The 288,358-nt window shown below is 39.3% G+C and overlaps 1 protein-coding gene and 2 pseudogenes across 2 annotated transcripts in view; 1 reads left to right on the top strand and 2 right to left on the bottom strand.

The window, feature by feature from the left end:
- The window catches only part of Rab12 (RAB12, member RAS oncogene family), a 23,722-nt gene extending 7,021 nt beyond the window's left edge, over positions 1-16,701 (bottom strand). Inside the window, exons 1-2 of one of the 2 annotated variants that reach the window (XM_077792277.1) lie at positions 15,156-16,701; positions 2,992-3,052 (exon numbers count right to left, since the gene is read on the bottom strand). In XM_077792277.1, the coding sequence (XP_077648403.1) occupies positions 2,992-3,052; positions 15,156-15,669 (575 nt within the window). In that variant the 5' untranslated portion in view covers positions 15,670-16,701. The remainder of the gene's footprint in view (positions 1-2,991; positions 3,053-15,155) is intronic. The other variant, XM_026412206.2, reaches the window with a different exon arrangement.
- Positions 16,702-75,043: 58,342 nt separating this feature from the next.
- LOC113199297 (protein THEMIS3-like) lies at positions 75,044-172,003 on the bottom strand (annotated as a pseudogene).
- Positions 172,004-265,774: 93,771 nt separating this feature from the next.
- On the top strand, positions 265,775-266,552 carry LOC113199296 (lysine-rich coiled-coil protein 1-like; annotated as a pseudogene).
- The last annotated feature ends 21,806 nt before the right edge of the window (positions 266,553-288,358 follow it).

The following is a 288,358-nucleotide window of genomic DNA, read 5'->3' as shown; positions in this document are numbered from 1 at the left end:
CTGATTTATATAAATATGCAGTTTACTGATGCAGCTAAATTATCATTCACTACAGCCAGCAATTTCCAAATTGAAACCTCCTGCAATTCTGTTTTCCCAGTTTGGTATATAGCAATGCTTAAACAATGCATGTAAGTGATACAGTTACTAATTTACAGGGCAAAAAATCAATTTTAGCTACAAAATGTTCTACTTCTTACAAGCAGAGAATTAACTGATGCAAACCTAAGAACACCAGTTGAAGCAAAATTTCCCAGCAGTGAAGATTGGGCTGATAGGATGAAGCATTTTAATCCTATGTAGGAGACTATTTTATGGCTTTGGTCCATTTAAACAATGACTCCAAGTTCACTGTGAATAATTTCCAAGAAAGTATTTGAATATAAATTCATGAAACTATATCCTAGTCAATACATTTTAGCAACACCTACATTCAAGTTCTTATGTACACTCATGTAGAAATACTTCTCTAAAGATTAGAAAAAATATGGCTCTTTTTTGACCATAGATAATCAAGGAACTGAAAAATGTGGCAATGACAAAATGTGACATAGAACTGTGACAAAGACAATGGCAGCTTTGGGTACTTAAACCTTTAGGGCCCTCTCTATAGTGAATGTTTTCTAAGATGGGCTATAAACAAAAATGAACAAGAAAAAAATGCATTTGTTCTAACAAGCCCCTCTGAAAACTGATAGGTGATATGACTGTGGTGGTCCCGTGTCCCCTTGAACTGTTTCTGCCTCTAGTGACTGCTTCCATGCCCTCAACTAATGACAGTGAAACACAACCACACAATTGCACCAAACACGTTACAACAGCACAAGGATTGCTCTTTTCTCCAAAATAAGCCATGCATACAGGTCAAGCATCCCTGAGCCAAAACTTCAAGCTTAAAATTCCATATCTGACCTCAAGTGACAAATAGTAGTCAAAATGTAGGCATACTAAAAATAGTGTTTAAAATTACCTCCAGGCTATTATGGTTAAGGTGTATATGAAACATAAATAAATTTCATGTTTAGAACTTGCATCCCACCTCCAAAGCATCTTATTATATTTATGCAAATGTTACGAAGTCCAAAACATTTCTGGTCCCAAGCATTTTGAATAAGAGACAATCAATCCATATTTTAAATAAGTAAAACAATGATAACCATGATTCCAATATCTCCTTTTAACCTATTGCACAGCAAAAAAAGAAGAGAAAGATTTTTTTCCCCCTTTGTTCTTTTTTGCAGCGTCAGAACCTTGCACATGCTAGGTAAATTCTCTATACCAAACTACACCCTAGCAGGTTTCTTTCATCTTTTAAACATTTCAGAAGATTAAAAAAAATCTTATTTTAAGTAATTATATGATTAACAAAGTGGTTGGAATATTGTGGACATATGATTCACTGTTGAAAACCCCTTCAGGAAAAGACAAGTCCTACTTCCTAATTGAATCACTGGAATATTCCATGTAGAAAACTTGAAAATCAACCTTTCAATAAATCCAATGCATCATCTCATTGTCCCTCCATCCATTATTCTTTACCAATATCATATTGACAGCTGATAAAGCTTGAGGAGTGAAGAGTCAAGAGGGAAGCAAGAGAGTTGTTTTTGAGAATGTTTTACATTCAAGGGAAAAGCAGTCTGAGTGCACCATGTGGTCCTGGAACCCCATCATCACTCTCTTCTCTGTGGACTTGAATTCTCTAAGGAGGGCCCACCTAGGTCAGTCAGAGGCACTGCAGCCAAACTCCAGATGTATGCAGTGCCACCAGTACAGTCTTGGTGGGTACAGGTCCAGGAAAGCACCTTCGCATTTCCATATATTTTGACGGGCAGCAATGTACAAGATAAACTTTGCTGCCTTTTCAGGGGCTAGAATATGATATACCTACTTTTTGTTATTCACTATTAAGCTTAGACTTTAATGTTGCATAATCCAAGTCTAAAACAAAAACATGAGACAAAATAAAAGCCCCAAACTCCTCAATGTGGGTTATGGAGTTGCAGATGTCTAAATGAAGGTATTACCTCAGATACTCGGAAGGCGATCAATGCTGGCTCAGCTCCAGCAGTGCCCCAGACAGGGACATGGATGAAGGATGGAGACATGGCACTAACATTCAAGCGTTAGATGACCGGCGATGCCACAGATGAAGCAGCGATTAACGAAGATGAAAGCAAACACACACAGATGGTGGACAGACAGTCAGAGCTGAGGGTAACCTGCCGAGAGGAGTTAGTAAGCTGAGTGTACTGCATAGGCATCATGAAAAACACAATGGCATCCTCGGCACAGCTCAGCTGTGCCACTTCTCAAGCTCCAATGACCAGAGCCTATCCTTTCTTCCAGAGAGGTCTCTGGCAATCTGAAATACTTCTGAAGGCTACCCTTGGGCTGGTAATAGAGAAGGGAAAGATGTTGAGTGCCGGACATAGTTAAAATGCAGCTGGTGTGGTCTCTCATTCTGATTTGAGCTGAGAAAGGAGCTTTTCTTCAGGAAGGGCCTCTGGATTCACTTCTGGCAGGCAGAAGGGCCACCTGCAGAACAGCTAGAAGGGGTATGCCTGTGCACAGCCCCACCCTGAACAGTTCCCAGGTGATGTGCCTTCACCTCCTGCCAATCTGGTTGTGAATAGAGTGGGCTCTCTTTGAATACTACCACACAAAATAAAGACATGAAGACATGCATTTGAACAATGATGTTAGTGATGGCAGTTTTGAGATCATGTCAAATGATTTAAAAACAGAGGTGTAAAGCTCCCAACTAGCTCTCATGAAAGCAACACAATACCTCATGTGCAAATGCAGTCTGAAATAAGGAGATGCTGCTAAATTCTCCATTGAAGGAAGTGCTATTCATCTGATTTGACAATGAGCAAAGGAGCAGAAAAGTAGGGGAGGTGAGCCAGCTCACACAGTTCATTTTAGTAGACAAGCGTGTGGATTGTTAAATACACACGGCACATTACAGGGGCATACTCTGCCACTTACCAGATCTGCAATCGAATTTTCTTTCCTCTTAGCTCTACAGTTTTGATTTTAAAGTCAACACCTGTAAATTAAACAAATAAATGTGAAGAAAAACAAGAAAGAGACAATTTATCATTTTAAAAAAATCCTATTTGTTTTGGTATCATTACCACAGAAATAAAAGAACCAGCATCACAAAGTTGAAGGACAGGGCAGAAATGCATGAGGATCTGCAATTCCAGGTAATCCTCACGTTCTACACACAACTGGCAAAGTCAACACCTGTTGCGTTTCTTCTGAACCATCTATTTAGCATCTGTTCAGAATATAACTTATGACTACCACAATTCAGCATAAAAGTCATTTAAAAATCATACTTAATAATTACATAAGCAAATGGTGCTATCTTGAGGAAATTTCCCATAGGGAACACTGGAAACAACCTGGATTTCAAACAGCCTTTTGGAAATTATACTAAAATTTTCAACACTCACAAAACCTTTGGTAACTATCAACATGATTTATTTATTTATCCATAGAAAGAGGGAGAAATTGTTATTAAAATTTACTTATACAAATTAACATCAAATTTAATTTGTATTCATTTTAATATTTATTAATCAAACCATCATGTATCATCTTCCCTTTTTAATTTGGCCCATTAAAACCAAATTTTTATTTGTATTTGTTTGGATATGTTACCTTACATGCCTTTTGGTTAAATAGAAGACTTAAATATTTTGAGATTTTTTTTTAAACAAAATTTTCACAACTAAGAAAAACAATGGGGATGCTGGCTAAACGTGAGTACTAGAAACATTCCCTACTTCCTGATAGCTTCCCAAGGGGATGACCCCAACCACTGACAGGTAGGTGGCCCATATGTGACAGTGGTGTGGTAGCAGCAGGAAGCATGGGAACCCTGCCTGTTTCTTGACCCTTCATTTCTGAGACATGAGGCAGCAGTAGTCAGATGAGTTCTAGGTGGAGAGAAAGCCATGTGACTGATTTTATAATTAGTAACACACTGTAGATATCAGTGCCAACCAAAGACATGTTTATAGCCCTGTGGGTGAAGGGGGGGCCCTAGTCTGTACAATAAAGAAAAGCTGTACAAATACGAAACATCACAAGAAAGCAAGCTACAAGGCTTGAATACATTTCAATTCTTAATCCCTCATACCAGACACAATTTCAAATGCCACTGGACAAAGCTGGTTAACTCAATTTCACTCTCATTTCTGAAACTGATTTGCTTTCCAAAGTCAAATGACAGATTGTGTTGAACCTAGAAGTGGGTCTATGTACAACTAATATCTTTGAACAGAGTTCCTTAACCTTCACCACAAGGGAACAAACAGCAAACTTCAAAATGAAAATGATGTCTCTCAGACTCAAGTAATGGTGAGGAGACATCATTATGTTCTACTTTTAAAGGTACAGCTGAATGACAAAACACTACCTGCATGATATTAACCTAAAGATTTCTTTGCTGCCCTATTACTTTGCAATGGAATTAACAAATCAAATTCATATTATTGTAACTACTATCCTATTGCTCCTTTATTTCCAGATAACTTCAAATGGGTTTGTTTTTAAAATTTCCATTAAGAGAACTCTAACTTTTAAAAAAAGTTGTCACAGTGACTGCTACCTTACTGAAAAGAATTGGCAGGTGATACCTCTTTGAGTCGGCTTCCAATCAACCAAGAGAATCCCTGGAGATCTCCAGAGTGGGTCCATGGGGTTTTGATTATGCCTTTTTCTCTGCTAAGAGTTGTTGAATACTTTCAACCAACATGAACCAATTATCAATTTTCAGCAGTCCTACATGAGGATTATTTTTGAAACCACAAATGAATAAAAATAAAATGACATGGCATTAATGTTCAAAATCAGGAAATAAACAAAGGTAAAAGAATTCTGAGTCTGTTTAGCCAGCATGAAGACTATCTAGTTTAAGTGAGTAGATTAAAGACAATAACATCACCACCAACAAAATACCCAGCGGCCAAGTCCAAAATTCCATAAAAGAAAACAGCACATTAAAATAGTCCTAACCACCCCTAATAATGTGTAATAACTGAAAACTTGATCCAATTTATGGCTTGGAAACATACCTTTGTATCACAGCCAAACAATTTTAAAAGTCTTTTTACATCAAAAATATTTCAATGTTACCTATTTGTAATATTTGCATGTCATAGAAATGGCCTCAAATATTTGACATCAGCTTTAGGAAAGGTCAGCACAAAGACAGCCCCTCATTGGGGAGCAACTCCTAGGATATTTAGGGATTCAAGGGTGTAGCTTAGTGGGAATCCTTGGGTTCAATCCCTAGCACAGGTCCCCCTCTTCCCCCTCCTCCCAAAAAAAGACAAAAGCAAGGGATGAAAAGGTTGTGACCTTAATTCTATCTATAACCTTGTTAAAAACCCAGTGTTCTACAGGCTTCTTGACTAACAGGGTAGCGAGTAGTCTCTGCCACCCTACCCAATGGGAATAATTCCCCAAAAGCTTAGTCATACTGATCTAAATTAATACACCATACACTTGGCCATTAACTACCTTTCTCTGCTGTTCTCTCTTCTTAGGGCACCTCCTTGTCTGCCCAGAAATCTTTTAAATCCTAGATTTCCCACTGGAATCATTCTCCATCCACCAGTAAGCTCTCACTCTTCATCTATATCCCCAGCTTGTGAATCTGAACTCTTCTAGGCCTTACTGCATGGATCCTTCATTGGCCTCCCCTACTGAATATGTGCACTCTGAGGATAAGCCATCTTTGGCCCCTGAAATGTAGGATATTGCCTGGTGTTCAACAGCAACCCAATGAATTGGATAAATGGTCGCCAACTCCTACCCCAGCACTACCCTCTCCATCAAATGCTATATATACACGGAAAAATGCTAAGCATTTTTAGAAAAATTAAGAAAACTTAGGACTGATTAATTTTTTAAAAAAAGGCATGATATGGAGACAGGATGGACAGGTAGAATGGAATAGTGAATGCAGAAATGTCTTTGTGTATAGACATTATTTCATTTCTCATAATTCTTGAAAGGAAGGGGCTCATCCTCTCCCTATGTACCCTTAACCCCGTGGATTACCATTTCATCACTTAGATGAAGTAGTGATACACTAAGCAGATTATTCTGGTAACAGGAGCTTACCTTTCTTTAAGCTTACCTATTTTATGGAAGCCTTTATTATGTTTTAATGAGCTTCCAGAAAGGACCCAGGTTATGGTGTTATCATCCCTGTTATCAATGGACTTAGACTGCTGTATTTCAATCAGTATGACTTGTCTTTGACCTTAATTTCCTTAAGCAATAAGGACAATGGATATCTGTTAAGCACTCTGTCTTGCATTCAACCCGGTCAATACTCCCACAGCCCAATGAGGGGGGCACTATTACACCAGGGCAGAGACTGTAAGTGGTAATTTGCCTGTGGTTAAAGCAAATACTAACAGAACAATAGAATCAACATTCAAGTTTATACCACTGCTCACAATGAAAAGTTGTTATAGTAAAAATCACATGGGTGGAAAAAAATGAAATGTGAAACATTCTACAAATGGCCCATGATCATAAGTGCTGCTAAAGAGAAAGCTTTGCCTTCCTCTTAGTTGTCTTTCAAGTAGGTCTTCACTCCAACAGTGATTGTGAAGTTGCTGCCAATTTACAGTGATCATCTACATGCTGTTTGTATAGAGGCTTTCCTTCCAAGGATGTAGCTTACATAATGTCATCCAGTTTGGGACATGATATTCCTTTTTTTTTTTTTTATTGGTTGTTCACAACATTACAAAGCTCTTGACATATCATATTTCATAGATTAGATTGAAGTGGGACATGATATTCCTTAAGGAGAGAATTTCAAGCATTTTCAGTGAGTTGACAATAAGAAACTAAACTAAGAAATGAGTCAAGGTCACACAGACAGAAGTGAATCTAACATAATAAAACAAGTGGCCTAAAGCTGAGGCCAATGATCTGCCAAAACTATACCACCTAGCAGAAGAATGCAGACTGAAAGTGTTCCTTATAAAGGAAAAGGCAATGCCAACTTACTGATACCAGACCTATCCTTCAACTCCTGTACCACCCCCAGAAGTACCCTAATGAGTGAAATCCTATGTACCTATTATCTGGCTTTTCCTACCTATACTATGTGTGAGAATTAAATGAAACAGAAACTACTTTAGTATTGTAATTGTAAAATATTGCAATCAATTCACAGGTAGGTACTATTAAAATAGTAAGACCATCATGTGTCATTTCAAATACAACAGTTTAATAAGATCTACCCCTCTTTCACTCCAGGTCACACAAATATAGACCACCTATATATGCAGAAGCACAAGCACAGAAACAGCCTTGCACTTGACCTGAACACATACACAGCATAGTTGGACTACATCGGCAGGGTGAAATTGGGAGCTCTGGGCACTTGCTCTACCTGGAGACCATTGCATCTCAAGGACAGTTACATTCTCCTGTAAGTATTTGAGAGAATTTCAGAGACAGGTGTTTGTTTCCTTCATTAAACAAAACAAAACAAAAACTAAGAACTAACTCCTTCTTGGTGTTGTTCTAAGAGATTAATGTGCATTATCTCACTGCAGTGCATTCTCTGAATCACTTTATGAGGTAGAGATTAAGACTTTCCCCATTGTATAGATGAAAAAATGGAAGTCAGAGAGGTGTGTAGGCTGTCCAAGGTTTTGGCCCTGATAAGTCTTTAGAGTGAAGATTGGAAACTGGGCTATCTGCCTCTAGGATGCACTCATCTCATTCACCATATAGATAAGAAAGGAGAGGAGAGAAATGGGTATGGATACATATTTAACATTTAAAAAGAACTTTGCTCTGCTAAGCAAGTATAATATAGAGTTAGATACTTTCTCTGGCTGGCAAGGCCAGATTGTCCCTGAACCAGGAGGCCTTCTCCTCTCCGTGGCTATGGAAAGATTCTCTATCTGAAAGGCCACTACCCATCATTTCCAACTCTTGATGAAAAAGGAAAGAAAATATTAAAAGAGGGGAAAGGTGTCTGTGAGAAGTGGGAGACAAACAGTGGATCATGAACATGTTCTTCATATACAAAATAATACTAATTTTACTGTAGTAACAACTCAGAATGGGTCCATGACAACACAAGAGCTGTCAGGAAGACTGTATATTTATGTATTTCACTGAGGTCATGAGCTTCACTTTTGATATTTCATATTCACCTGCATAATCAGTATATGTCTTTAAAGGATAGTGTTTTGGGAAGGGATGTTTCAGAGTTTCTACATTTGTAGTACAAATAAGGAAAAGAGAATGATAAAAAAACCTTTTCTGATCAGGCACATAGGACACTGTATCCTCATTTATTCCTATTCCATGAGAGAGGAAAGTAGCATAAGCCTCACTTCCCCCATCCCCATCCCCTTTTGTGAATGAAAACTCAGGTAAGTCACCTGCCTAAGGACATACTGACAACTTGTGCAGGGACTAGAACTGCAGCTTGCCTGCCTGTAGAACCTACACCTCCCACCTACACCACCCAGGACGGAAAACTCTGGTGGCCAAGGGAAAAATTGTGTTTTCCTTTCAGAATGAGAAATTAGAAGTGAATATTTGATTGTGGGTGTGTGATTCTTTAGCCAAATCAACAGGGTATTGGGCTTGAGGAAGCGCGTGAGAAAGAGGGTGAAAAACAGGACAGCTTCCGTCCCACAGGGGCCTGTACCTTCACCCCACCCAGGCTTCAGCACTAAGGACTGGGACAGCCTTCACTGTCAGCTCCTTCCTCACACACCTGCCTGAGGTAGTTTGTTTTGTTTTGTAAAAAAAGAAAGTATTACATAAGCACTGCAAAGCAAACAGTGGAGTCTATCAGATTTGGGGGGAAAACAGGAAAAGGGTTTTCTATGGAATATATAGTGTTTGTTAAGCCAGTGTTATGCTTTCTGGCTTTAAAGGATAAGGATTAAAAATAATAATAATCACTCAATTAAGGGTAGTATTTTTGGTCTGTACCTTTGGTCTTTGAAATACTTTCCAAATGTCAAAACTGTGCAATAGAAGAAGACAAAAATAATCCTCTGTTGAAGTACAATGGTGTTCACCTCTTTTTCAACATTTCATTATGTTTCCTTCCATGACTCACTTCCCTCCTTGAAAGGGACAGGCCAGGTAAGCTTTGCACCCTATAAAATGGCTAGCAGAATGGTGTCTTACATAAATAAGAACCTCTTAAAAAACAACTGAGTGATAACTGTACAAAGCCATGTTTTCTTTACTAGTTCAAACCAATGCTTAACTGGAACAATGTATTTGGCACCCTAGGCTAGAGAGTAATTCGGATCTATCATTCTCAAAGGAACCTATTTCCCTTTTATTGCAGGATCTATCAACAGACTGCTTCTGGCTCATTCCACACTCTGGAAAGAAGGGCCATCTCTAAGAATGTGGATCTCTATCAAAATGAGGAAACCCCTCCCCTTCACTGTGAAGCAGTGAGGGGAAGGCAGAATGCACTTGGAGGTAGGACTTCAGAGTCCCATTCAATGGGAACAAGCCACCCCAACTTAATCTGCACCCTTTCCCTGAAAGCTACTTAATTCCACAAAAGGAGACATTGCACAAGTCTAAGTCTGCATTAATTTCATTACACAAACCCAGTCATGCAATGCAGGGGACATACAAGCTCCTCTCCTGCTCATACTCACTCCTCCCTGAGGCATCCTGTTACATCAATCTGGCAGGGAAGCCCGTAAGGTTCTCTCAGGAGGGGTGGAACAATATTGGAGGACTGTGGTGTCTGGCTTTTGGAGTGGGAATTCTGGACAATTTTCTCTAATTCTCTCTTAAGTAAAACACTTGTGCAGATTGGTCATAGCTTGGAAGATTGCATATAAATACCGAGAACAAAACAAAATACACAGTTAAGAATCAGACATTTCTTCTGAGGTTTCTAACACAAATCTCTGCCCTAGGTTTCCAGAATACAGTACAAGCAATTTCCTTTAACAGTCATTCTGCTGCTTCCAGGTTTACAAACTTGTGACAATATTTTATCCATCATGTCACCTAATATTCTAGGGCAGACCCATAGATAGCCATTTTCAAAGAGGACTTACATTCACCTGTTTCTTGGATCCCCTCAATTCTGCTGTCAGATCAACAGCTGACATGGCTAAAAGGTAATAACCTGCACCCATCACTTTCCCAGCAGGCATGTCTTCTGCAGGGCCCCGCCCTCAGAACAGGCACCCTCATCTCTACAGAGACTGAATGGAACAGACAGGTAAGGACATTCAAAGGGCTGTGGCCAGTAATCAAGTTAAAGAGCACTCCCTGAGGTACTGTTATCTTTTAAAACCAGACATTCTCAGGGGCCAGGTTAGGAAATTCAATGTATTGCTATAAATGACAAAAAGGAAGAATTAATATTCTCAGAGCAAAAGTTAAAGAACCTTTTAATTCCAGTATCTCATCTTTTGTGTGTGTGTGTTTATTTATATGCATTTTGATACTATGGCTGAATTCAGGGGGCACTGAGCTATATCCCCAGTCTTTTTTGTGACAGGTTCCTGTGAAATTGCTTAGAGTGGCCTTGAACTTCTCCTGCCTCAGTTTTCTAAGTTCCTGGGATTACTGGTGTGAGCTATCATGCCCAGCAACACACACACACACACACACACACATATATATATATATATATATATTTTTTTTTTAAATTTTCATTCTAAGTTGTCATTTTTGGCAAGTTGGTAATAGTAGATTTTCCTCCCCCTCAACATTGCTCCTTGGGCAAAATGGAACTGGCAATTCTATGTTGGCCTTTAGCATTTAGGAAATTTTACTGCCCAGAAAAATAAGCATTCTAGCTTACACAGCCTTAAAGCAAATTTTCCCATATTTTAATATACTTGCTTTGGAAAAATTGGGAAAACTTTTATGCTTCACATATACCTTATAAATATAGCCTGAGGGTAACTTTATAGTACATTTTTTTTAAAGAGAGAGAGAGAGAGAATTTTTAATATTTATTTGTTTAGTTTTCGGTGGACACAACATCTTTGTATGTGGTGCTGAGGATCGAACCCGGGCCGCACGCATGTCAGGTGAGTGTGCTACCACTTGAGCCACATCCCCAGCCCAATATAGTACATTTTTAGTGTGCCTGTGTTTCTGACTGTGATTCATCACAAGAGGTCAGGTAATGTTTCCATTTGGGCATCATGCCTATACTCAAAACTTTCTGGTTTTCAGATTAGGAATATTCTACCTGATAAAAAATGCAATTCTTAGAGCATTATTCTGCCATGCAAAAGTGACAAATGATGATAGGGGCATTGTTAATGAAGGTCAACTGATACCACAGAACAATTACATCACTATCTTCACAGGGCAAAGACCAAATTAGAAAACTAAAAAGGACTTGAGTATCTTACTTTATGTGTGTGAACAATCAGTATTTTCAACAAAGGAAAGTCAATTTAAATCCTAAAGTGATGAAGAACTCAGTTGTAGCCCTGATTACTTGCTGACCAGCTGTGACATCGGGTAGTTTGTGTACATCACTGATATTTTATGTACTGTTTTGTGAGATGGGGATAATTTGCAAGACTGCTGTGATGTCTTTTGCTGGTACATAGTACATGTTCATCAAATCACAAAGACTACAATAGAATGTTACATTTTATAGACACAGATAACTAAATTACTTTTCCAAAGTCACAAACTAGTAAATGGCAAATATGAAAGCAAGAGCCCAGGTTCCTCAGTCTTACTTGTTTCTTCTAGAATGCAATATTGTCGGAACAAGGTGGGGTCCTACCTGGCAAAACCATTTCAATCTAAACAAAATTGACAGCTAGCTTCCAATAGTTATGTAGAAATAAAACAAACACTTTTATGGCTTATTTTGAAATGCACTTTTAAAAAAGCTTATTTATACTAAATCTAATAGAGTCAAATAGGAGAAAGAAAGACTTATAATTCAGTGTTGCTAGATAGAAATAGCTTCTACATATTCTACCCAGAACGTAATCGCATGAATGTACATATGCGTACATGTACCCAGATTCATAGTAATAGTAGTGAAATATGCTTACAGTACGGGCATTGATATGGAAAAAAAAAGTCAAGTAAGTTAGATACTTGTAAATTTCTACAGCAAACTAGCTTTTTTTTTCATTTCTCAAACTTTAAAAGCTACTCCTGTATTTTAAAAAATAACCTGTCATGTTATGCTAGTTATATCAAACTAAGTAATTGAATTCCATGGATACAAAATCCATTTGAAAATCACACTCCACTTAGATAATTTCCATTAAATAGATCAGTGATTAAAAACAATCTTTGTAGCTTTTCATACCCTTGTGAATTTTGGGTATCTAAAAACCAAATCAGTTTCTGATCTGATTACCAATAAAAAAAAAAAAATCAACATTTTGCGCATTTGTCATTTTACACAATAGTTCATCATCTCAAATCCCTAAGGATTTCCACTATAACCTGTTACAGAATGCCTAAGGAAGTCTCATTCACTTTAAAATGCACTTAAGGAGATACTTATCTAGTTTCTGAATTACAGACACCTTTGCCTCAGCAACCTGGGTCCAGATAGGTATAGGGCCCTCTGCTATCATGAGCAGCAGACATCTACAAGCCCTGACATGGGAAAGGCAAAACTGCCCCCACCAAAGAGAAATCTTTCTTTAAGCTGAGCTCACTCTAGTGCATGGAGATGAAACTGGAAAAACCAGCCTCAGAAGGACCCTATGAGCTAACTGCTTAAAAGGTAGCCACAATGCTACACCACACCCAACACTGTATTTAAGTAGCATTTTTCTAAAGGAACTTGAGGAATGAATTTTTCTTCACAATATTCCAGAGAGGAAGGCTTCTCTGAACAGTCCTTAGTCCTTACTCTTAGTCCCAAATAGAAGGTGCTTTAAATAGAAGGCTTCCCAATTATTGTCTCTAACATTGCCCTTACCTGTAATTGCCCTTAGCTCCCTAGGAGCTCTGATCCACTTCTAAGCAAAGCCCATGTCCTGTTTACTACTGAATCCCCAGTGGGCAGAATAACACACAGCACACAGTAGGTGCTCAATAAACAACCTAATCACTGGAAGGGATACATGACTCAGAGGCAGAAAACTTAAGGGGACTTGTTAGCTTTCTTAAAATGTGTTCATGTTCTGGACCAGGCCATGGATCGTCTTCCTTCTCTGAACCTCCCATAATTAGAAACATTTATTGAATCAAGTACTATAGGCTACATATGGAGGAAACAAAAATTGACAAGAGGAAAATTCAACCACACTCAGTGCGGGAACATAGGTAATGGGATCTGTGTGTGTATTCATATTTTTTAAGGGAACAGATAAATAAACTGCTGGTCTCCTTGCCTCTTGGTTTCTTGCTCATTCCCAAATATTCTATGTAATCCTAAATTAGTTTCACTGTCTTTGAGTCAATGCCTTATTAAGAGACCTTCACTGTTCCAGATGCCCACTGGATAGGCACATGCTTCTCAGAATAATAGTCTGAACCTCCATGCATACACACCTGTGTCCCCTAAAGTCCCCAAGGAACCTTTCCCAGAAGTGAGGATGCAGCTCCATTGCACCTATGTTAGAAAACTAATCATCATCTCACTTCTCACCCATTCTAAAGCAAACTTCATTAATCACACAGCTCACCCACATGCACTCAAGTCTTCATAGTGATCCATCTGTTAGCAACTGCACTCATTTCTCTTCAGTACACATGCAAGTTTATTGTCTCATTTTATACGTGTGTGGAGCTATTAAAAATGAATAATTCTAAATTGCTTTTACCTTTATGTCAGATACAAAAACAACATAAAACTTATTTCCTGTACTCTTATAATCCATAATTGGGTATTTGAAACAGGTATAATTATGCTATTGAATTTTAAAGTCATGTTCCCAACACTAACATTTAAAAACAAACAAGGTATAGAAAGCAACATTATTTCCAAAATGATTAATCCTAAAAAAGCATTACAGGAAGTTCTCAAAACAAAACAAAAATACGAAAATTGGAGCTTTAATTTTCCAGTAAGACAGTTTAAATGAAATAATGTTTTGTTACATGACACTTTAATCCAATTCATCTGAAAACTGAAACTATGTTTTGTTACAACTCTAAATATATGTATCAGTATGTGGAATGATACTTTTAATTCTGCATATGAAATCTCCATAGTAGTCAATGTTTCTTGGACACCCCCCACATCCCTCCTGCCAACCACTGAAGATGACTGCTCTTTATTCTGAAGAGACATCCCATTCACAGGGTTCCCCTACCTTTGGCAGCTTTTTAGGGATTTTCCATATAAAGAACTGTTGTCCACACCCACATGACAAACTTCAATGACAAATCCTGTAAGTCTGAGTTCATTAAAAAAATTTCCCTTGCAGTTGCAGGATTAGATCCTGAGGATATTAACCTGGAGCCTTACTGTAATGTTTACTATATTTGCAGGTCACCGGGTTATATGAGGTCAGGGATAAATACAGAAGTCCCTCTGCCAGACATTTGTAGTTAAAACAAGAAACTTAAGTGTAGTTTTTGTCTTAGTAGTCTCTGTAAGGAATTTTAAACTTCATTTCGGTGCATTCGTTAACGTGGGCTCAAAATGAGAAAATAAACCCCGGTTCATTCCCCCCCACAAGGCAAACCTAAGAGGTCAAAACCCTCTATCAATGACCCAGGAGCTTTAACAAAAGATGAGTGGCCTTTCGCTTTAACTTCTTTCCACTGTCTGTCTAATCCCCACCCCCGCTCGCAACTCAGTTTTCCTCGGGTGAGTCTGGAAAGGGCTGGGAGTTTCCGCGGAGAGGGATGCATCGCTCTGACCTCGTGCCCCGGGCCGTAGAGGGTTCAGGAGATCGCCCAGGCTCTTGGTCAGGACCCCGCTTCCCACCCGGGACGCGAGGACCGGGGGCTAGGGACGAATCTCCGTAGAGAAACCCAACGAAAATCGGTCTGGCTTTGGGAATGGACTCAGAGGCTTCCACGAAGTTCCCAGATTTCATCAAGAGGCCCATACGCCAGATGCAAGGCTACCCGGGCCCCTACAGCTGGAGAAAGGCCCACAGCCTCGAGGAGAAACTAGGCCGACAGGCGACCCACCGCAGCTCCCTTACCCACGGTGGACTTGCAGGCCTCGCAGAAGGTGTCGTCGGTGAAACGCTCCATCAGGCTGGTCTTTCCCACCCCGCGGGAGCCGATGATGATGACCTGCAGCTTGAAGTCCGCCGGCCTGGGGGGCTGTTTCCTCCGACGCGCCTGGCCGCCGGTCAGCACCGCGAAGTCCGCGCCCAGGCCGCCGCCGCCGCCGCCGCCGCCCCCGGCCCGCCTCTGCAGCGCGGCACCCGGATCCATGCAAGCATACGGCTCGCGCTCGGCCAGCCGCCCGCCCGCCTCGCGGCCGCGCGCCCCAGGCCCCGGCGCCCCCTCGGCCTCCGCCGCGCGCGGGGCCTCGGCCCCGAGCTCGGCGTCCTCCCACTCGAGCGGCCCCGGCGGCCCGCGGGCTCCCCGCTGTAGCTGCGCCGCCGGTCGGATTCCCGCGCCCCGCTCCCCGCCGCCGCCGCCGCCGCCGCCGCTGCCGCCGGGAGAGGAGGAAGGGAAGCAGCTACTCCGCAGCAGCGGTAACAGCATCCCGGACGAGGAGGGGCAGGAAGCGCAGGCGCCGAGGGGCGGGGCCGCGAGGAGGCGCGCGTGCGCCCTCTGCCTACTGGAGGACTGCGGTCCTGCAGCTGAGGGCTGCTCTGTTGCCTTCTGGCTTTCTGCTCTTTTCTTGCTTCCTCCAATTCGCTAGCTCTTGCTTCCCTGTTTGTTTCTGTCGGCTGTTTTGTCTTTTCTGCTTCTTTCATCCTCTCTCTATTCACTCCTTTCCCTACTTTAACTGTACACAGTCCCCAAACACCATGCACTTTTATTAGATGTCTCTCCCTGTACTTTCTATACTTTCTTGAATCTCTAGGCTAAACTCACAAGTCTGGCCCGCAGAGGTCCTGAAGCCAGGCTCCCGCATCGCATCACGCGGTGCCAATGATAGGTTCTAGTCTAAACCCACTTTCGAGCATAAACACCACTCAGGGGTGGAAGCCCCCCGGGGCACCGTGTTGCTGCTTGGTCTTTTCGTGTCTCCTGTGTATTTCACTTTCCACGGAAACACAGGAAATGAGTTATCTTAACTCCATTGCTGCCTCTCAAAGCTCAGAATTTTTTATTCCGTTTACTTTTTAGATTTTTAAGTAATAAATGGCATGCGCCTTTGAGGAAGCAAGTGAGTCAACAAACTGATTAGGAGACTGAAATTCTGAAAGTTTAGGAATCAAGGACTCGGTGTTATGTTTTGCCTTTTGTATTTGAAAGGATTCATGCCTACAAATCACTGGGTTCATGCCTTGCCAGGGATTTGTTTAGCAAATTCCTCAGCGTGAACTTGAGCACTTCGGAACACAGGGTTCTAAATATGATAGGAGCTGGCACACTTGCACAGAATGATCACGTTGCCCACCAAATTTCAGCTGTATTTAGAACTAGGTTTGGTAATGCATAGTGCTTGTCTGTTTCACTACAACCTAATCTGTAAAAGTCTGTCATTGCTCCCAAGGTGAGTTCGAAGAAGTTTACATTTATGAGGGAAATATTTGCTTTGCAAAAGCAAGCATGATATCACAAATTGAAAAATGTTTTAACAGTTTTTTTTTTTTTCCCTGTGGTGGTGGTGGTGGTGGTGGTGGTGGTGGTGGGGATGGAACCCCAAATGTACTGCCACTCCCAGTACCACAGGACAAGGAACTGAATTTCTTTTGTATTCTATAGGAATGACACTGATAACCTGTTCTTCATCTAATTGTCAGGCAAAACCAACCTGTAACCCTTGTAGTCTGTTATAAATCCTAATTCACAAAATAAAAATAAAGTATTAAATTGATATATGACCCCCAATAACCAGACTCCCTTCCACAAGGCCCAACTCTTAAAGGTTCCACCACCTTCCAATAGTGTCATTGGCTGGCAACCAAATCTCTAACACATGGGCCTTTGAGGGACAACTCTAAACCATAACAAGTCCTGAGCACTAAATAGTATGTTCTTCACTACCACCTCCCCTGCCATGTGTAATTCAAAAGAAAAAGCAGATGAAATTCAACAAAAATTTACAAAGTTGAATTTCCGTAACCCAGAAAGATATATTGAAGTCCTAACCAGAGTACTTCCAAATGTGGCCTCATTTGAAAGTAGGATCATTGAGATATGATTAAACTGAGATAAGGTCATACTGGAGAAGGGTGGACCCTCAATGCCATATCACTAGTGACCCTATAAGAAGAAGAGAAGGGACACAGACATACAAAAAGAGAGAGCGCCATGTGACAACAGAGGCAGAGAATGAAGTGCTGTTTCTAGAAGCCAAGGAACACCAGGACTGTCAGCAAAACATCAGGGTCTTGAAGAAACAAGGAAAGATACCCCCTACAGCTTTCACAGCAAGCATTGTCCAGCTGCCACTTGAATTTGAGACTTCTGGCTTCCAGACTTGAGAGAATAAATTTTGATTGTTCTTAACTAACCAGTCTGGTCCTTTGCTACAACAGACCTAGGAAACTCACCTAAAGGGCAGAGGAGTTCTAATTGTTGTCATGATGGGTAGGGATGATCATCTCATGCCTTTTTTGTTTGTTTGTTTCATTTGGGAAATGCAAAATTCATTTTAAAAATTCTTCCCCTGTCCCTCTTTTCTGGTGCCTCTGGTCTTCTGGTGCTCAGGGTGCAGTCTTGGTCAGCTCATTGTATATCTGTAATGCCAGATTCCTGGGACCCCAATAGACCTCCAGGAGCAGAATCTGATGCAATCACACAAGAGTCTTTATTGTAAGCTTGAGCCTGGACTCACAACTGTTCCCAATGCAACGGTCCCAGGGAGGGAGTCCTGGTCCTTTGTTCAGTGAGATTTTATAGGTTTTTGGGGGATACTCTATGCATCACAACATCACACAGCAAATCATTCCATACCACAGGAAAGTCAAACAACAACTCTTAACATTGATTAGCACATTCACTGGCGGGAACAAGTTGGGCAGGGGTGATTGGTTAGTACAAGAGGGGGATTCCTTTGAATTGATTGGTTTAGGCCACGAGGGGTGTACGTGCTAAACTACATGGTTTCCCAACATGTTATCAACCACCATAAACTACTGGGGGGTCATCTGGCATTCCAGGTATTTTTCCTGTCTCATGCTGATTGGTGGTTGCTAGGGGGGTTGCTATGGGTCCTCACTTAGCCTAACTGAGTCAGGGACACCTGGCGCTGCAGATCTCTCCTGTTATTTGTAGACAAACAACTCAGCAGGGTGGGTATGTGCTTAGGAGTGCTCTGTAGGGTTTTCCCCAGGACAAGAGTCATGCCCCCTTCTTTAGGACAGGCTTTGAGGTAGAAGCTGGTTTCTCAAAAGTGGAGTCACATCAGTTTCTCATATCTACCCCTATAGTTTTCAGTGAGGGGCTATCATTACAAAGCCCCCATACAATATTGGGGTCATATATCAATTTAATACTTTATTTTTATTTTGTGAATTGATTTATAACAGACTACAAGGGTTACAGGATGGTTTTGCCTGACAACTAGATGAAGAGCAGGTTATCAGTGGCATTCCTATAGAACACAAAAGAAACTCAGTTCCTTGTCCTGTGGTACTGGGAGTGGCAGTGCATTTGGGGTTCCATCCCCAGCATTTGGTATCATTTAGAGTAATTTCACTGCTCTAAATATCCTTGCTTATACACATTTTAAAACAAGTTAAAACGACCCAGATAAAGCCAGACAGTTACCATCTTGAATCCCAGGAACCAATCTGGCTAAACCTCCCCCTGCTCCTAATTATTAGCAGTGCCCTCAAAAACAGGAAGCTTCTGTTGACAGACACTGTGAGTCCAGGGAAGGGTTTCCCACAGTGACACAGAAGAGCTATAGGAGCAGCCAAAGGTGGCTGTGAGGGTCAACATGCTGGGTCCACTCCTCCTGCCCTTATAATCTCCATCAATAAATCATGATCTCCATGCAATTTTTTAGAAAATAGATTGTTTTTGTTTGCTCGTTTGTTTTGCACAGAGTGGTTTTAGGTTCACTGTAAAACTGAGCAGAAGGCCCAGAGAATGCCTAAATGCACTCTGCACAGCCTCCCTCATATTCAGTGTCATGTATCTGTGTGTTACGTATGTTAACAATGACATAACATCACCACATTAGGACTCACCCTTGGTGTTGTACCTTCTATGGGTACAAATGTATAAAAACACGAATCCTCCATTTAGTATCATTTAGAGTAATTTCACTGCCCTAAATATCCTTGCTCATTCACATTGTAAAACAAGTTAAAAGCTACCTAACCATGAATACATTCATTTTCTCTTCCATTATGTGTATGACAGTTTCTTTGCACCTGGAATATTATAACATTAAAAGTTATTTTTAAAAATCTTTGCTGATTTGGTAGCTGGAGGGTAATATCTTATTTTTTATTTTATAGTGAGTTTTTATGGTTATTCACAAATATATGTAGTTTTTGGTTATTTGAATTCTATAAGATGCCACAGAACATAAAACCTTAATGAAGTCCAGCTTATCAATTATTTCTTTCATGAACCATATCTCTGATGTTGTAGCTAAACAAACAAACAAACAAAAAAAAACCCAAGTTTATTTAGATTTTCCTTCTACATTTTGTTCTAGGAGTTTCATAGTTTTGCATTTTACATTTAGGTCTGTGATCCATTTTGTGTTAATTTTCTTTTCTGGTACTGGGAATTGAAACCAGGGTGCTTTACCAATATCCCTAAACCCTTTTATTTTTTAATTTTGAGAAAGGGTCTTGCTAAGTTGCCAGGCTGATCTAGAACTTGTGATCCTCCTGTCTCCACCCAACCAAGTCACTCAGATTATAAGCATTTCATTGACTCTACAGAAGAAATTGGGAAGAACCAACATCATGACAATATTAAGTTTTCTTATGTTAGTCCAGTTTCAATTACCATATTGAAATACCTGAGGTTGGGTAAATTATAAAGAGAAGAAGTTTATTTAGCTCATGGTTTAGGACATTCCAGGGCATGGCACTGGCCAAAGTTCACTGTTGATGTTCACCTTATGTTGGATAGCATCACAATCACAGGACAGGAAGAGATCACATGACAGGAAAACAGAGCATAGGGAAGAACTTGTAACAACCTCCCTCTAGGTCTCACCCCTTAAAGGTCCCAGCACCTCTTAACATCTCCACTCTGGGAACCAACACACAGGAGGATAAGGCACATCAAAACCATGGCACTTTGTATCCATGAACATGAAATATCTCTTTGTCTATTTAGTACTTTGATTTCTTGCATCCCCTTAGTAGTTTTTCTCATATAGATCTTGCTCATATTTTGTTAGATTTTCATTTTTGGAGGGGAAAGTGTGCTAATATAAAATGGCACTGTTTTAAATTCCAATTCTACTTGTTTATTGCTGGTATATAGGAAGGTGACCCAGTTTTGTATATTAATCTCATATCCTACACAATCTTGCTCTCATTACTTATTAGTTTTGAGATTGTGCGTGTGTGTTCTTTCAGATATTGCACATAGATGATCACACATCATTTTTGAACAGTTTTTATTTCTTCTTTCCCAATCAGTATACCTTTTTTTATTTTATCTTTTATTTTTTCCCCAAATAAGACTTCAGCACAATGTTGAAAAGCAGTGATGACATACAAGATCTTTACCCTTTTTTTGATCTTGATGGGAACACTTTGAGCTTCTCATCACCATTGATTATAATGTTAGCTATAGGGTTATTTTTGCAAGCATTCTTTATTAAGTGGGGGAAAGTTCTCTTCCTAGTTTGCTGGGAATTATTTACTTACTTAGTTAAATTGGTAAAAATTATATGTATTTATGGTATACCACATGTTTTGAAATGTGTATACATGTGTAATGGTTAAACGAAGATAATGAAGACATGCATCAATTCTTACTTGGGACCTCAGTTTGGCACCTGATATTGCTGATCTTAGGGTCTCAGCCCATACTTCCACTTTCTTATACAATAGATAATGCCCTATTTTTGTTTTATTTATTTATTTAGAAAAAAACACCATTGCTTTACCCTTGAGAGCTATGTTTTGTTCAAAAATTTTTAAAAATGTAACTATACTTTGTTCTTGGTCTATCTGTTTTTAAAAAATAGACGTGGGACAGATTGCAACCCTCTGCTTTAGAGTCAAAAATGAAAGCAATAATACCTTTCATTTATATAGCACTTTAGAATTTTAAAAGGAGTGCTTTCAAATTGCTTCTTTCTATACTCAATTTTTTCAAAATAAGGTGACATAAAAGAAAAATGTTAGAAAAATAATGAACCTACGAATAAGGTATCTCTTTTTGTCTACCTCAAGTACCTAAGCAAGTGGGAAAGTACATGAAGGATTTTAAAACTTTGGAAGAAGCTTTTAACCTCCATCCCAAAATTATAATTTTATTATTTATTTCAAATATTCTTCTGTATTTCCTCAGTGATGGTCATGCTGTTAAAAAAAAATTAAAGATTTTTCTTGTCTTATCCTGAAAGGAATTATTCAAGGTGGATGATTAAACCCAACAGAGCTGCATTTTCATGCTTCACGTGTTTGCTGGTGTTCATGGTGTGCAATGGCCGGTCTCCAGGGAATGCCATCTCTCAAAGAGTGTCACGCAGGCAGCTTAAGTCAGGTGAGGTTGCCCCAAGCAGCTGTTAGTCTGCAGCTGTTAGTCACAGCCCAAGCCATCCATTCCCTGCCCCCCACTGGACTGGTCCTTTTATTTGGAATAAAGACTTGTTAATGATGAACCTTGGTTTTTCAGCCCCCCACCAACACACCACACGTGTTTAAGAAAAACCTGTCCAGCTTCCTCCTTTTCCTCCTCCTCCCTCTCTCTCTTTCTATTTTGTTCTCTGCATAAACAGCCCACTCAGACTTTAGAGTAACCCAGCAGACATCTTAGCCATTGTCTGGTGACTGAACCCCTATGCTTCCCCTATTGAGGAGGAGGGGACTAAAAGAATCCACAGAGGTGAAGGTTGTGCATTTTACCGCTGTCCTTCCTCTTCATGCCTGGGAGAGACACGCGGGGTTCCCTGCAGGCGGCCCAGCACTCCAGCCTTGGTGGTTTCTGCCCACAGGGAGTCACCAACCTTCTGAGGAAGTGGGCTAGTCTTAGTCTGTAGCTTCTGATGACTTCTTCAATTTCTTAGCTCTGAATATAATTAAGAAATCTGACAGAAGAAAAAGCATTTCTCAGAGAGTGATAGGGCTTATGAAAACCCCCTCTGTCCGGAGTCCCTCCCTTGCCATGCTGTGCAGCTTCCCAAGGTCAGGCTGGACATCACTGTCCATCTCCAACCCGAGACCCGGCACGCTTAGGCTCTCATGATTTAACAGGGGCACTTTTCCTTTCTCTAGATGTGATTAGGCGTGGTAAAATCCATGCTTGCCACACCTTTTAGTGTGACCTGGATCATTCCATACGATGTTGATTTATCTTGTACTTTTCAAATTTATGCCTCCAACAAATGTTTACTGATGCTTCTGTAGCACAGGGTTGAGTTCTTTGCCTCATGAATTTGAAGAATAAAATCCATGGACACAAGGGTGAGAACATAATCACAGGATTTATTAGAGTAATAGAAAGAAAGCAGAGCTCCCTAAGAGGGAGGGGTCCCCAGAGAGGGATACTGAAGAGTGGCTATTGTCTAGGGATTTACGTAGATCTATAGGTTTAAGGAAGTCAACCCCTGCCCACTCCTGAGTAAGGCATTGAGTATCCATGAGGTATTCATGCAGCCTTTAGTCCAATCAAAATATTAATCAGGCATTTTCCTTCTTTAGAGACGAATGGACTCCAATCATATAGGTCCTGATTTTTAAAATAGCCTTTTTGAAAGGTGTTTTTTTTTTTAGCAAATGTCTGTAGGTACCCTTTGTACTCTACTGCCCAGGAAGTTACCCCTGGGCCCATCTTCCTATCTGCCTAGGCTTATCTCTCCCTCCTGACATCACTTCTACATGACAACTCCCATGCCCTTGGATCAAGGAGGATTTTTGTCTTTAAAGAACTGACAATTTAGTAGAAATTTCTTTCTGTATCTGTTACCCCTCATGCTAAGGATTTGAGGCATTCAGTGTCTCTGGGCTGCTTCAAATCCTCTCAGCCCCCAACTATAGCTGCAGCCACTCAAATAGTGCAGACTCTGAATGGCTTTAGGAAGTGTGGCCTGCTGGTGCCTTATATCTCAACAGGCCCATGTTAAGAACTTCTCACTTCCTATCGCAGGGCTTCTGGGATGCTGTGGCCTGGGTCTCCCCAGGATGCCTGCTAAGCATGTAGGTATATGCAACCTGGATATTCAGAATTTAACTTCTGTGGGATACCTTGACCAGAAGGTGATAAGATCTTCCCATTTTCATTGCTTGTCTGAGAGAGCAAATCAGAAGCAATTCCACACCCTGGGAGATCCTGCAGTGATTAGCACTGCCATCAAAGACAAAGGATATAAGGAGTGTGGGCCTGTCATAATCCATTCAATTCCTGGTATGGCTCTTACATGGTCCAGATGGATTGTGGGAAGATGCCAAGTGGGTTATGAAGATGTAAACAAAATATAATAAATTGCAATGGCTATTCTGGGTGTGATATTTATTGGCACAGATTATGCTCCCCTTTTGGTACTTGGTATGTAGCTATTGATCTGACAATGATTTTTCTCCAGTGGTCATCAATAAAAAGAATTTTTAAAAAGTTTGCTTTTATAGGTGAGTACACCAGGGCTTTCTTGAGCTGAGCTATGTTAACTGTCTGATTCTGTTATAATAGAATCTATAGGCATACTGGTTATCTGAATATTCCACAAATGGCTCTGTTGGTCCACTCCATTGATCATATCATCTAAGTGGAGCTGCTGAGTATAAATGGCAAGAATCCAGATGCCTTAGTAAATTACAAGTGTAGACGAGGGTGAGAGACATGTGTAATGAAACTCCAAGCATCTGTCACTAACACTTTGGGGTGTTAATGGTCTGGGGAAAGATGAAATCTTCCTAATAGTCAAGGAGGAATAGATATACTTTGCAGTCCTACCAGTAAAAATAAAAGACAATGTGTTTGTCCAGCCTTTTTATATTTAAAGACATACTACATATTATACTACTCCAGTTTCTCCTACTGTGACTGGTTTAGGAGAAGTTCTTCTCATGGCTTCTTTGCAGAGGGGGAACTTGGGTCTCTTAAGGTCCTTGATGCTGAAATCTATGATAAAAAGCTCTGGTTTGTTCTTATGGCCTCAGTGATGATTCCTCCAATCATCACCACCTCTTCCTGCTGGCTGGTCCCTACCTTGGCTCCTGGTGGTTGGACAAATCTGGGTAAACTCTAAATGTGCTCCCAGTTCTGCAGAGTCTGTGATGTTACTGGACTAATTCATAAAGTATTCAATCAGCTTCCCCAGCTAGAGCCATGCTAACCTATATGGCACCCCTAGGAAAATCTATCCCTTCCATAAGTAAAATCTTGTAGTATTACATATATTTCTTCTTAATAAAATACAACAAGCAATTATTTAAAAAGTTACTCTAGGGAATCGGCTTGACACAACTGCAGCCATCTTGAGTTGTAACTACTGTGGCTGCCATGGGTAGCACCGATCTGCTTTCCCTGTCTACCAACAAAGCCCTTAGAGTAGTGTGTGAAGCTTTACAACCAGACGCTGGTGCTCTCAGCACCAGCTATGTATCTTATGTCCTTGACATTAGCTTAACATAAACCCCATGCATTTTCCACTTTCATGAAGTCACTTTTGTCCTGATCACTTTATAAGCCCCTCACTTCTGGTCCAAATCACAGGAATTCACCTGGAATTGCTGCTCAGAGGACCATGCTTCTACCTGTAAGTCCTCAATGAATTGCTTGCTGTGCTCTCCTGGATTTGTCTGCCACTTTCCTTCGGTCTCATGGCTTCTTGGGGCAGGTTCTCATACATTGGGACTAGGTTGTTTGGAACAGTTATATCAAAATTGGTATGGTCATTATGGAAAACAATGTGGAGATTTCTCAAAAAGTTAAAAATAGAGCTCCTAGTCAATCCAGCTATCCCAGTTCTGAATACATATATCCAAAGGAAATTAAATCAGTATCTTGAAGAATCATCTTCCCTCCCTCCCATGTTCACTGCAGAATTAGCCACAATAGCCAAGATGTGGAATCACCTAAATATTCACCCACTTATAAAGAAATTGTGATAGATATACACAATGGAATATGATCTAGCCTTAAAAAAAAGGAAATCTTGCCATTTGCAATAACACATGTGAAACTGGAGGACATCATCCTAAGTGAAATAAACCAGACACAGAAAGACTATGTATTATCACATCTGGAATCTGAAAAAGCACATTTTGTAGAAATAGAGTAAAATGATAAAATCCACCTGTCAGGGGATGGGGAAGTGTTGGTCAAAGTATCAGTCACCTAGGATGAATGAGTTCTACATAGCTAATGTACAGTATGCTGACTATAGTTAATAATACCACACTGTATATTTGAAATTTGATAAAAGTGGATTGATTTTTTTTTCATTCCACATTTTTCAGTGGCACATTATAGTTGTACCTATGATGGGATTTGTTGTTAACATATTCATACATGCACACAATATGACAATATATTTTGGTATGTGTAATTTGCCAAAATACATTCTACTGTCATATGTAACTAAAAAGAAGAAAAAAAAAAAACAATATATTTTGGCCAATGTCACTCCCCAGCACTTCCCACTTCCCTTCCTTCCTCCCACTCCCTAGATCTTTTCTTCTACTAATCTTCCTTTGATTTTCATAAGATTCCCATCATTCCCTCCTTTCTTTTTCCTCTCTAGCTTCCACATATGAGAAAAAACATATGCCCCATGATCTTCTGAGTTTGGCTTATTTCACTTAACATAATGGCTTCAAACTCCATTTATTTTCCTGCAAATCACATAATTTCATTTTTCTTTATGGGTGAATAAAATTCCATTTTATATAGACCATATTTTCTATCCATTCATTTGTTGATGGACACCTAGGCTGGTTCCATAGTTTGATGATTGTGAATTGTGCTGTTATAAACTTGGGTATGCATTTATCACTACAGTATGATGAGTTTAATTCTTTAGGATAAATATTGAGGAGGGGCATAGCTGGGTTGATGGTGGTTCCATGCCTAGTCTTTTGAGGGACCATCATACTAATTTCCAGATTTGGTTTTATTAACTTGAAATCTGACCAACAGTGTAAAAATGTTCCTTTTTCTCCACATTCTTTCCAGCTTTTATTGTTTGTGTTCTTGATGACTGCCATTCTGACTGGTGTGAGTTTTGATGTGCCTTTCCCTAATTGCTAATGATGTTGAACCTTTTTTCTTATATTTGTGGGTCATTTGTATTTCTTCTTTTGAGAAGTCTATGTTTTATTCATTTGTCCATTTATTAATTGGGTTATTTGGTGTTTTAGTGTTAAGTTTTTTTCAATTCTTTACATATTATAAATATTAATCCTGTGTCAGAAGAGAAACTAGCAAAGATTTTCTTCCATTCTGTATGTTCTTTCTTCACATTCCTAATTGTTTCCTTTGCTGTTCAAAAGCTTTTAAATTTGATGCTATCCCATTTATTAACTCTTGGCATTACTGCCTGAGCTTTAGGAATCCTATTGAGAAGGTGATTGCCAGTGCCTACATGATCTTGTGCCTAGCAGTCTCAACCCTATATTTTCTTCTAGGAGTTGCATAATTTCTCTTCTAATTCCTAGGTCTTTGATCCATTTTGAGTTGAGTTTTGTGCAAGGTGACAGATAGGATCTAGTTTCATTCTTCTATATACATATAACCAGTAGTCCCAGCATCATTTGATAAGAAGGCTGTCTTTTCTCGAGTGTATGTTTTTGGTGATTTTTTTCAAGGATCAGATGACTGTAGATGTGTGGTTTGTCTTTTATTCTGTACCATTGGTCTTTGCATCTGTTTTTATGCCAGTACATGCAGTTTGTGTTACTATATCCCTGTAGTATAACTTGAAGTCAGGTATTGAGATGCCACCAGCATTATGTTTTTTTAGATTAGGATTCTTTCACTATTCGAGGTCTTTTATTCTTCCAAATGAATTTTAGGACTGTGTTTTTTAGTTTTGTCAAGAATGTCACTGGTATTTTGATGGAAATTGTACTGAATCTATATATTGCTTTTGGTAATATGATCACTTTAACAATATTAATTCTGCCTATCCATGAACATGAGAGGTTTTTCCATCTTTTGAGGTCTTCTTCAATTTCTTTCTTCAATGTTCTATATTTTTTCATTGTAGAGGTCTTTCACCTCCTTTGTTAGATTTCTTCCTAGGTTTTTGTTTTGTTTTGTTTTAATTTTTAGGCTATTGTGAATGGAATTGTTTTCTGATTTCTTTCTCAGCAGATTCATTTTTGTTATATAGGAAAGCTATTAATTTTTTAATGTTGATTTTGTAACCTGCTATTTCATCAAATTTATTTATTAGCTTCAGCATGTTTTTGGTGGAATTCTTTGGATCTTCTAAGTATAGGATCATATCATCTGCAAACAGTGATAATTTGACTTCTTCCTTTCCTGTTTTTATCTCTTTTATCTTCTTCCTTTTTGTAATTTCTGGTGCTAGAATTTCCAATACTACATTAATTAAGAGTGATAAGAGTAGGCATTGTCTAGTTCCAGATTTTAAAGGAAATGCTATCAGATTTTTCCCATTTACTATAAGATCAGTCTTAAGTTTTTCATATATTGCTTTTATGATGTTGAGGTAGGTTCTTTTAATTATGCTAGATATTTTAATTATAATGAAGAGATTCTTTTTGGGGGGTTCTGAATGCATCCTGTATCTAGATATTCATCTCATTCTCAAATTTGAAAGTTTTCTATGATTATTTCCCTGAATAGGTGATTCGTTTTATTGGCTTACATCTTACAACACTTCTCAATTCCAATGATTCTTAAATTTGGTCTCTTAATGTTGTCCCAGAATTCTTATTTATTCTGATCATGATCACTTCTTTTCTATAATATTGTCTGAATGTTCAAGACTGGCCACTTTGTTCTTCAGCTCTTGAGATTCTGTCTTCAATATGGCCTACTCTATTAAAGAGAGAGAGAGAGAGAGAAAAAAAAAAAAACATTTCATTTGGTTTATTATGTCTTTTGTTTCCAAGATTTTGACTTGGTTCTTTTACAATATCTCTACCTCCTTATTGAATTTCTCATTTATCTTCTGCATTGGCTTTCTTAGTTCACTCAGTTGTTTTCCTGTGTTCTCTTGGAATTCATTGATCATTTTCATAATCATTATTTTGAATTGTTTATCTGCTATTTCATCCACTTCAATACTAATACTCGGGGGGTTCAGTTGCTGGTGAATTATGACCTTTAGGTGGTGATGTGTTACCTTGTTTTTTCATATTTCTTATATTTCTGTGTTGGGAGGTTTTATGCAACCGTTGGGATGTATTTCTCTTCCATTCTTGTGTGTGGGCCTTTTTAGGCACAGTCTTCATTGCCAGTGTGTCCTAGAGTGATCCATGATTGGTGTGGTATCCACAGTCTTTGTGTCAGTTCTCTCTCTTTTTTTCTATAGTGAAGCAGCAACTCCTTCCTGAGATGTTTCCTTTTATCTCTGTTAATAGCTGCAACCTGCTTGTTTCTGCTTCTGAAATCATGCTTGCTCAGCAGCTGTGGCAGGAACCAGAGCTGCCTGAAAAAAAGGGAGAGAAATCAAGGCTACTTAACTGAGAAAGTCTTGAAACCCTTAAGTCTGTACTGTGTAAAAGATACTGAGAACAAAGGGCTGTGCTCAGCTTTCAGAGAAGACTCTTCTGAGACCACACTGGTGCTGAATAACCCTTGGTTTTCTGCATCTCCAAGTGCCACTTGCCTCTTTTCATTGCCATAATTTTCCATTTTTCTTTAACAATAGCAGTGGATCTATGAGAGAGGCTTGAGAGCCCACCCCTATCTATTCCTATTTGGGGCCTGATCATTAGTTTTGGTTTTTGTCTCTGCTATTCTTCATATGAGAGTATAACTGATGACTGAGTGTTGTTAATTTGTATGTGGAGCAAGGTGTGCTGTCTTTTATCTGAGTTTAGTTCAGCAGCAGTCTCTGACCTGTGTACTTGTAGGGTCCCTGTAGGTTCCCAGCACCTCACAGACAGGGGAAACAAACAATAACAACAACCAACGCAAACAACACACAGCATTAAAATAAATACCTGGTTCCTACTATGACATCCACAACATTAATTACCACACACAGACACAAAACAACAAAACAAAAGAAAAAACCAGGAATGGTGGTGTCAGCGACTGACAACAGCAAAAACAATAAGTAACCATGAACTAGATCTGGCATTAGAGAAAGCAACAGGTGTCAACCATGTAATCTACAGCAGTAATACTTGCAACAGTATGAATGGTGGAGGCAAGAATTATAGTAATCAATTTGTTCTGAACAATGGTAAAAGTGCAGTTCATTAAGAGAAAAGAAAATGTGATGGGAAGATAGAACAAAGTTTACAACTTAAAATAATGAATAGACAGATGCAGAAGAGCTGTAGTGGGTGGTGGTTATAAGGAAGGAGGAGAAAAATAGGAAAAACAAAGTAAAGGTAGGGAAGGAGGGAGAGAAAGAGGAAGGGACAGAGAGAAAACAAGATAATTTGGCTGTTAGAAGAAGAAAAGAGAGAAAAAATAAGAGAAGCAAACAAAAATACAACTAAACTAAACAAAAAACCCTCCAAACTCTAACCCTCAAAAGTCAAGTCTAGGGCTGGGGTGATAGCTCAGCCGTAGGTGCTTACCTAGCACATGTGAGGCCCTAGGTTGAATCTTCAGCACCACCTACAAATGAATAATTGGAATAAAGGTATTAAAAAAATTCCTTCCTAAAAAAAAAGGCAAGACTAGGTAGAATAACTACATTTTTAAAAAAGGTAAAAATGAGGAAAAAAGAAACAGATGTATGTATATATGTCCATGAACCAATCAGTACAGCAAAACACACACACACACACACACACACACACACACAAACACGCCTCCCCTCCCCCACAAAAAGGAAAAAAGAAAAAAGTAGCTGGGCGGGGTGGCTCACACCTGTAATCTTAGTGGCTCAGGAGGCTGAGACAGGAGATTAGCGAGTTCAAAGCCAGCCTCAGCAACAGCAAGGCGCTAAGCAACTCAGTGAGACCCTGTCTCTAAATAAAATTCAAAATAGGGCTGGGGATGTGGCTCAGTGGTCGAGTGCCCCTGAGTTCAATCCCTGGTACCCCGCCTCCAGAAAAAAGAAAAAATGTTTCTTAAAAATGAAGGAATTGTCTCCATTGAGGAGGTCAAAATAGTTCATGAGAATAGATGGTCACTGCCTATGCCCAGGTGTCCTTCTTTCCATTTTCTTATTGGAGTATGTACTGAGATAGACAGAACAAGTGAGTGAGCAAGGGCTGGGGATTGTTAAACCCTTCCTCATTTTGTGTTGCTCGCCAAGCTGCAGCTGGAATGACCTGAGACTGAAGCTGGTTGACACAGCTCTCAGCTTCCCTTCTCATCAGCACAAGATGGGATGGAATGAGAAGTACTGTCTGTTGGAGTTTGGTCTGCACAAAAGAAATCCATGTGCTTCCAGGGTGGGGCCACGGCAGAGTTCTATGTGGAGAGTTCCTGTGGCTAGGGCTTAGATCTAATCATGGTTTAGGGTCTTGGTTGGGTGGTATCTGCTCTGGAGAGATTAGATCAACACACCCCTAGGGCCTAACAGTTGCCAATCTCTGTCAGGAGTTAAATCTCAGGAGTCTCCCAAGAATTCTACTAGTGGGGCAGGGGAGCCAATCTTCCATACACTCTGCTGTCCCTGAGCACAGCCTTCCTGAGTTTAGTCTGCAAGTGTGTTGACACCCACCTGTTCAAATTCCTGCCCCACTCTAGCTGGTCCCATAAGCCTCCAGACTCAATGGAAAAGCAAGTTGGACTCCTCTTTACTTTTCTGACCTGAATCCCCCGGGTACAATTTTCTCTGACCTGTTTCACTCATGTTCTGCTAAGTTCATTCTTCTTTATGCCGAGTAATATTCCATTGTGTATATGTACCACATTTTCTTTATTCATTCATCCTTTGAAGGGCACCTAGGTTGGTTCCATAGCTTAGCTATTGTGAATTGAGCTGCTATAAACATTGATGTGGCTATGTCACGATAGTATTCTACTCTTGAGTACTTTGGCTATAGACTGAGGAGTGGGATAGCAGGGTCAAATAGTGGTCCCATTCTAAGTTTTCTGAGGAATATCCATACTGCTTTTCATAGTGGTTGCACCAATTTGCAATCTCATCAGCAATGCATTGGTGAACATTTCCCCCACATCCTCACCAACATTTATTGTTGCTTGCATTCTTTATAATCGTTCAGGCTGCTTTTTCTGATCTCAGTTTTTCTGTACCAAATCTTTCCATTGTGTTTCTTTCTGTGTTCTCCCTCCCTCTGTGGTGAACTAGCACTGACACCATCACAACCAGCTTGGCTCCAATGTATTCTTTGTTCTTTGTTAAATGCACCCAAGTTTCTGAGTATGCAAGACACAGCCCAATATTGAATTTTAGTGAAATCCCTCTTTCGCCCACTTCACTGAGAAGTTATACTACTGCTGCCTAAATCTTGAGCCACAGAGCCACTAGGAACACAGTGTTCCTCTAACACACCATCTTGAATCTCCTGAAAATAGATCTTAATGACTGACCACATATACACAGGAAAGGTAACTATGTGAAGAGATTGATGTTTCAATCAGCTAGACTGAGTTATGAGTCCATTATGTGTAATATATACCAAAACATCACATTGCACACTTTAAACATATAGAATTTTTAATAAAAATATAAAAAATAAAGTTATACAAATCAAATTAATGAACATAAAATAGCATAGAATTCAAACGGTCAGCATCAATAGTTAGGAACACTAAATTGTTAATGTTGGTTGGAAGTTTCTACAGCAGCTCCAATGCATAGTTGCTCCAGAACAGCATTTCTAGAAAAATAGACATTAGACTTTCCAGTGACGTTGTAGCTCTTGAGTAAATCTTTTAAATATTTAATTTTAAGAAGCTATAGGTGGCTATAAACGGCAAAGTTAAATATAGCTTGAGGGCTACAAAAATATTCAGAAATGCACCTGGTAAATTGTATTGCAATATGTTTCAATTCTTCCCTAGGGGTTATATTAGTGTTTACCAGTCACCCAAGTTCAATACTTCTTCATGTTGCTAGTCCATTAATTTCACATAACACACCGTGTTTATCAGCCAACTTCAACTGTAAATTTAACTTAGTTGCAGGAATGAGTGCTTATTCTAATCTTCAAATTATGGATGCTTTATAAATGATAAAAGGCTATGATTTTTTTCAATACGAAAAATTTCAAGGGGGCGGGAATTGTAGCTCAGTGGTAGAGCGCTTGCCTGGCACCTGTGAGGCACTGGGTTCAATCCCTGGCACCACATAAAAATAAATTAATAAAATTAAGATATCAAAAAAAACTTCAAAAAGGGATATTATATCTAAAAAGGAGAAAAGAATAAATAATTTTGAAATTTGGTATTTGTTCCTACATTCTGAGATGTGTAATCAAAATGAGTCTTCTTCTTTTTCTAGTATTTTCTACATTTGAGAAGTTGGTTTCAGTGTCAGTAAACTGCAATTTGTTTTGCTCTGAATACTATATTAAGAATATTATTGCTTCATTTTTCTTCAAAGAATTTCTTAATCCTTTTGGTGCTTTCATGTGCACATTCAATTTTTGTTACTGATTTTAGGTAATCAGAGCCTGTAATTCCAGCAGCTCTGGAGGCTGAGGCAGGAGGATTGCTAGTTCAAAGCTAGTGTCAGCAACTTAGTGAGACCCTCAGCATTTTAGAGAGACCCCGTCTCAAAATAAAAAATAAAAAGGGCTGGGGATGTGGGTCGGTAGTTGAGCGCCCTTGGGTTCAATCCCCAAAACCAAAAAAAAAAAAAAAAAAAAGAAAAATTTGTTAGTGCATCATTTTCTACTTAAAACATGATTCCAAATTATTACTGAGAAAATGCAGTTGAAAATAGATATCTAAAAACAATATCTTTGGCTTGCATTCTAGAATGTGTCTTAATTTGTATTTTCCATATGGGTTAATCTGAGGCCTGATGGTACTAACCTTATCTTCCCAATAAGATTCAACCACAGTTTTGATTGAATGCTTGGCATATATGTTCTTAATATACTTTAATATTTATTGAAGCGGCAAAGTAGCTGTATCATTTTAGGATATGATTCAGTCATCAAAGGTGTTTTCTCTGCAGTGTTCACTAGCGTGCTTGAAAGTATGCAAAACAAGGAAGATAGGATTGTCCTAGATTTTTTTTTCCTTTGCTTTTGCAGCCTATTCTATTTTCTAGGCATATTTAATGGCTTGTCAGATATTTTCTGTCTAAATCCTATTTTGGTGTTATTCTGTTAAATATGTGTATAGATTCTCTTTATTCACATTGCCTTCTGGGCCAAATCCCATGAAATACTCATGTATAGAGTATTTGAACCTTGAAAAATCTAGAAATCCAACAATAATTATCTGCTTTATGTAGCTCCATTTGGGATTTTATCTAAAACAAATACATAGTATTCTGCATTTCTTACTTTATTCAAAGTTATTTCATTCGTCATTTCTGTTACGCCTTTATGTGGTTTTGTGTTTCATTCATTAGATAATGTGAACATTTCATATTGATTCTTCTGTGGCAGTGTTCCATTATGATGTTATTACATTTTATAATTGTTCTGCCAAATGGAGAAAATCCTATCATTTTCATTTTTTTTTTTAGCTATCCCTCTGTATGCTAGACATCACCCATAGAAAAGAGCTGTAGAGAACACACAGTGTGGACAGATATAGTCTTTGAGGTAGAATAAATTAATGAGCATCTGTTGAATATTTTCTCTACATTTGGGAAGAAATCGTGTATAGCAAGTTTCTAAATCTTTCTGAGTACTTTTAGAATGTTTCCAGCAAGAGTTTTCAATGAGAGAGCCCGGCTTTTAATATTCAGGTCACATGGCCATGTACTTGGCTGGACAGAAAATGTATTTGCTTCAATGCATTCTTGAAAAGAAATCTTCCAGTTTTCCCAGAAATCCATCAGTTATGGTTGACATAGAATCAAAGCATTTGAACACATGCTACTTGTCAGTGAGACAGCTGCATCTTCTCTGGTGTGGCTTCATTTTACTCTCATGTCTTATTTTCTTCAAAGATTTACTTAATGATCAAAATAATTTTAATCATTTGTGGTTTTGTTTTCTGATACTAATGATTACATTTTTTTCTCTTGCAATCTGAAGAGAAACCATCTACAGATGGTCCCTGACTTACAATGATATGACTTTGGATATTTAATTATACAAAAGTGATATATATTCAGAAGCTATGCTTCAAATCTTGAATTTTGATCTCTTCCTGGACTAGTGATATGTGGTCTGATCCTCTCATGATGTTGCATGGGCTCTGAGCCACGGGTCCCAGGCAGCCCTGTGATCACCAGGGGAAACCACCAATGTTCTACAGTGTGCTGTGTTGCTAAGCTAGAACGTTCAGTGGCTTAGGTTTATGAAATGCATTTTCATCTTAAGATATTTCCAATTTATGATGGATTTATGGAAACATAACCCCATGATAAGTCAAGGAATATCTGCCCTGTTTAGTGTTTTTCTTGGAAATTTTAACACTAAAACATGACATGTATTTAACAAACTTCTTGGTTTTAACAGCACTTATTTTTACTGACAAAACTTTTTATAACAACAAATTAAATAATTAAAGTACTATAAGCCATATTATTTGTGGATTATTAATTGCAAATGACAGCTTTTTCTTAGAGATTTGATTTTTATCTTTTTAGTTTTTTATTTGTTATAATAAGTTATTCATGACAGTGCCTTATAAATGTATTCTACTGCATTTATGTCTGATATATCAAAGTGCATAAATGTATTCTATTGACATGTATAATTTGTATCTTAATAGAAGTACTGTAGATTTTAACTGGAAGCTCAGTTATTCTATTCTGGTGTAGTAAACAGTCTGGATGACAGAAATTTCAATATAAAATATAAGCTTTCGTCAATGCTCTAATATCAATGGTGGATTTAAATTTTTTCTAAGATGCTTACTGATTAGTATATCAGATAGAAAAATAGGTCCTTTATTAAAAGCACAGGTTTATTTAGATGGGTATGATCAAGGATCTGTGATTATTGACTGATTCCTTTTTCATAAGTTAATGAAGAATCATATTCTACTTTATTGGAACAAGTCACCTTTCTGTCTTTTGAAAATTGTCAGTGTATATTGAATTTGCTAAAGTAAGATATATTACTGCCATCTCCTGGAAAATTGTCATAATAATTACATAATTGCCCATCTTTGAAGTGGACAAAGATATAATAAAGACCTCCAAATCCACAATAATTAATGTGTCTTTCATGTGAACAATTTCCCCTTATAGGTGATGTTCTTGTTCAGGGCAGAGCCTGAATAAGTGTACATCCTGCTCTTAGTTACGTTTTGGGTTTAGTCATAGAGATTTTCATGGAATTTTTCTTTGTTATAGGGAGACTCTGGAAGAAATTTTAGTTTCCCTTTGTCTAATAACAGTAGAAGAAATAGAGGGAGCTAGGAAAGAATGGAGTTACTTTAGATTAGGTAGAGGGGAGTGAAGAGGGGGAGGGCATGTGGGGTAGGAAGGATAGTAGAATGAATCAGACATTATTACACTATCTACATATATAACTATATGACCAGTGGGATTCTACATCACCTACAACCAGAAGAATGAGAAATTATACTCCATCTATGTGTGATACATTAAAATGCATTCTACTATCATGTATAACTAATTAGAACAAATAAAAAATGATTTAGTGATTTAAAAAACAATCTGGAGCTTAATAATCTTTTAAAAGGTTATTAAAAAAAAAAGAAAAATGAATGGTCAATTTGCTGCCTGGAGAGCCATTTTGTTACAGTAATGGGAAACTGCTTAACATAAAGGCCACTCTAAATTGTTCTCCAGAAAACCATGGGAATTTTTTTATACCTTTATTTTATTTTTATGTGATGCTGACAATCAAACCCAGTGCCTCATGTGGGCCAGGCAAGTGCTCTACCACTAAGCCATAGCCACAGCCCCCCATGGGAACTTTTGAACCACAGGGTGGTCATAAAATCTGGAAACATGGATATCATTATTTTATTATGTAGCATAGGATAATAATAAACAATTTTTTATATATTTGACTATTAGTTTTCTACTGCTTCTATAAACAAATTACCATGAACTTAGTGACTTAAGACAACACAAATTTATTATCATACTGTTAGGAAAGTGACAAGTCCAAAATGGTTCTTATGGGGCTAAAAGTGTTGGCAGAGTTGTGTTCTCTCTGGAGTCTCCAGGGGGAAATCCATTTCCACATTTGTCAACATTTGGGGGCTGCCTCCTTCCTTGGCCTGTGGCTCCTGCCTCTATCTTTACACCACATCACCCTAACCTCTGTGTCTACCCTTACACCTTCTCTAATATTGACTTTTTGCCTCTGTATTAAGAATCCCTGTGATAATGACATTCACCCAGATCTTCCAGGGACAATCTTGCTATCTCAAGATCCTTTACTGAACTACATCTGCCAAGCCCTCTTTGATACATAAGGTCACAGAGTCCCTGTTTGTTTCCAGGGATTAGGACATGGACATCTTGGTGGGGGGGGGGGCTGTGATTCTATCACACCATTGCTTTCACAATCGATGGCACCTTCACTTTTCAATAAAACTGGTGCATTAGGGAAACCTAGACTTGTCCATAGAAGCTGAATTTGCAATAAAATGATGGTGGAGCTTTTCAGGGTCTGTTGGCTTTTGCTTGTTGGTGAAGTTCCTATGAGTACAGGGGCCCAGTGGATCCTGAAGGAGGAAAGCCCAAGAACAGAAACGAGTAACCCACTCCAGGCAGCTGGGCTCCTGCTCCATGGTGTCTGTTGTCCATAGTGAGCCTGCATATGGGTACTTCCTCAAGAAACAGGAGGGACCTGGTGATTCCTGCTGCCCTGGAGATGAAGCCAGAACTCCCTTAAACCTCAATTGCCCAACTGTCTCTTTTCTGAATGTATTCATACATATCATGTATTTTTCTTTTTTAAAAAATTTCTCTTCTCTTCTGTCTCTGGTACTAGACATTGAACCCAGGTCCTATTCTTGCTAAATATATATGGTATCACCACTTTACACCCTCAACCCCCACATCATTCCTCTAGAGTGTTTGTCCTAAAACCCAGTACTTGGCCCTACTTCAATAGGCTGCTTTGGAGCAGACCCCAGAGAGCCTGGGAATTTACACACCTCCTGGGCAACCTTTGATTCCTGGCCAAGAGACAGGTGGATGTGAAATCCAACTCACCTCCCTGAGTAGAGCCTGAATCTCTGGGCCTGTCCTCATGTAGGGTTTGTCTCTGTTCCTGCCTCTTTTCTGGCCCCAGTACCTCACTTGCCCATGAAGCATCCTCTCAGAGTCTGCTGAGTGAAACCTTAAAGAAACACATAACAACAGGTCAAAACAGACACGTGCATCTCGGAGAGACAGAATGGTGCTCAGGCCAGCAAACTTGACTATGGTCTAATGAATGGTCCATAATCATGCAACCAGAGCAGTGCTGAGAAGGCAGGTATCATGTGTTATTTCCACTTTGCTAGTGAACCCTTTAAGAAATGTAAAAAGAAGCAGGTGAAATTTTTTTTTAGCAATGTATTTTCTCCCATACTATATATTTAAAAAATATAATATATATTGTTTCAAGATGAATAGTTCATATTTGATTTTTCGCCTACAAAGTCTTTGAAATCCAGTGTGTTTTTGTACTCACAGCACATCTAGATTCAAACTAACTAACCACACGTCAAGTGTTCAGCAGCCACACAGGACTCATGGCTACCCTATGGAACAGTGCGGCTGGAAAGCCTGATTGTGCTAATTAAAAGAGAGTATATAAAACTTAGGGAGGCAAGAAGAGTTTCCAGGTGCCTTCCTGAGTGCTGCTTGAAGGGGGAGGGTGCCTTGGGCACAGGCCTCCCAGGCTCTTCAGATCCTGCTGGGATGTATAGAGCTCCTAGGGTCCCTGCTTCAAGCAACCTTCCCATTCCCAATGAATATCCTGTTCAGGTGTGACCCAGGAGAGGCTGAGAGGCTGGCCTGCCCATGGCAGATCCAGGTATAGGTCCCTGCCACAATTTCCATGATAGTGAATTTTAATTAAGAAGTTATTAAGTTGATGAATAATAATTATATATATATTTATGAGATATAATGTGATATTTTGATAAATGTTTACAATATGGAATGATTAAATCAGGCTAAGAAACAAATCCTTCACCTCTAAGATTTTTTTTTGTGATGAAAATACTTAAAATTTACTCTTTTAGTAATTTTGAAATATGTAATACATTGTTGTTCATTATAGTCGTCATGCCATGCAATAGATCACTTAAGCTTATTCCTCTGGACTAAAACTTTGTACCCTTTTATCAGTATCTCCCCTTCCCCTCTCCTCCCCCAGCCTCTGTTAAGCACCAAGGATTTTGTTTTATGCATGGTTCATCTGAGCCTTCCCATAAGAGTGCATCCACGCTACATGTTCAGACAAAGTCAGGCTTCTGATGCTGTTTGGAATCAGAATTAGCACAGAGATAAGCTAATCTGAATTCATAAGTGTCTTTTTCCTATATTAGAAATAAAATAAAAGCACAATCAGCTCTTCATATCAGCAGGTTCTGCAGCCATGGATTCAACCAACCATGGATCTATCTTAAAAAAACCCAGAAAAATATCTCATTCGTACTGAACCTGGCTCTTTCCTTCTCCTTATTCATTAAACAATGCAATATAACAACTATTTACATAGCATTTCCATTGTGCTAGGGAACATAATGAGTCTGAGGCAAAATTCAAATACATCTTTAAGCTTCACTTGCTTTGTTATTTTTGATTTTAGTTGACTTTTAAAAAATCACTAGTTCTGGAGGTCATGTAGCTGAGTTATACACTATGGGTCTCCCACTAGCTTTGGTGTATATAACATGTGGATTATGATCGTAGCAGTTGTCTAGATTATGTTCAAGGACTTTGAAGGCCACCTTTGTTGAAACTACCACTCTTCACTTGGGCCTGCACGGATGTTCTATTCTTATTGGCTTGGTAAGTTCTAATCTCCAACAGAAGAATAAGATAAAGGCACAACAAAGACTTTTAATTGGGACGTCTTTCTTGGGCAGAAGGGAGATACAGCATTGACCAGGAGAGTGTCAGTCTGGCTCAAAAAAGAAAAGGACAAATGTGTACAGCTTTGAAGGCATCTTCAGGGTAGGCAGGGATGTGGTCTCTTGATGTCATCACCTGTGTGTGGCGGGGTAGTTGTGCCTGAACTCTTCTCTACCATGAGGCTTCCTATGTCTCATAGCTCATTACAATCTTAAGTCCCCACCTATGTCAGTGCATGTCACTATATTGATAAGGTAACAGAAACTGTGTGTTACTTCAGTAACTGTCATACCTGTGCCTTTGCCTCTCACCCCTGAAATTTGCTTCTTACCATTGGGGAAAGTTCCTAATTGGGCTTTGGAGTAAGGCAAATCATTGTCCTGCCTCAGTAGGTGTGAATTAATGATCTTGGTTTTCTTGACTCTGACCTCTTGGTATTGCTGCTGACAGTCTTTGAAGGCCACACCGACTACCCAGCCTCCCATGTCCTGGCATGTGATGTTGGTGCACTTTCTAGCTTCTAATATGGGGTATGTTTTTTATGGAAGTCCCTAACTGTGTCACTATTGGTGACCTTGGATACCAGAGAGCCAAAAATCTTAGATTTACATCACCTCTGATTTCATTTCCCCATGCCCCAGACTACTCTGTTTCATTACCCCATAAATATACCCAGACTTTCTCCTCAGGGAGGTGATTTTGAGATTTGAGTCTCTCCCTCCATGCTTGGCTACCTTTCAAATAAACTCTTCTGCAAAACTCATTTCAATGATTGGCATGCCATGTGGAGGGCACAACAGGTCTTGTTTGGTAACAATAAGTAATCTAGAGATGGTTTAAAGTATACAAAATGATGTGCACAATTTTATATTATATGAGACCTGAACATTCCATGGATTTTGGTATCTTGGGGTTCCTGTGGGTACTGACAGACAACTACATTTTTATCATCTTATAGCTTGTGAACAAAGGCTTATAGCTTTCAACAATTTCTATAGTGAAGGTGTTCTTGGTATTCCCAAAAACAGCTTTTGAAAATATAATGAAGAGAACTTGTGGAAGTATCCTTGTTAATTCTGAACTACAGAAAAATCTGTTAGCTGTATTGAGTAGTTTGAAGACCAAAACATGAAACAGCAGACTACAACACACATTCAAACACTGACATCAAAAGGCCTTTCAATATCTGAGCTAATTAGCAGAGGGCAATGGGCTGGAGGCCCAGAAGAAATTAGGCCAGGGGAAGCCACTCTCTGGGAAAGCAAAAACAATGACTACAAACTAATTATGCCCCCCTGCCTGAGCCACAATTAAGCTGTAACTATCCTCTTTTGGAGCCAGCTCCCCATCACCCTGGCAGGGATCTGCACAGTGCAGGGAATTTTTTTTAATATTTAAAGGCCGGGATAAAGAAATTAGTTCTCATATTTCCAGAACTAAAAGGGTGATTCTGTTTAAAAAAATAGGTGTCTCTGTCTCCACCTATCTATCTACCTATCTATTATTAATCTAATCAAATGGTTCATATCAGTTGATTTAGAGGTATTGCGATCCTACTGTTTCTGCAGAAACTGTTTCAAGGCAGCCTAATACTTTGTCTAAAGAAGCTTCCTAAGACTCTGAAGGGGAACTCGAGGTCCTCCTAGATTATAGGGACATGGGGTTGGGGCTGGGATCATAACTCAGTGGTAAAGAGCTACCTCACATGTGCAAAGCCCTGGGTTCAATCCCCAGCATGCACGCAAACACACACACACACACACACTCACACACGAAGAATTTTGGGTGCATAGGCAAATGCAGAGGTGTAGTCTCATGACAGTCTAAAGAAGAATGAAGTCAATGAAGACGGAGACCCTACAAACCCCCACAAACACTGTACTGTGCCCGAGTGCCCAGGACTGCAGTGATCAGGCGTTGAATAAATCAGTAAAAGAGAGATGAAAGGAGACAGAGACGTGTTTTCTCTAGAAAGCACAATTTCAGGCTACATGAAACAAGTAAGAAAATGAGCCAGCAGAACCCTTGGGAAGGGGAGGGAAATTTACTGCTCCAATGGGCTCAAGGGCTTCATCAACCTCCAAGACCTCAGGCTGCTGCATCTGTAGGTGGGGCTGTGCAGGTGGATGGTTTCTGCTCCCTGCCTCATTTCCTTTCTCCTTTAGGTATATATATTCTTGTTAATCAGTGTAAACATCTTTTTTTTATAGCATAACTCAAAGTTACAAAGACTCAAGATATAGTTTTATATTTTTGATTAATATAGCAAATTCTTAAACAGAATGCTCAGAACGAAGAAAGGAGGAGAAGTGATAAGAGAGAAATATAAAAAAAGGGAGAAATGTAGAGTAAGGAGGGAGGGAGAGAGACAGAGGAGAAAATACAGAGAGGGATAAGGAAAGATGTAGAGAGGGAGAAAGGGAGGGGTTTTGAATTCATTAGCTATACATAAACCAACATGGATAGATATCCAGGCCTCCTGAGCCCTCTGAAGGATCTTGTGTCTGCATTTCTCTTCTGCTGGCTATTTGTGGTTGTGATTAGTTTTGTGAATGGAAGGGAGTTATTGATGGGAAGAAGGGCAAAATTAGAAAAAGATGTGAGGGGCAGGAGGTTGGTGGGAAGTGAGAGGAAACATGAAATAAGGGAGTCTGTAGGGACTGGGAATTTGGGGATAAGATAGAAAGATGGCTCTGGCAGTTGCCTTGAAGTTTGAGACCTCAGGGATATGGATGGGTAAAAGGGTTTCTAGGAAATGTTCCTGCTGTTTTGTAGTTTAAAGTCTTTCTTTGAGGGTTAGGCTTAACGTTTCTTTTGGACGTGGCATTGTGCTGAGATAGACAATTTGGTAGATTGCAAACTTCGTAGCAGATTCTTCCCATTCATGTTGAAACCCCCATGCAACATAAGTTTTGCAAGAAATGAAGTCTATGCTTTTTTACCTCTTGAATCTGGGCATGCTGATGTGACTTGGCCAGTGTGGTGTTAGTAAATGTGAGGCAAGCAGAGGCTTGGGAGGTAAGTGGACATTGGCACTTGCCCCTTGCTGTTCATAAAATCTCTGGAACCATCACTGTGAAGGAGCCCGCCTACCCTGCTAGATGAGAGTGACAGGACCTGGTTTTCCCCATCGACTCTACCACCTACCACCTACCAGACATGAATAAGGACACTAACTGCTGATTGCAAATACACGTGCAAGTGCCACTATCATCACATAAAATAGAGACCAACTGCCTCTGTAAGCTTAGCTCAAAACAGGAATCCACGGACTAGTACAGAAAAACATTTTTTTTTTTGTACTGGGAATTGAACCCAGAAGCATTTAACACTGAGTCCATTCCCAGCTCTTTTTAAATTTTATTTTGAGACAGGGTCTCACTAAGTTGCTTACGACCTCACTAAATGCTGAGGCTGGTTTTGAACTTGCATCCACCTGCCTCAGCCTCCTAAACCACTGGAATTATGGGCATATGCCACTGTGGTGCTTGACATGGTGGTTGTTTTAAGCTATTAAATTCTGGGGTGTTTAGTTATGCAGCAAAAGCTAAGCGATAGAAGCAGAAAAGGGTTTCTTACTATGTGATGATGATGGAGCTTTGTTAGTGCTCAACAATTAGCAGCCTATAAAATAGCAGCTGCAACCAGTTCCCCAGAGAGCTAATGCTGGTGCATGTTAGCAACATGAGTGCCCTTGGAGCTCACGCTTTGCAACCTGCCTGATGCAGGAATCCCTTGACACCACTCTGCCTCATGGCTTCCTAGGGCAGAGACTCCCCCAGCTCTCCTTGGAAGTCCATCTCACTCAGAGAGTTTGGATTAGGGATATGCTCTTCCTTATATTTGGTCAAAGGCAGCAGCTTTGCAAATGAGAATGGCATTTTATTTTTAGAGAAATCTTGGGTCCAGGGGAATTGAGAGGTGAAGGAGAGAGATCAATACTCCTTTGTGCTCCTCTCTCTGCTTCCCTAGTACTTCTCCCTGAAGACATCTCCTAGGTTCTGAAATGGGACAGCCTGTTCCTTTGGGATGACCCAGTTTGTTGGTTAGGGTGATTCATTTAGCACCTTTCCAAGGTGTAAAGCCTGGGAATCTGGGTTGTTAGATAGTCCAGGGTGCTGAGGAAGAAAGGACCAAGACATGGCACAGGACAAGGAAGGGAACAGGCATTGTGCTGTGTATACAGATGGGATGTATGTGGTAGGTATATGGGGTAGTGTGGTATACAGTGTTGTGTGCAGAGGAGGGATGCCGTTCTCAGTGGACCTGTTATGACGTGGTTTTTTTATGCTCAAGGGACAATTTGCACACGTTTTATGGTAACAAGGAGTTGACCTGGTGGAGTCAATTACTGTTCTTGAAATAAAATCAAGAGGTTTATCATTCATTCATTCGTTATATATTTTCTGAATATTCAGTTTGGGGATGCAGTGACTAAAATATGAAGAGTATGTAAATTCATGAAGCTTCTCTTCAGAGAGGGAAATACCCAGTGAGCAGTTTGTTATATAACATAAATTCGGATGCATGAAGATGGTGAAATGAGATGTCTTGAGATAAAGTGTTCAGCAAAAGCCTTGCTGAAGAGGTGGTGTTTGAACAGAATCATGAATGAGTGAAGGAAGGAGACTGTGACCTCTGGAGGAAACCACTCCAGGCAGAGTGCACAGGAAGTGCACAGGTCCTGAGGTCACAATGCTGGGAGGAGGATGCAGTCAGGATGTGATGAGGTCATTTGAGGGCTGGAGCTGGGGAGGAGGTTGGAAACTTGCATATCATAAACTGAGCCTCATAGGTTATCAAAAGAACTTTCATTTGAGTTCTGTTAAGGTGCCTGGGAAGCTTTTAAAGATGGAGGGCAAGGGAGTAACTTCTGATTTTCATCCTTAAGGGATCTTCTGCCTGTTGCATAGGAACAGAAGACTTCGAGGGAGCCCTGGAAAGACAGCTAGATCTAGATGCTAGAACAGTGGCTCTGTCACTGTCTGACCTTGGCTTGTATCTTAACCTCTCTGAGTCTCAGTGTTCTTGTACACAAATTGGTGACAATGACAATACATACATATGTACATAATTCATCACATTGTGGAATAACTTAACCACTTTTTGAGGATCTGTTCTGGGCCAGACACTCTATGAGGTGCTGAACTGTAGGGAGGACTAAGCAATGCCCATGGGGACCCAGGTGCCCCTAACCACAGTGAAGTTTGAGAAAGGGTGACCATGCTGTTGCCTTTATTATTAGGTAGTTGGTGTCTAGGCCTGAGGAGGAAGCAGCTGTGGACCTTATTTCAAGGGCTACAAACAAACCTGCTCCCAAGGCAGGAATCCATCTGGGAGGTCTCTATCACCCCTGGAGACTGAGGCCTAGTGCTATAGAAACCTAGGAGAACCCAGAGCCTGCTTTATCCTCTTCTAGCTACCTGCCACTTAGCCTTTTCATTGTGTGATTCTTAAGTGTCTTGCCTTTATTTGCTTTGTTTCTTATGTTTTGTTCCATTAATCTTTATATGTTGGTTTAGATTTTGTTTTTGGTATATTAATGATTCCATTGAGTCAAAATCTGTTTCCCTGTAGTTTCAAATGTACAAACATATAAAAATAAGAGTTGTTCTGCCTTAGTCTCCTCAATCCAAGGGTTTTAGTGAGAGCATTGGGTGTCATGTTAACTTAGTTTTGTTACTCAAACCAACCTCTGATAAAATTACATTAAGGAAACCTAGCTTAACAGGAATATAATTTTATTTTAATTTTTGGTGTGGTCAAAATACAAAACATTTTAATCATTTTTATGTGTACAGTTCAGTGGCATTAAGTATGTTCACATCGTGCAAACATAACATCTATTTAATTCCAGACCTTTTTCATCTTCTTGAACTCATCAGTCTGTGTTCATTAAACAAAACTTCGCCGTTTCTACTTTCTGCCTCTATAAATTCGCCTATTCTAGATATCTCATCTCATAGGAGGACGATCTGGTACCTGTCCATTTGAATCTGGCTTCTTTTACTTAGCATAATGTCCTTAAGGCCTAACCACATTGCAGCCTATCAGAATTTCCTTCCTTTTGACGACTGAATAATATTCTACTGTATGCCTATGCTACACTTTGCTTATCCATTCATCTGTTTATGAATACTTGTGTTGCTTCCACTTTTTGCCTACTGTAAACAATGCTGTTATGAGTATAGGGGTTCAAATATCTCTTTGAGACTCTGCTTTCAATTATTTTGGGTATTTATCCAGAGGTAGGATTTCTGGATTGTGTGATAGTTGTATTTTTAATTTTTTGCGGAACCACAATACTGTTTCCATAGGGACTGTGCCATTTTACATTCCCATCCACGGTGCCTAAGAGTCACAGTTTTTCCACATGTTCACCAGCACTGGTTATTTTCTGTTATTATTTTTTTTATAGAAGTCATCCTAATTTATTTGAGGTAGAATCTCTTATGGTTTTAATTTGCATATCCTTAATAATTTAAGATATTGAGAATCTCATTATATGCTTGTTGGTGATTCATATATATTTCCTTGGAGAAATGTTTACTCAAGTCCTTTGCCTATTTCCTAATTGGGCTAGTATTTTTTTTTGTTGTTGTTGTTGTTGTAGGAGTTCTTTAAATACTGTGGATATTAATCCCTTATCAGATCTATGATTTATAAATATTTTCTCTCATTCTGTGAGCTGCCTTTTCATGCTCTTGTGTCCTTTGATGCACAGAAGTTTTAAATTTGGGTGGGGGTACCAGGGATTGAATCCAGGGATGCTTAACCACTGATCCTCATCCCCAGCCCTATTTTGTATTTTATTTAGAGACAGGGTCTCACTGAGTTGCTTAGCACCTTGCTTTTCATGAGGCTGGCTTTGAACTTGTGATCCTCTTGCCTTGGCCTCTTGAGCTGCTGGGATTACAGGTGTGAGCCACCACACTTGGCCAGAAGTTTTAAATTTTGATGTAACACAATTTACCTATTTGTGTGTGTGTGTGTGTGTGTGTTTCCTGTGTTTTTAGTGTCATGTTCAAAAATAGTTGTTAAGTTGTACAATAAACTTAGGAGGCAAATTTTAAAATTCAATGCAATGAAGTTTATGTCCTTGATCAATTTTGAGTTAATTATTAATTAGTAATTAATTGTTAATCAATTATGGTGTAAGGTAAAGGTCCAACTTCCTTCCTTTGCATGTGGATATTTGCTGAAAAAAATGTCCTTTCTCCATTGAAACATATTAGCACCTTTGTAGAAAATCATTTGAATGTGTATGTGTGAATTTATTTCTGGATCCTTTATTTTATTCCATTGGTCTATATGTCTTTTTCTAAGTCAGTAAAGCTATATTGTTCTGATTACTATAACTTTGTAGGTTTTGAAACCTACAAAGTATGAAAGTATGAAATTGCTGACTTGAGCCTTCTTTTTAAAGCCTGTTTTGGTAATTTTCAGGGTCCCTTGATATTTCATCTGAATTTTGGGATGAATTTATCTTTTTTCTGCAAAAAGTAAATGTCATTGGAATTTTTTTTTAAGAGAGAGTGAGAGAGGAGAGAGAGAGAGAGAGAGAGAGAGAGAGAGAGAGAGAGAGAATTTTTTTTAATATTTATTTTTTAGTTCTCGGCGGACACAACATCTTTGTTGGTATGTGGTGCTGAGGATCGAACCCGGGCCGCACGCATGCCAGGCGAGCGCGCTACCGCTTGAGCCACATCCCCAGCCCTGTCATTGGAATTTTGGTAGAGATTGAAATATATCTGTAGACAACTTGGGGCTGTATTGATATTATAAGAATATTAATCTTCCAGACCATCAGCAAGGCTGTCTTTTCACTTATTAGTGCCTTCTTTAATTTCTTTCAGCAACATTTTATAGTTTTCTGTATACAAGTTTTTCATGTCCTTGGTTAAAAAATGGGATTGTTTTCTTAGTTTTGGCAGGTCATTATTAGTATATATGAACATAATTGATTTTTGCATGTTGATGTTGTATACTGCAATTTTGCTGAATTCATTAATTAGTTTTAACCAGTAAATGCATGCACATGTGTGTGTGTATGTGTATGTAAAATGGAATATAACTTTTTAAATTCTTTCAAGATCATCTTCTCCCTATCTATTAGGAGGCTGTGCATGAATGCTCTTTGCAGCTAACAAATACGGAATGCAGATGTGTGAAGAATCCTCACCATTCTATGCTGATGCTGGTACAGACAGAAAAAGCCAGTATTCTTTGAACTTGTCAGTTAAACAAAATCAAGTGAAAATGGCTAATACCCCAGTTAAAAATGTTGGCAGAAGAGGGAAACATTTTGAAAGATCTTTGCATATGTTTTAAATTTTCTTAGTATTAAAATGGGACCTCTGAATAAATTTGTGTTTATCCCAGCATGTCAGAATTTTCACAGAAAATGGTAGATATTTAGTAGAAAATTGCTTTGCTTTATGGGATCTCTTTCCACACCATAAATGAGGTGTAATTAGTTTTCTAATTTAGGAAAAACAGAAGATTTTCCTGCTTGAGAAAGACAGCTTTACTTATTCTGGTGGTAATGGGATGCCATACTGAAAACATCAGCACAGGAGAATGCAGAAATCAGGGAACTTCTGGAAGGTCAGAGTAAGGCTACAAAGAGATGCTGTGCACATCAAGATTGTACATGCAACTGTAAAGAACAGGGTGTGCTAAAAAGGTGAAGTAGCTCATCTGCTTCCACCAAGAGCAGCATGTCCAGGGGTTAGTTCTCTCCTGTGTTGATCCTGCACTCTGGGGTTAGCCACCTAAGCAGTGGCTTCCTTCATTGCTCAGAACTCAAGACAACCTCACTTGGGTCCAGGAGCAGCCTATCTTGGCTTCCATAGGTGAAGCCAGGAATGAGAACAGACAGGGTCTTCTGCATTGGCACCTCCATGGCTCATCAGTCTCTGAAGAGCACAGGTAGAACCCTGTAGCTCTCTGAAGCCCATGGGATCAATAAGCCAAAGCCTTCCTCTCTCCTCCTTCACCTGATGGACAAATTGCCATTGAGTGTCTCCCAGGATCCCATGTGGTCCTGCCTGTAATTACGGTTTGCTTCTATTTCTGGTGGTTCACCTAGTGACAGTCCATTGACATAATGAGAGAGTCCCACGGCCTGGCAACCACGGGTGGAACATGTTCCAATAAGACTCTAACTCACTCATTCAATTGGATCAAACTTCAGTTGCATCTGCCCTTGGCTCATCTCAGTTGTGAGTACAAACCACCCCTCTGTTTTGCCAGGTTTTACCTCCTGCCCACGCTCCCTCCATCCAAACACTGGCTGACCCATGGAGTTTCTCCTGTGTACTGGAAGAGCTCTTTTTATTTCTACTCCTAATCCTGAGGACTTCTCCTTCCTTTATGCTATAGATTCCTCCTCCAGTGCATCCTGCCCACTTAACATCTATTTCACATATATCATCCTCTGCCTCTTGCTTGCTTTTCCCTAAGAGAATAAAATGATTAATTATTTTCCCTGTCTGTTCGCCTGGGTTCACTTCTTGTATATTATAATTTTATTTCCCCCTTTCAAAAGAAAATTATTGATACCCCCTGCTATTATAACTCCCTACTTAAAGCTATGTTAAAACATGAACTCTCCACTCCCTATAGCTTTTCCCAAAAGGAGACCTCACTTGGGTCCCAGGAGCAGCCTATCTTGGCTTCCATAGGTGAGGCCAGAGCAGAGAACTGACCCCTGAACATGCTGCTCTTGGTGGAAGCAGCTGAGCTGCTTTACCTTTTTTAGTCACACCCTGTTCTTTACAGTTGCATGTACAATCTTGATGTGCACAGCATCTCTTTGTAGCCTTACTCTGACCTCCCAGAAGTTCCCTGACTTCTGTATTCTCCTGTGCTGATGTTTTCAGTATGACTTCCCATTATCACGAGAATAAGTAAAACTGTCTTTAAAGTTTTTTTTTTAAGAGAGAGTGAGAGAGGAGAGAGAGAGAGAGAGAGAGAGAGAGAGAGAGAGAGAGAATTTTTTTTTTTTAATATTTATTTTTTAGTTCTCGGCGGACACAACATCTTTGTTGGTATGTGGTGCTGAGGATCGAACCCGGGCCGCACGCATGCCAGGCGAGCGCGCTACCGCTGAGCCACATCTCCAGCCCCTGTCTTTAAAGTTTAATCCACTTATTTTTTCCTGTTGTTCTAAGTGTGCTGCATTCCTATTGCTATTTTGTAATATTTGTTTTATTTTGGTTTAAAAATGTGAAACAATTTCAAACTTGAAGGCAAACTGTAATTACAGTACACAACTATTTTCCTTCACTCATTTGCAAGTAATTTGCCCACATGATATCCCATTATTATCATCTCATTCTCAAACCCCTTTACCTTTTGCTATTTGTCTTAAAGGCATCCTTTAGCAAAACAAGTCAGCCTAAATAGTCTTGCATTGCAAGCAGCTGTTCATCTCTTAAGGTTTCTTCAGTCTTGAATAATTTCACAGTTTTTCCTTGACTCTCATGACCTTGACTTTTGAAGATTATGGGCTATTTTAGTAGAATGTCATCCAGTTTGGATTGGTCTGATGTTACCTCATGGCTTAACTTCAACTATGACTCTTTTCAAGAATGTGATAGTGATGCTATACATATGATGGAGTATGTTTCAGTTAGTCTCATTACTGCTCGTGTTTACTCTCATTACTTGATTAAGGTGGTACCTGCCAATTTCCCTGTTTTAAAGATATTCTTTTTCTCCCATAGTAAATAACAAGTATTATGGGAGGAAAGTCTTGCATACTATGCGAACATCCTGTTCCTCATGAAACTTTCAAGTTACTCTCTTATTTTCTTATTTGTAGCAACATGTTTCTGTGGATTACAATTTGACACTATGCCTTATATATTCTGTTACTATCATGATGTATCTGAATGTGCAAAAATGTCTTAGGTCTGGTCAGTAGGAGCCCATTCAAGCTGGCTCCATCCCTTTGGCAGTTCTTCTTATTCTGTGAGCACTGTCCTACCTCTGGCACAAGAAGAGGTTCTTCCAGGATCATTCTGTACATGCCCTGCTCCAGCTCTGGAATCAGCCACTGTTCCAAGGTGCCCTGCTTCTTCATAATGGAAAATGGGATTTAGAAATCAGAATGCGGTCACCACAATATGCTCATTGCTATTGGGCTGTTTGATGTCCCCAGGCTTCTTAGCACAGAGAACATCTGTACCCATGTATTCACATCTACATTTACATCTTTATTTCTATACCTCTCTCTATGTGTTGAAAATTTGATATCTCCAATTCCTTCCTCTTCCTCTTTGCTTCCTGGCTTGGGATATAACTGATTTTGCTCTACCATGACGTGCTGCCTCACCACAGCCCCAAAACAATGGGGCCAATTGATCATGGACTGGAACCTCCTCCAAAACTCTCAGCCCCAAATAAACCCTTTTATTTTTGTTAAGTTTTAATAAGTGAGCTAATATTTTATCTTTAACTTTTATCTTTATAAGTTATCTCAGGAATTTTGATGGTCACTCAGAATGTACATGTTATGGAAAGTTAAACTTCTGTTTTACCTTTTAGTGTTAATACAGTCTGCCTTTTCTTTTCACTTGAAGAACATTTGTGGGCTGGGATTGTGGCTCAGTGGTAGAGCGCTTGCCTAGCATGCTTGAGGCACGGGGTTCATCCCCAGCACCACATAAAAGTAAACAAAATAAAGATATAAAAAATATTTAAAAAAATAAAAATACATTTGAGGGGCATAAGATATGCCATTTAAAGACTGAGTTTAAGACAATCTGCACGGGCTGGGGTTGTGGCTAAGCGGTAGAGCACTCGCCTAGCTCATGTGAGGCCCTGGGTTCTATCCTTAGCACTACATAAAATAAATAAATAAAATAAAGGTATTGTGTTCAACTACAACTGAAAAATAGATATTAAAAAAAGAAACACCTACCCCAAGATTCCAGAAGGAAAAGAATACAAATCTGACAAGTCAGGAGCAAACATGGGCTAGGGGAGAGGTTGATGTTCAAAGAGAACAAGGAAAGTTCATCCTTGGTGCAAGCATATGCCATAAGCAGAGCATACTGGAATGATCCATTAAGAATGAGAAGACCCAGAGCCAGATGCTGAAGGGAACTCCAGGGTAGAGGACATGGCATGAGGCAGCCAGATCTTCTGCTGAAGAGTAGAAGGAGAACAGTCCATTTTGTTGATTTTCCTTGTAGACTGAAAGCTCCCTGGGGCTTGGGACATTTCTTTCCTGTTCATTGTCTCATTTTTGGTGTGTAGCATTTATTCATTCAACAAACAATGTGCCCACTCTGTGGCAGGCACTGCTCACGGTGCTGAAGAGACAGCAGTGAACAAAACCCAGAAGCTCACATTCACAAGCTGGGAGGTCACCAGGGAGAAAATGAATGCAATAATTTATATGGTAATAGGTGCCATGTAGAAAATAAGGCAGGGAAGGATGAAGGGAAGGGTTACAAGTTCTCAGTAATAGAAAAAAATGTTTAGTAACTAAATGATATTTCAGGTCCGTTTACCAGAAACAGCCCATGAGATGAGAATTCATGGGCAAGAGAGGCATAAAGGATGTGCCCTGAGGCACTTGCAGACTCGGCTTTGAGACCTCCTAGCAGTGATTTCTCAGCTGGATCCTCTGGAAAGCAGAGCTGCTTCCAAGAACTGAAGGGAGAACATTTTATTTGGGAGATTCAAGAGGAGAGCAACCACGTGAAATGAGGAGAAGGCTTGCTGTGTTGGATGATGCTCACTGTGACTCACAAGGAGACGCAGCTCACAGGCCACATGCCGTCTCTGGGAGAGCTCTGGTTTGGAAATGGCTGGAGTGTGTCTTCCATGGATTCATGAGTTGAAATTTAATTCCCATTGTGTGGCAATAAGGCTGGAAACAGATTGCAGTGTGTAGAGATGGGGCCTTTGGGAGGTGTGAGGGTTAGACAATGTGATTGTGACTGAATACTGGTGGCTTTAGAAAGAGAGAGAGCAGCACACATGCTTGCTCCCTGTATGTTGCTGTGTGATGCTCGGGACTCCACCAGCAAGGCCACCACAGATGTGGGTCCTTGACCTTCACCAGAACTATGAGCCCAAATTAACCTCTTTTTGATAAAGAGGCCTGCCTGGTGCATTTCATTATAATTATAGAAATGGAGTAATATAGGGAGGCTCATGCAGCACAGTCTGCTGGGAGTGGGAGTGGAGAATGGGGGTGTCTTTCTGCCTATTTCCCTCCTAACTCATGTTACCAAGATACATTCCATGGGGGACAGCAGCAGGCTCCTCAGTGCCTACTCAGAAATTCAGTCCTCTTGGTGCGTGGCATTTTGTTAAAGTCTGGAAGGGGAAAGGCAAGCCAGCAGGGGAGTTGGAGGGTGTGGGTTGTGTGGACCAGGAGAGAAAGAAGAAAGCAATGTAAGAAAGCCAGAAATGCCAAGGTTCAGGTCTAATACACAGAGGGTCAATCCTGGTTTAGCTGCCAGCCAGTGTCAGGCCTTGAGCAGGCTGCCTGGGGCCTCTGAACAGCAGTCTCTTCGACACTAAGGGCTGGAGTGGGACAGTCTGCTGAGTCTCCTTAGCTGAGACTGTTTGTCCCTGCAGTGCTGAGCATCTCACCATGTCCCTGGCTGCACCTGGACATACCTTATAATGATACTGGAGTCTCCAGAGCCTGGCACACTGTAGGCACTTGATAAATGCTTGTTGAATAAATGACACCAGAAACCTTGACTTTTAGCAGTCACAGATGGTGGTGGGAAAGAGAAGTCTGCTGGGTTTGAACAGAGGTTTTCGAAAAAGGTTAAGAAGGAGCATTCACCTCTCTTTGCACCCAAGAGGAAGTGTTCCTTTCACTCTGTAGGAGGAGAGGGAGAACTCATTTCTGAGCCTCAGAGAAATGTGTCACTAACATTTACTCAGTGGTGAGTGGGAGCTCATCAAATGAGCTCAAACAAAATCGCACTATAGCTGACTGCAGAGGGAATGTAATGAATTTAAAAATCCCCTAATATCATAACATTTTCAGACCCAATTGCTAAGAAATTATAAGCATGGATTCTACCTGGGAGTTTGAACAGTGGTGCCTTGGGGTGGGGCTAGGGAGATTTGGCACAGGAAGAAACAGAATAATCTTGGTGTTAGGAGAAAACTATTGAAGCATCTGAACAGTACATACAGTCTGGAGTTGTCCTCAGCTCCATTGGTGCCTGAAGGGCAGACACAGGCTGCTCTCTATAGCATGTGCCAGTGATTTCCTTGGGTGATGAGCCACCTTCACCAAAAGCAGTGCCTCCTAGTAATTCAACCAGGTGCCACATCTCACAACAGCGGGGCACACCATGCAAACCGTGTTCAGTGTAGAAACATGAGCTTGGAGGGGCTGTCACTTTCCTTTGCTGTGTGTGCTCAGGCCTTCATGTATATTTTTGCAAACAGAACACTAATTTTCATATACTTTGTCACCTCCAAGTAGGGTTGCAAGATTTAACAAATATAAATGCAAGTTGCTTAGTTAAATTTGAATTTCATATGTAAATGATTGTTTTCCCCCAATACTGCATAGAATATAATAAAAATATTCATTGTTTATTCAAAATTCAAATTTAACTGGACATCTTAAATTTTATCTGGTGTCCTTATTACAAATATGGTATTTTAGGGGCTGGGGATGTGGCTCAGCGGTAGTGCGCTCGCCTGGCATGCGTGCGGCCCGGGTTCGATCCTCAGCACCATATACCAACGAAGATGTTGTGTCCACTGAGAACTAAAAAAAATAAATAAATATTAAAAAAATTAAAAAAAAAACAAATATGGTATTTTCTGTATATATGGCTATTTCTGTGGGTCTATGTATTTTCACATACCTGGTAGCATATTGCACATGCTATTCTATGTTTTGATTTTTTGTGTGTATCTTGATTTTGTTATTTAAAATACATCTTATAGATTATTATACAAACACATCTGCCTCACTCTTTTTAACAGCTGGTGAATGGATGTACCATAGACATTTAGCCATCTATATTTTCAAACTTATCACTTTTATGGCTGTCAAATAATGGAAAACTTTTTTCTTTGTGCCGTCTTCTCTGGAGCAGATTTAAACCTTTGTCATGCCATCCTATTACAATGGAAATGCACAGGGGACTTTTCTATTAAAGTCATGTGTTATTCATGATGGGACCTTCCAAGGAATGTTATCAATAAGTGTTTTTTTTTTCATTGTGTGAACATCATAACACATGTACGCAGACTAGGATGGCTATGATGTCATTAAGTAATATAATCTTATGGGACTACTGTAATAAGTAGTTTGTTATTAACTGAAACATATGCAGTGCCTGAGTGTATATCATTTAGTGTACGTTTAGCAGCAGTCATAATTGTACCATTATTTCATATTCAATTCATAATTATACCATACAATTCATAATTGTACCATAATTTTCCATTATTTGGAGTCCTTCAAATTTTTGCTTCATTGTAAAATGGTTGCTTCACAGATGAGCATAGATAGCATCTGTGTCTTGTCTTTATTGCTCTCCTGGGTTAGATACATTGTTTTTTGTTCAATGTCTTTATCTTTCTTGGTTTATAACTTCATTTTATGGGAGAGCATTGTCAAGGAGTTTTCTTGGAAAGATAGTTCACAAAGTAATATTTAGGCCTTTGCATGAGTGAAAATATTCTATTCTTCTCATATGTTTTTGATAGTTTGGCAATAAATATCTCTCAGAATTCTAAAGATCTTTGTTCCATTATCATTTAAATTCCTGATGCCATTTTTTTCCGTGAATTTTTGTTCCTTTTTAGTGTAACATTGTTTTGTTTTGTTTTTTTCCTCTACAAAATCTCATAGAGCTGTTCGTTTTTTGGTGATGAGGAATTTCTTGAAAATGTGCTTTGGTGTTAGACTTTTTACTGATGGTGCTTGGCTGACAATGGATATTAATTTGTAACCCCACAATCCTTCCATTGAGGTTAATGTTTTCATATTTCTTGGATAAATTTTTCCCAGTAATTTTCTATGTTCTCTCACTTATAAAACATATTATTTGGATGTTGGCATTTTTATTTGGGTTGAATCTCTACTTTTATTTTTTTTTCTTGTCTGTTTTCCATCTTCTTATCTATTCTACTTTCCAAGAGGTTTTCTTGAATTTTTCTTTCTCTCTCAGATCTTTTAATGCATTTTTAAGATGTGGAAATATTGCATATTGTATCACTCGGCATTGGCTAGTATATATTGTGGTCACAACCCTGAAATCTCAGTGAATTCAAACAGTGAAGTTTTCTTGCCAGTTCAAACTACACATCTATTACAGGTCGATTTTGGCTCTGCTGTGCATTATTGTCACACTGAGACCCAGGGTGACTACACAATCCACACATGGAACAAGCACTTGGCCAACCACACATTGATGTCAGCCTGGTCTGATACTTCTGCTTACAGTTTAGTGGTCAAGGCAAGTCACATGACCAAGTCTGTAGGCAAGTACAATGCTCCCTCAACAAGAGGCAGTGGTTATTTTTTGAACAATAATACATTTGACTCAATATGCAAAATTTAAATAACAATATTATGTTCTTATGCTTGATTTATGGATTCAGTATCATTTTGAACATCTCTGAGAATAATTTTTTTAATTTATATTTCAAAGTTTTACCTCAATAGTTTGTTTCCCTTTGTTCCCCACTTTTTTATGTTTGTTTATTTTTGTCTACATATGGTGGTCTTCCTCAGTTGGATCCTTAGTTGCCCATTCAGATTTAAGAAGGAAAATATTGAGCATCTGGCCAACCACATGTTGATGTCTGCCTGTGTGAAACTGTTGCTTAAGGTTCAATGACCAAGATGAGTCACTTAGGAGCAGGTTGGAAGCTTCCGATAGGCCTATTTTTTTGAGTGTGGAACTGATAGTTTGTCAGGGCACCAAACATTATCTGTCTGTGAAGGTTGTGTGCACCCCTGTCCATGCAGGAAATAGATGTCATGCTCTGACCCTCCCACAGCCTCTTCATGTAACACTCCTGTCCTAAGAGGAACAACAGTGGAGGGTGAGTGCTCAGGGTGAGACTGGAAATCTGGGTAGTAGCTGGGAGCCACTACTACCTGAAGTATGAAAATAAAAGGTGGAGTAGAAAGTTTGGGACTCTCCTAAAAGTTCTCAGCTCTGGGAGAGGGAAATGAAGCCATTGCCAAACTACAGTCTGGCATGAAGAAAAGGGACAATAAATATGACAGCCTCTGACTGCTGCAGGCCAAGATCATCACACCAGTGCATTGCCAATCCAGCAGAACCTACCAGAAGCCAGAAGGAGAAAGTGCAAGGGACACTCTTTGATGGCTTACTTCTGGAACACAGAACACAGGAGAGAAGGATCAGGAACAGATTCTGAAGAGCTCAGGGGAAAAGACCCAGGCCAGGGGTCTTTCCTTAGGCGACAGTGTAGGGTCCCCAAGAAGTGTACTCTGAGAGCCTTCTCGGGCATCTGCAAATAGGGGGAGCTGGGAGGCCAACTGTTCCATATGAAGATTTTCATCTGCTCCCGACCCCTGTGTTCTCCCATGCCTCAGCCCTATTCTCCACTGCACCTGTGGCCCCAGAGCCTCCTGTGTCCGGGGAAGGGAGTGTGGGCTACTTCCTTTTGTAACTTGTGATTCTGGGACACACACTTGGAGTTGTGGCTTCCTCTTCTTTGCCAAATTAGTTACCACTTCTCCTCCAAGAATTCGCTGATATTGCTTGGTCTGTGTGCATTTCCTGTTTTCTTATTCCCCTACCTTATTCTGCTAGGAAGTGGAATTAATCACAACATTTTTACATTTATTTTAACAGAGTACTATTAATAATATACTAATTATTTATAGTTCTTTAACATGATCTATAATGTGAACATAAAATAAATAATTACATAAAGTAACTTGAAAAATAATTCTGTGAGAGCACACCTTCAATGGAATATATTCCAAGGACACATACAACCCAGGACAAAGGAATCTTATTAACTATGGTATTGGATGTGTTCTTTTAAATGGTACTGATACTTTAAGCTTAAAACTTTGCATGTGGACTCTAAATTAGAACACATGAGTAAATATAGTCATTTCTTGGTAGTTGTGGGGGATTGGTTCTAAGACCCCATAAAAATCCTTGGATGCTCAAGTCTCTTATATAAAATGGCATGATATTTACATAAAAGCTGTGAACCTCTTCCCATATTCTTTCCACCATTTTAAGATTATTTATAATACCTAGTACAATGTAAAGTCTATGTAAAGAGTTGTTCAGGAAAAAAATCTATTGTTCAGGGAATAAAGACAAGAAAAAAGTCTGTACAAGTTTAGTACAGATGCAATTTTTTTCTGAATATTTTCCATCCATGGTTGGTTGAGTTTTCAATGTGGAATCCAAAAGGCATAGAGGACCAACTGTCTGTTTATGTTGGGGAGGCAGAATTATCTCTGTGGAAAACAGCATGAGGGGAGTTGCAGAAGAACCCTGCATTACTGAGTTGTTACTCTGACTTTAAATACCTACTGTTCTGTGTGTTCCTGTTGTGAAGTAGTGAGAAATTCACAAATTCACAAAATAGTATTCTTGATGGGAATGTCTGACCTAAATAAAATCATGAGGAAAGAATCAGACAAATATAGAATGTAGGATGTTTTGCAGGAACTCTTCAAAGAACTTGTCATGAAGAACAGTGAGGTGACAGGATTCCACAGGAGGGGAGAAGACCAAGATGTCAGAACCAAATGCAAATGTGTGAACTTTCAACTCTATTCTGAGCTAAAAGGGAAAAAATAAACTATTCTGAAATTCATATATTGACTTCCTCAGGATACAGAGGTTGTGGGGCTGTATGTAGGGGCCTGTCCTGGTTCCTGTGCCCACCTCCCTATGATTCTGTAAGAAGGCGGTGTGTGCAGAGAAAGACACAAGGGCATGGCAAGGGAGCAGCAGTTGATGAGTTTGGGGTGACTTTATTGTATTGTGACTTTGAAAATTTAAAATAAAAGAGAAAACTTTAAAATCATGCCAAAAACCAAACAAATTTTAACATTTCAAAAAAATTATTACCTTTTTTTCTTTTAAATCCCACAACTGAGTTTCAAAAAGATAAGTGACTGAGGCATACTGAAAGAATAGAGATATATACTAGAGAAATCACTTCAGATGAGAAGTGCAATGCTCTCTTCAGCCAGGAGAATGTTCACTCAAAAGGATGGCTAAGAGGTGGGGATATAACTGAGAGGTTAAGAGCTTGCATAGCATGTGCGAGGCCCTGGGTTCAATCATCCATCCCTGGTCACATACATACAAAAAGACGACCAGTTTTCTTGAGTACTCATCTTACTACTTTCAAATACCAAACACCAACACCCTTCCTGTCTTCTACATAGAGGAGATTGTCACACACTGTGCTCTGAGAAGAGCCAGGAATCCTGGAGACATATCTCCTTCATGGGCACAGACCAAACAAGGCCTAGTCTTGAGAAGATGCTGACTTGTCATTCAAAACCCCAAACTCTCTAGTGTCTAGAGAAAAGAAGGTGCTAAAAACCTACATGTGCCATTACCTCTGCTCATCACTGACTGATAATCAGCAAGGTATGAGATCTCTTTCATATACATTTGGCAGCATCCCGAGAAGTGAAAAACTTAGAGACCCAATGAGACCTGTTGATGCTTGGGCTATCTACTGTTGGAGTGGCCAAGTACAATCTGCTCTCCTAAATTTATTTTAGCCACAGACTCTTCTTCCACTTGCCACTGAACCTCTCCCACAAGAGGGCACTCAGACACTTGGAGCTGCAGAGAACACTTGAAACACAACTTCCAAGTGCAAAGGCAGGGGTGAAATCACTGGCTTTACACAGATACTGGCAGCTGAGGTAGATTACTCCAGCTGAGGTAGACCACTTTTAGATACATCATCCAAAACATACTTGTCACCAATGTCAGTGTCACGTATACATTATGCACAAGTACATGTTAATACAACACATGTGTATACTTTGGCATATTACAACAGAGAAAGGTTTTGCCAAAGTTAAAGTGGTTCCCTCCTCATCCATCCCTCATCTACCTGAAGGTATGGGTGTATACCTGCTCTTTTATTTTTTATTTTAGAAGTGGTTGTGATGGGGCTCTTGGAGACACATATGCCAGTTTGTAGATACAGGTATGGTTAAAATGTACATGGTGTGGAGGGGGTGTTTCATGATGGAGATTGTGTTCCTGGCTGCTTCGGAAGTGAAACCAAGAAAACCAACAGGCAGCTTCTCAGCAAGGTGGGTGAACAAAACAAGTGGGGAGACATTCAAAGCACATCACTGACTCAGGAGTTTGGATATAATAAAATAAGGAAGAAATCCCCAGCAGCATAGCCGTTGCCACAGCCAGGCCAGAAGCTCCAGTCAGAGTGGTTCCTTTGTGAGCACAGTGGTAGGATAAGGGAAGTAAAGGAACCTGCATTTTGGGGAGGCCCAAGGCCTGTCTGGGTATGGAGACTTTAGAGATCAAGGACGTTGCCTGGCAAACCTGAAGGACTCACTGCAAGATACCTGTGTGGGGGGAAAGAAACTTCCATCTCAAGAGGTGGCCTGCAAGAAACCATTTTGCAGCTGCTGCCAGCATAGCCAGCCGCTGAGGGGGCTGATTCCTGGCAAATCGGAGTTTGACCCAAAATACAGGCCCAGTAAACAATTTCTGTGTGACAGAGTGTGCAAAAGGGACCAGGAGAAAATCAAACGTGAGAGAGGGTTACACAGGGGAAAACTGGTCTCAGAAACCCATCCATCTCTTTCCTTCCACTTCCAGTATGGGTGCTTGCAGGACTGGTTGGGAGAGATGCATCTGGCAGGGAACTTGGAAAGGCAGAAGTGGAAGAAATTGTTTGGAGACTGAACCCAAGACCAAGAAACATGGTGTCTGCAGGTGATATAAGGAACTAAGAATTGGCTCTCCCACCATGAGTAGAACATGGGGAGATCCCTGGGGAAAAGCTCTCCAGTGTGGACCAGCCAGGACTGGGCATTGGAAGTGGGCTGATTTAAAATTTCCAGACCAATTGGCATTTATCGAAGAGCCTGGAGGCCACCTAAGCCTAAACCCCATCTTCAGGAACTCTGCCTCTCTCACTCCAGAAATTCAGACGGTAGAGCATTACACTCCAGAAGACCTCACCTAAAACTGCTGAGGAGAGAAACTGAGAATCTTTTGAACTCCATTAGAAAGAATTATTTAACTTACATTCAATTTTTTTCCCTTTTCCTTTTTCAAAAATTATTCTTCACTGTTTAATTGTGACCTTAATGTTACATGGACATTTATACACTCTCCTCTTTTTTCTTTTCTTCTCATCTCTAGCATTTTTGAAGCCAGTTATTTTATATGGATTAGTTTTTTGTGAACTAGGATGTTTGATTAGTATATTTTGGTTTTGTTTTATATACTTTTATTTTTATTTTTAATTTTTTTAAAAAAAATCTTTATATTTTTTCTCCTACTTGTCTCCCTTGATTCTCTCTTTTCTTCTGCTAATAGTCAATCTCTATTGTTCTTTCTTTCACTCTTCCATTAATCTTTTTCTTTTGTCTTTTTTCCTCCTCCCTCATGATCATCACATCCTATATCACTTCTGTTTTCTCTCTGTCCACCATTTGAAAATGTAAACCCTTTTGCCAAACTTGCTGATTTTATTATAGGCAATAACTGATCATATCATTTCTATTAGTTGTGATAATTAACATTGTAGACATTGCATAATGTCATAAATTGTTTGCATTGGTTGTAATTATTTGTCTCCCCCTAAACAGTGAGGTACTGGAAACCTTCAGGGACCCTATAAGTCCACCCATACTATTAAATGGGTAGACAGACTAACAACATGAAAAAAAGGGAACAAATCACCCCAACCATGTTACTTCGATAACAGAATCCATTGACACCACAGTAGAAGAAATGTCAGAGAAGGAGGTTAGAATGTACATGGTTAAATGACCTCCGAAGTAAAGGATGATGTAAGAGAGCAAATACATGTAGCAAAAGACCACTTCATTAAAGAAACAGAGATTCTGAAAAAAATAAAAAATAAAAAACAACCAGACATCCTTGAAATGAAGGAAACAAGAAATCAAATTAAAAATTCAATAGAAAGCATCACCAACAGATTAGACCACTTGGAAGATAGAACCTCAGGCAATGAAGACAAAATATATAATCTTGAAAACAGAGTAGACCATGGAGAGAAGGTGTTAAGACACCATGAACAGAACTTCCAAGAATTATGGGATAACATGAAAAGACCAAATTTAAGATTTATCAGGATAGATGAAGGTGTAGCGATACAAACCAAAGAAATGCACAATCTTTTCAATTTCCCAAATCTAAAGAATGAAATGGAAAATCAACTACAAGAGGCTTACAAAACCCCAAATGTGCAAAATTACAACAGACCCACATCAAGGCACATCATAATGAAAATGCCTAGCATAAGAATAAGGATAGAATTTTAAAGGCTAATAGAGAAAAATATTAGATTACATATAGAGGGAAACCAATACAGACCTCAGCTAATTTCTCAACCCAGACCCTCAAAACTAGGAGGTCCTGGAATAAAATATACCAAGCTCTGAAAGAAAATGGATGCCAAGCAAGAATCCTATATCCAGCAAAATTAAGCTTCAGATTTGAAGATGAAATAAAAACCTCTCATGATAAAGAAAAATTAAAAGAATTCACAACCAGAAAGCCTGCACTTCAGAATATTCTCAACAAAATATTCCATCAAGATGAAATGAACAACAACAACAAAAGTGAAAACCAGCGAAGGGGGGAATTACACTAAAGAAACAGTTGATCAAAGGAGAAACTAATTCCATAAACCAAAATGACTGGGAACACAAATCATATCTCAATAATAACCCTGAACATTAATGGCCTAAACTCATCAATCAAAAGACATAAAGTGGCAGATTGGATGAAAAATCATGACCCAACAATATGCTGTCTCCAAGAGACTCACCTTATAGGCAGAGACATTCACAGACTGAAAGTGAAAGGATAGGAAAATACATATCATGGATTGTAAACAAGCAGCGGTTTCTATCCTCAGATCAGAAAAAGTGGTCTTCAAGCGAAATTTAATCAGAAGGGACAAAGAAGGACATTTCATTCTACTTAAGGGAATTATATATCCACAAGACATAATAATAATAAATATTTATTTCACAAACAATGGAACATATATGTACATCAAATAAAACCCTCCTCAACTTCAAGAATCAAATAGACCACAACACAGTCATGCTGGGTGACTTTTAACACACCTCTCTCACTACTGGAGAGATCTTCCAAATACAAATTAGACAAAGAAACTATAGGACTAAATAATACAGTCAATAATTTAGACTTAATAGACATAGAGAGACTAATTCACCCATCAATGACTGAATAAACTTTCTGCTCAGCAGCACATGGATCCTTCTCTAATATAGACCATGTTACGTAAGCTATCACATATGTTGTAATACAATTGTAGTATTACCTTAATATATTTTTAACATCTGTAGGGTTATTTTGATAGCTTCCTTTCCATTGATATTAATTTTTGTGTTCTTTCTTTTTCTTGATTAGACTTGTTTGATTTTTAGATGTATCATGTCTTCTCTATTTCATATATTTCTTTTCCTACTCTTATTTTTTCCTTCCTACTACTTAATTTGAAAATAATTTGTTATTCTATCTTCTTTAAGGCACTTTAAGTTATACAGGTTCTTTACAGGTACTTTCAGTTATAAATGTTCATCTGAGTATTATTTCATCCCAGAGATCCTGATATTTTAGGCTTTTATCATTTAGTGCAAAGCACTTTCTATTTACTTTTCTAGTGCTTTCTTCCCTCACTTCAGAGATATTTATATGTGTGCCATTTAATTCTGAAATAGTTGAAGTTGGGGTGGGTTCTATGTATCTTAAGCTGAATGATTTCTAATGTAATAAATCATGTAAGGAACAGTCTGCATGATTACAAATTTTAAAGAAAAGTAAAGACATGCTTAGTATATTGATTGTATTAGTTACATACATGTTAAAACTGATCAGATTGCATACTTCAAAATTGCACATTTTATTGTACTTCCATTTTTCCTCAATAAAGCTATAAAAAATAAATTTGCATGGTTCTTGTGTTACTCACCTTTCCATCACTATAATAAAATACCATTAACTTACAAAGAGAAAAGGTTTATTTTGGTTCCCAGTTTTAGAGATTCCAGTTCATGATTAATTGGCCCCATTGCTTTGGGCCTGTGGCAAAGCAGCAAATCATGGCAAGAAAATGTGTCAGAGCAAAACTGCTCATCTCAGAGGGTAAATAAAGAATGAGGAAGGGACTGGGGTTCCACTAACCCTTTTGAGTGCACACCCCAATGTCCTAAAGGCCTTTCACTAGGCTCCTCCTGAAGACTGTACCCTTCCAAACAGCACCACTCTAGGGAGTAAAGCTTTAACACATGGGCCTTTGGGAGACATCCAACATCCAAACAATAAGAGTCATGTGTGTACACAGGCTTCATACAGGTAAGCACAACAAACTCTTGTGTAACATTTGGAATAGTCTAGAAAAATAGATGTTCCTACTTCTTGGTGCCTCATTCTAGAGCTATCTAACTCAGTGCTTCCTCCTTCTGGAGGCAACAGTCTTGAAAAGCTGCTCATTCTGACCAGGGTGAGAGGAAAATGGAAGGAAATGTGGTGGGGAAACCAAGTGGATAAGGAGAGGTCTGGAAGACAAGTCGTTCCTAACATAAGCACTTAACCCTTCAATTGAATCTAACTTTAATGGAAGTGGTGATGGATTTGTTCAAGCTGGATGACAAAAGGAGTCAGAGAAGGGTTGATATGTTCTCTTCCTTCTCAGTTTTTCTTCAAAGACAAGACAACCCTGGACCTTCTCTTCTATTGCTGTGGTTTGGAACGGAAATGTCCCCCAAAGGCCATGTGTTCAGGGCTTGGTCCCCAGTCTATGGCACAACTGGGAGATGGTGAAGTCTATAAGAGGCTGGGCCCTTTTAGAGGAAGTTAGGTCACTGGAGACATGCCCTAGAAAGGGATATTGGGACCCCAGTCCCTCCTCTCTCTCTGCTTCTTGGGTCCAGGAGGTGAGCTGTTTCCTCTGCTAGGAAGGTGAGCTTCCTTTGCTCCTACCATGATGCACCACCTTGCCACAGACCCAAAAGCAACAGGTCAACCAAGCATGGAGTGAAACCTATGAAACTATGATCCAAAATAAACCTTCCTCTTTTTAGTTATGAGTATTTCAGGTATTTGTTACAGCAGTGGAAAGCTGATTAACACATCTGTCATCTCTCAGAGCTGAGTCCTTCCACCCATCAGGAAATGGAGTTGTGGATAGGCACATGGAAAAATGCTGTGAGTTCTCCCATCAGGAATGAATCCTGTCCAATGACAGGATGAGTCCCATGGGTGATGGGGCTGGTGCGATGATCTTCAGTGAAAGCAGTACCTCATGGTGGAGCAGGGTGTGCAGCAGCAGGTTTTCAGTCTGGACCTTGAGAAGCAACATATTCTCATGTATTCCATGTGTTGAGAGTGGACTCAGAGCAACAGAAGGTAACCAAAACACTCTCTGCTTTCAAGATGACCTTCTTTTCTCTGACCAAAAGGCAACCTATGTGTAGAGGTGGACCTGAGAGAACCCTCTTTATTCAAAATGGTCAACATCTCAGAGGGAGAACTGGCCCCAGGAGGTGGTCCATTGAAGCACATTATTCCTCTGTAAGTTCATCTGGAAGCTTTGACTTTCTTCCGGATTCTTCCTTAGTGCAGGTGTAAAATTAGTTTATAATTTGTGCTTAAAAGTTGTCTGTTTCAACACTTCAAAACATTCTGAAAATGACTGATCATATTCAAGTTCTCTATGTTTTTCACTTCTTTACATACAATCATAGAAGAAAAATGATGCACATAGGGATAATGTTACTATATTCCTATTTTTCACTACTAGCATGGTATCAGATGATAAATCCATAGAATTCCTGCACAAGAACTTGCAAGAACTTCAGATGAGAGAATTTGTTTCAGATTGTCCACCTGTGTCTTCTGTGGAAAACTGTTTTTTAGGGTTAAGATAATGCTTTGTAAAGACAAAATATTCCTCTTGCTTCTGCAGTACACATCTCTTTGTCTCCTATTTTCTGGGAGTAGTGTTGACAGTTTTTATGAGTAGACCGCCGTTGGCCAGCTACTATTTACCCAGTACATCAGGGTCAGCCAGTGGGGAGATGTCAGCTCTTTACCCCATGAGGATTCTCATCCAGTGGAATTTCCTGGTAATGAGGGAGGCCGTACATAGCATGGAGTTTCTGTTTATGAGAGGAGAGTTCCTTAACCATTTGTGTCTGAGTTTTAATACAATCATTCTTCATTGCTCGGCTTCCTGATTTCTAATTTGGTTGGCATATCACAAGAGGTAAAAAATGGACAATTTAAGTTTTATCCTTAGCTTGCTGTGATTTCCAGAGCAGAGCTCAAATAACTGAGCACATTTAGAATTCAAATTTAGAAGAAGAAAAGTCTTCATTATCACTGTAACCAGTAATTTAAGACTCATCGGACAAAATTTTGAAATTTGGAGACTTTCTTATCCCAAATAGGTACCATCTTGGCTTCTAAGAAGTTTTTCAGGGGAAACAGAGAAGAGTCCTGTTTTTCTTACACAGGCTAGTTAAGTGATGATTAAACCTGGTTGTGTAAACCAGCCTGTCTCTAATAAGGTCAGCATCAAAAAGCAAGCATGTTGTATCTCAGTAGTTCAGACAAATACTGCTATGGTTTGAATGGATGCCTCCATCCAGAATGTACAGGTTCAAACTGAATCAACAGGGTGATAGTAATAAGAAGAAGAGATTTCAGGAGGTGATGAGCAACCTTATATGTGTACTAGAGGGAACTAGCTGAGCCTTTTCTGTCCTCTGCCATGTGAGGACACAATGTTCTTCCCTCCCAGAAGACACAACAACAAGATATCATCTTGGAAGCAGAGATGGAGCTTCACCTCTTGGAGCTTTGTTTATGAACTACCAGCCCCTGGAACTGTGAGAAAAATGTCTATTATTTACAAATTATCCATTCTGTGGTATTTTATTCTAACAGCACAAAATAAATACATATCACTTAATGTACATGCCCGCAAAGTTAAAACTCTTTCTTTTAAACACAGCAAAAAAAAAAAAAAAGTTTTGCATAGATAGTAAGGACAGAAAAGTGTATTCATTTCCTGTTGCTGCTATAAGAAATTACAACAAGCATACTGGCTTGAAACAACACAACTTTATTCTCTTACAGTTTTGAGGTCAGAAGTCTGGAATCTGTTTCACTGGCCTAAAGTCTGGGATCTACTTCATTGGCCTAAAGTCAAGGTGTTGGCCTGCTGGTTCCTTCAGTAGGACCTTAGGGAAAATCTGTTTCCTTGATTTTCCAGCTGTGCATGGCCACCTGGATTCTTTAACTGGTCCTTTTCATCCATTTCCAAAGTGCATCACTCCAGGCTCTGCTTCCATTGTCACATCTTCTCTGACCCTGCCTTCTAAGAACCCCGTGATTAAATCAAATACACATAGATAATCAGGATAATATTCAAATCTCAGGATCCTTAATCACATCTGCAAAGTCCCTCTTGCTGTATAAGGTAACAGTCACAGGTTCTGGGATAAGAACATGCATATATTTGGAGGAAGCAGGTGGGACAGGGTAGACTCCCAAAGATATTCCAAGACCTTGGAAACAGTGGCCAAAACAAGGATCTTCTCTGCCACTAATTTTCCCAGATCTGGAGTGCCATATTGGGGTTTATATTATTTATGACACAATTCGTATGTAAATATTCATCTTGTAAAAATGGAATCATTTTTCATAAAGCTAATAAGGTTCTGATTACCTTCCTCAGTTCTGATTCTCTTATTTCTCCATCCCACTCAAAGGTCAACACTGTTCTTCACTTGATCTACATCAGATGTGTCTCTGTTTTTATTTGTTCCCATAGAAAGCATAGCTTTGTTTATGGTTTCCATAAATTTAAATGGTATTTTTATGGATATGATTCTATCACATGCTTTAATCATGCACCAATATCTTGATGATCTTTCCCTGCCAATACATATAAGTGGAAATTATCCTTTACAACTTCTGAAAGATATTCTATGAAATGAGTATATCATGGTATATTCATATTCCTGTACTCTATAACACTCTACCAGAAATTCAGTGGCTTAAAACAATGGAAGTATTCTTACACAGAATCCAAAAATCAAAGCATTGGCAGGGCTGCATTCTCTCTGAAGGCTCTAGGGCACACCCTTACTTCTTCCAGCTTCTGCTGGCTGTCAGGATTCTTTGACTAATTAATGCATTACTCTAGTGTCAGTCTCCACCCTCACATGTCTATGCCTCATGCATGTCTGTTTTATTTCCTTTCTCTTCCCTCCTAAGGATACTGGCTATGGATAAAAAGGACAAAAGGAGGAGAAGGAATATTCCTTCCCATAAGGAAATGTCTTTAAAAATTGCAGTCTCTTCTCACATCCTATTGGCTGAAATTTGGTCACATGGACACATTTAGCCTTAAGGAAAGCTGGGAAATGTAGTTCCTTGCTGGTTATCTGGCAATCCTATTACAACAAAAGAAGTGAGGAACAGATGTGGAGAGCTCTTTATAATATTTTTCATATTAATTCTTTCCTGTCATAACTGTTACAATATTTTTCCTAGTTTGGCATGTGTCTTTCCATTTTGTTTAGGGTATATTTTGTTAAATCAGAAGTTTTAAATATGCTCCACCTTAATTATCTAAAACATGTTCATTTCAAAAGGCAAATGTTGTATAAGCTTTTTGCTAAATAAAGATATATAGATAATTAAGATATGATTGCCTGGAGTCAGATCCCCTAGTCTAAGTAATAAGGACATAGAAAGCCAGCTTGCAAGTTATGACACCATTTCACAAATCTCAACTGCATCTGTTTCTTCCATGTTCACATGAGGCTCTTAGCAGTCAAATGAGTAACAACAGAGCTTTCTGGTGGTCATATACATGCTCTGGCTCCCTAGAGGACAGGAACCTATTTAAGAGCAGAAGGTCACCCATATTACCTATTAGAGTATATTAGGGCTGCAAGGTGCTCACAGAGAGAGCCATTCATATGGGCAAAATATGCTGTACCCAAGGGATATAGAAGTATAATACAAATGGTCCAGCTGTCAGAGCCTACTTGAACTAAATTAGATGGAATAAAGATCATCTCTTAAGCAACCTCCCTGAAGACTCAGAGTCGTTATCTCTGAATCAGGTTTGGAGAAACTAGATAGATATCTTACACCACTTCCAAAGTGGCCACAAGATACTCAAGGTCGGCTTGAGATTTTCTTCAGAGAAGAGGCACCAAATCCACTTTACCCCTAATAGGAACATTGTCTTTAAAACAGCAAAGGTCTGGATTGCACAGGAAAGGAAATGGGCTCTAGGCCCTTTTATGATTATGAAGATGGCATATTTCTTTGGGTGATAATCTACTATGTAATTAGAATTTTAAGGCTCATACTCTTTTGATTAAACATTGGTTGGAATATTATCAATGCTATCTCAAATCTGGTTCATAGAACCACTTCCATTATGAACATCCCATCATGTTATGGTTTGTATCTGGGATGTCCCCAAAAGACTTAAAATGGACCACAGGGAGGAGGTGTGGCAGGGTTGGAGAAAGTAGGTCACTGGGGGTGTACCGTTTGGGACTATTTTTTGTCCCTGGTCCTGCTCCCCCCCCACTCCCTGGCTGCCATGAAGTGAGCAGTTTTCTTCTGCCATGTCTTTCTGCTAGGGTGCTTTTAACTTGAAGTCAGCTGATCATGGACTGAAACCTCTGACACCATAAGCCAAAATGAATCTTTCCTTCTCTAATTTTTTTTTCCTCATGTATCTGTCACAGCAACTAAAAGCAAACATACACCCCCACTTCAACCTCCACATTCCTTAACTAGAAAAGCACTTCAAGAGCTCCCTGGAAAGAAAAATATCCCTTTTTTTTTTTTTTAAGAAAGGGCAATTCAGATTACAGCTATCCTTCCAACAGCTTCCTCCCTATCTCCACCTGTGTGGAAAAATAGGAAGAACGTTTTTTTCTGCTCTCTCCAGAACTATAGAAAATATCTTCTTGATGAAAACAGTGAACCAGGCTCTGATCTAATGCTTCTCCCCATTAATAGAAATCTATGGACAGAACTACTCGTAGTTAAGGTGTACGTTATTTGTATTGCTCATTCCTATTTCATTTTCTTTGATTTTCTGTTTTCTCTATGTTGTTCATTTTGTCTTGTTCTACTGGACTGTCTTTTTCTGACTGAATTCTGTCCCATTAGAGATTTCTGACTGAAATTCTATCCGAGTCCCTAAACCCATAGAGTAATGCCTCTGTGTCACCTACAGCTTGCTACAGGGAGTCAAGTTGATAGATGAGGTACATATATGGTGACATACAAGGGTCAAAAAACAGAAAACTCAGGTTTCGTCTCCACTCTGTTACTTACTAACTAGTGACTTCCCCCTAGAGGAGACATCCCATTTCATTCCATGAATGAGTATGTTCCCATTTATATGTAAGGACCAAGAATATCTAGTGATATCAACTACTCTTCATAACTTCAGGTGTAAATTTGAGTATCCTATTTCTAGACCTCTTCCCAGACTAGTAAATTCTATTTTTTCCTTTGTCCCTTCTTCCAAAGCTTCAGAATACAGACATTTAAGGCAGGCAGCACTAAGCACAGATGGCTTCCCATATCTTCCCCCACCTCCTATTTTATCCCCCACACTCTTTCTTGCTTGCATGGAGCTTGCTACTGTGGGTTGGTTCTTGGTGCAGTCTTCACCTTCACTGCACATAGTGATCCATCACATTCATCTCAATGGGGGATTGTTACACTTTTCCATTTTTAGAGAAATTATCATAATGAGACAGTTTCTTTAGAGACAAACTGTCTTTGAATGTTTGTTCTTTCCTGTGTCTTTACATGAGGCTAATTCCTCAATGTACCATGGTTGACAGCCAATAAAAATGGGCTGTGGGAATTCTCCAATTTGGAGAAATTGCTCTGTTATCAGGAGCTCTCTGTACCTTACATGGATCACCTTGGCTCCCACTGGTTTCCAAATATGCAATCAGCCTCTTACTATAAAGAACTGGGACTCTTCTGGAGAGTTTCTGTGGCTGATTGGACAAGGAGTAGGTTACAAGTTTTGAAAGTTAAAGCCCTTGGGAATATCCCTATAACAATGATCCAGAAGGATCCTTGTCCTTTGGGAGAGATCATGTGGAAGCATAATTTAAACCATGGTTTGTAAACCTTTCCTGTGAAGAATCAGTGAGTAAATATTTTAATTATTGTGGATCATCTGGTCTCCACCATAACCACTCTGTTCAGCAGTTTTAGGATTCAAGCAGTCATTGCACAGATGATATGTAAATAATAGGACAAGACTTTATAACAAGAAAACATTATCATCCCTAAAATTTGAATATCAGGAACTTTAATGTCATAAAATATCATTATTTCTTGATATTTCAATCATTTAAAAACATAAAGGCATTCTTAGTTTGTGAATCACAAAAAAACTAACAGGCTGGGTGGAGCTGTAATTTTCTGACCCCAGTTTAAATGGTTTCCCAGGATCCCTAATGAGATCAGCTCTGGTTGCCTGCAGCAGTAATCTGCTCATTAGAGCCTTTGATTAGCTCTCTTCCCTTTTCCTGGCTTATTCATCTATTCCTCTGGAAACCCCTTCCAAATAAACTTTGAACCTCTTTTGTTATTAGACTGGTAAATGGAATTTCCAGTTTCCCCTTCCCTAAAAGTCATAGGCCACAGAAGTTTAAAGCAGGGCAACTCTAGCAATATCTCATAGAATCAGTCCCTCCATCCCAGTCGTCACCTTCCTCTTGCTCCATCTCCCTGGATCTGTCACATCTAGACAGCTTCCAGAGCTCCTGGCTTCACATTCATTGTACTTTAGAGAACAAGATTGTCCTTCTCTATCACCACAGTGCTTTTACTCTGTTTAGGAAGGAAGAGAATTTACCCACAAGGATGGTGCACCTGATAACCAGGAAGAGTGGCAGGTTGTGCCACGGGGTCAGGAAGGATTCAAATCTCAGCTGTCTCATTCATGACAAGGAAAATTTACCCAAGCCTCATTTATTCAGGGATGAGGAGATAGTCAGAGCTCATCCCTTCTGGGACCAGTGGAGGGTTAAATAGATATCAGATGCCAATCATGCATTCTAGTGTGGGGCACATAGGAGGTCCCCAATAATAGAAGCCCTACTATCATTAATAGATGGATAATATTCTAAGAACTCACAATGGAAGGGTCATTTGGGGATAGCATCATCATGGGAGAGGTAGGGGTACTTGGAACAGGACCCTGAGGGTGGGTGGGGTGGGGAAAAGGGGCACTTCACAGTAGGAAGTCAACATGAGCAAAGATACAGCCATGAATTGCCAACAGAAGAAACTCAATTAACTAATCCAGCCTCCTATTCCTGGAAACACAGGCTAAAGGAGAGTATGCATCTACGGAGTCCCTATTTGTGCTGTGCTTACAGATTATCTCCTTCAATTTTTACAACAGCAATTAGAAAGGAATAGATATTTCCCAGATTTTACATGGAAGACACCAAACTCCAGAGAGGTTAAGTTGCCAGTGTAGTTCCTCTAACTGCAGAACCTCTGTTCTCACTCACATGGCTCTATAACATGCAGAAGAGAGACTAAGCTAGACTTGGTGTTCAGAGAAGGTGTGATGAAGGAATGATATCTATGAGAAGAACTAAGAATGAGCACAAGTTATCCCTGAGAAGGTAGAAAGAAAGAACATTACTGGTCATCGTGTGTCCTTAGCTTCAAAACCATGCAGGAGGTGTGGAAATTCCTCTGTTGCTTGGAGTATTAGAAAAACAAACTGGAGGCAGGGTGGGGTGAGTGATGATGTCACAGGCTAGAGACCAGCTCATGAAAATGGAAGTTGATCCTCAGGGTTATACAAAATTACATATAAGAGGAAAGGAGGGGTAAGAGAAGAATAATACAAGTGGAAGAAATGATTTACAGTAGAGGGGGTAGAGAGAGAAGAGGGGAGGGGAGGGGAGGGGAGGGGGGATAGTAGACAATAGGACAGACAGCTGAATACATCAGACACTAGAATGGCAATATGTAAATCAATGGAAGGGTAACTGATGTGATACAGCAATCTGTATACGGGGTAAAAATGGGAGTTCATAACCCACTTGAATCAAACTGTGAAATATGATATATTAAGAACTGTGTAATGTTTTGAACTACCAACAATAAAAAAAAAAAGAAAAAAAAAGAATCTGGACTGAGCTGGGGCTATAGCTCAGTGGCAAAGTGCTTGCCTAGCACGTCTGAGGCACTGGTTCAATGCTCAGCACCACATAAAAAATAAATTAATAAGAAAAGATATTGTGTGTCCATCTACAATTAAAAAATATTAAAAGAAAAATAATCTGGACTTCTCCAACTCTATCCATTTACCTGAAAATGCCATGATTTTATTCTGTTTTATTGCTGAGTAATATTCCATTGTGTATATCTACTGAAGGGCATCTAGGTTGGTTAAACAGTTTAGCTATTGTGAATTGTGCTGCTATAAACACAGGTGTGGCTGTGTCCCTGTAGTATGCCTAATGTTTTCTCTGATATTAAGGAGGCTGATTCATAGTGGGGTAGGGAGGGGGAGCATTGGAAGAATAGAGGAACTCTAGATAGGGCAGAGGAGTGGGAGGGGAAGAGAGGGGGTATGGGGTTAGCAATGATGGTGGAATGTGATAGACATCATTATCCAAAGTAATGTATGAAGACACGAATTGATGTGAGTATATTTTGTATAGACCCAGAAATATGAAAATTTGGGCTCTAAATGTGTAATATGAGTTGTAATGCCTTCTGATGTCATATATAAACAAAAAAAATTAATTAAAAAATAATCTGGACTTAATAGAGAGCTTTTGAAGGGCTTTGAAAAATAAGAATTTCTTTCAGTTTTAAGATATATCTTTGGTTAGAGTAGACAATAAATTGGAAAGTGGCAGGACTGGGAAAATGGATAAGATGAGAAGGGAAAGATATTCATCTCAACAAAGGGCATGTCAAGTGAGGACTGAGAAAAAGTGAAAGATGAGAGAAAGAAGAGGTGGACTTGGCAGGGCATGGTGATTGGTTGATTGGATAGGCAAGGGGAGAGTTGTCCTGGTTTCTGTCCCAAGGAGAGGAGGAGCAAGCAGGAAGACAAGATAAGATACAAGCATAGCTGCTAGAAGACCAAAACATTCATTTGTTCTTTCATCCCCAATTTTTTTTCTTCAGTGTATACTACATACCAGGTATTGTTCAGTATGTGGTCAACTGGAGAAGTGTGATTCTAAGCCTGGGTCTATATGGAATGAAGGATGGGTCTCATGACCCAGAAGTCTAGAACAAATAAATCTTTCTGCTGAATAAATGTAATTTCACTTTAATTTAAAAAGGAATAATGTGGACATGTTTTACACATACACCAAGGGTAAACATCTGTCACCTAAATGAAACTGCGGTAGTTTTAATGAGTCCGTCAAAGATCCATAGGTTACAGGCTTGGCCCATAGTCTGTGGACTATTGGGAGGTAGTGAACACTTTGGTAGGCGAGGAGGAAGTTAGGTCACTGGTGAGCATGCCTTTGAAGGGGATATTGGGACCCAGACCCTCTTTCTTTGCTTTGCAGCTACCATGAGGTGAGCTGGTTATTCTACCACACCCTTCCCACCATGATGTGCCATGTTGCCACCAGCCCAAAGACAACAGGGCTAAATGACTATGGACTGCAACCTCTGAAATTGAGCCAAAGTAAACTTTCCTCCTTATAAGTTGATTCTCTCAGGTATTTTGTCACAGAGACAGAAAACTGACTAACACAACTTTTGGCAAATGTCTAAGAGTGAAGGAAATGAGAGCTCCCATGGCCCAATGCTTTCATTTTCCAGCAACCTCAAAATACTGAGGTCTTGAGTAGGCAGATGCTGTATGTTAGAGAGGAGCCAGGGCAAATGGTCACATTTTCTATTTTAAAACAAGTTTCAGGGGGTAGGGTGGGGAGAAGACAGGGGGCAGGAAAGATGGTGGAATGAGATGGACACCATTACCCTAGGTACATGTATGACTTGCACACATGGTATGACGCTACATCGTTTACAACCAGAGAAATGAAAAGTTGTGAGGCAATTATGTACAATGAATCAAAATTCATTCTGCTGTCATATATACCTAATTAGAATAAATAAACAAGTAAAATAAAAAATTTTTTTCTGGGCTTAGGAAAGCATGGCAATGAGCGGGGAACAATCAAATAATTGCCAAGTGTCAGGGACTCCTCTTCAGTGACCTCTTCTATATCCTAGAGAGCCACACTGGTTTCCTTTCTGATGTCTCTCATCCTCTGAGCTTGTCTTCTCTGCTGGAATTCTTCCAAATGGGCTCAATAAGGACATTTTAAACTCTCAGATCCTCAGTTCCATGGCCATGGAAGGATCTGGGTTGATCATCCTGACATAGCATGGAAATCTTGTGATGTGGCAGGTTCCCTGGTACAGAATCTTCAACCAATTCCAGCAATTTCCTTATGCAATAGGAGTGGTTTGACTTTGGCTTTGGTGGTAACATTTTGGCACTTGAGGACCTCACCTCTGTGTAGTTCACCTTGAATTTCAGCAGAAACCACCTTCTTCTTCAGAGCCAGGAAGCACTTGGCTATGATCAATGCAAATGGCTTCATGTAGGAGAATTAGTCCTTGGAGCACAGGAAACAGAGCAGTTCACAGGACACATCTGCTGCAACATCAGAAACTGAGTTAAAATACCAAACTCTCCTAAAGACTGTGCCCTGACAGGTGTATGGGATGAGAAAAAGCTGCTCTTTCTTTTCTTAGGAAATCTCCACAGTGATGAACTTCTTTACTTCCTCAGTTCCGAGGATGGCTAAGAGCTACCTGCACTTTAGTGGAAAGCGTTTGCTTGTGCCTGGTTTGTTCTCCCCTAGGCCCACACTTATTACTTTGATTCTCAGTGGGATTTTTTCCCCATATGGTATATTTGTTTCATTGTCATGAAAGCCCATAATGTCAGTAAGATGGGAGTCCAAATCAGAGGGGATGGCAATCTGGTTTTCACATGGGGAAGCAACAAGGGAAACTGTTAGTATGGCATCTTTGAGAATGAAGTCAGTTTGGAATGAAGCACAGATGATGAATTCATGTTTGATTCCTATATCACAACAAGATAATCACAAGGTGTAAACTGATAGAAATTTTCATGATTCAGATACTCAGGAGGCTGGGGCATGAGAATTGCAAGTTTTAGGCCAGCTTGAGAAACTTGAGCAAGTCTCTGTCTCAAAATAAAATAAAAAGGGATTGGGGATGTAGCTCAGTGGTAGAGTGCTTGGCTAGCATGTGTGAGGCCCTGGGTTCAACCCCCAGTAGCACAGAAATCAATAAAAGAAAAAAAATTATGAAATGCTAAACTTAAGTAACTTAGTGACAGTATTATTCAAGCCCTCTTTGGCTACATCTTTCTTTTTTCATCTTTATTAAATCAAATTTATTTATTCTAATTTGTTATACTTGGTGGCAAAGTGCAATTAATTTCATATTACACATATAGAGCACAATTTTTCAAGTCGCTGGTTGTACCCAAAGTATTTTCACACCATTCATGTCTTCATACATGGACTTAGGGTAATGAGCTCTAACTCAATCCACCATCATTCCTCCCCGCTTGCCCCTACTTTCTCCTCCCTCCCCTTTGCCCTATCTAAAATTCCTCCATTCCTCCCATGCTCCCCTACCTCCCATCACCATTATGAGTCAGCATCCTCATAGCAAAGAAAACATTTGGTCTTTGGTTTTGGGGGATTAGCTTACTTGACTCAGCATTATATTCTCTAACTCCATCCATTTACCTGAAATGCCATAATTTTATTTTCTTTTAATGCTGAGGGATGTTCATTTGTGTATATATACCAAAGTTTCCCTTTCCATTCATCTACTGAAGGACATCTAGGTTGGTTCCACAATTTAGCTATTGTGAATTGTGCTGCTATAAACATAGATATGGCTGTATCCCTGTAGTATGCTGTTTTTAAGTCCTTTGGGTATAACTTTGCTACATCTTTCCATGAGTATAGTGCTAAAATGGAAGTACTGGAAATAGCATTCCTTATAAGGAGTTCTGTATAAAGGACATAAGGGTTTCAGGGTATGTATTTGAGAAAGAAGTTTTCTGAGTTGATTAATGACCATTCAAACAATTGAAAAAGCTAAAACTGTTACAGTTCATCCAATATTTTCACATCTGAAATCCTCATTGATCCTCACGATGGCCTCAAAGCAGTAATGGGAACTCTAACCACATTCCATCTATGGAGAAGAAAATCAAGGATGAGATAACTCTTGAATGAATCAAGTAGCATCCTCAAACTGGGTGGTCCGAGAAGAGTTTAATAGAGGCACTATTTTTTTTGAGTTTATAAAATGTTTATTTTTCTGATTAAATCTTGTCCACATAATACATGGGTCTTCAATTTTTATTTTTGCATGGTTATTCAGTCTGAATTACTAGATCACAATCCAAGCCAGTTCTATGTTTTGCTCTTCAAAATTGTGTTATTGTTTTAAGAAGAAAGTTCTCACTGACCAAGAAAATTACATAATGCAAATGAAATCAAGAAGAATCCACAGGTTACAGAGCAGCTCTTAGCAAGCCATTCTCCCCTCTTTGCAGCAAAGAGAATCAAGAGAAAGCCATCCACACCTGCACACCACCCCCATATAAAGGCCAAGCTTCTCACCATTCATCCAGGCTGCTCAGGCCCCAGACAATTCAACTGAAGGCTAAAATCTGGCCAATCTTCTCACTTTCTCTTCTTTGCAGAATATAATGTTTCCTCAAGTGGGACTGGAATGATGCCCTCACATTCTTTTACTTCCTGGGTCAGAGGGTGTTTTACAACATTTGGTCTGATCACAATGAATGTCTTGACACAAGTGCTCCATTATACTTTCAACAGCTGTTGTTGGTGCATAAAAATCAACCCAGAAATATCACAGGTCCAGGGAAACTCTTCCACAGTGGTGGTGGTGACATGAACAGTGCAATTCTCACAGGAAGCAGTAAAGACCACACTGAAAATGGATGACTTCCCCCTTTCCTGTGCTGCTGACTGTGGGTGGGAGATCATATAAGGAAGTGCTCACTCACCCAGGTTTTCCAAGTTCCTCCCTATGGCTCCCCTGTCCAGCAGGGCTTCTATTGTCCATTTCAAAACAACACAGTCTCTGGATTTCAGAATCAAATCCAGCCTGTAGGATGGGGCATGCCTGAATGCTAGGTGCCCGGGTCCACATCCAGCTGGGTCCAGGACGCAGAGGAGTGGGGACCTAGATCTGGTTGGGAAGTACTGGTGCTTGGCTGAAAGGCTCCTGGAAGGCAAAAGCTAAAGGCACTATTTTTAAATGCATGGGTAGGGCTGGAAGATATGGCAGGAGCAGTTACCTTTCCCTGGTCTGAAGGCTCAAAGGGAAGTAGATAGCAGAACCCAAGGAAGCCAGATAGAAGCTTTATGCAGAAGGATACAGTCACCCAAGGCAATTGATTGGGAATCCATACCTTGTCCTCACTCTCCTAGGTCCTCTGACCTCTGAGGACTTCCCTTTCTTGGTTGAGCCTAAGCCAGACAGCCAGGGAGTCAGGTCCATGCCATCCTCACAAGTCAGTCCTAATTTCTGTGGACACAGAGCAGGATGGGGAGGTGCCAAGAGGGGCTGGGACAAATCTGGTCCTGTAGGGATGGGTAATGCGATGTGCTTGATTCTGAGATAAGAAGGTGCAAACCCATGCACATCTGCCTCACTGTATGGAGAAGTAAATAAGAGCCCATCAGAATATGAATGTGGTTGCAGAGATTTCTCTTCCTTAAATTGTCTATGAAGATGAAAATTAAAATGTGTTGATGTTAAGGTAATAGTTTTAGGAGTATCTCAACCTGATCATTTAAGTTTCAGGAATTCTAGATGGAAAATGGTTTTGAGCAAGTGATGATGAGATCGATTATTATATAGTACGATGAACAGGCAACTCTCCATTATGTCTCCATCTTTCCTTTTTAGGTTTCCATTAAACACTTAAAATTTTAGAATGATTATAAGAAAGGTTAACTATATGTATTAATTTTATGACCAACTGAAGCAATCCGTTTTCATTAGTTGGGCTTTTGTCTGAAGAATACAGATTTACACAGACATGGCAGACTTCCAGAACATGTAAGGAGGTAGAGGTCAATGCTGTAAATCAGACCTCATCATAACAGGGGAGACGGATAACTTGGGAATCTGACTATCTCTGACTGATCACAAAACCAAACTGAAGCCACATTCATTTTTTTTTTTTTTTGGTACCAGGGATTGAACTCAGGGTCACTCAACCATTGAGCCATGTCCCCAGCCCTATTTTGTATTTTTTTCATTTTAAACAGCCTTGGTCTATATTTATTGTTGTGGAAAAGTGCTTGAGATATTGTATTTCCAAAACAATAACATCCTTAGCACTTATTATAGGATAAGATTATGCCTCTTAATATCATTCACATTTTGTGTATGTGGTGAGTCCCCTCATTCGGGTTTCCATTTTGTAGTTGAGAACACCAACGCAGACAAATTGGGTAACTTTTCCAAGGTCACAGTGTGACAGAGCCAAGGTTACACACAAGCAGTGTAATTCCAGAGCTTATGTGTGTGTGTGTGTGTGTGTGTGTGTTTTAATTTGTTATATACGACAGCAGAATGCATTGAGTTGTGGTCTCATTCTGTTACCTAGGCTGGTGTCCAGCATGTGGGCTCAAGTGATCCTCCTGCCTCAGCCTTCCCAATAACTGGAACTATAGGCATGCACTGCCATGACTCTTTGAGTTTTATTAAGGAAATTCTCACTGCTCAGCTTCATATGGAGTCTAAATGACCATGTCCAGATTCTCTTAAAATCATTGACAGTGAGCATAATTGATCTGTGTCTAACAATTGCTTCAAAGTAATTTGCAGCACATGCTCATATATAGGAATTCCTTAAAAATGAATGTGGCACCAGGCATGGTGGCATAAGCCTGTAATCCAAGCAGCTTGGGAGGCTGAGACAGGGGGATCACAAGTTCAAAGCCAGCCTCAGCAAAAACAAACAACTAAGCAACTTAGTGAGACCTGGTTCACTCAGCCTTAGCTGCCTTTCCAGCTACAGTTGACCCTGCTTACTGGACCAATAACCCAGCCAATTTGGGCTTGATTGGTGACTGAGCACCATGTCAATTCCTTTGTCACCAGATTTTTTAGAATCATTACCTGAAGTCTATTTAGACCCCATCCTGCTTAGACCTGGGCTACTGCTAAAGGACCTCACTCTTTCTGTCATTTTAGCCTCATCCATCTTCAACTCTCAAACAGAAGCTGTTCCGGAGATCAGCCTACGGACTGGTTCAGGCGGTTCTCTTCCCATCCCTTCTTACATCTTTTCATTCTCATTTTACTTCCTGATGTAAATCCTCTTTAACTCCCAGACTGGTTCACCCTCTTCACCCATACTTGTACTTTACTGTCATACTCAGAGGGAAGAGCTTGATTTGGGTGTTTGAGTGCTGTGAGGGAGGGAGCTGGGGAACATGGCTCTGTACTTATATCTTTCTTTCTGGAATTGAACAGGAGCAGCAACCCCCAAAGACAAGCTGCCATTGGCCAGAGGAGGTTCAGCTGAAATATTGAAAGAACAGACTATTCTGTGATTTAGTTTTGTGGATTTTAAGTGGCTCTCTCACATATGGTGCCAATATTTTTAAATGTGAAATATATTTATTATTGTTATCTTAAATACATGAAACAATATTTTTCATTTTCTGTTTTAATTTCTAACAAAGTAACTACAATCCATATAAGCCAATTTAGACAATACCCATTGCCAGAGTTGTAACATAAATCACTACACCTTTCTGATCTCAATTTTCCTAATTCATTGAGTAAGGAAGGATATTGACCTCACCAGGGTATTGAGAAAATCAACTCACAAATTTTTAATGCTGGATTTGTGGCTCAGGAATCTATGTTGGTCTGATCAAGTCTCCTCTAATGATAATATCAGGATAAGTCCCTTTCAAAGTCCTCAATAAGAACCTTGTATGGATCTTCATCAAACTTGGACTTTCTCTGTCTTCCCCCTTGATCAGGTATGTCTAAACCATGTCCTGGTCCATGTACTTATTGAGTTTCAGTGGAAAATGCTGCAGTCTGGCTGGGCATAATTCAGAGCCACTTCTGAAGCACAAACGAACTTTATTTTTAGAACCCACACAGCGAACCTCAGGAGCTCTTCAGGAATTCCCTCAGAGCCCAACTGCCACCACCGGCTTCCTGGGAGCCTCTCAACCCCCCACTCCTCCCACTCTTGAGGCCGATTGGCTGGGTCGTGTGGGTGGAGCCAAAAGAGTCCCCCAATGAGCAGCTCCGTGGTCGGAAAGGGCGGGGAAGCAGCCCAATGAGCATCTATGCAGAGGAGCCAATCAGCTGGCAGCTGGAAGTTTGCTGGGCCGCTGTGAGCCAATCAGCTGGAAGTTTGCTGGGGCCCCTTAGGCTATGGCTCTCAACAGTCCATGTACTTATTGAGCTTCAGTGGAAAATGACAATAACTTAACCCAAGATTAAAAATGCCAAGTCAAGTGCAATGGTATGCTGTGCCTGTCAATTTCATTAACCTAGCATCATTTTTTTTTAAAGAGTCTTCCTATGTCTCTCAGACAGATCCAAAACTGTTGGGCACAAGCAGTCTTCCTGCTTCAGCCTCATAGACAGCTGGGACTGCAGGTATGTGTCACTGCACCTGGTAGCATCATATTTTTAATAATAAATACTATTCATGTGTCTTAGTACAGATTATTGATGTAACCACCAGAAGCTGGTGAATAAATAAAAGAAACTGTTCATCATGATTAGAGTAGAAAGAAAAAATAAAATTCAATGTTAGACCCATACACCCCTGCTCTGAGAGCTGCTTCTGGAGTCAATGATGCATGCAAAGCATCTGTACACAGGAGGGTGATCCTTTACTCACCTGGAGGTCCCCTTGGGACTGTGGTGCCACTGACTGATCACTTCTATTACATTCATCACTGTTGTCATCATTACTCAAAAGATGGAGCAGAATGAGAATGAAAAATGGACATGAGCTATGGAGACAAGCTGGCATGAGGATTATGGGACACTTGGTATCATAGTTAGTCTGAACACAGCCGATAAATAAAGACACAGTGTAACAAATCAAACCAAGGCTTCTATTGGAAACCCATTGGTTGGAAATATGAATTTTCATGTTCTGTCACAAAGCTGAATTAGTCTTTTACAAACTTTGCCTCCTGAAAGAAAGCTTCCAACAAGCTAAATTTTAAGCCTGCTATAAATTCATGCCTAATATAAGATGATATTTCTTTTCTGCAAAGGAAAAATAAGATGATTCAGTCCATGAGTAGATTGAAAAGTGCATTGGAGTTTGGCATTCACAAAGTCATAAAATTAATGTGTGGTGAGGGATTAGCCTTTATGACAACACATAAGGAAACGCACCAATAAGAAATTTGCTCAAAGGATAAACTGTTTTTTTCCTGCCTACTGCCCATCTGGCTGTCACCTTAAAATGAATATTCATCAAAGGAATCAAATTAAAGCATTCTAAGTCTACTAAAGGAATGTGTTTAAATATAATTAATGACAAAAGAATATAATGGGATGGACTGGATTTTTAAAATAATAGAATAAATCACATCCTTCAAAAAAGGTGTGTTTGGAGTGTGTTTTTGACATCTAATAGTTCTTCTTAAATCAAGATGTGAAGTCAGTGAAATGGGATCTCTGCACTACTTCTGGGGAACCTTCGCCCATCAGCCCATCAATCTGCAAACCTTTGTGCCTGGCAAGTCCCTGGGAACAGAGCTGGATGTTGATTAAAGGTTTTGCAGCACATACCCTTCCATGTCTGCTAGAGGGCAGTGTCCCTGCCTGCTCTGCCTTTAGTTTGAATATGGTTTGTTATTGTCCCCTGGGTTTATGTGTTGGAAGCCAGTTCCCTAGTTGTTGACATTAAGAGGTGGTGGGAACTTTAAGAGGTGGCAAGAACTTTAAGAGATGGTAGGAACTTTAAGAGGTAGGGTCTAGTGGGAGGCCTTTAGGTCACTGGGGTTCCTGCCCTCAGAAGGGATTCAAATCATTCTCATGGAATCACAGATAGTTCTTCTGGGGGTGTAATAGTAAAAGCAAGATTACCTCTTCCCTAGCTTTCCAAATCACTATGTGATCTTTCTTGCATGAACCCTGCCATGATGCCATCTCCCACGAAGTCCTTACCACAACTAGTGCCATAATGTGTGGACTTTAAGACTCTAAAACTGAGAGCTAAATAAACTTCTTACCTTTATAAGTTTTCCAGCCTTGGGTATTTTGTTATAGCATCAGACAAAAAGACTAATACACCCTCCAAACTACTTTGCCTTGTTCATCTGGCAAGAAGGCCATCATTGAGAAGTAGGGGTGAAAAACTAGATGATCACTAAGGTGCTCTGGGTCAAGGAGACTAAGAGTCCTCACATAATGCCTTGCCACATCAGGAATAAGGAGGAAGGAAGAATATAGCCTTTAGATCTAATTAAAACCACCATACTCCTTCTCGACATTTTGGCTGCATGAGCCAGTAAATTTGCCTTTCTATCTAAGCCTTTTCAAATTGGTTCCCTGTCACTTGCAACTGGGTCTTTACTAATACATATGCCTCTCAACTCAGGATAGAGCTCTGGAACCGACAACAACTGATATTTCAGTCTCTGATTGTCTGACATGTGCATAATGAATATTCATTAAGAACAACAATTGCTGTTTAATCATATGCCAAGAAATACAGTTGAGACTTGAATATTTGGGAGTTTTTATATAAAAAAGAACTATTTCTAGGGAATAATAAGAATACCTATTAGGATAGCAGGAATTTTTTTTTTTTAAATTTTCATGGAAAGGTTCTCTTTTTCTGTTTGATCTTTTAAAAGCAAAAGCAATAGTTCTCCCACCAAAAGCACAGACAACAAAAGAAAAAATAGATAAATTGGACTTCACCAGAATTAAAAACATTTGTGCATCAAAGAACACTATCCAGAAAGTGAAAACCAACAGAATGGGAGAAAAATATTTGCAAATCGTGTGAGTGACAAGTGATGAATAGACTATAGAAAGGAATACCCATGGCTTAACAAAAACAACCAAACTACCTGATAAGAAAACAGGCCAAGGACTCAGGTAGATAGGTATCTAAGTAGATAAACAGATGGCCAATAAGCACATGAAAAGATGCTCCAAGTCATTACTCATTAGGGAAATGCAAATTCAAACCACAATCAGATACTACTCCATACTCCTTAAATTGGCAATCATAAACAAAGAGACAAAACCAAAAACCAAATAGTAAATACCAAGCATTGATGATGAGTTAGAACCCTTGTGTATTACTGATGAGGATGTAAAACAATGCAGCCACTATGGGAAACAATATGGTGGGTCTTCAAAAAGTGAAACATAAGATTACCATGTGACCCAGAAATTCAACTGCTAGGATCTACCTCAAAGAGTTGAAAGCAGGGACTCAAAAAGACATTTGTACATAAATACTCATGGCAGCATTACTCACTATTGCCAAGAGATGGAAGCAACCTGAGTATCCACCTTCAGAAGAATGGCCAAACAAAATGTAATACAATGGAATATTATTCAGCCTTACAAAGGAGTGAAATTTGGGCTGGGGCTGTAACTCAGCGGCAGAGTGCTTGCCTAGCATGCGTGAGGCACTGGGTTGGATTCTCAGCACCACATAAAAGTAAACAAATAAAATAGAGGCATTGTGTCCATCTATAGCTACTAAAAACTTTTTTAAAAAAGGAATGAAATTCTGATACATGCTACAATAAAAATGAACCTTGAGGGCATCATACTAAGTAAAATAAGCCAGACAACAAATGAACAAATACTGCATGATTATACTTATATGAGGTAAAAAAGTAGTCTAATTTATGGAGAAAAAAAGTAAAACAGAAGTTACTAGGGCCTCAAGGGATTAGAAATTGTTTTTTAATGGATATAGTCTTAGTTTGGGATATTGAACCTGTTCTGTAGAATGGTGGTGTTTGTACAACAGTGTGAATGTACTTAACACCACTGAATTGTACGCTTGAAATGGCTAAAATGGTAAATTCAATGTTATGTATATTTTACCACCTTCTCCCAAGTAACAATGTTTCTCAAGGAAAATCTATAGAAATAGAAAGTAAATTAGTGATTACCTCGATGGGGTGGGAACAGGGATTAACAGCTAATGGGCAGGAGGATTTATCTCATTGGGTGGATGGAAAGTCCTAAAACTGATTTATGTTAATGATCATACAGCTGGATATGATATGCAAAATATTCTTCAATAAAGTTGTAAAAAAAAACCCCAACAGTATATCTAGAAATATTTCTCAGAAGAATCCTGCCTCTGTAATGTGCTAAGGAATTCCTCAAAAGAGGAGCTATATGGTCAAGTGTGTTTGGGAAACACTGTCCATCCATCTTCCATAGGGGGATTGACCAGCCACATGAGAACATCTAGGTCTGAAAAGACAAGTGGTCAAGAAAGGTGCAAATATTCTCAATAAAATTCTGGCAAATCATATACAAAAACATAGAATGAGCACCTTTCTTTCTTTCTTTCTTTCTTTTTTTCTAGAGAGAGAGAGAGAGAGAGAGAGAGAGAGAGAGAGAGAGAATATTTTTATATTTATATTTTAGTTTTCGGTGGACACAACATCTTTGTTTGTATGTGGTGCTGAGGATCAAACCCGGGCCGCATGCATGCCAGGTGAGTGCGCTACCACTTGAGCCACATCCCCAGCCCAGATGAGCACCTTTCTTGACCACCTTGACCCAGCTATCCCACTCCTCAGTGTACACACATAGATAAAAATCAGCATACTATAGTGACACAGCCACATCAAAATTTATAGCAGCTCAATTCACAATAACTAAACTGTGGAACCAACCTAGATGCCCTTCAATAGATGAATGGATAAAGAAACTGTGGAGTATATACACAATGGAATATTATTCAGCATTAAAAGAGAATAAAATTAGGGCATATGCAGGTAAATGGATGGATTTGAAGAATAGCATGCTAAGCAAAGTCAGACAATCCCCAAAAGCCGAAGGCTGAATGTTCTCTTTGATAAGTGGATGCTGATCCATAATTGGGGGGGGGGCATGGGAAGAATGGAAGAACTTTGGATTGGGCAAAGGGGAAGAGGGAAGGGAGGGGACATGAGGGTAGCAAAGATGGTGGAATGAGACAGACTTCATTACCTTAGGTACATGTATGATTGGGCAAATGGTGCAACTCTACATCATATACAACCAGAGAAATGAAAAGTTGTGCTCCATTGGTGTACAATTAAACTAAATGCATTCTGCTGTCATATATAACTAATTAGAAAAATTAAAAATGTTAAAAATAAACAATGGAAAAAAAGAAAGGTGCTCATTCTAACCTTCCATCCATCTCCCCAGTGCATTTAAGAGGCATCCTTCCCTCCCCCACAAAGGTGTTACTTACATGCCTCTGAACTCAGGTTCCATAGAACATGCTCTAATGAATGCTAATTGGAAGTTTGTCAGAAATCACTTCAATGTGCAGGCAGCTGCACAGGATAATTTAAGTTGTTTTTTCTGGATCCCTCAAGTTGTTTATTTGCCCTTCACATCCACATCACCAGAGGGGATTATTCAGCTCAACAAGTGCAAAGAAGGCCAGAATGCCACACCAGATGGTGTTTGTCTACACCATCAAAGCCAGGATTACCTGGAACATGGGTGAGTCACTCTGAGCCTTCCACAGGGAGGTGTGGAAAGCAGGACCTTGGGAACCCTTGTGTACTGCCAGGCTTCACCACTCATTTCTCTTTCAGTTACATTAAAGTTCTGATTTGGAAAAGACAACTTTTCTTGACAGATTGGTTGGTCCAAGGTAAAATCTTAGATAATGACTCCTAAAGGGTCTTCTAAGGTTCATGGGGAAGTAAAAAGCATTTTTCCAACACCCACTAAAGGCCAGCCACCACCCTAGGTTTGTTCCTATCATCTCATTTAATTCTCTCATGTGACACGTAATATTTTGCTCCTTTGAAAGTGGGAACTGTGAGACCCTGAGATGAAGTAAGCAATGTGTTTGTCACCTTGGGTCACACAGCAAAGTGCAAGTTCAAATCTGAGTTTGGCTTTCCCACAGCCTACATTGTCTCCATGATACCACACACTGAAAATCCTGTGAAGTGCAGCCTAAGAAATTATGGCTAGTAGAAAATGAGGTGCCCCAGGTGGTATCCATAGGGCACCAATTGGCAGAACCTCCCAGGTAATGGTCTGTGAATTACATTAATGCCCACAGCTCTACTGCATGGTGTCAGTAGCCTGACACACAAAGGCAAGAACAAGGGCAGAGCATGCAAGCCTGAACTGGTGGCCTCTGAGCCCAGGGATACATCTAAGCCAGGGCAAGTCTCCAAGGTAAGCTGGGGAGAGGCTGAGGCAACTGTTGGTCTTATCTCTGGGGCTCAGCAACTCAGAAGGCTATAATTCACAGAACAGTTCAGATGCCTGAATGGATTGGCAGCACAGACTGATGTCAGCATGTCATGTACACAGGCCAGCAGTGCTTCAGCCAGGCCTGGGAAGGGTGGAGCTTCCTGTTCTGTCTCTTGGCTTATCCAGCTGCCCTGCAACTCTATTGAGACATTTTCTGCTCTCCCCCCAGGAGGCCACATTCAAGGTGACCTTAGAGACCCAGGGAGAAATTGCTCTTCCTGTCTCCAGCTGGTGGAGGTAGCTGAGCTGAGAACCACTGTGGCTCCTGCATAGTAGTCATGGACCTGTGCTGGGACAGGGTCCCTGGGATGTCTCCAGAGGATCAGACCATTATCATTGTCCTGTGACCCTCCATAAATAATAGAGCCACTAACAAACACATCCCAGGAGCTACTCAGTTAACAGAAACAGGTCTGAAGTGAATGTCCTGGCTCCCTGGAAACTGAGAACGCAGAGATCAAGCAACATGGCTGAGTCTCAGAGCTGAGTGGGCAGCTGACTCCAGTCTCCCTCTGCAAAACCTGGACGCTGAACCCTTCCCAGACAGGGCACAGCAATAGCATGGGCTTTACTTTGTCTCCGTGTTGGCACAAGACCCAAATATGGAGATGAGACGGCAGTTCTCCCTCTCTTGGGACCTGTCTACCTGGCTTTCTCCTTCTGTGCTGGCATTTAACTTGACACAGGAGTGCTTGGCCTGTGTGAGGTCCAGCCACTCCTAGCTGGCTTACCATGTCCTGTGAGTGGGGCCTCTTCTTCAGTGTCTGGTCAGTCTAAAACCCACATACAGCGCTGGGCACACGGTACAACTGTCCTTCAGTGTCCATAGTGATTTTTTTTTTACAGGAAAAGTAATACATAATATCTATTTTTGAAATAAACTTAGGTACAAAGAAAAAAAATAATGTTGCTATTACACCTAAGAAATAATTAAGGCTAAGTTTAGCTTTATTCTTTCAAGCGTTATTTTTTTAAATTTTTATATAGTTGAAAAAAATGTGCTCACATTTTGTTTCAATTTTTTTTCAAGCTATCCACATAGTGAACTTTTGCCTATAAAATGAGGTACTCTTCAAAACCATGATTTTAAAGGTCTGTCTATAATTCATCATTATCAGTAATCTCCTTATGTTTAGTTTATTTTTCCTTTTTCACTATTATGAAAAATTATTTAGTGAACACTCTTGTAATAAAAATTTATATGCACATTTGAATATTTTCAAATGATAAATTGCCAGGTGTAGAAATCCAATCTTAAAAATATTTTAAAAGGCACAGTTTAAAAACCTTTAAAAATTATAAAAACAACATACTCTCATTGCCTGAAATGTAGAAAATATGTAAAAGTCAAAAGAGTTGTGATTACACGTCGAGACATCTCTTCTGAAACAACCATTGATAATATTTTACTTTCTTCCAGTGTTTTGTCTGTGTATTAAAAAGCATAATCAACCACTTTATATAATTCTGTGTTCAGGAGTTTTCACTTAGCATTTCTTGGCGGGATAATTCATGTTTGCTCAATATTTTCCCTCATTATTTGTGTATTCCTACTCTCAACCTGAAAGATTTTCCCAGAGGAAAAAAGAAAGCTACTTAAATGCGATGGGTATTCTAAACCAACAAATAACCCCTCCCTCTGGACACTTTTGAGGAGCTTCAGCTGAGCACTGGGAATGCTCAGGAGGCAGGGAAGACTGAGCAGGGCTCCAACTCTCCCACCTGGGGCCTGATCAGTCCCTAACCCTGCTCAGTCTGAAGGGTCAGGCTCTGTTAGAGCTGAGGTGGGGAGAGGAGGGCCATATCCTGCTCAGTGGCAATTCCTGGGGAGGTGATGGTACTACAGGGAACAAGTCTTTCCACCCAGGATGGTTAGAGGACTTCCTGCTTCCTCTGGGCCTTCTGAGCCCCAAAAGTGGCATAGAGGTTGGGTCAGAAGGGACCACGCAGGCTGGGATCCTGAGCACACTGCAGGGAAACATTGATTCAAGAAGCAGTTCATGGCACCACGTGTGAGAAATTCAGTGGTGAACAATAGGGACAAGGTCCCTTTATTCATCAAGCTTACAATCCAGTGCTCTGACAGCTTCTGCCAAGAATGAAAATCAGATGAAGGGACAGGCATGGCCTTGGCAGAAATGACTCTCATGCTCAAGTGCTGGCCAGGGGATGACCCTGAGGGAGGTCATCCCAGGCAGAGGGACACCTGGGAACAAGCCTTAGGATGGCAAACTTGGATGTCCCCAAGCTGGTGGACAAAAAGAAAGACCCCATGGAGAGGGCAGTGAGGGGAGGCTAAGAGGTGACAGGGCCAGAGCCAGGGTGAACTGGGGGTAACAGACTAGTCATCCCATGGTTATGGGGAGTCATGGAGGGTTCTCACAGGAATGGGGCACAACCTGTCTTACTCTTTGAAAATGCCCTGGATACTCTGTGATGGCTTTGCAGAGGGTGGGGGGGACAGCAAATGGAATAAGGAGGCCAGTGGTCCAGGGTGAGGAAAATAACAGGTCACCTAGGGATGTGGGGCCTGGACACACAGGTCACCTAGGGATGTGGGGCCTGGACACACAGGTCACCTAGGGATGTAGGGCCTGAACACACAGGTCACCTAGGGATGTGGGGCCTGAACAGCTTTGTGGTGGGTTTGGGGGGCTTGCCCTGGATGATCCTCGATATAATGTGGGAGGGTGGAGAAGAGACAGGGATCAAGGAATAGAGCTTGGGTATAGATCTAAGTAACTGTGTGGGTGGGTGTGTAATTTACTGAGCTGAGAAAAACTGAGGGAGAAATTGATAATGTCTGAGATGAAATTTTCTACTAAACCTGGGAGATGAAGACTGAGTTTGGATGTAATTTCACTTAAGGATATAGGAAACAGACATCTCAAACCTCCATGTGACCTCCACAGTTTGTGGATAAGTTCTTACTATGGTTTGGACAAGTGTCCTTGAAAGCCCATGTGCTGAAGACTTGGTCCCCATCCATGGTGTCATTGGGAGGTGGTGGAACCTTTAGGGGTGGGGGCAGGAAGAGATATTCTGGTCATCAGGGGGTATGGAGATTCCATCCCCTATTCCTCTCTTTCTTTTCCAGAACACAAGAGGAACAGTTGTACCACATGCTCCTTGCCATGACGTGCTGCCTTTCCATAATTCTAGAAGCAATGGGTCAATCAGTCATAGACTGAAACTCTGAAACTCTGAGCCAAAATAAACTTTCCTCTTTATAAGTCGATTATCTCAGATGTTTGTTATAGTGATGGAAAGCTGTCTAAGGCAATACACTTTTTTTGCATTATATTGGAATCATGGAATTACCATTATCATTTAATATACCAATAAGTTACTTGAATTTAGTTATGCACTTTTTGGAATAACATAAGATACAAATAATAAAATATCTGGCCACTAAACTTCTGATAAATAAACATTTTTGCTATCCTAAATTTTTCATATTGAATAACCACTAAATTGAACATATTTTCCTTAATTTCCTGTTGTAACTGTATGATATTTTGGCTGTGGAATGATTGATTAAACTTAAGAATATTCATATCAATGTACATTGGAGAAATGATAGCCTCTTCAATAAATTGTTCTGCAAAAACTAGAAATCCATATGTAGCAGAATGAAATTTAACCCCTATTTCTCACTCTGCACAAAAATCAACTCAAAGTGGGTCAAGGACCTAGGCATTAGACCAGAGACCTTTCACCTACTAGAAGAAAATGTAGACCCAATTCTTCATCATTTAGGCTTAGGAATCAAAAAGACTCCTAAAGCACAAGAAATAAAATCAAGAATCAATAAACGGAATGGATTTAAACTAAAAGGCTTCTTCTGAGCAAAGGAAATGATCAATAATGTGAAAAGAGAGCCTACAGAATGAGAAAACAAATCTTTACCACAGGTATATCAGATAGAGCACTACTCTCCAGGATATATAAAGAACTCAAAAAACTTAACACCCAAAGAAGAAAGAATGAAAGAAAGAAAGAAAGAGAGAGAGAGAGAGAGAGAGAGAGAGAGAGAGAGAAAGAAAGGAAGAATCCAATCAATAAATGGGGTAAGGAATTGAACATACACCTCACAGAAGAGATACAAAATTGATCATCAACTATATGAAAAAAGTGATCACCATCTCTAACAATTAGAGAAGTGCAAATCAAAACTACTCTAAGATTTCATCTTACTTCCGTCAGAATGGCAATTTATCAAGAATACAAGCAACAATAAGTGTTGGCAAGGATGTGAGGGTCAAAGCACATTCATTGCTGGTGGGACTGCAAATTGATGCAACTACTCTGGAAAGCAGTATGGAGATTCCTCAGAAAACATGAAATGGAACCACCTTTGACCCAGTTATCCCACTCCTTGATTTATACCCAAAGGACTTAAAATCAGCCTACTATAGTGACACAACCACAGCAATGTTTACGATAGCTTCTATTGGGTCACTCACCAGCCACATGGTGGTAAAGACCCATCCCATTGTGGTAGGTGGTATAGTCTGGGGGATGTGCCTCCTGGGGTGCCTTGGCTCCTGTTCTCTGCAACTATGTTTCTAAAATCACCTTTATTCCAGTGTCCAATAATGTGTTCTTCATTTCAATCTGAGCCCTCACCAGAAGCAATTTCAATGACCATTTTTCTATCAATTACCTGATTCCAACGCCACTTTCATACTGTTAGGTATTTGTTACAACAGCATCCCATTTCCCAGTGCCAAAGTCCTAGCTTTAGGATTAGCAGCTCACAGCTAGCAGGAAAGCAGGACCTCAATTCTACAACCACAGGGACCTGAATTCTCCCAACACCCAAGGAGCTCAGAAGAGGATCCCAAGTGGCAGATGAGAGCTCATCTCAGCTGACATATTGATTTTATCCTGGTGAGACCCTGAGCAGAGAATCTAGCCATGTTTTAAAATTTATGACCTGCAGAAACCCTGAGATAGTAAATGTGTGTTGATGCAAGCTCTGAAGTTTGTGGTCACTTATGGAGCAATAGAATACTGACAGTGCTGGGGAGGAGACAGTTGTTGCTGTTGAGAAGTTCAGTGAGGTCTTTCCTCTGTGGACCAAGGTTAATGATGGGAAAAGATATTAGAGATCTTGAGTCACTAATGATCATGAGGGCAGTAGGCAAGGGGAGTTGAAAATGGGCAACAGAAGTTAGCTGTGATGACTGTGAGTGATAACCTTGGGATCAACTGCACCATGGAGATCCTAGCTTGCTCTTATCTCACATCTTTTAAGTTTCTGTTTCTGAGAGTGACCAGTATCCTAGAGTTGTAGCTGCATGTAAGAAATCTAAGATAAAAAACAAGAAGATCTAGGTGGGACAAGGCTTGTATCAGATACTATTGTGCTTTGCCAGATTCTCTGGAGTCTTTTTACCAGCCCTTATTTGTGTCCCCTCCCAGCTGTTTTGGGTGCTGTGGCTAATTGTTTGCACCTGAAACCTTTCCCAAGGTTTGCCCCTAAGCAATCAAATCCACCTCTCTTGGTGGCTGGGATTTATACTGCAAACACTTCTACCCCTAAGCAGTCCATAGTTCAGAAATAAAAGGTCCACTCACTTGCCTCAAGCTCCTATTGGGATTCACTCTCCACGGTTCCCTCAGGATAAGTCAGTCTTCTTTTGAAATCACATTCTTATGTGTATCCTTTTTTGCCCTGCCTGGACTTCCTGACAATTTGCTCCTGAGAACCCGCACAACATAACTCCTAGGTTCTGCTTCTTAGAGAATCAGCCCAATACCCTCTTCCTCCTTTTCCTTTCAAAGTATGGGTGTTCTCAAAGTCCCTGAGAAATAATGTGTAGTTTGAATAATCTAATATTCTTGATATCTGATAATGTTGAATAAACTAATAATCTTGAACTCCCTGGAATAATCATAAGAAAAAGCCTGTAACATGTCCAGAACAGATGCAATTTTTCTTCCAAATATATTTTTAAAATTTATTTTTAGTTGTTGCTAGATCTTTATTTTATTTATATGCAGGACTGAGAATCGAACTCAGTGCCTCACGCATGCTAGGCAAGCGCTCTACAACTGGGCTACAATTCTGTCCCTCTTCCAAATATTTTTAATCCTTGGTTGGCTGAATCTTTGGGTTTGGAATTCAGAGATATAAAGGAATGACTGTCTATATAGTACTTTATATATGGCAGGCAGTTGATAAATAGGGCTTTATTATTATATGATAAAAATATACTACATGACTCAAATTTTACAGATAGATTATAAATATTATTTTACATATGCTAAAAATATAGTTGGTTGATGAAACAGTGGCAGGGAAAACATTTGCTATGTGCTGCAAAAGTACTGGATATATTTTCATATGTATTAGCCACGTTTTCTAATTTCTGTATTTGTTTTTGTTGTTGTTGTTGATGGAGGGTTTTTTGGTTTGTTTGTTTGTTTTTGGTACCAGGGATTTAACCCAGAGGTGCTTAACCACTGACCCATACCTGTAGTCCTTTTTTATTTTTTATTTTGAGATGGGGTCTCACTAAGTTGCATAGGGCTTTGCTAAGTTTCTGAGACTGGTTTTAAATTTGCAATCCTCCTGCCTTAGCTTCCTGAGCTGCTGGGATTACATGCATGCAACACCATGCCCATCTTGTATCTGATGTTTTGACATCTGGAGACCTGCTGATGGGAGAGCCTGCCCCTCCCAGTCTAACCAATTCCTAGAGACAACCAAAAATTGTGCCAAGAGCATGTCTTTAATATGTAAACCAGCTAATCAGAGCCCATATCCCCTGCCCACCTGCTTTATCTGGCTCTTACTTTTGTGATCCACTAGTTCACCCTCACCTTCTCCCCAATCATCCCAAGGCTAGACATCACCCAAGCAGGGGCAACCCCCTACACTCCAGAGCCTACTAGGATTAGTCAAACTAGCCAGTCCTAACATGGGGAGCCCCCTTTCCATGCCCCCATCCCATTCCTTCCTAAGAAAACCAATCAAGTATTTCCAGAAGTTCTCTGTTCGTTGTCCCTGGCTCCGACTGACCCTGGTGCTTCTCTATGTGTCCCTTTATGGAACACTGTGCCCCTTCCCCTAAGAAATCTAATAAAATCATCTTTTCAGTGACAGTCTTCTGATCTGTTGGCCTTACCATACCTGAATAAAACAAAAATTCATTAAATTGTCACAGCAGTCTTGCAAAGGAAGCATTATTCTGTCCATCTTCCTAAATGAGGACGAATAATTCTCCAAAGGTCACAGAGACACTAAAGTGTGAACTTAGGATGGGAACCTTGTCTAACTCCAAAACCCATACTTTTCAACAACCATTATTGTACACACAGAAGACAAGGTAATACTGAGTTAATATATTTTATGTCACTATTAAAAGTGTTTATGTGTACTTGGTAGCAGGAATTAGGAGGCAAGTAATGTATTTTCTCAAATCCTTTATCTTAAAATTAATTCAATAGAGTGAGAATGAAATTTCTTTCTGTATCAGTTTCTTATTGCTGCTATAACAAATTATCACAAACTTTGTGGTTTAAAATAACTCTACAGTTTTGACGTCCGATGTCTAGAATGGGTTTTATTGGGATAAAATCAAAGTAACATGTAATCATTTCCTTGTTTCTTCCAGCTTTTAGAGAACACCAGCATTCTGAGGCTTGAGGCCCCTTCCTCCATCTTCAGAGCCAACAGTGTAGCATCTTCCAGGCTTTCTTTCTGACCCCTACTTCCCTTGTCACTTCTTCTCTCACTCTGCTCTTCCTAACTTTTTTATGAGGATTCCCCTATGATTATATTGGATCCACCTGTGTTATCCAGGATAATCTCCCTATCTCAAGATTCTTAATGTAATCACATTTAAAAATCCCTCTTGCCATGAAAGTTAATATATTCATAGGTTCCAGGAATTAGGACTGGATATCTTAGGTCATTATTCTGCCAACCACAGCTATAAAGAAAGCCTTTTATGAAATCCAAAATGCTTTCTTAAGGAATGGGAATGTAGCTCAGTGGTAGAGTTCATGCTTAGCATGTATGAGATCCTATGTTTAAAAACCCAGCACCACAGAAACAAAAACAACCCAAATCTTAAATAAGAATTTATATATCATTATTTTCCTATTTCTTTTCCATTTAATCTCATCCTTAAAAGTGTTCTTCCAGGGGCTGGAGTTGTGGCTCAGCAGAAGAGCACTCGCTTAGCACATGTGAGGGGCTGGTACCACATAAAAATATAACTAAATAAATAAATAAAATGTATTTTTAAAGTATTCTTCCAGTGCATATCCAAGGATAATCAATTTATCTATTTCTATTAAATGATAGCTTGTGATATATACTCTTTTACTGTTTTTTTAAATGGAATGTATCTTAGAGATTTTTCCATGTACTACATATATATATTACTTGGTTTCTTTTGATGGCATACAAATTTTCATTTCAAGGATGCACTGTGAATGCATTTGGCCAATCTCTTATTCGTGGATATTCAGTTTGGTGGGCACTGTTTGTTCTTAACATTTCTTAACATTTCTCCCCTTTTCATCTTAACCTAATCACAATTATGTTCAGTTATTTAGGCCTTCTCCCCTGGTTCCAGAAGGGGATACTGATTCATATAAGCCCATCAGAACTTGGCTTTATCCTGGTAATGGTGTTGGTCAGGAATATACACATAACTTAAGCTCATACATCAGATTGGAGGTTGGGGCATGGAGTTCATGCTTGGTGGAAGAGAGCTAAATTCTGCCTTCTCTTTTCATTTTCCTTCTGGACAGGCTCAAAGAAACATGTAGTCATCTTGCAACTGTGAGAAGACTCAGTTGAGATAAGAAATGGCCGAGCAGCGTGAGGAAAGATCTAGATCCTGGATGACATATTTGAGTTGTTTCTCATGCCGTATCTGAGTTTCCAACCTCTGGACTTGCAATTACATGAGAGACTGCCTTTCTTTCTTGTTAAAGCTGATTGTAATTATAGTTTCTGAATCTTCTGCATACTAATAGATTGAGGTTGTTAGGAGGATTTAATCCATTTATAGTTGTGAAATGCTTAGGATGGTGTTTAGCACATACTAAGCACTACATCAACTTTGTGTCAATAAATCAATAAATAATATTATGCCTTTTAATATTTACTAAATATAATAGATTAAAATGTCATATTATTGTTTTATATTTTATTTCCTTGTTGTGAAGATATGCATTTTTGGTGTGTGTTGGTGATCTTAATTAACTTTTAAAAATCACTGTTCAGAAATTCTAGTTTCAAATAATCAGAACAAACTAATTTTCAATGTATTCAACTATATAAGAAGTAAAACATCTGTAGGTCAAAAACTAACAAAATACTCCCATTAAATATGAAAAGATAAAAGACCATCTCTAAACTGAGAAAAACTATCTGTAACATAGCTGAAAATAAATGATATAAATAGTTCACATAAATTAAAAATAAAATGATAAATACTCAATTTTAAAATAGGCAAAGGGCATGAACGAACATCTTCTAGGATTCAAATAACCAACAACCATATGACTCACTAGAACTCACTAAAAAAAATTAGAATGTGATTTCATCCTTCAGCTATCAAATGGGGGCTAGGATTTCTTTCTTGTAATTCTTAATATTACAAAAATTTAGACACAGACACTTTCATACATGCTGGTGAAAATCAATTGGTCCAGTCTTTGGAAATATTTAACTAGCCTTGAAAAATGTGTATAACCTAGGATTTTAGGGAAGTGAAGCTGCCCTGGATGATTCTTGCATGGCATGGTGGACACGTGTCGTTTCATGTCTGTCCAAACCCACAGCACAAATGTGAACTCTGATGTGAACTGTGGACTTTGGATGATAATGAGGTGTCATTGTAGGTTCACTGATTGCAACTAATGGGCCACTCTGCTTAGGGAGGTTGATAATGTGGAATGTTGTGCAGATTGTTCACTGCACCCTTATTTATAACTGGATTAGTATACATTCAGTGTTCAATAGTTTGAGAATATGTTAAGGGTTGGAATGGCTGTGTGATGGATGGAATACTATGTAGACTTTGATAATCATGAACAGATTTTAAAATCATAAAACAAGTTGTTTATGATGTACTAAAGACAAAAAGATCACAAAGCAGTGCAATACAATCTCAATTTGTGTGTCTGGGATACAGTGTGTAGGTGGCATGGAGGATGTGAGAAAAAGATAGTGAGTATGCCTATGAAACATTAACTATGGCTGTCCTTAGATGGTGATACAGTTACACCTTTGTTTGTTTTGTGCATTTCCATATGCTTAGATTTTATTATACAATGAGCATGCAACGTATCTTCCCCTCCAATCAATAAAGCTACCCAAGTATTTCTATTGGATTAGTAATTTTTATATAACATGATATTCTAATTTGCAATAGACTAACGCTAGAAAAGTGCTATGCAATGAAAATTGTTATCTTTCAAAATCTCAATTATTTGCATGAAAAGTACACTTGTTTCTGATAGATTATTGGAAGGTCTGATAGGCCTCATTTTGGAGATGGAAATTATGTATTATGCTGATGGACATAATGCAACCAAGTTTGTTTTTGAACAATGAATAACATCGGAATTTGGTACAGTCTGAAAAAAAAATCTTAATTTTAAAGCTTCATTTCTCACAGTCACAAATGATTAGTTACGTCTCATAGTCAGAGGATTTTCCTGGGCTGGAAGTTACTGGGCTGTGTTTTTTAGAAACATGTAATTTGAAAATTAACACAACCCTGTTCGTTTTTGTTTAGGTAGCAGTTTCAGAAATTAGATAGATTAAGATGAAAGTGTATGAGTAAACAGCATGTCTTCTTTTTAATCTGATTGTTTGTAGTACCTAAATTTACTTTTAATAGACAAAAAAGCTGAATAATAACCTGATACCCAATGGGGCAGAAATCTTACTTATCTTGATGAGAAAGAACAATTGGGAAACTACACACACTTTTATATTTAAAAAATGACAGCAAATTTCTTCTTGTATGAATTACTTAATTTGGACGTGTTGAGCCCTATAGTTTGGGTTCATTGCGTTGATCTACACTCTGGACTTTTAGTTGGACGTGGGCAAACTTGCCGTGAGCTTGGGTTGGGAACACCTGAAGAGCTATGGAGCCTCAAGTAGCCTCCTCTAATTCCTTCCTTCAAAAAAAATTACGTTTCCATCACTGAATTATTTCTTCCTGCTTATATGCCATAAGAAACTGTGCTAGAGAAACAACTGTCAAACTACAGGAAATCATATCTTCAGTTTTCAAAGCTTTTTCTAAAACTAAAAATATTTTGACCGACATGTCTTAATTGTACATATTAATGGGGTGCAGTAGGATAATTCATTACATGTACACACATGCAATAATCAAATCTAACCTCTGTTTACCCACCCCACTGCTTCCCAACCTCCAGTAAATAAAGAGTGTCTTTATTTAGAAACTCTTTCCTTTAGGTTTACAGTTACTCTCTGGATGTAACAGGGTCACAGTCCTCACAGATAGAATAATTTCCCAGTTGAATACACTGGCTTTTAGCTAATATTTGTTGTCTTTTTTTCCCTAGCAGATATGCTTTACAACTGGAGGGGAAATTTGGATCTCTTAAGCTTTAACAGGTTTTCTGTTGCTTTGCTTGTCGTCCTTGGGAAGTGCTAAAAGGACAGAAAGTATCAGGGTCTTTCTTCTCTCCCCAACCAGTTTATGTTGGGGCTCCTCAAGGATCAGGCAGTATGCTACCATCTTCTCTTTTCTTCTCATATCTTCTTCACAGATGATTGCCTAAGTTCCCCTAAAGGATTATCTTTATGCTTCTGTTTCCAAAATCATGTCTTTACTGAGATCTTTCCACTGAGAAATAAATCAACTGGTCAGAGACACCACCCTAGACTGGTGTATTGGTGTTTTATTCAGCTTTTTTTGCTGCTATGATCAAAAACAAATCTCACAAGAACAATTTTTAAGGAGGAAAAGTTTATTTGGGGCCTCATGATTCCAGAGGTCTCAATCCATAGATAGCCAGGTCCATTCCTCGGGGCTTGAGGTGAGGGCAGAACATCATGGCAGAGGAGTGTGCTGGAGGAACGCATGATGATCAGGAAGCACAGAGAGAGACTCCACTCAACAGATAACCAATATATACCCCAAAGGCACACCCTCAATGACCCACCCCCTCCAGCCACACTCTACCAACCTTAAACTGCCACTCAATCCCAACAGGGATTAATTCACAGATTGGGTTAAGGCTTTCATAACCTCATAACAAATTCACTTCCTGGTCATGTAGAAAATGGTAGAAATACGTTATAAGAAGTAGATTCCCAAAAGATAACAAAACAAACAAAAAATTCACCTTCATCATTTCTCCTCCAAGCCTTCTTGAATTGTCTCACACATGAGTTTTGGGGGACACCTCAAACAGAACAGTTGGAAGGAAGGCTGATATGGACGATGATGGGGGTCACTAATTTCTTTTTTTTACCCAATTCTTTTCACAGAGGAGGAATCTGAGACCTATAGTGGTTCAGGGATTATTTCTGCTTGTATTTTTCAGATCACCATCAGTTACATTTGTCAGAAATACTGCAAAATTAACATGTCCCCAACATTTCTTCAGTTTCTCCCCAACCAGTTCTCTCCTCCCCAGATTTTCCTTTGTCATTAAATGGCACCACGATTTCCCCAGTAAGCCAGAAAGTAGGAAATCAGACTTGATTTATCAGTTTCATTAGTAAATACCTCAGCAAGTCCTTCCAGTTCTCCTTGTTAAAGAAGAACTTCTCTAAATGGCCACCCTCTCTACCTTGTCTAGGCCATTATCATCAACTGCTGGGACCACTTGTCTCACCTTGCTCCAACTTTTTCACTAAAAAACTGCAAAAGTGGGCTGGGGTTTTGGCTTAGTGGTAGAGCACTCATCTAGCACGTGGGAGGCCCTGGGTTCGATCCTCAGCACCACATAAAAATAAATAAATAAAATAAAGATTGTGTCCAACTACTTCTAAAAAATAAATATTAAAAAAACCTGCAAAAGTTATGGTTTGAATGTGTCTTCCACTTGTTCACATATAAAAAAACCCTTAATCTTCAAATTGGATGCTAATGGTATTCAGAGGTGGGATTTTTGGGAGGTCAGAACCACTGTATTATCAGCTTTATGAGAAGAGGAAGAGACTAGAGGGAACACCCTTGCTCTGTCTCACCATGTGATGCCCTCTATCATGTTATGATACAGCAAGAAGACCTTCACTGGATGCCAGAGTCATGCTCTAGGCTTTCCAGCCTCTACAACTGGGAGCTAAATAAACCTCAATTCCTCATACACTATCCAGTCTGAAGTATTTTTGTGATAGCCATCAAAAACCTACTGAGACAGTGACTATCTTAGAATGCAACTCAGAACCTAAGAAGACCTAAGGGTATAGTATCTTTAAGACTCAGAGTAGCATAAGTGATGGGAAGTTGGTAGAGCCAAGAGGACCCTAGGATGGCAGAGAATGGACAATGAGGAGATAATGGGGTGCAGTTACTGCCAAGCAAGTCACCAGCTGTCCTGTGCCAGATAAGCAGGAGGTGATGTCCCTCTGCTAGTGGCATGAATGCTGTGCCACTATGAGGCATCATGCTTGCTTAGGTCACATCCAGCACTGGGTCATCCATCAGTTCTGTGAACTCAGACAACCCTGCAGCCCTGCACCTGGGAATGAAAGTGTTGTACGGATGGCCACCAGTGTTCTTTCCAGTTCTGTCACTCTGTTATATGTGACTCTAGACAAGACTTGCTGCACTTCAAAACGAGAGCCTTTCCTGGTGGCTGGAGCATCTGTTAATTAATACCTTGCATTACTGAGGCCCTGGCTGGCCTAATAGCCATCTGAGTTAACAGTTCCTCTTTGCCATTCTCTCACTTTACTTCTCTGCCTGTCTCTTCCCTCCTGACAGCCTTTATCCTCAGTGAAACTGTGGTGTACAGGATGCTTGTTGGCTGTCAGGGACCCCTGATTTCAGACACTCCTCCCTACACCTTCTGTGGACAGGAACGAATGTCGATGTCTCCTCTCCTCTTGCCTCCATTAAAACTCTGTCTTCTTGGCATGATGAAGGACCAGGCTGACTCTCTAGTGTGTGTGTGGAGAACCAAACCACTGACCAGCAAACATCAAAGTATCCCCTCATGAGAAATCGACAAGGAAAAAGAAATCATGAGAGGAGGTGACAACATTAAAAATTTAGAAGACAGGAAGTGGATGGAAAAGGAGTAACAAGGGCCAGAGGGAGCAGAGAACTCTGCTATCATTAGGGGTGTGCAGAAGCAACAGGGAGCTCTCATGATCTTGGGAAACAAGTGGAGACAACAACAGGGCTGTTTGAAACTGGGCAGAAAAGGATGATCCCACACATCCTCCTCACTCCATGAGTTGAGTGGGTGATCTTGGCACCCTCTTCCCAGTCCCAGTGGAAAGCTTGCAGACAAATGGAACTAGAGGAGATCTGGAACTAGAGACACTAGACATAGCTGAATCCAAGAGTTTCGTACTAAAAAGAGAGTGAGTAGATATGACAAATAGAAAATTAGGTGGCCCATTTTCAGAATCTAGTATTTGCCCTTAATTGGATCCATTTTTAGCCATTTTAACTATAGTCCTCCCCTTTGCCTGCCCCACTTTTAAAATTAGCCAATGGCATAGAGTGTAACCCCAAGCTCCTCCAATCAGGGTGAAGGGCAGCTCTGTGTTAGGGATAAAAGGTGGACTGCCTGCCCAGGTGTGCTTGCTAGCCAAGTTAGACAGCAAACCTTATGGCAGGAGTAAAATTCGCCTTGCCTACTCACCTCTGAGCATGTGTTTGATTTCTTGCCGTACCTTGATATTTCTAACATAGATGACAGAATGAATCTATCTAATTGACAAGAACACAAACTCTACCACCACTTGGCCCCAAGGATGCTCCCAGCCAAACTGACCTTTCCTGGGATTCCTCTTATGGGAGCCCTTGCCAAGAGAAAATACCAAATGATGCTGAAGAGTGAGGGTCAATTTCTAGCTATTTCTTCTCAAGTTTACTTCTAAGTATTACATGAGATTTGTAAAGGTGAAAGGCATCTCCACACTGATCTCGTTGGATTGGGGCTAGGGACAGGCTTAAATATGACATACATGGGAAGATAGACTCTAAGGTTCTGCAAAAGAGATGGAAACTACTGCACCCACTTCTGGTTGGAAAGTCAAAGTGTGAAAGAGTAGGTGACATTGCAAAGGGATTTCAATGGTTTGGTGAGATTGGACAATGGAGATGAGATAGGGAACATGATAACATGATAGTCAGCACTGAGTCTAAGTTTCTGAAATCTATTTAGAAATATCTTCTATCTATAAAAAAAGTTTATGACTTTAGTGGCCATTAGTGGAGCTAATGCATGCAGTTTTTAGGGAGTGTATGTTTTGACTTGTAGAAGGATTGTTTGGGTTGCCAGAAACCTGTCTCCCCCTTTGCTTTGTTGGTCCATGGCAGCTGTTTCCTTACTGTGACATTAATTCTGCAACTTTTCCTACTTTCTCTGCTTTACTTTTCTCTTAGCACACTCAGCTCTCAGATCTCTCTTAATCTTAGTGAAAGATAAGACCTTACCTACAGGGTGTCATCTTCTCACTCAGGAATGAACAGGGGCTGAGGAGCTCACATTTCTTCTCACGGCTTCTTGGATGTGTTCAGAGCTGTCATCATCAGAATCTTTGATATGGAAGTCCAAGGTTCCCCTCAAGAGAATTCCCAGCAGCTCAGTTCAGGAACAATTCATCCTTGGTTTTTATCTTCATTTCTAAGACATGCGTAGAGAAATCTTTGATTTAATATTTGTGAAGATAGTTCAGAACTAAAAGTTGTAAGGCAGACAAGCAAGTTTGAGTTCTTAAGGCTTCAGTTTAGGACGTATTTGAAGACAGCCCATATTCAGATACCTATTATGTATGCCAAGGAGTAGGGAGGATATATGAGGCACTCTCTGGAGCTTCCTGCTTAGTTGGGTGAGCAATTACAGCACAATCCAGCATGTCAGGGCTACATGATGGCAGTGTGGACAAGACCAGCTGTGTGATGTTTACCATGAACCAGGCAACATTCAATGCACTTTTTAGATATTAGCTTATCTAGTTTCTGAAGAGAAAAATAAGCAATACTATAATTATCTAAACTTCACAGATGAGGAAGTGAGGCACCGAGACATGAAGTCTCTTTTCCAAGATCATATAGCTATTGAGTGGCAGAGCTGAGGTTTGCACTCTGTCAATCTCCAGAGCCTATGTGCTCAGCTGCTACCCTGTGATAGAGAAGGTGAGAATGGCACATAAGCAGAGGGATTCCTGAAGAGGTGGTGCCTAAACAAGATCTTGCAGAGAGGATTTCAGAAGAACTAATTGCTTACTAAGAAAAGGACACAGTATTTGGTCATCTTGCTTGGCAACCAGAGATTCTAAATGGAGATGAATTTTTGTTTTGTTTTGTTTTTATCTTTTGGGAATCTATTTTTCTTTTTTTGCAGTGGGCGGGGGGGGGGGCATACCAGGGATTGAACACTCAACCACTGAGACACATCCCTAGACCTATTTTGTATTTTTTAAAAATTTTATTTATTTATTTATTTTAGTTGTTGATAAACCTTTATTTTATTTACTTATATGTGGTGCTGAGGATCGAACCCAGTGCCTCACACATGCCAGGCAAGTGCGCCACTGCTGAGCCCCAGCCCCCTATTTTGTATTTTATTAGAGACAGGATCTCACTGAGTTGCTTAGTGCCTCACTAAATTGCTGAGGCTGGCTTTGAACAGTGTGAGCATCCTGCAGGTACTGGTAGGGATCACACTGGGCAAGTAGATTGTTGATCTGTTAAAACAAAAATCCAAACTGTACATCTATTTGAGTAGAGAAATGTTATTAAATATGGCAGAGTTGTTAGGTAGTTCCAGCAACCTCATGAAGTCAGATACAATCATGTACCTTCCAGGATACAACCAACCAGTATCAGGGTGGCACACATGTTGCAGGCCAGGCATGGCATGATCATGGGCAGAACACAGTGGGGCAGGCCACTGGGGCCATCAAGGCCTTGGCTTCCAGGAAGGATGAGAAGGGCCAGGGGCTGCTCTTGCCAACTGTCACCTACCCAGAAGCTCTAGCATTTGGAAACACGTGTCCTAATTAACACAAAATTCTTTAGGTCCTAAAGCCCAAGGAAACTTTGTTTTCAAAACTCCAGTGGTTTGATTCTGGGAAAGAAAAGTCTTAACATTTAGGAATATGATTTCCTTTTGGATTAAGGAAATGTCAATGTCATAAATTCATCTTGGGCTTGTTCTTTTCCTTCTTGTTTCAATACTTGTGATGGGGCCATTTTCCAGGTGTACAGAGGATACCATTGAGATACGTAGTGACACTGCAGGTTTCATTCTGGGGAGAAGAGACTCACTCCTGAGCCTACCTGGCCTGTCTGGGACATGGCTAGGCTTGGGGATAAACAACTCAGGCCTGAACTTCACCAGAAGTTTTGTAGGCTGCAGCTAGGGGACAATGAGGTCCTGATGGTCTGTGCTTAGGCCATTCCACCAGTCATGTGACAGAAAGGGAGGGAGCTGCTCATCGGCCGCCATGGAGCCACTAGGAGGGTACACCAAGAGTTGATTCTTTTGAATGATTTGGGGGAAGAGTTCATGTGACTCACTGGATTAAAAACTTGAAAAATAAATACCACAGTTTATTTCATTGTCTATGCCTCTGAGCTCTCAGAAACTCCTCAGCCCCCTCTTCTTCGTGTGAAATGGGAATCCCAGCTCCCAGCACATTTGGGCTCTGGGTAGATGTGATGAAGTTCCTGTGTGTGCTGGGATGGAGAATGGTGAAGAATCAAGGTGCAATTCTCAGCCTCAAAACCTATTATTTTAGAACATTTTATTGTGTGGCAGCAGAGTCCACCCAAGGTGACCAGAGTGGGATGGACTGCAGGGGAAGACTTCACAGAGGGGAGGCACTGTATGGAGCTTGGGGGTCTGAGCTCCAGAAAAGTCTGCCCATAAGTCCCATGAGGGGAGTAACAGTTTTGTTAGCATTACATCCCTGTGCCTCACATATCCTTGAATGAACACAGCAGGTGTTTATTAAATCTTCTTAAGTGGTAGGAGGGTGTTGCTAGACCCTTGGAAGTTGAGAGTTAGGGAAGCTTCAGTGGGGAGCAGGCCAGCTGGCAGCACCAACAGATCCAGCTCAGTTTTAGATCCTGGAACTGTGAAGAACCTTTGAAGGTTCATCTAAGCCTCTCTTCTTCCCTCTCTGCATGAAAAAGATGAAGAAATAGCCAGCAAGATGTAGAATCTTGTCAAGTGGTGGCCAAGAATTTGCTGAAGGGGAAGAGGCCCTGCCTAGAGTGCAAGCCCACTATACTCAGTGTGTATGGCTCAATTTCGGCGCCCACCTTACAGCCAAACGGACAGAAATATGCAGATGACAGACTTGAACAAGGTCCCACATAATTGGCTTAGGGCCATTTCTGTGAAGTTCCCCCTTGTAAGAGTCAGTGGTTGGCAGCCTCATTAAATAGGACTGGGATGGCCTATGGATTTGAACAAGATATCAGAATCTCATTTAGCCCATTTTGTTGCATCTGCAGGACTATAATTAGGGTATCTCAAAAGGGTTATCTTTATTTTTTATATTTATTTATTAGTTGCTCATGACAATACAATGATCTTGACATATCATACATTTGAATCAAATGGGGTATAATTTCTCATTTTTCCAAGTGTACAGGTTGCAGAATCACATTGGTTATACAGACACGTATATACACACAGCAATACTATGTCTATTTTATTCTGCTGCCTATCCCCCCTTCCCCTCCCCTCCCCTCCCATCACCTCTCTCTACCCAATCTAATGTGACACATTTCTCATTATCTTTCATCCTTGACTTCCAAGCTGATGGAGAGGTTGCTAGAGTTTCTTGCAATCCTTTATCAGCTTTGGATAAAATATTTGATTGAGTCTGTGGGCTTGCCAGGAAGGACACTGGCAGGAACCACTCCTTCTGCAGGCTGGTATAGCATGACTGGCTCACTCTGAGCCTTTCTCAGGAGGGTGTAAAGGGGAAGGTGTGGGCTTTTGTCTTCAGGGTCAAGGATAAAGGGCCTAGCCATTCTGAGGGCAAAATCCAGGGCATTGAGGAGAGTTGTTCCAGTAGTGTGCAGGTCTGGGGTTCCTGGGATGGGCCAGGAATATGGCAGAAAGAGAAATGGAGCCTGGGCACCTGTTTTGTATCTCTGCATCTTCTCTGATCTTGGCCTGAGGGGGCCACCACAGGTGGGCTGTCTCTTTCTAGCTGCCTAGTTGTTGGTGACTGCACCTTTTCAAACCTGTTTCCTTTTCTGCAAATCAGAGACACTCATGTTCACTGGCTGCAAGTGTCATAATATGATATGAGGTGACACGGTAGAGCTGTAGGCACTCGACCTGGCAAAACTCAGAAATGCTCTATTATGATGTCATTGATGACAACACAGTGTGTGGCACCTCTTGCCTAAAGGTGCCTAAAATGGCAGCTGTGTGGCATTTTCTGTCAAGCTGAGAGGATCCCAGAGGGTTTGAATTAGCTTTGAAGAAAACTGTGACTATGGGAATTGTTTTTGGAAGGGCCCAAGTGGCTCCCAGATGGGAGAACAAGGAGGATTTCACATGGGGTTCCGAAAAGTTCCACCTGCCTACCACGCCTCCTGAAGGGGTAGATTCCTGGTGGTCTGGCATGAATGGGTATAACCTCCACCATAGGAGAGACAACCAGCTGGCCTCCAAGTTCTGGAAGAGAGAACATGGCAGAGGCAAGTCTCTCTCTCCCACTCTCTACCTCCCGTTCATACCTACTCCCCTCCTCCCTTCTAATATTATGTTTATTGGCATGTGTTCTTGTAAACTGCATCCCTGTTTAACAGGCAAGCCTTTGTTATCTACCTACATGATGTTGCATCCCATGCCCTCCTGTTTCTGTTCAGCTTGCAAAGTGTCCACCCAGGCCCACACATCCTCATAGGACCACGTTGCTGGGCCACACGGTGAAACGTGCTTTCCTCAGGGAGTAGTCCCCTGCCTGCCCTGGGACACAAGATAACATGTCTGTGGGGATATAAGTCTGCAGCAAAATTGCTAGGCAGTCATAGGGTACATGTGGGCTTAATGACCTAACTGCCACCCGGTTGTTGGTGGAAGTCTGGCTTCTGTTTTCCACCAGTCCTTACAGTGAGGGTTATCTGTTCACCTTTGCCCCCCACACTAGACATTTCCCACTCTCTAGGGTTTGCCAGTCTCAGGGAACAAAGAGCTACTTAAGTCCTACAATTTCAAGTACATGTTCTTTGCTGAGCCTCCTGCAGGGCTCTGTCTTTCTCCTGTGGATATATAAGACTTACTAGGAGATTCCAGATTTTGGTCCTTTGTGGGTTTTAGACCCACTCAACTGGGAGACAGCATTCACCATCTTTCAACTGTCCATGGTGTTAGGGTCTCAAAATAAATCCTTAATGTTTGATGTAATAATGTGTGTGTGCATGTGTACATTCTTAGGAGTGAGCACATGATGTCACTTTCAATGGGCTGAGAAAATGCTGGCTTTGGCCTCCACAGTCATAGCTCAGGTTCAGCCCATGTTTTGATGCACTGCTGAGCTGCCACCCTTGCTGAAGAGTTCCTGCTGGGCCACACCTGGGCTTTCATAGTCTCTGAAGGGAATAACTGATGACAGGGTCCAAGATCTGTCCCCACACTTTAGCAAGAGGCTGGAAATCACACCTGGTCTCTGGAAAAGGTTGCCAGGGTAATTACCTTTGGGGGTCTGTGGATGTTTAGCTGGATTCTGGGTTCCATTGGGGGGTCATCTCAGCCTGTCCAGAACTCTGGCCTCAGGCATACTCTTTTGGTGCTGCATCCCCCTCGTCCCCTTCCCCTTCTTGTGAATTTGTCCCTTTTCCAGGGGTCACCACTGCTACCATTGCCTTCTTGTCAGACCTCCCCACAGTGCTCCCTCACCTGGCTGACTAGCTCAGCATAAGAGAGACTCAGGAGTGCCACAGTCCATGCCACCAAGAGGACTGTGCCCTTTTCTACAAAAGCAGGTGCAAATCCATCCTGTTCTCTAGGAGCTTCCAGCTGGCTCTAAGAGAAAATCCTGCATAATCAGCTGGGTAGAGACTGAGAAAAGGCAAAATGGACAAGAGTTTGGCTAGGAGTTTTGAAGACAGAGGAAAAGGAGAATATGAGAGATCCCTTTTCTGACCCACTTCCTGTGTGCGCTCCAGTGTCCACTGCCTCGGACCCTTTCAAATCAGCCAAAAGATGATTTTCAACACAGATTAGCCATTATCACTTTCTCTATTACCCCTTTATGGTTTATAATTAAGTTGAAAAATTTCCCCTTTCACGGTGAAAAAAAAAAAAAGTCGTCAACACTTACCTATTTCCTGATAAAGTTAAGAGTCTGAGCTCTGCCATTGAGACTGTTCTACCTGGAAGCATTTGAGTTGCCTTCAACTCTAGCCCAGCCACTGTGGCTGCAAGATCCTGGCACACTCTCTAACTATTCTAAGCCTCTCTTGCTTCATCTGTGGAACAGCTGTTATCACCACTGGCTAGGGGGTTGGCAATATTTGGAAGTATGAAAGACTTAGCATGATGCCTGGCCCATAGCAGGTGCCCAGTAAGGGGGAAACGATGTTTATTGCTGTAATTTGGAAGGAATAATTCAGCATGCAATGACCTCCAAGCAGAAAGATTTACACAGACATCACCTGGTATAGGAAGCTGTCCCTGGCCCCTGGGTCTGTGTGAGAGGCCCTCCAGGGGCCTCATTTCTGCACTTTGCTGGTCCACCACCTCCCTGCTTGACTCACAGGTCATTTTATGCTTAGTACCTGGCCTGGGATACCTGGAGAAGCTCAGTTTCACTGACCTGTATGTTCTTGTTGATAATAAAATCAGGGAGACTCATTAGCCAGCAATAAAAGGTGTTTTTCAACTGTGACCCCAGGGTAAGCAGGGAGAACTTGTTTGGCTTGGGGTCCTTTTATGCAGCAGTGACAGGGAGGCTGCATGCTCCCGGTGATACTGAAAATAATATATGATTCAGCAGAAATTTTACCTCATTCAGGTAAAATGGGTTGACTCAGATGAGCATGAGTAGGTGAGACTTTAATGGGGTGGGGGGGGGGACTTTACATTGAGAATAAAGGGAATAGCCCTGAGTGATAAAAACAGAATGTGCTAGGCTTCCAGTGAGTGGCTGGGTTGGGAAAGGCTGGCATTTTTATGGTTATCCCATTTGTTCATGCATTTGAAAGGGTTATATTACATTTTTGACCATAAGTTGTCATTTTTGCATGACATGGTGTATTTTGACACCTTCATCTTTCTTGCTGTTTGAGAACAGTATGATTTCTCATGTCAAATCTGATATTTTGGGGCTGGGGATATAGCTTAGTTGGTAGAGTGCATGCCTAGCATACACAAGGCCTTGGGTGAACCCAGTGCCAATAAATAATAATAATAATAATAATAATAATAATAATAATAATAAAAATAAAATAAAATCTGATATCATCTTGGTTTAGGAGTATTACACTATCTTCCTTCTGATGGTTTTCTCACTGCATTGTTCTAGGTAGGCTAAACAGATGTCTCTTTTGAAATCCAACCAATTTATGAGATATTTGCCTTCGTTCACAAGTTTGTGAACAATCCATGCATTTGCAATACACATGTCAGTTATATGAGTGAACAAAGACTAATACCTTTTGGAAACCAACCAATCATGTTTATCCATAGCACCATTGGGATTATTGAAGGTACCCACTACTTCTGGTTGAAGCCCATTGGTTCCACTCTTTATGTGTTTGTTTCATGATCCAGCTTTGCCAGATGGTTCCATTGTATCATGGTTTGTTGCAGTGATGAAGCATTTATTATCTTACCATTTTACAAAGAGAAATTGAAATTATTAGTATCAAATCTAATCATATAACCTTGTTTTTTCATCATTGTTGTCATTTCAGATAATACCTGTGTGGTCTTTTTTGCCTCTTCCAACCAGTCCTTGGAATGCAGTCTTCTGAAGGGATGTCAACAAGTCATAACCAGTGAATAGTGAATTCTTTACCACTTCAAGCATTTGGAGAACTGCCTTACTCCCATGCTAAAGATCATTGTTAGATCTTTCTTGAGCACTTTTTCCCAGAATCCAACACAAGAAGCAACTCATTAGAGTTTTCCAGGCAGCAGTGTGACACACTGCACATTACTTAGCAATATACATGGTCCTGGTATTCTGCTTATAGGACCGTTGTTTTCAAACACCAATAATTTGAAATATAGCACATTACTTTAAATAAAATGGCAAAATATTTTCACGAATGCATTTCTTATACCAGTTATGTGCACAATAGTGTCCCGTTGAACGTTTAGTGAAAGTACCTTTTGCAGCAAAGTTTCTGTCGTTTTCACAATGAATTTTTAAATATTTCAAATGATCTCATCATTCACCAATGATCTTTCTCAGAAGAAAAACACTCTAAAAACAACATGGATTTCAAAGTTAACTGTAAGTGGTCTATTGGTTGCTCAGTTTAATGTATAGGATACCTCTAAAAACTAATACACAGGAAAGCTGACATAATGGGTTAATATTAACCACTACGTATCTTGAGGGTTGACCCCAGTACAACTGGTAGAGTTTAAGTGTGCATAGACTCCTCCCTACTCAACCAATAAGAAATCGAATGCCCTTCTATTTTCACAATATTAGTGTTACCTCAAGGTAGGTGAAGCTGTTTGTAATGGTTTAGATATTAGGTGCCCCCCAAAAGTGCATATATGAGACAATGCAAGAAAGTTCACAGGTGACATGATTGGGTTATGAGATTTTTGTAATCAGTGAATTATTCCTTTGCTAAGGATTAACTAGGACTGACTGTAGGCAGGTAGGTTATGGCTGGAGGAGGTGGTTCACTGGTGTGTGCCTTGGGAGTACATATTTTGTCCTTGACAAATGGAGCTGTCTCTTCTTCCTGGATGTCATGTCCTGAGATGCCTTCCTCCATCACACCCTTCCACCCTGGTATTCTGCCTCTCTTTGGGCCCTAACTTAATATAGGAGACTGTCTATGGACTGAGACCTCTAAAACCATCAGCACCAAAAAAAAAAAAAAACGTTTCTTCCTCTAAAATTGTTCTTGTCAGCTCTTTTTGTTACAGTGATGGGAAATCTGACTAAAACACTATTCCAGGGAACAAGAGATGTGACTGTCCCTATGACTCCTACAAGAATTTGTCCTCTATCATGATTATGCCAGTGTGTCCTGAGGCCCTTGTTTTCTTATAGATTGTCATTTATGCCAGGACAACATATATATATATATATATTTATAAAGAAACTAGTCCCCTCCAAAGAATGGGTTACCAATGCATACCAAATTTAAGACACCATCTGAAGCCCTAGAAGTGACCCACACATCCGGTCATAGCTCCAGGGAGGATGTGCTCATTGAACTTGGATAGAAGTGATGCAAGATGCAGGGGAGAAAAGAGCAATTTGGTGACAGAAAACCCAGAGGATCTATATATTTTATTGGGATCTTTTTAGCTATTAATATCTTCCTTTCATTCTGGATAGCAGCATGAAGCACCAGAAACCTATATATGGAATCTGTGTGGATGTTTCAAGATTTTTTTCCTTGTTTTAATTGTAAGGTCTGAATAAAAATGAGTTTTGCAAAGTTTGAACGTTTAGTGAAAGTAACTTTTGCAGCAAAGTTTCTGTCGTTTTCACAATGAATTTTCAAATATTTCAAATGATCTCCTCATTCACCAATGATCTTTCTCAAAAGAAAAACACTCTAACAACATAACATTGACTTCAAAGTTAACCCTAAGTGGTCTATTGGTTGCTCAGTTTAGTGTGACTGTGAAGAGCATTTGCTTCTATGGTATCATAGAAACTGACTATTGCAGTCCCTGCTTTTATGGTACCTTTTTAAATAAAACTGCTTCCACCTGTGAATCATTTAGCCACAGGGTTATCAAGAGGCATAGCTATTGGGTTTAGCTGGCTATAAAGTTTGTTCAATAATCTCCACACATTGGTCTTTTAAAGGGGCCAAGTCTGGGAATAGGGTAGCTAGATTTGAAGTTTGACATATCTGCAAATGTTTGATGTCAGGAATGTCTCACAGGCGGGACTGATATTTTGTTAGTCTTCCTCCTATGAACCAGTGATGTTCTGGTTCTGAACATGGTGGGAGGACCTGGACCTCCATGTTGTCCCAAGGTTAATTGGGAAGCCTCCTTGACTACCAAAGGAGTCGTGGCCATTGCTTTTAAACACTCTGGTAACCCCTGACTCACATGATCTAGCTATTTGGAGAAATGAGTAACTGGTCTTGGGATGGGCCCCCACTTTTATGGTTTAGACCATAATGTTAAACCCAGTTTTTGGTATATGACTTTTCTTTTACCCATACGATAGGACATTTGTCTTTGATTATGCTTTCCTGTTGGACATTCAAGACGGAGTAGATAGTACATTCCTACAATTAAGATCAGTCAAGGATCCTCAGGGGTTACTTTTTTTGTAGTTGTCGATGGACAGAATGCCTTTATTTGTTTATTTTTATGTGATGCTAAGGGTTGAACCCAGTGCCTTACACATGGTAGGCAAATGCTCAGCCACTAAGCTATAGCCCCAGTCCCTCAGGGGGTTACTTTTTGAGGGTCTTGAATTTCATGCAAATTAATTACACGTTAATCATATTTTAATTTTTGGTAATCTTATATTTGAATGAAGACCCAGGAAGAAGGCCATATTTTTACTCTTTCACATATGAATAATTTTTTACTGCTTTTTACATACAACAATTTATGAAAACACATTTAAGAGACCCGAATATATTGTCTTTTATAGACCTTAAGAAGCCAACAAGACCTGAATTTATAATTACCAATTGATGTTTCAACATCTTTACTTATAAATGACTCAGCTGTTTTACCTATAATATAGTTTTCAGCATTTAAATTATATGGTAAGTATTTTTACAAATATTTATCTTACATTTAATGTATTTTTAGTGGTTGTAGATTACCCATGAACATCAAGGTATTATTCATTACAAGTTGCTTCTTTGTCAGAGAAAACAATAAGAGGCATCAAACTTGAAATATAGAAAATAATACTCATTGCATTCCTCAAACATCCAACAAAGACAAATAAAACCTTGGCTGGCACAAAAATATGTGCTAACAATTCAGAAAACACCTTTATCTTTAGGACAAGCAGAGAATCAGAAGAGAGAAAATCACCCAAAACCTGTAGGTGATCCCTGTAATTGCAAGTTGAGGACAACTTTTAAATTGTTTATAAGAAATGTTTTCAATTAGGCATGTGAATTACCCGCTGTGCCAAATGTGACTCAAGGTTCCTCTGATGTTACAACAATCTGGGTTCCTGGACCCCTGTGGGCATTTGGACCTTGTCACTTCATGGAGAAATTATTTTCTGGTGAGAACAAGAGGGGCCCAGGTCTTCCCAAGTGGGGACAATCAGGGTGTTCCCATTGCCAGTGTGGCCATAGGAATCTGACTTGCATATTTTTGTGATTTTTTTTTTTTGTATCCTGACAGAGGGCCATAAAAACCTGCACATAAGGGGCTTCTGTCCATTTCTTTGTCTTTTGCAGTAGAAACCTAGCTGTAAATGGTGTTGAAACAAAGAGGTCGTCCCTCTTGACCATCAAGTGCATACTGAGGCCAGGTAATGTTGCAGAAAAACAGATAGAGTGCCAGGGATCCCAGCAGCCTGCAGCAGGGCCCGGAGATCCAGGTCAACTGATTCGCGTGGCCTGCCCTGTGGCTACAGAAGGCGTGGCGCCTCAGTGAAGCCATTAATTGGCAAGCAGGGAGGTTAGGGAAGGCCATTAGGTGGAATCCCACCAGCCAAGCCCACATGGACCCTTGGGCCGAGCACGGGTTCTCAGAAGGGGAAGGAAGCGGTACAGTCCCATCCCCCACAGCGGACACTCCGCCGAGGCAGTCAGCGGCCACCATCCGGGAAAGCTGAAGGATACACCGCCACTCTCCTTCAGAGTGCGACATCAAAACAGGTCGGTGTCATTCAGCTCACCCCCCAGACAGCGGGAATTCGCATAAAATCTCTCCTAGGCTTGCCAGGAGAGGGAGTATCAAGCTGAGCCTCCATACAGGCTAGGGGGAAACCAGAGACACCTGACCTCCAACCCCTCCTCCCAGTAGCAGCCAAAAGGAAACCTGGCTAGCCAGCGCTGTGGGAGGGGCAAGCAGAAAAAATCAAAGTGATAGAGTGCCAGGGATCCCAGCAGCCTGCAGCAGGGCCCGGAGACCCAGGCCAACTGATTCGCGTGGCCTGCCCTGCGGCTACAGAAGGCGTGGCGCCTCAGTGAAGCCATTAATTGGCAAGCAGGGAGGTTAGGGAAGGCCATTAGGTGGAATCCCACCAGCCAAGCCCACACGGACCCTTGGGCCGAGCACGGGTTCTCAGAAGGGGAAGGAAGCGGTACAGTCCCATCCCCCACAGCGGACACTCCGCCGAGGCAGTCAGCGGCCACCATCCGGGAAAGCTGAAGGATACACCGCCACTCTCCTTCAGAGTGCGACATCAAAACAGGTCGGTGTCATTCAGCTCACCCCCCAGACAGCGGGAATTCGCATAAAATCTCTCCTAGGCTTGCCGGGAGAGGGAGTATCAAGCTGAGCCTCCATACAGACTAGGGGGAAACCAGAGACACCTGTCCTCCAACCCCTCCTCCCAGTAGCAGCCAAAAGGAAACCTGGCTAGCCAGCGCTGGGGGAGGGGCAAGCAGAAAAAATCAAAGTGATAGAGTGCCAGGGATCCCAGCAGCCTGCAGCAGGGCCCGGAGATCCAGGCCAACTGATTCGCGTGGCCTGCCCTGTGGCTACAGAAGGCGTGGCGCCTCAGTGAAGCCATTAATTGGCAAGCAGGGAGGTTAGGGAAGGCCATTAGGTGGAATCCCACCAGCCAAGCCCACATGGACCCTTGGGCCGAGCACAGGATCTCAGAAGGGGAAGGAAGCGGTACACTCCCATCCCCCACAGCGGACACTCCACCGAGGCAGTCAGCGGCCACCATCCGGGAAAGCTGAAGGATACACCGCCACTCTCCTTCAGAGTGCAACATCAAAACAGCGGACACTCCATCCAGGCAGTCAGTGGCCACCATCCTGGAAAGCTGAAGAATACACCACCACTCTCCAACAGCTTGCAACATCAAAACAGCCAGCAGCAGGACCCCGGAGATCCAGGCCAACTGATTCGCGCGGCCTGCCCCGCAGCTACAGAAGGCGTGGCGCCTCAGAGAAGCCATTAATTAGCAAGCAGGGAGGTTAGGGACTGCCATTAGGTGGAATCCCGCCAGCCAAGCCCACCGCCCACGCCCGGAACAGGCCCAGCGATCTGCCAGCATTGTAGTCACGACACCCCAATTGGAATAGGGACAGAGCAGAGCCGCCTTCCACTCCCGGAACAGGCCCAGAGAGCCGCCAGCGTGGTAGACACGTCACCCCAATTGGAGTAGGGGCACAGCCGCCGCCCGCACCTGCAAGGGAGACTTTTCAAGTATACAAGAGCAACATAAATAAATAGGGGGTAAATTTCAAACCACAACAGTTGCACCAAGCAGAAAGAAACGCGAGCAGTATGAAAAGACAAGGAAAGAAAGGACCACAAGCAATGCAGGTCAACTCAACTTTAGAAGAGGTAATAGCTGCAACAGATGGAATATCAGATAAAGAGTTCAGGATATATATGCTTCAGATGATCTGGAGTCTCAAGGAAGACATGAGACAGCAAAATCAGACAATGAAAGATCACATTGACAAACAAATCCAGGAAGTAAAAGATCAATTTCACAGGGAGATAGAGGTAATAAAAAACAAACAAATTGAAATTCTAGAAATGCAGGAAACAATAAACCAACTTAAAAACTCAATTGAGAATACTACCAGCAGAGTAGATCACTTAGAAGAGAGAACATCAGACAATGAAGACAAAGTATTTCAACTGGAAAAGAACATAGACAGCTCAGCAAGTCTGCTAAGAAACCATGAGCAGAACATCCAAGAATTATGGGACAATATCAAAAGACCAAATTTAAGAGTCATTGGGATACAGGAAGGCACAGAGCTCCATTCCAAAGGAATAAACAGTCTATTCAGTGAAATAATACGAGAAAACTTCCCAGAATTGAAGATTGAGACAGAATCCCAAATCCTAGAAGCCTACAGGACGCCGAATGTGCAAAATCATAAGAGATCCACACCTAGACACATTATAATGAAGATGTCCAACATACAGAATAAGGAGAGAATTTTAAAAGCTGCAAGAGAAAGAAAGCAGATTACATTTAGGGGTAAACCAATCAGGATAACAGCTGATCTCTCAACACAGACTCTGAAAGCTAGAAGATCCTGGAATAACATATTTCAAACACTGAAAGACAATGGGCTCCAACCAAGAATCGTGTATCCGGCGAAATTAAGCTTCAGGTTAGAAGATGAAATTAAAACCTTCCACAATAAACAAAAGTTAAAAGAATTCGCAGCTAGAAAACCATCTCTTCAAAAAATCCTTGGCAAAACATTACAGGAAGAGGAAATGGAAAACAACATTGAAAACCAACAATGGGAGGTAGGACAGTAAAGGGGGGAAAGTAGTCAAAGAGGATAACAAATCAGGTTTAGTAACATCAATAAACAAATATGGATAGAAGAACAAACCATATCTCAATAATAACCCTAAATGTTAATGGCTTAAACTCACCAATTAAGAGACACAGGCTAGTAGAATGGATCAAAAAACAAGACCCAACAATATGCTGTCTACAGGAGACGCATTTGATAGGAAAAGATATACATAGACTGAAGGTGAAAGGTTGGGAAAAATCATATCACTCATATGGACCGCGGAAACAAGCAGGAGTGTCCATACTCATATCTAATAAAACAGATTTCAAGCCAAAGCTAATCAAAAGGGATATAGAAGGACACTTCATACTGCTCAAGGGAACCATACACCAACAAGACATAACAATCATAAATATATATGCCCCAAATAATGGTGCAGCTGTATTCATCAAGCAAACTCTTCTCAAGTTCAAGAGTCTAATAGACCAACATACAATAATCATGGGAGACTTCAACACACCTCTCTCACCACTGGACAGATCTTCCAAACAAAAGTTAAATAAGGAAACTATAGAACTCAATAACACAATTAACAACCTAGACTTAATTGACATATATAGACTATACCACCCAACATCAAGTAGCTACACTTTTTTCTCAGCAGCACATGGAACCTTCTCAAAAATAGACCATATACTATGTCACAGGGCAACTCTTAGACAATACAAAGGGGTAGAGATAATACCATGCATCTTATCTGATCATAATGGAATGAAACTGAAAATCAATGATAAAAGAAGAAAGGAAAAAGCAAGCATCACCTGGAGAATGAACAATAGGTTGCTGAGTGATCAATGGGTTTTAGAAGACATCAAGGAGGAAATTAAAAAATTCCTAGAGTTAAATGAAAACACAGACACAACATATCGGAATCTATGGGACACATTGAAAGCAGTTCTAAGAGGAAAATTCATTGCTTGGAGTTCATTCCTCAAAAAAAGAAAAAACCAACAAATAAATGATCTCATACTTCATCTCAAAATCCTAGAAAAAGAAGAGCAAAACAACAGCAAAAGAAGTAGAAGGCAAGAAATAATTAAAATCAGAGCTGAAATTAATGAAATTGAAACAAAAGAAACAATTGAAAAAATTGACAAAACTAAAAGCTGGTTCTTTGAAAAAATAAATAAAATTGACAGACCCTTAGCCATGCTAACGAAGAGAAGAAGAGAGAGAACCCAAATTACTAGCATACGGGATGAAAAAGGCAATATCACAACAGACACTTCAGAAATACAGAAGATAATCAGAAATTACTTTGAATCCTTATACTCCAATAAAATAGAAGATAGTGAAGGCATAGATAAATTCCTTGAGTCCTATGATCTGCCCAGATTGAGCCAGGAGGATATAGACAACCTAAACAGACCAATAACAATAGAGGAAATAGAAGAAACCATCAAAAGACTACCAACTAAGAAAAGCCCAGGACCGGATGGGTATACAGCAGAGTTTTACAAAACCTTTAAAGAGGAACTAACACCAATACTTTTCAAGCTATTTCAGGAAATAGAAAAAGAGGGAGAACTTCCAAATTCATTCTACGAGGCCAACATCACCCTGATTCCGAAACCAGACAAAGACACATCAAAGAAGGAAAACTACAGACCAATATCTCTAATGAACCTTGACGCAAAAATCCTCAATAAAATTCTGGCGAATCGGATTCAAATACATATCAAAAAAATTATACATCATGATCAAGTAGGATTCATCCCTGGGATGCAAGGCTGGTTTAATATACGGAAATCAATAAATGTTATTCACCACATCAATAGACTTAAAAATAAGAACCATATGATCATCTCAATAGATGCAGAAAAAGCATTCGACAAAGTACAGCATCCCTTTATGTTCAAAACGCTAGAAAAATTAGGGATAACAGGATCATACCTCAACATTGTAAAAGCAATCTATGATAAGCCACAGGCCAGCATCATTCTGAACGGAGAAAAATTGAAGGCATTCCCTCTAAGATCTGGTACAAGACAGGGATGCCCTCTCTCACCACTTCTGTTCAACATAGTCCTCGAAACACTGGCCAGAGCAATTAGACAGTCAAAAGAAATTAAAGGCATAAAAATAGGAAAAGAAGAACTTAAATTATCACTATTTGCAGATGATATGATTCTATACCTAGCAGACCCAAAAGGGTCTACAAAGAAGCTATTAGAGCTAATAAATGAATTCAGCAAAGTGGCAGGATATAAGATCAACACGCATAAATCAAAGGCATTCCTGTATATGAGCGACAAATCCTCTGAAACGGAAATGAGGACAACTACTCCATTCACAATATCCCCCCAAAAAATAAAATACTTGGGAATCAACCTAACAAAAGAGGTGAAAGATTTATACAATGAAAATTACAGAACCCTAAAGAAAGACATAGAAGAAGACCTTAGAAGATGGAAAAACATACCCTGCTCATGGATAGGCAGAACTAACATCATCAAAATGGCGATATTACCAAAAGTTCTCTATAAGTTCAATGCAATGCCAATCAAAATCCCAACAGCATATCTTGTAGAAATAGATAAAAGAATCATGAAATTCATATGGAATAATAAAAGACCCAGAATAGCAAAAACAATACTAAGCAGGAAGTGTGAATCAGGAGGTATAGCGATACCAGACTTCAAACTATACTACAGAGCAATAGTAACAAAAACAGCATGGTACTGGTACCAAAACAGGCTGGTGGACCAATGGTACAGAATAGAGGACACAGAAACCAATCCACAAAACTACAACTATCTTATATTTGATAAAGGGGCTAAAAGCATGCAATGGAGGAAGGATAGCATCTTCAACAAATGGTGCTGGGAAAACTGGAAATCCATTTGCACCAAAATGAATCTGAATCCCTATCTCTCGCCGTGCACAAAAGTTAACTCAAAATGGATCAAGGAGCTTGATATTAAATCAGAGACACGGCATCTGATAGAAGAAAAAGTTGGTTATGATCTACACGCTGTGGGATCGGGCTCCAAATTCCTCAATAGGACACCCATAGCGCTAGAGTTAACAAATAGAATCAACAAATGGGACTTACTCAAACTAAAAAGTTTTTTCTCAGCAAAAGAAACAATAAGAGAGATAAATAGGGAGCCTACATCCTGGGAACAAATCTTTACTCCACACACTTCAGATAGAGCCCTAATAACCAGAATATACAAAGAACTCAAAAAATTAGACAATAAGATAACAAATAACCCAATCAATAAATGGGCCAAGGACCTGAACAGACACTTCTCAGAGGAGGACATACAATCAATCAACAAGTACATGAAAAAATGCTCACCATCGCTAGCAGTCAGAGAAATGCAAATCAAAACTACCCTAAGATACCATCTCACTCCAGTAAGACTGGCAGCCATTAGGAAGTCAAACAACAATAAGTGCTGGAGAGGATGCGGGGAAAAGGGCACTCTTGTTCATTGCTGGTGGGACTGCAAATTGGTGCAGCCAATTTGGAAAGCAGTATGGAGATTTCTCGGAAAGCTGGGAATGGAACCACCATTTGACCCAGCTATTCCCCTTCTCGGTCTATTCCCTAAAGCCCTAACAAGAGCATGCTACAGGGACACTGCTACATCGATGTTCATAGCAGCTCAATTCACGATAGCAAGACTGTGGAACCAGCCTAGATGCCCTTCAATAGATGAATGGATAAAAAAAATGTGGCATTTATACACTATGGAGTATTACTCTGCATTAAAAAATGACAAAATCATAGAATTTGGAGGGAAATGGATGGCATTAGAGCAGATTATGCTAAGTGAAGCTAGTCAATCTTTAAAAAACAAATACCAAATGACTCCTTTGATATAAGGGGTGTAAACAAGGACAGGGTAGGGACGAAGAGCTTGAGAAGAATATTTACAGTAAACAGGGATGAGAGGTGGGAGGGAAAGGGAGTGAGAAGGGAAATTGCATGGAAATGGAAGGCGATCCTCAGGGTTATACAAAATGTCATATAAGAGGTAAGGAGGGGTAAGTCAAGAGAATACAAATGGAAGACATGATTTACAGTAGAGCGGGTAGAGAGAGAAAAGGGGAGGGGAGGGGAGGGGAGGGGAGGGGGATAGTAGACAATAGGACAGACAGCAGAATACATCAGACACTAGAAAGGCAATATGTCAATCAATGGAAGGGTAACTGATGTGATACAGCAATTTGTATACGGGGTAAAAGCGGGAGTTCATAATCCACTTGAATCAAACCGTGTAATATGATGTATTAAGAACTATGTAATGTTATGAACGACCAATAAAAAAAAAATTAAAAAAAAAAACAATATATATTTTTCTTTAGATCATCTAGTTCATGTGTGCCAAGGACAGTGTTGGATAGCGAGTGCGCAGCAACTAGCAGCTGAGTGAGCATGTGGGGGGGTCACAGCCAGCCCCTGGAGGAAGTGCATCTTTCAGCTGTCAGTGGCACTGTTTGGTGCCCCACAGAAGAGGCTCCTGACTCACACGGCTGTTACCTCAGGGTGGTTGAATGTCCATGTCTGTTACTCCCACTGCATAGCGAGCTCTGCAAATATCAGCACAGCACCTGGCAGGAAGTGGGCTTAGTGTGTATCTGTGGAATCTGTCACACTATCTGCTCCTCTGGACCTCAGCACCTGTCCTTGCATCTGGCACACAGCAGGCAGTCAGCAGACACCAAAGTGAGTTGACTGGACCCTTGCCATACCTGTTGTCACACACACACACACACATACATGACTGTCAGTGTGAGCTAACAGTGACAGGCTTTAGAAATGCCACTCATGTTTTATTTCTTTTACTGCCCACAAAAGGGAAGATGCCAGTTCTTTTTCCTCTTCTTTCTCCTCCTCCTCCTCCTCCTCCTCCTCCTCCTCCTCCTCCTTCTTTGTAGGGGGGGGGGTGGTACCAGGGGGGCACTCAACCACTGAGCCACATCCCCAGCCCTATTTTGTATTTTATTTAGAGATAAGGTGTCACTGAGTTGCTTCATGCCTCGATTTTGCTGAGGCTGGCTTTGAACACATGATCCTCTGGCCTCAGACTCTCAAGCTACTGGGATAACAGGTGTGTGCCACATGCCCAGCCTTGCCAGACCTTTCTTGATTATAATTTGGACAACTTTTGCTTATGTGACTCTGCCTTATAAAGTATATTAAAATTTGTGTATTTTCCTGGAAAAGATGAAAGACAGTTCTCCTGATTGTAGAATTCCAAGTAGAGTTGTTCTGATATTAATTAACTATAAATATTAACTTCCATGACTAGTACTATATATTTTAAAGTACTTTTATGCTCAGAATATCAGATGAAGAATATTTGAGTAATGTCAGTGTAGAAGGGGGGGGGAGTGAGTGATAATTTCGAACTGGCAATAAGTTTTGTAGGTTGTTTACTTGATCAACAAATGTCTACTGAGAGCTTATTATGAGCAAAACACGATCTCTCAGGCTCTGGGGAAGAAACAAAAATACCCAGATCTACTATGCAAACACTCATTGAGCATTTTCCAAGAAATGTGCTGATAAAGAAAGAATGCCTAGTGACAGGGAAGGCCCCAGCTCCTTCCAGGAGCTCTCAGGGCCTTCACTGCGCAGAGGACTCATTTTTGGTCATGAGCTGTGTGCTGGAGATTTCATAAAGTGATCTGGACAGAGTGGAGGGTGCAGAGGGAGGGAAGGGCGGAGCCTTTCACAGATGAGCACTGCTCCATGTTAGTTATCTATTGCTATGTATCAATTTACCCCCAAACCTGGCTGCTTAGAACAAGGTTTCAGTCAGCTGGCTCCAAAGCAGAAACATCATCACAGAAGGCATGGCAGAGGACAGCTGCTGAGCTCCTGGCTGCCAGGAAGCAGAAAGAGAGAGGAAGGAGCAGGGGACAAGAAACACCTTCCAGGGCTCATCCCAGTGATCTACTTCCTCCAGCCAAGTCCCCCACCTCCCAGGAGCTCTTTCAGCTGTGGATGGATTAATCCATTGAGGAGAAGAGAGCCCTCATGATTCTGTCACTTTCCAAAAGCCCCTCCTCTGAGCATTGCTGCACTGGGCACAAGCCTTCAGCACAAGAGATTTTGGACCATTCCAGATCCAAACCATGACAAGCCACAAACATGTTCTCCCATGTGGCTCCTGAGGGTCAGGAATTGGGGGTGGCTTGGCTGGTTGATTCTGCCCCTGGTCTTTCATGAGGCTGCAGTCATCTGAGCCCTCCCTTGAGTGGTGTGGGCAGGCCTTCACTGCCCACTGGCCTCTCCACAGGGTTGTCTGAGAGTCCTCAAGACACTAAAACTGGTTCCACCCAGAGTGAATGACCCAATTTCAAGGCAAGGGATAGGTCACAGAATCCTTTATAACCTGATATGGAATGTGACAGAGTCACTTCTACTACATGCTAAATGGTATTGGCCACACTGACCACCTTGGTAAAGTGGGGTGGAGATTACACAAAGATGAGACAGATTCCAGGAGATGGGAATCATTGAATCATTGAGACCATCTGGCTATCACACCCTCCTCTCATTGAGGAGAGAAGAAAATGCAGAAAGGCCCACCATGTGGGCTACAGCCATCACCCAGGTGGTAGTAAGAGCTGGCCACATCCCTGGGCAGTGCTCATTTACATGACTGCAGGATCCTTGCCAAGACTTCCTGGATCACTAATAATTGAGATGGCTTACATACCTAAGTTCACTACATGAGATTCACAGTATAACAACACATACAGAATAATATAATATGTAATTAACTAAATATATCAATCCACTATTAAAATCAGAATTAATACACTTACATCTAACATATTATTATAGTAAATTGAAATTTTAGAGTATTAAAAACCAATATGACCCAGCCAGTTCTAGGTATTTATCCAAGAGAATTAAAATTTCTATAGCAGTACATGCATACCCACATTTATAGCACCAAAATTCACAATAGCCAAGTTATGGAACCAGCCTAGGTGTCCATCAGCAGATGAATGGATGAAGAAAATACGGTGTATATATACACAATGGAGCTTTATTCAGCCATAAAGAACAAAATTATGGCATTTGCAGGGAAATGAATGGAACTTGAGAGCATTATATTGAGTGAAATAAGCCAGACTCAGAAAATGAAGGGTCATATGTTTTCTCTCATATGTGGAAGTTAGAGAGGGAAAGAGTGGAGAGGGGAGGGGGTTTGAAATCTCATGAAAATATAGGGGAGACCACTGGAGTAGAGGAAGGGCATCAGGGGAAGGTCAGGGAGGGCAAGAGGAGATACTAGGGAACAAAATTGACAAAATTGTGTTGTTATATTGTGTGCACGGACACGTGGTTAACAACGAATCCCACTGTTATACATAATGCAATGTGTCAATAAAAAATATGAGACATTTTCTAATAACTGAAGTTTAAATTATGAAGATTACGCAGCTTTAGAGATAGACATGTTTTGTATCCTATGGGGTGACACACCTGGCTAATATAAACTAATAACTGTATTTAACATTTTTCTTTCAGGTGTGCTTTGATTGTGCTGGCAAGCATAACCTTTGTATGAATTACTCAGAGTCCTGCTGGTCACTGGTGTTTGCTTGGGTTTCATCTGTAAATGAATCTTCCCTCACTGGGTGGGAGAGAATCCACTATTACCTGGGGTTCTTCCCCTTTATGTTTGCTTTGGTATCCCATAAAATGATGGGCTAATTGTAAGTAGTGGAGGTTGAAATCTTAGATCCCTGAGTAAACAGGGAAGATGAGTTATTTCTATTCAGGCACTATCCGCAGTAGAGAGCTCATCAGAAATGAGAGGCGGTGATGTGGAGGTCAGAGTCAGAGAGGAGGTTTTGAGTGGCGTTTCCTTCCTTTCAGCCTCATCTTATAAGTGAGCACAAATTCACAGTCATGGGAGAAGGTGGTTCAGGTATTGTGGGCTCCTCCTACACCCCATGCAAGGTGGAGAACTCATGTAAATGGTGGGAATATGTGTTCATTAGCTTTTTGTTATGGTGACCAAAATACCTGACAAGAACCCTTAGAGGAGCAAAAGTTTACTTTGCCTCATTGTTTCAGAGGTTTCTGTCCCTGGTCTGCTGACTCCATTGCTCTGGGCCCAAGGTGAAGGGGCACAGTATGGTAGAAGGGTGTAGCAGAGAAAAGTGCCTTAGCTCATGGCAGCCAGGGACCAGAGAATGCACAAAATATAAACTCTACCGGTGTGCCCCCCCCGCCCGCCACCTAACTCCTCTACCACACTCTACCCTGCCTGCAGGGTTTCTGTTCTTGCGACTAAAAGGCTCAGGGGTCACTCCAGGTAAACTGGGGTAATTGGGCTGCCCGAAATAACCACACAAGAGACACAAATACCTTTTTCTTTGGGGTTGCTGTGACAGCTCCTCTGACCTTAAAGGTCTGCAGGAAGAGAGAGAGCGAGAGCACGCACTGACCCCTTTTATTGAGGAGAAGCTATTCAAATGAGGCAAGGGGTCAGGTTTTAGGGGGCTGAGTCTATATTCGGGATGTCCACTGTCAGCAGGTTGACTGAAATCTGGGTAGGCCACACCCAAGGGCACAGTAAGAGAAGGGGACACACACAAGGCACTTCCCTGGAAGATTCTATCCTAAACAGGGTGAGGGGTTATATTATAAAGGAACAGGTGAGCGTAGCTTCACCCATGGGGCTGTAGCAAGACACACCCATGCATGAGACACCGACCCTCGAACCCAAGAAGGGTGGGGAAAGCTCTGCCACATTTCTGTGACTGAGCGCCTCAGCACCCAGCCGGGGAGTGTGACTCAGTCACATGTAAGATTGGTCTCCCACACCTGCCTACTGTTACCACCCAGTAGAGCAATACTTTCAAATTATTGATCTATCAGAAGGATTACTCCACGGGTGAGGTTAGACCTCTTCTAATCTAATCATTGCTTCTCTGAACATTCCTGCATTGTGTAACATGAGTGTTTGGGGGACACCTCACATCTAAATCCTAACAGAAGCCTTCCTTGTATCAGGGTGTCACTTCCCACATAATCCTCCAGCTCTGGCTCCCAAGGACACCAAGAGAACAAAGCCTCAGTAAATGATTTCTGTTTGATTTTTAGTGGCAATTTCAAATGTTGATAACGTCAAGGTCTGTTTACCTGAGGTCGTGGGCTACACAGGTGCCTCTGGCCAGTGAGTTACTTCTACTTCTCACCCCATGACAGTAGCCTCTTGGAGTCTTTGTCTGCACCAGAGAAAGTCACCCCTCTGACCAGAGGGCCCACAGTGGGAGGTGGAAAGGGCCTCTCTGGGAAGTAAAATTAAAATTATAAATAATAAAATGATGGCTCTCTCCTCCAGTCATCCAAGATGCTGAAAAGAAAGGCCAAGGGGAAGAAGGTGGCCCCGGGGCCCAGTGAAGAAGGAGGAAGCCAGGAAGGTAGTGAACCCACCATTCACGAAGAGGCTGAAAACAGACCAGAGAGGAAGGAGGAGAAGAAGCAGAAGCTGTTGGTTTGGGCTACTGGCTGATTTAGACCCCAGAAGTTGGAGACCACCCCTGGGAGATTGGAATGTGGCCACCAATACTGCCCCTCCCAGAAAGTTGATAATGAAGCACCCCTGAACAGCGAGGGAGCTCCTAATTAATGCCCCCTGGGCTGCTGCTCCCTTCCTGCCCCATCATGCCATCTTGGCCCTTCTAGCCCACCAGCATCTGTTGGGCCTAGTCAGACTGAGGCTGTACCATTGTCCCTCTTGTTTGTCTTGGACTAAGCAGCTACTGGTTTCTCTGGCTCCCTGCCTACAGATGGCCACTGTGGGATGATCCAGCCTCAAACCATGTGAGTTGATAATAAACCCCTTTTTATCATTACATACACTTCCTATGGTCCTGTTCCTCTAGTGGATCCTGACTAATACAGAGAGAAAAGGGTAAGAAGAGAAGGAGAGAGACGGACCTGATAAATTAGTTCCTATTAAGGTAATTATGATCCATAACAGTTTAGTGAATTCCCTTTCCCAGGAACATTCACATTTTAAAAGGTGGAAAGAAACAGCATTTACACTTTAACCCACAGAACTGAGCCAGGCCCTGCAATGAGGAAATGGGGGCTATGTGTGGAGCCACATAATCTGGGGAGATTAGCCACCATTCCAAGCCACAAGCAGAAGAAGGTAAAGAGGCTGGCTAGCTGGAGAAGAGAAAGTGAGAGAAGAGCACAGTGAACGCTGCTTTCTTGGAGCTGGGGATATAGCTGAGTAGTAGAGTGCTTACCTGGTATGTGCAAGGCCCCAGGTTAAACCCAGGTACTGCAAAAGGGAGGGGAAGGTGGAGGGGGGCAGATTGCTTTGTTAACCTACAGATCCCTAGAGACGCTGAGTCTGCTATAGAGAGTATTGAAACAATGAATCTGACCATGAGCTTGGAAAGCACCTATCCTGACCAGGGAAGAAATAGGGTGCAAGCAGAAATAAAGTTGGAAACCCTGTCTTGTATTTATTAGTTTTGGGGTGGTGGGTACCTATCATGAAAGAGCTGGACATTCAAACTGAGAACACCAGCTCCAACATGGAACCCTGCCTGAGGATAATTCTGAGTCCTGGGTGAATCATGCATCCTGTACAAAGGACCAGAGTATGAGAAGTATGCTCCGATGTTGTTTGTGGAAGTGTTGATGGGTCCCCCTCATGGAAAGTAACGTAGTGACTGAGCCAGTTTACACCCTTTGAGGCAGTTTTTTCACTCCTGGTACTGTATCTTGAAGCAATAAATTTGAAATATAGGGAGATTTTCCCATAGTGGTATTATTTGTAATGTGAAGGAAAAAAAATACTGGTTTACATATTTACTTTTCTTCTTCTGGGCATGATTTTATAACAATGTAACTATAAATATATATCTCTGCATAATTTTGTCTATTAGAAATGTAATATGGTATTAAAATATTTATAAAGAATTTGGTAACATGAAGATATTATGTTACAATATTAGTGGAAAAATAAAACTTTACCTGTTATCATCACAACCTGTATTTTAAAAACTACAGCCATTCTTCCTTATCTATGGAAGATAGATCCTGAGACTGCCAGTGGATGGCTGAAAACAGTAACTGTATCAAGAAGCTTTGTATTCCTGTAACAAAATACCACAGATAATCAACTTAAAAAGAGGAAACATTTTGGTTCACAGTTTGGGGGCTTTTAGTCCATGGTCAAAGGGTCTGTTGCTTTTAGGCCTTGGCAAGGCAGCACACCATGGTGGGAGTGCATGGCAGAGAAGGCTGCTCACTTCACACCAGCTGGGAAGTAAAGGGGCAGGGGGAGGTCACGGTCCCAATATTCCCTTCAAGGGCACACTCCCATGATCAAACTTCTTTCCCCTAGACCCCACCTCCTAAAGGTACTAACACCTCCCAAATAGTGACACCACGGTGACTAAGTCTGCAACATGTGGCCTTTGGAAGACATTCAAAATCCAAATTACAGCAATAACGAATAATAAAATAAAACAATTATAACATACTGTAATAAATGCTATATGATCTTTCTTTAAAAATATCTTTTAAAAATTTCAACTTTTCATTTAAAGAACATACTTAATGGCTTCTTTATAGCATATTTAGTTAGCATCACTACTCTTGCACTTGGGGCCATTAAGTCAAAACAGGTTATGTGAACATACACACTGATGCTATGACATTTGACCTGCCCATCCATATAGCTTCTAAGTGATGAACAGGCAGGTAGCGTGGATATTCTGGACAAAGGATGATTTGTTCCCTGGGCAGGGATGGAGCGGCTGAAGCAGGAGTTCATCACACTGTTCAGAATGGCATGCAATTTAAAACTTAAGCATTGTCTATTTCTGGAATTTTCCATTTAATAGTTTTGGATCATGGTTGGCTGTGGGTAATTGTAAAAAAGTGCAATCTAGGCTAAGGGAGGACCACAGTACATAAAGTGACAAAAAAGAAAACTGAAACCAATACATAAAATATTAACAGCAGTGGGAATACAAGTAATTTATATTTTTATATTTATATTGTTCCAATTTTGTGTAATGAACATTTATCACTTTTTAATGGAAGATAAAATAAATGCTTGCAAGAAAAAATCCTATAGCATCAATAGATAAGAACCTTTAAAATCAGGTCAGGAAGGTTGTACAATCTTCAAAAAGGTTGTATAGCCTTCTTAAAGATATCCCAGAATTCTAAGGGCCTTTTAAAATTTTTAGCGTCTTTTGTTTTCAAGCATCTATATCAAATATTGATTTTTTTCAAAAATAAGTTTAAAAAATCGACGATCATCATTATCTACCCACAGAGTGATTGCAGGTCTCAAGTTAAACCTTATGCATTCTCTATTAGAGGTCTCAAGCTTATTCCAAGTGTTTCAAGAAGTCACTATACAATTTCTTTTAAGTGATTTGATAAGGATTTTTATTGGATTTCCTCCATGTACATAGAAGTCATAATTAATGAATCCAGCTGTCATTCAAACCAGAATGCATCAAACCCAAAGGCCACAGAGCATGTTCGCAGACAGTCCTATGCATGTCTCCCTGAAAGCAAGATAATGACAGGCTAGAGGGAGACCTATAAATATTGCATCCTGTAACACTGACATTGACCCACACTGTCTGACAGAAACATTAAAACACAGAGCGATCTGACATATCCTACTGAAATTTCTTTTCCCAGAGATAGCCAAGCTTCAGGCCTCGAGTGTCATTGACAATTCTGAAAGGTCTCATATCTATTGTTACTGTTTTCTTGTCACATAGAAAAGGCTAGATGGCTCTTTATTCTGGCCTACCCATTTAATTGGTTGTGTAGGACCAGGAAAATATTGAACATGTTCTTCCTTAAGCCACAAAGATTTCCCAAAGTTCTGATCAGTTCTTAAACCTGACCTCCTATTCAAATGTTATTTAAGCATTTCACTCCCACCATTTTATAACAGTTCTAAAACACTTATACCATGCCTTTTGAATGCAGGGATTTCAGTGATTACCAATAAGGATTTTGCTCAGAGCAGTTCAATTTCTGGTAACTAATACTTTCCAGAACCACAAGATGGCGCTTTAGCTACAGCAAAGGTGGTTAAATTCCATGGATGTTGAGGAACTGTGGATTGGTGGGAATGACTTACTCAGGCCCATGTATGGCGCTATTGGTAAAAATGATAGTCCCCATCCAGATTTTATGCGATTAAAAAAATAGGTTCTTAATTTATTATTAGTTGACTTTATATATTAACAAACAGGACACCAACACTACGGAAAAGTATATCTGCAAATAGGTATTTTTTTTTACATGGCTCTTCGGGACAACATCATTTTTGTCTTATAAACATTGTTTCAATGGAGGGAAATAAGCCATGTTTTAAATCATGGAACAATTTTTGTTCTATCAACCCCACGAAGATATTTCTCACTGCACTTTTCATAAATGTGCCATTAACAGCAAGAAACCCATGGTTCCTTATAGCCTGATTCAATTGAAAAGCACTTAACTCAAGATCTCAAGGGTGAAAGTAATTTAGGGGTGCTTAGGCAGCACTGTTTTCACTAAAGGAAAACAGAATTTTCCTGAACAAACTTAGTACAGTGCTGTGATTACATAAGTGGCAGCGTTCTGGGGTGCATAGGCAGGATTGTTCTTGGCAAAGATACCTTTTGTCCTTGTCACAACACCGAGGTCTAGCATGTGATCACTTGGTCCTGGAGAAACCCAGCAGAGTCAGCAGAGGATGCAGCAGGCCTCCTAGGAGCTTCTAGATGGGGAATGGAGCAGGTGGTCACCTCTCCATGTAAGTGGGACAGCAGAAGTCCTGCAAGGCCTAGAACTACCTTTTCTTTCCAGCCACCCTGTCCTAGCACCAGAAGACCTCTGGGTACACATTAGAGGCACAGAAGGCAATTCTGATTTATAGATTTGCGGTATAAGCTGCATATGTACAGGGATATGTTTGCAAACTGCCCATAGGTGATTATCGTATGCCAAAGAGGATAAGGAACCATTGGGTTAATAGGAGAGGAAAATCTTAACATCCTCAAAGGCTTTCTAAGGAGACTCTAAAAGGAGTAACCCCCAAATCACTGGGCTCAGTGGCAAGGCCAGCTTCTCCTGCTCCTCACATCTGTTTCTAAGGAACCCTAGCTTCCTCACGCACTATCCTCTGCTCACAGCACCCGCCATCCAGCTTTCCTAGCTCTTTGGCAATTCCTCTCCCTCCCACACATCTCTGGAAGGCTTATGTCCCTGGCCTATGGCACTTGAGTCCACTCTCCACTGACAGTCAAAAAAGCTCCTCAGTTCCACAGTTTCCCAGGTCCTGGACTCCAGTGGCCTGAATCCCTGTCAGCTGCCCACATCACCCTGATTCCTTCTAACTCCCACTAGGGAACTCTGCTGTTCCCTTTCAGATCCTTTAAGCCAGTGATTCTCAAACCTTAGGGTATACTGGAACCTTTCAGAGGACATGTACAAACACACACATATTTTGAACTGTCAGGTATGGGTTAGGGCCCAGGAATGCATATTTCTAAGAGATACCCAGGGATGCTGTTCCTGCCATGGGGCCACAGTTGAGAAGCACTGCTTTGAGCAGGTGCTCAGCCCTAATTGCTTATTCCAACACATGAGAAGCTTTAGAAGTCAGATAGATCCCAACTCCCCCTCAGACTAATTAAATAGAAGGTCCAGATCCAGGCATTTCTGTATTGTGACCCACAGATTATTAGCTGAGTGAGCCCAGTAAGTGTACTCATCTCCAAATACACACATTTTCTTTACCTTAAAAATAAGAGCAATCAGTGAATAGAGAGCCTAAGAATGGGAGCAAATTTGAACCACATGCATATCAGAGCACTAATCTCAAGGTTATATAAAGAACTAAAAAATCTTAACACCAAAAAACCAAGTAACCCAATCAATAAATGTGCCAAGGAACTGAACAGACACTTCTCAGAAGATGATATACAATCAATCAACAAATATATGAAAAAATTTTCAGCATCTCTAGCAATTAGAGAAATGCAAATCAAAACTACTCTAAGATTTCATCTTACTCTAGTCCGAGTGGCAGCTATTAAGAATACTAACAACAATAAGTGTTGGCAAGGATGTGGGGGAAAAGGCACACTTATACATTGCTGGTGGGTCTGCAAATTGGTGCAGCCAATCTGGAAAGCAGTATGGAGATTCCTTGGAAAACTGATAATGGAACCACCATTTGATCCAGTTATTCCACTCATCTGTCTATACCCAAAGGACTTAAAAACAGCATACCATAGGGACACAGCTACATCAGTGTTTATAGCAGCACAATTCACAATAGTAAACTGTGGAACCAACCTAGATGTCCTTCAGTAGATGAATGGATAAAGAAAATATGGCATATATACACAATGGAATATTACTCAGCATTAAAAGAGAATAAAATCATGGCATTTGCAGGTAAATGGATGTAGTTAGAGAATATAATGCTAAGTAAGCCAATCCTCCAAAACCAAATGCCAAATGTTTTCTCTGATATAAGGATACTGATATATAATGGGGATGGGGAGCAGAGCATGGGTGGAATAGATGAACTTTAGATAGGGCAAAGGGGAGGGAGAGTAAGGGAGGGGGAATGGGTATAGGAAAGATAGTGGAATGAGATGGACATCGTTACCCTAAGTACATGTATGAAGACACAAATGGTGTGACTCTACCTTGTGTACAACCAGAAATATGAAAAATGCTCTATATGTACAATATGAATTGAATTTCATTCTGCTGTCATATATAACAAATTAGAATAAATTTAAAAAATAAGAGCAGAATAACCTGTCTCCTTTTTCATACTAGTGGTGAAGAAATAAATGAGAGCACCTTTCCACTGTAATGTTAAACACAAGGCATTATAAATTAGGCACCCTGAAACTAGATTCACTTTTTCAGACTGTGAGGGTAAGTGGAATGTAATAATGCAATATTTCACAAGTCCTGTGCTCAAGCACAGGCCATGAGCTGCAGATCAAAGATCCTGGATGGATACCTGGTTCAAGGGCTTTGTAATATGATGATAACTGAAAATAGCTTATGAAACATATTAACTATAGTTTTTTTTACTACTAACTTACTCCTATAAATAAAGTTATTCACACCCAGGTACAATATGATATTCAGAAGGTTTTAAAAGCAACAAAAATAGATTCTCAAAAATAGATCCATATAAGCCCATGAGGACAAATTACCAATGAGGTCAGTAGCTTCCATAATGCCTGAACATAACATGCAAAGGATAAACATTTGTTAACACTGAATGCAAAGTTGTGTATCCTCATGAAGCAAGAATGCAATGAAGATTTGATGTACATGCATATTCGTGGCATATTCAAACTGTTTCTTGACAGTTAAACACATCAAAATGATACTTTTATCCAACAGTACATATCCAGCATGAACTGATATAATCTCGTGCCACAGACCCAGTGATGTCTTCTCATTATTTCTAAGTTAAATCACACACAACCTCTTCGTGTTCATGGTTACCATGATGGTCTGAAAGAATATATTTAACTAACAAGGGTTAATTTATAGTGTCTCATTTTAAGAAGGCATAATTCTCAAAGCATTTTCTCATGCACTTCCATATGTAATGTTTATCACCTTAAGACCGATGAGAGATTGCTGCTCATGTCCAAGTGCACACATCTGCACCTTCTTCTTAAATGGTGTTGTGTGGGCAGCACATGGTGACTCCCCCTATCTATAGCTCATCCTTGATCACAGTTCTCAGAATTTTAACCAGGCCTGGGAAGCAGAAGTTCTGTAATAAGATCACCTAGTGACTGGGACTCAAGCATCATCAGTGAAAAAAGCTCATATAGACTTGATTTTCTAGGGCTATTATAGTTAGATCTCTGCTGAAAATAGCAGGTGTGCCCTGATGGCACACACCTGTCATCCCAGCTATTTGGGAGGTGAGAAAAGAAGATCACTTGGGCTCAGGGGTTTGGGGCCAGGCTAGGCAACACAGCAAGGTCTCATCTCATTAAAGAAGGTGGAAGCATAAATATTTTACCCCCGTGTATATGAAAACTCTCTAAATATAGTTTTACCAGATATGCAAGGTGCACTATGAGTGATCTAAACAGGTATGATATGTATAGACATCATATAAAAATAAATATTTTAGAACAATTTTTAAAAGATAAGCATTGAAAACTGCTTGGAACATAGCAATATGGATTGTAATTATGAAACATATTTACATGAAATAGTGTTAACTGCCATAAATCCTAAAATATCTATACACAGATACATGCACACATATAGATACGGTACATACAAACAGAAACACGCACATACTTATTTCAATGAAGTTACATTGCAGAAAGTTTTGAAACAGTCTAAAGTAATTTTTTTTTTTTTGCATGAAATGAAGGAAGTTTATTTCTCACAGATTCCATAGAGGTGAGGGGTGCTGACAGGAAGTCTACTGAAATTCTGGAGGTAGCAGAAAGCTCATACAGCAGGTAGAGACAGATGAAAGGACCTATGGGACTCTTCTTTTATTAGGGGTGTTGTCCATTACACTTTCTCATGGAGATTGTGGGTTGGTTAATTTAATAAAGATACATGCCAGGTGTGCAACATCTTTATATGAATCTTGTGTGAATTGTTAAAATTTTTTTTAATTTATTTTTTTAATGTTGGTTGTTCAAAACATTACATAGTTCTTGATATATCATATTTCACATTTTGATTCAAGCGGGTTATGAACTCCCATTTTACCCCGTATACAGCTTGCAGAATCACATCAGTTACACTTCATTGCTTTACATATTGATAAACTCATGTCTGTTGTATTCTGCTGCCTTTCCTATCCTCTACTATCCCCCCTCCCCTCCCCTCCCCTCCCCTCTTCTCTCTCTACCCCCACTACTGTAATTCATTCCTCCCCCTTGTACTGTTTTTCCCTTTCCCCTCACTTCCTCTTGTATGTAATTTTGTATAACCCTGAGGGTCTCCTTCCATTTCCATGCAATTTCCCTTCTCTCTCCCTTTCCCTCCCACCTCTCATCCTTGTTTAATGTTGGTCTTCTTCTCGTGCTCTTCTTCCCTAGTCTGTTCTTAGTTACTCTCCTTATATCAAAGGAGACATTTGGCATTTGTTTTTTAGGGCTTGGCTAGCTTCGCTTAGCATAATCTGCTCTAATGCCATCCATTTCCCACCAAATTCTATGATTTTGTCATTTTTTACTGCAGAGTAATACTCCATTGTGTATAAATGCCACATTTTTTTAATCCATTCGTCTATTGAAGGGCATGTAGGTTGATTCCACAGTCTTGCTATTGTGAATTGTGCTGCTATGAACATCGATGTAGCAGTGTCCCTGTAGCATGCTCTTTTTAGGTCTTTAGGGAATAGACCGAGAAGGGGAATGGCTGGGTCAAATGGTGGTTCCATTCCCAGCTTTCCAAGAAATCTCCATACTGCTTTCCAAATTGGCTGCACCAATTTGCAGTCCCACCAACAATGTACAAGTGTACCCTTTTCCCCACAACCTCGCCAGCACTTATTGTTGTTCGACTTCATAATGGCTGCCAATCTTACTGGAGTGAGATGGTATCTTAGGGTGGTTTTGATTTGCATTTCTCTGACTGCTAGAGATGGTGAGCATTTTTTCATGTACTTATTGATTGATTGTATGTCCTCCTCTGAGAAGTGTCTGTTCAAGTCCTTGGCCCATTTGTTGATTGGGTTATTTGTTATCTTATTGTCTAATTTTCTGAGTTCTTTATATATTCTGGATATTAGGGCTCTATCTGAAGTGTGAGGAGTAAAGATTTGTTCCCATGATGTAGGCTCCCTATTTACCTCTCTTATTGTTTCTTTTGCTGAGAAAAAACTTTTTAGTTTAAGTAAGTCCCATTTGTTGATTCTAGATGTTAACTCTTGTGCTATGGGTGTCCTATTGAGGAATTTGGAGCCCGACCCCACAGCATGTAGGTCGTAGCCAACTTTTTCTTCTATCAGATTCCGTGTCTCTGATTTGATATCAAGCTCCTTGATCCATTTTGAGTTAACTTTTGTGCTTGGGGAGAGAAAGGGATTCAGATTCATTTTGTTGCATATGGATTTCCAGTTTTCCCAGCACCATTTGTTGAAGATGCTATCCTTCCTCCATTGCATGCTTTTAGCCCCTTTATCAAATATAAGAAAGTTGTAGTTTTGTGGGTTGGTTTCTGTGTCCTCTATTCTGTACCATTGGTCCACCCGCCTGTTTTGGTACCAGTACCATGCTGTTTTTGTTACTATTGCTCTGTAGTATAGTTTGAGATCTGGAATCGCTATACCACCTGATTCACACTTCCTGCTTAGTATTGTTTTTGCTATTCTGGGTCTTTTATTCTTCCATATGAATTTCATGATTGCTTTCTCCATTTCTACAAGAAATGCCGTTGGGATTTTGATTGGCATTGCATTAAACCTATAGAGAACTTTTGGTAATATCGCCATTTTGATGATGTTAGTTCTGCCTATCCATGAACAGGGTATGTTTTTCCATCTTCTAAGGTCTTCTTCAATTTCTCTTTTTAGGGTTCTGTAGTTTTCATTGTATAAGTCTTTCACCTCTTTTGTTAGGTTGATTCCCAAGTATTTTATTCTTTTTGAGGATATTGTGAACGGCGTGGTTGTCCTCGTTTCCATTTCAGAGGATTTGTCACTGATATACAGGAATGCCTTTGATTTATGCGTGTTGATTTTATAACCTGCCACTTTGCTGAATTAATTTATTATCTCTAATAGTTTCTTTGTAGACCCTTTTGGGTCTGCTAGGTATAGAATCATGTCATCTGCAAATAGTGATAATTTAAGTTCTTCTTTTCCTATTTTTATGCCTTTAATTTCTTTCGTCTGTCTAATTGCTCTGGCAAGTGTTTCGAGAACTATGTTGAACAGAAGTGGTGAAAGAGAGCATCCCTGTCTTGTTCCAGATCTTAGAGGGAATGCCTTCAATTTTTCTCCATTCAGAATGATGCTAGCCTGAGGCTTAGCATAAATTGCTTTTACAATGTTGAGGTATGTTCCTGTTATCCCTAGTTTTTCAAGAGTTTTGAACATAAAGGGATGCTGTACTTTGTCGAATGCTTTTTCCGCATCTATCGAGATGATAATATGGTTCTTATTTTTAAGTCTATTGATGTGGTGAATAACATTTATTGATTTCTGTATATTGAACCAACCTTGCATACCAGGGATGAATCCTACTTGATCATGGTGCACAATTTTTTTGATATGTTTTTGTATCCGATTCGCCAGAATTTTATTGAGGATTTTTGCATCTAGGTTCATTAGAGATATTGGTCTGTAGTTTTCTTTCTTTGAAGTGTCTTTGTCTGGTTTCGGAATCAGGGTGATGTTAGACTCGTAGAATGAATTTGGTAGTTCTCCCTCTTTTTCTATTTCCTGAAATAGCTTGAAAAGTATTGGTATTAGTTCCTCTTTAAAGGTTTTGTAAAACTCTGCTGTATACCCGTCCGGTCCTGGGCTTTTCTTAGATGGTAATCTTTTGATGGTTTCTTCTATTTCCTCAATTGATATTGGTCTGTTTAGGTTGTCTATATCCTCCTGACTCAATCTGGGCAGATTATATGACTTAAGAAGTTTATCGATGCCTTCACTATCTTCTATTTTATTGGAGTATAAGGATTCAAAACAATTTCTGATTATCTTCTGTATTTCTGAAGTGTCTGTTGTGATATTGCCTCTTTCATCCCGTATGCTGGTAATTTGAGTTCTCTCTCTTCTTCTCTTCGTTAGCATGGCTAAGGGTCTGTCAATTTTATTTATTTTTTCAAAGAACCAACTTTTAGTTTTGTCAATTTTTTCAATTGTTTCTTTTGTTTCGATTTCATTAATTTCAGCTCTGATTTTAATTATTTCTTGCCTTCTACTTCTTTTGCTGTTGTTTTGCTCTTCTTTTTCTAGGATTTTGAGATGAAGTATGAGATCATTTATTTGTTGGTTTTTTCTTTTTTTAAGGAATGCACTCCAAGCAATGAATTTTCCTCTTAGAACTGCTTTCAATGTGTCCCATAGATTCCGATATGTTGTGTCCGTGTTTTCATTTAACTCTAAGAATTTTTTAATTTCCTCCTTGATGTCTTCTAAAACCCATTTATCATTCAGTAACCTATTGTTCATTCTCCAAGTGATGCATGATTTTTCCTTCCTTCTTTTATCATTGATTTTCAGTTTCATTCCATTGTGATCAGATAAGATGCATGGTATTATCTCTACTCCTTTATATTGACTAAGAGTTTCCCTGTGACATAATATATGATGTATTTTTGAGAAGGATCCATGTGCTGCTGAGAAAAAAGTGTAGCTGCTTGATGTTGGGTGGTATATTCTATATGTGTCAATTAAGTCTAGGTTGTTAATTGTATTATTGAGTTCTATAGTTTCCTTATTCAGCTTTTGTTTGGAAGATCTGTCCAGTGGTGAGAGAGGTGTGTTAAAGTCTCCCATGATTATTGTATGGTGGTCTATTAGATTCTTGAACTTGAGAAGAGTTTGCTTGATGAACGTAGCAGCCCCGTTGTTTGGGGCATATATATTTATGATTGTTATGTCTTGTTGGTGTATGGTTCCCTTGAGCAGTATGTAGTGTCCCTCTTTATCCCTTTTGATTAACTTTGGCTTGAAATCTATTTTATTTGATATGAGTATGGACACTCCTGCTTGTTTCTGCAGTCCATATGAGTGATATGATTTTTCCCAACCTTTCACCTTCAGTCTATGTATATCTTTTCCTATCAAATGCGTCTCCTGCAGGCAGCATATTGTTGGGTCTTGTTTTGTGATCCATTCAACTAGCCTGTGTCTCTTAATTGGTGAGTTTAAGCCATTAACATTTAGGGTTATTATTGAGATATGGTTTGTTCTTCCAGCCATAGTTTGTTTATTAATGCTATTAAACCTGATTTGTTTTCCTCTTTGATTATTTTCCCCCCTTTACTGTCCTACCTCCCACTGTTGGTTTTCATTGTTGTTTTCCATTTCCTCTTCCTGTAGTGTTTTGCCAAAGATTTTTTGAAGAGATGGTTTTCTAGCTGCAAATTCTTTTAACTTTTGTTTGTCGTGGAATGTTTTAATTTCATCTTCCATCCTGAAGCTTAATTTCGCGGGATAACCGATTCTTGGTTGGAACCCATTTTCTTTTAGCGTTTGAAATATGTTATTCCAGGATCTTCTCGCTTTTAGAGTCTGTGTTGAGAGATCAGCTGTTATCCTGATTGGTTTACCCCTAAATGTAATCTGCTTCCTTTCCCTTGTAGCTTTTAAAATTCTCTCCTTATTCTGTATGTTGGACATCTTCATTATAATGTGTCTAGGTGTGGATCTCTTATGATTTTGCACATTCGGCGTCCTGTAGGCTTCTAGGATTTGGGATTCTGTCTCATTCTTCAAGTCTGGGAAGTTTTCTTGTATTATTTCAGTGAATAGATTGCTTAATCCTTTGGTTTGGAGCTCTGTGCCTTCCTGTATTCCAATGACTCTTAAGTTTGGTCTTTTGATATTATCCCATAGTTCTTGAATGTTCTGCTCATGGTTTCTTAGTAGACTTGCTGAGCTATCTATGTTCTTTTCAAGTTGAAATACTCTGTCTTCATTGTCTGATGTTCTATCTTCTAAGTGATCCACTCTGCTGGTAGTATTCTCAATTGAGTTTTTAAGTTGGATTATTGTTTCCTGCATTTCTAGAATTTCTATTTGTTTGTTTTTTATTACCTCTATCTCCCTGTGAAATTGATCTTTTACTTCCTGGATTTGTTTGTCAATGTGATCTTTCATTGTCTGATTTTGCTGTCTCATGTCTTCCTTGAGACTCCAGATTATCTGAAGCATGTATGTCCTGAGCTCTCTATCTGACATTCCATCTGTTGCAGCTATTACCTCTTCTAAAGTTGAGTTGACCTGCATTGCCTGTGGTCCTTTCTTTCCTTGTCATTTCATACTGCTGGCGTTTCTTTCTGCTTGGTGAAATTGTTGTGTCTTTGATATTTTCCCTCTATTTATTTATATTGCTCTTGTATAGTTGAAAAATCACCCTTGCAGGGCAGGTAGTGGCTGTGATCCTCCTCCAATTAGTGTGATCCGTCTACCATGCTGGGAGGCCCTAGGTCTGCTCTGCTGGTCGGTCAAAGGTCCGCCTACCCAGCAGGCGCCAGGGGCATCTGTGTCACTCCGTAGGTTGCTGGGCCTAACCTCCCGATGGGTCGCAGGTTCCCCTAGCTTGCAGGCACTGGGGGAGGGGCCGGTTCCGCCCCTCAGCAGGCTTTGGGCCTGCTCTGCTGGTGTTCACAGTCCTGCCTACCTTGCAGACACTGGGGGATGGGACGGGCCTGGCCCTCAGCCGTCCGCCGGACCTGTCCTAGTGGGTCTGGTCCGCGTTCCCCGCAGGCGCGTGTAGCTGCTCTGTCACTTGGCTGGTTGCTGGGCCTGACCTGCCCGCCCGAGGGTTGCAGGTTCGCCTAGCTTCTAAAGTAAATTTTAAGAGACATAGCCACAAGATAGTCCCACAATGTCAACTTAACTTTTGTGGACACGTGGACACAGTTTTAATTTCCTATATTAAATAGAGAGGGGGGAACTTATTATTCATGTTGTATTTAAAACAACAGAATTATCTGCAGTTTGGGTTGAATCACTCTGAAAAGGAAAGACTTCATTGTTCCAGGTATGGCTTTTATCACACTAGTTCACTTTCTGAACCATGCTCATATACATTTTCTGACTCCAGTGCAGATGGTGTTGGGGAATGCTGCACCCCATGAGGAAGAAAGAGTTAAACACAAATGATCTCTACCTGTTGGATGCTGAATGTTTCCCCAGACCCATCCTTGTGCCCTGGGCAAACAGTACTGTGGAAGGATTTTAGCCCCCACCCCCCATACACAGATTTTTCCTTTTAATGGCAAAAGTTAAGTCGCCAGCGATACCTAGATCTGTGCCATGAGGGAGGGAATTGATGAAAGAATCTGGACAATGTTTCCTGCTGTGTTATGAGACTTAAAATTTTACCAGAGCTCTAGTTGGTCTGAATAGGAAAGGAGACAGATGTGGGACTCAATGATAGTTTTCATTTTGTTCTATCTCATCTTCCTAAAGCTGTTTTCTCTTAAGAGGGGGAAAAAAAAGACATCTAATTTAGCCATAGCTATAGGAAGCATAAAGTCTTGTAGAATTAAAGAAATGGGACAGAAGTGCTGAAAAGACAGATGTTGTGGAGCTCACAAAACTTTAAATGAGCTGGATGTATGTGTTGTAGCTATACTGTTTTCCTGTAAAATAGTAAGCTAAGCAGAATGTCTAGCCAATGTTCAGTAATAAGAACATTTGAAAATAAAAACCGTCATTGTTGACACTTACACTTTCAAAAAAAGATGATATGAATATATTCAGTTGTTGCCATAAACTTCTCTAGATGAAAATAATTTTAAAGGAGAACAAAACTGTTTACAAGTAAAAGCACACAAACGCATGACTTCATTTATTTACTACTATTCTACTTAAGCTATGTTCACATTAATAACACAAAATAGCACTGGTAAACAGTCATCTATAAAATTAACCCAATTGGCTCTACTAGCAGCTTGAAAATAATTTTTTTTAGCTTTTATGGGGGAGGAGGGGAGTGTTCCAGGATCCATGGAATGTCTTGTTATCACCAATAGTAAAAGGCTGAGCAGCTTGGAGGCTGTCTGATGGGACTTCTGCATCAGAAGTAGTACTGTGAGTTCAGGATGGAAGCATTCTGGAAGTGAATTGGCACTGGGTAGCACTTCAAAACCTCTGTTGTCTTTTTAGTTCTTCGAGGATGTTCTTCCTCAACAACTATTTGATAAACACTAGAGGAAAAAAAGTTGGGGGGGGGGAATCATAAATGATATCTTTTAACTGATCTGATCTCCTCTGCCTTCAACTACAGGGAACCAACCAGCACCTCCAAAATAAGAAACATTCGGAACATAGTCAATAATAAATGCCTGGTACCTAAGGACCACTCACTTGATGCTTGCTCATCAGAAGAGAGAGGGACAATGTTTACATTCTCCCTCAGAACTCTCTCACCCAAAATAATTTACTGAGAGACACAAAACTCACTATAATTTAAAATGTTTAGAAGCTGCTATTTGTATGCAGGGCACTAACATAATCCTTTTCTCACACAGACCTCACAATGATTTTTAACTCATTGATAATGAAATTATGTTAACAGTAGGTTTGTAAGAAAGGCAATGCATTATTCTCTTCAGTGGCATCAGTATGACCACAGGAGAAGTTTTAACAAGTCACAAAAGAAATGCACTTAAATGATTCATCTTAACTGAGGTTTACGGCTCCCATCTTTTCTTTACATTCCTTTGCCCTTGACTATAATCAGTCAGTGGAAAGAGAGGACATGAGAAAAACAGAGATGAAGGGACTGGAATTTCAAAAGCCAAGCTTTGGAACTCCATGTGACTTGGAAAAGGAAACCATGAACAAGGCCACTTGAATCACATATAAAGAAGGATGGGAAAGCGCGCTTCAACAACATCTGCAAGGATGATGTGTCCCCTGAAGAGCAGAACCCTGTGCCTTTTTCTTATAGTTCAGAGTAGCACCCTGATTCCCTACAAAAATGATGTGATTCAAGAGTTGCTGAGCACAGCTGAGCATTAACAATAAGAGAGAAGCTTAGGAGTGGGAGCCCATCCCAGCCTCCCTGGGGAAGGCCTCTTCATGGTTCTTGTTGGTGTGAACTCACAATCTGCATTCGGGCAAAGATTTACTCTATGAACACAACCATTTGGTGCAAAATGAGTCACAAAGTGAGTGTCGCCATTCAACTTATAATTCTGTCTAATTACACGTCAACATCATAGTGATTTCTCAGCCCACAGGTACTCCAACAGGGTTACAGTGTGACAATGGAGTGAATTTTGACATTTCGACTAGTGAAGGAAAGAAGGAATGAAGAAAGAAAGGAAGGAAGGGACTTGCTACTGGGTGTTGTTCTGTAAGAGGCTCCAACAAATCTGGTAGATTCCTCCCTGCATAACAGACACAACATGAAAGAAAGTATTTACGGAGGACACAGGATGCATAAAGAGGTAAGGCAGACTTTGATTTTTCTCATCCTTCTTGACTTCTTACATCTACAGATACTTGGATGTGGTGATATAAAGATTTACTTACAAAGACCTTGACATGTCTCGGTCAAAAGGTGGGCTTCATTATATTTAATGACTCACATGCAACCAACAGAATGTGGCAGAAGGGTCACTACACATGCATTTTCTCCCTAGTTACTTGGGAAGTCTGCTCTTGGAGAAGCCAACCAAGTAATTGGCCCCCCAGCATGAACCTGCCAAGCTGTCGGGGGCACACTGCTTGGCAGTGCCAAGGACTCCCAGCCCACAGGCAGCATTTGCAGCAGCCATGTGTGTGAGTGGCCTCAGAAGGTCACCAGCCAAGCCAGCAGATGACTGAAGTGCTGAGAGGCCCTGAGCAGAAGCTGTCCAGCCAACCCTCTGCTGGCCCACACCATCATGGGGAGATATAAAGTTTGTTCTAAACTGCTAAATTTGGAGTCGTTTGATATGATACAGCAGCAAATACAGTAAGAATTCCCCCTTATCTGTGGTTTTGCTTTCTGTGGTTTTGTTGGCCCTCAACCTCAAAATATTAATCTTTTTTTGCCTTCCGTGGTTTCACTCAACCACAATCCCAAAATATTAACATTTGTCTTGATTCTTTCAAGAAAGACAGCTCACATTCACATAAGTACCATGGTTTACTGTTATAATTGTTCTATATGCTTATTAGTTATTGTTCTTAATCTCTTAGTGTGTCCAATTTACAAATTTATCTTTATATAAATACGAGGGTATAAAAACAACAGTGCATCTAGGGTTTGATACTAACTATGATTTCAGGCATCCATATGGGGTCTTGGATTGTATCTGCTGCAGAGGGGAGGGGCTATAGTAGTAATCTGCATATTAGGTAATAAATTAGCAGGAGTAAGGGTCAAGGTCAAAGTAAAAGATAAAATGCCACCTGCTTAGTAGTATAATCACAGATGACAGTTATGGAAGGAATTTACTCAAAATGTCTTTAAAAACAGCACTGAGAAAGCATGAACATTTTCTTGAAATGGCTTTTATAGGGATGTGTCAGTGCATGGATCCCAGCACTAACTCTAATTCTGCAAAGAACTGGAATTTTTAATTGATTTTGAGGGGTCTTATTTTTTTCTATGAAATGAGAATATTAGTTGGATCTCTAAGGTGCATTTTATAAGTTCAGAATTTTTATTCACCATATAAGAACTGATCTCACAAAATGAACAACCCATAAGAATAATTACTTGCTTTGTAAAGAAATTCCCAACTTGATAAAAATAATTTTCAACAATGGCTTCCTTTAAAGAGTCAGCTTTTCTGGTTCATTTGCTACATGACATGATTTTCAAAATTTCAATTTAAAAATAACTTTTCAGAAACTCCTGCACAAGACAAACCAGAAAAACAAAGCAGAAAAAAAACACAAAAAAATTTTGAAGACAAACAATTTACAGAAATTATTCTATCCAGTACCCAGTCATGTATATGTTAAGTTTCATTTTTTCCAACTTACTGAGGTGAAGACCAAGGTCCTGAGGTGAAGTGCTATTCTACTGAAAGGGCAGGGGAGCCCAGTTCACATCATGTTCTAAATAACTGGGCCAGGTGATGCTTTCCTTCTTCAATAAGTAGTATTTAAGGCACTGATGTGAGCCATCTGTCCTGAGTGGGATACCCTGCAGATGCAACCAATATGCAAGCTGATCTCTACTTTCCATAATCACTTTATTTTGGGCATTGTGTAAATATTGTTTCACTTTTATGATTTCAAGGGAGCTATAGGTGGTAATGTTACCTTGACCTCATTCCCTTCTGACATCTCTATCTGTGGTATGAATCACTTTCAGAGAAAGATCTACTCCTGGAGTCACAGTGACTTTGAACCTGCTGAAATATCTCCACCTTTCTCACCATGCAAGGGGCACCCTCTGAATCTAAATCTACTCTGTAAAAAAATCAATACAGCCACTTCCGGACTTTTCATGCTCCAAGATACTGAATTTGGACACAAACCTCTGTGTCTCTATTCTTCCTTCTTGGCCTGGGCTATTTAAATGCTGTTCTCCCCAGCAGGATGGACACTTGGGCAACTCAGCAGGGAAACTTTCTCATAAAATGCAGAGACCCTCCTTGACCCCTCTTCCAGTGGCTTCCAATCATTCCCTCACTTTGGGATGTTCTTACGCTGCTCCAAACTCACAAAAATATCTTTTTTTTTTCTTTTGTGAAGACTGAGAGTCATTGGTATCAGTTTATCATTATTTTTAGAAGTCTTGTAAGCTCCTAGAGGAAGAGGGGTGCAATTCATTTTGGTTTCTCATAACTCTTGGAATGAAGTGGGCTATAAAGTGCATATATTTGAAATCATAATATGATCCAAAAGTCATGTCTATTTTGTTTTGGGGGGTACATTACAAATTATATGTGCGGGTAAGGGGGAAGCTAATTGCTCTTTACAAGTCTGTTTGCATTACTAAAATTTAACATTAAATCTATTTCCTGAATATAAGAGCTATGAAGAAAAAAGTTTTGTGATAAGAGGGTGCTGGTCAGAATTTAAGTTTGTCCTGGATGACCCACAACAAATTGATTGGAGGGAATCAAAGGCTGCATCTCTTCCTCCTCTACTCCTTCTCTCAGCTCCATCTCTCACTTATCATTCCTCTCTTTTCTAACCTTGCTACTATGTGTGTGTTCACTTACTTATTAATTTAATAAATATTTTTAGTGCCTACTCTGTGCCAGCTAATGCCTGACTGTAACTCAAACTGTACAATCTATTGTTCCCTAATGAGACATTTGTTAATGAAACAAAGTTTCCTTCTGTAATTTATACACCATCTAAGAGAGTATGGATTAAAAAGCATTTTTTTTCCTAAGCAGCAATTTAATGAGGATTAAGTGAAAATAGGAGAATGAAATGATCATTTAATGGGCCTCCCTTTTTGCCAGCTGGTATTAGTTATATTATACACTCTACTCCAGACATATTACTTTTTAAATGGTTACCATCTACTCATCTCCAGATATATTAAAAAAAGAACTAAGTTGACTGGAGCAATTTCAAACCCCAAATGTCTTTTCACCCTTGTTCCACAAGACAAATTAGATTTGCAAGCATCCAGACCTCAGATCTATTTGCTCTTTAATAATTTAAGCACTGAAAGGTCAAGCAGCTCTTTTCTATCTCCCTTTATCAAAGTCCAAGTGCTAATGAAAAATAGCTGAATCCTCTCTGCTGTCCAACTGCCATACATTGCTGTATCCCTGATGGAAATTAGCATGTTATTAGCACCCAGGTCAATGGTACCTTGACTGAACTGCGAGATCTGTGTGTTTTTTGTCTGTACAAATAACATCATTTCACGGGCTGGGGATGTGGCTCAGCGGTAGCGCGCTCGCCTGGCATGCGTGCGGCCCGGGTTCGATCCTCAGCACCACATACCAACAAAGATGTTGTGTCCGCCGAGAACTAAAAAAAATAAATATTAAAAATTCTCTCTCTCTCTCTCTCTCTCTCTCTCCTCTCTCACTCTCTTTAAAAAAAAAAAACATCATTTCACTAATCAATTTCATAAAATCTTCCAATCAACAATCATTGGCTTCCAATCTCAAAGCTAGCTTTGAAAATCTACCATCTATTTTTTTTCTAAAAAGATTAAAAACAAAAAAGTAAATTCTCAAGGAAAGGAAGGCAATCAGAAGTTTCTAGCTTAGTGAGCTGAATTAAAATTCTACAGCCTTTTTAATTTATTACTAAGGCTTCTTTTGTTTATCAAAGTTGAACCACTCCTGGTCAGGAGCGGTGGCATACGCCTGTAATCCCAGCAACAGGAGGATCACGAGTTCAGAGCCAGCCTCAGCAATGGCGAGGTGCTATGAAACTCAGTGAGACCCTGTCTCTAAATAAAATACAAAATAGGGCTGGGGATGTGGCTCAGTGGTACCTGGTACCAAAAAAAAAAATTATAAAAAATAAACGTGCACCTTTCCTAATGCTGGTCTACTACTATTCTGGAATTTAAAGTAGCATAAAATCTTCCTACTGCTTTTGAAATATTAAAGTACAACCTACAGTAAAAAATGAATCTATCAAAAATGTACCATCAGTTCTATCAGAACTTGCAAATGGAATGAAACTTAAAGTTTAATTTATGCTAGGCTTTCTTATAGCAAAACTCTAAGACCTTTATAAGGAAAATAAGAAATCTGAGTGTATATAGAATAGCACATGATGTATAACCTTATAACAACATCTGAACATCTTGCATGTACTTTTTTAACTTATAAGTTCAAATGTAATAAAATGTGTTTTTAGCTTTTTTCAGACTTTGAGGTCTTTGAGAGGAAGCTTGAAGTAGAATTGAAGTTGACTCAAATTTTTTGTCCTAATTCATTGCATGATTAAAACCTTAGTTGTTAAGTCATATTTCTTATCCATTATTCTATTTCTTTCTCTCTCTCTCTCTCTCTCTCTCTCTTTCTCTCTCTTTCTCTTTCTCTCTCTCATTACCCAGCTCATTAACAGAAGAAAATGAGAGAAGCAGAAATGCAATGATTCTTCCATTGTTGCTTTTGCTATTCCTTTAAAATTGTCACTTCTGATCATTTCAGGGATCTAAGAGTGACTTTTTATCTTTTGATACAAAGCATATATCCTATAACGTATTAAAAAGAAGAGAAATGAGTACTGATAATCTTTCTGAAGGCTAATTTGTAGGAGACGTGAGAAAATCAAAATATTAATTACATGAAAATAAACATATAACTAAGCTGGTGTTGTAGCTCAGTGGTTGAGCACTTGCCTCACACACGTGGGTTCGATCCTCAGCATCACATACAAAAATAAATATTGTGTCCACCTATAACCAAAAAAAAAAAAAATTAAAAAACCCATATAACTAAAGTGTCTCACCATTTAATCACATAGAATTTCTGCTCGCCCTGGTTTTGTTCAGATGTAGCCCTTCCCTTACTGAAATGGAACCCAAATTCACCCAACAACCTGGTAAGATTTAACTAACTTTTAAGAAGTACATCACCAGTTTAAAACTAGGTGAGAATTCAACATGCTGTCATCATGGCTAGGATCCCTCAAAGTTCTGCATGAAGCACTGGTGCTGAGAGCAGCTGACCAAACAATGCCCTGGTCATTAAATTATGAGTGAAAACTGGTAACTAGTGTAACACTGCCAGCGTGAACAGACCTGTGGGGTTGAAGAGTCTGTGTGAGCAACTTTAATTTCTCTTTGTCCTGCTGTGATCCTAAGGCTGCCCATAAACTGCCGTGGAAGGGTTGCAGGCCACCACAAGCATATTTTATGTTCTCTCAGCCATAACTCATAACAAGGAGCTTTCCTGGCATCAGTAACTCGCCACTGTTCTGGATGTGTGTACGTGTGCACGTGTGCACATGCAAGCATGCAGTTTAATACCCTGCTGCTCTGCTAGTTAGTGATAAAATCTGCTATAAAAAATACTAATTACAGCTGAAAGGTTGAGTGAGAAATATGAACTCATTTACAGTCCCATATTGTGAACGAAGGGCAGAGTGAAAAAATACTTTAGTTATGGAGGTTTGGAAAAATAGAAAAGAACCCAGCACATTAGACTCAGGCTGAAAAGCTCTGCAAAAGGCCATTAACTGTCATTAATCTTCACAACACGCACTACATTTTGAGTAAATTAGTCCTAGATAGGACATCTTTAGGAGGTATTTCTCCTGCTTTGAACAGTGAAGACATTTTCATTTGCACTTCCTACTTCATCTGTTTATCATAATTTAACCATATATCATTAATAACCATAATAACCATATTTCATAATAACCAATTTCATAATAAACACATGTTTATAAAAATTACAGTTTGAGGTCAGTTACTAACATGAAAGTATGTTCCCTTTAAAAGCTCTAGTGAACAGGGCACAGTGGCGCATGCCTGTAATCCCAGTGGCTTGGTAGGCTGAGGCAGGAGGATCACAAGTTCAAAACCAGCCTCAGCAACAGAGAGGCAGTAAGCAACTCAGTGATACCCTGTCTCTAAATAAAATACAAAATAGGGCTGGGGATGTGGCTCCGTGGTCGAGTGCCCCAAGTTTAATCTTTGGTACCCTCCCCCAAAAGCCCTAGTGATTGGAATAAAAATAAAATATAACCAAAGCCACACCAAATAAAGATTGAGAGCATCCTTTCAGAAAGTTCTAGATTGTGTAATATTTTAGATTTGGGGATTAGAGATGCTCAACTGGCAAAGTCTATACAAAAATACCCAAATGTAACAAAATCCAAAATTCCAAATATTTTGGATGCTAAATATTTTAGATATGGGATATTCAACTTGTGCCTTTTTTTCCTTTGGTTCTTTTTAGTTATACATGACAGTAGAATTCATTGATATAATTGTACAAACACAGAATATATGTAAGGGTAGTTAGGACCCCATTCTTATGGCTATAGAATGATGTGTAAGATTCACTATGGTGTATATGAATATGTACATAGGAAAATTATTTCAGATACATTTCACTGTCTTTCCTTTTCCTATCCCCTCTCCCTTCCCTTCATTTCCCTTTGTCTGATTACACCTTATCCCAGTCAGAATGGCAATTATCAAGAATAAAAGTAACAATAAATGTTGGCAAGGAAGTGGGGAATAGGGTCTACTCGTACATTGTGGTGGGACTGCAGATTGCTGCAACTACTCTGGAAAGAAGTATGGAGATTTCTCAAAAAACTAGGACTAAATCACAAGTGCCAGAGGTACCAATAAATCATTAACTGCCATGGAGGGTCTTTCAAGCTCTTGTACTGTATGACTCCTAAGATGGGGCAAATTGTGACATCAATAAATAAGAATAAAATTATTTTATTCTTGTTTTCTCCATCTTGTCTTTCCAAGGTATCCATCACATATCAGGCCTTGTGCCAGGCTCGGGGGAAGAATAAAAAAAGGTATCAGGCACAGCCTGCCTCTGTCCTTGAGGAGGACATTATGGATGGTGGATCTCACTTCAGTGCTCCCTCAGTGAGATGGTCACATCTGTTTTCTAGCTCACCTGACCTGCAACAGAAAACCTTTTCTGCAATGGATAGAAAGCAGGCACAGCCTGCCTCTGTCCTTGAGGAGCCCATGGGAGCATGTTAGAAATAGCTCACACCAAGGAAGAACTATTATGACAAGGAGCCAGGAAGGGTTTGTACAAAGCACAAAGTTACAGGACCCACAGGAAGTGACAATCTACATAAAATCTCTTCAGCAGCCAGGAGAGGAGGCACATGCCTATAATCCCATTGGCTCAGGAGGCTGAGGCAGGAGGCTCAAGAGTTCAAAGCCAGTCTCAGCAATGGTGAGGCACTAAGCAATTCAATGAGACCCTGTCTCTAAATAAGAGACAAAATAGGGCTCGGGAAGTGGTTCAGTGGTTGAGTGCCCCTGAGTCCAATCCCCAGTACAAAAAGGAAAAAAAAATTCTTCAGCATCTACTACATGGAGAACGTTTGCCTGGGACCTGCTGATGATACCTGGAGGCTGATTCTGTACTGCATATTTCACCAGTGTTCTCCAAATGAACACAAAACAACATAGTAGGGCACCATTAAGAATAGATGCATTTCAAGCAACTCAGGAGACTGAGGCAGGAGGACTGCTTGAGCCCAGGAGTTCTAGACCAGCTTGGGCAACCATATGAAGGCTCTGTCTCAAAAAACAAAAAGCTCCAAACACCATAGCAACAAACAAAAAAGCTAGTGCCTTTGGATCCCCAATATATGCCCCTTTCACTCCAATCACTTGTGAGAGCCCTTTGTCAGTAGCACAGCAGACAGAAGGTCATTACCTGGGCCCTACTGGAGGTATTCCCCAAGAATCCCCCATCCTGACTTACCATGAGTAAACCTAAGAGTTTAAGCATTTTCCTCAATTTACATACTGTCCAGCTCCTCAAATAACAGCCTTTCCTCCCAAAGCCACCCATGAAATACAGGCATGGAGGTATTTGGGGTAGGTAGGGAAATAAGCTTGATGGTCTTGGATGGTCTTGGTGTCAGTTCCCTTCTTCAAATGGTTGTAGGACAATTTGTAGCTATGCTTTCTACCTCTGTAATCACTCTTCAGGTTACAAGATCTATAATTCCTCAAATTTGATTTTCATTGCATATCCATTTTCAACATTAAGGACAACTCAAATTTTTTTTACTTTAATATCTTGGTTTTTTAAAAAAATACAGATAATTTATTATTGGGTAAATTTGTAATTAAATTATTATTTAGATTATTGGGTGAATTTGTAATTAAAAATTACATAGCATAAAAATGTCTTAATGTAAGACATAGGTATCACAGTAAGCTATTTGAATGAAATTCATATAAGTTCTTGTACAAAACTTTGTGAAAATTCTTAAACATAAACCTCTAAAACATTTGCTAAATTTACTTATTAAGAGCAAGAATATGTAGCTGATTGTATTTATCAGTTTCATCTACAATTATTATTCTTTTAATTGATTTAAAAAATAAATGACAGAAGAATGTCTTATGACACATATACAACACAACTTTTTCATATCTCTGGTTATATATAAAGTATGACACCAATTCCTGTCTTCATACATGTACTTTGATAATGATGTCTATCACATTGCACCATCCTTGCTAATCCCCTGCTCCCTCTCTTTCCCTCTCATCCCTCTGCCCTATCTAGAATTCATCTATTCCTCCCTTGCTCCCCCTCCCTACCCCACTATGAGTTAGCCTCCTTATATCAGAAAAAACATTCGGCATTTGTTTTCACTTAGCATTATCTTCTCCAGCCATCCATTTACCTACAAATGCCATGATTTTGTTCTTTTTTAATGCTGAATAAAATTTCATTGTGTATATATGCCACATTTTTTTATTCATTCATCCACTGAAGGGCATCTAAGTTAGCTCCACAGTTTAGCTATTGTGAATTGTGCTGCTATAGACATTGATGTGTCTGTCCCTGTAGTATGCTGTTTTTAAGTTCTTTGGGTACAGACCAAGGAGAGGAATAGCTGGATCAAATGGTGGTACCATTCCCTGATTTCCAAGGAATCATCATACTGCTTTCCATATTGGCTGTACCAATTTGCAGTCCCACCAGCAATGTACGAGTGTACCTTTTTCCCCTAATCCTTGCCAACACTTACTGTTGTTTGTCTTCATAATAGCTGCCATTCTGACTGGAGTAAGATGATATCTTAGAGTAGTTTTGATTTGCATTTCTCTAATTGCTAGAGATGAAGAATATTTTTTCATATATTTGTTGACTGATTGTATATCCTCTTCTGAGAAGTGACTGTTCAGGTCCTTGGCCCATTTGTTGATTGACTTATTTGTTTTATTGGTGCTTAGCTTTTTGAAGTCTTTATATACCCTAGAGATTAGTGCTCTACCTGATATGTGAGAGGTAAAAATTTGCTCCCAGGATATAGGCTCTCTGTTCACCTCACAAATTGTTTCTTTTGCTGATAAGAAACTTTTTAGTTTGAATCTATCCCATTTATTGATTCTTAGTTTTAATTCTTGCCCTATAGGAGTCTTATTAAGGAAGTGGGGCTTAATCCAACATGATGAAGATTAGGGCCTACTTTTACTTCTATTAGACACAGAGTCTCTGGTTTAATTCCTAGGTCCTTGATCCATTTTGAGTTAAGTTTTGTGCATGGTGAGAGATATAGGTTTAATTTCATTTTGTTGCATATGGATTTCCAGTTTTCTCAGCACCATTTGTTGAAGATGCTATCTTTTCTCCAGTGCATGTTTTTGACACCTTTGTCTAATATAAGATAATTGTAATTTTGTGCATTATTCTCTGTGTCCTCTATTCTGTACTATTGGTCAACCAGTCTGTTTTGGTGCCAATACCATGCTGTTTTTGTTACTATTGCTCTGTAGTATAGTTTAAGGTCTGGTATAGTGATGCCACCTGCTTCACTCTTCCTGCTAAGGATTGCTTTAGCTATTCTGGGTTTCTTATTTTTCCAGATGAATTTCATGATTGCTTTTTCTATTTCTATGAGGAATGCCATTGGGATTTTGACTGGAATCACATTAAATCTGTATAATGCTTTTGGCAGTATGGCCACTTTGATAATATTAATTCTGCCTATCCAAGATCAAGGTAGATCTTTCCATCTTCTAAGGTCTTCTTTGACTTCTTTCTTTAGGGTTCTGTAGTTCTCATTGTATAGATCTCTCACATCTTTCGTTAAATTGATTCCCAAGTATCTTATTTTTTTGAGATTATTGTAAATGGGGTAGTTTAACAACTCAAAATATTAGTGTTTTACACATTTGGAGTTGATGGTAGGGAGGGGAAATTTGACCCCAAGATCAATGTGGGGCTTCCAGGCAGCCTCTCATCCTACCTCCCCCACAGGAAGCCTGGGCTGTTGACTCTAGTATGGGGCCTGGGCTCACCAGTGTGCCTGGCCAGGAAGCACTGGTAATAAGGCTGGAGCTCTGATCTAAAGCACAGAACCCTTCGGAGGAGACTGAGAAAAAAAAGAGAAATAGAGGAAGGAAAGTTATGCAGCATACTTTCATGTATGCTGCATAAAAAAAAGTTTGAAGGAAGGTAAACTAAGTTTCCTTGTATAAATGCTCTAATACTTCTACTCTATTATTATCTTTTCCCTGCCATTTTTACAGCTTCTTTATAAGGATGTTTGAGGAACAAACTTCATTTCCAAAATGAATTTTCAAAGAGATGACTGACATTGTCATCCAAGAAGCAACATTCATGAAAATGATTTTTTGTTTCCTGGCAATAAAAGAATCCAGAATCTTACTTTTTCAATACAATAAAACTTACTTAAAAGCAGATGGGGCAAGTGGAGGGGATGGGGGGGATTTGGCACCTTCTGTTAACACATACTGGGGCAACTCAACCACAGTAATAATAAAACACGGTAATGCCAGATATAAGAACTAAAGTTTTACCATTGAGTGGCATTTCAATCTTTGTGACTATGTATACCCCAATGCAAAGTGAAAATGATTAGGTTGGAAGTCAAGAGTTCCTTACCTGAAACAATCTTAGCAAGTGTTAGAAGCTTTCTGCAAGGATTCAGAAGTGGGACAGAAGAGCATTTAGCCCAAATTGTTTAATATGCTCATATGGTGCACATTTCTTCAATAACTAAAAAGCACTAGCTAAAAAGCTACTTAAAAGCATCTCAAAAGAACTGGTACTTTCTTTTCTTGATCCTCTGAAGACAATTTAAAATGGCCAAGGAAAAAGACCATCAATACCAACAACAAAGGACTGAAAAGTTTGATTAAAATAATCCAATTCTCTAAAACAATTTTGTCAAAGCTAAGTTCTCAAAATTAGTGCCTAAACACTTAGGAGGCTGTAATGGCCCTTGGCTTGAGGAAAAAATAGCTTAAACATAACAAGATAACACTTCTAAGAATTAAGCCATAAGATTAACCCTAAGGATCCCAATAATCATAATCTAGAAGCAAAGCTCCAGTGTGTTTTCTAAATATTAGAAAAAATAGTAAAGATATTAACTCACAGAAGAGTCCTTGTCTACAATGGAGGATGTGAGCACATTGGTTGCAAAAAGTCAGCAGGAAAGAGATTTCCTGACCAAGGGGAGTGGGGACAACAGAGTACCAGAGAAGAAAAGGATCCAGTTTGGAGAGGAGGCAGGGGTCTGCGAGTCATGAGACTTGAGATCTGAGCACAGGACTTAGTGTTACTCAGAAAGCTCCTGGCTTTGGGGTAAGAGTGGGCCAGTCTGTTAACCTTCCTCAACCTCAGCTCCTTCACCTGTCAAGTGTACCTCCTGACCTGTAACAAAGGCTGTTCTGGACGACTAAAAAGTACTTCATAAAGAAACAAGTAGAGGCCTGGCATGCCTAGCTCCTCACCCCAACCAACAATTATGATTCATTTTTTATTATAATAATTATTAGTTATCTATCACAAGCTGCTCAGATGTACAAAATTGAGATTCAGGAATACCAGGACTCAGAAGGTGTCCCAAGACATGGGCAATCATTACTAGCCAGGATAGCATCCACACTAAGAAAAGACTGAATAGACACCAGCAGTGTAAGAGGCTGTCCTGGCTGGGTACATGTCAGTCATTCTCCTGCTGCCCTTTCCTGTACATATTATTATTCCTTCCTCTAATCAATGAGGAGAATAAATCTCAAAAAGTTGCACAAATAGCCCCAAGGTCACAGACAATATTTGAACCCAGGATTGCCCAACTCCATGCTGTGGTTGCATTTTTTAAAAAAATATTTTTTAGCTGTAGATGGACACAATACCTTTATTTATTATTATGTGGTGCTGAGGATCGAACCCAGGGCCTCACACATGCTAGGCGAGCACTCTACCTCTGAGCCACAACCTCAGCCCCTGTGGTTGCATTTTTTTTAAATGGTTCTTTCTTAACATCTTTGCACTTTCCTTTGCTGAAAAGAGCTGTAGTTTGTAACTTCTCCAACCAATAATGCTCCTCTTATGATCAGGGTGTTTGGATGGAACAATAGGTTTCCTCCAGCTCTGATGATTTCACAGAATGAATGAACAATATTAATGGTAACAGGCAATGTTTAGAAATTCTAAGCATATTAATAAAAGGAAGAAGCAGAGACTGATCAGCAATCTAGTCAACATGTTTTATAGGCAAATCATGATATTATAGTTTACATCTCTCACAACCTCAGCTTGCAAAGAATTTTCACCTACATTAATCCTCTTGACCATGTTGTGATAGGAGAAGGATTTATATTTGATGCAAAATTTTGCAAATAAACAATCAGACTCAGAGAGTTTTCAGGGTGATCCAGGGGCACACAGTTATTCAAAGACATGATGAAGAACAAGCCCAAAGTGTTCTTGGAAGTTGTGACGCCACGTTTCTAAGACAATAAGTTGTATGAACTGCTTCTTCTGGAGACTGGACTTCACTTACTTTAAATGAATCTGGGTTCATTTGGAGAGAACTCAAGGGACAATACTCTTGAGCACAGTCTTCTGCCTCCCACCCGAAGCCCCTGACTTGGAATAAGATGGGAAATATCCACTTGAAAACAACCCACTTTCCATCTGGAAGCCACAGGGACCCATTTACTGAGTCTCTGCCTCAGTGATCTGTTCCATATGCAAATCAAGTCCTATTTTTCCCCATTAAATACCTTCAAGAGTTTTATTGTTTTTATGAAAAATAAAAACAAGCAAAAATTACTTACTGAGGTCTTGGCAGAGAACCGGGATTGGAAATACAGAAGTAAAATCACAGAGGATAGTCCTTGTCCTGAAGGGGCTGATGGCCCAGAGGGGCCAACATCACTGAGCAGTGTGTTAAGTCCAGGGTGAGCTGGGCTGGGAGAGAGGCAGGACGTGGACAGGCTGGGAGGCCAGGGAAGGCCCAAGGAAGCAATCACCTGGGCCAAAGGATGGAGTGTGGTTGAAGTGAAGGGGGGGGAGAGGGAGAGAGAGGGAGAGAGAGGGAGAGAGAGGGAGAGAGAGGGAGAGAGAGAGAGAGAGAGAGAGAGAGAGAGAGAGAGAGAGAGAGAATGTTGAGGGCAGGAGCAGGAGGCAGGAGAGAAGAGGAGAGAGAAAAGGAAAGATTCCATTAGGGAACACCAAATACAAAATAAACAAAATGGCTTGGAGGAACCCAGCAATTTTTTTTTCTTTTTTCCCCAGTACTGAGGATTGATCCCAGGGATGCTGTACCACTGAGCTACACCAGCTCTTTTTATTTTTTCATTTTGAGATAAGGTCTCCCTTGGGATCCTTCTGCCTCATCTTCCAATATGAAGGAATTTCAAGCATGTGTCACAACTGGTTCCAGAATATTCTTAGTACTAAATATACATAGTAGTCCCACCTCATGAGCAGTTTTACTTTCTGTGATTTCATTTACCAGCAGTATGAAAATATTAAATAGAAAATTCCAGAAATAAGCAACTTGTAAGTTTCAAATTACATGTTGTTCTGGGAGTATGATGAATTGTCGCACCATCCCACCCAGGATTTGAACCATCCTTTGTCCAGTGTGTCCATATTGTATGTGCTACCCAACCCTTAGTCACTTAGAAACTGGCTTAGTTATCAGATTGATTATCGAAGTATCTCAGAGCTTTTACAATAAGGGCTCCCATGTACAAGGCAATTTTATAAATGTATATTGTTATAATTGGTCTACTTTATATTATTATCGTTAGTAATCACTTACTACACTTCATTTAAATTAAGTTTTACCATAGGCATGTATGTTTGGAGAAAAACAATCACATAGAGAGTTCAATGTTACATGTAGTTTTAGGTATCCATGAGAAACTTGGAGCATAGCCCTAAATGCTAAGGTAGTACAAAACTATTTACAGAGTTTCAAGCTGGAGTGTGACCCCAGATTCGTTTAAAGTAAGTAAAGTCCAATCTCCAGCAACAAGGGCCTAGATGTTGCATTTTAAATAAAGTCTGGATTTATGTTAATGGCTACAGGCTGGGATGGGTTGTGAAGCAAGAAAATAAAAGCTCCTACAGCCAGTGTGGGGTGTGGCTAGGAGATCTGAGAAAGACACAAGTGTGGGCCAATGCAATGACTGAGGATGGAGAGGGAATGAGAAGGATAAAGGGCATGTGGGGAGCTGTTCTTGCTGACCGTAAGAGATGAGAAGCTAGAAAACTATTCAAAGGAGGCATCACAGTGACCTTCCTGATGGAGTCTGAAGTATGGCCATGACTTATTTGAAGCAATCATTCTGAATTTTTCTTCTCATTAAAATTAATAACTGGTTCTAGGGTAATGTCAAGGTATTCTTTCATGCTTCTGCAGTCAATGGAGCGGTCATCATATTTAACTTTTATTTAGACATAAGACTATAAGCTCAAAAATCTTTTCCTGACTGTCTGACTGTTAAACACAGGTCTTGGGTCTGTGTCTTCTTGTCTGTAAAACTTTTCAGGTGATAATTATTTCTGCCTCCAAGAAAAGGTTGAGGTTCAATTCAATAAGCATTCATTGCACACTTAATTAGATTGGAGGTAGTGACTGATATTCAGAAACAGAATTATGGAACTCCATTGAGTGAGCCTTCTGCATTTCCTATTACATTTATGTACATTTTCCATACTGTTTAGCCTAGGAAAATAGTCACCCCGAACATTAAGTCCATAAATCTAATTAATTCTCCTCAGTGCTGGCCAAACCTCCTGTGAGAGTTTTCAATCTTATTAACTAGGATGACCACTACTTATGTATCTTTTGACTTTTCTGTAAGTTGATCTTCTACCTAATGAACCTAGGGCACCTTTCAGCTCACCAATGAACCTGATGGACTACCTGGCCCCTCACTTCTGACTTTCCTTGAGGTCTCAGCTTCCATATCACACTCTCAGGAAGACACTCCTGGTTCCTTTGCAGAGTCCCTCCTCCTGGTACAGGTTTGTGGAGTACCCTGGACATTTCTCGACAACATTTATCACAATCCTAGCCAATGAATTGAACCTAATAGGTGATCTACAGACACCTGGGGAGTGAATGATGAACTAATGAGTGGCTAATAGCCAACTGTCAACACTAAAATTTCCTTTAATACTTTCCAGTGTTAGGGCAAGGATTTTAACTAGTCACTGGTAACTGGAAAGAGCTCTTTCTATGTCTTACTGAGCAGAAAATTTGCTAATACTGGACAGGGAAACAGGAGGTAAAAATAGAGAGGTGTAAGAACTAGACATTTAGCTGAGGAAAACACAAAAGGGCCATGAAGACACAGAGTAAAAATAAACACCTCTTCCTAGTCTCTGTACTATCTAACAGGTGAAAGTATTGAATATTAATTTAATTAAGTAGCTCAAAACCTAATGCAGGTAAGCACTGAAGCATAAGATAATAACATAGTTTGGGATGAAACTGAAGACATAGTTTAGTATCCTTTAGTGTTCTCATAATAAATGATTACATTTTGCATATCTGTAAGAGCTGGTTGACAAAATGCTCTGCTAATGATAAAAAAAGCAGAGTTCACCTCCCCTAAAATAGGATCCAGAAATACCATGACAAGTGGAAAGCAGGTTATGCCTATGGGTCACTCTGTAAGAGGGGTCCGGTGGAGCGTCGGAGGGAGAGACCATACAAGAGACTTACTCCATGCAATTGGCAAAAGGGGATTTATTGGGGATCCATTCCAGCACGCTGGGACTCTGTGCTCACTCAAGAAGGGAGAGCAGCCCAGAGCCCAGAGCAAAGGTCAAGCAGAGCTTAAGTACACTTTTTGGAGAGGGCGGTGGGCTTTGCATACATCAGAACAAATCATCATGAGGCGCGGGGAAATTGAACAACAACTCTGAGATGTGATTGGCACAATCATTGGCGGGAACCGGACGGGTGGTGGTGATTGGTCATTCGTAAGCGGGTTACACATTCAAACTGATTGGTTCGGGCCCTGTGAGGAACTGCACAGGGCCCTAGGCTAAAAGGCCAGTAGGGCGTTGTTTTAACTATCTCAGGAATCTGGGTGTAACAGAGGAACTTAATAATACCTAATCTTTTACATTCAAGCTTTCCAGCTTGGAAACTTTACCCTTTCAACTCCAGCTCTGCAAGTCTAGAATTTTCCACACTAGCTGTCATTATCTCTCCCTATGATTTTATAAGCCTCTACAAACTTGGAATCTTCACTCAAATATACATGAGTGAAGGTTTTGACACTTTAAAAAATGAAAGCGAAGCATCTATACTCAAGTTGTTGAGTCTTTGTCAAAATTTCCAAGATAATCTCTCCCAAAAGCTCTCAGTCTTATTGGAACACTCCTAGAAATGCCTCCCTTCAACTTCTTGAAATCAACAGTCGTGATTAAGACCCAGGAGTTTCCACAAGCCAAGAGTGTGAGCAGTTCTAAGATTCATAACTCAGACAATACATTGTCCTGGAACTCTGGGTTTATAATTGAAGCTATTTCTAATTTCTTCCATTGTTAATATTTAGAAAAGGTCCAGATATATGGGGGGAAGAACCAGCCTGTAACTCCTGGACTGCCAATGGAAAATGCAACCAACCTCTACACCTCCTTCCCTCCACCCTGAGGAATGGCTTCTGGGCAATTGGGTCAGTGTGAGGGGAACACAGGACCTGACCCCACCCTCACTTTGGGGAGGCGACCATGGGTAATTCATAGCTTCCACTATAAATGACACTTAGGGGCTTTCATGGAATCTGTAGCACTAACTTCAGACATACATCTTTTCAGAGACAAACATGAGTTCCCAAGCAGTATGATTAAAAACTTGGGTCAACCCTGGCTCCAGGCAAGAATTAGCCCAAGTCATCAGCTAAGCAGACTGCTGGCCTTCCTTTCCAAGCTCAGAGAAGTATTTCATACTCAGGCTTTCAGTAAACAAAGACATTATCTGCATCCATTCAGCAGGCATTGCAGACACCCCCAATATATAATAATCTCACATGTGGCCAGCACAGGCTCTGGGTGAAGGGGTGAGAGTGACATAGTGCCAGGAAGGCAGAGAGAAGCACAAGAGAAAGATCCAGATGGTTCTTCTGAATAGGGATTAATAAAACCACATATTTGTAGGGCTTCTAAAACCAGATTTAACATCATATAATTAGATATTTCTAATAAATTATCAGAGTCCCTGTTAAGCTCATTTTTCAATTTCTAGTGTTTTAGTATTTTCTTTAATGAGAATTTAAACAGTATTATTGTCATTAATTGCTTTGATTAGTCACTATAGACTCTTTTCTTCCAAAAAGGACTAAGTATTTTTGATTTCTCTAAACCCTATTTCTAATGAAAATCAACACACAGCATGTACGAGATCCCTGTCCCTTCATGCCCTAAAGGTTAGAGATGTCTTAACTGAGCCCAAGGAAGAGAACCTTTTCCTTAGGCCTATCCTCCTGCCACTCTCCCATTTGCTTTCCCAGTGCCCCAGGCCCTCTCAAAGTCTTCTGAGCAACTGCAGTCCTTCTTTACTTGTTCATTATCAAATCCCCCCTTGAGGCCAATCCTCAGTATGAAGTGCAAGGCCGTCCAGACTAGCTCACTCTCTCTTGCCTCTCCTTCCATCCTCTCCTTCCATCCTCTCCTCTCTGATTATACAACATCTCTCGTTCCCGGGTCAGGCTCACCTGCGCAGTCCTCAGCTGCCCTCTTAGAACATCTGTCTCTCTCCTTTTTAATTCCCTGTCACATAACTAACCTCCCTGACCACAAATCACACACACTCCATATCACATGCCTTCCCTGAACAACATCCATCTGTGAGATTCAGCTTTCTGGCTGAGTTACCTCCTCTCCAAGCCTAAGCTGACCTTCCTCTGTCTTGACCACCCCTGCTCTCTCCCTGCTCCTGGCCCTCATCCCTACTAGAGGAGACCAGATCACATCTTGATCTGTCTCCCACCTAAACTGCTAGCCCCTAGAGAAGAGAGCCAACAATTGCTGACTGTGGGTCCCCAGTGAGTAAAAAATACACATGATACTGACACAACTTTAAGAGATTAAGTAAACCATTATATCCTGGGCTTGGAAAGAGGAGAAAGCCACAACTCAGAGATAGTAAATTTGTGATGGTCACATAACTACCTAGTGACAAAGCTTGAATTTAAAACTAAATTCCCTGTTATCATGAGGTTTATCTGAAAAGTGAGGTTCACAATCTATGTAATGTCTAGCCTGTGACCCACGCTGGCTTCATGAAAGAAGGTCCAAACCGTGAGAAAACATTAGGGAGTTTTGAATTGAAGAGACAAGACTCTAATTACCTTTAAAACCAACTCCAGGAGAGCTTCTCCTAGCTCCAGCCTCCAGCCACTGAATGTGGCATCGAGGTTTACTGAAGAGGCCAGCGAGACAGACAGAACGCCAGGGAGTGGACATTCATTGGGGAACAAGAAATTCTGGGGAAAATACCATCCAATGAAGATTAAGGGGGCAGCATCCCAAGGTCTTCAGGGCAGTAGCCAGACACGCCTCTGCACGGACAAGCCCTCAGACCTGGAGAAGGGTGGGGAAAGATTTGACACAGCTGTGTCTAAGTGCACTCACCCAGCCAGGGAGGTAACTCAAATCACGTGGGAGGATGGCCTCCCGCAGTAATGTATAACGCTGAGTGATTATTTGAATATTAGAAATTCCCTGCCTATACTATGCTGAAGGAGACTGTGGGTGACACCTGTGGGTGTCTGTCACCTGACATTATCACGTGTTTTAGACTGTGAAGATCTCGATTATAATTGATAGATTCAGTAGCTTCTAATTAACTTAGAGAAAAAAATATTGCTTAGACCTGTAAATCAAATGCCCATTCATAGTAGGCTGACTGAAAGTGAAGCCACTTTCAGATCTGTATCACAGAATCGTTATTTAGTGTTTAATTAGAGCTTTACAGTTAGACATAGTCGTTGGATTGAGTCTTTAGATATGAAGGTGAACTTAGTATTGTGAGGTCTGACTAAAGATTTCCCTTTTTCAAAATAATATTGTCATTACAAAAGGAAAATAATATAAAGGTATTAACAACAATGTGAGTAATAACAAAAAAATGTATTTTCAAATCACTATTTAACTGGCTCCTTTAAGCCAGGGCAAACTCTTGAACAAAACCATTTTGATTAGAAGAGACAAAATCTAGAATTTCAGGAATAAATTCTAACTTAATCATAAAGATTGAATGGTCATAAAAAGGTCACTTGAGTCACAAATATATTTCTCTTAAGAAAGTAGAGGAGGAAACAGATTCCCCCCAACCCATACTTTTTTTTTCTTTTTTTTAATTGGTTGTTCACAACATTACAAAGCTCTTGACATATCATATTTCATACATTAGATTGAAGTGGGTTATGAACTCCCAATTTTACCCCAAATGCAGATTGCAGAATCTCGTCGGTTACACATCCACAATTTTACATAATGCCCTATTAGTAATTGTTGTATTCTGCTACCTTTCCTATCCCCTACTATCCCCCCTCCCCTCCCCTCTCATCTTCTCTCTCTACCCCATCTACTGTAATTCATTTCTCTCCTTGTTTATTTTCCCATTCCCCTCACAACCTCTTATATGTAATTTTGTATAGCAATGAGGGTCTCCCTCCTTTTCCATGCAATTTCCCTTTTCTCTCCCTTTCCCTCCCATCTCATGTCTCCGTTTAATGTTAATCTTTTCTTCCTGCTCTTCCTCCCTGCTCTGTTCATAGTTGCTCTCATTATATCAAAGAAGACATTTGGTATTTGTTTTTTAGGGATTGGCTAGCTTCACTAAGCATAATCTGCTCTAGTGCCATCCATTTCCCTGCAAATTCCATGATTTTGTCATTTTTAAGTGCTGCGTAATATTCCATGGTGTATAAATGCCACATTTTTTTTTTTTATCCATTCATCTATTGAAGGGCATCTGGGTTGGTTCCACAGTCTAGTTATTGCTATGAACATCGATGTGGCAGTATCCCTGTAGCATGCTCTTTTAAGGTCTTTAGGGAATAGTCCGAGAAGGGCAATAGCAGGGTCAAATGGTGGTTCCATTCCCAGCTTTCCCAGGAATCTCCAAACTGCTTTCCAAATTGGCCGCACCAATTTGCAGTCCCACCAGCAATGTACAAGTGTACCCTTTTCTCCACATCCTCGCCAGCACTTGTTGTTGTTTGACTTCATAGTCCACCCCATACTTTTTATTGGTGCATTATAGTTGTGCACAATGAAGGGATTCATTATTACATATTACTATATGCACAGAATATCAAAATGCAACTTGGCAATGTCATTCCCCAGTATGTTCCCTTTCCCTTCCCTCCTGCCTCCTTTCCTCTACTGTCTCCTTTCCATTTTCATGAGACCCCCCACCCCAACAAACACACACCTTTCTTTTTCTTTGCCCTCTTTAGCTTCCACATATGAGAGAGGGCACACAATCGTTGACCTTCTGAGTTTGGCATACTTTGCTTAATATAAAGGTATCAGGTTCTATCCATTTTCCTGCAAACGACATAATTTCAATTTTCCTTTATGGCTGAATAAATCTACTTTGCTTATGTCTACCGCACTTTCTTCATCCATTCTTCTCCCGCTGGACACCTAGACTGAGGATCCAGATTCATGACAGGTGAGGAGAGAACTTGATTTCCTGAGTCAGTCAAATGACATGTGCTGCTGGCTCTTTTTTAGGCTTGTCACACTGTGAGTTTTACTGTGCCACCCAGTGGTCTTTTGGAGTGGATAACAACAGATGATTAGTTTCCTTTGTTTTATGGCTAAGTTTATTTCAGCTGAGCTGATAATAACTATAATGACAGGAACTTGGGCTTTACCTCTGTGATAGAGTAACTACTCAGGATGCATGAGGCCCTGGGCTCCATCCCCAGCACCTCCAAATAAATGAATGAATGAATCAATCAACAGGTAGATAATCATAGCTAGGATTCAGTGATAACGGGGGCACCTAACCATTCAGTAAAAAGTTGTTTTATAGAGCTGGAAAAACTTCACTCTATGTTTATATGATCAATTCCTGGAAAAAAATCACAAATGCACAAATAAACAGGTAACCAACCACATGTAACTGAATTTCAAAATGCATGAAGAAATCAGAACTTACAGGAATTCTACTTATTGCTTTGCTGCTAGAAGCAACTGTCAAATCCATAATTTCACTTGCATGTAAAATTAGATTTTTAAGATATGAACAAAATAAGACAAACACAAGAAAAGCTAAAGGACCAGGGCTGCACTTAGGATCAGAAACAGCACAAACAACAGTGATATGGTGTGAGGAGGATCACAGCACAAGAAAACAATTACACAGCATTTAGTAAGTACAAAGTGTGAAGTGTTTTAAAATATATTGGCTCATTTAATCATCAAAAGAGCCTTATATTGTTGGTATGCTCAAAGGCTCCTTGCATGAAGAAGAGAATAGAATGTTCAAAAGATGGTTTTAATGAAATGAAAGTTTCTTTTTTTTTTTGATGTAAAGTCAGTGAAACAAGCAAATAGGCTGCAACTGCCTTAAAATATTTTATTTTCTATTTTTATTTTTTGAGACTGGTGACTGGACTCAGGGGCACTGGGCCACTGAACCACATCTCCAGCCCTATTTTGTATGTTGTTTAGAGATAGGATCAATTTTATTTACAGAGATTTGCTTAGCACCTTGCTTTTGCTGAGGCTGGCTTTGAACTCATGATCCTCCTGCATCAGCCTCCTGAGCCACGGGGGGATTACAGGTTTAAAATATTTTTTATTTAAATATCTGTTTCATACTTCATGAACTCTAATTTTAAGTCATAATCAACTTGTTCTAGCAACTATAATTTCTTATATAGAGAGCTTTTGAAAACATAATACATGGTTATCTCCTGTCTTTCACTAATAATAAAAGTGGCACTCCTAAAAAAAAAATAAAAATAAAAATGGCACTCCTGGTTTCTCTCTGAGGTGACTCAGATTCACAGACATTCTTGTGCTGAGTTCCCTTAACCTAAGTGTCTGTCTGATAACCAGCTGGGAAAATGCAGAAGGCCGATGCCCCACAGGAGAAACAATGTCATTTCCTGTGTAACCCCAGGATCAAATAAAAAACTTCTAGAAAGTATAATACATTTTCTGAAAATAAATCCAATTGCTTTATTACCTATTTTTCCTCAATGGAATGAAAACCTGTTCTTCATAGTGTTCTAAGAATTGAGCATGGATTTTTCAAAATACAACAAGCTAGTAAAACTATACCACACTTAATCCACTTTTAATTTCTGCCAAAATGGTTATAAAAGAATATCTGGTGAGTACTTGGAGTAAATGAGGAAATATTAAAGTTAACAATAAAGTTTTAATATCTGCACCTGTTTTTGTAAAGCAGCATGAGAAAAATATCTAATAGAAGAGTGAATGAAAATAGTACTTTTAAGTCCAACTATGATAATGCAAACAAAGAAAATCAAATTTAATAAAAATCTGGACACATTATATACAATAAATTCCTGATTTCTATATGTTTCTATATATTTTGTGTTGCAGATTTTTAATTAGAAGGATTCTGGATGGACAAAACATTCATACTTTCCCCAAAGAAATATTTATTATCTCGGTTGAAATCTTACCTAGCACACATGCTTTAAAAAAGAAAGCCAAAATCTCTCTCTCATTCCTTATACCCTCATCTTGTCCCCATTCATAATGCAATGAAGTTCTTATTAACTGTTATAATTCTCGGCAACAGAAATGACCCACAAATTGCTCGTTGAATATACTGAGGAAGCATTCAATTATAAGGACAATCATACCATGAGAAGTTATCAGTGACAATAAAAGCACTGTATTAAAATAATTGAAGCTGTCATTTCAAAGACAAAGTGGTCATACCCACTAAAATAAATCCCGCATATTGCAAATCAGTTTTAAAGTTGTGGCTGTTGGCATGATTGCTGCTCACATCCCCAGATCACTGTAAAGACATATTTTCCCCACTCACAAGTTTCTCCTGAAAGAATGAACTAGAGAATCAGTACATACTTAAAATGATAATCTTTTAAAAGTCCACTGAAATAAATGCCAGCATATTTATGTAACATATTCAAGTTTAGAGTTTTAACTAAGACGACATGTAACTGCAAAACGTTTATAATGTCAAAAGAATGAAAGCATGATTCGTTTAAAAACTCTATCACATAAGGCCCCCAAATATGAATGAGTCTCAGGCTGTAGATTATCAGAAGGTAGAAAATATCATTAATGGATACTACTTATATATTAATACTTATGTACTGTGAGTATGTGTGTGGGGGTGTATGTGTTTTCATGAGAGCAAATCAGCAGATTTTTGTTGGGGCAAGAAAAGTACAACAATTTATTTACAACATGTCCTTTATTTAATACTGCTCTCTTATTGCCAAATTATGAGGGTTTTCTCTGTTGGACTGTATCTACACATAATGAACAGTGGAGTGGAGAAGAGAGAAATAAGGTGATTCTAAATGAGTAAAAGAAAATTAAACTTTTTCCTGTCTTATTAAAGATAAAAAAATTGAATCCACAAATAAATTTAAAATTCTCTCTTCAGTGCTGGTTTACTGTTTGGAATGATAGAATTTGTGTTCTTCCTGGCCATCTGAAGATTTAAATAATTTTATGTGACAGAGATGATGTTGATGTTGATCATTAAAAAGGCAACAATCATTTACATTGAGAGTTGAGTGCAATTTCAACAATCTGCCATCATCAAGCTGAGCTTTTGCAGTGGAATTGATACCAACCACCTTACCTAGTGAAGAGTATAAAAGTAGTGTGACACCGATGAATATGGATCAAAGAAAAACCAAATCAATTGAAAGAATGGGTTTTGGAAATCACACAATGATGGTATTCTTGAACACATAATACCATCACAATCGAGGAAAGCAAACAGATGTTTGCTTCCATTTCCCCTCTTTCTTCTAGTATTTATTTATCTTATCATTTGGGAAAAGCTTTCTTGTATTGCAGTTTGATTACATGTACATTTTGCAGATTGCTATGTTCAGATGTTTTCATTCACATTACGGCTTTATATTTTAGGTCTATATGATTCCCTAAACAGAGTTCTTATATCTCTAAACATTAAACAAAATTGAGAATTTTAATATACCCCATTCAAGTTGAGGGACTGTGGACATTTTTTCCCCAACCTACTCTTTCTAGATATCCTGGTCTGCCATCTTTTTCAACAGAAAATCAGTCCCATTATGTTGCACTATATAATGAATTCCTTGAAGAGAACACCCACTTAACTGTAAACAAAACAAAACAAAACAACAACAACAACAACAAAAACCTTGACAGGTGAGATTGAGATAATTTCAACTCTCAATTTGGGCCAAATTAATTTACTCACTGAAGACAGGCTTCCTTCCAGTAAAGGCTATACCTATAGTGGGGTATAGTGAAAAGCTTACTGAATAGTGTCCCACAAGAATTGATCTTGATCCCAGCATGACGAATGTGGATGATGAAGACAGATTACATGTTTATTAATGCTGTGGAAGAAGGTAATAAGGACACAGAAAGCAAAGTGACCCTGGAAAATTCCAGGAGTATTCAGTCAATAAGAAGATGGTGTTTAATTGAAGCAGAGCACTGATAAACTTGGAAATGAGGGTGTTATGATAAATGTTTTTCTACATTAGTTTGTTTTACGTGTATAAGAAAGTTAGGGGGAAAAAATGAAAGATGACCTCCAGGAGGAAGCTTGACCCTCCGGCAGGGTCAGAATGCCACAGCTCAGTGCAGAATTAAGTTAGAGAGGAAAGGGGGTCTCATGGGAAGCTTCCAGTGCTGGAGACATGATCTCAGGTTAGCAGAAAGGGCTTGTGCCAAGACCCCATCTCTTCAGTGTCTGCCTGTCAGGGATGATGATAGAATTAATCAGATCTCAAAATTGCCTGGAAAAACTCTGTTAGTTCCTCAGAGATATGTGGGTTGCAAATTTAAGGTGCTATTACATTATTATGGTTTGCCATCTTGGTTGGGGCTACAAAATCAAGACTATCAAATATTATATATTATAATATATTACATCAAATATTATAGTAAAACTCAGATGGGTGAAAAAAATGAAATGTGAAACATTCTGCAAATGGCCCATTATCATAATCTTTGCTAAAACCACAGCTTTGCCTTCCTCTTAGTTGTCTTCCATAAATCTTGCAAGAGCATGAGGAATTGGTATTAGCAGCGACAGGACTTCTCAGTCACCCTCAAGACAAACATTTCCAAAATATTAGTTTTTTTCCTCTGGGCCATTAGAAGTTACAAAAATGAAAATAGCAAACACTTTTTTTTCATAATCTTTTTCCAGCAAAAAGCAAAAATAACACTATGGCCCACGTCTGTGAGTACAGCTGAATGGACAGCCTCCCTCTTTTCTTCTAGGCCCATTTCCCTTCTCCCTCACCAAAGACCTGGAACCTCACCACAGACTTAACACTTTCTTTTTTTTAATATTTATTTTTAGTTGTAGTTGAACACACTATATTTATTTGTATTTATTTATTTTATGTGGTGCTGAGGATCGAACCCAGGGCTTTGTACATGCTAGGCAAGCACTCTACTGCTGAGCAACAACCCCAGCCCCAGATTTAACACTTTCAAATAGCAGGATTCTTAGACTCTGAAGTAGGTCTTTGCTCTAACAGTGGTTGTGAAGTTACTGCCAATTTACAGTAATCATCTGCAGTAAACATCCTGTTGGTACAGTGGCCTTTCTTCCAAGGATGTAGCTTACATAATGTCATCCGGTTTGGGACATGATATTCCTTAAGGAGAGAATTTCAAGCATTTTCAGTGAGTTGACAATGAGAAACTAAGAAATGAGTCAAGGTCACACAGTGTACATGCACATGAGAGAATTTCAGAGAAAGGTGTTTGTTGCCTTCATAAATAAAAAGACTAAGAACTAACTCTTTTTTTTGGTGCTATTCTAAGAGATTAATGTGCATTATCCGATTGCAGTGCACTCTCTGAACCACTTTATTAGGTAGAGGTTATGATTGTCCCCTTTATATAGATGAAAAGATGGAAGTCAGAGAGCTGTGTAGGCTGCCCAAGGTGTTGGCCCTGATAAGTCTTTAGAGTGAAGATTGGAACCTGGGCTATCTGCCTCTCAGGTGCAATCATCCCATTCACCATACAGATAAGAAAGGAGAGGAGAGAAGGGAGATGGGTATGGATACATATTAACATTTAAAAAGAATTTTGCTCTGCTAAGCAAGTATAATATAGATTTTACTTTCTCTGGCTAGCAAGGCCAGATTGTCCCTGCACCAGGAGGCCTTCTCCTCTCCTAGGCTAGAGAAAGATTCTGTATGAAAGGCCACTACTCACCATGTCCAGCTCCTGATCATAAAGAAAATATTAAAAGAGGAAAAAGTTTGGTGGCCTGGGAGAAAGCTGTGTTTTCTTGTGGGTATGTGATTCTTCTTTTTTTTTTTAAATAGAGAGAATTTTTTAATAGTTATTTTTCAGTTTCCGGTGGACACAACATCTTTATTTTATTTTTATGTGGTGCTGAGGATCGAACCCAGCACCCCGACACATGCCAGGTGAGCGCATTACCACTTGAGCCACATCCCCAGCTCCTGTGGTGTGTGATTCTTTAGCCAATCAATAGGGTATTAAGCCTGAGAACAGGTGAGATAGAGAGTGAAAATCAGCACAGCTCTTCCCCCACAGGGCCCTGTACCTTCACCCCATCCAGGTCTGCAGCAACCAGGCTTCAGCACTAAGGGCCCAGACAGCCTTCACTGTCAGGCCCTTCCTCACACATCTGCCTGAGGTAGTCTGTTTTGTTTTGTAAACAAAAAAGGCATTACACAAGCACTGCAAAGCAAACAGTAGAGTCTATCAGATTTGGGGGAGAAACAGGAAAAAGGTCTTCTATGGAATATATAGTGTTTGTTAAGCCTGCATCGTTCCTCCAGGCTTTAAAGGATAAAGATTAAAAATAATAATAATCATCACACTCAAATTAAGGGTAGTATTTTTGGTCTGTACTTTTGGTCTTTGAAATACTTTCCAAATGTCAAAGTTGTGCAATCAAAGAACAAAAGAATAATCGGTTTCTTCCTCTATTGAAGTACAATGGTGTTCGCCTCTTTTCCAACATTTCATTATGTCTCCCTCCATGACTCACTTCCCTCCTTGAAAGGGACAGGCCAGGTAAGCTTTGCATCCTATAAAATGGCTAGCAGAATGGTGTCTTATGTAAATATAAGAACTTCTTAAAAAAATCTGAGTGATAACTGTACAAAGCCATGTTTTCTTTACTAGTTCAAACCAATGCTTAACTGGAACAATGTATCTGGCACCCTAGGCTAGAGAGTAATTCGGATCTATCATTCTCAAAGGAACCTATTTCCCTTCTATAGTAGGTGCCAGGATCTACCAATAGATTCGAGCACATTCCACACACTAGAGAGAAGGACCATCTCTAAGAATGTGGATCTCTATCAAACATGAAGCAGTGAGGGGAAGGCAGAATGCACTTGGAGGTAGGACTTCAGAGTCCCATTCAATGGAAATAAGCCATCCTAACTAAATCTGAAAATCCCTGTAAGGTACTTAACTCCACAAGTCTAAGTCTGCATTAATTTCATTACACAAACCCAGTCATGCAATGCAGGGCACTACACAAGCTCCTCTCCTGCTCATACTCACTCCTCCCTGAGGCATCCTGTTACATCAATCTGGCAGGGAAGCCCATGAGGTTCTCTCAGGAGGGGTGGAACAATATTGGAGGACTGTGGTGTCTGGCTTTTGTAGTGGGCATTCTGGACAATTTTCTCTTAAGTGAAACACTTGGGCAGATTGTTCATGGCTTGGAAGATTGCAAATAAATACCAAGAGCAAAATAAAATACACAGTTAAGAATCAGACATTTCTTCTGAGGTTTCTAACACAAATCTCTGCCCTAGGTTTCCAAAAAGGGAATAAGCAGTTTCCCTTAACAGTCATTCTGCTGCTTCCAGGTATACAAACTTTTCACAATATTTTATCCATCATGTCACTTAACATTCTAGGGAAGACCCATAGATAGCCATTTCCAAAGAGGACTTACATTCACCTGTTTCTTGGATCTCCTCAATTCTGCTGTCAGATCAACAGCTGACATGGCTGAAAGGGAATGACCTGCACCCATCATTTTCCCAGTGGGCATGTCTCCTGAAGAGGCTGGCCCTCAGAACAGGCACCCTCATCTCTACAGAGACTGAATGGAACAGAAAGTAAGGACACTGCAGGAGCTATGGCCGGCCAGTAACTGAGTTAAATAGTACAGTTATCTTCTAAAACCAGACATTCTCAGGGGCCAGGTTAGAAAATTTAATGTATTGCTGTAAATGACAAAGAGGAAGAATTCATATTCTCAGAGCAAAAGTTAAAGATTGTTTTAATTCTAGTATCTTATCTTTCATGTGTGTGTGTGTGTGTGTGTGTGTGTGTGTGTGTGTGTTTATATTTATTTTGGTACTAGGGTCTGAATTCAGGGGCATTGAGCTATATCCTCAGTCTTTTTGTGACAGGTTCCTATGAAATTGCTGAGTGGGGTCTTGAACTTGTGATTCTCCTGCCTCAGTCTTCTAAGTCCCTGGGATTACAGGTGTGAGCTATCATGTCCTGCTATACACACACACACACACACACACACACACACATATACACATTTCATTCTAAGTTGTCACTTTTAGAAAGTTGGTGATAGTGGATTTTTATTTCCCTCAATGTTGCTCCTTGAGCAAAATGAAACTGGCAATTCTATGTTGGCCTTTAGCATTTAGGAAATTTTACTGCCCAGAAAAATAAGAATTCTGGTTTAGACAGCCTTATAGCAAATTTTCCTATATTTTAATTGGGGAAATTTTTATAAATATGTGAAAGGTTTATATTTGAATGATGGAATATATAGGTTTAGTATCCCCATGTGAATGTTTTGGGTTTTGGAATATCTGCATGTACTAATAAAATATGAAAATTATACACAACACAAAATCCATTTATATTTCACATACACCTTATAAATAGAGACTGAAGGTAACTTTATAGTATATTTTTTGGCGTCCCTATGTTTCTGACTGTGATTCATATGAGAGGTCAGGTGATGTTTCCATTTGGGCATCATGCCTATACTCAAAACTTTTGGATTTTCAAATTAGGATGTTCTGCCTGTCTGGATAAGAAATGTAATTCTTAGAGCGTTATTCTGCCATGCAAAAGGCAAGAGACAAATGATGATGGGGCATTGTTAATGAAGGTCAGCAGATACCACAGAACAATTATATCACTATCTTCACAGGGAAAAGAGCAAATTAGAAAACTAAAAAGGGCTTGAGTGTCTTACTTTATATGTGTGAACCATCAGTATTTTCAACAAAGGAAAGTCAATTTAAATCCTATAGTAATCTAAGGAAGAGACAGAAAGAACTCAGTTGTACCCCTGACTACTTGCTGATCAGCTATGAGATGGATAGATTTTATGTCCTTGAGACTTTGTGTCCTCATTTGTGAGAAGAGATGACTTTCAGGTCTGAGATGAGGTCCTTTGCTGGTCCATCATAAATGCTCATCAAAGAGCAAAGACTACAATAGAATGTTATATTTTATATGCACAGACAACTAAATTACTTTTCCAAAGTCACAAACTAAGATAACTAAAATAAGAGCCCAGATTCCTCAGTCTGACTTATTTCCTCCAGAATGCAATACTGTTGGAACAAGCTGGGGTCCTACCTGATAAAACCATTTCAATCTAAACAAAATTGACAGCTAGCTTCCAATAGTTAACGTAGAAATAAAAAAATATTTTTATTGCTTATTTTGAAATATACTTTTCAAAAAGCTTATTTATGCTAAATCTAATTGAGTCAAATAGGAGAAAGACTGAGAATTCAGTGTTGGTAGATAGAAATGGCTTCTGCATATTCCACTCAGAAAAATATGTCATGAATGTATATCTGCACACATGTACCCAGATTCCTACTATCAATAGTTAAGTATGCTTACAATACAGATATTGCTTTGAGATAAATAAGTCGGGTAAGTTAGATACTTGCAAATTTCTATAGCAAGCTAGCTTATACTCCCACCATTTCTCAAACTTTAAAAACTACTCCTGTATTTTTTATAGAATAACCTGTCAAGTTATGCTAGTTATATCAAACTAAGTAATTGAATTCCATGGATACAAAATCCATTTGAAAAATCACACTCCATTTAGATAATATCCATGAAATAAATCAGTGATTAAAAACAATCTTTGTAGCTTTTCATACCCTGTGAATTTGGGTATCTTTTAAACCAAATCAGTTTCTGATTTGATTATGAATTTTAAAAAATCAACATTTTTCTCATTCATCATTTTACACAGTAGACCTTCATCTCAAATCCCTAAGGATTTCTACTATAACCTGTTACAGAATGCCTAAGGAAGTCTCATTCACTTTAAAATGCACTTAAGGAGATACTTATCTAGTTTCTGAATTACAGACACTTTTGCCTCAGCAACCTGGGTCCAGATAGGCTTAGGGACCTGTTCTATCATGAGCAGCAGACATCTACAAGCCCTGACATAGGAAAGGCAAAACTGCCACCACCAAAGAGAAATCTTTCTTTAAGTGGAGCTCACTCTAGTGCATGGAGATGAAACTGGAAAAACCCAGCCTCAGAAGGACCCTATGGGCTAACTGCTTAAAAGGTAGCCACAATGCTACACCACACCCAACACTGTATTTAAGTAGCATTTTTCTAAAGGAACTTGAGGAATGAATTTTTCTTCACAACATTCCAAAGAGGAAGGCTTCTCTGAACAGTCCTTACCCTTAGTCCCAAGTAGGAGGTGCTTTAAATAGGAGGCTTCCCAATTATTGTCTCTAACATTGCCCTTAGCTCCCTAGGAGCTCTGATCCACTTCTAAGCAAAGCCCATGTCCTGTTTACCACTGAATCCCCAGTGGGCAGAATAACCACAGCACACAGTAGGTGCTCAACAAACAACCTAATCACTGGAAGGGAAACATGACTCAAAGGCAGAAAACTTAAGGGGACTTGTTAGCTTTCTTAAAATGTGTTCCTGGTCTGGACCAGGCCATGGATCGTCTTCCTTCTCTGAACCTCCCATAATTAGAAACATTTATTGAATCAAGTACTATAGGCTACATATGGAGGAAACAAAAATTGACAAGAGGAAAACTCAACCACACCAGTGTGGGAACATAGGTTCTGGGATCTGTGTGTGTGTGTTTATGTTTGTTAAGGGAACAGTGAAACAAACCGCTGGTCTCCTTGCCTCCTGGTTTTTCCGCTCATTCCCAAATGTTCTGTGTAATCCCAAATTAGTTTCACTGTTTCAATGCTTTATTAAGAGACCTTTACTGTTCCAGATGCACATTCTCCTCGGGATGACAGTCTAAGCCACCAAGGATCCACACTCATGTCCATGCCCTAAGGTCTCTAAAGAACCTCTCCCAGAAGTGAAGGTGCAGCTATGCTGCATCTAGATTAGAAAACATTCATCATCTCACTTCTCACTCATTCTACAGAAAACTTTATTGATCTCCCAGCTCACCCACATGCACCCAAGTTTTCACAGTGATCCACCTGTTAGCAACTGCATTCATTTCTCTTAAGCACACAATACAACTTTATTATCTCATTTTTATAAGTATGTATGAAGCTATTAAAAGTAATTCTGAATTGCTCTTACCTTTATGTCAGATATGAAAATAACATAAAACTTATTTCCTATACTCTTATAACCTAAGGTTGGGTATTTGAAACAGGTATAATTTACCCTATTGAATTTTAAAGTCATGTCCCCAATATTAACATTTAAAAACAAACAGGGTATAGAGAGCATAATATTTCCAAAACGACTGATTCTAAAAAAGCTTTACAGGAAGTTCTCAAAAGCAAAACAAAACAAAAAAAAATACAAAAATTGGAGCTTTAATTTTCCAGTAAGACAGTTTAAATGCAATAATGTTTTCTTACATGACACTTTAAATCCAATTCATCTCAAAACGGGAACTACCTCTACTTACAACTCTAAATATATGTATCAGTATGTGGAATGATACTTTTAATTCTGCATATCAAATCTCCATAGTATTCAATGTTTCTTGGACACCCCCCACATCCCTCCTGCAGATCATTGGAGATGACTGCTCTTTATTCTGAAGAGACACCCCATTCACAGGGTTCCCCTGCCTTTGGCAGCTTTTAAGGGGTTTTCCATAGAAACAATGTTTGTCCACACCCACATGACAAACGTCAATGTCAAGTCCTTTAAGTAAGACACCTACAGCTTCCTTACAAAAGGGGGTGGACTTGCAGGCCTCGCAGAAAGTGTCAACGGTGAAACGCTCCATCAGGCTTCTCTTCCCCACCCCTTGGGAGCCCATGATGATGACCTGCAGCTTGAAGTCCACCGGCCTGGGGGTCTGTTTCCTCCCATGCGCCCGGCAGCCAGAAAGAGCCCAGGAAGCCAGCTCCCGGGCTGCCGCCGCCCCCAGCCCCCTCTGCAGCGCGGCGCCCGGATCCAAGCAAGCCTAAGGCTTGCGCTCGGCCACCCGCCAGCCCGGCCGACCCCGTGGCGCGCGCAGGGATTCAGCCCTGAGATGGGCGTTTAACCACTTGCAGCTGCGCCATTGGTTGATCCCAGAGCCCCGCTCCCCGCCGCCGCCGCCGCCGCCGCCAGGAGAGGAATAAGGGAAGCAGCAACTCCACGCGGGACCAGGAGGCGCAGGAAGCGCAGGCGCGGGAGGGCCGAGCCGCGAAGGGGTTCCCAGCAGAATGACAGAGCTACCGCTGCGGACTGCTCTGATGCCTTTGGGCTTTCTCCTACACCCCCCTCTGCCCTTTTCCTGCTTCCTCTTGTTCCCCAGCTCTTGCTTCCCTGTTTCCTTCTGTTAGCTGTTTTGTCTTTTGTTTCTTCCATCGGCTCTTTTCACTCCTTTCCCTACTTTCACTGTGCACAGTTCCTAAACACTGTGCAATTTTATTAGCTGTTATTGCCAGGTATCCTAGAAGATTTTGAAGAAAGAGTTGGCAGACTTTCTTTTGCCTTGGACTGTGGAGATGGGATGCAGGGGAGAGACCAGGGACCAGGCCAAAAGGATGGAGGGCGGGTTGCAGTACCTCTTTGCACCAGGTTCATCCTCAGCGATTGCAGCTCCCTCATGCAGTTACAGAGGTCTGCCATCCCTTCCCTTTCGGCCATGGCCAACATGATGTCAATGATGATGAAGTAGCCGTCCTTCCTGTGCCAGCACTTCATGAAAAGAGGGGTCCATCAATGGAGGTAAAAGGACCACTGCGCTGCTGATACTTTTAAATGTTTTTGTTAAGGTCAAATTCACATTTAAAAAATTAACCATTAAACACATGGAGTTCAGGCATTTAGCACATTCACAATGTTGTCCAACTGTCACCTCTATCCAGCTCCAAAATATACCCACCATCTCCCAACCACAACCCAAGGTATACTTCTTTAAGAGGCTCTGGGAGCTCTGCTTACCTGCAGTGCACCACCAATGGGCCTGTATTGGGCAGGCTCTTGGATTTGACCTGACAAATCTCAGCAAGCAGCCCTTTGGCATGGTGGGGGACCCCATATTCCGGCCAGCCAGTGAAGTGAAACTGTTTGATCTCTAGGATTTCATGGGTCAGCCACAATATAGAAGAGAACAAAAGGAAAATAATTGATAAACTTCAAGAGCAACCAAAGAACAAACTTTAGGAGCACAACCCACTCCTAGGTAGCCAGTTTAAAGGCAGAAAACAATGAGTTGCTGGGGAAGAAGGTCATTCTTACATTTAACACAGGTTAATCACAGTTTTAAAGATGTCTGTGGGTGAGAAAGAGAGATGGTGTTTGGGGACATGCTAATTTACATGTGCAATTCCAGTAAATGAATGGGTCTCTGGTTCTTTGAAATTCCTTACTAAAATGTAGACTCTGTTAAAAGCTGCTCAATACTAGCTACAGAAATGCAAGACCTTTTTTCTGGATCTTCTGTATCCTGGTACTTCTTTGTATCAGGCGCTCAAGTTGTGCACACACACTGTGCATACTCAGAAATTTTTTTTTTTCTGGCACAATGAATCTACTTTCCAACCAAAGGAGCTGGGGAACTCATTTTCATTTGCATTCTCTTTTTAATTCAGGTCAACATTTAACCCAGTCCTCAAATCACTGACAATTTTGTGACTTCAGTGCTCCAAGTATTACTCAAGGTGTTAGGCTGCAGAGATATGAAGACATTGTCTCCTGTCTTCAAGTGATGGTCCCAGTCTGCAAGAAGCAGGCATGTCAGCAAATGTACCCATGGGAATCAAGAGGTGCTTTTGTATCAGTAAATTGGAGGGGGCACTGCCTGCTGCTGAACTGAAGGGAACTGAAGGAAAGATACTTATTTTGCTTTTAAATTTGCTCTTGAGAGTAATTAAGTTGAATATCAGTTTTGTTTTCTAACTATGAGTCTACATTTTAAGCCTATATTTTAAGAAAAAGGCTTATTTTGAAAATGAAAATTACTCCTGATACCAAGACTGCATATAAATCTGGTATCAAATTTAACTTTCTCTGTCTTCTCACTGGATAACCACTAAGAACCATCTCTGCATTAAGCAATGATTTTGGTTTGACTACATCTTAAAGGTAAACATATGCTGACCTTATCACAGTCTCCATCAAGCACTGTTTAGGAAACAAAGAATAAGTTCAAAATTTTATGTTCTTGGAAGACATGGAGAGGCAAACAAATACAGATTTTAAGATAAGATTTGTTTACTACCAATATGTTAATATGTCTAACAATCCACAAATGCTGAAGCTTTATTTTTCTGTAAAGATATTCTTTAGTAAGAGTTTAAGCAGTAAGAAGTAAAACAGTCAGGGATTCACAATGCAAATCAACATTGTCATCTGCTAAATAGGTGCAGTAATCCCAGAGGAATATTACTAGGTGGTTAGGAGCCCATATTTCTTATCCTAGAAAAAGTGACATCATGTGACCAGCCCCAAAGTCTCCATCAGAGACATGCAGTTGAGCCTCTGTCACCTTCCAAAGCCCTAGAGAGGTTCCTTAGCTTTATGACTTGGGCAGAGGTACTCCGAAATACACAGTGAACATCCCATAAACTGTGAAAGCTTACTAGCAATAAATATTTATTTATTCCAAAGGGGGAAAGGAGGCATTTCTAGATTTCAGCCTATGCATCACCAAGCTCTGAGCCCCATCAATCATGAGAAGAGCTCCCAACTGATCTAAGACTCATTCTATGAGCAAGGTAAATGTCAGTTTCTGAAATGCAGAAAAACTGCTCCCAGAATAAATCTCCACCTTCTAATATGTTCATTACTGCCAACATTAGCAAAGGAAATTGCTTCTGATCCAACTTTCATTCTTGTTCATGGACATAAGTTTCTCCTTTTGCTGTTTTGTAATACAATTGAGGAAGAGAATCATAGATGCAACCAGTGATCACAATCTAAATACTTCCCAGCTGGATGCTAATTACATTCTTCCTTTAGTCTTCATTATAAAAGCATTAATGCTATATAAAAAGTCATTTAAATTTTCCATGTAATATAATGGGAAGGGAGAACCCCTGACATACAACAGCACCTAGACCAAGGTGGGTGCTTAATAAACATTTGAAGAATGACTCAATCACTGATTGCATGTTCTCTCTTTGAGATGGGGGATCATTATTCCCACTGCCTTCTGATTCCCTTTATATGAGAAAGAAAAAGCAGCCATCAGATGCAAAACAGGAAATCTTCAATTTCAAATTATAACTATCTGCTTGTTTTGCAGAGTGGAGTCCAAATCCATTTTACACCTTTAGGTCCCTTGTAAACACTCTCAAAATAGAATGAGAAATGCAGGAAGCTCAAAGTACATCCCTAACCACTCTTTTTCTTTCCCTTTCAATGACAAAAGTTTCAAACCTACAAGAAATGTTCTACAGAAGTCCAGTGATTTTTTTCTTCAAAGATTCCAATTGCCCAGTTAGAAAATCACTAACATGTCCTTTTGATTTTCCCAAATGCATTCACAAGCCCTGCTTCTGTACATCATGTTTTCTCTAGCTTTCTAATGACTAAATAACTGAGTTTTCAGAAAGATTTCTATGTGGCTGTGAATGCAGCAGAGTACAAGAAGAGGTTTAAAAAAAAGAGCAAAGAAACAAACAAACCCTTCCTTTAGCAACAGAGATCCATTTTCAGCTTATCAGAAAGCTGTCTATTGTTCAAAGAATTACATGTTTAAGCAATGGCTTAAGAAGAAAAAATATTGAGGGTCTTTTATCGCTATTTTAATGCAGTTATTCATGACTGCTCTTGCCAAGAGCCATAAAAAAATCCTCCACTTCTTCCCCCCCCAATCCTGCCTAAGAAGGAAAAATTCGACATCAAAGTGTGAGGTTCAGAACCTGAAGAACTGAGTCAACCAGAGCTTCACATTCTTTGAAGTCTCCAAGCTCTTGCCTGCTTATTTAAAAAGACAGGCTAAGAAAGGAGCTGGGGCTGGGGCTCAGCAGTAGAGCGCTTGCCTTGCACATGTGAGGCACTGGGTTCAATCCTCAGCACCACATAAAAATAAATAAACAAAATAAAGGTATTGTGTCCATTTACAACTAAACAAAATATTTTTCTTTTTAGAAAAAGACTAAGAAAAACATGCTAAATACTATAAGAAACAGATTAAAATGAACTAGTCTTCTCAACATTGTGATTGTCTGACAAATTTGGATTAGCAAATCAAGAATGATATTTCAAATTATCAGTGTAGATTATACAATAAGCAGGTGCTGCTATTTCCTTGAATTTTCTAGAACTCATCTTGTTAATCCAAAAATACAATGAAAATACAAAAATGCAATGAAAATACAGAGCAGAAAGGAAGGTCAAGAGCCAACTGCCCAGCAGTCTGCTTATAACCCTGTCCTTCAAGGGGACCTGCTACTATTAAATGAGTGTAAGCAGAACAAATTCACGACAAAGTTGCTGCATCTGGTGCAGCTGTGCATGGCTCAGTGATGGAGAAGGAGCTCTTGATCGAAGTCTGTGGGCCTCTGGAAGGCAGAGTGTTTCTCAGTCACAGCACCTCCACCTTCCCCACAGCCTACCTGTGACACTTCTCTGGATGGACTGCAGTTTGCTTCACCTCCGGCCCCTCCCTATGTCAGCAAAAAGAGGGGGAATAAGGAAATTCCCTGTTACGCCCTACAGTGCTTCCCAGAGAAGAAGCCCCATCCATGCACATGGGCTGAGGCAGGGTAGAACCAAAGCACAGCATTCAACAACACCAGGAACTACGAAAGTCTAGACTCAGTATGACAGTGAGCATGAATGAATGCACTGGTTCATGCAAGAGTGTCCTGGGTCCAAAGGGCATTGGTCACTTAGTTTCCAGGTAGGTTGATTCTCCCTGAAAAATCATCAGCTCATGTGTAACCGTGGGCCTGAAAGAGCCATATGGAATCCTGAGGGATTCCAGGAGGAGTTAGGACCTGTGTCTTAACACTGATACTAACTCACTACTGGGAAACTCAAGGGGACACTCAACATGCAGGAAATTTATCAAACCTGAAGGACATTCATCAAAATTTCACAAACTGCTCTGTTAACAAAGAGAGATGGGCAGAATAATATCAACCAGGCTAAAAAGAAAATAGACAAATATATGTTATCTTCTGGTTTAGATGCAATATATATTGTTATGAAATGAGAATAATTTAAGTTAAAGATGGAATTGAGCTATTACAGAATCAGAGGGGAAGATGCAACCTTGAGAAAAAAGCCAGACAGAGCGTACCTTCGGTTAGGTGTGATCTTGTGTAAAAAAAAAAAAAAAAAAAAAAAAAATATATATATATATATATATATATATATATATATATATATATATATATTTAAACTTACCTTCTCAACAGCAAATGTTCTTATTTATTTATTTAATTTGTTTAAATACATGACAGCGGAATTTTTTACAATCCTTATTACACATATAGAGCACAATTTTTCATATAAAATAGGTTGATACCCAATTTGTGTCTTCATACATGTACTTTGATAATGATTTCCATCACATTCCGCCATCCTTGTTAATCCCCTGCCTCCTCCCTTTCCCTCCCACCCCTCTTCCCTATCTAGAGTTCATCTATTCCTCCCATGCTCCCCCTCCCTACCCCACTATGAGTCAGCCTCCTTACATCAGAGAAAACATTTGCCATTTGTTTTTTTGGGATTGGCTAACTTCACTTAGCATTATCTTCTCCAAAGCCATCCATTTACCTGAAAATGCCATGATTTTATTCTCTTTTAATGCTCAGTAAAATTCCATTGTGTATATATGCCACATTTTTTTTTATCCATTCATCCACTGAAGGGCGTCTAAGTTGGTTGGCTTCACAGTTTAGCTATTGTGAACTGTTCAACAGCAAATGTTTTCATCATATATTCTGCTGATAGTTCTGTTTCTATTAAGGTAATTTTAATGTCTTTATATATCTTTGTGTCATTTAGCCAGTATTTGCAGCATTTGATCTTCAGAAAACACAGAGGAAATTATGGGAATAATGGATTAGGCTGAATTACCAATAACATTATACAAAAGAGTAGGCTAAACGTAGGTATGTTTCTGTCCTATCAAGTAGAACTGTAGTGAACTTCATTCAATTATAATGAATCTATTATGTGTACAGTTATATACATTAAGTATAAGTCTGTTTATCCCAGAAAGAAGAAACCAAGAGAAAGGGAGTAGCAAATGGAAATTTCCCTTCTATGAAATAAGTTGTATTAAATCAGCTCAACATGTTCCCTTGTAATTATTTTTCCACTCCTTTTCAAGTACTCACTGAGTGTTTTTGATGTGTCTAGCCTTTTGGAATTCATGAAGGAACTCACCTGTCCCCTGCTCACAGAAGCCTGTGGACAGGCACGGGGCAGGGGGTGGGGGGCAAAGGTGTCTTGCTCCTTCCCAGATAAAACTGGTCCATAATCAGATTGTAAATGTCTTGAAAGTTCCTCTCTTCTGTTTTCTGACCTAAAGCAGTTGACAGGTCACATAACAGAGCCATATGTTGCTTATGGGGATATATTCTGAGAAATGCATTAGAAGATTTCATCATTACGTGAACATCCTGGAGTGCACGAGCACACACTGGGATAGCAGAGGCTGCTGCATGCCTAGGCTCTATCATGGAGCCTATTGCTCCTAGGCTACAAGTCTGTGACTGCTTTAGACAATTGTACCAAAATGATAACTACTTGTGTCTTTAAACATGTCTGAATATAGAAAATAAACAGCAAAAATACTCTGGGATAGGAATTTTCCAGATCCATTATAATCTTATGGGAGGAATGTGGTTTCCTAGGTCTGAAACATTGTTGTTGAGGTACACAACTGCACCAGCATGTTAACTAGCTGCATGCATGCCAGGGAGAAGACCCAGAAGGAGAGATGAACAAAGACCCCATGGGGTTTGGGTTTCTAACAAGGACAGCAGGAGAGGCTCAGAAGGTATGAGGAAAAGATATGAGACCAATCCTGTCTTCCCCACTGGAAATTTAATTCACTGTGACCACTCATACAGAATTCAGAAAGACAAATAGGAGTTGGTACTTGGAGCAGACAGCAGTTTGCTGTTCCCAAGGTGAAGAGCATTTCTGAAGCTAAAGTAAGACTGTGTGAGGACAGGAGTGTGTGTGTGTGTGTGTATGTAGGTGTGTCTTATGCACACCTACATACAATAAAAAGAATCTTTTACTGGTACCTGGAAATGTGAAAGTTGCAAAAGAGATCTGTTCTGGTTTCCCCATAAACAAATGTGAGGGAGGGGGAGAGCTAGCTTCAAACAAAAATGTAAATATGTAACTATATTTATGGATTCATTTATTTGCAAGAATACCATCAGAAAAAAAGTTGACAGAAGTTGGCATAAACATTACAGTATGAAGTTTTAGACAGGAAACCTCATTACTTTAAGTTGTAAAATGTAGTACTTAGTTTTAAAATACCTAAGCTTTCAAGGTTTTCTCCTTACTTTATTCTGGGATTACCTATTTCCCTTTAGTCTCACATTTTTCAAAACTACCACTCAATTTAGTAGTCAAAGGAAAATTTCCCAGTTAGACAATTTGTTTTGCAATTGTATGTGTTTCTGAATTTCCTTTATAACATGGTTTGCCTATCAAAAGTAAGCAGATTTTCCCCTGCGAACTGTTCAACTGCATCCCCCAGATTTTGACATTTTGTGTTTTAATTCTCATTCATTTACAAATATATTTGAATTTTCTTTGTGATTTCTTCCTTCACTCATGAGTTATTTAAGAAAGCTTGTTGCTTCATTCTACATATCTGAGGGTTTCCCAGATTTCTTTTTGTTATTGAATTTTGGTTCTATTTGATTGGTTCCAGAGAAACTTCTACTTATAGTTCCAATAATTTATTTGAGACTTATTTTATAACCCAACAAGAATCTCTCATGGTGTATGTGTTATGTACATTTGAAACAAACATATGTTTTTCTGGTTTGGAGTTGAGATTCATAAATGGCTATCAGGTTAAGCTGATTCATAGTGTCGTTTAAGTCTTCTGTATATTTATTGAAGATAAGAAAAATCAATAAATACACAGAGGGAGGAGTATTGTACAGTCAATTTATTTGTCTGTGTCTTTTCAATTATTTTTTCATATATTTTAACACTCTGTTATTTGATAATATACATTAGGATTCTTATGTTTTTCACCTTTATGGTGTTTGTCATTGTTTATCCTTGGTATATGGCTTGTTCTGGAGTTAGCTTTGTCTCATATTAATATACCACACTAATTTCTGTAATGAGTGTTTGCATCGTATATATTTTTTTATTCTTTTACTTTGAAGTTATCCATAACTTTATATTTAAAGTGGACTTCTTGTATGTAGCAATAAAATCGAGTATTGATTTTCTTAAAAAAAAAGTAAACAGATGATAAACAAGTTGGATCAATGGACATGAAGTGAAAACTCTCTAAGGATTAAACCTTTTGGGAACAGGAACTATTTCTGGAAACAGAGAGATCTTCTCCTGGATGCAAAGCTCTCACTTGCTGATCCACAGAACACAACAAGATGTACACAGATATCTTTATTAAATGATTGCAAGAGTTCTCCAGAGGAGCCGTGTTCTCTCCCAGGACTCCTTTCCTACCACAAAGGAGTGGCAGGAAATCCACTCGGTACTGCTGATTCTTAGGTAAAAGAATGGAAATGTGCTTGGGAGGCAAGGTTAATTTATTGTGTCAGTTGATAAATCAGTGCCTTGATATAAACAATATGGAGAACTACTGAAAAGAATGTATTCTCTCAAAATCAGAGTCCACTGTTGTCAGATTAGATTGTTTTCAAAAGAAGGTCTATAAATTCTTAAAGAAGGGATAAAACATCTTTTATGGTCTGAATAAATTAAAATATAGATCAATCACTGACAGAACTTGTCTCAATGGTACCTAATCTTACTGCAACATTCTCTTCCAGGTTTTCTACAAAATTCACTTTTAGCAGAAGCAGAAATGGATGGCCCTTCCCAGAGACAGTAACATTGCTTACATCTTCATACTGAATCATTCTCTTGAAAAAATACAGACTTCCAGGGCTGCAGCTGTGGCTCAGTGGTAGAGCACTTGCCTACCACGTTTGAGGCACTGGGTTCAATCCTCAGCACCACATACAAATAAATAAATGAAATGAAGATATAAAACATACAACAACATAATAATAATTTAAAAATCCAGACTCCCTATTTGTCTTCTATTTCTGGTGCTCAGACCAACACCTTGATTCCTGTAGCAGTCTGGAATCCATGTGGATTAATGAACATGTCAAGAGCCCTTTCTTGTCTTCCAAGAATGCTGTGCTTCTGTCAAGGTGGCTCTGGCTCTCACTGGGCTCTATAATCTTTCTTGGTCTGTTTCTTAGAATTATGCCTCAGTTATTTCATCTTGATATCCAGCCCCATCTTGTGCAAAGCCTAGCACAGAGCAGAAACTTGAACATAAAGGGGAATCTCCAGGTCCACAGTTTATTTTTATGCCTTCAGCTCACATCTCTCTCCTGAGCTTTATGGAAAGCCCACATTTGTTCCTTACTCAGCACATGGCCACAATGAATCATGGCACCTTTTCCTTAAACCTGCTGTTCTTGGGCTGGGATGGTAGCTCAGTGGTGGAGCTCTTGCCTTTTACGTGCAAGGCACTGGGTTTGATCCTTAAGCACTACATAAAAGATAAATAAATAAAATAAAGGTATTGTATCCCTCTATGACTAAAACAAAAAAATACTAAAACAAACAAACAAACAAAAAAAACGCCTGCTGTTCTTTTCTGGGGGATGGGAAGAATCAGGAAATGTTTCTTCCTTAGAAAGAGCAGTATTTAAAATTAGGCTTAAAGAAGGGTTACATTTAAATAGGCAGAGGAAAGAAGGCCAGATCTCTGCACAGACCAAGACAAAGCCACTAGTCACATGTGGCTATGGAAATCTAAATTAATATGCACTATATGAACCTAAGAATTGAATTTTGCAGTCACAGTAGCCACATTTCAAGTGCCCACTAGCCCCCTATGGCTGGGGGCTCTAGATAGGACAGCACCAACACACAGCATTCTCATTATTGTGGTAGGTTCTCTTGGTTAGCTCTGCTGTACACAAGCAGACTGCACTAAAGGCAGGAGAAACACAGTGTGGGGCACACAGTATGCCCCACCTCTTAAAGTTTCCATTACCTCCCAACATTGCCAATCTGGTGTTTAAGCCTTAACACATGAACTTTTGGTGGACATTCTGCATTTAAACCACAGCACTTGGTCTGCATGACATCACTAATATGTGTAAAAGAATGGTAGGTAATAAGCTTTGGATGTGTGAGACTGGCAAAGTACTGTGAAGGGCATAGACTAACCGGATTCTGACACATGGATTGTGTTCTGAATTCAACAAGAATAACTGAGGGATTATGAGAAGATGCATGGCAAGTCAAAAGCCAATATTTATGAAAATGAATGTACTAATGATGTATAGAATGGACAGTAGATAGTAAGAAGCTTGGGTAACCATTAAATATGTTGCTGCTGATGTAAAAAACTGAGTAAAATTGAGCTACCAAAGAGGAACCATGAAAGCAGGAGGTAGATGCACATTTAGATGGTATTTACAAGGCTTGACAGTGTATTGTGTTGAGTACAAAATAAAATTCGTTTTCCATCATAGATGATAATAAGAGGTAGTGGAGACTAGGAGTCTAGGAAGGAACTACAAGTTCCATTTCTGAGGTGCTTTATTTGTGCCATTCATGAAACACAACTAGAGATGGCCACTGAGCAGGGAAAAATTCAAGTGTGAAGCACAGGAGGGAGAAAAGGCTGCAACCAGCTTCATTCTTATGGTAGTTGAAATGGGTGCAGTAGATAGACACAAAGAAGAGGGCTGCATGAACATAAATGAATCAAGTCTTACTATAATTACTCAAGTTACAAAGTATCAATCTTAAATATCCAGCTCATTTAAAAACTTCTATGAAAGGGACTAGTGGGAGTTCAAGAAAGGAAAATTTCAACAATGTCTACAGAAACAATTAGGCCCTTCCCTCTCATAGATAAGTGTGATGTCTTGGAATAAATGGAGATATTTTGTAGTAAAAAAGTATTAATGCATTTTTGTACTGGTAGGCATGACCTAAGTAATAATCATGGTTAAGTAATATTTCCACATTTTATAAGAGGGCAACTTGCTCTCTCTTTCATTTCTCATTGGTTCTAGATTTGGAGGCTACTGCAGAAAAGCAGATGTTCTTTGTTGCATGTAATAGGGGCACCTGGAATCTTAGTATATCTTCCTTGTATGTGAATTAGAAAGATGACTTTTATGTCTAGTGTTTATGTCTAGCTTTTTTCTTTTGTTATTCTTTTAGTGAGAAATACTGTTAAAGCAATTTTAGGTTAGCTTCCTTGGGCAGATAGTATTCTTTAAAGCATCCACTCCCTCCTCAACTGTGACAGAGTTTAACATTTCTGGTCCCTGATTCTCTTAGCCACAAAATATTTTATCATCTTTTATCAGAACTATTCATGGTGACTCAACAATAATTTTCCTAAATGACTGTGAGATCTCATTTGCATTTTAATAAACAGTTACATTTTAATGAGATTTTCATAAAACTGACTAAAGATGTTTAGAAACCATTAGCTTAAATTACCAGTGCAAAAATCTCCTTTGAGAGTCCTGCAGATTTGGTTATGAGACGTCTGGCAATGTGATGGCAGAGTTTTTGAATCTTCATAAAAGCAGAGTAAATGGGGATGCCTGGGAACCAGGCTACTGGAGAAAAAGCGAAATGCCCCTCAGGTGGGTTCATTAAAGAGGGAAACAATCACAGCACATTCCAGTGCCATTTACATGCCAGGTGTGCAGCTGTTGGCAGGTGCCAGGAAAACTGACAAGGGTCCTTTTCCAGAACACAGAGGCTGAAAGGGGATACACGGTGGTGACAAGGATGTTTTAGATAATGATAAGTCCTGGCAGATGTACCGGGGACCCCACTGAAGGGGAGTGCAGCATCTTTGTCTCTTGTACCAGGTGCTGTGACAGGGAAGGCCTCCCAGTGGCTTGAACACTAGCAATTAAAGCCACCTAATGCAGAGTGCTTCAGGGCAAGAGTGGGGGGGAAGCAGGTCCCCAGCTCTGACTTAATGAATCAGCAGCAAGTCTGTGTAAACAAACACACATCTGCCTGGCTCATGCTTAATTCATGAAGGACGCACCATGTGCAGAACACATGTTAAGTAGGTAGCAGTTGCCCTTAAAAACCATGTCATTTTGATTTCTTGGATGGTTTGTTGTTGTTTTTATGCACGGAAAATAGGGACAATATTCCTAAACAAACGTGCAGGATTAACAATGGGAAACAGCATGGAATAAGGTGAGCCTCTTTTCCTGAAAGGAAAATCATGCCAGACATTTCAAGAAGAGACACCACTAATGTCATTACTAATTGAAGACAAATCCATCCAAGGAGCTGAAGGCATTGAGGTGATGCCTCTTCAGAGCTTACCTACATCCTCACCAACCTGGTAAGAATCTGGAAGATTTTTTTTTCTTTCTTTTCTCAATAAGCTTACCAGACCTATAATTATTGAGTAATATAAGGATATGGACATAGATTCATCAGTAAACCAGAAACCTAGTTACCACCTGCCCTCTTTCAGCTACACCTTGTTGGCTGGAGTTTCCATGGTGATTTGCCAGAAGGAGTAGCTACCACCCCCATAAAAATCAACCGTGACTGTCCTGGGTGGGGCGGTCCATGTACCTGAGTGAAGGAATGGTGCCTCCACTGCATAGTCTTTTTAGTTTTGATTTTTTCAAAGCCAGTTTATTTGAAATGAAACCTGGCTTCTTGTAAAATGTGTCCTGTCCAAAGACAGTGTGCTTCAGTATTGTTATTATTTTACTTTTTACTATAGTCATTTTATAGTGCAATCTTCTTTTGACTATTCAACCAAACACTACACGATCGCTTCCCTTAAAGTAAAAGGATTTATCCTATGAAAATAACTTCACCTCTTAAGCTACTGAGTCTGGATATAGAATCCAACAGAATTTTAATTAAGAAAAAAAAACACCTATGTGCTTTTAATTTTTAAAATTCAGTACTAGTTGTCATTTTAATAATTATCTACTTTTCAAAATAATTTACCTTACGATTTTCTTGAAAGTGAGCTCTGATGCGAATATTCAGAATTTGAGGTGGTGAATTACTTTTGGGGAATTCAGTTACTGTGAAGTACAAGAAACACTGGGAGAGTCATCTCCAGCTACCTCCTCTCCCATCAGATGTGGGCAGCCAACAGATATGAAATGAATACAGGATTCAGAATTGAATGCACATTTTTGAAGAAAGAATATAAGCATGAGAAGATGGAGAAAATATTTTGCTTGGCTATATTATTAGCTAAACTAGCACATGGTAATTACAGTGTCGTAAGTATTCTCATGGATTCACTTTGTGGCCATTTGCTGAATGTCAGGATCACTCCTGGGAAGGAGACGTCTTTGAGTAAGGCTGTCTCTTCCTTCAAAGGAGCTTGCCTTTGGGTTGGCATTGATATGTTTGATCCCAATAACCATTTATTGCTTTCATAGCAAAAGAAGGTAGATTTTTGTGCTGGGGAGGGGGGTAATTACTGCAGGTCTTAGGTTTGTTGGTGGAAATGTAAAGATTAAGCTAATTTACTAAGTCCTGATAATGTGCAGGAATTTTTACAACCACCTGACATGTACAAGTTCATTTAATATTTACAAGAACCACATGAAGCAGGTTGTTAGGAATTGAAGATTTGAATACCCCCAAATTCAATGTTGAAACCTTAATCCCCAGTGGGGCTTTATCTGGAGAAGGGGCCATTACGAAAGAAACTCAAATTAAATGAGGTCATAAAGGTGGTACCCTGATCCAATAGGACCAGTGTCATTATAAGAAAAGGCCCCAAAGAGCTCCTCTTTCCCTCAGGCCACATATAAAGTCACAGAGAGAAGGCAGCTACATGAGTCATAGCCAGGAAGGTAGCCTTCCCCAGACACCCACTCATGCCTGACCTTATCTGGACTTCCATAAATGTCTCCATAAATGCAGGGAAATAAGCTCCTGTAGCTTAAGCCTTCCAGGCTGTGGTTCTTTGTTATGGCAACCTGAGCTGGCAGATTCTCAGGTACCATCATACCCCACTTCCTAGAAGTGGTAGGAGAGACCTCTTCTAGGCTAGTCACACAGCGAGCACCTGCTGCACCAGGCTGCGAGCCAGCTCACCTGCCCTCCCAACCAGGCTCCTAGCAGAGACAAAATCAAAAGAAAAGAAACAGTTTTATACTTTTGTAACTTAAAATATTGCTTAGTATGTTTTATGATTTACATAATGGTATCTCCCCTCTTGTCTCTTTACTTAATATAACTTTTCTTGTACAGAAAATATTACCTGTTAATAATTGAGTCAAAATCTCCAATTCTTTTCTTAATGTATTGTGCTTTTGGTTTCTATGAAATATACTTGGAAAAAAAAAGAAAAGAAAGAGAGAAACCAAAGACCTTAAACAATTTCTTTTGAATTTTTCCCTAAAGTTTTAAAGCTTTATTTCCTATATTTTGGTCTTTATTTGCTATTCATTTGGGGACATTTTATGAAAGAGGGGCTTATTTTTGGTCTACATGGGTAACCAAAAGTCTCAGCTCACTTGATTGAAAAGCTTAGCTTTCCCTATTAATTATATATCTTTCTACTTAGGCCTGCAGTTGACATCTAGGTTCTCTGTTTTGACATATTGGTCCATTTAGCTCCTCCTATCAATTTTTGACACCTATAATTTTCCCTTATCCTGTAGTCCTTGTCTGGTATTGATTTCAAAGTTGTCTGAGTCTCATAAAATAAAGCAGTGGAGCAATCTTTCTTCTTCCATTCCCATAGAATAATTTTTATAACATTTATAAGATGTACTTATATTTTATATATATTTATATAATTTATGTAATTTCACATATCATATGATTTATAAAATTCAAGTGTACTATTTCTTGAATATTTAGGACCTATAAATACATTTGGGTATGGTACATTTCTCTTGGTTACTTTTAAATTGTACTGCAATTTTAAAATAATTATTGTTTAGTTACAACTTGGAAAATAACATTTTTTAAGAAAAATACTTATTAAATTTGTTATTCATATTATCCTGATAGAAAGCACTAGTCTACTTCTTGAATTCGCTATATGTGGGTGTCTTCCTTTTATTTCTGATCTATTAGCAGAGGTTTGTATATTTCATTAGCTTTTTCACAAACCATGGTTGTATTTTGTTGATACTGATTATTGCTTCTTTGCTTTTTTTCCCTTTGTTTATGCTCTTAAATTCATTATCTTCTTTTTTTCTCTTTTTATTCTGTTTTTCTATCTTCTTGAATTAAATGTTTGATATTTCTTCTTTTCTAATAACAGCATTTAAGGACTTTTAGGTACTGTTTAAAGATTAATACACTCATCTCTCAGAATCTGTGGGATATTTGTTTCAAGGCTCCCTGAAGATATGAAAATCCACAGATGTTCAAGTCCCTTATATAAAGAGTCACAGTATTTGCATATAACTTAGGCCCAACCCTCCTCCCATATACTTCAATTCATCTCTAGATGACTTATAATAACTCATACAATGTAAATATCTTAAGTGTACCTGTTGTAAATGCTGTATGAATAGCCGTTATACTATTTAGGGAATAAAGTCAAGAAAAAAATCTGCACCTCTTCAGTACAGATGCAATTTTCTCCAAGTATTTTCAATCTACAGTGGGTTGAATCCATGGTTTTGGAACTGTACGTGAGGGCTGACTGTACATGATAGTTCATGGTCTGCAGCTCTAAGTATTTTCTGATTTGTGTCAGTTGTTTTATTTTGATCCAAGAGTTAGAGGAAGCACTTATTCATCAGGATCCTAAATGAAAACTCAGGATTCACTTCCCTGTCATTTCCTGAGATGGCTGGTGTTCTCTTCCTTCCCCATCCTACCTTCCTATTGGCCTAGTCTTCCCTTTATCTGAGTTTCCACCTCTTGTGGGTTTTAGTGTTAAATTAGCATTAAACAGGTCCAAGATGATATTTTCTACCCTTGGGGGGTTTTAAAACTCAAGATCCAAAATCAGGCACACTGTAGCTACCCACCTCTCACCAGGGTGAACACAGCATCCCTACCAGTCTCCCAAGGGAAGCTGCAATGTCCACTCTCCCTCTGATCACTAGTCCTCACTGTACTTCTGGGACCTGGTAGTTTTCTTTATTCTCTTGAATGTTAAGCCACACATTTTCAATATATCTACTGATGAGTTTAGTCAAGTGAATGAATTTTTATCTAGAACTTCTAAATGTTTCTAGTAGAGTTCAGGCTATTTAGTCTGATTTTCCACTTACTGATTATCTTGTTATAGGAAAATTTCAATGTCTCTCTTCTTCCTGGTTTCTGCTTCCCGATGCCTTCTGAGAATCTTAAAAGGCAATACCTCTCTGTGTTTTGCTTAGTATTTCAACTCAGTAGTAGAACACTTTCCTAGCATGTAAGAGACCCTGGGTTCAATCCTCAGCACTGAAAAAAAAATCAACTCTAGGCTAACTTGTAAATCAACTCTAGGCTGCATTTGTAAAGTGTAAATCATGCTATACTGCCTTCTCTAAGAAGGCGGTAGGTAATAATTTGTATTTTAAAATTTCACTTTGCAAATAGTCCAGTTGCAAATCACTGCTGAGATTACAGCCACTTAAGAGTTTCCTGGCTAAACAAAAATAGCACTCAGAAAGTGTTTCTAAAGAGAAATTAAAACAAGATCATTGGGGTGGATTACAATTTCCATTTTACATAGGAATGGAATAGGAAACTCAGGCATAGGAAAGTCAAATCTATGTAAGAGAAGATGCTGAAGTTCTAATCTAAAGAGCAAATTTGGATTCCATGCTGTTTTTAGAGCCAATTTTCCTGAGTTAAGGAATGCAGTCATGTCTGATGCAACACCCATGGAGTTTTGACAACCAACAACCAGCATGCATGCTTAGAGGTATTTTTGTGTGCTCAATATAGCCAGATAACAATGGCTTTTAAATCTTGAGTGCTTTTCCTGTCTGTTGCTATCACAACAAATGAAAGCAATTTGAGCTGTTTACTGATAATTTATAAGCAAGTGCAGCAAGCAATAGGAGGCAGTGGAGTCGTTAATGTTTTTTGGAGTATACATAATACTTCAAGAGCTTGGCTCATGCCTTACCTTCTATTACCAACTAAGCAAGGAACAAAAGGGCCATGTGTAGTGGACACCAGCTTACCCTTCCCACTTCAACAAGGTTGGTCACCATGATTATGCTCGTTGTGTTTTCATGCCACACCATCCTCCAGAAGTCATAAATGGTCTCCTGCATTGGCCCTGAAGCAAAATGGAAGAGAGCTTTTATTTTTCTTTGTTAGGTATTCAACTACAGAATTTCTGGACTTGCAAATAAATCTATCAATACCCAAACAGATCTCTCATTTTTATAGATGGACATAGCTCTCTAGTGTAGCTGCAAAAAGGTAATCTTTCTCAAACTGCACCCATAGAAATATCAACTCCTTCATTCATGATACAAGTTTCTCATGTCATCAAATGTTATCTGCACTGAAGCTCTTTCAACCCGTCTTAAACTACTACTATGAAAGTTATTTCTCCATCATTCAGCTATTTACCTCCATAATATTCAAGAGTGAATTTTTTTAAAAAATGGATAACATTACTCTTTCTGCTAACAATTGGCAGATACTCCAGGGAAGTGGTAAAGAGAAAGAAATGAGCCTGTTTAGGAAAAATGGCTTTTTCTTCTTTCTAATATTTTTCTTACTTGGTGTTATCTGTCAAATTAATCCATTATTTTCTGCCTGACTTTCTAAAGTGAGAGAGAAGTTAAGAGTTTTAAACAGTTGTACTTCTCAGTGAACACAAAGATTCCTGGCAGAACACGGCCAGGCTTCAAATTTCTTAACTCTTGGCAGAGCATTGAAAACTCTTCCCTATGGCTTAAGGAAAAAAAGAGGTGGTATTTATGGGGGAGTTTGTGGGTTACAAAATTCCAGGAATAATGATGCCATCTGGTGCACAAAGCTGTAGTTTAAAATTTCTTTTAATCCAGATTTTTTTAAAGCCCCAATTCTATTTGATGCCCATGCATACTTGAGGCTATAAATGTAACAGTATAAATCTTGAGACAACAAGTAGAAATGTGAGAAAATTCAAATTCAAAGGCTCAGAGAGTCACATGATGTATGAAGAATTTTGCAAATAATCAGGCACATTCAGATCCAGGACCCCCTTGTACTGCAGGATCTTGACATTACAGATTACTGGATCTGGAACTCAAATATTTGAATTTGAGATTGCTTCTGCCTTTTACCTTGCTATGTGATTTGGGGAAGGTTACTGACCCACTGTGAGCCTCAGTGTCTTCTCAAGTCTATGTGAAGCAACTGCAGAATTAATACACATGTGAGCATTTTATGAATGGCAAAGCAACAGAAGGACAACAGGTACATTTAAGGTGTTTATTAATGATCATTCCTGTGCTGAGGTCTGAACACTGAGCAATAATGGCACACCCCAAGGCCCCTTTAATCACCCTTGCATTCCTCTGGAGCAACTAGCAATTGGTTCTTGTTCAATTCTTCTTCCCTCTCCCCGCTGCCCAGGCCTCCTTCCCCATCTTCCAGAACATGCACTCTGAGTATTCCTTTCTGCTGCTTCTGAGTACACTCCTATCCTCCCTCAATGGCTTGCTGAGTTTCCTGATGTCTCTGCATCTAATCCCTTTGGGGATGGGACCATGCACGCCACCTCCTGTGGAGCCACATCATCCATCTCAGCCCATTCCCTTGGTATGTGCGTGCCATTCTCCTGAAGTCTAGGCTGAAGATTTCAGTGACTTTAATCTAAGGTTACAGAGGGGACAAGTAAACATCAGATTCCATCAATCACCACATTTTTAGCTTGCACAGAGCTACGTTCACAGTATACTTAATAGGTTGTTACTTATTCATGAGAAAAAAAAATGCACTGAGTCCATCTTTGTGCAGACACAGTCTTCCCAATGGGAACCCTGAAGCAAAGAGGTGGACTTCATTAGGTACACAGACCTGTGCCACCTTTATCAGAAATGGCTCTGATGGCTGTGGCTGTAGTGAAAGAGTTAGATGGTCTTTTGTCATGGACAGCATGTAAATGCAGGGAAAAAAGCCACCTTTCTTCTCTTTTTCCAATGGGAAACATCCTTTTGTACCAAAGACCTTCTATGCTAGGGGCCCTGTTCTGTGATTCCAAAGTGCTGCTTTGCTTATCCTTTCTTGGTAGGCAACACCCTGTGATTACTGAGTTCAAGTTCCCGCTGGAGGGAAATAGGGCACCCTTGGCTTCTTCTACTCCCTTGGTGTCCTTCTGGAACACCTGACACAAAGAAGCTCCACAAATAGATGAATGAATGAACGAGTCTGTATGCATGTGTACAAATCGTCTTTATTTAAATGTTATATTCATCATATGCTAAGTATTGAATAACATTAAGATTATCTGCAGATGCTTGAAAATGCAGCCCCTTTATTCCTTTTCAGTTCATGGAAAGGAGGGCATCTTTTTTTCACTCTTTATTTATTTATTTTTGCATTACGATTCTTAATACACCATTATACCATAATTTATCATATCTCTGATTACATATAAGGTGTGTTGACACCAAATTCACATCTTCATACACGTGGAGGGCATCTTTTGCAATGGTTTCTTCAGAATGAGTGTGACTATCACTCTCTCCTCAGAGCATTGTCGGGGCGCAATGACATTGAACAACTGCAGGCAATCACTAAACAGATCTCTCTTCTAAGTCTCCCTGCCCAAGGCTTTGCTTGGAAACTTAGCTCAGTTGATTGCTTGGGCGGCCAGAGTTCAATCCTAGCTGCCCAGTCACTGTTCACTATTGGAAGCACTGGTTCTGTATCCATGAACCACAGATGAAAATTAATGGAACTTTAAAAAGATGCTGCTGTTCTATGAGCCTCAGATTTAATTGTCCTGGGTGTGTTTTCAAATCTCTCCTGCTCTACAGCATCAAGGGCATCTGCCTTCTAACCAGTGTCACCTGCTCTGCCATGGAGTTGTCATTGTGAAACACAAAGGATTTATTGTTTTGAATCTATTGACTAGTCCAAACCTACCTATTCTGTGAATCAAAACAAATCCCACTTCTCTCTGATTGAGAAGGAAATACACTTGTAAAAATGTCATCCAATACGTGGCCAGGCCACCTCACCACTGAGCTGATGGTCATTTGATGCTGCTTGGGGTTTATATGAGTAACTTTGCATTTTGTTTGAAATAAAGTACAAGCATTAATGGCTCAGATGGCTGATAACATATATTTTAGTCTTCATGATTTTCTTACCCATTGACCTGGACTAGAAAAGAAGATTAAGATAGGAAAAAAAATAAATGAGATCAGGTTTTTTCCAAGGCTAAATTTAGGGTTCAGAATCCAGAAGAACTAAAACAATTTGGTGCAAAATTTAAAAACAAAACTGAACACAAAAACTATTCTAAGTTGATCCCAGAAAGAAAGAAAAAAGTGTAAGTAGAGGGTACCACCTTTCCTCTTGGTTCAGTTCTGCCTTCTCTTCTTTGTCTCTGCTTTCCTTTACTTCTGTGACAACAAATCAATCAACATTTTATGTGTAACCTTCTCTCTTGTCACATGGCAGCTCAACAGGTAAATTGCGGGAAGCAGAGCAGACTGACCCTGGGCAAGGCACAGAGGATGATACTGACTGAGCTGTGGCCCTCTTCATCTACCAATGCATGGTTCTCCCAGCTAGATTCCATCTAGAGACAATATCCAGGACCAGGAAGACCATCACCAAAGTCCATCCAGGCCTGTTTACACCATAGGTGAGGTATTAGTAACCTGCAGGATTATACAAGATTATAGAGTACAAACCTTAATACCTCAGATCCACACTGCCAGAGAGAAAGACACATGAACAACATGAAACAAACAGGGCAAGAAAATGCTCCAAACAAATCAAGATGCTACAATAATAGAATCTTTTGACAGCACAGTAGATGAAATGTCAGAGAAGGAGCCCAGAATGTACAGAATCAAAATGATCTGAGAAGCACAAATAATATAAGACAGAAATTATAGGCAATAATTAATTACCCCAACAAAGATATAAAATACAGGTAGTAAAAGATTACTTCAGGAAAGAACAACTCCAATACAACCTATCAAAATCTCTGGGACACTGTGAAGGCTGTGTTAAGAGTAAAGTTCATTACATTGAGCTCATTCATTAAAAGATAAAAAGTCAACAAATAAATGACCTGACATTACATCTCAAAGCCCTAGAAAAAGAAGAACAAATCATCACCGAAAGTAGTAGAAAACAGGAAATAATTAAAATCAGGACTTAAATCAATGAAATTGAAACAAAAGAAACAATTGAAAAAAATGACAAAACAAAAAACTAGTTATCTGAAAGAAATAAATGAAATTGATAAACCCTTAGCCACCCTAACGAAAAGGAGAGGGAAAACTCAAAATTCATGATGAAAAAGGAAATATCATGACAGACATTAGTGAAATACAGAAGACTGAAAAGTGTCTTGAAAATTTATACTTCAGTAAAACAGAAAATCCCAAAGACATGGACAAATTTCTAGGGGCATATGATCTGCCCAAACTCAATCAGGAGGACATACACAATTAAAACAGATCAATTGCAAGCAAGGAAATAGAAGATACCATCAAATGCTTACCAACCAGGCTGGGATTGTGGCTCGGTGGTAGAGTCCTTGTGTAGCATGCGCAAGGTACTGGGTTCCATCCCCAGAACCACATAAAAAAACTAAATACACAAAATAAAACTATTGTGTTCATCTACAACTAAAAATATTTTTTAAAAAACTTACCAAACAAGTAAAGCCTGGGACCAGACAGATTCTCAGTGGAGTTCTACAAGACCTTCAAAAAAGAATTAATACCAATACTCCTCAAATTATTCATGAAATAGAAAAGGAGGGACCCTCCCAAACTCATTCTATGAGGCTAATATCACCTTGATTCCAAAACCAGACAAAAACACATCAAAGAAAGAAAACTTTAGCCCAGTAGCCCTGATGAACTTAGATGCAAAAATTCTCAATAAAGTTCTGGCAAATCGCATAAAAAACCATAGCAAAAAGATAGTGCACAATGATTAAGTGGGTTTCATCCCAGGGATGCAAGGTTCACTCAACATATGAAAATCAATAAATGTAATTCATCACACCAAAAGACTTAAAGACAAGAATCATATGATTATCTCAATAGATGCTGAGAAAGCATCTGACAAAACATAGTACCTCTTCATGTTCAAAACACTTGAAAAACCAGGGATAGTAGGCACATACCTCAACATTGTAAAAGCTATCTATGCTAAGCCCAAGGCCAACATCATTCTAAATGGAGAAAAATGGAAAGCATTCCCTCTAAAAAGTGGAACAAGAAGGGATGTCCTCTTTCACCATTTCTATTCAACATAGTTCCTGAAACTCTAGCTAGTGCAATCAGACAGATGAAAGAAATTAAAGGAATATTAATAGGAAGAGAAGAACTCAAACTATCACTATTTGCTGATGACATGACTCTATATTTAAAAGAGCCAAAAAAATTCCACCAGAAAAATTCTAGAACCAATACACGAATTCAGCAAAGTAGCAGGATATAAAATCAATATCTATAAATAAAATGTATTTCTATACATAAGCGATGAATCCATTGAAAGAGAAATTAGAATAACCATCCCATTCACAACAGCCTAAAAAATACTTGGGAATCAATCTAAAAAATGAGGTAAAAGACCTCTGCAATGAAGACTACAGAACATTAAAGAAAGAAATCGAAGAAGACCTCAGAAGATGGAAAGATCTACCTTGCTCTTGGATAGGCAGAATTAATATAGTCAAAATGGCCATACTACCAAAACTGTTATACAGATTTAATGCAATTCCTATTAAAAATCCCAATGAAATTTTTCATAGAACTAGAAAAAAGTGATCATGAAATTCATTTGGAAGAATAAGAAACTGAGAATAGCCAAGGCAGTCCTTAGCAAGAAGAATGAAACAGGAGGCATCACAATACCAGGCCTTAAACTATATTACACAGCAATAGTAATAAAAATGGCATGGTATTGGTATCAAAATACACATGTAAATCAATGGTACAAAATAGAAGTCAGTAAGACAAACCCACATAAATATGTTTATCTCATACTAGACAGAGATGCCAAAAACATATTAGAGAAAAGATAGCCTATTCAACAAATGGTGCTGGGAAAAAATGCAAATCCATAGGTAGCAAAATGAAATTGAACCTCTATCTCTCACCCTGCACAAAAATCAAGTCGAAGTGGATCAAAGACTTAGACACTAGAACAGAGACCCTGTGCTTAATAGAAGAAAAAGTAGGCCCAAATCTTCATCATGTTGGTTAGGACCTGACTTCCTGAAAAAGACGTCTAAAGCACAAGAAGTAAATCAAGAATCAATAAATGGGATGGATTCAAACTAAAGAGCTTATTCTCAGCAAAGGAAACAATCAATAATGTGATGAGAGAGCCTAAGAATGGGAAAAAAAATCTTTACCACACCTCTGTTGGAGGTGTCTCCAACAGAGCACTAATATCCAGAATATATAAAGAACTCAAAGAACTTAACACCAAAAACCCCAAATAACCTAATTAATAAATGGGCTAAGGAACTGAACAGACACTTTACAGAAGAAGAAAGCAAATGAAAAAATGTTCATCATCTCTGGCAATTAGAGAAATGCAAATCAAAACTACTCTTAGATTTCATCTCACTCCAGTCAGAAAGGCAATTACCAGGAATACAAGCAATAATGAGTGTTGACGAGGATGTGGGGAAAAAGGTACATCATTCATTGTTGGTGGGACTGCAAGGTGGTGCAACATTTATAGAAAGCAGTATGGAGATTCCTTAGAAAAGTTGGAATGGATCCACCATTTGACCCAGCTATCTCACCATATATCCTACCCAGAATTTAAAATTAGTATATTACAGTGACACAGCCACATCAATGTTTATAGCTGCTCAATTTACCATAGCTAAACTATGGAACCAACCTAGATGCCCTTCAAAAGATGAATGGATAAAGAAAATGTGGTACACATACACAATGGGATATTACTCATCCTTAAATAAGCATGAAATTATGGCATTTTCAGGTAAATGGATGGAGCGAGAGAATATCATGCTAAGTGAAATAAACAATCCCAGAAAACCAAAAGCCAAATGTTTCCTCTGATCCATAGTGGGGTGAGGTAGGGAAGAATAAAGGAACTTTGGTTTGTGTAAAGGGGAGTGAGTGGAGGAGTGGGGTTGGGGGGATGGAAAGGATGGCAGAAAGAGGCAGACATTATTACTCTACATTCATGGATGATTACACTACTGGAGTGACCCTGAACCATGTACAGCCAGAGGAATGAGAAGCTGTGCTCTATTTGTGTACTATATGTCAAAATATATTCTACTGTAAAATAAATAAGTTTTTAATTAATTAAGAAAAAAGTAACAAGGGCACAAGGGCCTCATCATCAGTGTGACCCATGCCAGTTCCCTTCTCAAGGCATTTTCCACTGTACCTTAAGTGTGAAATTACCTGAAAAAGATAAGATTTTCCCCAACTGGACTGCGGTTATGAATGACTTCTCACACTTTACACAGTGATATAATAGGTTGCACTATGGTATGATTCACTATATTGGTTTTTAAGCAAATTGGAGTCTGAATGATGCAGAATATAAAATAACATTGAGGTGAACACAGTGAATATTAAAACATAATATTTCTAGTAAATTAAAATTGTTATAACGAAGATTCATCTGTCAAGGTTCAAGTTGGGTGACTTATGTTGCTCAGGTATTAAATATATTCACAAAATGTCATTTTAAATGTGTCTATTTTTGTATGACTATTAAATTATATTTCCCAGTGACAAAAAAATTGCTCAGAGGTGGGCATGAGAGATTCTTGTCTGAGGATTCAAGATATTTTCTTAAATTTTCATTCAAATTTTGTTTGTTTTAAAAATGTAGGGGGCGGGGGCTCGAGTTATAGCTCAGCAGTAGAGCACTTGCCTTGTACTTGTGAGGTACTGGGTTTGATCCTCAGCACCACATAAAATATAAATAAGTAAAATAAATAATAATATTAGAAAAATTAAGGGGCCCTGGAATGGAAGAAGAAAGGCACCCAAGTTTAAAGTTTATAAACAAAACTCACCAATTTCATTTTTCTTTTCTTTTAGACATATTTAAAATTATTTCCTGAGATCTGAATAAATTATTACTCAAAGACACATGTCTCTTGACAAAAATCAAAAAGGGTACCAGTGGCCAGGGAGAGGCCAAGCTGACTACCTCCAGAGCTCTTCCATGTGACTTTAGCAGCTCCTAGTGGAGTCTGAGGGAGGGCAAGCATCCTGTACCAACATTCTGTGTCTCTGGTGTGTCTTGGGTACCCAGGTGCCCAAGCCCTCATGGGACTGAAATGCAGGGAGGAACAACAGGGGAAATCAGCATTCTCTGCCATGACCTTCATCTCTTAAGGTCACCTGGGGATTGCCCCCAGAGTAAGCAAAGAACTAAATTCCCAAGACAAGGAATCCAAAACAGCAGGTGAAGGACTAAAAATCCTCCTTTCTCGAGGTATGAGAAAGTGAAATTGATAGCCTTGCATTTGATTTCCATGGTTTATGGCTGGGTGGGAACCACCTGTGGAGGTACATTTATAGATGTTTGTACAATAGGCAAGGAGGTTATTCTCAGCAGTTGTCCCCACAAGGGACTCGACCATTTGAAAGCTCAGGTCTAGAAAATTCAGCATCATCAGGCCAATACTACATTCCATTTCCTCCACTGTAATTGGCACAGGCAGTCCTCTGCCGAGGAGGAAATGTGTATAGGGGACATTCACCTCCACCAAGCACCAGAACAACAAAAGAAAAGCACAGAAAGAACTAGAATATAAGAACAAAGATGAAACACAATCAAAGCAGAAGTAAAAGACATTCAAGCATGCGCTCTCTTGTACAGAGAGGTCCTCTAGTTCATGGGAAGAGAGAGAAATTAGACATTACAGTTTCAAACCTTGATAGATGACTTGTACTCCTTCTTTTCATTTTCAAATTTCTATAGAGTATTGTGTGTGTGTGTGTGTGTGTGTGTGTGTGTGTGTTCGTTAACAAAAGCTGCAGAGAAGTCAAGGTCCTTTAAAAGCTCACAGTGGCATATTAAAAAATATATTTTTTAAAGCAAAGCACAAATACCAACTGTTTTTTCATCAAAAACACAAAAATCTAACATCTTTTGAGTTAATTTCTACTGCCCAGGTGCCATTTGAAGTATTATCTCATTAGCTATAAAAATCATCATCATGGGGCTAGGGCTGTAACTCAGTGGCAGAGTGTTTGCCTAGCATGCATGAGACACTGGGTTCAATCCTCAGTTCCACATAAAAATAAACAAATAAAACAAAGGCATTCTGTCCATCTACAACTACATTTTTTTTTTTAAATCACCATTCTATGTAATGGATCCAATTGTCTCGATTTTATCAAAGGAGGTTAAGGCATAGAAAAGTCAAAGTTGCCCAAGGTCACACAGCTAGTGAGCTGTGAGGCTGTTTTAAATCCAGTGGTCTGCCTCTATTTTATACCAGGGCCTCCTTCTGAATGTCAAAAACAATTTAGAAGGGCTCAACAAGACAGGAGTGTACCCTGCAGTCACCACAATCCTCACAAGAGTAAGCCAGAAGATAAACCATGTCAACCACACAGAAACAACCTCTTTAAAAGTGGTTTTACATCAGGTCACTTCCCTCCTTTAACATCCTCAATGGCCTCCCGCTGCTACAGAATAAAATCCAACTTCATGAGCACAGCCAGCTCCCAAGCTTCTCTGCCTGCCCCAACCTTTCTGCAGGGAAAGGATTTCTAGAACATGGCCCTTCTGGCCTTTCTCCTCTCCAATCCTGTTCCCCACTCTAGCTCTAGGGGTTTGTATTCAAAGACAGAAGCAGTATGGCTTAAGGTGAGGTTTCAAAATGACCAGCACAGGAGCCTAGGTACAGGAAGATCAGCTTAGGACAGGAAGGTATAGTCCTGGGGTCCAGTGAGGCCCCAAGCAGGCGTTGCTCAGTTGGCATGGTCAGGGTGGGACCTAGGGCTCCTTAGAGCAGAGACAGAGTTCAGGCCCAGGCCACACTGCCCTGGAAACTGGCAGGGCTTCCATCTGAATCAGAGTAGAGAAGACTGGAACTTCTCTTGGGGGATAGTTTTGAAGTCCAGGAGGACTTCTGTTGTCCCTATTATTTTTTATGCAAATAAATAAACCAAGGGCCTTAGGACAGAATGAGGACATAGGACCAGGATGGTGGAAGACTGAGCAACCAAGAACAGGGCACCTTTTGGGTATGTCAGTCCTGAAATGCTCTGATGGGGAGGTTGGGAGCAGAGGGAGAGAGTGGTGGGGTCACAGCAAGTAGAAAAAGTACAGAGGGAAGAGGAATGCTCCCAAGAGGGCACAGCTACAGAGAGGCCAGGCACTGGGCTACACTGTCATGCTCTTTGGTTTCCAATTCACTCCATCAGAACTGGAGACACTGGAGGTGCAACGTGAATGTGGAAAAAGATGAACCTCAGATTTATGCATTAATTTGAAAGCTCTTGCTACATACATAAAAGAGACCCTAAATTTTTGATCCATTATTACTACTGTTGCTGCTGGCGATAATCTATAATAAGCATTATAACGTCAGTTATTCAACAGTCAGAGAATTGGACATGTTACTGAGTAAGTTCTTACTACAAAACTTCATGTGATTATTCAATATGATACTGCCATAACACTTATGTCCATAATTTCACATTTAGTATCTTTTCATTTTTGCAGAAGTGAAATGTAAAAGGTAAAATCTGCCACTACATTATATGGACTGAAGCTCTAATGGTGACACTGAAGACAGTTGGCTTCTGCATTAATAATCCTTAACATCACTTATGTGATAGAAGCATTTGCTCTTTCCTGAGGCTACTTATGTTAGGATTGTAGAATTTTTATTAATAATTTTTGGTTTCAGCTGCAGAGAAAGAAAAATGCAATTGAAATGGCCAGGTACATGGGATGTGATCTGTTCATTATTCTCAACTGGTAAGAATATCCCAAGAAAGTTACCATTTAAAAGAAACAATCAGAATCAACTAATGAATGAGAAGTAAATACAATAAGAATTGTTCTATAGTGGTGAAAACTTGGGAATATCTTATTTACCTTAAATTCAATAGTAGAACCAGCAGCCTGTTAAAACAGCATTTTCTAAAGATAGCTCTCAGGTGGAGCACTATGGCAGAATTACAGGGTTAGGAAAGTTCCCCAGTCCACTGGAATTTTAATTGGTGACAGTGAAAAAAAGAACATTGGCACTGGAGCTACAATAAAAGACAACTTTTTAGAATGAATGTCAAAAATGATGACCTAAATGATGACATTAAGTAGTGTTTTCCATTAATAAATTTCAGGGGCTACCATATGATTACAAATCCCTTCTTAGGCTGGAATAGATTTTCCTGTTGCACAAATCAGTGTCCTTTACCTGGATCACTCTGGTTGGTAGGTACTTACCATTTGCCCTGTATCTTCTAGATTGACTTCACTCCTTCATAGTTTTTATTCCTCATTTTATACTAAAATTAGGCATAGCCTTCCTGCTGTCCCCAGAAGCCGCTTTTCCTCTAGACCACATGGTGATGTTCACATTTCATCTACACTCTCCCACAAAATCCTCCTTTTAGACAGAAATAAAGGGGATGTCAACATTTACTGTACAAATGTTCCTGGATTTCTCTCCATAATTAGTTTTATAGACCGTTTCTTTCTAGATGTATTCCTAAAATAATGAAACCCTTTTAGTCACCTAAAGGTTATGTTGGTATAAATTGGTATAAACCAAATATTAGTGGACAGGCTGCACATAAACACTAAACTAGCCTGGAAAAATCCCTGTCTGTAATTTCATTTAGAATCCTTCAATCATTCTCTCTTTTTTGGCTAATAATCTGACTTTCACTTTATTCACTTATTCAACTAAAAACAATTATGTTTAAAAATAAAAAAGGATAAGCAATTACATGGTATACATTATTTTGTCTTAAAGATAAATTTAGTCAATAGCCTTGTTTTCAATTTCAATCTTTAACTTCCCTTTTTTCAAATTATTTTTGTCTAGTATTTTAGTTCCAACATGGGCTTATTCCACCTGGATTCATCATTTTTTTAATTTCTTATTTTCTTCTTACTTTTGTTTTTTTGGTACCAGGAACTGAACTCAGGGTACTCTATCACTAAGCCACATCCCCAGCCCTTTTTGTATTTTATTTAGAGACAAGATCTCACTGAGTTGCTTAGCACCTCACTTTTCCAGAGGCTAGCTTTGAATTCGCAATCCTCCTGCCTCAGTCTCCGGAGCCAATGAGATTACAGGCATTTTATAAACCTTCCTATTTTTTATTTTGGTTTCCCTGAATTTGAGTTTACTAGAATAAAGTTCATGAATTTCCACATTATGTGTCTCACATTGTAGCAAAATCAAATAAAGAAAAACTTTTTAAGAAATGAAATTGAAAATAAAATAACTCAAGCATTCTGAGTTCTTTCTTCCTTTCCTCTACCAAGAACTCCAACATCTTTAAACAAGAAAATAAATGAAAATAAAAATTTATAGGGTCACTCTTAAAGCATGAAAAGAAATTATTTGTTTTGTTTTGTTTTTGTAGGGGCGATTGAACTCAGGGGCACTTAACCACTGAGCCACACCCCCAGCCCTTTTTGTGTGTATTATTTAAAGACAAGGTCTCACTGAGTTGCATAGCACCTCCCTAAATTGCTGAGGCTAGCTTTGAACTTACTGTCCTTCTGTGTCAGCCTCCTGAACCGATGGGATTAAAGGCATGTGACACCACTCCTGGTTGACAAGAAATTACTTATGATACATGCACATATATCCTTCCAACCATTTAGACAGATATATGTGGTAATAAAATCCCAGATAAAGATTTTTAAAAAATAAAAGTCATTTGAAAAATAACTTTTATTGCTCTCATACCACCTATAGCACATGATGATTTAAATCACAATCATGGTCTTATTAAAAAAATCTTATGTATAAAAATGACAGAGTGCAAATTCACAAAAGTTCTTTAAAGTGATACAAGTATCAAGGAATGTTAGGAAAAAAATCTTTTCCATTTGTGAAATAGAAGCAGAATACAAGTGCTCTGATTGTGTTACTAGGATACTTGCTTTGTAAACTTATTAATAAATGGTTACTGAAAATGTTCAATGTCCATTTTGCTTTGTTACTCTGTAAATAATGAGACTCTGGGTATGAGTCAGGGTGGAGAGGCACCTGTAAGTACTCAAATCCATGATCATAATTATTTACCAGGGTACATCTACATTTCATTCCTGCCTGAATCAATCAATCAATCTATCTATCTATCTATTTATCTATCTATCTGTTTTTAAGAACACAACCATGATTCCATTATATCACTTTAGAAAAAGAATGGTAATTCCTTAGAAATCATCAAATACCAATTACTGCTGACTGTAAAGCCCTTCCATAAACTGCAGATGTGTCTCCCATATGAAGTGGTCCTCAAAAGTGGCTTGGAGGAACACCTGCAGCTCAGTGCCCCATCCATCTCCTACCTCCTTGGCACAAATCAAGACTGGCCACTTCCAGACATCTGGTCAACCTCTAGCCAAGCAGAAGGTGGTGTCTGGTTATTCACCCACTCAACACACACAGGCTGCAGAAGCAGCCTAGGGGACACACCTTTTTTATATTTCACTCTTATTTCTCCCTCTGTTCCTCGTCCATTATTTTATTCTCTTTCCCAAGAAAACATACCTTAGCCTTTTGCTGTTCTCCAGTGCTCTCTCAGGCTCCTCTCTAAAACATTCCCATGTAATTGCTATCCCAGAAATTGCTTTCAATAAAGCCTAGATAAAACCAGAATAAACTGTGCTGGTGCTTGAAACTATGCTCTCTTCACTTACATGTAGTCCACCTAGGGTTTAGGATACCCAAGCATGAAGCAATATCCTTTGCTGCTATTAGAACTGGTCAATTTCTGCCAGTCATCAAAAACTACAGAAAAATGTTCTTCTCTCAGCTTATGATAGAGCTTATTGTCTTTCCAACCCATATGTACCTTTTGTTTGGAAGTTTATGATGATAATAATCTGTACTTTGGAGGAGAACACAGGATGCTGGTAAAAACCCAAGTTTCCCCTTTGGTACATTAGCAGGCATAGAATGTATTGGCTTTTATGAAACCATATGAGTATACACTATACTTGGGCTGCAGTTTGAACTCTCTCTCTGCTACCAAGCTTTGTGTCTTTTGGAATCTTTAGAATTTTAGTGTGAACAATAAGAATTGTAGGTAATATTGATTTATGAGCTACTTGCAGATTTGGTATCTGGGCCTGAGCAGCCCAACTCTAGAGTTGATAACCTAAATTACTATTCTTCTCTATTGTCTCTTGGGGCAATCTTGGTCCAGGTACTGATATAGAACATATTTATAGATAGAAGAAATTTTAGGGCCAAAATTCAAAGATCTGACTGTGACTATGCTATACAAGCAGAGAATATTTGTGAGTAAAACCAATAGTGGGATAACTCCTAATATGAGTTGCATTTGGAACTGAAATATTCCAAAGCATTTCTGGAAACTCCATCTACCTAAATGAATCACTATATGGATTTTTTTCTTTTTGGACTACATTTAGCCCTATTGCAGAACCCCTACCCCCAGCAGTTACACAAACATTTTCACTTGTATTGGTACACTGTGACTGGGAATTCAAAGGCTTCTATTGTTCTTGACATAGAAAGCAGGTTGTGAAGGTACACAAATCACATTTGAGTGATGGGGGTAAAGATTAGGCCTCCAGTAATACACGCACACAGGAAAGAATAAAAGAGGTCGGGGTAGTGAACGTTGACAATAATTTTTACAATAGAGACTCACTATTTCTACAGGGAACTTTGGTCCCTGATTCCTGGGACAGGCTGTATGGCAATGTGCAGGGGGAGCTGGGAGGAGGCACAGGAGCCTAGGAAGGGGGAATGTGACAGATGTCCACAGTACAAGAAGTCTCCTTCCTGCTGAGGCACAGAGTGTTCATCAGTGTTTGTCTCCAAAGAGAACTCTCAGAAGCTGAGCCTAGGTACTTGTGCATGCTGTAGCAGAGAAAGCAATCCAGAAATTTAAAAAAAAGGAATGGCAGTTTTCAGAATGGAGGGGTTTGGTGACCCAAAGGACCTGGCTACCTTCTGTCAAAGAGAAGTAAAATGGAGGGGAAAAAAAACTATATTCATATGCTTCCAGGGGGCTACTGCCAGAGAAATAAAGGCTTTCATTAATCTCTACCTTCTTTAATTAGGCATTTTTCAGTATGCAAGTAGGATCCTCTTTTATTTAAGAAAAGAGACAATAAATCTAATAAATGAATAAAATAGAAATAAATTGGCTCCCTAGACATAGCTCAGTGCAGGCGATCTCAAATCTTCAATGGCAGTGCAGGGCAGAGCATCAGGAAACTTCCTGCAGCAAACTTCTGAGAGAGAAGGGAGAAAACAGAAGTAACCTGCCAGGGCCAGGCTACTAAACTGTTTCCTGCTTTGACAAGCTTTCCAAAACTGTGTCCATGGTAGAAAGAGAACAGAGTCAGAAAAAGTGGCTCAAGGTCTGCATTGTGACTCATTTTTTTTTATTTGCCAAATTGGGAAAAAAATAGTCTAAAGAAGTCCCTGAATCTGCTCCTACAACAAAATCAGAAACTAGTGATAGTGTGATGACACTTTAGATATCTCTGCACTGCATAATTCTAAGGCCCTGGTGCATACCTGACCTTTGCTGACCCTGCATGTGGTAGGAGCACAGAAATGGGTATTCCGTTTTGGAGGAAAAAGGCTGTACAGGAATGGAATTACTTCATGAGGTTCAAGGCACTGAAGGCAAGGGGAAGCTGGTGCTGTGAATACGCCATCATTTTGAAGGGCTGAATTTGGAAAATAGATGTGAAAGAAAAAAACATATATATATATTTATATTTATATTTTATACACATACATATATATTTAATTTGTAGATGCTTTTACATACAGGACTCATTTCAACTTATATGAATGAAGGACACTTAAATCAATTTCTGCTTCAGTTCTATTTAAACTACAAAACAAGGAATTGGGACTGTGAAATCGTTAGTTTCTACCAGCTGTAAAAGATTCTATAATTTTCTACTTTAAATGCGGTATATACCTAAACCTCTCTTAAAGATTTAAAAAGCACTTGTTCCACTTTTTTAGAAAATACTTATATAGTAAAAGCATATAGTATTTGTCTGTGTCTGGCTTACTTCACTTAACATAATGTCCTCTAAGTATATAATGTCCTCCAAGTTCATCCATGCTGTTGTTAATTTTTGAAGGCTGAATAATATTCATTGGGTACAAATGCCACATTTTGAAAATCCTTTCGTCCATTAATGGACACTTGGCTATTGTGAAACATGCTATAATATACCTGTATTGTATATTCAAAATAACTAAAACATAGGATTTTAAATGTTTCCACCACAAAGACTTGATAAGCATTTGAGGTGACAGATCTTTTCACAATTCAATGTACATTGAATCACCTGAAACCCACAAACATAAAAGGTAATGTTTAATAAAATTTAAAAAGTTTTTTAAAAAAGCATTTGTTTTGAGACTAGCTAGAACAGGGCACCTGCTTAACAATAGGACATCATTTATCTTTAAATTATTCTTGGTCGATTTAGGATTTATTATCAAAGGGATCTATTTCTGTTCATGGCATCCATAACAAGCTAGTGATTTAACAAGATTGATTTTTGGCTTCATCTTTTCATTTGCATCTTTTCATTACATTCTTTAAATGTTCTCACTGCTAAAGAGAAAGTTTATTAAGAGCACAGGGCTCAGACATCTATGAAACTGACCATTTGGTTAATTAGCCAGTATCTTTGGAAATTGATCTGATGAAGACAAACTAAAGGAAGTTTTAAGATAAGCTGTTGATTGCAATTGTTCATCTCTCTGGGAAAACCACAGATGGGTGTAAAATGCATGTGGGGTCCACACAAATGTGTCCCTGAGTGTTTGGAATCCTTATCCTCATTGGGGAAGAGTCACTATTTGCCTGTGTATAAATTACATTTTTTTCAAAGCCTCCTTATTTAATATTGGAAACCAGAGAATGCCACTTTTCACTAGATACTACTTTTAAATCAATCTTCAAAACACATAACAAATGAATTCAAAACATAATCTATAACCCACTGACAATGTAGGAACAACTTAGCCAATGTCAGCTCTCATAGAGTTTGTGCTTCAAGTACATCCTGGTGCTTGAAAGAATTAAAACAAAAGATTTTTACTGAAGGCTAAGCTCTGAATTTAAAAAATAAAGTTATTTTGATTGCACTTATTTCAAGTGTTCATCTCTATTTGGAGGCCAGAATGTCAGAGATAAAGTCTTCTTTACAGAGCCCACAGAACTTGCATGGAAGCCCTGAGAACATTCTGTTTCAAGAATGACTTGCCCAGTTAACTCAAAATGGATCAAGGAGCTTGATATCAAATCAGAGACACGGCATCTGATAGAAGAAAAAGTTGGCTACGACCTACATGCTGTGGGGTTGGGCTCCAAATTCCTCAATAGGACACCCATAGCACAAGAGTTAACATCTAGAATCAACAAATGGAACTTACTCAAACTAAAAAGTTTTTCTCAGCAAAAGAAACAATAAGAGAGGTAAATAGGGAGCCTACATCATGGGAACAAATCTTTACTCCTCACACTTCAGATAGAGCCCTAATATCCAGAGTATATAAAGAACACAGAAAATTAGACAATAAGATAACAAATAACCCAATCAACAAATGGGCCAAGGACTTGAACAGACACTTCTCAGAGGAGGACGGACATACAATCAATCAACAAGTACATGAAAAAATGCTCACCATCTCTAGCAGTCAGAGAAATGCAAATCAAAACCACCCTAAGATACCATCTCACTCCAGTAAGATTGGCAGCCATTAGGAAGTCAAACAACAATAAGTGCTGGCGAGGATGTGGGGAAAAGGGTACACTTGTACATTGTTGGTGGGACTGCAAATTGGTGCAGCCAATTTGGAATGCAGTATGGAGATTTCTTGGAAAGTTGGGAATGGAACCACCATTTGACCCAGCTATTCCCCTTCTCGGTCTATTCCCTAAAGACCTAAAAAGAGCATGCTACAGGGACACTACTATATCGATGTTCATAGCAGCACAATTCACAATAGCAAGACTGTGGAACCAACCTAGATGCCCTTCAATAGACGAATGGATAAAAAAAATGTGGCATTTATACACAATGGAGTATTACTCTGCATTTAAAAATGACAAAATCATAGAATTTGGTGGGAAATGGATGGCATTAGAGCAGATTATGCTAAGCGAAGCTAGCCAAGCCCTAAAAAACAAATGCCAAATGTCTTCTTTGATATAAGGAGAGTAACTAAGAACAGAGTAGGGAAGAAGAGCACGAGAAGAAGACCAACATTAAACAAGGATGAGAGGTGGGAGGGAAAGGGAGAGAGAAGGGAAATTGCATGGAAATGGAAGGAGACCCTCAGGGTTATACAAAATTACATACAAGAGGAAGTGAGGGGAAGGGAAAAATAATACAAGGGGGAGGAATGAATTACAGTAGAGGGGGTAGAGAGAGAAGAGGGGAGGGGAGGGGAGGGGAGGGGGGATAGTAGAGGATAGGAAAGGCAGCAGAATACAACAGACATGAGTTTATCAATATGTAAAGCAATGAAGTGTTACTGATGTGATTCTGCAAGCTGTATACGGGGTAAAATGGGAGTTCATAACCCGTTTGAATCAAAATGTGAAATATGATATATCAAGAACTATGTAATGTTTTGAACAACCAACAATAAAAAAAAAAAGAATGACTTGCCCAGGAAAGCAAAGTGAACCAGTATGAACTGCTCCAAAAACCTGGAGGGGGATTTTGAGTTGGGAAAATATGAACCATATTTGTGTTTCTGAAAATCCTTATTAAAATGACACCCTATGGAAGAAACGCATGAAAAACAGATGAAAAGCAAACAGAAAGAAAGCACTAGAGCACCTTCCACTGTTGTGCAGGGGTTGAGGATCTGTAAATATGTCTACATAAACCTTTACTCTCTGCCTTTCTATTATGTTTCCCAGTAAAGCTTGATTTTACCTCCAAGTGTCTAGAGGAATTTTTTTTCTTTTTTTCAAATTATGGACAAAGTAGAATCATGGACAAAACTGACTCTATAAGGTGTATGGGGGGTGTACAAACAAGATTAGTGCAAAGATAAGCAAAGTGAGTCTCACAGGATGGACTATCTCCAAAGAAAGTGCCTGGAGTTACTCACACATGTGAAGAGAAAGTGTTTCTAAAAACAGAAGGTGACCAGCTCTTAACTGAAGAAACAAATAGCCAGAGATGTCAGAGATAATGACACCAAGGTATTTCCTGGAAGCATTTGCTTGGTCAGACCAACATGAGACCTCCTTCCTGCCTGGCTGAAATATCCCATCATCTGATTGGTGCATGCTAACTCCTTTATGCACTCATGCACCCATTCTCATAGTCTTACTGAGTATCTGTGTCAAGCTGGCTGTCTACCACCGTGGTTGTTACCACCCAATGAATGAATGAATGAAACCCCTTTTCTGATGTCCTGGTCCTGAAGCATCTTCCCCTTTAGCTGCAGACACAGAATGCCCCCACCAAGTTGTGAACAGTTCTGTCTGATAGACAGTTACATTTTTCACTGTAAACGAAGACATTTTATCTGTTTTTCTTTTCTTTTGTTTTTGGTGCTAATAATTTAATTATTGTCTATAGATTTTCCATGTGATCCTTCATGAATTTTGAGCAGAAGCACTGTCTTTGCTTTACACATTCATTTTTTTAATGCCTTTACACATGTACTTTATTTTTTGCATTACAATTCTTAATACATATATATACCACAATTTTTCATATCTCTGTTTGCTGGTATCTGTTTTTCTATCTTCATTCCTGTGGTGTCTGCCATCTGACTTGGCATCATGAAATATGACACCAAGCATCAGAGTCTGAGCATAAAAGGCAGATGGTGACAAGGCCAAGGTACATGACACAGGACCTGTCTGGATGGTTAATTCTCCACAGGTCACAGTATCTAGGAACAGTCCTAAAAACGTACAGCCCAGGGTTACTTGCATGGGATAAATCAATAATATGTACTAGCTATTTAAGGATTTTATACAAGACTACTTACACTTGGAGATGTGAACATGTGTAATTAGTAAGACCTACTCTTTGTGGTTTTGCCACATTTTTAAGGCCATGAAGGAGAATGTTATTTTATCAATATTTGTGTAGCATCTAATGAGTATTGACACTGCTTTCAGTGCTTTAGAAATATTAATTCACTTCATCTGTATGACAAATCTGCAAGATCAACTATTATCATCTTCATTCACAATGAGAATAGTGATGTTAAGTAACTGTCCAAGGTCATACAGGTTTTAAAGGGGGAGTCAGGGTCTGAACCTGGGCACCACGGCTCCAGAGGCCTTGTTCCTAATCATGAAGTTATACTACCTCTCAGTAACAAGAGCTTACATCTTCATGGCATTTATTCTGCATCAGGTACCTCTATGTATTTATATATGTGAATGCATTTAATCTCCACAGTGGCCTCTAGGAGGCAGTACAGTGAGGTAAGTATTAAGGTTGATGCTAGCGTTCAATAGTCTACATATGAACATGGGTCTTCCACTTCCTATGTCTGTGACTAAGCAAATTCAAATCTCTCTGCTTTAGTTTACTCATCTATAAGTTGGGGACAACAATATTTCCTATCCTCAATATTCAGGGTAAAGATGAAATGAGTTACTTAACATATAAATGTGTAGAACATTGTTTGGCACATAGGAAATACTATCCTGGTCATTGTGAGTTTTCTAAGCACTCGGACTCTGCATTAAATACATTTAGAAGGTTCAGTAACTTCTCTGTAGAACAAGAATCTGGGTCCAGGCCTTCTGACTGTGGTACTCGTAGTACATCTTGCTTTTAAGAAATAAAAGTGGGCCATGGGATATGTCTCAGTTTCCTGTCACTAAGAGAGAGCGATTTCTAACAAAAATACTAAAATTGCATTTTTAATATTAATGCTAAACTTCTGGGGAACAAATGTAAAAGAATGACACATAGGCAAAAAAGAAAAGAACAGCATCCTGAGACAAATATGTATAAAATGTACATACAGACCTTGACTGATTATGGTTCAAAATACTAAAGATTATAACTCTATTCCATGGTCTTTCAATAAGGAATCAGGTTATTAAATATTTTAGTAACAACTTTTTAAATTTAGTAAAAATTTTGAAGCTCTTAGAAATGCATTTCACAGCTGTAGAGTTGTAAGAAACCTATGATCTTTTTTTTTGACCCCTGAGATATATGCCATTTTTAAAATTTTTTTATTTTTTTTATTGTTGGTAGTTCAAAACATTACACAGTTCTTAATATATCATATTTCACAGTTTGATTCAAGTGGGTTATGAACTCCCATTTTTACCCCATATACAGATTGCTGTATCACATCAGTTACCCTTCCATTGATTTACATATTGCCATTCTAGTGTCTGATGTATTCTGCTGTCTATCCTATTCTCTACTATCCCCCCTCCCCTCCCCTCCCCTCCCCTCTTCTCTCTCTACCCCCTCTACTGTAAATCATTTCTTCCACTTGTATTATTCTTCTCTTACCTCTCCTTTCCTCTTATATGTAATTTTGTATAACCCCGAGGATCAACTTCCATTTTCATGCAATTTCCATTCTCTCTCCCTTTCCCTCCCACCTCTCATCCCTGTTTAATGTTAATCTTCTTCTCAAGCTCTTCATCCCTACCCTGTCCTTAGTTACTGCCCTTATATCAATGAAGTCATTTGGCATTTGTTTTTTAAGGATTGGCTAGTATCACTTAGCATAATCTGCTCTAATGCCATCCATTTCCCTCCAAATTCTATGATTTTGTCGTTTCTTAATGCAGAGTAATACTCCATTGTGTATAAATGCCACATTTTTTTTATCCATTCATCTATTGAAGGGCATCTAGGTTGGTTCCACAATCTTGCTATCGTGAATTGTGCTGCTATGAACATCGATGTAGCAGTGTCCCTGTAACATGCTCTTATTAGGTCTTTAGGGAATAGACCGAGAAGGGGAATATCTGGGTCAAATGGTGGTTCCATTCCCAACTTTCCGAGAAATCTCCATACTGCTTTCCAAATTGGCTGCACCAATTTGCAGTCCCACCAGCAATGAACAAGAGTGCCCTTTTCCCCGCATCCTCTCCAGCACTTGTTGTTGTTTGACTTCATAATGGCTGCCAATCTTACTGGAGTGAGATGGTATCTTAGGGTGGTTTTGATTTGCATTTCTCTGACTACTAGCGATGATGAGTATTTTTTCATGTACTTATTGATTGATTGTATGTCCTCCTCTGAGAAGTGTCTGTTCAGGTCCTTGGCCCATTTGTTGATTGGGTTATTTGCTATCTTATTGTCTAATTTTTTGAGTTCTTTGTATACTCTGGATATTAGGGCTCTATCTGAAGTGTGAGGAGTAAAGATTTGTTCCCAGGATGTAGGCTCCCTATTTACCTCTCTTATTGTTTCTTTTGCTGAGAAAAAACTTTTTAGTTTGAGTAAGTCCCATTTGTTGATTCTAGTTGTTAACTCTTGCACTATGGGTGTCCTATTGAGGAATTTGGAGCCCGACCCCACAGTATGTAGATCATAGCCAACTTTTTCTTCTATCAGATGCCGCGTCTCTGATTTAATATCAAGCTCCTTGATCCATTTTGAGTTAACTTTTGTGCATGGTGAGAGAAAGGGATTCAATTTCATTTTGTTGCATATGGATTTCCAGTTTTCCCAGCACCATTTGTTGAAGATGCTATCCTTCCTCCATTGCATGCTTTTAGCCCCTTTATCAAATATAAGATAGTTGTAATTTTGTGGATTGGTTTCTGTGTCCTCTATTCTGTACCATTGGTCCACCCGCCTGTTTTGGTACCAGTACCATGCTGTTTTTGTTACTATTGCTCTATAGTATAGTTTGAAGTCTGGTATCGCTATCCCGCCTGATTCACACTTCCTGCTTAGCATTGTTTTTGCTATTCTGGGTCTTTTATTTTTCCATATGAATTTCATGATTGTTTTATCTATTTCTACAAGAAATGCTGTTGGGATTTTGATTGGCATTGCATTGAACTTATAGAGAACTTTTGTTAATATCGCCATTTTGATGATGTTAGTTCTGCCTATCCATGAACAGGGTATATTTTTCCATCTTCTAAGGTCTTCTTCTATATCTCTCTTTAGGTTTCTGTAGTTTTCATTGAATAAGTCTTTCACCTCTTTTATTAGGTTGATTCCCAAGTATTTTATTATTTTTGAGGATATTGTGAATGGAGTGTTTGTCCTCATTTCCATTTCAGAGGGTTTGTCGCTGATATACAGGAATGTGTTTGATTTATGCATGTTGATTTTATATCCTGCCACTTTGCTGAATTCATTTATTATCTCTAATAGTTTCTTTGTAGACCCTTTTGGGTCTGCTAGGTATAGAATCATGTCGTCCACAAATAGTGATAATTTAAGTTCTTCTTTTCCTATTTTTTATGCCTTTAATTTCTTTCATCTGTCTAATTGCTCTGGCCAGTGTTTCGAGAACTATGTTGAAATGAAGTGGTGAGAGAGGGCATCCCTGTCTTGTTCCAGATTTTAGAGGGAATGCCTTCAATTTTTCTCCATTCAGAATGATGCTAGCCTGAGGCTTAGCATAGATTGCTTTTACAATGTTGAGGTATGTTCCTGTTATCCCTGGTTTTTCTGGAGTTTTGAACATAAAGGGATGCTGTACTTTGTCCAATGCTTTTTCTGCATCTATCGAGATGATCATATGGTTCTTATTTTTAAGTCTATTGATGTGGTGAATAACATTTATTGATTTCCGTATATTGAACCAGCCTTGCATACCAGGGATGAATCCTACTTGATCATGGTGCACAATTTTTTTGATATGTTTTTGTATCCGATTCGCCAGAATTTTATTGAGGATTTTTGCATCTAGATTCATTAGAGATATTGGTCTGTAGTTTTCTTTCTTTGAAGTGTCTTTGTCTGGTTTCGGAATCAGGGTGATGTTGGCCTCGTAGAATGAATTTGGAAGTTCTCCCTCTTTTTCTATTTCCTGAAATAGCTTGAAAAGTATTGGTATTAGTTCCTCTTTAAAGGTTTTGTAAAACTCTGCTGTATACCCATCTGGTCCTGGGCTTTTCTTAGATGGTAATCTTTTGATGGTTTCTTCTATTTCCTCAATTGATATTGGTCTATTTAGGTTGTCTATATCCTCCTGACTCAATCTGGGCAGATTATATGACTTAAGAAATTTATCGGGCTGGGGATGTGGCTCAAGCGGTAGCGCGCTCGCCTGGCATGCGTGCGGCCCGGGTTCGATCCTCAGCACCACATACCAACAAAGATGTTGTGTCCGCCGAGAACTAAAAAATAAATAATAAAAATTCTCTCTCTCTCTCCTCACTCACTCTCTCTCTCTCCTCTCTCACTCTCTCTTAAAAAAAAAAAAGAAATTTATCGATGCCTTCACTATCTTCTATTTTATTGGAGTATAAGGATTCAAAATAATTTCTGATTATCTTCTGTATTTCTGAAGTGTCTGTTGTGATATTGCCTCTTTCATCCCGTATGCTAGTAATTTGAGTTCTCTCTCTTCTTCTCTTCGTTAGCATGGCTAAGGGTCTGTCAATTTTATTTATTTTTTCAAAGAACCAACTTTTATTTTTGTCAATTTTTTCAATTGTTTCTTTTGTTTCGATTTCATTAATTTCAGGTCTGATTTTAATTATTTCTTGCCTTCTACTTCTTTTGCTGTTGTTTTGCTCTTCTTTTTCTAGGATTTTGAGATGAAGTATGAGATCATTTATTTGTTAGTCTTTTCTTTTTTTAAGGAATGCACTCCAAGCAATGAAGTTTCCTCTTAGAACTACTTTCAATGTGTCCCATAGATTCCTATATGTTGTGTCTGTGTTTTCATTTAACTCTAAGAATTTTTTAATTTCCTCCTTGATGTCTTCTAAAACCCATTTATCATTCAGTAACCTATTGTTCATTCTCCAAGTGATGCATGATTTTTCCTTCCTTCTTTTATCATTGATTTTCAGTTTCATTCCATTATGATCAGACAAGATGCATGGTATTATCTCTACTCCTTTATATTGTCTAAGAGTTGCCCTGTGACATAATATATGATCTATTTTTGAGAAGGATCCATGTGCTGCTGAGAAAAAAGTGTAACTGCTTGATGTTGGGTGGTATATTCTATATATGTCAATTAAGTCTAGGTTGTTAATTGTGTTATTGAGTTCTATAGTTTCCTTATTCAACTTTTGTTTGGAAGATCTGTCCAGTAGTGAGAGAGGTGTGTTGAAGTCTCCCATGATTATTGTATGGTGGTCTATTAGACTCTTGAAGTTGATGAACATAGCAGCACCGTTGTTTGGGGCATATATATTTATGATTGTTATGTCTTATTGGTGTATGGTTCCCTTGAGCAGTATGTAGTGTCCCTCTTTATCCCTTTTGATTAACTTTGGCTTGAAATCTATTTTATTTGATATGAGTATGGACACTCCTGCTTGTTTCTGCAGTCCATATGAGTGATATGATTTTTCCCAACCTTTCACCTTCAGTCTATGTATATCTTTTCCTATCAAATGCATCTCCTGTAGGCAGCATATTGTTGGGTCTTGTTTTGTGATCCATTCAACTAGCCTATGTCTCTTAATTGGTGAATTTAAGCCATTAACATTTAGGGTTATTATTGAGATATGGTTTGTTCTTCCAGCCATATTTATTTATTAATGTTACTAAACCTGATTTGTTTTCCTCTTTGATTATTTACCCCCCTTTACTGTCCTACCTCCCACTGTTGGTTTTCATTGTTATTTTCCATTTCCTCTTCCTGTTATGTTTTGCCAAGGATTTTTTGAAGAGATGGTTTTCTAGCTGCAAATTCTTTTAACTTTTGTTTATCATGGAAGGTTTTAATTTCATCTTCCATCCTGAAGCTTAATTTCGCTGGATACACGATTCTTGGTTGGAACCCATTTTCTTTCAGTGTTTGAAATATGTTATTCCAGGATCTTCTAGCTTTCAGAGTCTGTGTTGAAAGATCAGCTGTTATCCTGATTGGTTTACCTCTAAATGTAATCTGCTTCCTTTCTCTTGTAGCTTTTAAAATTCTCTCCTTATTCTGTATGTTGGGCATCTTCATTATAATGTGTCTAGGTGTGGATCTCTTATGGTTTTGCACGTTCGGCGTCCTGTAGGCTTCTAGGATTTGGGATTCTGTCTCATTCTTCAAGTCTGGGATGTTTTCTCGTATTATTTCACTGAATAGACTGTTTATTCCTTTGGTTTGGAGGTCTGTGCCTTCCTGTATCCCAATGACTCTTAAGTTTGGTCTTTTAATATTATCCCATAATTCTTGGATGTTCTGCTCATGGTTTCTTAGCAGACTTGCTGAGCTGTCTATGTTCTTTTCAAGTTGAAATACTTTGTCTTCATTGTCTGATGTTCAATCTTCTAAGTGATCTACTCTGCTGGTAGTATTCTCAATTGAGTTTTTAAGTTGGTTTATTGCTTCCTGCATTTCTAGGATTTCTATTTGTTTGTTTTTTATTACCTCTAACTTCCTGTGAAATTGATCTTTTATTTCCTGGATTTGTTTATGTAGTTCCTTGTCAAAGTGATCTTTCATTGTCCGATTTTGCTGTCTCATGTCTTCCTTGAGACTCCAGATCATCTGAAGCATGTATATCCTGAATTCTTTGTCTGACATTCCATCTGTTGCAGCTATTACCTCTTCTAGAGTTGAGTTGACCTGCATTGCTTGTGGTCCTTTCTTTCCTTGTCTTTTCATACTGCTCGCGTTTCTTTCTGCTTGGTGAAACTGTTGTGTTTTTGAAATTTTCCCTCTATTTATTTATATTGCTCGTGTATAGTTGAAAAAACTCTCTTGCAGGGCAGGTAGTGGCTGTGATCCTCCTCCAATTGGGGTGATCTGTCTAACACGCTGGTAGGCCGCTAGGTCTGCTCTGCCGGTCGGTAGCAGGTCCGCCTACCCTGCAGGCGCGTGGGGCAGCTCTGTCACTCTGCAGGTTGCTGGGCCTGACCTGCTGGTGGGTCGCAGGTCCGCCTACCTTGCAGGTGCGGGGGGAGGGGGCGGCTCCGCCCTTCAGCAGGCCGCTGGGCCTGATGTGCCGGTGGTCAGAGTTCCGCCTAACTTGCAGGCACGGAGGGAGGGGGCGGGCCTGCCCCTCAGCAGGCCGCTGGACCTGCTCTGCTGGTGAGTGGCAGGTCCGCCTCCATTTTTTTTTAAAGTTAATTAAGTTTGGGTTTCCTGTCCTACTCCTAAAACAGATTTAAGCTTTAGAATGAAGTGAAGTGATACCTGAGATAATTAATGAATAGGACTGTGGGGGTAGTGTCCATGAAGCATCTCAAATTAATATGTCATGAACATGTGTATGTATGAAATTTTCTTTCTGAGGAGAGGATCTTAAATCACATCAGTTATTCAAAGAAGTTCTGTGTCTCCTAAAGGTGAGGAACCACTGGGCCAGAGAACTCAAGACTGGCCAGTCCCATAGAAAGCATGAGGCTTGGGTATAGGGATTTCCGTGTTCTCACATGGGCATCTGAACACCTGTTTCCAGGGCTGCCTAAGGGTCCTGCACAGAGCAGACCCCTTGATGGAGACAAGAGACTCCACATAGCAAGAGCCAGGCTAAGATCCCTAACTGACTGACTAATGCTGTCAAATTGGCACAATTCAGGAAAAAAAAAAGAGAAGTGATGACGTGGGCATCATACTTGTACTCAGGAAGAGTCAAAGGTGGGGATATTAATGGTCTGTAGTTACAGTTAGGACTTGTAAAATGACTTTAATTAAAAGAGGCATTTTACCCTGGGTGTGGTGGCACACACCTGTAATCCCAGAAGCTGGAAAGGCTGAGGCAAGAGGATCACAAATTCAAAGCCAACCTCAGCAACTTAGCAAGATCCTGCCCCAATGTAAAAATATTTAAAAAGGGTTGGGCCAACAAACCTAAAACTGTCTCATATTGGACAAGGGCACTAAAATTCTATCTTGGAGAAAAGACAACCTTTTAAACAAATGGTGCTGGGAAAAGTGGAGAGCTATGAGTAGAAAAGTGAAATTAGAACCCTATCTTTCATCCTGAACAAAACTCAAGTCAAAATGGATCAAAGTCTTAGGTATTAGACCAGAAACTTTATAACTACTGGAAAAAACACATAGGATCAGTACTCTATCAAAAAGGTGCTGGCACAGACTTCCTTAACAAGACCCCAAAGCACAAGAAATAAAACCAACAATCAATAAGTGGTATGCCATCAAACTAAAAAGCTTCTGCAGAGCTAAGGAAATGATTAAGGGGGCAAAGAGAGAGCCTACAGAAGGGGAGAAATTCTTGGACAGCTATTCCTCCAGTAAGGGATTAATATCCATAATGTACAAAGAGCTCAAAAACTTAACACCAAAAATCCAAATAACCCAATCAATAAATGGAAAATTTGGAGTCAAAGGTGGGGATATTAATTATCTGTAGTTACAGTTAGGACTTGTAAAATGATTTTAATTAAAGAAAACTAAAGAGAAACTTTGCAATAGAAAAAAATACAAAAGGCCAATAAACTAAAAAAAATGTTCAACATCTCTAGCAATTAGGGACATGTAAATTAAAACTACACTAAGATTGCATCTCACTCTAGTTAGAATGGCAATGATCAAGAATATAAAGAACAATAAATGCTGGCGAGATTGTGGGGAGAAAGGAACACTTGTAGATTGTTGGTGGGATGAGAGACTAGTACAACCACTTTGGAAAGCAGTTTGGAGATTCCTCAAAAAACCAAGGATGGAACCACCATAAAATTGGTCTACTATGGTGACACGGCCATATCAATATTTACAGCAGTACAATTCATTACCAAATTATGGAATCAACCCAAATGTTTGAATGGATTAAGAAACTGTAGTACATGTGTACACACACACACACACACACACACACACACAGGTACATACAATGGGGTACTACTCAGCCATTAAAAAGAATGAAATTATGGCATTTGCCAGTAAATAGATGGAAATAGAGAATATCCACCTAAATGAAACTAACCAAAGTCAGAAACACAAAGGTCAAATGTTTTTTCTCATAGGCAGAAGCTAGAGTAAAATAAAGGAAAGGTGGAGTGAAGGATAAGATTACACAAGGATCCAATCAAATAAAATTAACAGACCAGTGAAAGGAAATCTAGTAGTGTAGAAGAAGAAGGGGAAGGGGGGAGATGGGAAGAAAAAGGGGGTTCATGAACTGAAATAGACTTCTATGCCTGTATGAGTTTGTTGGGATGAACCCAACTACTATGTATAACCATAACACTCTAAAAATAAAGGGTGCTGCAGGGGAGGTGGCTTAGTGGCTAAAACACATTTTATAATAGGGCTATATGAAAGAAAATTTTCTGCTTTAGTGTTGCAATAAAAGGTATTATATCTTGAAAGGGGATGATCCTAGATCCATTTTATTAGAAACTAACCATGTGGTTTTGAGGGGTCAGCTTGTAATAGACAGGACTGGGAGTGTTAGGCATGATTCTCTTTTTAAGGGGATTTTTAGTGCATAAATGACTCTGGAAAAGCCTTGCTGACAAGGAAGAAGTATGGGGTGTGGTTGGATTAGAATAACCTTGGTTTTTTTTGTTGTTGTTTTTGTTTTTGTGGTGGTTGTGCTGGGGTGGAACCCAGGGTCTCATGCAAAAAGCACTCTAATACTGAGCTGTGACCCCAGCCCCAGAGGATTAACTTCTAATTTCCCATATCACAGTAGGATAACTATGGTTGACAACAATTGAGTATTTCAAGATAGCTAGTGGAAGGATTTTAAATGTTCCCAACATAAAGAAATGATACATGTCTGAGGTGACACATGTGCCATTTTACCCTGAACTGATCATTACACACTGTTTGCATGTATTAAAGGGTCATACTGTACCTCCCACAAATGTTTACAATTAATTTGTGTCAATTAAAAATGATAACATTTAAAAAATTTAAGAGTAAAATAAATAAAAAATACTGATGCCAGGGAACACATATAAGTAGAAGTGAAGAAGGACTCCACATGTGTAACCCACACAGTCACATGTGCCAGAGACCTGCAACATCTTCTTTCACAACTGCCTTTTCTGAGTTATCTAAAGCCAAACTCTATTGAAGTTAGTTTAATAAATGAAATGAGACACTAAAAAGAACATTTCTCCAGGCCCACTTGGCTGCCCACCATGAGGCCAGCAGGTGCTCTCTGCAATCAGTGTGGAGAAGTGCTTCTTAATGTTCTTCATCCAGCTTGCATCCAACACTGTCTCTGTGGGTTGTATTTTGATTGTGAACTATGATCAGTTCTGGGCTAGAATACCCACCTGCATGCTCTTCTGGCCCTTGATGTGAGCCCTGGTTTTGAAATTCTAGCTCTGTCCTGGCTTTAAGCATATGGCAATAGATACTAATTCCTCTCCTTTGATAACTTGTTTTGCTAATCCTAAATCTTGAATGTTACAATTGCATTAATGTCCAGTCAATCATACATGATGAAGTTCATATTAGACCATCAATATATTAGCTGCCACATGAAAATAATTAAACAGAAGACAGATAGGAAAAAAATACTGAAAAAGCACCATATCTTGCTTAAATAGGATCCCTTTAATTTGCAGGAACATTACCTTTATCATCAAAGGTCCAAATCAGTTACTGGTAGAAAAGTCAATGAATGTGAGGGAGCTGGGCAGAAGAGACTCAATACATAAATTTATAATGTGGCCTCTGTATGAAAGGGAAATCTGTGTATTACTATCTCTTGGGAATAAAACTGGTTGTGAGAAAATTGGACCATTCATGTAGTTTCACAGGTTCTGGCTTGAATAGATTTTAAAGAACTATCTCAGAACAAAACAGAGGGATAAAAGAGTGAGGACAGTGTTTAAAATGTCATCGTCCTTATGTGGATGCTAACACTCAAGAGGCAGGGAGAATAGAAGTTCAGTGGATTAGACAAAGGGAAATGTAGGGGTTGGAAGGGGACAGGAATGACAGTGGGATGATTCTACCATAACTTTCCTTGAGTACATATGTGATCTCAACAACACAGTGATCTCAACATCACGTACAACCACAAGGTTGCGATCCTAATTGGAATCAGACGTACTCCATGTTTATATGTCAAAATATACTCTATTATCATGTATAACTAAAAAGAACACATAAAATAAAAATGGCATTTCCTATTAATCCTTATCATCTATTTAGTTGACTTCTTAGAATGAGATGTTTGTGTTTTTTTTTTTTTAAATGAAGATGACTCATGAACAAATTTTACCTCTCCACACCAATCACTGTAGGTTATCGGCTATCACTTATGGCTGGCCATCTGAGGCCATTGGTAGCATTATGCTTGCAGCATATACTAGACAAGAGAGGCTAGCTTTCTGATCTGAGCATGGTGGTCTGAATATGCAGCATACCGCCTTGAATGAATGTTAGGATAAAAATATTCATTTTTTGCCTCTCCCTGAACCAACAACAGTGATGTTTGAGAATTCTGATCTCTAGCCCAGTCTGCACGAAAGGGAGGCCACCATGGTCTGGTAAACAGGGCATTAGGCATGACCTTCTCCATTTAGGGCAGATAAGTAGCCCTACAAATGGACTGCATTTGCTGTTCCATAGTTGCCTAAAATGTATTTGCTCATTAACACCTGACAGGTTGATACCACTGAAGAGGGCCACTGACCATTAAGTATCATTCAAATTAATTCTGCAGAAAGTGACTTCTCTAATGGTACTTTTTTCCAAAGAATAATCTCCCTTATGGAGACACTCAACTAAGGGAAACCAAGTGAGGGGTTATACATAGATTTGGGGGTTTCAAATCTAGCTGACTGTTTAGTTATATTAATCTACAAGTCCTTGGTTTTGAAAATTCAAAAGGAGTTTAATTTTTATTTTCATGCTACCTGTGAAAACATGAATTTTTAACCAAGACAAGCAGCTCAGAATTTTTTTGTGTATTTTACAATTGAATTTTCATTTGTATTTATAAAAACACTAATTTCAAATTATCATCAAATTTATTAAGTCAAGTGTTATGATGCCTATTTTAGGACACTTTGAAAGCCATGAGAATGAATTTCAAAGAACTAACAATGGGTTCCTCTAAAGGCACTCATTAATTTAGTTCAGGTCCAGAAAGTGCCTGGGACTGAACTCAGAAGTCCCTGTTCAGTCCCAGGTTCAAGCACTTGAGCCTGAGCCAGGTGTGCGCTTTCTGAGATCCTGGCAACTCCTACGTGGGGCCTGCCATGTGCTGGGGCACACTGGGCAGCCTACAGGAGAGCTTGCACTTGGCCAGCAAAGTCCCTTTGGCAGGAGCCATTATTGACTTCATGGCACAGGGGAAGAAAGACATTTGGAGGCTAAGCAGATCATCTAGCACAGAAGTCACATGCTAAGTCTTCGGAAATGATTTGCATATACAAACCTCAACAGCTGTTTCACTTGAAAGTTAAATTAGCCAGGCCACGGACCACTGAGTTTCTCTTAATAAGTGAAGGTGCAGAAATATAACTGTTCTGATGCTTGCACAGGAGGTATGAGTGACTTAATTATATATTATCTATGAGATGATGAATGAACAATAAACACTAACAATGGATCCCTGGGGGAAAAAATGACCACCACTCTTATTCAGATGCAAACAGACTGGGAGTGTGCAATAGAATTTCATTTGTGTTTGGGATGTTACTGGCAATGTGCCAAGGGCTTAACACATAGTCCATTATGGTAGAATAGACAGTTCCATCAATACTAATATTCAAAACCATTCTTAAACACTGTTAGTACCATGGCATGATGCTGTACAAAGGACCAGGAATTTCAAGAAACAGAAATTCTGCAAGACCTCTTCCTTGTATCGAGACCATGTAAGAAACAAGTAAGATGAAAGCTGGGGCCAAAGAAAGCAGGTAGCAAAGAAATTGTAGGATAGGTATTTGGGAAAGACAGAGCCAAGTCAGAGAACATTATACCCAGGAACATATTATATCATCATGGACCTAATGCTTTCCATTTCAGACCCCAAGTTCTATGCCCAAAGTTAGCTGGAATACAGAAAAAAAAAAAACTTGGAGAGTATACGGATTTCTCAGACAACTTGAAGTTGTACCTGTAAAATTAGTGTTGTAAAAACAAAAAACACAACAATGAAAAACAAAAGCCAATATTTCTTTTATACATCTCACTGGCTGTATATTTCAAATTACAGAATCGTTACCTATATAGACACTCATTTCCCAGTAGCTGACAAAGTCCCACAAGGCAAGTACTCCGTCTGACTTATTCACTCTCTATGTCCAATGCCTAGCAAGGTGTCTAGCAGATAGGAAAGACACATCTGATAGACTGCAGGCATGCACCATCCAGAAATGGACTATGTTCCTAAACATCATGGTCATTTCCCAGTCCTCATCTACTTGACCCATCAGTTGCATGAATACTAAGGATCCCCTTAAAATACTTCCTTCTCTTGCTTCCAGGACAGGACTCTGCTGGTTTTCCTCCATCCTTCCTCCCTGGCCACTTGTATTCTATTTTGCTGGAAGGTTCTTCCTTTCCCCTTGATGTTGGAATGTCTAGTTCTTGGGTTTTCCTTTGTCTACCCTCACTCTCCTGGTCATCTGATCCTGTCTCATGGCCTTCAATACCATCCGATCCTAATGAATTCTATATTCTTATTTCTAAACCAGATCTTTTCCTTGAAATCTGGATGTGGATCAGTTACCTGATGAACACTCCATGTCGATGTCTAATGTCTATTACATCTTAACATGTGTAAAATTGAACTCATTTCTTCTCTAAGACCTACCCAAACCTGCTCCACCCACAGACTTCTGAGAAACCAGCAATCCCACCTCTTACAGGAATTCCTGACCCCTTTCTACCTCACACACCCTTGGCCAATCTGCCAGCAAATCCCATGGGCTCAGCCCTCAATATAGACCCAGGATCCCATTTCTCCCTGTCCACTCCCTTTGGATTACTTCCACAGTCATCTAGCAGGTCTCCTTGCTCCGGCTCCTACCCACCTACAGTTTTTTCTCCTCTCTGCAGTCAGACCTCTGCTCAGATCCATCAAATCACTCCCATCTTGCACACTGAAAGCCAGAGGTCTTGCCATCGTTTCTATTACTTGGCTCCATGGCCTCTTGCTTCATTTCCTCCTTATTCCCCAGTCGCCCCACACACCACTCCACCAACACCTGCTGCTCGTTTTTCTTCAGGTTTGTTAGGTAAGCTCTATAACAAGCCTTTTGCTCAGACTGATTTTCCCTGATATCTACATGGATCCACCCCTCATATGCTTTTGTCCAATGTCATCTTCACACTGACTGCAGTTCACCTCCAAGCCTAACACTCCTACGTCTCCTAATGGCTTTAGTTTCCCCATAGTACACACTACCTTCTAACATACCACACAGAATTAACTCGTTTTACTTATTGTCATTTCTTCCAATTAGAACTTCAGCCCCATTAGATCAGAATGTTATTACTATTAGTGTTCTTGTTATTATTATTTTGGGGTGCTTTACCACTGAGCCGCATTACCAGCCCTTCTTGTTTTTTTATTCTTTTATATTTAGACACAGGGTCTCACTAAGTTTCTTAGGTAGGTCCTTGCTAAGTGGCTGAGGCTGGCTTTAATTTTTTGATCAGCCTCCTGAGCCACTACGATTACAAGTGTGCACCACCATGTCCAGCAGGTTATATTTGTTGTTGTTTTTGCTTTTGTGGTACTGGGGATTGAACCCAGGAGCACTCTACCACTGAGTTACACACCCAGTCCTTTTTATTTTTTTATTTTGAAACAGGGTCTTGCAAAGTTGATGAAGCTGGCCTTGAACTTGTGATCCTCCAGACATAGCCTCCTGAATAACTGGGATTATAGATACACACTATAGTGGTGTGAGCTGATAAATATAATCAATAAGAGTGTAAGTTATAGGTTATAGATTACTAGAAATATAGATTATAAATATAAGACTTTGATAAGTGAGATAAGACAATTATAAAGCAAGAACTGTCATAGAAAGGCCTGAGAATCCATTTTGCTGCCTTCTATAGAAAAAATATTACAAGAGCTGTTTCTGAGAAACTGAAATGAAAGCTGTTGTCTTATTAAAAAATTGTCTTTCTGTACTTTGTACCCCACCAATTATACCCTACTTAGGATGCAACGATGGTCATTGGGTTTGAATGCCCTTTTGTGTCTACATGACTTTGAAGTAGATTTTCACCCTGATGACCCCTGCCCAAATTCAGGATGCCACTGTCTATCACCTGCTTGAACCCAGGACTGTGGTCAACTGAACTGCAAAGCTAATGCTTAAAAAAGCTTCTGTTTATCACTTGCTTGCTGACTGGAAAATTCCAGTCCTGCCTGCAGCCCACAGGTCCCACTTATTATTGTTTTAATTTCTGTGATTGGCTAGCTTACATCATGATAAGCAAGTCACTGAGTGGTGGTTTTTGTGCTTATATTCTCTTTGGATGGACCAGGAAGCTGCTGTCCTCCCACAGAGCTTGAGTCTCTGCAGTGGATGATAGTCCCTGACCAGGTAAATAAAGCTCTCTTTTGAAATTTGAACTTGGAGTGCACCACCTCTTTCAGCTGGTTTAATTGAGGTTATTCACACACCCCACCTCATTGAGCTAGTTGTTTTAAATCTGAATTGTTCACAGCTATAGCTCTAGTGCCCATTAAGTAACCAACACATCACAGGTGCTCAATGAGATTTGAATGACCAAGTGAATAAAGAGGTCCTTGAGTAATTATTCTCCTCTCTGTTAAAATAAAATTAACACTCATTCATCAGGTATTTTAATTATTTATATAGTCTTGCTCATATTATTTCCTTGAGCTAGAAGGTTTTCTCTCCTGTATCTCTACCCACCCACTGTTTCAAGCTCAGTTCGAGTGACCTCTTCTAGATGCCTACTCTGATCCTATAGACTCCTTCAGTCAATGACTCATCAAACACTTAAGTGTTCAATATATTTCAGACATATTCCAGGTGACTAGGACAATGTGCTCTATGCTGAGGACCCAACAGAGACCACAGGAGCTGGGACTAGAAGGTGAACAGTGTTCACTGGAAGCCCCAGGGGAAGGTATGTTATAGTGAGTTGACCTGGTGGTGAGGGGAACTGGAGAAGACATTTCATTTTTCAGCTTCTACATTATGAGGCCGTGGGGAGAAGAGTGACAGGTTTTGGACATCTCTTTTTACTCCCATGAACAGAGTAATAAGTACAATTAAGCTTATGAAGAAATTCTGATTTTAAAATAATCAGAACTGGCGTGAGTATTATTTTGGCCACTATCAAAATGGTGTAAGGTTGTTTGATGAATAAGATATGAATTACTCTTTCAATAATGACCCTCCAGCTCCACCCACAAATCTATACCTGAATTTGTCAAGCTATAACTAAAATGTCAACCTTTTCCAATTAGAGCTAAAAATAACATTCATATATTATTTTTAGAAAACAACTAGAGGTTATGGTGCTAGTTACTTTTAGTAGCACCCAAGTCCTATTCATTCCCAGAATATAAAAGAATCCATATGAAGGTTAAGCATCCCTTACCAGGAATGTTGGGACCAGAAGTGCTTCCAATTTTGGCATATTTATGTATACATAATAAGATATCTAGGGACAATAGAAGTCTAAACATGAAATTCATTTGATTCCTATATACATAATACATATAGCCTGAAGTATTTTATTCAGTATTTCAAACACTTTTGTTTTTTTTCTTTTTTTTTTTAACATGAAGTGAAGTTCATGCATCACAATTGAAGGGGACAGGAGAGTCTTTTTTTTTCCCTTGGGGATACCGAACAAATTGGGTTCTGAGTGCTGATTTTTGGGTATTACCTGTCATATGAAGTCAAATATGAAATTTTCAACCTGTGGAGTTGTATAAGGGCTCAAAAGACAGCAGATTTTGGAATGTTTTGGATTTGAGGATTAGGGTTGCTGAGCCTGCATATGATGGGTAAAACCTGTTCCTGATGGACTTAAAAATAAGGTGATGGCTATGCACAGAGTACATCTTTGGAACCACAAAGAAGCTGAAATCTGTTTAATGTAGACTTGGGAATCCCAACCTTCCCTTGATTTTTTTCAGGCTACTTTTTGATTTCACTCATTTCAACTGAAAACAGGCTGTCTCCTAAAGAATTTATCCTACTGTAAAACATTAAATTAACATAATGCAAAATTAACAAAGAAGCCATCTTCAATAATTAAACAGCCTACATATTTAATGACACGTCTTGCTTGCGCTGGAAGTCCTGGTGAACAGCTGCAGACTACTTTGAGGCAACTTTAAAAGTGCACAGATGATAAGAGATTGCAAATCACTGCATTAGGAATTAGAGAGATTTGTTCCATTAATATGCAAACAATTTTTTTAAAAAAATGTCAAATAATTACAAGTTGTTGACAAAAAAAATGAAAGGAAAAAAAAATTCTTAGTTTATGTAAGCATGGGACAGTATACAGAATGGAAGAGAAATTCACCAAGGAACAGGCTGATTTGAGAAAAGGAGTGACTGTGTAGTTACTGTGAAGTTGTATGGGGCATGGGGCAACATTAATACATTTGTTTTTAGTTTGTATCTGAAGTTTGTCTGCCCATGTCATAGCAGACACACAATCTGTATGTGTTAGGATGGCTGAGTTCACTGAGAGTTTCAAAATACATACTTTGATATAATTTCCATTGATATAGTCTGAGTTGAAGTCTTCTTCTATTGTCTCTAGCCCGGGAATGATCATCTGCCAAGGAAAAAGAAAACAACTATTAACTAAAGCAAATGGTCAGGATTCTCCAAGACTTGGAATATACCCCTATGACATCGAGATCATCCATGTATATGGATTTCCACAGTTTGTGTGTGATCTCTATTTTGCAGTACTGGGGATCAAACCTAGTGCCTCATATATATTAGGTAAGTGATCTACCACTGAGCTACTTCCTGGTCACCAAAGTTCAGCAGTTTGTTCTACTGTATACCTTCCTCAATTATATGCTCAATTATGGACTAAAACCTCTTAACCTGGGCCAATATAAACTTTTCCTCTTCTTAAATAGATTTCTTTATTTTTTTATTTTTTAGGTTTTTAAAAAATATTTAATTGATTTTATTTTTTAAATACGTGACAGTGGAATGCATTACAATTCTTATTACACTTATAGAACACAACTTTTCATATCTCTGTTTGTATATAAAGTATGTTCACACCAATTCATATCTTCATACATGTACTTTGGATAATGATGTCTATCACATTCCACCATCATTGCTAAAGCCCTGCCCCCTTCCTTCCCCTCCCACCCCTCTGCCCTATCTAGTGTTCCTCTATTCCTCCCATGCTCCCCCTCCCATTATGGGTCAGCCTCCTTATATCAGAGAAAACATTTGGCATTTGCTTTTTGGGGATTGGCTAACTTCACTTAGCATTATTTTCTCCAATGCCATCCATTTATCTGCAAATGCCATGATTTTATTCTCTTTTATTGCTGAGTAATGTTCCATTGTGTGTATATGCTATGTTTTTTAATCCATTCATCTACTGAGGGGCATCTAGGTTGGTTTCACAGTTTAGCTATTGTGAATTGTGATATTATAAACTTTGATGTGGCTATGTTCCTGTAGTATGCTGTTTTTAAGTCCTTTGAATATAGACCGAGGACCCAGAAAACTACACCTTAAAACTTCTAGAACTACTAAATGAATTCAGCAAAGTAGCAGGATATAAAATCAACACCCACAAGTCAAAGGCATTCCTGTACATCAGTGACAAGACCTCAGAAAGGGAACTGAGGAAAACTACCCTATTTACAATAGCCTCAAAAAAAATACTTGGGAATCAACTTAATGAAAGAGGTGAAAGATCTATATAATGAAAACTAAAGAACCCTAAAGAAAGAAGTCAAAGAAGACCTTAGAAGATGGAAAGATCTACCTTGCTCTTGGATAGGCAGAATTAATATTATCAAAATGACCATACTACCAAAAGCACTTTGCAGATTTAATGCAATTCTGATTAAAATCCCAATGGCATCCTCATAGAAATAGAAAAGGCAATCATGAAATTCATCTGGAAAAATAAGAGACCCAGAATAGCTAAAGCAATCCTTATCAGGAAGAGTGAAGTAGGTGACATCACTATACCAGACCTTAAACTATACCACAGAGCAATAGTAACAAAAACAGCATGGTATTGGCACCAAAACAGACTGGTAGAACAATGGAACAGAATAGAGGACACAGAGCTAACCCACAAAATTACAATTATCTTATATTAGACAAAGGCACCAAAAACATGCACTGGAGAAAAGATAGACTCTTCTACAAATGATGCTGGGAAAACAGGAAATCCATATGCAACAAAATGAAATTAAACCCCTATCTCTCACCATGCACAAAACTCAATTCAAAGTGAATCAAGGACTTAGGATTTAAACCAGAGACTCTTCATCTAATAAAAGAGTAAGTAGGCCTTAATCTTCATCATGTGGGAGTAGCCCCAACTTCCATAATAAGACTCCTATAGCGCAAGAATTAAAACCAAGAATCAATAAATGGGATGGAATCAAACTAAAAAGTTTCTTCTCAGCAAAAGAAACAATCTTTGAGTTGAATAGAGAGCCTATATATTGGAAGCAAATTTTCACTCCTTACACATCAGATAGAGCACTAATCTCTGGGGTATATAAAGAACAAAAAAAGCTAAGCATTGAAAAAACAAATAACACAATTAGTAAATGAGCCAAGGACATGAACAGACACTTCTCAGAAGAGGATATACAATCAATTAACAAATATATGAAAAAATGTTCATCATCTCTAGCAATTAGAGAAATGCAAATCAAAACTACTCTAAGATTTCATCTAACTCCAGTCAGAAAGGCAGTTATTATGAAGACAAACAACAATAAGTGTTGGTGAAGATATGGGGATAAAGGTACATTCCATTGCTGGTTGGACTGCAAATTGTTGCAGCGAATATGTAAAGCAGTATGGAGATTCCTTGGAAAACTGGGAATAGAACCACCATTTGACTCAGTTAAGTAGATTTATTTCAGGGATTTTGTTACAGGAATGAAAAACTGACTAGCAGAAAAACAAAGAATATCACACACCTTCTAAATTTCCTCTTTTGCTATTGGTCACCTTATTTAGAGAAAGGATAGCAGAATTTACCTGAAATTTAGCTGTTTCAAGGATTAATGAAAACACAAATTGCCAAGAAAAATATCTGACACACAGATAGTACTGTATAAGTGCTGTAATTGTACAAATACTATCCAGGACAGTTATTTCATTGAAAGTCTTTTGAAAGGGAAAGTATTAAAAGCCTGGAAAGACATATATTTTCCTTTTTTGATCACTATATTAAGGCCTAGAACATAGTAGGTTCTCTCTTAAATATTTTTTTGAATAAGTGAATAGTGATTTTTTTGAAAAACCTATCTTTTAAGAAGTATTATTGAATTATCATGTGTACCCCACAAATATGTACAATTATTATGCATCAATGACAAAGAAAAATGTTTCAGAAAACTCTTGGGTAATTAGGAAAATAAAAATTCTCTGTCCTAAGTCTCTGAAACATGGTATGCTGAGACTGGAGGATTGCTGGTTACAAAGCCAGCCTTGACAATAGCAAGGTGCTAAGCAACTCGGTGAGACCCTGTCTCTAAGTAAAATACAAAACAGAACTGGGATGTGGCTCAGTGGTTGAGTGCTCCTGAGTTCAATCCTCAGTACCCACCCCCCCAAAAAAAAACCCATAAAAATAAAAATAAAACATGGTACTTACACACTTTTTAATGTTACTTTTTTATAAGTAACATTATATTAAAAATACCCCTCAGCAGCTTCAAATATTTTCATACTTCCATATTAAACATAACAATATTGGTAATGGTCTTGCAATTTTAACTTTCGTGTAATTAGGTATACCCCCAGGGACAGAAATGGAGTACATCACTGATAATCTTTCGTCTCCAGCAATTCTCTCTTTCTGCTAAATACTGATGACATAGTTAAGGTAAAATGGAGTCACAGCAATCTAAGTAACATTGGCCTCTGAGAGAAGACTCAAAATTAGTCTTCACTGATGCTGCCAAGAATGGCTTTGCTCCTTTTGTAGTTACATATCGCCAAGGATGCTACTGCACTTGTTTCAAGGTACAAGATGCAGAAAAGCTAGGTGACCATGACCAGTAGGAAGTGCTTGGCATCCTAACCTTTGGCATTGAACCCTATTAGTTCCCAAAGGAGCCTCAAGTCCAGCCACACAGATGTAGTGGCACCCCCTTTCTCCACAGAAAAGTCTTAACTGGGCTTCTCCAGAAATCTTCCCCTGGCTGATTTTAGGACTGTCAGCAAACGAGTCTCTACAAAAGAGTTCCATGTAGGTGAACTTCCTATTTTTGTGTTGACCCATCTTACTTGGCCACTGGCTGGGAAGAAATCAGCACTCCAGGCACTGGACACCCCCTTACTAGTTTTTTATAAATATGTATCCAGTATAGTACTTTGTAGAAATGTGTAAACAAGGCCTCTGGCCTTGAGCTTCACAGGGATGTCTACATTTTTAAGATAAAAGAAATTACCATTTGGGCTCCATGGTAACAGCTGGCAGGGGGAGGAAAGAAAAGAGAGAAGAAGCTCTCCCCTTCTCAGGTGTTGTCCTTGAAGGGTTAACTTGCCCAGAACAGTGAAAGAAAAACCTGCCTTTATGTGAACTTCTGCAGACTGTGAACTTCTTTGCCCCTCCCCTTACATGCTAGGTATAAAATTCTGAAACTACCTGAACTTGGGGTTCAAAGGATTAACTGATTACAGCAAAAGCTGTGCCCTCTGAACCTGGCTGCAGTCAAATAAAACTGTTTCCTGCTATCTTTGGTGTCTTTCCTCATTTGTCGCTACAACACAGGCTCTGAGCAAGGAGCAAAAATGGGACCCATGTTAATGGTAGGGGGCTCTGCAGAAGAATCAGTGTCTGTTGGTTTTCTTGCTTTGTTTCTGGCTCCTTGTTTACCTAGTCTCTCTGTTAAGGGACTCTTACTCTTCACTGTTCAGAATCCTGGCAGGGATCCTTGACTCTTATTGCTCCTGATTTTTCTAGACACTACTCTACATTCCTGAACGAATTGTGTCAAGCTATTTCTTCCTTGCCTTGTCTACCAGAATTTAATGCCAAAGCTCTCCCTGCCAATTCAATCTCGTCCAACTAAATTCTTGTTCCCTCCTTTCCCATAGCTCTGGTTTTTACAGCTAAGCCAGATCAGGACAATTGTAGATTCCAGAGGAGGGGTTTGGGGAAGAGAAGAGAGAAAGGAAGAGGGAGGGGGAGGAGAAGAGGAAGGAAAAGAAAGAAGAGGCACTGTAGGAGTTACTTAATTAACAGAGAGAACTTTGCTACAAAACAAAATCCAATACAAAAAACGTGAAGTCTTCAATGCAAGCCACCAAGATTGGTCTATTGATTAAAAGAAGCTGGAGGGACAGATTAGGTGGAAAGTTTTCAGAGCCCTCTTAGTTTTCTCATTATTGGAAAACTACACAGGGATGCCTGGAGTGCCCCAGTGAAGATGACATCCAAACTCAGAAGGGGCCCTCTCTCCCCTTCCTAGCTAATGCCACACTTGGTTCTGTCCTTGCCACTACCCCAGTCTCCACAATACTAGGTCTACCAACAGGACATCATTAACACCCCCATTTATGCACAACACAATGTTCATGTTTACAGGCTGAGAAGTTTCATCTCCATATGTCTATTATTACAGCTTCTCTGGATTGGTCCTGGGCCCTCTATGCCTTTTATATTTTTCTTTGCAGACAATCTCATCATGCCAAAGGCTTCCCCAGCCACCTATCTGCCCCATGATTTACTTATATATCCAGGACAAGACCCTTCTCTTATAAATCCCAGAGCATTTTATGTAACCATCTATTGGCAATTCATTCAAAGGCTTCAAAATGTCCCCAACTTAAACCCCTAAGCTTTCCATACTACTGCTAACTGAAAGCTCACCCCTGAGATCCTCTTCAAATCTGCTTCCTTCCAGTGTTGCCCACCTGAGCAAATGGCATTCTCCATCTGCTATCTATCCAAATGTCCATCCATCATCTTTCTGCAAATTGGAAGATGGAGTCATCTCTGCCTCCTCTGTCTTACTCCATATCCTATCCATCTTTCAGTTTGGTCAATTACTTCTCTTGACTCTAAAACATAACTTTTCTCTAGCCACAGCACTATTGTTTCTCACCTGGGCTACCCAGGATCTCCTAACTAGTGTTCTTTTCTGATCCATTTTCTATTCCTCTGACCAAAAATTTTCAACGCAAATTTAATTAACAACCCAGTCTCCTCCTCCCAAGAAATCCCTTAATGTGGTCTCCTTGTAATTATAATAAAGACTAAAATCCTTAATGTGTCTTAAACAGCTCTGTGGTCTGGATTCTCCTTTTCTCCTTCCTTCCTTTGCCTAACTTGCACCTCCAATCCCTCCAAGCTCTAGCTACCCGGGTTTCTGTCCAGTTCCTCAGATGTAAGGGCTCCCTCATGTGACAGGTTCTTATCCTTTTTTTCTTTCTTTCTTTTTTTTTAATGTACCAGTGATTGAACCCTGAGGTGGTCAATCACTGAGCCGCATCTCTAGGCCTTTTTTTTTTTTTTTTTTGAGACAGGGTCTGGCTAAGTGGCTTAGGGCCTTACTAAGTTGCTAGGTATAAATAAGGCTGGCTTTGAACTTGTGATCCTCCTGCCTCAGCCTACCAAACTGTTGGGATTACTTTATCCCCCTAATTCAGTTGTCTTCCATGTCACATCTTCAGGGTCACCTTTCCATACTGCCTGAATAAATCAGCCCCTACAATTTAAGTTCTCAAAATCCCATGTGCCTCTTTTGTGCCCTGAACCTCAGTTTCATTTAATTGTGCAATCGTATGGGATCATTTACTTCATCCTACTAATTCTCCTAATCGCTGCACTGTGACTATCAAATTCATGAGGCTAGGGACTCTGTCAGCTGTTTGTAGTGTGCTCACCCCAGTGTCCACAAACCCTACAACTTTCCTGTTCATTCCCTTTGCTCTGCTAACACTGGCCTCCTTGCCATCCTGACCACACTCCTTCTGCCTCAAAGCCTGTGTCTGGAATGGCCACTTGTTCCCCTGCTTCTAGTCCTGGCTGGCATTGTGTCCCCTTCCTCAGGGAGGTCCTCCTGACCACAACATGAGAAATGCAACTCACGCCCCAGACCATCTCCGTCCCCTGCTATACTTTTGCTGTTGTGTGAGTCACTTTGTGATACACATATTTTACCATGCACTAAGTGATTACTTTTCTGTCCCCTCTGGAAGAACGTTAAGCACTATACCCACAAAGTAGTCTGCTATTTTGTTCCCTGCTCTGTCTCTGACACATAGGATTGTGTCTGGTCTGAAATAGGCACTCTATAAATATTAGTGGAAAGAATGACTTCATTTTGGCACAGTGCCTGACACATGGCGGATCAATATGCATCTGTTGAATAAATGATAGTAAAGAGGAGGCTGGAATCTGCCTGGGACACTCCTGCAGATTCTGGCTCATTCTTTTCAGCAGTCAGCCCTCCAGAACTCAGAGCCAGCTGCAAGAAGGCTGCCTCGTTAGCTGGAGATTTGGTGTATGCCTTCAACTTGGAGTTAATTATAGCTAGGAACTGTGGAGAGTAATAGGGGCCGTGTCTGTGTGTGTGGTGGTAACAGCAGACAGAGTGTTAGTTTCTATTGGGAAAGGGCTAGCTCAGCAAATCTACAGTGTAAATAATGGAAAAGTTTAACTTACTTAGGAGCAAAAGCCAATAAACAGACTTTAAGTGCCATTAACGCCATTTTATATGCGAACACTGCTGGAATGTGTTCAAACAATGAACGAGATCATTACAAGCACGTTTTAATGTTCTTTGAAAAGCACTAACAAGCATCTTGAAGATAGGTTGATGGAATCCCCAATTCCTCACAGGAGGTAAGTGGTGCTGTCCCCAGGGCCTTGACTCTGTGAGGCAGACTTCCCAGTGAGTGACACTGACCTTTGTGCAATTACATACATGTTTAGGGACAGTGAGATGATAATACTAATCTCTAAACCTATAAAGAAACAGCCATTAAGCATCTATGGGCATATACATAAGCATGGTTAGGGAAGTATCCTTGTTTTCTTTCATTCCTTAAATATTCCTTGCACAATTTTAACAATAGCCAAGATTTACTGTCACTGCTGTAAAGTGTGACAGACAGACAGCCTAAGTGAAGCAGTTGCCAAATGGTGATGATAAAAGACTGGCAGAAAGCACTGCAGGAAATGTGGGCTGGAATGGGCGTCCTCCCTACTGACACACCGCTCAGGCCTCAGGGTCTGACCCAGATGCAGGCCGGTGCTGGTGCCTGAGCAGTTGTGCTATTGAAGCCTAAGGTAGTGGTTTTCCTTCATCCCCTACCTGGTATCAAATTCACCCTGATTTGCTGGAGTGGATTAACGGTTCTGTCTGAGGATTTGGACCCTCTATTTTAGAAGCATTAATAACTTTGGCAGGTGGTTTAAATGTTTGCTATCTTAGGAGATATGATAGGATGAAGCCTTACAGAGAATTACATAAATAACCAGTGTATGTATGTACATATACATATATACATACACACACACACACACATATATATATATATATATATATATATATATATATATATATATATATATATAAAAGCATATATTTTTATAAATAAGCAACTATTCATTGGGAACCTGAGACTTCAAAATTCTGATTTTCATTTTAAATGACCAGTTACTTAGTCTGCTTAGCAGAAGGAGGAATAGTGAAGACATGATTTTTTTTTTTCAGGTGACAACAATCAATGCCATCTTCATATGACATTTCAGTTCATTTCTATAAAAGGTGATGGTTCTTAGGAAATTATGATATTATTAAGGATAATGACTTACCCAAGGCCAACAGGCTAGCAGGTGATAGGACAAGGACTCCAAACTATACCTTTCAACTCCATATTATACTCTTTTCTTTTGCCCAATAGTTCTTTCCTGACTGCCTCCTCCTCCCCCATTCACACTTGTCCTATTCAGTCCCCAACAGTGTCACCACAACATAGTTTCCAGTTAATGGGGGACCTCAGATCGATTATTCCATGCATGTCTTGGCCTGGCTTGGGCTATAAATTCATGGGGGCAGCAGGTAGATTTAAATGTGTTCTATCCCTGCCAATACTGACCTGTGGACCAAAGCCCACTGCCTGACTTTGTAATGAAGGTTTATAGGTCACAGGTCCAATGGGTTCAGTCATGTCTGGCTGCTTTTGCACCAAGACTAGCTGCTCTGTTGCAATGTTCCAAAATTAAGGTTGAAACTTAACAGTATTAAGAACAGTATTAAGGGGTGGGACCTGTAGGGAGTAATTAGACTATGAAGGTTCTATCTCCATCAATAGGATTAATGCTCTTATACAAGGCTGGAGGAACTAGTTAGGCCCTTTTATGCTTCTACTCTTCCATCACGGAATGACACAGAATTTGTCTCCTCTGCTGGAGGACATAGCAACAAGGTGACAACTATGAAGCAGAAAGCAGCCCTCACCAAATACCTATCCTGCTAGCACCTCGATCTTGAGCTTGGAATTTCCAGTTTTTAAAACCCTGAGAAGTATGTTTTTATTATTTACAAAATTACCCAGTGTGTGGTATTTTGTTATATCAGAGGATTGAACTAAGTTACCTGTAAAGGCTAAAATATTCACTATTAGACTATTTACAAGAAAACATTTGCCAAACCCTGCACCAGATTATAATTGTCAGGAGGGCAGTACTCATTTATTTTTCATCATCTTTTCATGGTGGTATCTAGCAAATAGAAAATGATCAATAACACTTATTGAAAGAAGAAATGTATTCACATACTCTTTGTCCATCTGTGAGGAGAACTAAGCAGAGGAGTGAGTATGATATTTCTGTGACAATCGGGTGCACATCAGATATACAGAGGGTCAAGTCAAGACAAGGTGGGAGAACTTACAGGTGGTGGGGAGAGAGGATGCTGATTAAGAACAACACAGGAGGACCGTATTTGGAATGGAGCCTGAAGCTTGGAAACTTTTTACAGGATACAGTACAGGGCCATCATCAGGCTGGTCTGGAGGGGCCATGCCTCTTCTCAAGTCTATAAAAACAATCTTTCCTAATAAATTTAACACCTTCCTTGTTTTATATCACAAAAGAACAACCACCTACGTGCTAGATCACAGACAAGTGACTTCCCTTCTCTCTACATCAACTTGAAAGTAAGGACTTCACTGAGTTACATGAAACTATTTTATATTTTGTGCAGCATTTGTGGTTTTTAAATATCTTCATGAAAAAGTCAGTACGTTTGTGTAATAATAAGCTGGGAAGTAGGTGGGGCCATGTGTGATTTATCTTTGATATCCTGCCATCCTTGGATCAGGATGCTGCCCAGTGCCCTCCAGCTGGCCATCCTGCTTTCCCAGGCAGGACACAGGCAGGGAAGCCCTGCTGGCTACTGTTTTTCCTTACATCTGGCCCATTCCTAAAAAGTCCTCTGACAGCCTGTCCTCTCTGTGCCCATTCAGAGCTAGGTGACAATGAGTAAAAATAGGTTATAATGAATAAATTGTGCCCACTGTCCTCCTTAGATGTCAGACATGAAGGAATCATACAGAACTTGTGCAGAAGGCAAAGGCAACTCTGGAGTTTCTTGACAGAGGGCCTCAAGGGTCAGCCTCAAGGACAGAGAACTTATCTTGAAACCTCTTTGAAGTATAGCTTTTAGTTCTTTTAATTTATTAGGGTTGGGGTGGCATGGAGAGTTGAGGATGGGAAAGGAGGGCCATGGTCTCCTTCAGCTGCCTTGTCACTGAGACTGGCCTGTGAAGAATGTGATGCTAAAGGCTAAACTATGCCAATGGGACCAACCCTCAAAGTGCACATCAGATAGGAGAGACAGCAGCTCCCAGGTTGGAGTCCTGCCTCCATATCTTATTAACTGTGTCATCCTTAATTTTGTCATTTATAAAATAGACAAAAGAATATTGCCTATTTCATAGTGTTGCACAGAAGAGTAAATTAGTTAATGTATGCAAAGGACACAGACCCGTCACTAGAAGTAAATGATCCGTGAACACTAAATTTATATGGTTGAAATCCTTTATCTGAAATGCATGGTACCAGAATTGATTTAGATTTGTTTTTGAATTTTGGAATATTGCATACATATAATGAAATATCTTGAGGATGGGACCCAAGTCTAAATCTAAACATGACATATTTTTGTTTTATATACACCTTATAGGCACAGACCAAAGGGAATTTTGTATAACTTTTTTCAGTGATTTTGTATATGAAACAAAGTTTCATGGTATAGAATTTTTCACTTATAGAATCTGGTCAGCGTTCAAAAAATATTAGATCATGGAGAATTTTAGATCTCAGATTTTCAGATTAGGGATGCTTAATCTCTATCATTTTTCCCATTAATCATTCAGAAATATTTCTCAAGAGTCTCCCAAGTATAGGTATAAAATTATGTAACAGGAAGAAGTAGACTCCAAGTTACACTGCACAAAGTTCAGATGACTCTCTCAGCATACCTAAAGTGACACCCCTTGACATGGCCTTCTGTATGCTTTATGCTCAGATGAGGCTCAGATGGGCGATATTATAGCAACTAAAGGACAATGACTCATCAATGTCCCCTTCCACATTGCATGTGAAGGGATGTGTCCATGTAGCTCTATTGCCTAAGTCTGGCTGGGCACAAAATCAAGAGCCACTCAAGCAGGAACAAACTTCATTTCCAAAACTCCCGCGAATGCCAAGCACACGGTCTTCTCCCAGGACACACTACACCAACAGGAAATCCCTCCTCCAGAATTCCCTCCCACCGCACTTCCCCAACCAATGGGAACTCTCCAGGAGTCCCTCAAGTGCTCCAAAGTAGCAGGCCTAGGCAGACAGCAGGGGTCTAATCTCCAATTGAATGCACATCTTAACATAATCATTATCATCTCAATGGCTTGCTGGGGTCACCTTTCAACCAAAAATGCCATGCATCATTCCTACTTGGCTATGGCTCTCAGCACTCTATGAATCCCCTCAGAGTTTAGTGCAGAGGTGAAGCATCCTGTAAGCCACTGAAGAAATCTGGATTTTTCTGCTAGTGCAAGACCTCCCCAAGCTCCCAGAGAACATGAAAGAACTTGGAAGAGTCTGGATGGGCTAAGAAGTAATGTTTTCCTTCTCTGAATCAATATGGCACTGTGTACATAGCCATCAACTGCAAGACTACAGCCACGGGGATCTGTCCTCTGCCTGGTCTTCTCTGTCCCATGGGCAGTGACAACATCTCATCTTGATGACCTTCATGTCCCCAGTCTCTAACAAAGTCTCCCACAGGTGAATGAATTCACTGAGGGGCAATCAAACCCTGGACCTTGGGGCAGCATCTCCCATCTACAAAGGATCTTGACAAGGCCACTAAAGCACCAAATAAATATGGCATACTTTCACAAAACCCACAAAACAAAAGAAGCTAGCATCTGTAACCTGCAAAGCTAGTGGTTTGGCTCTATTCATGGCCAAAAGGAAAGCAAAAAATGCTTGGTTCAAAAGTTTCATATTATACTGAAGCCCCAACACTTTGGATCTGCACTGATCAAGAGTCTGTGTACTGTTTAAATTCAAACAATAAAAATAAAATAAAAAGTTAAAAGTCAGTTTCTCAGTCATCCCAGTCACATACCAATGCTCAGCACCCTCCTGTGGCTTGAATAGAAATTTCTTTGGAGCAGCACTGCCAAAGACTCTGTGGCGTCAGCTCAAAAAATGTTAACTCAGGCAATTCAACTGCACTTTCACAATCAATAAAACTAACTGCTCCCCTGGAATATCCAAACCTTTCAAATTTGTTCTCTTACATGTAATAAGGCATGATGAGCTAGATGTTCTCTCTGCCTTCTTGCTTAGTTTACATGTCTTTATAAATACTGCTAGTTCTGTTAAGTTACTACAGTGAGTCTGTCACCACCATGATGCGGTTATGTGTGACTCAGAGCAGTTTAATGCAGGGGATGGGTTGTGTGAGCCTGGGGAGAAGGAGGTTCATCAATCTACCTTGAGTCTCACCATCTTTATGGAACGTTAATGATGTTGGGCTCAATTTAAAACCCGACTGAGGTATTACAGATTGGCCACATTCAGTTTCACTAGCACTGGGAATTTCTGAGATATAATCCTAGATCTTTTGCTAATGAATATTGTGATATGGGGACTATCATTTAACTTCTGAGTTTCACTTTTCTGCCCTCAGAATGGGGCTATTACTGACCTACCTAACCCAGAGTCCAGAGGATTCATGAGTTAATATTCGCAGGGAACACCAAGCTCCTTGCATGAAGGCAGGCTTTGCATCATGATTTCTATTCATTCTCATGAAGCAGTTGGGAAACATTAGGACTGGGGTGTTACTCCTAAAAATGCATCTTCCTTTTATACATTTTAACATTACCTATGTTCCTAGAACCTTAAATCTAAAAGTAAAACTGGGCCCACAGGGAGAGCACACTGATGTAGTGGCAGTATTCAGATCATTTTTCCTTCCCTTAATATGAACATAACACCAACCCCTTGCAGCAGGATGAAAGCAGTAATTGCACTGTAAATTCTCACTGCATGAGCCTGGTGGTCAACCTTATCAGATGTGGAAAGAAAGTTCTACAACAGCACAATTACACCGTCAGCACTCACATGCAATGATATTCCCATATCTGTTCTTCATTCTGTTCTCATCTTTCTTAGCAGAATCCCATGGTGCAGACTGCCCTTCAAAGAAACTCTGGAGGAAAGAGGAAGTGACCCTAAGCATTACAATTTGGTGCAGTAAACAGAGGGATCTTAAGCAGGGAGGGGTCCTTAGAAATGTGGATCAAGGGCCAAGCAGGAAAGAATGCCCATGGGGATGAGGTAAGGTATTGATTGTTAAGCTGTATTATATTTGAAACACTTCATTTGTCTTTTCCTAAACATTTTTCCCTATAGTTAATATCTAACAAACACAGGGATGGAGGTTGAAGAGTGAGCCCACAATTTATTTGTATAATCCAGTAAAAATGGTCATGTGGTCATACCTATCCTACCTGAATGATACAGAAAACATTAATTTTTCTTAGTTTCTTCATATTACCAGTTCTCAATACTCTTGTAGGAGACAGGAAAACATCTCTCTTTTTTCCCCTCAATTTTTGCTAACTGAAAGGAGGTTACTTTTGATTAAATAGTAAAAGTAGGTAAGCTAAGACTTTATGACTTTAAGACTAAAATCCAGTAATATACTCTGCTGGAGTTTTCACTTTTAATGGAGCTTAGATGTCCATTTATTTAAGGATTTGGCATTATTATGCCCTGGGTCTTTAATCTTCATGTTATTAGATTTTCTTTCAGTTCCAGTTATGATAAAAATGTCTTCTGCCATCTGCAGACAAAGGAAAAATAATGGGACTTTTATTTCCACTTTAGTCCATGTGACATCTTTTTGCAAAATCAGCTATACTGGAAATTATGGGAAGAATAGTAGCAAGAAAGATTTAGCAGAACTGGTTTCTTTGCCACAGTCACCCTTACACCTCTTCATCCATTTGGGAAACCAGAAGATTGGAAAGGAAGAAAAAATAAATGCAGGGCAGGTGCATTATTCTGAAATGTTTGAGGGCCATAGAACATGACACCAGGATCATGTGCCCCCAGATGGCTTTCAACAAGTTCTGCAAAATGGAAACTCTTCCTTACTTGCTAATCTCCATTCCATCATCTTGGCTACTTCCCCCCCTTACCAATAGTTGATAATTAGTCTGTGGTTCAAGTGAGCAATATTTATTCCTTTTTCTTGGCTCCATTTTTTCTTACTAGATAATTTGCTCTCCAGTACTTGACAAGGCCACTAGAGCACCAAATAGGACACAACTACCCACAGACCCCAGGGATTCTCTGCTCCTACCACCTGCATGTCACATGGCATCCTGACCATGTATATAGGGGACAGTTTGGCATGTTCTGCAGTTTCTTTGTCTATTTCGGACACCAAGCTGTGGAGTCCCTGAGAGCAGGGACTGCATGCTTATCATTTTTATTTTCCCAGAACCCATGCCTAACCAACTTTAAAAGATGTTATTAGTGTTCACAACAAAGCAGTGACTTTAGAAAAATGATATTTGTTTAATAAGCTTATCTTAATCCTGCTGTGAAATCTGAACACTTTCTTCCTTCTGACAATGCCTGTCTCAGCCCTCCCCACTCAAAGCTCCCCCAGGGTCAGAACATCTACTGGAGGAACCCAGGGAATGAATGCTACTACACACAAAGAAATCGCAAATCTTCAGCTATCCAATGATTTTGCAAATGCCCTTTATATGTGGATTACATTGTTTTGGGTGCCAAAGATTACTCCATGCCCCTCACTTGTGAAAGAACAAAAATGAAGCCTTTTTCTCCTTACACTTGGTATTAAAATGTGTATGTGAGGGAAGAGGGGTTGTGGGCATTATTAGCTCTCAAATGATACAAAACTAAAAAATTCTGTTTTATTTTAAAATATACCTTACTTCACTTCTTTCCTCCAGGCAACAAATTTTATTAAGCCCTGAGAACACCATAAGGAAAGTAAAATTTCCCTCTATCCAGGAATCATAAAAACTAAGAAGAAAGAGAAACACAGGAGGAAATTATGTTGCAAAGATATAAAGAGAATTAGGAAGAGGGTTGGACAACTGAGGATGGAACTCTTGGTACAATAAATTGTCATATACCGGGAAGATATCTTTGTTGTGTTCCTGTTTGGTAAGGTTAGTAGTCAGGTAGTGTCATCCCCTCCTCCATGAAAAATCTTAACTAAGCTTCTCCAGAAATCTTCACCATAATTTATTTTAAGACTATAAGCAAAAGAGTTTCTACAAAAAAAAAAAAAGTTTTCTATTTCCCTGTTGCTTTATTTTACTTGGCCACTGACCAGGAAGAAATCAGCACTCCAGGTGCTGAACATCCCTTTACTTGTTTTTCACAAACATGTATCCAGTATAGTAGTTTATAGAAGTGTGTTTGCAAATGCAAAATGTGACAAAAAAGACAAATCCTGTAACAAGGCCTCTGGCCTTGAGCTGGGCTTCACAGGGTTGTCTACATTTCTAAGATAAGAGAAGTTACCAGTTGGGCTCCATGGTAACAGCTGGCAGGAGGAGGAAAGAAAGGGGAGAAGAAGCTCTCCCCTTCTCAGGTGTTGTCCTTGAAGGGTTAACTTGCTCAAAACAGTGAAAGAAAAAAGCTGCTTTATGTGAACTTCTGCAGACTGTGAACTTCTGAGCCCCTCCCCTTATATGCTGGGTATAAAGTTCTAAAACTCAGTCAGGGTCAGGGGATTAATTGATTACAGCAAAAGTTGTGCCCTCTGAACCTGGCTGCAGTCAAATTAAACTGTTTCCTGCTATCATCAGTGCCTTACCTGTCTGTCCCTACAACAGTAGAAAGAGAACACAGTGGGGACACATTCGGATTATTTATGCACCTCAAAGGCAATAGCAGTTCTTGGATGTTTGTTTATCACAGCCAGGGAATGCCATTTCTCCTCGCCCTTCTTACACTGCACAAAGAGGACTTTTTTTCTGTAGCTCTCTGCTGGGAATATTTCATGTTTTAAATCCATTCTGCCCCACTGGGCTAATATTTGAGTTCATTTTTAGTGACATCTGATACATAATAAACCAGATGATTATAAAGTGACATCTTGTTATTTCCAAGTTCAGAACATTAGCTCCTTTGAAATTCCACTGTGCAACAGACAGTTTGGGATGCTGGGGGTGCCCTGGGCAGATGGGTAGGGGGCCCACACTCTACTGTGATCATTGTTCTGCATACCACTGGGCATAATTAGAAAAATGCTATTTTTTGTAATTGACATTTTTAGTGCTGAGTGATAACTGAAAATAATGAGGAGCTATTTTCACTTTTAGGATGACTATTGCATTGGACAGGATTGAGCTCTTGGAAGTACACAGCTGAGTGATGACACATTGTTTTTTCCCCTAGGATCACAACTAAAGTTAAATTCTGAACACAGAAAGGGAACTGGGACTGTTCATTTAAACCTTTTGAAATCATTCCCAACACACATGCAGCAAACCCTCCTCATCAATGCAGACTGATTAGACCAAGTCTTTTTATCATCTAACCCACCCCCATCCCATCTTATATCCTTCTTCTAATCACTGCAGCAAACAGAATTAAAACTTCAGTCTCCTCCAGAGTGGCCACTAACTTTCTCAATTACTCCTGCAATATACTGTGGTAAAGGGAAATATTCTCACCTAAAATTGCAGTTGGCACAAATGGGTCTGTCATACATCGTAAGCAGGTCAATGCAGAGAAAGTAAAAAGAGAAAGAACAGTAAATGATTGATGAAAGGTCCCCCATCTTCCCCCATGAAAGCCACAGAAAGCCTTGGGTACAGCACATCCAACAGAGTGAGCTCCTACAGCACCGCATGGCGCATGGCACTGTGGGAGGCTGATGGGTTCTGGCTGCCAAGGGGCCATGAAGAGATGAGAGGATGGAAGGATCTGTTACCTGGGTAGTAGGAAGTAGGCACCGATGTGCTCAGTGTGTTTGTTTTCATTGTAAAGGATGATGGTGATGACACAGCTGTTGATAAAGGAAAAACCAAAAACAAAAAAAAGGCTGATCAGAAGCTGTAGAGTCCTGAGACTTCAAGCACCATGCTCTGAAATCACCTTGATTACTCCAAGCAGGTGACAGAAAGAAACCTCCCAAATTCACTCAGGGACACATGGCAAATGGCATCATCCCCAGGTGTCTCTGGGTTGTTACTTGTCCTCTAAGAGAACAAACTTAAAGACTTTTCTTCCCTTCAGTAGATAAATGGATAAAGAAAATGTGGTATATATACACAATGGAATATTACTCAGCATTAAAAGAGAATAAAATTATAGCATTTGCAGGTAAAGGGATGGAGCCCGCGAATATAATGCTAAGTGAAATTAGCCAATCCCCGAAACTCAAATGCCGAATGACTTCTCTGATTTAAGGATGCTGATCCATAATATGCTGGTGGGGGGGAGATTAATGAACTCTGGATAGGGCAAAGGGAAAAAGGGAGGGACGGAAAGGGAGGGGGCATAGGGGTAGGAAAGATGGTGGAATGCGATGGTTATCATTACCCTAATTACACGTATGAAGACACGAAGTATGTGACTCTACTTGTGCACAACCAGAGATATGAAAAATGTGCTCTATAATGTGTATTACGGATTGTAATGCATTCTGTTCTCATATATAACATATCAAAATTTAAAGACAAAAAAAAAGGAAAAAGAAAGTTCAAAGCCAGGTTCAGCAAATCAGCAAGGCTCTAAGCAACTCAGTGAGACCCTGTCTCTAAATAAAATATTAAAAAAGCGCTGGAGAAGTGGCTCAGGGGTTAAGTGTATTGGGTTCAATCTTTGGTACAAAAAATAAAATAAAATAAAAAATTGAAAAAAAAAAAGACTTTTCTTACCCCACAGCCCAGTAGATAAATGCAACATACTTCTAACTTTTAGCTTTTCTTGTAAGTCTGCCATTGTATGATGCTGACATTCAAGGCTTCTGAAGAATACTGGGGATGCCAGTGTTTTGCAGATTACTAATTCCTGTCCTTCCTCACATTTTGGAAATGAGAGAACTTTCCATAATGACTTTATTTGATTTATAAAAAATAAAGCTGATATTTAAGGTGAAAGCTGCATGTCCCCACATTGTCTTATTAAATCCTTATAAAAATGCTTGCATCCCTTCAAAATATTACTCTAAAACATTCAATGCTATCACACCTTCTCCTTCTGTTTTTAAAAAGAAAGTCAGTCCAATCCAATCTATCCAATTCCAGTAAAAATGGCCAGCTCCTAATTTTAAGGTAGTATGTCAACTGTCTTCAATATCTTCACTGATTCCTGATAACAGCACATAAATTTCATAAACATATAACAACTTAAATATGAGTAAGGTGGTTAAACATAACTAATATATATATATATATATATATTCCTCTGACATACTTACATGATTTATTTGATGCCAAGTGCTGGACCAGGACACTAATACCTAATTACACCATTATATTTGTGGGAAGTATACCTGTGGACACTGTATGTTATAATTATTCTGATGACATGTTAACATATTTCAGCTCTCAGGGGCAGTTCCAGTATGACAGTGCCTTTACCTGTGTTTGTATTTTTAAGGGGATGAATGAGTAAGTGATGGGACAAAAAACAGAACCCAGGCTGTCTGTCATTTATATTTTTCTAAAGTACAGAAGAATAACATATATAAAGTATATTTCACCCAGAAAAAATAACTGATGAAAACAAGAACAAAAATAACTGAGTACTTGTAAACTATATCAGAGTTAGTGAGAGTAATGCCTCTTTAATATCAGCAGACAACTTTACATGGTTGGCAAAAATGGACAAAACAGATATGAAATAACTGTTTATTTTTGCCTTTTAGTTAAAACAAGAGAACACAAATACATTTGTCTTTTGTTACACAAGTTAAACCTGTTCCCAAATATGTTCTCCTTTTGTAGTATATATTATGCTGTATTATATAAGCACACCTCATACTTGCTTTGGGGGACAGATTATTCCATACTTTTTGTAAATGTGTTCATGCTTACTTTGAAATTTTCCAGTCACATTTTTCTCATTGATTCATTTCTAAAAGCAACTCAACTTAGCTTCTAGACTTTTTCCCAGCCTTAAAAGATATTGCACTTTGCAGATTTGTAATGGGGATGAGGTTGGCAGACAATGGTCTAATAAATGCTCTTCCTGAAAGTTCCTGCCCTGGTACTTTAGATCTAATTGTAAGGACGTTAATAGAATATGATGAAAAAGTTTACCATCAGGGACAAGACCCACTGACTGCTAAGAGTGAGAGACAAACAGGAAGACTCCTGTGGCATTTCTTGGCTGGCTTTGAGGCATCAAACAATGCCAAATGGATCACCAGAGGCAGAGGGATGCCAGCTTCTGGCTGCCTTCTTTCCCTGATTTTTGGATTTCCACAGATCCACTGCCTTCTTAAAGAGAAACTTCCAGATTACACTTCCTGTCCAGAGGCAAGTCTCTCTGTGGTTCCAACCTCAAACAAAGGCCTTAAAGCTACTAATGTAGGTTCCTACTCTTGGGGCAGGCCATTTTAAGCAAATGTATTCATGAGGAATTTTACTATGAAATAAAAACTTTGGAACTTTAATGGGTTGAAAGTGAAACCGTATGTTACATCCACACAGTCCCTTTCTTCTCTCTCACTCTTTCTCTTTTGCGTGTGTGGTGCTAAGGATGGAACCAGGGCCTCACATGTGCTAGGCAAATGTTCTACCACTGAGCAACACTCCTAGCTCCTGTGTTCCTTACCTTCTGATGCTCAAGAAATAACTGCTGCTACAAAAATACCAACCTTGTATGTAGCTCAAAGATCTTCTTCACCCCCAGCCCCCAACAAATACAACATAGGCCATATATGTTACAGCCATTAAATATATTACATATGTGCTTTTGAAAGAAAAAATGTAACATCTGCTACAAGAAGCAGAGAGAATCCAATGACAAAATGGGATGCACTTTATGGTATAGTGAGAAACTACAGCTTCTGTATCTATCAGTAAAATGACACTGAGGGTAAAGAAAGGCCACCAAAAATGAAAACCAAGCAGCACCAGCTCGATGCAAGGCCAGGTGTATGTGTAGAGCACATAAATGTAGCAGGAAAATGTGGGATGACTGCAGTCACTATGTACAGAAAAAGTAAGAGACTAAATTCTATGAAGTCTCAAGGAGCAATGTGATGCTGGGAGCAGGCACAGGCATTGACCATGCTGTGACATGAGAGAGGAGTGGATGGAGAGCCACAGCACCTGAACAGGCTGCCCAGTGTGCACTCAGGACACCAGGACACCAGCTCGCACTGTCCATACTCTCCCAGACACTCTCTCTGCTCCTCTGCTCCACCAGCCTTTATGTGCATTACTTAGGCAACAGCAATGCTGCACTCTCCATCTCCATGCTGATCAATGACCTGATTATGCAGCCGGGGTCAGTAGCAGTCTGCAGGGATGGATTTCACACAAAAGGATAAAGAAACCTCTGACCTTGAACTTGATGAACTTGTGCTGTGGCCTACAATCCATGGCCATGTGATTTACCTCTGTTATCTGAGATCACAAGAGACAAAACAACTGTTCCTTTTTTATATCATATAATCAATCTAATTGTTAGTTTCCTGAAATAATGCATTGTACCTGGATCACAGGTGGAAGCAAGGGAAGGTATTAGCCCAGCTCAGTTTACCCACCTGGTGTGAGGTTTAAGACTTGTGCAGTTGAAATGCGGTTTAATTTATTAATTACCACTCATAACCCTATAATGAAGGCAGAACCTGTCAGCTAAACACATAAACAATTAACTTGTTACTGCCATTTAGCAAACTGTTTTACAACAGGCTTCCCTTGTGCAGTTCCACACCTGGCTTGCTCACAAATGGGACCTAAACAAAGAAAAGCATGATGAGAAACAGGTGCCTCCTCCTCAACTGGAAGAAGCCTTCCTGTCACTGCTCTGGAAGAATTTACAGACAGTGGTTTCCTGTGGTCTCTGACCTGGTCCTATCACCTTTGGAACATCTCTGCTAAGCAAACCATGAGATATAGTATTTCCAGACCAGGTAAAGTGAGTGGAGAAAGCAATACGGCGTAACAATTCTTAGAGGAAAAATAAAGTCTTGTTTTGGTTTGTTCTTTAATCCCTCAATGCTACCTGGAATCCCAGAAAGCCATTGGGTGCACTTATATCTCCTGTTTAGATTGTGTGTGTCCATGAAGAAGAAGGCTTAATCGTAGCTTGTGCTTTGCTCTACGTAACTCTTGTCCATCGAGTTCACCATCACAGTCATCTCCTGCCGGGTGCTGCTCATAGTCTCCTTTCATTTCTTGGCTAGTTTCCTTAAGGACAAAGAATTCAATTATGTAGACATGCATGTGAATGGAAACTGGAGATCTGGTGGCACATTCAACAATGTTCAGGAATAACCTCTACTGAAACAATTTTACACATTCATGATTCATTGACTTATGTGCCTTTAGTGAGTGTCACACTGCACACATAGATATGAAAAATATCCACTGCCTGTCCAAAAAAAAAACAGCCTAAAACAAAATGACCAATGATACTTGTGCAATGCAATCATCATCTGCTTACTGACATTCACTCAAAGACATTGACTTATTACTGAATTATCATCTATACTGCCATATACAGTTTTGAAGAGAAGATTCTAATAAATATTTGACAGACATAGTTGAAATACAGCTATTTCTTGTCTTATGATGGGGTCACAACCCAGTAAATTAAAAAGGCTGTATGTTGAAAATGCACTGAATACACTCAACTAATGAACATCACAGCAGGAACATTTAGCATGGTAAGTCCTATTGCTCCCTCTGTCAGTGGAAGACCATGCAAAAAGGCCCAGGACAGTATTCCTTGCATCCTGCTCACTGACCACTTGAATCTCATAATCTAAAATTACAGCTACCTATACAAAAGCCACAAAAAACTAAGGGAAACTAACATAAATAAACAGATAAAGCCATTTTTTACAGGCCTTACAACCAGAGGTTGTTTTATGTTCCCAAGTCAGACAAGAATAGAATTTGAGATTGCTTAAGAAGGAGGGATTAACTGAGAAGGTTTTTTTTTTTTCCCCGATACCAGGGATTGAACTCAGGGGTACACGACATCTGAGCCACATACCCAGCCCTATTTTGTATTTTATTTAGAGAAAGAGTCAAACTGAATTGCTTAGTGCCTCGCTTTTTGCTGAGGCTGGCTTTGAACTTGTGATTCTCCAGCTTCAGACTCCCACACAGCTGGGATACAGGCATACCTCACCATACCTGGCAAGTGAGAAGGTTTAAGACTATAGAAACACCATACCAAAACCCCTGGGAAAAATATCCAAATTCTGCCCAAGCACCTAGCAGCATTTACAAAGAAAAAATGGAAGCTATTTCTTATTAGAAATAGTGTGATATCACTGAAATTAGTTCACACACATGCAAGACTAGAAAGGAGGAAAGAACTATCTTGACACTGGTTGGACCAGAACATAGCAGAATTTAAAATGGGCCATGTAATCAAAATTGTACTCACATTAGCTGATTGTGAATGGATTGGAAGAAATCACAACATTAGACAATATAGATAACTTTATTATATATTTACAAATGAAACAAAATCCCAAAGCTTCCTTTCCTGTAGTTATAATCATCTTTTAATTTCATAATTTGAAGTCAAAGTGTTTTTTTAAATTTTATTTATTTATTATTTTAAGTTATAGATGGACACAGTACCTTTATTCATTTTTATGTGGTGCTGAGGATCAAACCCAGTGCCTCACACATGGTAAGCAAGTGCTCTACCACTAAGCCACAACCCCAGCCCCAAGGCAAAAGTTTTTGATTAATAACTTGCCCTCTTAATTGCAAAGAGGTGATGGGAAAAGAGATACATGTTTAAGCACATAAAGGGAAATCACCTATAATGTCTCTGACAGTAAATTGAAACATCATATGTTCAAGGGTGAAGTTATAAAGATTTTGAAAGGTCAGGTAGAATGGCCCTCTAGGCACTGGTACACTTCTGTTGACACTGCAGATCACCTTCCCCATCGAAGATTATCTTCTCTTCCAGCCATGCTGGTGTGGAGCCAGAGTCTGCGCCTGCTATTCTCATCAGGTGTTCTGGGCAGCACACTCCATTTCCACAGCTCTGCTCACAATACATTTTCTCTCCACTTCTGCATCTGCTAGCTTTTGGAAAAACATTCTTAGACCAGGTCTCCCAGGAATGCTGCAGTGAAGGACTGAAATAATTAACTCTACGATTCAGTCAAAAGGCTCAGTTTTTGCTTGAATTTTTTTGATTTGCTTTGGACTGTTTTACGTGGATAATTGCTTCAATTTTTTTTTTGTTGTTGTTGTTGCTGTTGTTATTCTGCCTGGAAAAAGAAGCACAGTCAACCAGACTCTACCGGCCTTGTCTTGCTTGAATTTGTCTAATTCTAAAGGTGAAAAAATGACAACAAATGTGCTTCTTGTATTGTTGGGGGGGGGAGTTGGTAGATGGGGGTGGCATCATAAAAGGCCCTCATAAAAGCCAAGCTTGTAATGGAAAAGTTCTTTCTCCTTTCTAGTCTTGCATGTGTGTGAACTAATTTCAGTGATATCACACTAAACACTTCTTACTGATTTTCTTTGAGTGCATAAGAATCCCATTAAGGACTCATGGGTTCATGTTCAAATCAGAGGTCAAGTCAGAGACCTGGACCTTTAAGTTAATATCCATTGAACACATACTTTCTGTCTGTAAACCTACCAATCACCTATCTTGCCTGGAACAAGAGAAATCATCACAAAATGCACACCTATGAAAAAAAATGAGAGCCAGTGGGTGAAAGTTTAAGATCTCAAGGACCATAATGGACATATCACTCATAAGAGCAACTGCATAGTCACTTACAGGGCAGACCACACTGTCAGTAGCCAAAATGATGTTGTTTAAAGCCAACCATGGTGATCCTGAAGATTAAGGTGAAACTGGGTGAGCCTCCACATCCAACATGATAAACTGGCATTTCTGCCATTTCATGATGTTGGGGGCCAGTCCCAAGAAAACACTGTAAACCACAACATGCAAATACTATGTATTTTGTTTTAATGTAATTTGTGACAGTGTTGGTTTTTTTTAATATTTATTTTTTATTTTTTTTTAATATTTATTTATTTTTTTTAATATTTATTTTTATTTTTACTTAATTATTTTTATGTGGTGTTGGGGATGGAACCCAGGGCCTCACCTGTGCTAGGCGAGCGCTCTACCGCTGAGGCACAACCCTAGCCCAGTGTTGGTTTTATAATAGCATTTCTTTTTATAATTCACTCTAGTCTTGACCAAAGCATCTCTTTGAATAGTTTATTATGGAGAACTGCCACACTAAATTACCCCGAATTGGTGAGGGATATATGTACTTTGTTCACTATAAAATTAAATAAAATCTGAATATGAAAAAAAGTTCTTTAGAAAGAAGAAAAATGACATAGACCAGAAACCTGGATGTACATAAAAAAAGGAAGAGTTTTATAAAAGAAATAAGGAAGATATATATTTTTGTTCTTAATTAATCTATCAGATAAACATTTACTCAAAATAATAACAGCAACAAAGCGTTTGATGACTACAGATTATTAATAAGTAAAGTAAATACAGCAATGATATAAGGGAGGAAAAAAGAATACTTTGCTATTATAAGAACATGCACCACCTGTCAAGTAGTATACTGCTATTTGAAGTTAGGTTTGCATTAATCGTAAGTGACAACTGCAAGCTCTAGGGCAACCAATGAAAAGTGAAAAGAATAAAGAAGCTAAGAATGTACAGAAAATGGAGCAGTATTCAATGTTCAATTAAATTAAGGCAGAAAAGGTGGGGGAGACTAAAATAGGAACAAAGAATAGGGCAACAAACAGAAAACAAACAATATCCCCCCCTCTAAAAACATGATAGGTTATTAATAGATCAATAATCACTTTAAATATCAACAGTTTACACTATCAAGTAGAGGACAGAGACTGCCACAGTAGATCAGAAAAAAAGACCCAACTATATAGTCTCTATAAGAAACTTCCCATAAATATAAAGACACACAGAGATTAAAAACAAAGGGATACAGACTGTAGCATTATGTAAAAAACAATCAAGAGAAAATAAAAATATGCTATATTAAAATTAGCAGAAAACTTCAGACCAAGGAAAATTATCAGGGATAGAAAGGCATTTCAGATGACAAAAGGGTCACCTTTCTAAAAATACTTAAAAATCCTTAGTGAGTATGAACCTCTAACAATGCATCAATATATACAAGAAGAAAGTGATAGAAGTACAAGGAGATACAGATGAATCCACTCTTAGAGTTGGAAACATCAACATCCCTTTGTCAGTAAAGGACAAATCCAGCAGGCAGAAAATCAGTAAGGACACAGCTGAACTCAACAGCACCATCAATCAATTGGATATAACTGACACCTTTAGATTATTTCATCCAACAACAGCAGAACACATTATTCTCAAGCTCACAGAGACTATTCAGAAGAATAGAACACATTTTGTTCCATGAAACACACCTTAAAAAATTTAGAAAATTAGAAATAATGTAATGTATGTTTTCAGATGAAAACAGAATTAAACAAAAATTCAGTAAAGATAGCTGAAAATCCCAAAATGTCTGATAAAAACAACAGACAAGTCAAAGAACAAATCTCAAGAGAGATTTAAATTTTTTTCAAAGAAATGAAAATGTAAATACAGCATCAAATTTTGTGGGATGCATCAAAAGTAGTACTTAGAATGAAAATTATAACATTGAATACATATATTAATAAAGAAAAATATGAATAAGGAAAATAGAAAAAGAATTAAATCTGAAGGAAGCATAAAAAATAAAAATAAAAATTAGTGTAAAAAATCAGTGAAATGGAAAAGAGGAAATTAATAGAAAAAAAAACCCACCAAAATGTGGTTCTTTGAAAAGATCAATAAAATTTATAAGTTTCTGGACAAACTAAGTGAAAAAGAAAGAAAACAAAATTAGTAATATTGGAAATGAAAGATGGAACATCATTACAGATCACACAGACACTAAAAAAACAATAAGGAATATTTTGAACACATCTGTGCCTACAAACTTGAGAACTTAGATGGAATAGGCTAACAACTTGAAAGACATAATCTGTAAAAACTAAAAACAATAAGAAACATACAATCTTGATGAGGTCTGTATCTATTGAAAACATTGGGTCAATAATTGATTATCTCCACCATGCATGTGGGGGTGGAGAAATGCATGGCTGTACTCCTAGCAGCTTGGGAGACTGAGACAGAAGCATTGCAAGTTCAAGGCCAGCCTCAGCAACTGAGCGAGAACCTAAGAAAATTAATGAAAGCCTTTCTCAAAAAATAAAAAAATAAAAATAAAAAGGGTTGGGGTATATAGTTCAGTGGTAAATTACCCCTGGGTTAAATTCCCAGTACCCTTTCCCATTAATAATCTTCCAAATCAGACAGCACTAGGTTCAGATGGGTTCACTTCCAGAAAATGGAAGCAGAAGGTATATTTTATAACTCATTCTGTAAGGACAGCATTACCTTAATACCAAAATCAGACATTACAAGAAAAGAAAATTGTAATCAATATCTGTCATAGACTTACAAGCAAAAATCTTCAACAAAATATTGGCATGTTGAATCTAAGGATTTTTAAAAATTATACATTATGACCAAGTGGGATTTATTTCAGGGATTCAAGGTTGGTTCAACATTTGAAACTAGTGAATGTAATCCATTACATTAAACAGGTACAAAGGAAAAACTATATGATCATATTAATAGATACAGAAAAAACATTGGACGAAATCCAATATTCATTTATTATAAAATCTTTCAGGAAACCTATAATAGAGGGGAACTTCTTCAACTTGATAAAGAATATCTACTAAGATCCTACAGTTGATACACTTAATTTTGAGAAACTAAAAGTTTTCTCAAAAAGATCAGAAGCAAGCAAGGACATTGCCTCTCTCTAACTCTTTTCAATATTTATTGGAAATTTTAGCTGACGCAATAAGAAAAGAAAATAAAACATAACAGGAGGGAAGGAATAAAATTACTTTTGTTTACTGCTCACACAATTGTCTAGAAAATGTAAGTCAACCCAAAAAGCTCCTAAAACTAATAAGCAATGTCATAGGATACAAGGTTAATAGACAAAAGTCAACCCGTTTCCTTTCTCCCAATAATGAACAACTGGAATTTAAAATTAAACACAAAGTATCATTTACATTAGCACCCACAAAAGTGAAATGAGTAGGTAAAAAATCTAACAAGTATGTACAATATTTAGGAAAAAACTACAAAACTTTGATGAGAGAAATCAAAGAACTAAATAAATGGAAGATTCAGCGTTAAGATGTTAGTTTTTCCCAAATTGATCAATAGATTCAATGGAATCTCAATTAAAATCTTGGTAATTTATTTTGTTGACATGAAAAAAGGGATTCTAAAGTACACATGGAGAGGCTCAGAATGGCTACCACAGTATTGAAGAGGAACAAAGTCAGAGGATTAACAAACACTATACAACTTCCAAACTTACTATAAAGCTATAAAACTTACTAAAAACCCTGTGGCAAGAGCAAAATAATACATAAATCTCTGGGCAAAACAGAAAGTGAGAGAGAGACCTACATAAACATAGCCAGCCAACTGATCTTTAAGAAAGGAGCAAAAATGATCTTTTCAACAAATGGTGGTGAAACCTACAGCAAAAATACATATTTTGACAGAGACCTTACACCCTTTACCAAAATTATCTCAAAATGGATCACAGACTAAAAGGTAAAATATAAAAATACAAAATTCATAGCTGAGAACATAGGAGAAAATTCAGATGACCTTCATGGCAATGGCTTTTTAGATAAAACATCAGGGACATGATCCATGAATGAAATAACTAATCAGATGGACTTTATTAAAATCAAAAACTTCTGCTCTGTGAAAGACACTATCAAAACAAGATAAGCCACATGCTGGGAGAAAATATTTGCAAAAGACATCTTAGAAAGTACTGGTATTCATAATATACAAAGAACTTTTAGAGCTCAATAAGAAGAACACAAATAACATAATTTTAAAATTTGATCCAAGTCCTTAACAGATACATCACCAAGAAGGTATACAGCACCACATAAAAATAAATAAAATAAAGGTATTGTGTCCAACTACAACTAAAGAATAAATATTTTTTAAAAAATTTCCTTGTATATGCAAATAAACATATAAAAGGAAACTCCACATCATGTACTAGGAGGGAAATGCGTATTAAAACAATGAGATACTACTACACATCTATCAGAATGGCCTAAATTCTCAACATTGACAACATAGGGAACTCTCATTGCTGGTGGGAATTCAAATGACAGTCACTTTGGAAGACAGATTGGCAGCTCCTTAGGAAAACAACATGTTTGTACCATAAGATCTAGCAACCGTCTAGTAAATACCAATCTTCTTGGTGTCTACCTAAATGAACTGAAAACTTGAATCCACTCAAAAATCTGCACACAGATGTTTATAGTAACTTCAATCATGTTTGCTAAAATCTAAATGCAACCAAGATGTCCTTCTGTAGGATAGTAGATAAACAAATTGTGGTCATTCAAACAGTGGAATGTTATTCAACATTAAAAAGAAATTAATTAAAGCTGGGTGTCACCCCAGCAACTCAGGGCAGTTGAAGAAGGAAGATCCAAAGTTTGAGACCAGCCACAGCAACTTAGTGAGGACCTAAGCAATTTATCCAGACTATGTCTCAAATATTAATAAAATAAAATGGGCTGGGTAACTGGTAAGGCACCCTGGGTTCAAGCTCCTGTATTAAAAAAAGAAAAGAATAAAAAGAAAAAAGGAAATGAACTATAGAGCTATGACTTGACATGGAAGAAACTTAAATGCATATTATTAAGTGAAAGAAGCCAATCTAAAAAGGCTATTCACACTGTATGACATTCTGGAAAAGGCAAGACTATGAAGACAGTATAAAGGTCAATGGTTGTCAGGGATCAGGAAAGGGAGGAATGTACAGGTAGAATGCAGAGGATTTTTAGGGCAGGAAGCTACTCTATATGATATTATAATGGAGGATAGATGTCATTATGGAGTTATCAAATTAGAATGTGCCACATGAAGAGTGAACCTTAGGGTGAACTATGGACTTTAGGTGACAATGATATATCAATATAGGTTTGCAAATTATAATAAACGTACTGCTCTGTTAAAGAATGTAGATATTGGGGGGGCTGGGGTTGTGGCTTGGCAGTAGAGCGCTTGCTTGCAATGTACCAGACCCTGGGTTTGATCCTCAGCACCACATAAAAATAAATAAGTGAAATAAAGGTATTGTGCCTAACTACAACTAAAAAGTAAACATTAAAAAAAAAAAAGAACGTGGATAGTGGAGAAGGCTGTGTGTATGATAGGTGGTATGTGGGAACTCCATATTTTGTTTGCTATAGTTTGGACCTTGAGTGTCCCCCAAAGGACCATGTGTTAAAAGTAAGTCTCCAGCTTGGTGTGCTCTTGGGATGTGGTGGAACCTTCACAAGATGAGTCCCACTAGGCCCTTGCTCTTTCTTTCTTTCCTTCCTGACTGCCATAAGCTGAATGCTGTATGCTTGTCAGCAATGCGTCTCATGGCACAATACTATATGCTCCCTGCCCATGATGTGCTGCCTCCAAAAGTGCAATGACTCTACCCAGACATGAACTGAAATCTGTAAATTATAAGCCAAAATAAAACTTTGTTCTTTTTAAGTTGATTATCTCAACTACTTTATTACAGTTATAGAAAGTTGAGTAACACAATGTTTAAATAAAGCCTATGAAACACATTGTAATGCTATATGATAAAAAAAAATTAGAGGGAAGGGTAGTCATAGCCCTAAAGTTAGAAATCAGGATAAAGGGGAGAAGGATGAGAAATGTGTAATGAATTCATTTTAAAGGTTATTATACTTCATGCTTATTATATCCTAATCTTTCTGTTGTGTTTCTTTTGTGAGGCTAAACAAAAAATAAAGTAAGGGCAAGAGAAATGAGAAAAATGGCCTGGCTTGTATTAGCTAGATGACAGGTATGAATCACAACTTATAAAGAAAACCCAGTGAAGAATGAACTTGTCAGCAATGTGTCTCATGGCAGGGCTGGAGGACAAATGGCTGTGGATTAGGAGAACAAAGTACGGCATGGAGGAAGGAAACAACTCCTCCTCCAATTTTCCTCTCTCCCGCAGAAGTGGGTGGCCATGTAGGAGGAGCAGGGTGAGAAGGCACATCTGCCACCAGTACCAGTGGATTCCAGGGGAGAGATATCAAGGGTCATCCTCAGTGTGGATGCTGCTTGCACACCTGGTTCACTGCCACTCAGGGTTGTAGGACACAGTTCACCCCAGAGCATGACTATCCCTGTCCCTGTAGGCTCTGCTGCAAGGAGCTGTGCCTGAGCAGTGGCTTTGTAGCACTGACCTGAAGTTCAAGTGTTGCCTATAGAAAAGGCATTTTCATTTAAAAACAACCTTTCACGTAAATATTATAAAGATTTTTTTAATAGCAAAACTTATAGATATGGAAATTACATACAGTCCAAAGAATAAAAGACAAATGACTTTTTAGTCATGGCTTTTGTAATTAAGTGTGTACTTAGACATAATTAAGCTATAGGGTAGGAGCTGGAACCAAAAAGTATTTAACTTCTCTCACAGTAGGAATGAAATAGCTATTGGTTGAGTCAAACAATGCATACATTATACCAAGTTTGCCAAGATTCAACTGAATAAACCTAAATGAATAAAGAGCTGTCACCTTAAAGATAGATTTATGCAAATTACCAGATAATGTTTTTAAATGTTAGAATTTTAAGGAAAAAAAACACAGCAGTTGGACTTCTAATTATTTCAACTTGAACATGCATTACAACAGGTGATAAAAATACAATATGAAAATAATTAGCAAAAATTCACAGGATTTTGGGTAAGACAGGTATTTTAAGTTCATTAACTCTTTTAATTCTTATTAACAGCCCAGTGAGGAAATTAATATTATTATCTCTCCCTTAGAGAGAAGGAAACCAATGCAGTCATGTTAAGGTATCCTAGACCCTAAGGACTGAGACCTGTAAGCATCTGGCTTTGTTTTCCAATGTGGAGATGAAATCATCTTTCTGAAACCATCACTGGCATCCTGAGCTGAACTTCACTAGTTGCTTAAGTCTGGACACTGTAAATAAAGCCTGGTTTATTCTGTGGCTGGGAGTGCACAATAGTTGACTAAAATAGAAGTGTTCTTCTGACACTGCTGTTTTATGTTGGGTGACCCAGAGGTAACAATGCCTTGGAGTGCCTCCTTGGCTGGGAGGGTATCTGTAAAGGAACATGCACCAGCGTGTCAAAGCAATGAAATACGTGGATCTCTCTGTCCAGTGGCTGACAGTATCTCTCTTGGTGCATTCACATATATATGAATTTGTGCCATGATTACTCCCAAATCATGGCACAAATACATGACTCTGAAATGGCCATTATTATCATGAGTTAAAATACAGAGTGAACCAATATGATTATTTATTACAATAAAAATCATGAAATCCTTAATTAAGTTGACATGTGAGAATAAAAATAAGTCTAATACTTAAGTCTTATATAGGCCCTCACTTTCTTTACTTTGGGAACTAAATTAAGAAGAAAGCCCATTATATTGTGGAAAGAACAGGACTCCCTCAAATTTTCTAATAGTAGTAGACTTTTTAATAAATTAAAAAGAACATTTTTCTCACCCTTGAATTTCAAAGAGATCTCTGGTTACTAAGCATCCCTCTTTGTGGGGGAGCCACCCCTGAGCTATTTGGGAAGTCTGCACTCAGCCTTGAGCCAAAGAGATTTTGGTTTGGCATTGCAAGCTATTCTGTGGCTCCTCCCACTTAATGGATTGTGCAATGCACATGACCTCTGTCTTCCAGGAGCTGGAAAGACTGGTCTCACAGCTCCAGTGTTGGTAGTGACCAATTGGGAACTGGACAGCCCACCTCCTATCTTATTTGATGAAAAACATTCTGTAGAAACTCTTTGAAGTTCCTCCAAATAAATAAAGCAAACATGGGCTCTCACTGTCTTTCCAGTGTGGAATAGACCCCTAAGGTCAAAGAGCCGTCAGGCCCTCACTTTCTAAAACTACTTTCTGTGTCTTGTGGTTTTTTTCTGCTGCCTTCTTTTCTTAGATTTATTTCACAGCCAGCCTGCTTCACGCACAGGAACCCCAAATTCCATCGCCCTCTCTGGAAGTGGGTGAGGCCTCTTCTTGGGTTGGCAGACACTGTTTTGTTCTCAGTCAACAGGTATCTTACTAAGCCTGTAGGCACACATTAAATGCCAGCAGTGTGAAGACAGAACTTTTTGCTCCTTTTGCTTAGAGTTCATCCCCTGTCCTAGAACAGTACCTGGCACCTGATTGGTACTCACCAAATATTTGTTCTTATTATTTTGATTGCATGATTGATCATAATATCTTTATTTTATAAAAAAAATATGTGATGAACATCATAGTGTGTGAGGGGGAGGCACAGCAGCAGTCAGAGGGAGAGATAATGACTGATGCATAGTCGATGGCTCAGGAGGCTGAGCTCCCATTCTATAACTCAAAGTCTAATAACCTTACATAGGCCCTCGCTGTATTTACTTTTGGAACTAAATTTGAATGTAGGCTCTTCTGAACACATGCTGCAGGAGGACCTATAAACACATACACAGTCTGCCCTCCAAGATCCGCCTGCACATAGATCCCTCCTGACAAAAACACCTTCCATTTGGGAGTCCCTCATGGCTCCTGTGAGCACCAAAATGTAATTTCCCAAACCAGCTGAAGATTTTATACACTAAAGACAGCCAGCCCTAAAAATAATAGATGCAGTATCTGTCATCCTGAGTAACATTCTGTTTAGTTTTCTCTCTCACATCAGGGCAATATGAATCCAGAGGGACTGGAATCAATAATGGCAAAAGAAATATGAACCTGGTATAATCCACAGTGGAGCAGAACTGAGAATACAGTGACATTAGTGATAGCAGGTCCCTGCTTACAGTCAGCTTATGCTGCTAAATTCCATGTGTGCACATTATCTTGAAATTTAATGGTTTCAAAAATGTCACTCTGCAGCAAGACTAAAATGGTATACTGTGTGTTGATTCTCCATCAGACTCTAAATACGAGTGAGAAAAAGAGGGGCTTTTCATGCATGTCACATTGGAATAGAACTCCCATTTCCCCCTTGATGATGTCTGTTAAGCCTACTAGAAAACCTAGGAATGCCTCTGCCTCATAAAATTGGGGCAAGACACTGGTATCAGTAGGCAAATAGGGATTCAATAAAACTGCATTTTCTGGACCCTAATTGAAGCACTGATGTTATTATAAAATCTAGGTAAAACCTTGGATTACAGGATTAAGTATACAAGAACCTCGTTAACTTATAGGTTGAAACTGTATTATTAAAGACTCTATTCCAGGCTGCCACAGCACGGGCGCTGCCCAGTCAGCTGCAAATGGTGGCGGCGACTTCGCCTCTGGAGGCCGGGTCTCCGCCTCCGGCTCCTGGCTGCCCTGCTCTGGTCGGCCGCAGCAGAGGCGTTCTTGCCTCTCGGCCATACCCAGCTCACCAGGCTGACCTAGGCGCTGGTGGAGAGGGCTATAGTTGTGGACGCCTCTCCGCCTCCACATTTACTGAACAAAGACTGAACTTTTACAGATACTTTTTATAAAAAGCCTCTGTGGAATAATGCTTCAGATTGAATAATAATAAAAGAGTTCCTATTATGAGCTCCCAAGGATCTTGCATAGCCTCATTATGGAAGAAAGTTCATTCTGAAAATCTGAAGCAATTAAAGGGTAAATATGATCAGGAATCTCCCCCAAGATCTCAGCCTGAGAAGGAGAATCATTTTTTGTCAACCTAATGAAGCATTTAAAGTCATATGATTCTTTTCAAGATGAACTTGAAGATTATATTAAAGTTCAGAAAGCCAGAGGCTTAGAGCCAAAGACTTGTTTCAGAAAGATGAGAGAGGACTATTTGGAAACCTGTGGGAACAAGAGAACAGGTTGACTCCAGACTCAGGTATAGAATGTTTGATAAAGACCCCCATGGGGAACTCTCCAGACCTACGCAAGGTCATGCAAAACTCCACAAACAGTGGAAAACCAGGTACCTCAGTGCTTACTAGCTCGGGACAGCAGGCTGAGATGAAACTCTCTGAGCTACTCTCAGCTCCCCAAGGACTGTTTCTTAGAGAAACCAGTGCTCATGGACCTTAGTCAGTGAGAATATAATTGTGGTTCATATGACATAGAATCCAGAGTTCATAGGCACCTCTCCTTGAGAAACAGCCCCAGTGCCCATCAAACCAGCCATAATTAGGTACATCAGAAAGGGAAAAGGTACCCAGAGAATGGCAGAGGAAAAACAGAGGAGGAGCGGCTCACGCACCAGAGGAAAAGAGGTTCTAAGGAACTGGATTCAGACAGACACGGGAGCTCCAAAGAAAGAAAGCAAAAGTGAAGGCAGAAGCTGCACAGATTAGTGTAGAAAAAACTTAAGAACCGAAGGAGAAAAAGAGCCAAGAGGTAACCTCTAAGAAAGAGAGGACAGAAAAGCAAGGAAGGACCAAGGCAAGGAGAGGACAGAGGAGAAAATGCTTTGATACCAGTGCATCTTGGGTTTTGAAGTGCTGTAGCTGATTCTCCTGGGGTTAAGTTGAAAAGAGTTGCAGGGCTGGGTTTTATGGTGCCCATGTCCTTATTGCTTTCTTTTGTGAGCAAGCCATAGAACATGAAGCATTTCCTGTGCTTTTTCCCTAACAGGGAGTTACTGTTCCTCATTTTCTAAAAGCACTATTATGTTGTTCTTACACATGATGCAATTTCTTTTCAGAAAAGTGGCTCTGCCTTTATTCATAAACCATTATTATCGGATTATTTTCCCTTGGGAGATCATTTATTTTAAATTGGAGGATGAATATAGACTTTGCAGAATTTATTTCTTGGTTGAGATTGTTTTAGTTTTGAGTGGGACTTTTTAAGTTCATTGGTTTTCTCTATCCAGCAATTTAGATTTTTTTCCTTTGTTAGCTTTAACAATATTATATTTTCTAGGTTGGAAAGTGGAACATGGAATATATTATAAAAATTGTAAGCTCATATTTCATATAGTTTTAAAAGTTTTGAAGAGTCTCAATACAAAATCAGTTTATATTCTGGAAATGTTTATAATAAAGTGTTCTAATTTTAAATAAAAGACTATATTCCAAATTTCAAAAAACATCTCCTAGGGGCTGAGGTTGTGGCTCAGTGATAGAGTGCTTGCCTAGCATGCATGAGGCACTGGGTTCGATCCTCAGAACCACATAAATGTAAAATAAAGATATTGTGTCCACCTAAAACTAAAAAAAAAATAAATATTTTTTAAAAATTAAAATAACAACTCCTGGTTAATTTATGCAGGAACAAATATAATCTGCTTCTTAAGGGGCCCTAGCAACTGGCATGGAATGTGGAAACTAATGGATGTGCAAACTTTAACCCTTCAGGAAGGGATGGCCTTTTGTGTTGGAGACAGATATCATTTGCTGGGCAGTATGGCTCCTTGAAAATGTCCACGTCCTAATCTTGGAACCTGTGACTGTATGTTACGTTATGTTACATGGCAACATGGAATCAAGGGTGCACTTGGAATGGAAGTTGAAATGAGCTAAGCTTAAGATAGGAAGTCCATCCTACATTATCTGACTGATATCACAGCCTGACATTTTAAGAGGAAGAACAGCAGTAAGTTAGAGCAATGGGATGTGAAGCTCTCAGCCCACCTTTGCTGGCTCTGAAGATGTGGAAGGGGCCTCATGCTAAAGAATATGAGTGGTTTCTAGAAGTGGGAGAAGGCAAGGAAATGGATTCTCTTCTGCAGTTTCCAGAAAGGAATAGAGCCCTGCTGATACCTTGATTTTAGCCCAGTAAAACCCATGTCAGAATTCTGACCTCCACAACTATAAATGTGTTACTTAAAGCCATTATGTTGTAATAACTTGTTAAAGCATTAATGGCATAGCATGGATATTCATATTTTAATATTTTATAACTTCTGGGCATTTCTATGGTCATTTGGCATTTCTAAAATGCATATTTATGTATCAACAGCTCCCAACACAGACATATGTTTTCTTGCTAACTTATCCTAAGTGATTGCTAGTTAAGTGTCAAAAAATACCATTTCCCAACCCCAGAAAAACATAAAATGACACTTCAAAAATCTTTACTTCTATGATTCTGAAATTTTAATTTTACCTTCATTACAGAGAGAATCTAAATTTATTTTATGTGTGTATGTGGGGGTTGGGATGGGATAAAAATGATGGAGAAAAGAAGGGACTTCTTTTTCCAAAATTAAAATGAAGTTTCAAAACTATCACAAAAGTTGTTCTAAGCTAGCAGAATTGATGAGTTTGTGTTTGCCTACACATTCACAAAATATGTGAATTTATGTCACTCACAAAAATACTTGGTAATGTGATGGTGAAAAAATGGCATCCAATAATTTGTTGATTTGCATATACCTGATTTTGTGGGAGGCTGGACAACCTTTCAAAACTTTTCAAATGATACTTATAGGATTCATGTGCATTATTACAGAATATAATGCTATTTTATAGTTTCCTACTTATATTTTATATTCATTTTTCTATTGGATTATGTGTGTCTTATTTATATCCACATATTCTTTACATTTAGGTCATTAGTACTTTAAAATGGAGTATTATAAATATTTCCTTCTAATTTTTAAACCTTGTTTTAAACCTTACTGATAATGTCTTTACATATGCAAAAGTTTTTAATTTTGAAGTATTCAAATTTATCCATCCTGTTTTAGGGCTTCCCATTCCCAGAGGGCATAAAGATACTTTGATTCCACTACATATAATAATAGCCTTTCTCTTCCTAGTGAACAGACAAAGGGGATAAGTTAGAACACACAACAGACATAAAAGATGCTTCAAGCAGACACCAGGGTTAAAGATGGTAGAAGTGGCTTGTGTAGGTATAAAAGCAATGGCCACTGGGCTCAGTGATCACCCTTTACTGTCAGACTGTGGTTTCTAAACAACATTTTTCCCTTTAAAAAACCAGGGTTTCTTGGAGAAATGGCCAATTTCAGTTACTAATAGCCAATGCACAAGATGAATTAAGGACATTCTGTTTTCTCAGAGCCTCTCACAAATTCAAAACACAGACAAGGAGCTCCTGTTGAAGGAGCTCCTGTTGGCTGAAGAAGCAATACTCTAAGCATCCAAACACTGATTACTGTTAAATACTCAAACATATCACATATATTAGAATCCTTGAGTTCATAATGACACTATTGGAAATCTTATAAAGTCCTGTGGCTCTGATTCATTATGAAACTGGTAAATATGGGGAAAGAATTTCAAGTATTTATCTTACATGAACTGCATTTGAGGGGGACCAAACCGTTGAGTAGAGTACATAATAAATGCAGAGGGAAGATACAATTAAGATGAAAACCCCTAGTTTGAAACCCCATAATAAAATAATGGATATAGGTAATCATCATTAGTAGATTAAAAATCTATTAAGTGAAAGGTTGATATGGAACTTCATAATAGATGGACGAAGTTGGCAAAAACCACAATCCACTAATCAATCTCGACATTATGTGCTTCCTGATGCAAGGTAATGGGAGTTCCAAAAACCACCTATGAAAGTTTCCACCAAAATAAAACACTGGAATCTGATTAAGCCTCTAGTTCTAGCCCCAATTCAATGAAAATACAGATAACAAAAGGACATGTTAAATGACACTACAAGAATATATCAGCCAAGATTAGAATGTAGAATTCTACAGCTTGAATGATTTCTTCAACAAACAGGCCAAGGATGGGCCATACTATTCCACACTATAAACATGAAATCATACATGAAATGTTAGGTGACTTGCCCTGAGTCACAACTACATCAGGCATGAATTCAAAGAGAAATGCAGTTTGTCACTATTTTCATTAATTTTTGTAGCCCCCCCAGACTTGACAAGCTCACAGTCAGAAAAAACTTTTAAATGGGCAATCTGAATTTTCTGAGTTTCATTGAAAATTCATAGAGAAATGAGTTGAGATTCATACCACAGGCAGCCACTGGTGAGATGTTTGAAATGCATAGCTTAACAGGCAGACGTAAGGCTGATTTTTAAATATATTAATATCAATTTCCTTTTAATTATTTCATCCTGAATGAGGGTTCTCCTTTTCCCCTTTTCTGGTGATCACATGATTTAAATGAGAGAGAAACACTGAGCTCACCCAGGTGATAGGTCCGTGATTCTTAGGAGCAAAGGACACAGACACAAAAGACATTTCCCGTGACGTATGGCAGACTTTCAAATTATCTTTCTCTAACTCATTAGCATTTTATAAAAATTAGGTTTCATCATTTAAAAGCCATCTGCTTATCTGGGAGCTGTCTGGAAACAGTGCTGGCACCTTTCAGGGGATGTGTGTCCCCAGCAGGTACTGCACTTTCTTTTGATTTCTGATGCAAAGACAAAGCCACCCTGTCCCCAACCCAAGGATTTCAAACATAATGACCTCTTCTGTGTCATGTGATGGCGCTCTTCACTCACATCAGAGTTAAGGGAGAACAAATGCTAGGTAGAGGGAATCTGAAAGCTTTTCTTACATTTACTATATATACCAAGAGGAGATTTATGATTTTGCGAAAATGCGTGCCCTCCCCATGGTTAATGGCACGACAGCAGACAGACAGTGTTATTCAATATAAATCAGAATCCTTGGATGATGTGACGTGTTGTTTTAGCAGTTTGAGCAGGTAAGACTCCTGTGGGGACAGTACAGCAAAAATAAACCCAAGTCATCTTTAGTCAGATGTAACCTTTTTTTTTTTTTCTATCATGGAACTTTGGAATGAGCAAATGGCTGGGCAAAGGGATGTTGTGCTGTGGAAGGGTCTGTCTGCCCAGCATGATGAAGAGAATGCTCAGCATTTCATTCTGCTTATGATGTCTGGAACAACAATGAGAGTTCTCTGAACAATACCTGAAATATGTGAGACTGATTTATACTAACAGAATGGAAAAACTTTTGATAAAATATCCAATTCTAGGCTATTGACTGGAGGCCTCCTTATATTTCATTTTGACAAGATAAAAGAACTAATTCTTGGGGTTGGGGTTGTGGCTCAGTGGTAGAGCACTTGCTTAGCAAGCATGAGGCACTGGGTTCGATCCTCAGCACCACATAAAAATAAATAAATAAAATAAAGGTATTGTGTTAATCTATAACTAAATTTTTTTAAAAAGAACTAACTCTTAAAATTACTATCATATGCCTTTAGGTTATATTCACAATTAGTCAACTACTTTATTAGAAAAACAAATAAGGTGTGAGCTGTCTACAGTGAAACTCTGGGGTCATTTTGTGGCAGGTCTTGGCAGTGAAGCTGAAATGTTTATATATTATTGTTGAACAAGAAAAGTCAAACTGAGCAGGAGAATGATATCACCAATATTTCATTTTCTGTAACATCCTCTGACCTCTCTTAGCATCTCCTTGTCCCCTCTCAGATGAAAACTTATTTCACTGAGCAAATAGCAGAACAATGGGAGACCTTATCCCATACTTGGCTGGTTCTGGCTTTCTGTATAAAAGACACTGCAACTTTTTAAGACTTGTTTTCCTCACATGAACAATGTGAATGACCTATAATCTATTTTGTGATTATGAGGATTAATGGGAGACAGGCAAAGCACAGATATTTGATAGAGGCTCAATGGGAAGAAAGATGTTATGGAAGCCTTCTCTAACAGCTTAATGTCATTTGAAACAACACTGCTTCTGTTTCTTAGGTATCTGGATATCACAAAACATGTCCTTTCCTCTTTTCCAGTATTTGTTCATTCAGATATTGTCATTTTTCCAAAAGCAACCTCCATGAACCCAGCATTGCACCAAGTGCTTAGAACACAGGGCAAGGGATGCTAGTCCTCACCCCTGAGAAGCTCACAACCCTGGACAGAGAGGCAATTGAAAATGACCACAGCAATAAGCACAGCAACAAGGAAGTGTGCTATGCTGTGTGAAGTACAGGCTGTGTAATGTGGCAGGGAACAGAGCAAAAAAAAAAAAAATGAATGAATAAACTGTGGACTATAATTAGGATAAACTTTTCCTGTCCATTCCTCACCTACTCTTCCATGGCAAACTCCTCCAATTGTAGTAGGCAAAATAAACACTTATTAATATCTACAGTTAGCTCAGTGGAGGAAAAGCAGAACAAGATTTCAAGTTTGAGCTATGCTAAATGCCTTGTTCTGAAAGGGCAGTCACTGGACTCTTATTTCACCTGCTTATTCTCACTTTGCTCATTGGGATCTTACCTTCTGAGGGCTTCATCAGGTGGGCTGATGAAGAAATGAACTGCCCTCAATCTGATGGTTCTCACTGATGATTATAAAAGAGATGCAGGGGGCTGGGGATGTGGCTCAAGCAGTAGCGCGCTCGCCTGGCATGCGTGCGGCTCAGGTTCGATCCTCAGCACCACATACAAAGATGTTGTGTCCGCCGAAAAAACTGAAAAATAAATATTAAAAAAATTTAAAAAAAATTAAAAAAATAAAAGAGATGCAGTATTTAATAGTTAATAACATCTATCAGCACAGAAATGCTTACTTTTAGTCCAGTGAAACATTAGACAATGAACAAATTAATGATCTTGGGATAGGTAATTCAAGGGATGACCAAAGGGAAAACCCTAATTAAAAAGTAGACCAGCAATTACAGACACCTATGTCAAAACAGACATCTAACAGTTAGATCAAGACTTGGCTCTTTTCCTTAAAGGAGCCTTACTCAGGAGTTAACTATAGCTTTCTGAACTAAAAAGATCATAATGCTGATTTAGGAGACCAATCTGCTACATATGTTATTTTTTTCTTGATACTCTCTTGACAACTGGTTCTAAATGGACAGGTCCACATAAGGAATGCTACAACCTGCCAATAAGAGGATCAAGCCTAAATATCTTAGACTTTCAAAATATTAAAAGATTAATCATTCCCTTTGTGAGCTGTGTGTGTGCGTGGGTGCATGCATGCATTGAAAAGCAGGAGTTTCCTATAACTGCTCTGAGATACATAAAATAATTCTGATGAATGCCTGGCATCACATCTTGTCTGCATGTTGGTGTACATGTTAAGGACATTAAAGTCAGAACCAGTAAAGGCAGTAAAGTCATCATCATTCACAGTTTTTCTGCATTTTTTTCTGCACTTATTTTTCATTCCCTCTCTAATCTTTATGTCCTTTGATCCCCTTTAATTCTCATTATGCTTCTTTCATGTTTTCATACTAAATGTTGCTGTTCTTCCTGGTAATAATCAACTGGTCATACTATGTCACACTTTCTCAGTGGCTTCACAAGGTGAGCATTAGCAGATTAGAATTTGCTTAAATACTGAGAATAAAAACACTCTTTCATGGAAGTAAGAGCGACTGACTTCTACTTATGTCATGTGAAGCAATAACTCCTCAGGGCTCTTCTATATTGTCAGTCCTCATGGGGAGGAAATCCTGGCTGGATCATTTAGGAAGAATTTTTCATCTTGAGTCCTAAAAACCAAGAGTCACTATTCTCAAGTATAGGTTCTGAAAAAAGCCTCAGCAATTGAAATTGGACTTATTCTTTGGAGAGCAGCAGGCACTGTTCCATGCAAGAACTCCTAGGAGCAATCGCTGGGCTTGTGCTACTCCTCATTCTTCTCCTTTAAACCTGAACAGGCTCCTTTTTTCGAGGAGCCTGTTCAGGTTTAAAGGAGAAGAATGAGGAACTCATCACCAATGTTTCACATACAAACCCAGCCAGCAAAGTAAAAGACAGAAAAATAAGAAACCAGAGTATTTTTCATTCAACTAAACACCACACCACCCCTTTCCCAAGACTCCCCATTTCCCCCACAAAAGTGCAAGAGTTAATCTGCTGCTTATTCAAAATGACCTACACAAGTTAATACATGGTTATAAACTAATTGAGCAAGTCTGCGGCCTTGTCTCCTCATCCATCTTGCTTATTGATTGAGTCTCTTAGTCTTCCATAAGGCACAGTGTCCCTGCTGCTCAAAACAGTGGCTTGCTGTAAGAAAGGCCCTGGAACAACAGGAAGCTAATAGTTTAACTTTCCTCTAAATTTGTTTGACAAGACTGACCTTTAGAGCATTATGTCACCTTCTCAGTAATCTGCAATTTACCCCTTGACTTGTAGTGGATGCTCATAGTTAAAAGCATAATTAATATCTGCTCTGTAACAAATATTAGAGGTTTGACAAACACTGTAATTTAAAATCTCCATTATAGCAGACATTAAAATCAAACATCTTCCACATGCCCGATTGCAAAAGGACATATGTAGCTATAATTTTAGTTTTTAGTTTTTAATATCACCAACTAATTTCTACTGTCAATTTAATGAGGTGGAAAGCACAAATCTTGCTGCTCTCTGAGTGGGCATGGGGTAAGAGTGCTGAAGCGAAGACAGAGAGAAGAGTACACCAATTTCTTTCAAAATATTTCAAGATGCAGCAAACAAACTGTGCGTGCATGGTGCCATGTGATACTACAGATCCCTGAAACCTTTTTAAAGGTTACAGAAATAGGTGCAAAAATAAAACATATCAAGAGAGAAACAAAAAAATCACTCTGGTATTTCCTGACATAAAGGTGTAGATATATAAGTGATACATGGAAACATATAAATACTGATCCCAAAGTGAAGCCACACTAGCATGTATTAAGACTCAGTAAAGAGCAAGGCTAGATAGTGACAGGCAGACCTTCCCAGGGCACCACAGGTGGGACAAGGTGGTCAGCTTGCAGAAGGAGTTATCAAATAAACATTACCAGGACTCTAATTCATGTTAATTTTCACCCAGTTTCATAAATTTTATGTGACTAAGTAAAATTATTGTTATGTAGAATAACTTTAGGCAACTCAAATGGCTCATTAAACAAGGAAGCTGGCTGGGAATTATCAGTAATGTAACAAGTTTGTATACTATGAATTTGATGTCCTTGGTAAGAATGCAGGAGGAATATTTGTGTTTGATCCCCTCTCCCAGTGGGGAAGAAGTAATGCCTGGATTTTAAGAGGCTCTGGTTCCTCCTCTTTCTCCTAATATGGAAAAACTCACTGACTTGCCAACTTCTGCCCCAAACTTCATTAGTCACTGCCAATTTCAATCTGCTTCAGTTATTTTGCATTCAGATCCCGGGAGGAAGTGTACTCTGAAGCAATTTCAGCTAAACCAAAGACAAACTGACTCACTTTAGAAAATGACAAGCTGGCATGTCCCAAGATATATTTACATCTCATAACATGGAAGAGAGTATGTATAAATATTATTAAATGAAAGAGATATGTATTTTTAAGGCAGAAAGTTTAAACATGGACAAAGAGTCTAACATTACACCACGTTGTTTCCAAAAGCAACACAGTTTTGGAGGGAAATACATGTTTCCTTTCATCCAGTGTGTGGGCAAGAATCCTCCTGAGAGATTCTCCAGAGTCTTGTATTCCCGGAAAATCCCATCTCTGTTCCATTGGAGGAGTCACTGTATCACTCTTGATGAGTGTACATTGGTTAACAGCATTTACTATGAAAATCTTTGCCCCCCCCTCAAAAAAAAAGAAAAATCATCAATTTCTATGAAATGCCTGTAATTTCTCATAAAATGCTAAGACACACCCACGGGAAATAATACCTCACTTATGCCTTTGTAAACCATTTAGACAATTAAATTAAAACCATTTAGACAATTAAATCAAAACGTAGCTAGTATTTCAAAAACATAGAATTGGGGGGAGGCTGGGGTGGTGGCTCAGTGGTAAAGCCCTTGCCTAGCATGTGAGAAGGCACTGGGTTCGATTCTCAGCACAAAGAAAAGTCCATCAATAGCAAATGAAAATATATTTTTTTAAAAAACCAAGAAGTTCCAAATTGTGCTCGGTTGGTGTATAATGAATCCCACTATTATGTATGATTAAAGTGAACCAATAAAATTTAAAAAAAAAAAAAAACAACGAATTTAGGAAAAGAGGAAACAAATGAGAGATTTTGTCTTTTAGTGAAAAACAACAATAAAAACAGATTTAAAATACTGACAGAAACACTCTGAACAATTGTCTCTCACACTAAATATATGAGAAAACGACTCTCAACGGACCAGGCATGAGGGAAAATGCATTCCCCCTCACCCACGTGGACTTGCAGCCCTCGCGGAAGGTGTTGTAGGTGAAACGCTCCATCAGTCTGGTCTTTCCCACCCCGTGAGAGCTGATGCTGATGACCAGCAGCTTGAAGTCCACTGGCCGGCTGGGGGCGGGGGTGTGCTGTTTTCCTCCTTACATCTGGTGTGCAGGACAGAGCCAAGGAGCCCCAGCCCAGACAGCCACCTCTGCCCTGACCCTCCTCTACAGCGCTGCCCCCATCCATGCAAGCACATAGCTCATGCTCCGCCAGGCGCCTCCCTGACCATCCGGGGCCTCAACCCTGACCCAGCTCCACTTCTGTCCACTCAAATGGCCGGTGGGCTCCGCGCTGCAGCTGCGCAGCTGGCCAGATCCCAGTGCCCAGCTCTTCGCCGCCGCCACTGCGAGAGGAGGAATGAAAGCCGCTATTCTGCAGTGGAGGCAACAGCATAAAGAATATAGAAAATGAATAGTAGAGAATTGGTCAGCATGTCCTCACTCAGAATTCTAAGAAGGAAAAGAGACACTCTGATTCTAAAGACTGCCACTGGGTAACTTTGAAATAGTTCCAGGACCCAAAACAAATTATCTTATTGCATATTTGAAGAGGCCATAATTTCAACTGAATCTGCCTGTTCTTATCCTATGTTCCCTTATCAATCTTCTGATCTAACTGCTGTCCAAGCATCAGCCCCCTGTCTGAATGCCCCACTAAACATGAGCAGTGAAACTACTGTCAACCTGTTGGGTAAAATACCCAGAATAAATTAATGAATGGATATAGTCATTTCCAGACCATCTTAGTGGGTTGGACCAAGTAATTGAGCCTCTAGAACCTGTTCCTATGTCACTAATAAAGTAATGCACATCCTCCTACTGGTCATATATTCCAAGTGCTGCTCTCATCCAGGTGAAGGTATTTCAAGCCATGGGACATTGGCAGTTAGTTTATCTTTCTTTCTTCCTTCCTCCCTCCCTCTCTCCTTTCCTTCCTGTTTTTCTTTCTTTCCTAATTCCCTCAATGTCATTCATTCCCCATTACTTGGACTCAAAATCTATAGAACATTCCTTGTGTTAGGGTCCGTAGACAAGTCAAGATGGCGCCTAGCATTTTGCCAAAGGGAGTGGTTTCTGAGTAATGCCAGGGAGCCATTAAGATGATAAGGATTCCTTAATGACTGTCTGCTCTATCTAGTTTATGTTAATTAAGTTAAGCTGTGTGTAATTAGTTGGGTATATGTACCTCTGCGGTGCCTCCTACCTAGGGTACCCGCTACTTTGAGTTCCCGCTCAGTTCCGGCTGAGTTCACTCTCAAGAAAGTAGTTCCCGCTTCAACCTTCAAGTTGCTTGTCATCTCCCAGTTATTTCGCCCAGCCAGACAAGAGCACCTTGAACACTTTATCTACATCATATACTAATCCTCTGCTGTGGTTTGGAAACTTAATGTACATGTGTTGGAAACTTAATCCCAATGCAACAGTGTTGAGTGGTGAGCTCTTCACGAGGTAATTAGGTAATGAGGGCTCTGCCCTCACCAGTGGATTAATGCCATTATTGTGTGTGTGTTCAGTTAGAAAGGGATGAGTTCTGCATCCCCTCTCTCACCCAAATGTTCTCTCTTGCTGTTCCATCTTATTCCATGGGATATGCATCAAGAAGGCCCTCACCAGATGCTGGCCTCTCCAACTTGGACTTCCCAGCCTCCAGAACTGTGAGAAATAAATTTATTTTCATTATAAGTCACCCATCTCAGATTTTCTGTTATAGCAGCACACAGTGGGCCAAGACATACTCTAATCAAGTTTAATAGATGTTTCCTTCTTATCCCTTTTTACCTAAGCCAATGCCCTGAGGACACCCCAATTATGTGATGACAAACTATTTCAGGGTACTAATTCATATGATTACCCATTCCAATGCCTATGCTCACTTAAATCATTTCCTAAGGTTCCTTGTTTCCAGAGAGTAAGTCAGGAAACACAGAGGAACTATGTAGAACCAGGAAACAACAAAACTCTACAAAATCAAGAAATTAATTCTTAATTTAAAATTCCCCTGATCTTGGGAATATACTGAAAGATTCAGATCTATGAGCAAGACTCCCCAACTATTCTAGAATAAAATAATCAACAAGCTGGAAATAAGGGAAATTAGGAGAGTGGTTGTCAGAGAAAAAGAAATAGATTTAAGTGTCAGTGTGAAGACCTGGTGCCCTGCCATCTGTCCCCTCAGAATGAACCCAGGAGGAAGACATAATAGATCCCTTTATTTAAATTTAGGAATTCATGAAAAGGAAGGTCTTATGATGGGGCAAGGCTGGAAGATATCTGACAGCAAAGCCTGGAGACACACACACATTCTCTCACACACTCACACACACCAACCACCATCATTCAGAAGAAGCTGCAGGTGAACCTGGTGGTGTGGCTCACATTCAAGTGGCAGCTAGTAACAATTCACCTAGTGTCCTGTGGGCTGGAGAAGTGAGAGGTGTGGGGAGTATCTGAAGGCTTCCATGATCCTCCACTGGGGGACCAGCATTGTCTAAGAGAAGGGTCTTCCAGGACAGTCACCACAGGGAACATATCATACGAGGGTTTCAAGTGGACAGCCTTGGCTTCTGGTGACCACTATCCCACAGGTACGTAAATGACAAACATGATGAGTATTCCTGGGAACAGTCTCCACCATGTGCAGAGAAAGGTAAAGCCAAAGTAGCCACCCTTCACCTTTCTTCTCCTCCACCCCATCTGGACTGATGGAATTCAAGACCCCAAGAAAACATAAAATTGGACTTATTTTACCTAGAAGTAAGTAGAGCACATTTTCTGTAGGAAACAGAATGAAAACTTAGTACCAGAAATTTAAATCAATTCTAGGAAAGTTATGGGTTCTGTCTGTGTGGTGGTGGTACACTTGAGTAGGGCCTTTAAAATTTGTACCTGCTGCCCTCATCTAACCAAAATATCTTTTTAATAAGCTCCCTGTGTCCATCTTACATATTGCTGCCAAATTAATCTTACTAAATGCCCACTTTAATAGTGCATTCAATGGCTCCCTGTTGCTCTCACAATGCAGTCAAACTCCTCATCCCTGAGGCATCATGGAAAGTCCTGCACCATCTGCTCCCCAACTAGTTTTGAACATTTTACTTTCTGTCATCTTCAATATGAGTCATCTATTTCCAGAAAGCCATCGCTCTGACTTCCAGTCTATGCCTTTGTTTATCTTTTCCAATCATCTTTACCATATCTAAAATGTTCTTCTGCTTCTTTCTTTTATATAAATCTTAACTCATCTGTCATTCAACAACTGTGTTTTAAGTACATCCTTGCTGTTTTCTACAAATACCTATCCATTTCCCTACTTCTGTATCATATATTACAAGTAGCAGAGAATTGCCAAGAGAGATGAGCAGAAAGGCAGATTATCTCAAGATAGGACTGTCTGACAGGCACAGAGGCAGAGGCCTATAATCCCAGAGACACAGGAGGCTGAGGATTGCAAATTCAAGGCCAGCCTCTGCAACTTTGTGAGGCCCTGTCTCAGAGTAAAGAATAAAAATGTCTGGCAGTGTGGCTTAATGGTATAGCACCCCTGGGTTCAATCCCTAGTACCACTGCCTAAGCTCCAAAAGAGAAGGGTTCTAAGAGACCTCCCTGAAAAGTATATAAATGTTGCTAGGCCATAAAGGTGGACAAGATTTAAGCATACAAAGATGAGAAGGAAGGAGAGAAGGAGTCTACAAGGAAGAGATAAAATTATGAGCAAAGAAATCACCCACATGTTTGGGATTGCTGAATGGTTGAAGAAGGCACAAGTTAAGTCCCCATTTTCTGAACTCCTAAATATTTTGAATTTTTATTGTCTGACCTCTAACTTTTCTATGTGATTGACACCTGTATCTATTCCATATCATCTCTCCATGTGCACCACTTTACCTAAATTATCTTTCAGCCTACCTATTGAAATGATTCACATACATGACTTAATTGTCCATGGAGAAAAAATCTAACATGAGTGAGCGTGGCATGTCTTATATATCACAGACTACTCCTGACTTCACAGCAACACGTTTATTAACCATAATATGTGCAAAGTTGGATTCTGGAGATGGGCACTGACTTCTCTGTGAAGCTAAGTGACATTTATTTCTCATTAGAGTTGTTAAGGAATTAAATATATAAGGCAACAGATGTATAGATGTCAAGAATCAACAATGACAATTACAGAATCACAATATAATAGAAGCAACAAGAGAAAAGGTAATAAACATGGAAGAGAGAACAAGAGGATCCAACATGGAGACAACTGGTATGCCTGCTACAGAAAACTAAAACAAAACCAAGAGAGGGTTCAACCATATTCTGTTGAACAAAGACCTCCATACATGTTAGGCAAGCACTCTACCATTGAGCCATCCCCCCAACCTTAAGATTTTTTTCTTTTCTTTTTGGTACTGGGGATTTAACTCACGACACTTAACCACTGAGCAACATGCCCAGTTCTTTTTTTAAAATTATTTTTTTAAATTTATATATGACAGTGGAATGCATTACAATTCTTATTACACATATGGAGCACAATTTTTCATATCTCTGGTTGTATACAAAGTATATTCATACTAATTTGTGTCTTCACACATGTACTTTGTATAATAATGATCGTTACATTCCACTATCATTTATAACTCCATGCCCCCTCCCTTTCCTTCCTAACCCTCTGCCCTATCTAAAATTCATCTATTCCTCCTATGCTCCCCATCCCTATCCCACTATAAATCAGCCTCCTTATATCAAAGAAAACATTTTGTTTTTTTTGGGATTAGCTAACTCCACTTAGCATTATTTTCTCTAATTCCATCCATTTACCTGCAAATGCCATTATTTTATTCTCTTTTATTGCTGAGTTATATTCCATTGTGTATATATGCCACATTTTTTTAGCCATTCATCTACTGAAGGGCATCTAGGTTGGTTCCACAGTTTAGCTATTGTGAGTTGTGCTGCTGTAAACATTGATGTGGCTGTGTCACTGTAGTATGCTGTTTTTAAGTCCTTTGGATATAGACCGAGGAGAGGGATAGCTGGGTCAAACAGTGGTTCCATTCCCAGATTTCCAAGAAATCTCCATACTGCTTTCCATATTGGCTGCACCAATTTGCAGTCCCACCAGCACTGTATGAGTGTACCTTTTCCCCCACATCCTCGCCAACATTTATGCCAACACTTATTGTTGTTTGTCTTCATAATAGCTGCCATTCTGACTGGAGTGAGAAAAAAATCTTAGAGTAGTTTTGATTTGCATTTCTCTAATTGCCCAGTCCTTTTAAAACACACACACACACACACACACACACACACACACACACACATACACACACATTTTATTTAGAGACAGGGTCTTGATGAATTGCTTAGGCCTTGCTTAGGCCTTGCTTAGGCCTAGTTTAGACTGGCTTTGATCCCTTAATTTTCCTGCCTCAGCCTCCTGAGCAGCTGGATTCCAGGCTTGTACCATAGTACCTGGCAACCCTCAGATACTTTAAATACAGTTATTCAATTAAGTAATATTCTTTTTAAAAAAATATATATATATTATATATGTGTGTGTATATATATATATATGTATATATATGTATATGTAAATAAATTAAATATATTTAATAATATATAAGTATATTATTAAATATATTTAATAATATATTTATATATAAATATATTAAATATATATTATATTAAATATATCTATGTAGATGACACAACACTTTTATTTATTTATTTATTTGTTTATTTATTTATTTATTTAATATGGTGCTGAGGATTAAAACCAGTGCCTTATACATGCTAGGCAAGCACTCCACCACTGAGCTACAACCCCAGCTCCCTGAGTGACATTCTTAATGTCATTGCTTCTAGGTAGGACATTGAGTTTCTAACCTCATAATTTGGAAAACTTGAATACATTTAAATACACTTAAATTCTTTTAAGATTAGTTCAAGTAAATTTTGAGTTACATGAGACATCATGGGTGGGATTAGGTACAGAGTCAAGGTTTTTAATATTGATTCTATGTGGGAATATGCTCTGAGTGACAAACTCTAACTTGGAAGTAAACTTCTAGAACAAATATCAGCTTTTAATTCAGGAACTATTTGTATTTCTTTTGTAATAGCTTCAGAGCAGAGCAGAAAACTATACTCAGAGCAGGAGTTAATAAATAAGTGATGGGGGGAAATAAATGCATGCAGGTGTTTATTTCTGAGCTTGCTGGGTAAGAAAGTAATAGTTTGTGTGCTGGACAGGAAATGCTCATATTTTATAAGTGTTAATCACAAGCATAAAACAGTTACTGCCCACTAAAACTGATAATAAATATTATCACCAAAAGGCAGAGAGGATGGTTACATCATGTAATTGTCTTATCTTGGAAGTCACTGATGGGACAAAACTGGAACAAAGTAAAACAAAATATTCAAGGGACCTTAGTGATAAAATAGATTTATGATTCCATGTCTCTTTTTGGAAAAGTGTATAACACTTTCTGCTCTGAAATTATTTTTTATTTATTCATTTATTTATGTACTTAAATTTAAGGGCTTATTTATTTATTTATTCAGCCAATGAATTAGTTTCCTACCACTACAGAAACTGATACCACAAATGTATCAGTTTAAATAATACAAATGCATTGTCTCCTTTATGTTGTTCTAGCAACAGGTAAACATCAACATGGCAGCTCTTTTCTGGAGCTCTGGAAAGAATTCACTTGGAAGTCCATTCAAGCTGTTAGCAGAATATGACTGATGTCCTCATTTCCTTTCTGTCTACCTGCTGGGGTCTGTCCTGAGCTCCTAGGTGCTAGTGCTTGTCTATGGGTTTCTACATAGAGGAGCCAAAAAAAAGAGCATGAATCATTTTTGCATTGGGACTCCCTCTGACTTCCTGCTAATCAGATAATTCTTAGGTTAGATAATATCTTAACCTAACCTATAATTAAGGTACCTAAATTTAATTATAACTATAAATTCTAATTTGCTATTTGATATAACATATTCACAGGATCCAATTACCAGTACATGAATTTCATTGGGGAATCCTCTGCCTACCAGTTAGTAGTAGTTATTATTATTACAGAAGTTATTTTAAAAAATTCTGTACTCAATTCATAGTATTAAAAAAAAGCTGATCATTGACCTTGTTGAATGATTACCTGATAATAGGTGAACTTGGTAATATTTTTCATGAATCATCTCATTTTTAAACTTAAAAGATCATTATAACCCTTAAACTATATTTTTGGTTCTCCATCAATTATTTACAAATGATCAAGCATATTTTTATTATGGAATCATCAGTAGTGTATGCAAATTCACAACAAGGATGTCACCTCTGTAAGTAATTTATCACTAAATCTTCTAAGTCCAAGGAAATGAGAATTCTCATGCACTTCTGGTGAGAGGTTAATTCTTACGTTATGATTTAGCAACACGTAGAAAAGCCTTAAAATATGCTTATTGTTTGACATTAAAATTGCTCTTCTATGAATTTCTCTTAAATAAATATAGATCAGCATGAAGTTTTCATTATAAAGATATTCAAGATAGTATGACATAAAATAGTAAAAGATTAATGCCATTTAAATATACAAAAGAATAGTTAAATAAATTATGTTTCCTTCAGCCAAAAAAAATAGTTCTGTGAAGTCTGACCTCAAAGGGGAACCTCTGGCCCCCAAACAGAACCAAGCCTGGAGGAGCTGGAAAGGTCTCAGATTGTCTCCATGCAAGAACAGGAAACAACAACAACAAAACATCTGCATGGAAAATGCAGCCACAATCCCAGTGGCCCAGCCGCCATGGGGGAGCAGTGTTTTCCCTGTCCCTGAGTACAGCAGTTGTGGTTAGATGTTCCCACAACTTCAGAGCAACACAGGTAACCTGTCCAAGGCTCCTGAGAGAGATAGCAAAGACTGTGTGGTCAGAATTCTCATGGTTCAAAACTGAGAACCTGGCAGATAGGAAAGAAAATCCACTTAAGCTCCCTGGAACTTTTAGATGCCAGACCAGAGTAGAGGAAAATCATGCATTGAGAGATTTGTTTTTGCTACCAAGAGAAATTAAAATTAAGCTGAATGATGGAAAATAAAATACATTTCTTGCATATCTGATATTTCTACATATACCATATGAATAGAGATTGAAATGGATAATAGTGACTCTCTCTGTAGAAGTTACCATTACAAATGATAATAACTCTGAAATTTCCTCTAATTCCCATTTGTTAAAATAATGGAGTAGGCATAAGTCTCCTATGTGGGCAAAATCTTGGAAATTTGTATTTTCTCCTACTTACCTTAGCAGAGACTCTAAGCATCTGCCTTGTCCAGCATTAAGGTGTGTGTGTGTGTGTGTGTGTGTGTGTGTGTGTGTGTGTGTGTGTGTATGCAGAGGTCAATTAAAAGGACAGTTCCTGTTTTCAGTAATTATCAATCTGTTCGCATCCATTGTCACTCACTCCATGGTCCCTTTGGCATATAGTTCTTCATGTTATTCTCTTGTAACCTTTTTTATTTCTGCAAGTTACAGTACCAATAAATCCTATTTTATTCCTAATGTTGGTGATTTGAAACTTCTCTTTCTCTTTAGACAAAGTTTTACCAATTTTGTTAAACTTTTCAAAAAACAAATTTCTCATTTTGTTGTTTTCTCTTGTTTCAATTTTCTGCTTCATTCGTTTTCTGCTCTAATATTTGTTATTTTCTTCTTCAAATTGCTTTGGGTTTCTTTTTTCTTTCTTTTTCTAGTTTCTCAGGGTGAACACTTAGGTTATTGATTTGAAATCATTCTTTTGTTTAAAATATACTTGTTTCTAGAATACTTTTCTCTTTAAGCACTGTCTTACCTGCACATCATGAGTTTTGGATGTTGTGATTTCCTTCAACTAAAAATATTTTCTAATTTCTCATGTGATTTCTTCCTTGACACATTGATTATTTAGGAATATATTCTTTAATTTTCACGTATTTATGAATTTCCCAGATTTCCTTCTACTATTGAATTTGGATATAATTTCATTGCGTGCACAAGCTCTCTCTCATCTGGTGAGGAGGTCCATGGAACAGGGTAGAGGAGAGTGTGGCTGCAGAGTCGCTAATTAAGACCTCCAGAGACCAAGCAGGAAGCAGGTCTGATTTTATTGTGCAGTTACCATATTTACATACTCAGGCAGTAGCTAGGCAGATTACAGGCAGCCACGAATACAATTTCTTGCTAACTGTCCTTGTGGTGACCAATCAAGGAGCTGGCTGTGAACCAAGTGCAGGGACTATAACACATGACCTCATGCCCAGGGCTGTGCATACAGCATAAGCAGTCTGCCACTCATGTGCCTAGCACGAAGGGTGTGGCCTGCCACTCAGACACCCTTAACATATGCCACGTATGTAGTACTCCACGCACTTGTCCCCACAATTGTAATTGATGAATATATCCTTTATGATTTCAATCCTCTTAAATGTATTGAAACTTGTTTTATGGCCTAATGTACCATCTATCCTGGAGAAAGTTCTGTGTATATTTTTAAAAAATGTATACCCTACTATCGATGTCTTTTAAGTCTAGTTGAGAGGGAAAGCACTCTATAACTGAGCTACATCCCTAGCCCAAATATTTTTTTTTTTCTCTTTTTTTGGTGGTGGTGGATATTAGAACCCAGGACCTTGCATGTGAGAGGCAAGCACTCTACCAACTAAGCTACACCCCCAGCCCAAGTCTAGTTGATTTATAATATTGCTCAAGTCTTGTATTTCCTTGCTATTCTTCAGTCTAATTTTTCTATTGCTATAAGTGAATTATTAAAATGTGCAACCCTTATTATTGCATCATCTGCTTCACTCTTCAATTATGCCAATTTTGCTTGAGGTATTTTAGGTCTCTGTTTTAGGTACATATATACTTATCATTGTTATTATTCCTCATCTTCCTCATATGGTAATCATCTAATCATTATAAAGCAAGCTATTTTCACTCAAATAGTTTTTATCTGAAAGTTACTCTGTGAAATATTAATATAAACAGACACTTTAAAAATTATTCATTCCTGTTTGCCAGGGTTTTTATTCTTAAGCATTCAGCTTATTTATGACTTTGAACTCTGGATTGGTTGGTTTGCATATACAATTTGCATATATGTACCACGTGTGAGTTGTTCACTATCTCCAGGAATTGGTAGTCCTGGGTGTCAGAAAGGTATCAAAATGTCCACAATGTAGAATAAAAAAAGCATGATCAATATACACTTTCTGCGATTTCCAAGTCACTACTGAGAAGCAGAAGTTTGTGGCCACCCCTCACTATATGTATCATATGGCTTCTCTGGAATCCTATTACCTTCCCAAGAAATCTCCAGGGCATAGGAAGTGGGTCCTCTTTGCCCTGGGACCCTTCAGCCTGTTTCCTCCCCTAGTTAGAGGATGCCCTTTCCCCAGAACACAGGCTTTCCCCAGCCCTTCCTGGTCAGCTTTTGCAGCATATTTGGTGGCTTGTTATATCCAGAGCATGAGTCATTACAGTCCCTGAAACCAGTTACCCTTTCCTCAAGAGGCAAGGATTTAATTTGCCATGAGAGGAAGGGGAATTTTTCCATTTAATTTTTATAGTTCAGGAAAAAAAGGAAGAAAGAAACAGAACAGTTTAGTTTTTATATTTAAAATCTTGCCATTTGTATTCTGTAACATATATACACATATGTTGTGTATGTATTTAATGTTAACATTAGATTGACACAAAGATACGTAGTAATTTAAATATACTTGTCCATTTTAAGACCTACCTCAATTGCCAGCTTTTGGTTTTCTTATTAATTCTGTCCTACCTTCAATTTTAACTTCTCCTTCTTTTTGATTAATTGTGTTCATCATGTTTCCTTTATATCACTTTTCATTCTGAATTAATGTTATTTGTAAAAAACATTTTGCTTGTGTCTTGTGCTAGAATGTTTATCTATATTCAAAAACTCAATTATTTGCACTTAAAGCAAAACTAAAAAGAAGGGATCAGGGCTGGGATTGTAGCTCACTGGCGGAGCACTTGCCTAGCATGTGTGAGGTACTGGGTTCAATCCTCAGCACCACATAAAAATAAATAAGTAAATAATGGCATTGTGTTCATCTACAACTAAAAATATGAAAAAAGAAAGGTTCAAATGGATGTTATCATCTCAAAAAAGTCAAAACATTCTATAATATGATAAAAAGAAACCCTTCTGGGACTGGCGTTGTGGCTCAGCAGTAGAGTGTTTGGCTAGCACGTGGGAGGCCCTGGGTTCAATCCTAAGCACCACATAAAATAAATAAAATAAAGGCATTGTGTCCAACTACAACTAAAAAATAAATATTTAAAAAATAATGGGCTGGGGATGTGGCTCAAGTGGTAGCGCGCTCGCCTAGCATGCGTCAGTCACTGGGTTCAATTCTCAGCACCACGTAAAAATAAAATAAAGATATGGTGTCCACCTAAAACTAAAAAATAAAAAAATATTTTTTAAAAAATAAACCCTTCTGATTTTGTCTTTTGGTTTGTCTGAGGGTTTTGAAGTTTTATTAAAAATAAAAAGTCTGTCCCTTGGAAGCAGTCACATGATTAATAAAAGAGGTGGGGGACTAGGGCTGGGGCTCAGTGGTAGAGCGCTTGCCTAGCACGGGTGAGGCACTGGGTTCAATTCTCAGCACCACATAAAAACAAATAAATTTTAAAAATGAAAAAAGAAAGTAATCACTTAGTAGGAGACAGTCAGAAACACTCCTGGAAATGAGGTCTAAATCTAGTTAGGCTTAGTATGTAAAAGTTTATTCAGATCTAGTAGAAGAGGGGAGAAAGGAAAGGAAGTAAAGCATTGTAAATATTGAACTTGAGAAAAATTACAGGTAGGAAGAAGCTGACATATGAAGTGGCAGACATTTCCCTGTTACCCACACCTAAGACAGGCCTCGAAGATGTAGGTCCTTGTCCTTAAGGAGACATCAGCCCGTAGCTGGAGGTACCCGTAAGAGTTCTCAAATCTGTTCTCAGTAAGAGAAAAAGACCCTCTGAAAGGCCAGTCCTATAATCCTGAGCCTATTTCAGTAACAAAAAATGACTTAAAACCACAAAAGATAACTTAGCACAGAAGTGTGTCTTTTATAGACATAGTAGCTGCGGAAGCTCAGTTTAATCTCTT

Source organism: Urocitellus parryii, chromosome 13, assembly GCF_045843805.1.
Source record: "Urocitellus parryii isolate mUroPar1 chromosome 13, mUroPar1.hap1, whole genome shotgun sequence".
Taxonomy (NCBI): domain Eukaryota; kingdom Metazoa; phylum Chordata; class Mammalia; order Rodentia; family Sciuridae; genus Urocitellus; species Urocitellus parryii.
This window is presented reverse-complemented; position numbering and strand designations above follow the sequence as displayed.